The 277,625-nt window shown below is 44.8% G+C and overlaps 25 protein-coding genes, 4 long non-coding RNA genes and 3 pseudogenes across 39 annotated transcripts in view; 21 read left to right on the top strand and 11 right to left on the bottom strand.

The window, feature by feature from the left end:
* nhsl3 (NHS like 3) overlaps positions 1-12,812 on the bottom strand; it is a 30,192-nt gene extending 17,380 nt beyond the window's left edge. The window contains exons 1-2 of one of the 3 annotated variants that reach the window (XM_076051522.1): positions 12,598-12,812; positions 11,455-11,853 (exon numbers count right to left, since the gene is read on the bottom strand). In XM_076051522.1, coding sequence (XP_075907637.1) covers positions 11,455-11,686 — 232 coding nt within the window. In that variant the 5' untranslated portion in view covers positions 11,687-11,853; positions 12,598-12,812. Of the gene's footprint in view, positions 1-3,808; positions 4,465-11,454; positions 11,854-12,597 lie in introns of those variants that run through there. The other 2 variants (XM_076051521.1, XM_076051523.1) reach the window with 2 other exon arrangements.
* A 10,152-nt stretch (positions 12,813-22,964) lies between these two features.
* Positions 22,965-27,172, top strand: sync (syncoilin, intermediate filament protein). The gene is made up of 6 exons (XM_076012108.1): positions 22,965-23,090; positions 24,129-25,718; positions 25,936-26,150; positions 26,238-26,445; positions 26,519-26,643; positions 26,718-27,172. The coding sequence occupies exons 2-6, from the start codon at positions 24,186-24,188 to the stop codon at positions 26,764-26,766; spliced, it is 2,130 nt and encodes a 709-aa protein (XP_075868223.1). The 5' UTR covers positions 22,965-23,090; positions 24,129-24,185; the 3' UTR covers positions 26,767-27,172.
* Positions 27,173-27,831: 659 nt separating this feature from the next.
* On the bottom strand, positions 27,832-32,550 carry rbbp4 (retinoblastoma binding protein 4). Of its 4 annotated transcripts, none has more exons than XM_076012116.1 (12): positions 32,360-32,550; positions 31,537-31,684; positions 31,282-31,427; positions 30,956-31,132; positions 30,724-30,839; positions 30,449-30,609; positions 30,232-30,358; positions 30,032-30,109; positions 29,716-29,792; positions 29,542-29,599; positions 29,319-29,429; positions 27,832-28,810 (listed from the first exon to the last, which is right to left on the bottom strand). In XM_076012116.1, the coding sequence occupies exons 1-12, from the start codon at positions 32,373-32,375 to the stop codon at positions 28,748-28,750; spliced, it is 1,278 nt and encodes a 425-aa protein (XP_075868231.1). In that variant the 5' UTR covers positions 32,376-32,550; the 3' UTR covers positions 27,832-28,747. The 4 variants fall into 4 exon arrangements, with proteins under 4 accessions (XP_075868231.1, XP_075868232.1, XP_075868229.1 ...); XM_076012117.1 differs by having other exon boundaries at positions 30,956-31,129; XM_076012114.1 differs by having other exon boundaries at positions 31,537-31,687; positions 32,360-32,548.
* A 237-nt stretch (positions 32,551-32,787) lies between these two features.
* tert (telomerase reverse transcriptase) lies at positions 32,788-42,353 on the top strand. Of its 2 annotated transcripts, none has more exons than XM_076012106.1 (16): positions 32,788-33,459; positions 33,548-34,832; positions 34,913-35,102; positions 35,179-35,332; positions 35,414-35,581; positions 36,494-36,655; positions 36,734-36,835; positions 36,919-37,004; positions 37,318-37,434; positions 37,555-37,629; positions 38,873-39,058; positions 39,287-39,413; positions 40,334-40,395; positions 40,545-40,669; positions 40,794-40,931; positions 41,915-42,353. In XM_076012106.1, the coding sequence occupies exons 1-16, from the start codon at positions 33,244-33,246 to the stop codon at positions 42,016-42,018; spliced, it is 3,297 nt and encodes a 1,098-aa protein (XP_075868221.1). In that variant the 5' UTR covers positions 32,788-33,243; the 3' UTR covers positions 42,019-42,353. The 2 variants fall into 2 exon arrangements, with proteins under 2 accessions (XP_075868221.1, XP_075868222.1); XM_076012107.1 differs by having other exon boundaries at positions 32,790-33,459; positions 37,558-37,629.
* Positions 42,354-42,681: 328 nt separating this feature from the next.
* On the bottom strand, positions 42,682-49,699 carry slc6a18 (solute carrier family 6 member 18). The gene is made up of 12 exons (XM_076012111.1): positions 49,371-49,699; positions 46,411-46,551; positions 46,163-46,300; positions 45,156-45,337; positions 44,960-45,070; positions 44,738-44,850; positions 44,510-44,638; positions 44,244-44,400; positions 43,914-44,118; positions 43,677-43,836; positions 43,435-43,597; positions 42,682-43,043 (listed from the first exon to the last, which is right to left on the bottom strand). The coding sequence occupies exons 1-12, from the start codon at positions 49,501-49,503 to the stop codon at positions 42,828-42,830; spliced, it is 1,848 nt and encodes a 615-aa protein (XP_075868226.1). The 5' UTR covers positions 49,504-49,699; the 3' UTR covers positions 42,682-42,827.
* A 1,315-nt stretch (positions 49,700-51,014) lies between these two features.
* On the bottom strand, positions 51,015-58,568 carry LOC142877453 (sodium-dependent neutral amino acid transporter B(0)AT1-like). Its single transcript, XM_076012109.1, has 13 exons — positions 58,421-58,568; positions 57,684-57,919; positions 56,441-56,581; positions 56,066-56,203; positions 55,739-55,920; positions 54,731-54,841; positions 54,528-54,640; positions 54,288-54,416; positions 53,650-53,806; positions 53,356-53,560; positions 53,084-53,243; positions 52,664-52,826; positions 51,015-52,527 (listed from the first exon to the last, which is right to left on the bottom strand). Exons 2-13 carry the CDS (start codon positions 57,880-57,882, stop codon positions 52,360-52,362), a joined length of 1,866 nt encoding a protein of 621 aa, XP_075868224.1. The 5' UTR covers positions 57,883-57,919; positions 58,421-58,568; the 3' UTR covers positions 51,015-52,359.
* Positions 58,569-62,269: 3,701 nt separating this feature from the next.
* LOC142877455 (sodium-dependent neutral amino acid transporter B(0)AT1-like) lies at positions 62,270-67,475 on the bottom strand. 2 transcript variants are annotated; one of them, XM_076012112.1, is made up of 12 exons: positions 67,246-67,475; positions 65,919-66,059; positions 65,706-65,843; positions 65,425-65,606; positions 64,737-64,847; positions 64,543-64,655; positions 64,319-64,447; positions 63,674-63,830; positions 63,381-63,585; positions 63,116-63,275; positions 62,833-62,995; positions 62,270-62,692 (listed from the first exon to the last, which is right to left on the bottom strand). In XM_076012112.1, exons 1-12 carry the CDS (start codon positions 67,442-67,444, stop codon positions 62,543-62,545), a joined length of 1,848 nt encoding a protein of 615 aa, XP_075868227.1. In that variant the 5' UTR covers positions 67,445-67,475; the 3' UTR covers positions 62,270-62,542. The 2 variants fall into 2 exon arrangements, with proteins under 2 accessions (XP_075868227.1, XP_075868228.1); XM_076012113.1 differs by having other exon boundaries at positions 62,620-62,755.
* A 2,080-nt stretch (positions 67,476-69,555) lies between these two features.
* Positions 69,556-74,814, bottom strand: LOC142877191 (sodium-dependent neutral amino acid transporter B(0)AT1-like). Its single transcript, XM_076011603.1, has 12 exons — positions 74,417-74,814; positions 73,559-73,699; positions 72,629-72,766; positions 72,328-72,509; positions 72,105-72,215; positions 71,773-71,885; positions 71,553-71,681; positions 71,315-71,471; positions 71,031-71,235; positions 70,737-70,896; positions 69,974-70,136; positions 69,556-69,812 (listed from the first exon to the last, which is right to left on the bottom strand). Exons 1-12 carry the CDS (start codon positions 74,619-74,621, stop codon positions 69,606-69,608), a joined length of 1,911 nt encoding a protein of 636 aa, XP_075867718.1. The 5' UTR covers positions 74,622-74,814; the 3' UTR covers positions 69,556-69,605.
* Positions 74,815-78,358: 3,544 nt separating this feature from the next.
* Positions 78,359-135,608, top strand: fhod3a (formin homology 2 domain containing 3a). 4 transcript variants are annotated; one of them, XM_076011314.1, is made up of 30 exons: positions 78,360-78,982; positions 84,706-84,815; positions 86,468-86,535; positions 100,863-100,930; positions 101,818-101,923; positions 115,862-115,956; positions 116,500-116,611; positions 116,709-116,803; positions 116,929-117,072; positions 118,243-118,478; positions 118,605-118,631; positions 119,592-119,720; positions 120,770-121,120; positions 121,938-121,997; positions 122,594-122,728; positions 122,933-122,983; positions 124,585-124,814; positions 126,179-126,541; positions 127,539-128,260; positions 128,911-129,051; positions 130,177-130,335; positions 130,433-130,615; positions 131,743-131,862; positions 132,000-132,161; positions 132,267-132,457; positions 132,615-132,819; positions 132,983-133,006; positions 133,523-133,730; positions 133,811-133,975; positions 134,824-135,608. In XM_076011314.1, the coding sequence occupies exons 1-30, from the start codon at positions 78,818-78,820 to the stop codon at positions 134,904-134,906; spliced, it is 4,908 nt and encodes a 1,635-aa protein (XP_075867429.1). In that variant the 5' UTR covers positions 78,360-78,817; the 3' UTR covers positions 134,907-135,608. The 4 variants fall into 4 exon arrangements, with proteins under 4 accessions (XP_075867430.1, XP_075867429.1, XP_075867431.1 ...); XM_076011315.1 differs by lacking the exon at positions 132,983-133,006 and having other exon boundaries at positions 78,359-78,982; XM_076011316.1 differs by lacking the exons at positions 118,605-118,631; positions 119,592-119,720 and having other exon boundaries at positions 78,361-78,982.
* On the bottom strand, positions 108,405-110,749 carry LOC142877143 (uncharacterized). Its single transcript, XM_076011534.1, has one exon. It carries the CDS (start codon positions 110,010-110,012, stop codon positions 109,299-109,301), a length of 714 nt encoding a protein of 237 aa, XP_075867649.1. The 5' UTR covers positions 110,013-110,749; the 3' UTR covers positions 108,405-109,298.
* Positions 110,903-112,298, bottom strand: LOC142877142 (uncharacterized). The gene has a single exon (XM_076011533.1). The coding sequence runs from the start codon at positions 112,133-112,135 to the stop codon at positions 111,422-111,424; it is 714 nt and encodes a 237-aa protein (XP_075867648.1). The 5' UTR covers positions 112,136-112,298; the 3' UTR covers positions 110,903-111,421.
* Positions 112,437-114,021, bottom strand: LOC142877141 (uncharacterized). The gene has a single exon (XM_076011532.1). The coding sequence runs from the start codon at positions 113,929-113,931 to the stop codon at positions 113,071-113,073; it is 861 nt and encodes a 286-aa protein (XP_075867647.1). The 5' UTR covers positions 113,932-114,021; the 3' UTR covers positions 112,437-113,070.
* Positions 135,609-136,415: 807 nt separating the features above from the next.
* LOC142877010 (glutathione S-transferase A-like) lies at positions 136,416-137,946 on the top strand (annotated as a pseudogene).
* Positions 137,947-139,675: 1,729 nt separating this feature from the next.
* LOC142877092 (glutathione S-transferase A-like) lies at positions 139,676-144,162 on the top strand. Its single transcript, XM_076011462.1, has 6 exons — positions 139,676-139,963; positions 140,680-140,745; positions 140,837-140,942; positions 143,259-143,377; positions 143,451-143,539; positions 143,632-144,162. Exons 1-6 carry the CDS (start codon positions 139,796-139,798, stop codon positions 143,762-143,764), a joined length of 681 nt encoding a protein of 226 aa, XP_075867577.1. The 5' UTR covers positions 139,676-139,795; the 3' UTR covers positions 143,765-144,162.
* Positions 140,949-142,557, top strand: LOC142877097 (uncharacterized). The gene is made up of 2 exons (XR_012923782.1): positions 140,949-141,779; positions 142,095-142,557. It is a non-coding gene; the product is annotated as an uncharacterized LOC142877097 (long non-coding RNA).
* Positions 144,163-145,197: 1,035 nt separating the features above from the next.
* Positions 145,198-146,906, top strand: LOC142877095 (glutathione S-transferase A-like). Its single transcript, XM_076011465.1, has 6 exons — positions 145,198-145,441; positions 145,528-145,593; positions 145,654-145,759; positions 146,050-146,168; positions 146,396-146,481; positions 146,602-146,906. The coding sequence occupies exons 1-6, from the start codon at positions 145,274-145,276 to the stop codon at positions 146,717-146,719; spliced, it is 663 nt and encodes a 220-aa protein (XP_075867580.1). The 5' UTR covers positions 145,198-145,273; the 3' UTR covers positions 146,720-146,906.
* Positions 146,907-149,326: 2,420 nt separating this feature from the next.
* LOC142877091 (glutathione S-transferase A-like) lies at positions 149,327-151,153 on the top strand. The gene is made up of 6 exons (XM_076011461.1): positions 149,327-149,558; positions 149,639-149,704; positions 149,824-149,929; positions 150,298-150,416; positions 150,609-150,694; positions 150,815-151,153. Exons 1-6 carry the CDS (start codon positions 149,391-149,393, stop codon positions 150,948-150,950), a joined length of 681 nt encoding a protein of 226 aa, XP_075867576.1. The 5' UTR covers positions 149,327-149,390; the 3' UTR covers positions 150,951-151,153.
* Positions 151,154-155,845: 4,692 nt separating this feature from the next.
* On the top strand, positions 155,846-157,939 carry LOC142877093 (glutathione S-transferase A-like). Its single transcript, XM_076011463.1, has 6 exons — positions 155,846-156,075; positions 156,154-156,219; positions 156,398-156,503; positions 157,157-157,269; positions 157,381-157,466; positions 157,598-157,939. The coding sequence occupies exons 1-6, from the start codon at positions 155,908-155,910 to the stop codon at positions 157,731-157,733; spliced, it is 675 nt and encodes a 224-aa protein (XP_075867578.1). The 5' UTR covers positions 155,846-155,907; the 3' UTR covers positions 157,734-157,939.
* Positions 157,940-159,662: 1,723 nt separating this feature from the next.
* Positions 159,663-160,183, top strand: LOC142877547 (uncharacterized). Its single transcript, XR_012923863.1, has 3 exons — positions 159,663-159,778; positions 159,915-160,058; positions 160,170-160,183. It is a non-coding gene; the product is annotated as an uncharacterized LOC142877547 (long non-coding RNA).
* Positions 160,184-160,947: 764 nt separating this feature from the next.
* LOC142877094 (glutathione S-transferase A-like) lies at positions 160,948-164,365 on the top strand. Its single transcript, XM_076011464.1, has 6 exons — positions 160,948-161,192; positions 161,273-161,338; positions 161,463-161,568; positions 163,566-163,681; positions 163,866-163,951; positions 164,073-164,365. Exons 1-6 carry the CDS (start codon positions 161,025-161,027, stop codon positions 164,203-164,205), a joined length of 675 nt encoding a protein of 224 aa, XP_075867579.1. The 5' UTR covers positions 160,948-161,024; the 3' UTR covers positions 164,206-164,365.
* A 2,885-nt stretch (positions 164,366-167,250) lies between these two features.
* On the top strand, positions 167,251-169,739 carry LOC142877089 (glutathione S-transferase A-like). The gene is made up of 6 exons (XM_076011459.1): positions 167,251-167,459; positions 167,538-167,603; positions 167,782-167,887; positions 168,957-169,069; positions 169,181-169,266; positions 169,398-169,739. Exons 1-6 carry the CDS (start codon positions 167,292-167,294, stop codon positions 169,531-169,533), a joined length of 675 nt encoding a protein of 224 aa, XP_075867574.1. The 5' UTR covers positions 167,251-167,291; the 3' UTR covers positions 169,534-169,739.
* Positions 169,740-171,462: 1,723 nt separating this feature from the next.
* LOC142877096 (uncharacterized) lies at positions 171,463-171,983 on the top strand. Its single transcript, XR_012923781.1, has 3 exons — positions 171,463-171,578; positions 171,715-171,858; positions 171,970-171,983. It is a non-coding gene; the product is annotated as an uncharacterized LOC142877096 (long non-coding RNA).
* A 4,174-nt stretch (positions 171,984-176,157) lies between these two features.
* Positions 176,158-183,924, top strand: LOC142877090 (glutathione S-transferase A-like). The gene is made up of 7 exons (XM_076011460.1): positions 176,158-176,271; positions 181,420-181,609; positions 181,690-181,755; positions 181,949-182,054; positions 182,756-182,871; positions 183,330-183,415; positions 183,503-183,924. The coding sequence occupies exons 1-7, from the start codon at positions 176,225-176,227 to the stop codon at positions 183,633-183,635; spliced, it is 744 nt and encodes a 247-aa protein (XP_075867575.1). The 5' UTR covers positions 176,158-176,224; the 3' UTR covers positions 183,636-183,924.
* Positions 183,925-184,047: 123 nt separating this feature from the next.
* LOC142877152 (glutathione S-transferase A-like) lies at positions 184,048-185,921 on the top strand (annotated as a pseudogene).
* A 1,892-nt stretch (positions 185,922-187,813) lies between these two features.
* On the top strand, positions 187,814-190,202 carry LOC142905104 (glutathione S-transferase A-like; annotated as a pseudogene).
* A 771-nt stretch (positions 190,203-190,973) lies between these two features.
* LOC142877182 (coagulation factor XI-like) lies at positions 190,974-194,059 on the top strand. Its single transcript, XM_076011588.1, has 9 exons — positions 190,974-191,132; positions 191,214-191,370; positions 191,724-191,833; positions 191,923-192,085; positions 192,604-192,740; positions 192,814-192,946; positions 193,021-193,127; positions 193,585-193,744; positions 193,850-194,059. The coding sequence occupies exons 1-9, from the start codon at positions 191,072-191,074 to the stop codon at positions 193,974-193,976; spliced, it is 1,155 nt and encodes a 384-aa protein (XP_075867703.1). The 5' UTR covers positions 190,974-191,071; the 3' UTR covers positions 193,977-194,059.
* A 4,617-nt stretch (positions 194,060-198,676) lies between these two features.
* On the bottom strand, positions 198,677-203,820 carry heyl (hes related family bHLH transcription factor with YRPW motif like). Its single transcript, XM_076011761.1, has 5 exons — positions 203,207-203,820; positions 201,128-201,194; positions 200,913-200,996; positions 200,689-200,770; positions 198,677-199,707 (listed from the first exon to the last, which is right to left on the bottom strand). The coding sequence occupies exons 1-5, from the start codon at positions 203,284-203,286 to the stop codon at positions 199,022-199,024; spliced, it is 999 nt and encodes a 332-aa protein (XP_075867876.1). The 5' UTR covers positions 203,287-203,820; the 3' UTR covers positions 198,677-199,021.
* Positions 203,821-213,964: 10,144 nt separating this feature from the next.
* Positions 213,965-218,593, top strand: zbtb8b (zinc finger and BTB domain containing 8B). Its single transcript, XM_076012118.1, has 5 exons — positions 213,965-214,094; positions 214,835-215,049; positions 215,481-216,384; positions 216,565-216,743; positions 217,296-218,593. Exons 1-5 carry the CDS (start codon positions 213,989-213,991, stop codon positions 217,599-217,601), a joined length of 1,710 nt encoding a protein of 569 aa, XP_075868233.1. The 5' UTR covers positions 213,965-213,988; the 3' UTR covers positions 217,602-218,593.
* Positions 218,594-219,151: 558 nt separating this feature from the next.
* LOC142877459 (tissue alpha-L-fucosidase-like) lies at positions 219,152-223,326 on the top strand. The gene is made up of 7 exons (XM_076012120.1): positions 219,152-219,574; positions 220,345-220,479; positions 220,692-220,935; positions 221,372-221,572; positions 221,653-221,843; positions 222,354-222,453; positions 222,545-223,326. The coding sequence occupies exons 1-7, from the start codon at positions 219,180-219,182 to the stop codon at positions 222,680-222,682; spliced, it is 1,404 nt and encodes a 467-aa protein (XP_075868235.1). The 5' UTR covers positions 219,152-219,179; the 3' UTR covers positions 222,683-223,326.
* Positions 223,327-223,774: 448 nt separating this feature from the next.
* LOC142877460 (tissue alpha-L-fucosidase-like) lies at positions 223,775-227,110 on the top strand. Its single transcript, XM_076012121.1, has 8 exons — positions 223,775-224,298; positions 224,404-224,538; positions 225,079-225,216; positions 225,342-225,447; positions 225,522-225,722; positions 225,963-226,153; positions 226,250-226,343; positions 226,582-227,110. Exons 1-8 carry the CDS (start codon positions 223,958-223,960, stop codon positions 226,714-226,716), a joined length of 1,341 nt encoding a protein of 446 aa, XP_075868236.1. The 5' UTR covers positions 223,775-223,957; the 3' UTR covers positions 226,717-227,110.
* A 1,389-nt stretch (positions 227,111-228,499) lies between these two features.
* On the top strand, positions 228,500-229,528 carry LOC142877069 (uncharacterized). Its single transcript, XR_012923776.1, has 2 exons — positions 228,500-228,856; positions 228,893-229,528. It is a non-coding gene; the product is annotated as an uncharacterized LOC142877069 (long non-coding RNA).
* A 5,641-nt stretch (positions 229,529-235,169) lies between these two features.
* Positions 235,170-274,912, bottom strand: dlgap3 (discs, large (Drosophila) homolog-associated protein 3). Its single transcript, XM_076011423.1, has 12 exons — positions 274,835-274,912; positions 248,373-249,550; positions 242,723-242,934; positions 241,925-242,027; positions 241,614-241,830; positions 239,525-240,066; positions 238,762-238,856; positions 237,736-237,955; positions 236,950-237,244; positions 236,765-236,856; positions 236,073-236,219; positions 235,170-235,487 (listed from the first exon to the last, which is right to left on the bottom strand). Exons 2-12 carry the CDS (start codon positions 249,474-249,476, stop codon positions 235,173-235,175), a joined length of 3,342 nt encoding a protein of 1,113 aa, XP_075867538.1. The 5' UTR covers positions 249,477-249,550; positions 274,835-274,912; the 3' UTR covers positions 235,170-235,172.
* Between the last annotated feature and the right edge of the window lie 2,713 nt (positions 274,913-277,625).

Genomic DNA, 277,625 nt, shown 5'->3' with positions numbered 1-277,625 from the left:
ACTGACAACTGCTGACAAAATATTTTGGGCTTAAGAGGGGGATTTGATCCCCAGTTATACTGGTTAATTGAAAAATAATTAAAAATTTGAATGTCATAAATTTGGACTGCAACTGAAAAATTTAAAGGGAAAGTGGGCGCTGTGGGCACTCTGCGTTCTTCCTCATTTACACAGAGAAACACTTAGATTAGTCTTCCTCTTCTAAAATCTTACACTTCTTGCACACAAATGCCTCCCCTTTGGAATGCCGGCAAATAAATCAGAAGCCAAACAATCCAAGGTCAACCAGATAGCGGCACAAAGGAGAGGAAGAGGAGGAGAAACTGGAAGGGGACGAGATAATGGTAGAGGTCAGATAAGGTGTGAATCGTCCTTCCCAATATTTCTGTTTGGTAATTCTACTTTTATTCGTCGACTCGGTCGACTCCCGGATGAGAGCCAGACATGTTCTCCCCACAGACAGGACACTTATGTGATGGCATTAGGAAACATCTGGAGACCAACCAAAGGCATCTGACCAGATTAAACCCCATAGAGATGACGTAGCAAAAAAGGGAGTACATGTGTGCATGTGTGTGTGTTCCTGGCTCCCTCTGCATGGCTGACCACCTGTGGATGCAGTCAGGCTGAGATCATGGTGAGCTAATCTTATCCACAGCAGTCACTGCATCAGCACATGAATAAGCACCTTTGTGTCTCAGTTAACCGTTTCAGCACCACGCAAGGTCTCTTTTCCATCAGATGAGAAATTAAAAAAACAGCAAAGCACCAAGAGGATACATTAGGATGCAAAGCAGGTGGCGATATACAGGTTGCAGAGCTGCAGGCTGTCAAAGCTCAAAGCTTCTTACAAGTTGTGGGACTCAACAAATGTTATTGTCTAGTGGACGAGATCTAAAAGGATCTTTTTGTCTGTACTGCCTGGCACACTGAAAAGTCTTTGCAAACTTCCCACTATTGTATGTTAACCACACTTGGTCTCATTTCATTTATTTGAACTACTCTAGATGGAAAGCAGGGAGGTAGGACTGGTAGTACTGCAAGTGTAGATGTTCACAACTCACTTAGGTCAACCGCAAGAAAGAAACAAAACCAAAACTTTCTCTGACAATCATGAAGGCGGAAAAAAGGTTGTACCCAAGGCAGACAATTAAGCCTTAATGGGGAAGTGCGCACTCTTTTAAAGGGACAGGCAGGTCAGCAACAAGATCCACAAGGCTCCATAACAAGCGCAATGTTTGAGTTCAGTGATAATTGGAGGTATCACCGTTTGTATTTCTAATGCGATACACTGAACAACTCATGTTGTAAATTAAACTCAGACCAAGTTTCATTTATCAACAATTCTGGACAATTATATAATGCACAGTCATTGTCAATAAACTTGGATATAACAAAAGTTCGGCATATTCTTTGCTTTTTTAATGCAAAGCACATGAAGTGAATGGCTGTCTTTTCTGTTCATTTCCAAACACGTGGAAGGTCCAACAAAGCATCAGTTTCAGCAGAGGCTGCAAATTAAGGGATAAACATGTAATTTTCTGGTGTTTGAGAGAGAGGGTTTGATGCAAAGTTGCTCTGAACAATGCAAAATAAAAATGTGAAAATTCAGAAAGGTGACGCAAAACCACTGACATATTCTTAAATGAGGTTAAGAAGCCATACTTAAAAAAGGAAGGTGATGTTTTATCAACTCTTCTTCTTATTAATATTCAATATGGATGATGAAAAAAAAAATGTGCCACTGTTTTTGGCTGAATTTTGCACTTGTGTTCCAAGATTTACAGCATCACACCACAAGCCATCCACATAAGATCAGAACTGCACCGGCTATGAATTATATATCAACATTCTTTTAAGGGTTTGATAAACTTCTTGCAGGGGAGTGAGAAAATGGGTATGATGAAGAATCAAGACGTGCAGAGGGGGAGAACAAACGCACACCCGCTGATGACCTTGACTAAAAATAACATCCAAGACACTCGATGTGTGAAATCCAGTTGATCGCCAGTATGTTGGGTGTTATGTTCCCTTCACTTCCTGATGCCTAGTTGGGGACATGGAAAACCTCTTTCATGGCACGTCGCAGAAGGAAAGCCGTCTTGTCTCTTTCATGTTTGATTAGCTCTGCGACACAAAAAGGCAATCTGCGATTACTGGCCTCTTGCCGCGGTTAGCTTTAGCTTGCGCTGTTGTGAAATGTTTCTTTTCTTGCTACGATCAGCTCTGAAACAAAAAAACAAACAGTCTATGGCTTCGTTGAGGGGAGAAAAAGGTCTGTGAGGGGCGGCTGTTTGTGTGGTGGACGACTGCCCATGCGTAAGGAAATTGTCTGGAATGCAGGCATGCATTCACACCCCAAGTGTCTGAATAAACTGGCCGTGAATGAGGCGGTGGATGGCGAGAAGCGGGAGACAACAATCAGGAGTGCCGGGGGAGAGACCGACCCCCCCGGGAGAGAATCGCATTGAGATGTGTTCTGAGGTACGAGCCGCAGTCTGTACTTTTTAACTAAGAAGGACGAGCTAGCTCAGAAATGGTTAACGGATACTTTGACAATAAACCTTGGATTTAACTGGCCTGCCCATCTCGGAAAGAGCCCATTTGGAAAGGGGAGACAACCTAAAAAGGAGTGGATGAACCTTCTGTCAATCACGTGTTGGGGGACCAATCAGAGGCGTAACTCGTTGTTAGTGGCTCGCTTCTGAGCGCTTGCTAGCCGACTGGTTGTGGAATCTGAGGAGAATCAGGGCGGATTAAAAACGCTTTCCACTGGATTTTTGGCTCCAAGAAGAGGGGAAGTCTATCAAGACGCCAATTAGTGTTGCTGTGTGCTTCTGCTGCTGCTAATGGTGGTCATGCATCATGCCATGCACACGCCACAAGCCGGCAAAATGCATTTGGTAATAATCTAATGCTATGAGTGCAGCTAATGGCTGTTAACCATGACACCTGTCAAACGGAGACAAGGCAGGATTGCGGCTGACGAATCGCTCCATCTCAGTTCCTTAAAAGTCTCTCCATCATACATAATGGCAAGCATAGCTCCGCAGACTGACTTCGACTGTATTTGATCGAATCGTCCCTTAAACCCTGTTTCCTAACAGCGTGCGAGCGCTGGTTTTTATTGGTATAGTAACAACGGAGCTTGGAGGGAAATAAAGGGCAGATTGCAATCTCGACGTCTTGAATCGTAAAGGAATGTGGAAAATGCATCGTGAAGTTTCCCAGTTTTTGACCTTCAAACCGAAAAAGAAAGAAAGACGGACTCTTGAGTGGAAGGTATGTTACGTGGGAAGCAGCAGTCCCACTAAAGAAAAGAGCGCATGAAGCACCAGCAACAAACAAACAAACACAGGAGCAAGAGATTATCTGACACCTGTCTGTCCGTGGGAGCCTGTGGTGTTCAACCTGTTTGTCATGCAGGTGCAAGTCTATTTTTTTGTGTGTGTGTGTTCTTGCTCATGGAACGTTAAACTGAGACAGCAATCAGTGTGGGACAGCTCACGTCTGGTTTTTCCACTGCAACCATGTGGGTCTGAAGGCACAGCAGGATGTACACACATACACACGCCTGGACACAAACACAGCCACATATGCCTCGGTCCACTGTGGACGACATAAGAGAATTTCAAAAATGAATTTCTTGTTTTGTGTAAACATACGCGGAAAATTGCTTCAAACACCTTAGCAAGTTGTTTTTTCTTTCAGACAAGCAACAAGCAACAGTTACGGACCACTGCCAGGCATCCACACTGTCATTAGCGAGTCCAGCTTCTAACTCCAACATAGCCTGCGTGCGTCTCACCTGTCTTCACTTTGTCCTGATGTCCAAAGACCCAGGAGCCTCTGTGTTTGGCCCGGCTGGACCTCGGAGACGGGTTCCTCTCGCCCTTTCTCGTACGGATGCTGTTCCCCATGCTGGGGGAAAGTCCCGGAGCACCTACACAGGGTCTGTCATCTGGCCATCCTGTAGCATTACATCAGCCACTGCTCCTCCAGAGACCGTCCAACACTTCCAGCCGCTCTTCCCGGCATTTAAAAGAAAAAAAAAGAAAAGAAAGAAGCTGCTAACCTCCTTCTCCCGAGTCAAAGCCAATACCACGCTACAGAATCACTGCGGTCCGTCACACGATTCCTACCACTGTGAGGAAGGCCAGAGCTCCCACTGAGTGACCCTTAAACACACACACACACACACACACCTTCTAAAACTGTCACACAAAGACATGCACGGCAGTCTTGCTCCTTTTCTCCCACACACTAGCACTCGTCCAGTCCGGCACGTCCAGCTGCTTAAGAAACGGCAGCATCCGCCACTGACAAGCTCACTACACCAAGTGTGTGTGTGTGTGTGTGTGCATGTGAGTGTGTGTCTGTGATTATGTGTGGAAGTGCCCCTCCCACACTGTGCCTCTGATCGCCCAGCTCCCTTAGCACAGAGGCAGCGAAGAGAGCTGGAGCACATACGCACGCTGATTTCCATCGTCAAATTATTTCTGTGGTGCACCTCGATTTTATTTTCATTTTTGATTTATTTTTAAGCTTTATTTGGAAGTCAAGCTGTCAAAACATCAGGTGACACTGACAGACACAGGTCTGCCCTTTGACAGCTGCCGGTGTGACAACACATCACTGGGCGTTTAGATGGGGATGAGCAAGAGAGAGAAAAAAGTAAGCAGCCAGAGTGTTTAATAATTAAGGGCTTGTGCAAGGATGACATGCAAATCCAGCAGATGAAAGCCAGAAATTGCAAAACAGGTGCAACTCAAGTGGTCCGTACAATACAAGCCCCAGTTGGTGATGAGGTATCGACTGGGAGGCAACAGTGGCGCTGAGTCAGGTAGCTGGGTTAGAAAGAAAGAAAGAAATGCACACATATAGACAGAGAGCAGACACGAGTACAATCTGAAACTTCTGGCGGCGTTTTGACAGCAGCTCCCGGATCGATAGCAGCAGTCGCTGTGAAAGTAGGTCAGAGAGGAGCCGAGCGGAGGGAGGTGACAGCGACTCCCCATCAAAGGCAGCAGAGAGAGGAGGGGAGCGAGAAAACTCCGTCATGGTCACCCTGTTCACGTTCCTCGCCGCCCCCTCCCCCAACATCACCCCCAGTGCACGGAAGGAGTGCAGGATGATAAAGAGCTTCCAATAAAAAGCAGATTTATTGACTGCAAGGGACACGAGCGCGGATTTATGGTCGTTCCGCAGAGGTGGGATCGATTCTTCTTCGGAACACAGAGAGGGGAGGGGAGGGAGTATGGGGGGTGACTTCAGACTTGCGCGCACGAACACATGCACATGAGTGCGGGTGCGTGCAGCAGCGATAGCTGTCAAGAGCGCGATGCAGCCCGAGCTTCCCCGACTTGTAAAACGATCCGCAGGCATTGGGTGATGCAGCCTCTTAACGCAGCTCCCGCCGAACCAACCACACCCGCACATTTACGAGCGCGCTGCACACTCCGCTATCTGATCTGTCTGAGTGCAAATGGAAAGAGCTAGGGCACGCGCGCGGGCGCCAGCGTGCACTCTGTTGAATTCACCTACAAAGCTGGGACGTCAACACGTCAAACACGGCCCAGATACATTTAAAGAGGAGGGATCAAAGTCACGCGGCATCGTCAGGGGGAGATTTGAAGGATCTGTCAACCGCCTGGAGATCCAGAGGAGGACGCCTGCGAGCCAGCAGCCAATCGAGACGTATGCATGTGTCGGATAAAGCCTCGGTTGGGAGGGATCGAACAAAAAAATAATAATCAACACACAAGCACACACGCATGTCACTGCCAAAGCCTCGAGGCAGGATTACAGGGAAAGCTCATCTTTGCAAATGTGTCCGCGTGAGATTTCATTGTGAGATGGAGGAGGTCCGAAATGAGAGGCATGGATACAATGAAGGAACGCTACTATTATATATCTACGCATATAGCGCGGATGACGTCTGTTACCCCTCACAGCGTCCCTTGAAGGTTGCATCCCGACCGTCCACTTCAGCCAATTACCCCCATCGTGTGGCAAAACGCGGCAATCGCACTAAAAGGTCAAGTCATGCTAATCCAAACTAGCTCGTGCGCATCGGGTGCAGCAAAAAAATACATTGTGGCAATGCAGGGTCAAAAATAAACTTAAAAATGTAGTGTTTCAAACTCACTAGAGGCATTAGAGGAGAAAAATAGAGACGCTGGGGTGACGTTTATCGTAAAATGAGAGCTGCAACTCATCACATGAACACAGTGTTCTGGCAGGGCAGTGGTACTGGACCATTTCAAGTTTTATAAGTTGCCTGTGACTCGATATAAACATACACTGCAGTTGGACTGCAGTAAATGTTGACATTGGCGTTCTGCCCATGAGATTTACTGCTTTCATGCATGAATTCTGTCAGCCATGGTCTGGGTTTAAAAAACTGAAGTGAAATGAAATTATATTACCAAGTCATTCTTATTTTGTGCTGGTAATTTTTTTTTAAACCACATGATTATGTTACTTATTAGATATTGCATCATGTAAACTGTTTTTAACCATCATTCTCCATTATAGAAGGATTGACCAGGCTTCCCTGAGCTTTTGGACAGGTTTTCATTTTTGTCCGCCAACTTGACTGCTGACAAAGTAAAGCTGCAGTTAAACTGGCTGACTGCCGGGTGGCAGTGTTGGGGCTGATGCTCTGTTCATCCGCACTGCTTGTCAAAACCCAACTTATTATGACATAAAATTATATTTTAATGTATTTCCACTGAAGTATAAGCTTGAGAGTTCAAGCTTGCTGGAAGGTCGATAATGTCAGACAAACTTTGCCACTGGGTTCCTCTTGCTCTATACAAGCGAACAGAGTGAAACCGATGGTTCTTCTGGCACTGCAGGCTCTTTCATGTCAACAGCACATACTGTATATGGTGCTGAATGTGTCCGGATTGAATTCCTCAAGTGCTCATGCGCTTTGTCATCATCTGCTCTATTTTATTCGCACTCCTCGGAGAGGGTGGGGGTTGTGGGAACATTGGAACCAGCAGCTGGATCAGGTAAACAGAGTTCAACAGGTGTATCTATTGCAACTTATGTAACCAGAGCCACACACATGCACACACGCACAGAGGCGTGCACACTCTCACAGCCTTGCAGGGAAATCAGTTGTATATCCGTGCGTATACACACTCCCACTCTGTCTGTCCCACACTGATGTCTTCCAGCTGCTACATCAAACACGCTCCTCGTCCACTAAAGAGACACTTTTAGGGGCCTGTTGCATAAACACGACCACTGTTGAGAAGCTTCAGATGGAAAACCATCACAGAGACACGTGGCCACTGCGATGTGGTATTTGCATGTACTTGATCTACTTGATCTATATGTGTGTGTGTGTGTATGTGTGTGTGTGTGTGTGTGTGTGTGTGTGTGTGTGTGTGTGTGTGTGCGCGCACTCAATTAAAGATCAAACTTTTCAAAGTAAATAACAAAGACAAATATCTGTTAAACACAAGTTATTACATTGACTGTGTTTCAAATGTTACTTTTTTTTCTTTCCTCTGCATCACATTTTCTCTTCTTGTACATTTTGGGATTATTTGTGGGCATTTCTCAACTGGGCCTGATTTAGCCCACGGGCCTTAGGTTTGACATATCTTTGACCAAGGTCATGTATTGCTGTAGCTTTGAATATTTACTTGAAAAATATGTGGGGATTATTTATACTTGTTTAAAACAAGGTGACCCCAAAGTTGATTTACCACTGTTTTCCACATGTGATGCATTAAGATTAAGAGTAAAGTAGACAAGTTAGACTTTAACATATTTCAAATCATGTCATGGCAACATCCACAGTGCCCCCAACAGGAATGGAGTCTCATTGCATTTGGAAAAAAGTGATTTTTGCATTTTAGAATGAAAATATTTCTTGCCTTACTGCACTGTACGCATTCTCACACTACAGGACTCAGGGGATGGATTAATGTTTCACTCCAGCAGTGGGGTGCTATTGTTGCCTGAAGGCGGTGCTGTCACAGCGATGTGCACCTCACAGTGCTGTTGCCTGGGAGACGTTTACATCTCCTTTTCAGCTTTTTGCTTTGCAGTGATGAATGGAGTGGGGGAGTGTGTGTGTGTGTGTGTGTGTGTGTGTGTGGGGGGGGGCTGGTGAAGGTACAGTATCTGCTTACCCAGGTAAAATTACCTGGCTCCTCAGTGAATGTGTGCGTGTGTGCGGTGAATGATAATGATGATTGCAAGGAACAAAGTGTGGCGTCATTAAACTTTCACACCCCTCCCATTCAGCAGCATGTCGTCTTTTTTTCTTTCCCCTCCATCGGCTGCCCTCACCCTGTTTGGCTGCACTGAAACGCCCCTGAGTGGCTGCCTTAATGGAGCTGAGGCTACGTGTGTTCTCTTGAAACGATATGTGTGCTCTTCAATTACTCAGCTTGGGCCTGTAATCTCCATCCTCGTTTGTGAATCCACGCAGAGTCTTCCATGACGATCCGGAAGCCACACACACACACACACACACACACACACACACACACACACACGCAAGGCACACGTACACACAAAGAGACAGAGGAACTGGGCCACAATATGGGATCCGTTACCAACAAGGCTTGCAATTGTAATGCAACAAAACGTAAGAAAGGCAAACAGAAGTGACTTCACAGAGGGGGGAAAACAATGACGACACACATGGACGCACACGCGGAATCCCGGGGATTGTGTGAAATGACCTCACCGCTCAAAAAGCCAGCGGCCGAAGATGTGCCGGACAAAGCAGGTAGTTGCGGGAGCTCTGTAAGCCCTTGTGTGTGTGTGTGAGTGTGTGCTTGGTGAGGTGATGTAATGAGTGCTGGTGCTGGGTTGGCGCTGCCCTAAGACCAGCAGCACTGTGCTGCTAGCAAACAAACACAGAGACACCCTGTGATGCAGCCTCACACTCTGTAACACCCAGCAAAAGCTTTAAGAAGTCCCAGAATTAGAGAAAATGCACGATATCTGATATTTGGAGAAATAATTGGTGCAAAATGTTCCTTTTTGCTCAGTTTTTCTTTTGTAAAGTGTGTGTTTTTTCCCCTTTGTGAAGTCACAACAAGCTCTGATACCCAGGTTAGTGACAGCAAACCAAGCCAGATGTTCTTTAGACCACCACCATGTGGCTGCCCTGTTTTTTTCCCCAGCTAAATATGGCGAAAGTTCAACAAAGCACAAGATTTAACGCAGGGTTTTTATTGGAGACTTTAAACAGAGGGCTAAATAGCCCGTTTTGGGATAATTTATCATGTAAGCCTGTTTTACTAGAGCCTCGGAGGAGGAGAAAAAAAACATGAAAATGGTTATTTGGTTCTTTAAACGCATGGTAACGCTATAAGTGCTGAAGACCAACACACCCTCTCCACTGCAGAGAAGGAATCACAAGAGCTAATAAAAAAAAAGAAAGTAATGGGGCCCCAGTGAACAGACGAGAGAATGAGACATTGCTGTGTGTGGCGAGAAGCAACTCCGAGTAGAAAAGCTTTGAGAGTTGTGTTCCCTCGGAGTCTCCTCAAGGCTGAAAGGGCCTTTGTGATTCGCTGTAATCTCTCCTCCCCATCGCATAACTTCTTCGCCCGCTTTGGCATCCACGCTGACACACAAACACACACACACACACACACACACACACACACACACACACACACACACACACACACACAGCATGCAACAAGGTCTTGACACACACACACACACACACCACACTGAAGGCAAATCACCTAAAAAAAAAAACAGAATACGAAGGAGTATTTCTATTTCAACAAGGCCACGTAATTATTGCTGCAACAGGAAGCAGAGTGGCTGGCAGCAGCGTATCGAACATGGAAGGCAGGTCACATTCGAAGGGAAGGGACTAAAGCCAAAGAGCTGCGCTTGTCGACAGGAGGAAGGTAACGAGGTACTGACAACCTTCAGCGTAAACCGAACCAAGCTAAACAGCTGTTTACTTGATGCAGCAAGTTATTCAAACAACTCTTGATCGACTGGTGCACGATGACAGCAGCTCACTGTTCTATGTCTAGCGGGTTTGTCACTATTGCAGCAGCACTCGTATTATTGGATTTTTGTTGTAAGGGGGAACTCCTTATGTGGGAGGAGCCCTGAAAGGTGGATTTATTGGAAGTGATGATTTCCGTGACATCACAGAGGAACTTGTGAATCCAATACTTCAGAATAAATGACTTTTCTAGTTTGGGATAAATTATGCAATGAGTGTGAATGAGCTGCAAATGCAAGAAGGATTTCAAGGCAATTTAAAAACCCATGCTCAAACAGAACCACCAGTCAGGAGTTCATTCCCCCACCCGGGGTTATGGGACCTTCAAATGTGGCCAGTTGTCTTAAATGAAGAAAATCTCAGGTCCTGGGGAATCGGTTCACAAGCATTCTTGACATTGGTTTTGACCACATCCCTTATTGGGGAATTATTAGCCCCACTGGTTAATCTTTGTTTTCCAATGGTGTCACCGTCGGTTACCCATCCACCACATCTAAAAGGTCTTTTTCCCGGGCAATGCAAAATCCCTGGGAAGAAAAAGACCTCAGGAAGGTCCGAGAGACGGCATATGTGAATTTCCAGGATTGTTATATAGTTACTACAGTGACACACACGCACAAAGGTGGAAGAGAAAGGGGTGGCTTTAGCATCGGAACAAAACCAGGAAACGGGGACTGTGGCTAATCTCTGTGCTGCCGACCAAGCAAACGCATCAGTAAACAGAAAGAGGGATTAGACCCCTGCATGACTCCCCGAATGGGCGTGTCACTTTCAGCCAGTCAAAAAAAAAAAAAAAAAATGTACACGCTGATCCCCAAATGATAACATAATCCCTTTAACTTCTTTACTGCCTTAACCCAAAAGTCATAACACTTCTCAGAAAAACGGCACTTTGTTATCACGGCAGACAAAACAGGAATTACGCGGCGGGTCAAAACATCCCAATGCTAAAACTCAACTGAAAATGAACTGTGACATCGAGAACCGTGCGACAGGATATTGAAGATTTGTAGATGTTTCACGATGTAGCCAAATCAGTTTCCTGTTTTTAAAAACCTCCAGTCCAGCTGCAGTGATTCAGAGCACCAAGACACACAAAACCTAAAATATTTTGCTGGGGTTGGAAATGCATCGCTGATCATTCTGTCGTGATAATTGTGTATCTGTACTTTCCCATTGATTTTGCATCCATATTTTTAATCTATACATAATCTCATAACCAATATCTATAAGGCTGGACATGAATCCAGTCTAAATCCTGCTCCCCGGTCTAAGATGCAAACATCGCTTCTCATTTAGAGTGACCTAATGCTTCATTATGTCTACGTCAGCATGGGGCTGCGACAAACAGTGATTTAGAAACTTGGGTTCAGCTTAGTCAGCAGCTCAGACTCCCACCAATCCACCTCTGAGACCCATCACAACACCTTGGCTCACTCACTCACCTCTTGCAGGCTCGTGGCTCTGAGGTCCCGTTCTAACGTCCGCCCCGCCGGCGCTGCTCTGCCTCAGCCCGTTGGCGGCGCTCTTCTTCCTCCGGCTGCCCTTCAACCAGCTGAACGCCTGTCCCAGCGAGCTTCCCGGCTTCCTCTGCCCCCGCTGAGCTCTCGCCTCGCGGGCCAAGATCTCAGTGATATCCCGGGGGACCAGGTCCCCTGTGGACCTCCTCCGGGACATGGTGGAGGTCCTCGGAGCTCAGCCGCCCAGCCCGATCGCTGCGTCCTCTAGCAGGGGACGGCTCGTGAACCGGAGTAGGAGCTGAACAGCCACCCCCTCCCTTCGACGAATCCTTCTGTCTCTCTCTGGCCTCGCTCTGAGTCTCTATTTTTCCCGTCTTTCACCACCTGGGACAACAATGAGATCAGCAGGATGAGTGAGGGAGACGCAGAGACGGAAAAAATGAAGAAAAAAAGGACAGAGAGGACAGTGCTGACAGAGTGACGTGACAAAGTGAGAACTCAATCAGGGACAGAGAACATCCTCAAAATGAAAAGCAGCACTGGAATGATTCCAAGCCTGAATATCCAACACCGGATAACTGAATTATTCAGACAGTGTAAAAATGTGGAAAACAAAAATTGGAATGGCTTCAGTGTTGCGAGCACATTCCCACACTGTCTTGCCACATTGTTTTCCCCAATTTCTTTCCCTGACTCTCTGCTTTCCTCTACTCTGCTTATTCTGTGTGTATGTATAAGCAAAGCCTGATCTCTGCAGTGCTTGTGTGTGTGTGTGTGTGTGTGTGTGTTTGTGTGTGTGTGTGTGTGTGTGTGTGTGTGTGTGTGTGTGTGAGAGAGAGAGAGAGAGAGAGAGCATGCGTGCATGTGTGGCATATGTTTCACATCAGCAGAAAATGGTGTACGGTGATGTTGGAGAGGAGGGGAAAGAAGTTCAACGCAATAAAAAAGCAGCGGCAAAGAAGTACAAGACATTTTCCAACTTTGTCCCTCACAAGGCCACGGTTTCGTGAACAAGGACAACGTGCGCTCCGCCTGTGATGTTTCAGCGGCAAACAAGGAATAAAAAAGACCCACGGTAAAAAACAGAATAAGCGGAGGACCGGGATAAAAACACAACATGGAACTTACTCAGCAAGCGTGCCGTCCTCTCCTCTGCTCCCCTTCTTTTCTGTCTCAGCCTGAGAACACAGCTTTTGCGGCTCATGCATGCGTGCGTGCGCGCGCGCGCATGTGTGTGTGTGTGTGTTTAACGGAGTGAATGAAGCTCCATGCTCGCTCGGTCCCTCCCTCTGTTGCTCGAACCAGCCTCTCCTCCCACCTCTCACAGCCAGACCATTCCAGCCCCACTCGACGGCTGGAATCCACCACTCTACCTTCACTCTCTTCCTCTCTCCTCGCCCTGCTCCTGTCCACCGGCTCCTTTTGTCTGCTTCTCCTGTCTTTCTTTGGCCTCCTTTGCGGGGATCAGGTGCAGTCTTCGCCGTCCCCCCTGGAGAAGGTAACCTCTGAGGGAGGAGGCGACCAGGCAGCGGGGGATGGACATGCACCTCGGTCTGGGGTATCCATCCCGCTACTGTACGGAAGGAGAGCAGACAGAAACGCAGGTGTGAACCTTGGGGGATTTCCAGATGAAAGCCTGTGACAAATGTCCTCCAGGAAACTGCTTAGGGGTGTGTTGAAAGGTGTCCTGTCAAGAAAAAATACACTCAAAAAGGATTTGCACTGTCAGGCAGCTGGGGAACCTGATCTCCTCATACCTTGTTAAACGGCAGACACATAATTAGACAGACAGACAGGTAGGTAGGTAAGCCAGCGGGGGGTGAGGGAGTGCGAGGAAGGGGTCACCTTCAGGTCACGTCCAATTATATTGAACATAAACGCAGAAGCGCCGCCACTCAACTCTCAAGACGGTTTCAAATTGCGGCGAGGTGGCCGGCAGACACGCTGACATCACTGCGTGTGCACGTGCGTGTGTGTGTGTGTGTGTGTGTGTGTGTGTGTGTGTGTGTGTGTGTGTGTGTGTGTGTGCGTGTCTAGGGGGCGGGGGTCGTCAGAAATGGGAGCAGTGCTAGTCTATGCGGTGGGACTGGCTCGTCTGGTTGGAACACGCCGATCCACTGGGTTTGAAGTGAGGGAGGTGCAGCAGAGCGACAGGCATGGAAACAGCTGGCATCGACAACAAGGGTCCTCATTTGGATTTACGTGCGTCTGCATTTGTAAATAAGTGACAGATTTTCCCACCAGTAAAGAACTTTTGAATCCCCCTCCAGAGCCTCCGCGTCCACACAACAGGAAGCAAACTTTTTTTTTTTACTGTATTTAAATGGAGGTTCTTAATGTCACTCGTTATTTGTTGTTTATTTTTTCATACACTTCAAGGCACAAGACTGATGTTCTGATGTTGTTGATTAATTATGTTCTTCTACTCAAGAATTCTTCTTGTTTTTGGAAACACTGAAAACATTTTAGTAATTGTGATCTTGGGGAAAGAATCATATCTTTGTCTTCTCTTTTTTGTTCTAAAAATTGTTGTGGTCGTTAAATTGAGAAGGATCTGAATAAGGTTGACTGATTATTTAATTTTCAATAATAATATAAGAAGAAAAACATAGTGCAGTTCCCCCTTTTTTACCCAGTCATGCACTGCCATTTTCATTTTTCTTCTCCTTCCGGTCTTTAATAAGTGCAATGTGGGCCAACGTGTTCCTTGAGCTCGGGCGATGAGGCAGCCAGATTACATCTCTGCTGGGATTTCAAGGCTAATTTTGTCAAGTGAACGAGCGACATTGCAGGCGCTCTGATTAGGATGGCCGCCAGATCGGGGTGGATTCCAACATGTGCAGCTCATTTGTGTGACCACCACTGGAGTTGAGTCAAATTAAGATCATGGTGCAGGCGGACCCAACATTTGACTCTGGACTGCTAGCTGTGCGATGTTCTCTTGCAAACATGTGGAAGGGGAATCCTTAGCGCGCTGGGTGACGGGAGGGGCCAGTTGAGTCATGGTTTGGTTCGGCTCCTGCCCGACACATTGAAATGTTTTAACGTTTCTATGGCGATACAACAGAAAACAGCCTCCCTGGAGCACTTAGAGTGAGAGTACGTCCGTGTGAGAGTAACAAAATCCTGCACTGCCAGGAGACTGTGAGTCCGTCGGGGAATGCATCACCCCCTCAGCATTATCCCCTCACTGTTTCTTTATCATCTCGCCACTCCTGCGGGCTTTGTTCAAATGCAGCGTACCAAGATCTGAAACTTTAGCGTCATGTGGACAAAAGGGGCCGTTTAAATTCTGCTGGTCCAGCAATTTGGAATCCCTTGAGGTGAGACTTTATCAGAATGGATCTGAATCCTGGGTCTCTAACTCACAGACTCCTCCCATTAAGACATGGGGGGAAAACCTCCAAAGGGAGGCGCCCATGACACATTCTGATCGGACATCTCAGCAAACTCATTTGGTCAAAGCAGCAAATTTCTCCAGAACCTCTTTTCCTCATCTCTTAGGAGGAGAGGACGGGTGGAACTGATGTAGAGCACTGGAACAATTGTGTTCTGGAACCCCTCTGTCTCAACAACAACAACACCCCAACAAACTACATCTAGTTGCAGGCAAACCCCCTCACCCACACACAAACACACACTTGGGTAAGCACGCCAGCATTTAGTAGAGTTCATATTGCATGTTCATATTCAAGCTTTTTAAGAATGGGAAGGATGTGAGCTTGTAAAAGACTTTCAGAGCTCATCAGCTCCAGGCCTGTTCCATTTCTGAATCTGAGAAAGACCGACACCTTGGAAAACCATTCATTCATTCATTCATCTTCTATACCCGCTTATTCCTATTCAGGGTCACGGGGGTCTGCTGGAGCCTATCCCAGCTGTCTTAGGGCAAAGGCAGGGTGACACCCTGGACAAGTCGCCAGTTCATCGCAGGGCCACCTTGGAAAACCAAAGAATTGAAATTATTTCTGATTATTGTAGCTGCCCAAACCTGATAATAAACACTTGACCACCTATATCCCAGAGCCAGTTATCTTCATAAGTGCGCAAGGGTAGTCTAATATGCTACCAGGTTAACGCATTGACTTTCTCTCGCTGACCTTTGTGCGTGTGTGTTTCAGGCAGGAAATCCGGCTGGGATGAACCCGTCTGTCTCTGACCAGCATTTTCATTCCTGACCTGCTCTTGTTCTGCAACATAAGCATTTTTCACTGCATGGACTGGCCTCCTTTTTCTAGGAATTCCTCAAACAAAAGTATGAAACATTGAAATGGCTTGAAACAAAATTTTGGTCACTTGTTTTGTGCAGTTCCAAGTGTTGTGTTCTTCTTTGACGTGGCCCCCTGAGCCTTGAAAATGAACACAGCGCTTTTAAAATTATATTCTGCTGCTCACTATTTATAGCGGTAACCTGCTGAGAGAAAAGCCAGGCTGCGGGGGAGCAAAAAAAAAAAAAAAAATGGGGCAGAGAAAGAATAATGATATTGTAGTGAAGGCTCCAAGTTGTCCGTCAGTCGTGAAAATGCACAGACACAGGATGCTCTGCTCTTGGTTTGCAGGAGCTCGTGGCTTGCTAAGTGAAAAAAGGGAAAAATGGAGAAACAACTGTTCAAGAAAACAATAAAAGGGATGAACCCTTGTCCAGGCATGCTGCTCCGGCCACATTCCTCTGACCTGCCCTGAGTGGAGGCAGAGAAAGGCCAGGTGAGGAGGTACTTAAAGCGGGGGGTGGGTGTTCATTTTATTACCCTTGAGAGAAAAAAAAAGAAAGGAAAAAAGATATTTTGTTGAGTCATTTCTCTGGTGAGTTGAGTAAAAGAGATGACGTACACATGGAGGAGCAGAAAGGACTTACGCCAGCTGAATACAGAGTCGGCCAGAGGTTGGCTGTCTGCTTTATGGTGCCTCTGGGAAGTCATTTGCTCCAGAGCCCTGACAACAGAGACAACAACATTAAGGGAGGGACGTTTTCTTGAGCTAACACAATTGCGGATTATGAGTCGAGGAGTTAATGTGTAACGAGCTCAGAAGAGTTAGCAAAATATATAACGCTTATCACACGATACCAACGATTCTGAAGTAACTGAGAAGTAATTGCTTTGTTGTCAACTTGATTTGCATCTCGTAAAACTTTGCTCTCGGGATAAAAAGCTGCCACGTCGCACGGAAATCTGCTGTCGATCCCTTCACTTCACTGATTCAATCTGCTCGAAACCTCGTGAGAAGAGGGAGGGGGGCGTCTAACCGTACCATAGATCACTCGGGGTTCCCAGGCTGTCGGCCAAATTTTTCTTTTCTTTTTGCCAATTAGCGCAGACAGGTGAGCGAACAAGTCGGAACTCGCCCTGGCGTTTCTCAGGTTGGGCCTGACCTGACCGAGGACAGGATGGGAAAACATAGGTGAACAAAGGAAAAACCACAGATGTGTGCAGCAAGACTGTGACGTGAGTCTTTTCTTTTGCAACAACTTTACCGTCAACAAGCGTTTCACATGCCTGTGTTTTATTTATGGTTCTTCTTTCCATCCACATTTTGGCACATTCCGCCTGCTCCTTCCCAAGATCCATATGTTTATGGTTCAGTCGGGGGATGAATTCTTTTTACTCTCAGCCATTAGTAAAATAAAACTTGCAATTTTGCTATTTCTCAACTTGTCTTTGCGTGGAATTTGTGCTGTTGAGATTTGGGGATGTATTTATAGTCACATGAGCGCACAGAAATGATAAAGCACAATGGCCGCTGCCAAGAACAAAAAAAAAAAACCCTCTGCACAATAAATTGTAACTTTGTGTCAGACAAGCAGAGCGAACGAGTCACGGTGAAAGTGAACTGCTCCTTTTAAAAAAACACGATGTGAAATATTTTTGCTGCAGGAATTCCTGAGAGGGTGTGGTTGTTGACTCTTTTTGGTCCCGGACAAAAAAACAGGCCACAAGTTTCCATCCATGCATCCAACTTTCCCTCTTTCTTTCGCTCTTTTTAATCCATCCATCTGCCCCCACTTACACAGGAACTATCTGCCCATTTCGCCTCTCTCAGAGGGGCTTTGAAGGGGGTTCGCTTCAAACGAGGCGCCGTCGACACAGCCAGGAAACACGAGGTGACCCCCACTGAGCCTTTCTCACAATAACAGGACCGGTTCTCGCGCGAAGTCTGATTGTGTGCGAGCTGTGTGCCACTCTCCCCCTCGGCGAAGCCACTGCAATGAGGATTGCCCGGGATATATTTGTCAAGCCAGGAAAGAAAACCCTAATGTTGCTTTTTAAAAGTGGAAAAAAGGGGCCTGCCTCATCGCACGCAGGCACTCATCTTAATATTTACTCAAGTGCCTCAACCCCGACATTTGCCTCACAAAAATAACGGCCCCACAGGCGCAAATTACAGCTAATTTAGGGTACCCGAGCACGCCCGGGCACACATGCGCACTTTCGCGTCACCGAGGCACGCGGGACGCTGAGTCGTGGCGGCAGCGACTACAATGGTGTCGTAGCCGAGCCGAATGGGGTTAAACTGACTTGTTTAACCCCATTCTTAATCATTTTATTCTCCAACTCATATCTTTTACAGTTTCACTATCATATTTTTGATTTTATATTTTATTCAATTTCGTTTTTACTTAGTTTGTCCACCTCTTATAGCATTCTTTCGACTTTTCTACCCTATTTTACTCTTTTATTTTACTGTTTTTGTCAATTTTACTGTACTCATATTGTCTCATGTTATTAATCTGGTATTTTTATTTTTGTCACAGTTTATTGTTTTCAGTCCCTCAGTTTGTAGCTTTTACACTGTTTATTTTATTTTACTGTTTTAGTCCCTCATTTCTCCACTGTTTCCTCATAGGGGCCTACCACCACGCCAGGAGTTGTCTTTGGTTTACCTATGGGGGTGCTGTCCCATGGATGGCCTGGTGGCGGTGCCCCCTGCAGACATGGACCATCACTCCTCTCGGTGTGCGTGGCCCCCAATGGGGCCTTTTCCTCACCCCAGAGCTCAGTCCCAAGCCATGTCTCCTCAGCGACAGTCTGTGTGCGGGTGTGAGTGTGTGGGTCTCTCTCTCTCTCTGTGTATGGGTTTATGGGTGTGTCTGTGTGCCTGTGCATGTGTGTGAGTGCATAAGTGTTTGTGTGTCTTTGTATTTGTGGGTGTGGGAGGGTCGGGTTTTGTTTTAATTTTCTGTTATTTTCTTTCTCTCTGTTGTTCATGTTTTCTTTCTTTGTTAGGCACTTTAAGCTGCTCTTTGTATGAGAAGTGCCATACAAATAAATAAAGTTTGAAGTCTGAAGTTTATATGTTGACGGCAGGCTGGATGTCCCCTCACGGCCCTTGTGATAGACGGTGGAACCACTTGAGAGACGCTGGAGGAAGGCCTTCATTTGTTCTCCCCCCCGTGTGGAAGAGAGACATGTGGCCGTTGCTCACTCCTGAACTCTCTGACTTGTTGTATAGTTCTAAGTGCATCCAAACTGATGCTCTCTGGTGAGTGTGATCCTTTGAAATGTTAACATTGGCTATGTGGTGACATGTCTTAGAGTGAATGTCAGGGTATTTGATCAACAGTGTACAGATATATGGTATTTTATTTGGTATTACAATATAATCTGGCAGGACATAAAACAAATGGAGTTCAGCAGCAGGGGTGGTAGTGACACTTCTCGTAGCTATGCTGCTCATGGAAGAGGAGGGAAATGTATTATTCTATGATGTAGATAATTCAGTTCTACACTCTGGCAGTGGTTTGTCGAGTTAAAAAAAAAAAAAAACTTCAGTTAAAATTCCATTAAATTCACAGGGATTGTCACATCCTGAATATATGTAATATATTAGCTACATCTATGTAATAATTTTGGTCTCCTGGCTGTTATGTCTTGGATTAATCTTGTTTTCACCGATGACTATGCTATTTGACTAAAACTGAAAACATGATTGCTGATGCATCTCTCATGAGTCGACACAGTGAAGCGCAGAGACTATTGCTCTTATCTTGCTTCGATTCAATCTCCTATAGAATTGAGCCTTGAAAAATTGGCAGGAGATAACTACCACTCCCATGTCTTCTAACCAATCAGCCCAACAAATGCATCCTTTGACGCGCAAGAAAACCCAACAACAACACTCCACTACCACTTGGTGAACCCGAGGCCTGAACTTAAGTGCAGAATATCTCCTGGTGGCCTTGTTGTTGACGCAGTGATGAACTCCGTCGCCGCACATGACTGAACCCACACTGTGCTCCTCACTGACCGAGCGTGTGATCTCATCTCTGTCAGCCCGTCTCATCTCCCCATATCAGCTGTTTTTATCTGCGGCGTCCCTTCATGGGAACTGGCGGCAAGTATGCAACAGTTTCATTGGGGACGGAGTGAGTGGACACACGCTGTCAGAAAACATTGATGCAATAGCTTAAAAGAAAAAACACGTTCCCGCCTTGGGCAGGACAATGATGTCTGCTGTCCCAACAAAGAGACACAATCCTGAAGTTTGATAGCGATCCCCGTAAAAGGGTGTGAAGTTATTGTGTCCGTTTCCTAGACGAAGCACCCTCGTGCTCTTTAAATAGCACGGCAGTGGAAAAACACACTGAAAAAAAGACTCCTGGCTCCCAAACATATCACATCGAGTGATCCCGGGGGCTCCACGGTCAGCCAAACAGTACAAACATTTGGTGGATGGTGACAGTAGAAAGCTGGCGGCTGACAGTTCTGCAGCGAAGGCACTGTCGCTAAAATACACAGCCGATAATGTCACGGTCATAAAAACACACTCAGCCAAAGTGAGGCAACGCAAGAGGGCGAGACTTGACAAGCGGCAAAGGGTGTTCACATCAACTCCAGTTTCTTTTTTGTTTATGCATTGCACATGTTTCCAAGCTGATGGATTCAATTTGTTAACTTTCTAAAAATGTATTTATTTATAGCTGTGAACACAAAGTTGTTGTTTTTTTGCCTCAACAGTGGCATTGCTGCAGTTCTGGCTGTACATGTGGATGCTTAACTAAAATATAATTTCTGCCGGAATCAACACTAAATGCCGTTCTTTCTAAATTAAAAACCTCATCATACAACAATTGTAATTACGCTGGTTTTTGTTGTTGTTGTTGTTTTACCAGCACTGTTTTGTGAACTGACCAGAGCAAAACCTTCACAATATTTCAAAATCTAAGCAGGGAAATCTTGAATGCTGAAAGGCCAAACATGGCAGCTAATTTGGATTAAACCAAATAGAACAGAGCCACCCACAAAGGTGGCTTTTTCTTCAGATGGCATTGTTTTGGTCTTCATACTATTTTCTTTTTATCTCTGGAAAATTCCTTTTTAAAAAGAAATAAATAGAGTGCATAACCACGTACCGCACAGCATTTGGGAAGGGTTGTTTGTGGCGTGTGGGTGCTTAGCAAAGATGAAAGGAGCAACATTTTAAAAATAAACAAAAGTGACACTCGGAAACGTTGCATGTCTCATATCTTATATTTAGGGGAGCCCAGAGACAAATAAAAATAATTTTCTGGACAGTGAAATGCTGTGTTTGATGCAAGTTAAGGGAGTAACAAACAGAAGGGGAGAGGAGGATTCACTGGCAGGATTTTCAGGCCTGTTCAGGCAGTAAAGTGGATGTTTAGCTTCCAGCCAACCTCAGCTGGATCTTTGCTACTTTCTAATTACTGGACTCCCACCAACCACACACACATACACAAAATGACTCCTTCCTCAACTGCAAAAATGTAAGTGATAAGAAGAAGATGAAAAGTGAGGGACAGTTCTTAAGGCCTCTGCATCACACCGGCTGTTTTGGTTTGCATCAGCGCATCGGTATTGGTGCGGATAATCCCGGGAACGCTCAGTGTAAATTATCGTCCATCTCCTCAAACCCAGACTTGCCAAAACACAGGCTCCCAGTGGTCAACAAGTGTGATTTGGATAAACATTATGTCTCTTTAGTTGAACCCAGGGGGAACATCATCCAGTCATGGAAACACTGATTCAGACAGTCCAAGGAGTGGTCGTCACTGCTCTAATAGGGTGTCCACTGAGAACCCAAAAGATCTTAAGACAGACGTTCTGTATAAACTGGTACATGCTGCACTTCTTGGGTCATCCTGTATTTGATCACTTTATCAGCAGTGCCACACACAGACATGCACGTACGCACGCACGCGCGCGTGCACACACACACACACACACACACACACACACACACACACATGCACGTATGCACGCGCGCGCACACACACAATAATTATCTGATCAACATGACTTGTTTAACTCTAGAAGGAAAACTTCAGCTTGAAACTCAGGGTGAGTGGTTAAAATTGAACTTCAATGCCATCTAGTGGTGTGGGGTGGGACTCTTAAGCATCCTTGAGAGGACAACAAGCGATCATTAAATTAAGCTATTACTGTATTAGAAAGTGTTACAAATATCTATCCATCTATCTATCTATCTATCTATCTATCTATCTATCTATCTATCTATCTATCTATCTGCCCTGCCTGCCTGCCTGCCTGCCAGCCTGCCTGTTTGTCTCTTGTCTCTGTCTGTTTGTCTATCGATCACACCACCAACTATTCTATTCCACAGACGGTCACTTGTGTTGCGCTGTCAGGGTCAGGAGTTTAGGGGGGAAACCAATCCTCCCACTGGAAGCGGACAGAGAAGTACATGCAGCTATTTAAAGACTTCTCGATAATCAGACGGCACGGCTGGAATCCCGGAGTCATGTTCTCTTTCACCACAAACACACACCCAAAACCCCAATGGTACATATCTGCCTCTCAACAGCCATAATAAATGCATCTAGATGGACGTGATAAAAGCAGAGGGATGTTGCAGCGGTGATGATGATCCTCAGAAATCCTTTCATCACAGTGACAATGCACAAGTGGTTCTAACTGCTAGCGACTACCTCGTTGTTTGGATGTGTTTCCTTTGTGATCCTGTTTGTGTCACCATGGTTTTTAGGTACAAGCGTTCTATAATGTAGCATATGGCAAGTAATGGCTAAAACTGAATTTTAAAGGGGAAAATCAATCAAAATTGGATGAGACTTTATGGCTAAGTTTGGTCTTTTCATGTGTACACACACACACACACACACAAGAAAGAGAATAACCTAAAAGACTAAACTAAAAATATGTTTATTATCAGGTCACTGGCGTATTTCTGTCATTTTCATTTGAGAAAATGCACATTTCCAAATATATTAGGCTTCGTTAAGGCTCTTCATTGTATGAATGGATATAAAAACAAGGCATACGATGGATGAAATGCACTTTCAGTCTTCAGAGGTTCATTCTGACCAGCCTTTTGTCACTTGAGAAAACTTTCTGTCGCTTCTTATCCCTCCCAGACTAGTGTTTATTAATACACCTAAACACATACGAGGTAGCCATGGTCACGCATAGCAGCACACAGCACTCACAGAGAGTCTGCGTCAACTGTCGTTTTTACAACCCCACCTCCCCTGTAATCCCCCCACCAGCCGTTCATCTGAGCGCGCAGATCCCCACCCACTCTCGGTCGCTCACACTGCTGTGTGGCTTCAACACACAGCACATCACACGGATCCATTCATTACGAAGGCAACATGTAAAAGGACAAAGGGAACGAGAGTGTGCCAAAGAGTGAGTACAATGACGGCAACGTGTTGTTATTGTTGTTGTTTTTGTTCACATCCAGTTTTGGTGGTTTGCGTCCTTCATGCTTGCAAGATTGGACTGGGAACCGAACCAACTCGCTTGACATTTTCACACATTTACAAACTGTTGCCTATGTTAGGCTGTTGAGAGGACTGAAAGAAAGTATGTAAGCAAACTTTAAAAGGCGAAAAAGTGCTGTGAAAATATAGGCCACTGCTGTCTGAGGGGCCTAAAAGAATGTGACTTGTGCTCACGCCTGTCCTGCAGTGGGACAGCTGCTTACTTCGCCAGACCTTTTGGTCTGCCATGCAAAGCACTGCCCAGGTTTCCCTGTGTCACTGGGGGCACACAGAGGGGACTTGTTTAAGCAGAGAGTTTTCTGTGCTAAAAAAAAAAAAAATAATAATAAAAAAGATATATACTAGTGCTGCATCCTAAATGTTTGTCAAAGGGGACTTTGGCGAGAGAGCTGAGTCTCTGCGTGCCCTTTCTTCTAATCCATGACATTACTGGGTCAAGTTGATCAATTTGCTCCCTGAGGGTCCCTGGCAAACTTCGTGAAGAGTGTAATTACAGCTACATTAGGCGAGAGGACAAATGCCCATCCATCAGTGCAAAGACATGGAATGATAATCCAGCGCAATCTGCTTAGAGTCACTTGCTGGCCTTCGCAAGAAGGCGTTTTGTGTGCGTTTACATTGGCGATTCACCGCGTTTGTGCAAATGCATAAGATCGCTTGGGTGAGGCAGACGGCTGAATATTGCTGAGCAATAAATTGGAGTGCGTGGCATCTGGGCCAGCAAGGCAGCTGCAGGCAGTAAACTGTCTCATCTCGCACATCTCGGCATTTCATGCCTGTATGTGCTAATGATATCAAAATAGCAGCAATCGGTGTATGCCAAACACATTACTGTTCGGCTACATTATTCGAGACATGCAACTGGGCTGCCAACACTGGCGGCTACCTACTTTACATGAATCTGTGGTAACACACTCTCTACTATGACTTTGCTTCTTTGAAGGGACTTGATGATAAACAAGATTCTAAGTTGCACCAGTGACAAGACCAAAATAAATCTATGGAGGATCTGGAAGAAAGCATTTCCTCGGCCGGGTGCGAGCCTCTCTTTATTCTAGAGGAAGAAACAGAATCAGACGGACACACGATGGATCAAAGAGAGTATAACGCAGCACAACCTGGACTCACCTTTTCGGGAACGCAGATGAACCAATCAGCGTTTATCCAACCATACTTACAGGAGATGGATGCTATGCTGAGGAGCTGTGAGGAGCTGAATTCTCTGCCCATGGGCTCGGGCGTCCCAGCAAGTTACAAAGAAACAAGGCTGGCGGAAGCAACCAACAGTCACGGCAAAGAAGAAGAGGCCATGGAGAGCTTTGGAGAAAGAAACATGTATCTTGACACACATATGGACGGGGTTGGAGCAGAGGAAAGGCAGGCGCAAGGGCAGCACAGAGACCTTGGCGGCATCATTGGCAGCTGTGAGGTGAATGCTGGCTTGTCTCGCCAGGCGGAGATGCCTCTGACCTCGGCCGGGCACAAACTCAGTGACACCATGATGGCGTATGAGGGCGAGTTGCTGGGGATGTTGACCATGTTGGAGAACTGCATGGAAGAGACTGGGATGGACTTTGAACCTCAAGACTGGGCCGCGGATACAAGCCAGGAATATGTGCACATCCAAAAGAAATCACACCTGTGCAGGGGTACAATGCAGGTGCCCATGCAGCAAGTGAGGCCAGACAGGGAAGAGACCCAGCCAGTGCTGTCGGGACCCTGGACTGGCCAAGGCGCAAGGGAAGACGAGCCCTCTGATGGTAGTAAAACTGAGGGAACAGATGGTTCGGGAACAGATGTTGGTCAGCACAATCCTGCACTTCTTTGCGACAGCACAGGTGGTTACACAACGGAACAACTGGAAAAGCAAAGGACTTTGAAAGGAAATGACAGAGTTCTTGATCTTCAGTTTGGGTTCTCGGGCCCATCTGTGCCTCTATGCTATGTACAGCATGAGATGCCAAGGACAGGATACATGTCTACAAGTGAGGACATCTGCTCAGCAGGAATTGTCATTGCAAGCGCACAGGATCATGCTGGATCGTCTGGCGAAGACAAGGAGAAACCTAATATGGAAAGCTGTGATCCTGGTTCTTCTAAGAGTGACCTAAGTGCACTGTGGTCTCGCATGGAAGAGTGCATCGAAGAGGTACAGCGACTGAAGAAAAGCAGAAGGGAACTGCTGGCAGAGGCCCTGGAGTTAAGAGGGGAGAGTACCACAGAGGCGGCAGAGATGCATGATGACGAAGACACTGATGAGAGAACTGAGAGCAAAGTAGTGGAGCTGATGGTGGCTCTGAAGAGGGAGGAGGAGGGCAGAAGAGAGGAGAGGAAGAAGGAGCTCCAGGGTCTGAGGGAGGAGAGGGCGGAGGAGGAGAGGAGGATATGGAAGGTGAATGTGGAGAGACAGGCGCAGCAGGACGAGCACCGCAAGCTGAAGAAGATGCTGTTCAGAATGGCTCGGGACTGTGCCCAGAGCCAGTTTGCCCTCAACACACAGTGCCGCGAGGTGGAGCTGTTGAAGAAGGAAGAGGTAACACCTCAGAGAAAAAGCCGCAAAATGCACAAATGTAGCATGATGTACGTTGGCATACTAGCTAAAAATACAAGCTAAAATGTTCCTCCGTTAAGGTTGTGTATTTTGTTTGTGTGCAATAGTGCAGTGTATTTTACCAAGGTTAATTGTGGGCTTTGGAACACACCTCGTCAGTCGAAACCAAAAGACTTCAAAATTGATTTTCCTCTTCCAGGAAGAGCTTCAGTCAGTGGTGCATCAGCTGACAGAGGAGCTCTCCCAACTCAGAGCAGCTTACAAACAACAGATGCTGGAACTCCAGGAAAAACTAAGCACCCAGAGCTCCGGTCAGACCTCCAATACCCAGGAGGAGCTGACCCAGTGCAGGAGAAGCTCCTGTGGTGACATCCAGCAGTATCTGCAGGCTGGGCTGAAAACACTGGAGGACAGGTGTGGCGCTCTACCACTCCTTCTGGTGATAACTCTTGTTTTACAGGCTAGTAATCTAAATGATATGTTTGCAAATGTTCCTGTCAGGTTTGAACCCATTCTAGTAGCACTGCTGAAGAGGAGGGAGGCAGCAGCTGGAGCCATGGTCAAAGCTAAGGAGCAGGCACAGGAGTTGAGGGCCCAGCTTAGACCGCTGAAGGAGGAGAGCCAACAGTTGAAACTCAAGCGAGCCTGTCTTGAAGAGAAACTCAAACTGATTCACGTGCAGAGGAGAGAAGACGTGCAGCACTATAAGGTGAGTGGGACAATCGGTGAACCAATAGACCTCCATAAAGACTGCAAATTTTAAAGATGTGTGTTTCCCACAGGAGACAGTCTACCATCTTGAGGAATGCACCAGAGAGCTGAAAACTCAACTGAAGCTGCAAAAGATAAAAACCAAAGAAATGGAAGAGACAAGAGACAGTCTCACCAAACAGCTACTTTTGTACAGGTAAGACCTGCTGACACTGCACCAAGACTTTACGTGTGAAAACAATTGTTGTGATGATTGTGTTCTCCTTGCAGGGCTGCAATTGGGGACCATAACGCATGTGGTGGAAAGGATGAAACATGACTTTGTTTATTTTGAAAAGAACTAAGTTTGGCGATTTGGTGTTATACTGTTTTTTTTCATGTGCAATACGCTGAACTTTGCATTTAATAGAAGCACTTTACACAAATGCTATTTATATTAAGACATGTCACTTTTTCAGTTGGTTTAAGCGGCACTCCACTCTCGCCTAACGAGAGGTTTTAGCTGTAAAAATAAATATATAAATAAAGAGCTGGTGTTTATTGTGACTCAGGTGTAACTGACAAGCTTATGTCTCAGCCTGTAGAGCAGAGGAGTCTGTGCACTTATAAGGGCAACAAGAATGATAAACTAAACAGTGAGCCACAGTAATAGAGTGTGAGCGGACCTGGCAGACAAAGGAGCACCATGACATCACACCAGGCAAGTTTTGTTTTTGTTACAGACAAGGCATAACCCAAATCTGTCAACTAACAACAGGACATATGAGGGCTGTTTCATTACATCAAACTTGTATTGATGCAAATGAAACAATTGACCCGTAAAAAAAAAAAAAAAAATACATCAAGTGGACCGAAACACTAATGAAACACTTTTTTTTTATTAAGAATTCACTCACTGTACAAATACTGATAATAGAAAAGGTTCAACCGATATACTAAACCACAAAAAACATTGTAATCATCGATGCAGGGCTAAAGATGAGGGGAGGTGGGACAACTGGATCATTGAGGGAACATTACAACCCTGAAATGTAGGTTAACAAATATAGCTGGGGTGAAAGTTGCTGTCCAGAAGTTACCCAATGGCCATTCCAATGTTTCTCTGCTGCGCACAAATTTCTTTAAATTTGAATTTCAGACGGATGAGACATCGTCCTTCAGTTCAAACGTCTTTGCCCAACAAACATCAGGGATGCACAGTTTCTACGGAACTGATAAACCTTAAATATTGATGAGAATGATTGAGCTGTGACACATAAACACATTGTAAAGAATTCTCTTTACAATGTGTGTAGAGTACCAGACGGCAATACAAATAACACCTGTTTACGCCAAATTTTCTCCAGTTCAAAAAAAAAATAAAATCCATTCCAGTACAAAGTGGTACAGCCAACACATTCATTTTAATGGTTAAAAAAAAGGAAAATGCATTTTCGTAGACGAACATCAAAGTCAGATAAAAGTGAATAATGGTTTTATCAGGAACCGGTTACCATGCATCCCTCATGTCTGGATCAACACTAAAACCACAAAACCAAAGGTTCGAGTTTGCAGTGTAATGGCTAAAAAAATAAAAAATAAAAAACATAAAAATAAAATAAAATTCCAAAAAGTGAATTTTACATTGATGTTAAAAACTTTTCACTTACAATAGCAGTAAAATATTAGCTTTTATGCCGAGTTGTACAGTAAAATAAAGGAGGGTGGGAGGTAAAATGTAACCGCCAAAATGGCCCTTTTTCTCCATTTTCGTCATTTGTGAAATCAAAATGATGCAGACAAGGAAAACATAGAAACAGCAAATATGTCAAATGGAGATGAGTCAGAAACCCAATTTTAATCTGTCTGGACAAAAAAAAAATTGTGAATGTGCTCGGTTTCAGTCCGCTACGGACTCACATTTACATTGTATGTTAAGCCAAATAACAGGACTGCCAATTTATTCTGCAACATTTACAATCTTGTGAATGAAGTGCTTTGCTGGTTTCACTATAATCAACATCTTGGGTCCTTGAAACACGGTCTGACACTTGCTATTCTGTTCGATTAGGCCTTTCATATGTACAGCTAATCACACGGGGGAGATTTTTCAGATGCAAGGAAAATGGAAAAGAATTTTTAACGATGCTGAATATTCTTGGTCAGAAGGCGGCCCACACATGACTATCTGAATTTTTTGTCTGGGGTACGGAGACAAAGGGCTTGTCCCACCAGAACAGAGGGATGGTGAGCTGCATCGACTATAAATGCAGAGGTTTTGTGATGAGGTTGAGTGATTAGACACACATCAGGCAACGGTGTTAGGCTGTGGCTTCAGGGTCTGTTGTCCCCTCTGGATCCTCATCGTTGTAGATGTTCTCAGCCTGTGTGTGGGGAGAATAAGCGTTGGTTATTCTGCCACGTGCACTCACATGATTTTCTATGATCATAATAATAAAAACAAAACAAAACAAAAACACTAAGAGGGTTAACAGACGACTGGGTCTCGTGAACTTACCGTTCTCACCCTCTCTGTCTTGTGCTTCTCTACAGGGCTCTCACAGAAACGTTCCAAGAATTCAATTAAAAAAAAAAAAAAAAAAAAAGAAACTTGGCGGGGGGGTTTCTGCCTTGCAGCTGTATATCTCAGGTTTCGGGGGAAATCCCATCACGCAAACCTTGCTCTGAAACTTTCACAGTCGCTGTTCTGTTCCACTGCTTGTTTTGGTATTAGGCTAGAAGCACTGGCGCCAAGTTGCTGTTGTCCAATACACGTTCCTGCACACGTTGCGATCTCAAATAATCCCTCAACTATAACGCAATGTGAAGCCCAAAAGTCAACTTCTTTGGAGCCTGCAGGGGTGAAGAAAAATGTGGTCTAAGCTCACTTACCATTTGCCAGACTTGCATAATATTGTCCTCAGACACTGAGCAGATGACCCAGGGCTCGTTGGGGTTCCAGGAGAAGTCAGAGATCTTGGCTGTGTGGCCTCCATGGATGAACTACATCGAAGAAAAACAGAACATAATTTTTCAGCTGCCATATTATAAAAAAAATAAAAAAATATATATAGCGCTGATAGATATTGAAAATGTTAATAGATTTTGGACTCACCAGTAACTCAGGAGGGCCATCTTCAGCATCTTCTGGTGACTGTTCCTCACCAATTTTACTTTTACGAGAGAGAGAGAGAGAAAAAAGAAGAAAACATTTCAAATCAACATCAGCATAAAGAAGTAACCTGACGTTACCAAGCAGATGTTAGGACGTTGATGCAACTTTTCTTACCTGAGATCCCAGACGTTGAGACGACGATCGGTTCCACTTGACGCGAGGATGGTCTCATTATGGGGAGACCACTGAACCTAAAACGGCCAGTGAAGAAGCTTAGACGAGACAGAGAAGCCGTACACAGCGGCAAAATGTTCTAAACATTTACATTTATTTCCACTTAATAGCTAGGCAATTATTATTAGTATTACACTATTATTATTATTGTGTTTTGGTGAAAAACAGTCAATTTGAATTTTGATGTGGACTAAAGGTATGTCATCTTCATTTAAAAATGTTATTCTTTTTGATTGTTATGGGTGAAGTCTTTTACCTGGAAGATCTCGTCCTTGTGCGACTCGAAGGAATGCAGCTTCAGTTTCAGGTTTCTTAAGTCCCACAGGGCGACGGTCTGAAAGCAGGAGTTTTAAAAGAAGATTTGCTGAGTGTTAAATAAAACATTACTAAACTACAGTTCTCTGCAAAGTATATCAAACAGTTACCCAAATGCTGCAGGGAAGTGTGAAGCCTCACCTTGTCTGCAGAGCCAGAGGCGAGAATGAACTCGCTGTAAGGGTTAAACGACAGACAGTTGACCTCGGCTGTGTGGGCGTCGACGGCGTGGCTGGGTTTGGAGGTGTTGTTCGACCGAGTGTCCCAACTGAGGAGCAAAATGACATACGGTGGATGTTGCAGTTGCACAAACCTTTTTAGTCTCTTTAGTATTTTCACAAATCACAAAGTTATTTACATCATGAGCTTCTGGTCATCTGCTACAGATCCAAAGAGGGACTCGTGAAGCAAGTGCCAGGACACATCCTCTACCACAGCCGTGTGACCCGTGAAGATGGTCTTGGCATCGACTACCTTGCCCTCTTTTGGCACGGCGCTGATGTCCCACAGACAGACTGTCTGTGTAAGAAAAGATCACAAAAACTACATTAACAGACATAAATACACAGTGGTGCAATTGTCCTTAAAGTAGGTTGTTTGTGCAAGCATTGGATCCCCTGAACTTCTTCTTACATGATCATCCGACGCGCTCAGCAGAGAGCCAGACAAGTTTGGATTCCAAGAGAGACCGTAGCCTTCCTTCTGGTGACCTCTGAGACGCAGATCCGGGCGACACTCTCCAGAAGGGTCTGTGGGGAAGAATAGATACACATGTACTATCTATATTTCTGAGAGCAGAACTGCTATTTTAAAAGCAGACGCAAAAAAATATTTTAGCATCACCGAAGATGCTTGATTCCTGTACCTGGCTTGGAGGGGTGTTTGGTGTAGTCAAACACCAGCACATCTGAAGTCGGGGTCTTGGTGGCGATGATGCAGGGATTCTGGGGCATGTAGCGGGCCCGGTTGACCTCTCCCTCGTGGCTGATCTTAATTTCAATCTCGATCTTGCCGCTCACAGAGCCAAAGCCTCCAAACTCTGCTGAGGAATACAGGGCCATTCAAGGAGAGCATAAATATTTTTCCATCTCAATGTATTGACTCTTAATAAAAAAAAATGTTCTATTCAGCCAAAGATTAAAACAATTCACAACACTTTTACATTAAATACTTTTAATTAATTTCACCCACCTCCTTTTTCACTGTCATAGTGTGAGGCATCAAACTGGGCATCATCATTGGGCAGCTGGACGCTGGCTATGACCAGGTGATTCTGCTCATCAGAGGTGTGAGTACCCAGCACCAGCCGGTGCACACTGTAGTCCTTCCCTTCAGGTCTAAGATGCAAAAAAAAAAAATGACAGCATGAATCTCTATTATTTAGAGTTCATTTTATTCGCCATGGGTTTAAATTAAAACTGGTCTGCTGATAGAAGTTTTTGTTACCTGGAGACATCTGGAAGCCACTGAGCAGTGAGACTGGGCCACTCCAGAGCGTGGGTCATAACCAAGTCATACAGGAAGGGAGTGTTTTTCTTCCAGATCTTGTACTCCTCATTTATTACCCTCTCCTCCACAGCATCATCAAATGCTCCTGCTGAGAGATAAAGTTGTCACTTTAATACACTTAATTTCATTAGTTTAGCAACTTTCAAACGAGATGTGTCAATAGCATATACAAATAAACGTTATAAAATATTTAAGACAGCAGATTATGCAGATGTAGGGGCACTTCTTGATATGCAGGCGACAGTTTAAATTCTAACGCCAAAGTTAGGATAGGGCTAAAGGGGATTTTTACGTTATTGACAGTTGACTTGGTCGGTCTCATATTACAGAATGGATTGGTGATGTATTAGCGGTTGGTGAATATCTAGAGGATTTCCAAAAGTTTCATACAGTGTTTGTCAGTCACTTCCCATGTCATTACGCTGCTGTTAGCAAAACCAGCTATCGTGACGATGCTAGGTATCAAAGCAAACTCTCACGATTGCACGTTGGTTTCGTAAACAACCGAGCTGCGGCGTCGACTGCTTAAAACGGATTCATCAAGCACATCCTCATGACGTGTCATGCGAAACAGAAGCAAGCGGCTATTTTATAAACCAAAACAGACATTGTCATATGTGGGACAATGCACCCGGCTTTTGTTGTAATTGGCTCAGGCCACCCTCGGGCATCGCGGTAGCTCGTTTCTGCTAAAGCACGCCGAGACTTCTCGGAGAACCACATTATGCTTCGCAAACAATAATATATGTTTTCCTATTACCTTCCTTGTCCGCCATTGCAGGTGCAGACAACAGAGCTTAAAGGTTGGTCCAAACGTTGAGACAAAGAGCTTTGTACCGGGCCCGGCGGTGTCCTCCTGAGTGCGTACACAGCGACGGAAGCTAAGCTAAGAGCTAGCTAGCAGCGCCGCGGATGGAGACGTAGCCGCATTCGCGCGCTAAAGACGAGTGAAGGGGGGGATTTTCCCTCCAATCAGCACACAGCCTGTGCTAGTTCCGTGAGTGTATCTTGGCTGGTGGGTAGGCGTGTCGAACAGTGTTTATTATTAACGCATTATTACTATTTTTGATACCTTCATATTGCAATGGTGATGATGAAACAGATGCAGCTGCGTGTTTATTTCTTTCTCCACTGGTCTTTTTTTTGTTTGTTTGTTGATTGAGGCCGTAAATACATAATGCGTATGAAATGAGCTATTGAAATGTAATGTAAATAATAACAGTATTACGACTGTCTAATATGTTCTTGTTGTTCTGACCTTATTTATGTCTTATCTATTCTCTCTTTTTTGTTGACAATTTTACTTGGATTATGTATTATTCAATTGCAGTATTAGCATTTTACATGTAATGCTTTTATCCTTATAAGACTATCATCATAATAATGGCGTTTACAAATTCATATCTGAATTTTCGCATTTTTCATGAAAAATGACAACATTCCTTCCTCGTTCGCTACTGGCCAGTCGTTGAGTTCCGCCGGAGTAAAGGGCTCTGTGATTGGTCCGTGAACGAAGCCGGTTCTTTCACTGGCTACATGAAGTTGACGCGGGCCCCTGAAATGCCCGGACGGGTTACGTGCTTGCTAACTGTTTTATTACTATGTCCTCAGTGGGAAGACTGAACAGTGTTTGTTCACAGGAACATGTCCACGCTCGACCTCGCCCGTCCTCTCGCCGTCCTCCGGTCTCTGTATCAACACGTGAGGACGCTGGAGGAATTCGCGGACAAGACCGTGTTCAAAGAGGGACGCCGAGCAGTTCTGATTGAACCCTCGGACACAAACCGCTTTGTAACTTTCGTCAGGGGTGTGTTCGTATGCTTTGACAAGGAACTTCAGCAGGTGCCAAACTGCAACCAGGTAACGTCTTGTAAGAGCCAACTAACTCATTATTATTATAATTCCAAAGCAATAAGCTGATGCACTTTATTTCCTCCCGCCCGCATAGATCTGCACCTTACCCGAACTCTTGGCCTTTGTTCTGAACAGCCTGAAAAGAAAAAGAAAGAAAAACGTCCTGGCGCATGGCTATAACTTGCAGTCCCTGGCTCTGGAGGAGAGGGATGCAGACCCTTTGAAGTTCCAGGGGGATGTAACCCAAAGTGCTGCCTACATCCATGGCAGCGACCTCTGGAAGAAGGTCATTACGCGCCTGGGCACGGACATCACACGCCACCTTTTGGAGAGCTGTTCCGTCTTCGTGGCAGTCCCCCCCTCTTGTCTTTTCCAGATTTGCGGCACTCCAATCTATGACAGGGTGTCCATGACGACTTCCTGCGGCAGGTTTTACGTCCAGCCTCGGCCGAAGACGTCCAAGGCGTCTCAATTTGGACGTGACGGACGCACGGGGAGGTGGAATAAGAGGCGGGGAGCCCAGAATCCAACCACTGCTAAAGACACGGCAAAGAACGCAAGGAATGCCAAAGTGAAGGCGCGGAAGAGAAAGAGAGAGCCTGAAAACGATGAAGACGAGATCACGGCTGGTTCACGAGAGAGAAAACGAGCCAGAGTGCAGGAGGTTGGCCCGGAAGTCCAACGGGTTTCAGATGAACTTCAGTCCGTGGTCAAGACGTCGCAAAGCGACGCACCTGGTTGTAAACAGCCCTCAGAAACACAACCAAAAGTTCATCCCATTGAGGGAGGGCCCAGCTGGAGATCCGAGACTTTCCCACCTCTGCCTGCCTCGCATTGCTTCATCCGCACCTTAGCCCTCATGTACTGCGGGAAGGGCATCCGGGGCTTCCTTCTGAACAGGAAAAAGAGGAGCGGCGGAGTGTGCAGCAGGCTGCAGGGGCGCGACCTCTTGCGGATCATCTTCTTCGAGGGGCTGTTCTACCTGAACGGCTTGGAGAGGAAGCCCAGGAAGCTTCCCCGCCGCTTTTTCAACATGCTGCCCCTGTTCAGCCAGCTGCTGCGCAAACACCGGCGCTGCCCCTACAGCAGGATACTGCAGAGGACGTGCCCGCTGGTGGGCGACAGGGGCGCGGAGCAAGGAGACCTCGTCTCGCTCTTGCCTCAGCACTGCGGACGCAGCGGGGTTTACCTCTTCGTCAAGCAGTGCCTGTCCACCGTCATCCCCGACGAGCTGTGGGGCTCCGTTCACAACCGCTCCGTCTTCTTCGCCAGGGTTCGAGGTTTCCTGGCCAGCGGCAAGCTGGAGAAGCTCTCGGTGGGCGTGCTGATGTGGAAGATGAAGGTGAACGACTGCGATTGGCTGAAGATCAGCAAAACAGGTCACTACAGTTGTCGCATAATCCGTAAACGGTTCCCTTTGGTGTTTGGGTTGAATTGTGAGACCTTTCCCACCTGGCAGGCAGGATACCACCCAGTGAGCTCTCGTACCGCACGCAGATCCTGGCCCAGTTCCTGGGCTGGCTCCTGGACGGTTTCGTGGTCGGCCTGGTTCGCTCCTGCTTCTTCGTCACCGAGAGCGTGGGCCAGAAGAACGCCGTCCGCTTCTACAGACAGGAAGTCTGGGCCAAGATGCAGGACCTGGCCTTCAGGTTGCACAGCAGCACTCCGGCAGTAAAACCCACCCGACGAGGCGCTCACGAGCCGCCGCTCTACTCTTAATTGCAGGAATCACCTCTCCAAGGGTCAGATGGAGGAGCTGACCCCGGCACTGGTGGCGTCCCTCCCCAAGTCCACCGTCACCGCCCGGATTCGCTTCATCCCCAAGGCTGACGGCATGAGGCCCATCACACGAGTGATTGGAGCAGATGCTAAAACAAGGGTGTTTATCTATTTTTTTCCTTGCCATCAATTAATCACCAAGAGTGCACGTTGTCTTTCAGCTCTATCTTTCCTCCCGCAGCTCTATCAAGGTCGTGTTCGGGACTTGCTCGACATCCTGCGAGCCTGCGTCCGCTCCAGACCGGCCCTGCTGGGCTCCACGGTGTGGGGCCTCGGGGACATCCACAGAGTGCTGTGTCCCGTCGCCCTGGCTCAGAAGGACAAGCCGCAGCCTCTCTACTTCGTCAAAGTTGGTGTTTGTTACTTTTTTTCTATAGCCCGAGTAAAAATTGTCTTCCATTTTTTGCTGTGATTTCACATTTTCATTTTTCAAGTCCCATATTATATCCATTCTTAGATCTTTATTTGTGATGCCAGATGGGGAAGCAGCCTCATGTAATGAATTATCCCATCAAACTTAAAGCAAACTGCAGCAAACTACATGTTTAACCCACTGTTTACAGCCTACTGCAAAAGACTTGGGTTTTAGCGTTTTGCCTGAAACTGATGCTGCCTTGTACTTTCTAAAAAATTAAGTTGGGTCTCATAGGGTGAAACAAACACCTTTGTGACTTCACAAGAAGCTGATTCCTACAACTGAGTTTTGCATAGTATTGGTACCTTTAGAGCAGGGGTGTCAAACTCAAATACACAGTGGGGCCAAAATGTCGCAGACCAACATTGATACTTAAAAAAAAATCTCCCTCCAGATATAACAGATATAAATATATATAAATATAAAGTTCAAATAAAAAAAAACATATGCCTCTTTTTTATTTGCAACCTTCCCATTTAAATTTCAACAGTAACATTTTTCATCGGGCTCTAATTATACATTTAGAAATAAAATAACAATAAACCAATTAAGTAATAATAATATCATTCAATTGATTGTCCTTCCCTGAAAAGTAATCGCAGAGCATTCTTTGTAGTATTAGCAGTACATGTGCTCTTTGATACCGTCTCTAGTGGTGATTTTGCATTGCCTTGAGGGGCCAATATAATGACACTGCGGGCCAAATTTGGCCTGCGGGCCAGAGTTTGACACCTATGCTTTAGAGGGAGTTCCCTGAATGACTGGAGACACCCCATTGTTAAAAAGCATCGTCGAAGAGGTTTTTTCTGTCACTGCTCTCCTCCCCACTCACCGGTGTGCTCACAGGTGGACGTGAGCGGAGCCTATGAGAGTCTGCCTCACAGCAAGCTGATGGAGGTGGTCGGCGAGGCTCTGTCGCCCTTCATGGACGAGCCATGCTCCATTCGCCGCTACGGTCGGATCTGGGCCGACGGCCACGAAGGTCTGAAAAGGGCTTTTGTGAGACAGGTACGGCACAGAGCCCACAGAATGCGCACGTGCTTGCCTCGCTACGCACGGCACCTGACGGGCTCTCCGTGTCCGCAGGCAGACTTCCTGGACGGTGACACGGGGTCGAGTAACATGAAGGGCTTTGTGATGTCGCTGCAGAAGAAAGGGATGGTTCATCACTCCATCCTTGTGGAGCAGGTGAGAGGGACGCATGAATTAATGTCACATGTCGGTGCCTCCTCAAACGTGACGCTCGCCGCTTTGTTTTTTCTTCGTTTTAGCATTTCAGCTCGGACATCTGTGGCAAAGAGGCCTTTGAGTTCTTCAGCCAAATGCTAACCGGCAGCATCGTTCAGTTTGGGAAGAAGTAAGCGCAGGCGCAAGATTGACTCTGTGGTAGAATAAGAAAGCAAGCACATCAGGTTCAGTGTCAAGAATCAATCACTTTGTTTTCAATAATAAAATACCAAATGACCTCATGTCACCTCACAAGTTTATATAAGCCATGTGGGTGCAATTTGTATGTACATATGCACACTGTTACTACAGTGTTATACAGTGTTATTACGATTGATAAAGTTAAAGGACAAATTAAAGGTCAGGGCCATGGCGTTTTATTTAGACAGATACTATCACATCTGTTCAATAAACTGATTGCGAATTTGCCGTGACGTTTCCAGAACGTACCGCCAGTGCCAGGGGATTCCTCAGGGCTCCGTCGTGTCCAGTCTGCTCTGCTGTCTCTGCTACGGTCACATGGAGAATGTCCTCTTCAAAGGCATCACTGAAAAGAAAGGGTACGGCACACTGTCCCATCTTCCAAGAAAGCCGTCGTGCGGCTCGGATGTAGTAACACATACGCGGCAGCGGGAGGCAGTCAAATCACACGTTGCTGTGCAATTTCCCCTTTCCCCCAGCAGGTGTCTGATAAGACTGGTGGACGACTTCCTCCTGATCACCCCTGACCTGCACGACGCGCAAACCTTTCTTAAGTACGATGCAAGAATTTTTAGACACAAGCGTGCGTCGAACATGATGGCTGATTAATGAGGAATGACTTTGAAAAATGATTACTGATCACAGCAAAGTTTGCTTCTCTTGGCATGAGGAAATAGAAAAGAGGAGCTCTTGCCAGTAAAATCACAATTCATTTCCTTGTAAAGGTACACATTAGTTCAATCAAAGTCAACTCACTTAATTCAAGATAAACATGTGCTCTTGTTTTAAAGCTCGACGTGCACTCCTTATCAATAGTGTAAATTCTATTCACAGTTTTTCAACATTTTCAGAAATGTGAAGAAAAAAAACAAACAAAACGAAATGGTAGGAATGGATCTGAATTATTAAACCAAAAGAAAATATATATTTATTTTTATTTATTTATTTATTTGGATCCCCATTAGTCACTAACAGCGGTAGTGACTACTCTCCCTACGGTCGACACAGTAAAATACATACAAAACAATCATCCATTTAAAATCCAAGACAAAAAAAAAGAAAAAAACACGACAAACAGCGAAACAAAACAATGATCAACAACAATACAACAATTGTAATAACAGTAACAACAGATAAATAGTCTTTCGACGCAGATCAGAATAGTAATACTAAAATCCTGAATATGTAGAGAGGGCTGGTTCTGTTCTGTTCCATCAGGTGCTTCCTTACACTCTTTTTAAAAACCGTCTCACTTGTTAGTGTATTATGTCTGGTGGCACACTATTCCATATATTCATGCCTCTGTATACAACGGTACTTTGCCTAGCGTTAGATCTCGACATCGAAAGTGTAAAACAAGCCTTTGATGCGTGCCTCGTATTAAAGATATGAACGTCACGGCTGTTTGAAAACTGATGGTACAGGACATTTGGAATGTTGGACAGTGTAATATTTCTTAGGAAACAGAGAGAAGCAGAAATCAATCTTTTCTTCACCAATGACCATCCCAAGGTGTCATTCATTAGAATTGTATGTTTCAGCTGTAGTAAAACTAATCAAACTGCATCATCATTGTTTAGCCCTCACATCCTTTGTGCGCCGTTTCAGTATTAAACTTGAACACAATGCATAAAATGTTTTATTCCCCTGGCTAAATAATAATAAATTATGACTTTTCCAACTATCCAGTGTCTAAAATCGCTGTGCCACTCTTTGCCAGTCACAGATTTGACGTGCAACGATGCTGAAGCTTCAATTTTTAAGCTTCTCATCACACAAACATGTTTTTTTTTGCAGCGTTTTGCTGGCCGGCGTTCCACAGTACGGTTTGGTGGTCCACCCGCAGAAGGTGGTGGTTAACTTCCAGCCAGGAAGCACCGACTCCTTTCCCCATATCCGCATACTGCCCCCCCACTGCCTCTTCCCGTGGTGCGGGCTGCTGCTGGACACGCACTCACTCGACATCCACAAGGACTATTCCAGGTGAAACATCCGACCTCCCCTCAGCTGTAAATGACGCTGCAGGGTTCAGCCGAGTTCCCCGTGGTGGGAAGTTATTGGGTTGCCTTTACTGTTTCTCGTAGACCGGGCCAACCCAATAACCCCTCACGACCGAACTTTGTACGCACTCGTAAATGCCCTGCGTGATTATGCTACAGCACTAAGTGTGATAAAACTTGACATATTTCTCATATTTTCCAAACCTTCCAGTTTTGCAGGGCTGTCTGTTCGCTACAGCCTGAGTCTGGGGTCTTTTCACTGTGCTGGACAACAGATGAGGAGAAAACTGATGTCCATCCTCAAACTCAAGTGTCATGCTGTGTTTGTGGACCTCAAGGTCAGGAAAAAGCATTTTGTAGAAGCATTTTCTTCTAAAAATATTCTCAGCGGTATTAAACCTGGAGGGATGCGTTTGCGTACCTCACAACTAAATCTTGCATGGGACAAAAAGTGATTGTCCAGCTTGTTCTTGAGGTTCCATGTGAAGACCATGCATGAGGTTCGCAGTACTGGGCCTTTGCTAAAAATATATATTAAAAAAATCAAGCATCTCAAAGGTCTCATATTGTGCAAACCCCTCTTTGCCAAAGTTCTGCCTGTCAGTGAGCTCCCCAGCAAAGAGAAAGAGTCCCACCTTTACCTCGACTCACTGCAAAAAACACAGACTTTTACAAATCAGCCCTTTGTGATGTCGCAACGAGGCGCTGATAACCTCTCTCAAACCCCTCCAAGATTGGTGCCAACGCCTCTGGTCACGCGTTCCTTTCAGTTTCTCAGACTCCCATTTGTAGAGGACGCAACAGAGCATTGGTTTTAGATGGAGGTTGTAAACATAGGGCTAAATATGTTGTGTTTTTGATCAGTAGTTTTTTGCATAGTTAAAACTGTGACAAAAATTAACAAACACTACATAATTAAATACACCATATAACCCTTGTAAGCCTTAATTAATAGTAAATGTAAAAGCGTGGAAACCTGAGCCATGAACATGACAGTGACCTGAGGTGAGCGGCTGGAAGTTATGATCAAACAGCAGCACGGCGCTCAGTTATTAATCCGTCAAGGCTCTTGACAGCCGAGTTCATGGTGTTTACATCCATGCGACAAGATTAGGACAAACATTATTAACGGATTAGCAGCAAACAGCCAGCGTGATTAAATAGCGAAATGGGGTCAGGGAGAGAGGACGTGAAGCAATCAATATCCTCTCCATTATGAGAGGCAAGCAATTCTTTTTAAAGTGTGTTTTCTTTGCAGAGCAACTCTGTAGAGGCCGTCTACAAGAACGTCTACAAGCTGCTGCTGCTTCACGCTCTCAGGTAAAGGTGGTGACTGCACCTTTTATAAGATGATTTAAAGTTAAATGTCGCTGCACAGGGGCCCATCAACCATTAATACTTTTGTCCCATCTGCACATTTTCCACATTCCGCCTGTGCCCTATTTCAATGTTCTTGTGTTTCTGTTGAGGTTCCATGTGTGTGTTCGGACATTGCCCTTCGGTCAGACGGTTGCTAAGAACCCACAGTACTTCCTGCAGATGATATGGGATATGGCAGCGTATGCCAACCACCTCATCAGGCTCAGCAACAAAGGCAACAGCTTTTTTTTTTTTTACCTCTTCATATGCATTTGAAAAAAGAAAGGAACGAAAAGAACAGAATCTGCACGATGGCTGACATCAGCTTTCTCTTGGATCCGTCCCCGTCGCTACTGCAGGTCTGGTCCTGGGCACCAAGGCTCAGAGCGGCGTCTTGCAGTACGAAGCGGTGGAGCTGCTGCTCTGTCTCTCCTTCCTGCTCGTGCTGTCGCAGCATCGACATCTCTACAAGGACCTGCTGCCTCACCTGCACAAAAGTGTGTATGTCCTGGAAGCAGGAAGTATCCTCTGGCTGGATGACATTGATACGTCCAAATCACGATCAGAGTTAATGAATAATGTCACCGTCGGTGTGGGTCACACTGCAAGTGTTTGCGCTTTTCTGTCGAACTTTTCTGTCTGAGCCGAATCGTGTTGTCCACAAAGAAAAGCCTTTGGCGCAATTTTTTTAACGTTTTTTTGCTTTTCCTGCAAAATTTCATTCAGTCGTTGATTCCAGAAAGCGTTTAAAAACTCAAACAAACAAAAACCAAAGACCTCTCTGCCCCAACACTCTGAGGTTGGTTTAAACAAATGTTTGTTTATTACCTGAATGTTAAAAAAAAAAAAACGACAATAAATGATCTCATTCGCGCTGCTTTGAATGACTGAACACTGAGGGACGAACGCTAGTACGTAGCTCGAGCTGTTTTTAACGCTGTTGCACTTGGTTTTTCTGTTTTGATGCGGAACGCGAGACTTGCCATTCGACAGATTCCCTGCAGAAACTGGAGTCGCTGCCTCCGCGCTCAATCATGTGGACTGAAGCATCGATTGACTTGCGCGGATCCAGACAGATGGTGTTGACGACGGGCGACTGTGAGAAGGTCTAGTTAAAGCCAAAGAATCAATAACTTTGCCCCAGAACATGGCAAACGAATGACTTCTGAGAGCGCCCCCTATACCTATCGGACGTCCTCGTAACACTCTGAGACAGAGGGGTTCCAAGCGGCAGCTGCACAACATTGATCGCCTGAAAGCAATTAATAAGCACAGCGCCGCCGTCTCGGTCCCTCGCGGCTGCGTCCTTCACGTGGCGCTCTGTGGAGAGTTACTAAATGAGCGTGGACTTTGCACGCGCGCCGATGTATTGCTATCTTTAATTGGAGCTTGCACTGGTGGGGCAGAGTTCGACAGCGGGGGCGTTTTTTCTTTTTTAATTATTTTACAGTTGAGGGATCCGCTGTCACCCTCTGCACAGGGAAGCGCAGCCTGGAACGACGCCTGGGGGACCTGAGGCTGGCCAGGGTCCGGCAGGCCACCAACCCCAGGATCCCAGACGACTTCCTGGCCATTCAGAACTAGAGAAGGCGGGGGAGGGGCCGAGTTCCCCCGCGCCTCAGATGAGCGTTCGCTGGGATCTATTTCTTTGTCTTGTTCGCAGGTTTCAAGGAGACGTGACCTTCTCATCCTCCTCCCTCATCTCGCCCGCTAATCAGCGATTGGGGTTTTTATTTGAGGTGAACGCCAGCCAATGGGAGAGCTGCGTATCTGTGATTTTCCACAGCTGAAAGGTGACCGGCGTAGATAACAAGGAAGAAGCTCTAGGCTCCAACTCATCCGGCGTTAAAACGATAAAAGTCAACCATAAACACACCCTGTAAAACAACAACCACCAGGTCAATAAAGATCCCGAACTGTCCCGCTACTGTTCCAGACCCGTGTGCACACGCTGTTTGACTGTCTTGTTGGACTTTAGATTCACGCTGCCGGGTAGTTTTCCACACGAGCGAGGTGACGTCAGCTGCTTTCAAGGAAGGCCATTCATTCCCTAGCATTATTATCATGATTTCCTGGCAAAGAGAACAATAAATACATATCTTTTTAGACAAAGCTCGAGGCAGAGACTGACATGACACGTTTTTTTGATAACAGCATATACATATATAGATATATATATATATTTTTTTTTATTTTAAGATTTGAACTTGTAAAGATTAAGCCTTATTAACATCATGTACATATATAAAAAAAAATATACAGAAAAAGTGGACAAGATTTTACTCTCTTGGTGAGAACAAATGCTTTCAGTGCAGCCGCCCGCTGGATCGACACACAGATTGGGAGAATTCGCTCCGGAGATGCGGCCGCTGTGCAGCTTGTGGTGTTCTCTCTCAATCTCTGGCTGTGTACGCCCCTGGCGTTTCGATCTCAAAGGCTTCGTTCTTGTACGTTTTGTGGTCTGAAGTCGGCGATTTCCTGATCCGGGACCTGATCAGAGCTGCGAGAGCCATCAAAGGGATGGAGAGCACAGGCACCACGCAGAGAAGGACGATGATGGCAAAGACCCAGTCAGGGTAGGGTTTGTCTTGAGTCTCAGGAAATTTCTCCTAGATGTCAAGAGAGGGAGAAACGTGAACAATATTCATTAACAGGATAATGGAGAGGCTGAATTCAAAAAAATAATAAAAGGGTCATTTTGGGAAGTCAGAAAGAGTGATAATCCACCGTATTTCATAAAGTGCATGAGAGTATTTACTGTATATCCTGTGAATGCTGTGTGCACTCTGACCGCACAAGCAGCGAATACACAACTCAAACAATCGTGAAACAGCAGACAATGGGCCTTTGATAACAAGGGTTTATAATGTTATTGTCGCAAGTGAAAAAAACGTTATCACTAAGCTTAACAAGCCAAAAATTTTATCTCCGCAGACATAAAATAATTACCAGTCATAGTAAAATCCAAAGGTGATGCAAAATAAAAATAAACCCACTTACGTAATTTGGGTTCCAGGCAGGATAGGTGGGGTGTTCCTGCGCTTGAATGATCACATAGGCCACCAGCACCACCGTGAGCATCACAGGACTGATCACCATCCAGCACGCCTTCCAGAAGATGTTGGGCTTCGACCCGGTCATGTAATAAATGTCGTCGCTGAAGCTGTTGGCCAAGGGTTAAAAAATGTACAAAAAAAACAACAAAAAAAAAACAAATAGAAGAGCAAGAAAAGAATGGTTACTTTTTCATCCCGTAGACATAAATGACTCCAATGATCTCAAACAGCGCGATGATGAGCAGAGGCACGGAGCCCACGTAGCCATTGAAGACCTCCACCCAGTAGTTTCCCGAAGCCTGGGTGAAGATGAGGGACACCACGAAGGACACCATGCAGTGGAGCGCTGCGGAGACGACCAAAATGAAAAAACGTGCGCGTGCTTCCCGCAATGCAAAACGTCCTGCGCGGCTGGGCCCTCACCTATCACGGCCTGTTCGGGAATGCACGACGGCACCACTTTGAGGTCTTTGAGGGGCGACAGGACGCCCTCGACGTTGCCGAACATGGAGGAGAGGCCGAGGAAGAAGAGCATGATGAAGAACAACACGGCCCAGACCTGCGAGCCTGGCATCGATAACACAGCTTCGGTGAACATGATGAACGCCAGGCCGGTACCCGACGCACTCTGGAGGGGGAGAAGGAGGAGAAGAGAGGTGGTGAAGAAAGGCCGGAACATGACGAAGCCAAGCCTAAAAGCAAATTATCAGGAGCAGAAATGCACAAGGCCGGTTGTGTTTTTGCAACAGCTACCTGGTCAAGAAACCTTTGCATGTCACAGCTTGTCAGACCCAGTTTGGCCACATCTGCTGGGTATGTCTTGTTAAAATAGTCGTGCCACTCGTCGTAGTGTTCGATTGTTATATTCCCGTCTGCGATTTCAAAGTGGTTGGTCAGCTGCAAGATGTTTCTGCAGATGAGACACAATAAAGGAAGGCCGGGTTGGAAAGCTGGCTGAGAAAAAGGAACAAGCAAATACAACAATAGCTAATGCAACAGACAATTTTGTGCACACGCACTCGTTCAGACAGGTGTTGAAGTTGCTCTTTGCTTTGAATCCCAGGATAGAGAAGACGGAAATGGAGGCATAGAGGGACGTGGCACTGTTGATGACTCCGACTATCAGAGCGTCTCTTTCGCAGTTGTTCCTGAGAGCGAGAGATGGTTAAAAGTGGCTTTTGTTGATTATATTGTGGACATGAATATTGTGACTGATGTGATCTATGAGGAGGTGGTTTGAGACACACTTCTCTGGGTTGTAGCTGGAGAAGGCGATGAGACCTCCGAAAGCCACCGAGAGTGAGAAGAAGATCTGAGTGGCAGCATCAAGCCACACCTGAGGGTTCTTGAGCACTTCCCACTGAAAGAGGAAGAAAAAAAAAAAGAAAACCCCACAGACACACATTAGATTGATTGTTGTCTTTCGTGGGACAAGACATGACAAAGCTTCACTTTATTCTTGAACCTACCTTAGGAGTGAAGAGGTACTGCAGACCATCTGTGGCTCCGGGCAGAGTGAGGCCACGGACCAGGAAGATGGTCAGCACCAAGTACGGGAAGGTAGCGGTCACGTAGACGGCCTGGAGGAAACGCAAAAAATGTCAGCGCCGTCGTGGTCGCCGGCCGGGTCGATGTTGCATGGCCCCTCTGCCGGTGCTCAATCACCTTTCCCATGGAGTCGATGCCTTTGATGAAGCAGGCGAAGATGATGCACCAGGAGCAGCCCAGACACACCACGACCCACCACTGCAGCGAACCGCTTTTCTCAATGTCGTCCGAGATGTTGAGGGTCTCACGGTACCAGAAGTAGTTGACCGAGGTGCTCTTCTCACACTCCAGGTTAAAGCCTGGAGGGAAAGACGGGCGGTGGGGATGTGGAGTGAGTTCGGCCGATGCCGGTTAATACTTAATGGAATCTAACCAAGGTCTCACATAGCATAACAGTGTTGAGATCTTTGGTATGCTATGGTATGGTTTCATCATGGACTGAGTATTTGTTCTTTCTGGACCTTCGACATTTTTGGAGGGGGACATAAACAAAGTGCAGAATAGACACTTGGCAGGAGACGTGGTCACAAACCAGGTCAAGGTCTTTAAAGCACATCTTGTTTGAAACAATTGAGTTTCTTAATGTAGGACCTTACATAAGTGATAATAATAAGGCCAGATAATATTTTTACAAAACCAAATAGATCAAATTTCTGCCACAGTTGATTGTCTTGGGGGAGTTGACATACAGGTTAGTGACACGCGGGGTGATACATGATTCAAGAACAACTGGATTAATTACGCTCTTGCCATGTTTTCAACACCGGGCACACGTGGCACCGGGCAGCTTGTTTACTCAGATTTGTGCCCTTTTGCCCGTCACAGCCTGCCCTGCCTTGTTCAGATAAAAAACATCACATAAAATTTAAGAGTTAAGAGTTTTTTTACGTGATGATGCATCTGTGTGGTGCAGTATCTGTTTGTGCCATAAAGCAATTCGGGGATTTTCCATGTAGAAGTGCGATGGCGTGTCAGGTCCTTAACCCCTCCGCACCAGTGATCATAATGTTCCTTTACTGCATGTGCACTGAACTGTGAAACCCTGAATTTGATACGTAAGCGTTTTTGTTTTTTGGCTCTTGGGTTGTGCCGTCAGCGATTGCGATGGCCATACTCTCTGTTACCTGTGCGATTCTCGTTGAGCGGACAGGAGCTCCATGGCAGGGGGTCCTGGAAGGAGTGGAAGAAGTACCACAGCACCCAGGCCATGATGGTGTTGTAGAAGATGCTGACCAGGAAGGACACGATCATGGAGGAAATCCCTTCATGTTCACAAACACAAATTTATATGTGAGCAAAACAAAAAAAGTGTAAATGATTTAAGAAAATAAAAAAATAAAAAAATAAAAAAATCTTTCCGCGCCACACGCACCGACTCCTGTCAGCACGGGTGAGATGGTTTTCCAGACACCGACGCTTCCCTTCCGGAGCCTCTGTCCAATCGCCAGCTCCAGATAGAGCAAAGGGATGCCCTCGAACACCAGGGCAATGAGATATGGGATGAGGAACGCACCTAAACATATTAATTCAGTTAAGTGGGATAAACACCTGGAATAATACACTTTTTTCCACCCATTTCTCCTAAGACAGACTGTCTAATACAATATACAACAACCATTACAAACATCCAGTGATTGTAAGATATGTAATGAAACGTAAGCCTTTTAGGATGTTGGAAACCCGCAATTGCGTGTGTGCGTGTCAAAGTGTTGGTAGGCTTCCGACAGACTCTTTATGGGCAAGTTCAAAACATCCAGTTCTTCCAAGTTCATTATGTAGCACATGTAGCTTTATACCTCTCGTTAAAAAGGGCGCTTCCAAACTTCTCCCCCTCTCATTAATCGGCCGTGTCAATATTGTGAAGATGATTGTTCTTCCCAAATTTATGTATCTTTTCCAAAATATACCCATATTTCTCACAGCCTCTTTCTTTAAGTTGATAGATTCAATCATTATTCCCTTTATTTGGGCTGATAAACCAGCGCTTATCTCTAAGTCACTCCTACACAAACCTACTGCTCAGGGAGGTCTTGGCCTCCCTATCTTTCGTCACTATTACTGGGCCTGTAACGCTAGAGCACTGGTTTTCTGGGGTCACTCTGCGGCTGCTGCTGAGCAGGGGCATTCCCTCTGTCCCAGCTGGCCTGCAATTGAGACCCGGGTAGCCTCAGCTAATGCAGGTGCCTCTTTAGCAGCCATTTTATTCTCAAAACTAAATATGCCCTTTAAATGCTTCAAGAGCGAATTTGTTATGCGTAACTCACTTAAGATCTTGAAACAGATCAAATCTGTGCTGGGCCTCCCTGGGGTGTCAACCTACGCTCCTATTTGTCAAAATCCCTGCTTTAAGCCAGGCACTATGGATGCTGCCTTTTTACAATGGTCTGACAAAGGCCTGACTACCATCAAAGACCTCTACATTAATAACCACTTTGCGTCATTTGCTCAGTTACAGGCTAAATTTGGTTCCCCCCCAGCCATTTCTTTCGATATCTGCAAATCAGACATTTTGTCAGACAGTCTATCCCTTATTTAGAGTCTTTGCCTGAACAACACCGCTTCTATGTATATATGTATATTAATTATCTTATAATGACCAAACCTCCTACCTCTAAACGTTTAATCTCGCAATTTGTTAATCTCTTTGTCTTGGCAACCTCCTCTCTTCATATTAGAGATGCATGGACATCAGACATTGGTGTTGAGATTTCAGATGAGCTGTGGTCCCATGGCCTGGGTAGGATCAAATCTTGCTCTATCAATGCTAGTCTTCAACTCATTCAGTTTAAAGTAATTCACCGATTGCACTTTTCAAAAACCAAGCTGAATAGGATCTTTCCCTCTGTTTCCGCTACCTGCGATAAATGCAAATCAGATGACGGGACTCTGGGTCACCTTTTTTGGTCCTGCCCGAAACTTCAAACCTTTTGGGACGACATTTTTCATCTGTACGGTGTTATTTATTGTAAACAGTTGTTCCCTGACAGTATCCTGATTATACTGGGCTGTTCTAACTTCTCTCTCACTCTTCCCTCATCGCTACAAAAAGCTTTCATGTTTGGTTCGGTCGTAGCGAAACGTGTTATACTCAGTAAATGGAAATCTGCTGCTCCTCCCTGTTTCAAGAAATGGTTGTATGATATGGTTTCCTGTATTTATCTGGAAGAAATCCGATATTCTCTGTCAGACAAACATCATAAGTTTTTTGATATATGGGGACCCTTTATTGAATATATTCGAAGGGACAGACATCTCCTTCCAGACTAGCCACACTGGTCTATGGTACTCCCAGTGGACTCTGTCTCGAACTTTGAAAGCCACATCTCATCTGCACTTCGGACTCTTTTTTTTTTTTTTGGACTGACGTGCATAGCTGCATCTTTTATATGCTCAAACCTCTGTGTGCTGGCAGTTTTTTTTTTCTTTTGTTTGTTTGTTTGTTTGTTTGTTTTTTGATCGTCTATTTTGCTGTATAATGTCTGTGTTTTTTCTGTATGTAATTAAAACTCCAAAAACTAGGGAAAAAAAAAAAAAAAAAAAAAAAAAAAATATATATATATATATATATATATATATATATATATATATATATATATATATATGTATATATATATACATATATATATATATATACATAAAAAAAAAAGGGCGCTTCCATGCAGGTTCACTGGGAGTCGTCACAGTCTGTCAAGTAATGCACAACAGAGCGAGCAGCTGGCAGATCCTCATGCCATGCAACCCTTCACATCTTTGAGTGTTTTGATGTATTACCAGCTATATTTTGTTGTCGGCTAATATTAGACCCACTTCTTCCTTGACATACCTCCAGATACACAAACACTGGCTCATTATGGTTTTATTGCTGTAGTTCTTGCTGTGTCTTCCAAACCAGGTATACTCCAGACACAGCGTCACACTAATCACAGGACAACAAAAAGAGATCTTGCTGAGCTGAGTGCCCAAGCCACCTGTGGGTGTGAGGAAACTCAGTTCAGGAATCTAACAGGACCTCTTGCGGAAGACGGTGATCGAATGTTTATACGGCTTAGCCCTGACCCAGTTCGTTCAGGAATCCGGCCGCTTATCGTTCTGCACAGAGTTGGAAGGGCCAGAGCATGACCCATCCCTGATGAACAGCAAAACACTGATAAGCAATGTCGTTTGTAGGGCACAAGCGGTGTACTGAGTGACCAGCCTACTACTAATACCTAATACTCCTATCTCTCAGTCAGTGACTGATTATAACGCACACAGATTCTGAGAACCTGGCTGGAAACAAACGGAAGGCGTGCAATGTAGGCATTGTGGAAATCTGAGTTTGTGGCCACTCACCTCCTCCATAGATCTGGCACAGGTAGGGGAAACGCCAGACGTTACCCAGACCCACGGCAAAGCCGATACTGGTCAACAGGTACTGGATCTTGTTGTCCCATTTGGGCCTGTCGTCCACGTCCGGTTTGCTCATCCTCAGCTGAAGGTGAAGATCAGGGCTTAACTCAGATGTGGCAGGGTCAGTAAAGACCTGCTCTCTTGGATGCAGGAGGAAAAATCTGGTTCCCCTGGGAGAATCAAGACTGTCCAGATCACCTTGGCTGACTGATGTCTGGCGCTCTCCTCCTTCGTCTTCTTGTCTTTTTTTTTCTCAGTGGGCCGTCCTTCAGTGTCCTGTCAGGTGCTGCCTTAGGCAGGGAAACAGGATTCTAGTGAGTCCCGTCCCCCTCCTCCGAGGGAATTAAACCAATAAAAAAAGTTATGAGGTTTAACTAAGCCTAACTAAGCCTCCCTTCTTGTTGATTGTGGGAGTGTGCGGCGACCCATCGTTTGAAAAGATAACGATCAGGACAATAATTTGATTGTGTGGTGTGTAAAGGTACAGGGGCACTTATGTCATGCTTAAAATTAACTTTGAAACAAATAAAACAGCGCAATTACTGTTTCACAGGTCAGTAAATAACAATGACAGCCAAAAGGTTACAGAAAAAAAGCATTTTCTTATTATTGCCTTTACTCTTCCAATCTTAGTGACAATATCACTGCATTTAAGAACAGGGCATGTAAGACTAGTTAATGAAGTCTAGTTTTTCTGATTTCTTTCTTTCTTTTTTTCTTTCTATCTTTCTTTCTGTCTCTCCTTCTTTGTTTCTTACTTTGTTTCTTCCTTTTTTTAAATTTATTTATTTATTTAGTTTTTAGAAATGTACAATATGTTCATACATTGCAACAAGTTCCTCTTCACCCAACAAAGTCAGGCACATAATCTTTTACAAAGCTACCTGCTGGAACAGAATGCTGTGTTCTGTGCTTGTTGGTTGCAGTTATCTGTGCACAAGGCACAACGTTTTAATTTTTTTCTTCCGTTTTTCACTTGAGGTCAGTATGCTCCACCTGCCTGTGGTCACTCCTTGCGAACGCAAGCACATTTCAATATAAAGTCAAGGAAGAAAAAACCCCAACACTGGCATATAAGCACAATGTGGTTTTCAACTCTGTTCTTCATGTTATGCAGCACAAAGATAACCAGTCTGGGAAAACAAGGAAAGTCATGCACTTTTGATTGTGAGTTTAGAAGAACTTTATTCCCCCGAGAATGAGTAGGAGCAACCTCTGATGATGTGGATTTTGCTCAATCAGGTTTCAGGCCCTACCTTTGAGTTAAGTAGTAGTCATAAAAGAATAATTTTCCTTCCTCCCAGTTACAGTTTGGATGGACGTTTACACACAGTCAATGTTGCTACAGTCAGAAGGTGATTTCACAACCAAGGAAAGATTGCGTAAAAACAACCGAAGATTTTTTGTTACTGAATTTAAATCAATCAATGTGAACTCGAATAAAAACTGAATCTTTATTATTGTTGTTGTTGTTGTTGTTGTTTTATAAAATACATCCAATTTGCTTCTACTTCAGTTCACATCAGGTACATCACTGTCCTAAATAGCTGATACATGTGATTATTCTACGACTACTTCTGCTACTACTACTACTATAACCAACAACAACATCAACAACAACAACAATAAAATAAACATAGGAAATACAATCGGGTGTTCGCCCTGTGATGACCTGCTCTGCTTCAGAGCTGGTCCAATCACCGGGGCTCAGTCCCAAAATAATGATGATAACCCTAACAACTCTCTCTGAGTGTAGGAAGAAGCGGGTATTGAAAATAGATTGATGGATGATCATAATAATAAAAATAATGAAAATCACCATCATCAGCATCTTGTGTTTTGAAAAAAACATACAAAAAACAAAACAAAAAATTAAACATAAAAACATTTTTCTCTTGCGTCAACCTCCCGCATGGCTGGTACGTGTGACCGTCCCAATGTCCTTGTCAGTGGTGTTAGGTCTCCCTCTCTTGGCCAAATTTCTGCCTCGCATCCTTCAAGGAGTCACATATCAGCAAACGTCAAAGCACACAAATGCATGTGATGTGTTGCTTAGACACGTTACTACTGTATCTGATATCAAGGCACAATGGATCATAATGGAGTATTGATGAAGCCCTTTTCTGAATTCAGAACACTTTTCAAACAATTCATGTAGCATGGTTATGGCCAAGCTGTAATTAAATATTACATTTTAAATGCATAAATATAGCTTGTAATAAATTAAAAGAGTCAAAGATTTGAAGGGTTGCGGTATCCGCCATCGACTTGCTGTATTGCCCATTTTCCATATCGTCCACAGCTAGGTCTTGTTCCTAAATCCAATTTATCCATATGGTACAAAGGTTTTGGGAAAGGCTGAGTAGGCCCACTGGCTGGCCTTCAGGTGCCATTATGAGCTTTAACAAAATTCTTTTGTAGCAAAGTGAAACCATCTCTTCCAGCAAGAAAAGTCTCTGGTGCGTTCTTTGTTCTCCTTTTTTTTTTTTTTATGTGAAAATCCCATCATCTAAAAAATAAAAATAAAATAAAACAGTTTCCTCTTCAGCATCCAATCCAGTCTCTTTAGCAGCAGCTAAATATACTTTTTCCTTTGTGGTTTTGTGGGACCGTTTGCAACAGTCAGGTTCCGGGTTTTCTCACAGCTCGAGGGATGCTGATCAGTTATGGAATGCTACTGGTGGCCAAAAATGCTTCAACTCGGAGTTGTGGAGGTGGATTATCGACGTGTAGTCACAGTGACTGAGCTCTGCAGCAGTTTGCAAGGTTTCTTATGGACACTTCATGTCCATGAAATAGGCCATTTAAACCACAATACTACAGCTTTCGGATCATGTTTGTTCAGTCAGAAGAAATTACAGTGTATTGTGATTTTTTTTTCTTTGCAAGTCCTTGCAGTGTCTTGTGAAAAAAAAACAACACCTTGAATCGTTCAGACATCTTCAGTTATTCCCAAACTGTTTCTCTTCTTGCAGTGAACAAACACCAGCCTGCCAACTGCATAAAGCGGCACTGCCAGACTGGGGATCCCAGCTAAAATGAAGATGACTGCGCTGACCCATGAGGGGTACGGCACTGAGGACAGAGATGGGAACTCTTTCTGTAAACAAACAAACCAAAAAAAAGCTTGGTTAGTTCGGCAAATTTCGCCTGCAAACATGTTTAATGACAGGTTTATAATACTGCACAAAGGGAAAACATGGCAGTGTGGTGAGGATAAAATCCTGCATACTTACTGATTGGGGATCCCAGACTAAATACATGGGTGTTTCTTGAACTTCTGTCACCAGGTAGAAGACTAAAATAACCAGAACGATCAGAGGACTGATGAACCTCCAGGTGACCTGCCAGAAGATGTTTGGCTTTCGTCCCACCATGAACTCGATGTCTTTATTGAACCTGAGAAAAAAAGGTGAATTTGATGAGATTTATCACAAGACTTACTTGCCAAGTCAGCATGGGGGCTGTCGTCTGGAACCCAGACTATAGATAAACGTACATCAAAATAACATAACTTGCTCATCTTTGTTCTGCGGGAGAACCTCTTTCTATGGAGTTGCTGTGAACCTGCCTTCACTTCAGCCAATACCCTTTCATATGATTAGTTATCATTACTATATTATGATAATAGTTGCAACAACTCAAACTGTACAAACCTGTCAATGCCGTAGAGGTAAACCACAGCGGTCATCTCGAAAAAACCGATGATCAGAAGTGGGATGGATCCAGCGTAACTGTCAAACAGAGTCACCCAGTACAGGCCTGAACGCTGCGCAAACAGCAGCGAGATAATGAAACCGATCAAACATGTTACTCCTGCAGCACACATACACAAAAGAGAGAGAGAGAGAAAAAAAAAAGATCATCGGGAACTGTCGCCATCGTGTTCAAATGTCTTTTTTTTTTTTCAAATTACAGAACAGAATACCTGTCAGTGCTTCCTGGGGCCAACTTTTGGGTAATATATTCAGGTCTTTCAGTGGTACGACCACTCCCTCGATGTTACCTATCAAGGTTGAGATTCCCAAGCAGAGCAGCATGACGAAGAAGAGCACAGACCAGGCTGGAGAACCAGGCATCTTGGTGATGGCCTCTGTAAACACAATGAAGGCCAGACCGGTTCCCTCCACACCCTGAACACACCACAACAGCAATGTCGATGAAAATGAGATTGTGCTGAAAACAACTTTGACGCCCGCTGATCATCTTGACTTTGCTTCACCTGGCTGAGGAGTTTATGCATGTCGCAGGTTTTGATGTCCAGCCCAGAGACGATCTCAGGGAAGGAGCTGTTGAGTTGAGCAAGGGCCGTGTCGTAGGTGGCTGCTGTGATGTTGCCTTCAGGGAGCTCAAACTTATTCATCAAAGTCAGGATGTTGCTGTGGCCAAGACATAGCGTAAAGTAAAATGAGCTGCACATGAAAAGCTCTAATAAAACATACTTTTTTTCATTGGTCGTTGAGGTTTTCCAAGTCAAAAACACTTCTTCTTCATGTGACAAAATTGCCTCAATTAAGAAAGTAGGTCCAATGTGGATATTCAGGGAATGTGTTGAAATTCAGGTGTGTAGAAGCATACAGTGTGCACCATACACAACCAAGACACAATAGTTGTGTCTCTAAACGTCTAGATCTAAATCAAGCATGTGATAAGACCATGAACAGACATCAGCATTCCAAATACAGTTTTAGATCTGAAATGATGGGATTAACTTGGTGTTAATTTGTGTTTTCTAATTTGAAGTTTTCAGCGTCACAATTTCTCCAAGCTTATTCTTTTGTTATAAGCATAATTAACGTAATTAAACGGCAGATGTATTGCTATCTCTCTGTTGTTGGGGATTGGACAGTTTGTACTAACCTCTCGATGCAGTCCTCATATTTCTCTGTTGCTCTGAAGCCGATGATGGTGTACGTGACTGTGGCAGCATAAACTGATGTGAGGCCGGTTATGACTGACAGGATCACAGCATCCTGCACGCAGTTGTTGCTTTAGAAAGGATAACACGTGTTTGAGAGTGTCCTTCTTTTTTTTTTGCTGGATGGTAAATTATTGATGGAAAATTGTGAAGAGGCCTGGCCTTGGTTAAATGTCTCTTACTGAACTGGGTTGTAGCTGGAAAAGGAGATGAGGCCTCCCCAACCTATGCTAAATGCGTAAAAGACCTGGGCGCCTGCGTCCAGCCAGGTTCCAGGCTTTACCAACTCTTCCACCTGTTAAGAGTGAGAAAGAGTCAAACTGATTTGAGCTTCCTTGAGCTTTGTCATTTCCAACTCCCTTAATGTTGACAAAGTGAAACATACGTCTGGTGTGAAGAGGAACTGGACTCCACTCAGAGACCCTTTGAGAGTCAGTCCCCGGATCAGGAAGATGGCTAGCACAATGTAAGGAAGGATGGCTGTAACGTACACAGCCTGAGAAAGGACACACACGAAATGCACTGATTAATTGGATTATTTAGAACTCAGTACTTAGTACCCCAAAAAGGCCTGAAATCACCGGAGGTGAAAGCCAGCTGACTTAAAAATTATGCTTTTCATTGGTATATTTGCTGTGATTTCCTTGTGTTTGCTTCACGGCACGCTTCATGGGTGTTTCCCACCCAAATTTGTCTTTCATCGTTTTGATTAAGCGAGAGTCAAGGCTACGTTCAATCAACAGTCATAGCTCAGTTTATTAGTTTACCATAGTTGTAGAAGATGCATTGTTTCTGTGTCCAGCTGCCTCGCATTTCACCAAGAGGTGATATGTTGCTGCAGTGATCAAGTGCGGCTTCTTTGATGCAGTCATTTAAGCTTTTATCGCTGTTGCAGCCATGTCGGGCTCACTCGAACTAGACCTGCTCACCAGCGGTCGGTTGACTTTGTGTATAATAACAACATCGTGCAACATACTGTATAGTATCGGGCACAGAGAACAAAAACGTCTGCAGCCATTTGTTCGCCCATGGTACAGTTTCATAAGCATTTCAGTTTTTAATACGTGACAATGTAAAAATCCACATGCGGGGCATTTAAAAATGGCGGTTTTGGTTTTCGTGAAAGACTACCACTCGGCTTTCGTCCAAACTCTTACCCAATCAATGCCCTGCTCTGTGCTACGTCACCACAGTGGTACCTGGTCAGCCCGCTTGGAACCCCAAGGAAGCAGGGACCAAAATGGTAACGGTTGTAACCGTGTAGTGGCGAGTGGAACCGCGTACTAACCGACCCGAGGCAAACCAAGCCAACACCAAGCTAGCCAGTGGAAACATGCCAATGTCAAATCAAATATGAGGCTCAGTGGCTTCCGAAATTGTTCACAAGACCAACCTTGCCTGAGGTGCCGATGCCTCTTATGTAGCACATCATAATTACTGTCCATGCAGCCAGGAGGCAGAGCACAATGGGCCAGTAGATTCCTCCCGAGTCATCTATGGAGGCTGTGCTATCCAGTGTCTCTCGATAATAGAAGTAATCAACGGAGGAGCTCCTTTGGCACTCTGGTACAAATCCTGTTGGGCACAAATAAGGACTTTGAGTGGGATGTTGGCAATTAAAGCGTGTGTATTCATATACGCACGCTTGTTTCTTTTCTTTTCTTTTTATTTTGTGAACTGGACCTTGAGTCTGTAACAATAAAGCAATTAATCAATATACCTGTCTCATTGACATTGAGAGGGCAGCTGGTCCAAGGCAGGGGGTCTTGAAAGGAATTGAAGAAATACCACATGATCCAGGCGATCAGGGTGTTGTAGTAGAGTCCGATCAGAAGGGACACCAACATTGAGGATATGCCTGAAGGGGCGGAATCATGGATTGAGAGATGCCAGCAAGTTGCTTCATGAAGGTGACCGAAACTATTCATTTCTAGACACAGGGCATGGAATTTTGCTATTGTTGATGCAGTGACTCCAACTGAGTCCGTTAACAGAGAATTTATTTTTCCTGAATGAGCAGAATATTGTGCATATCACAAATAAAATAGACATTGTAAAGTTGTGAGTTCGTTGAGAATGTTTATTTATTACATACCGATACCAGTCAGGTAGGGGTTGATGGCTCTCCAAACTCCCACACTGCCCTTCCTGAGGCGTTGGCCGATGGCGAACTCCAGCAGTAGGAGAGGCATGCCTTCCAGCACCAGCAGGATCAAGTAGGGAATCATAAAGGCACCTACGAAACGGTAGTAACAACCAGGTGTGTTGATTGTCTTTTTTTGCTTCATTCTTTAATACTAATTTATTTTGGGCTGTAAGGCTCTTCAACATCATCGTGCAGCAAGTAAAACACATGGATAGAGTAACCCCTTTCCTCTTTCAGCACGTACGTTGACAGTAAGAGTCTGCAAGGGTTGTAAGGCTATAAAATGAAGTCCTAACGCTTAGCCTTCAAAGTCCCAGGATGTCAGATTTGGTGGCATCAGGTAGCAAGGCTGCTGACTCTGAATCCGCGATAAAGCCGGTGTTTTCGTGATTATTTATCAACGTTATCAGCGTTGAATCCTTGCTGATAATGAAGCCAGGTTGTCATTCTGAGTATGCCTGCATACCAACAGAAATGTTGAATGAGGGACCATCCAATAAATAATACATAGGATACACACAAGTGAAGCAAGGAATCTTTGGAATCCAAAGATGGAATACAGGTTAAATTAAAAAGGTAAATAAATAAATAAAGCCAGCTTGATGTCGATAGTGTTTGCTGATCTCTTTGGCTGATGAGTGATTTGTACTACAGACTTTAAATCCACCACCATAATCCTACATTATTGTACGCATTTCAAAGTGAGTGGCATACACTTGTGGAAAAAAACAAACAAACACAAAAGATACTTACCGTATTTATTCTCTATATATATATTTAGTCTATATTTAGGGAAAAATTACAACAAAAACAAAAACTCTATTTGAAGTTATATTATTTCAACTTCCATGAAGGTTTTGTAGCACAATAATTGTTTTGACGGTATGAAAATGTACTTTGATTTACTCAGCAGTTATTAAGAAAGAAAAACTGTCCTACTGGCCGAACAAATCAGACTTTAATCAACATTTTCCTGTTTTTCTTCCACAACTTTTCGCACTTTATGAGGCAGATCTATTAGAATATTGACTTGCACAATTTGCTCATCAAACAAAGAGACCAATTTAATTCCCTTCCACATATTTAGTTTGTAAAAAAAAAAAAAATTACCTTTGAAAAAAATAATTGTAGTATTAAAAACAACAATGATTTGAAACGTAATGTTTTCTCTACTTAGCATATCTGAGCTCACCTCCCCCATGGGTCTGACACAAGTAAGGGAACCGCCACACGTTGCCGATCCCGATGCAGAATCCCACGCAGGTGAGGATGTACTGGGCTTTGTTGCCCCACTGGGGCCTATCCTCCACCTCCTCCTTATCCCTCCTCTCCAGGTCCTCATATGAAGGAATCCTCTGTTTGAGTCCCGGGTTTGGCAGAACCAGCCTCATGGTGACCACGCAGAAGTAGAGATGTTTCACCGACCTTCTGAGATGTCAGAGTGCAAAGTGAGTCTGAGGGCCCGGCGGTGTTGACGGCGTTTATGATCTTTTCCTTTATTGCTGCAATCCAAAGATTAGCTGGTGCATACTTTGGACTTGCAGTTTAATACTAACATTTGTTTATGCAAGTCTTACCAAAATTTGACTTGTAAGCTGAAAATGTAAAATAACTGTGGTACTCAAACCACAAAGGACTGCTTTGACACAAAAGCAAAAGCAAAAGCAAGCCTCCCCTTGTGCAGTAGAGTCACAAATATGTTATATTTTGGCGATAATTTGGTTTAATCCTATATTTAATTCACTGTGCTTTTTACAGTGATTTCAAACAAAAGTGTTATTGTTCTGAAATCTTATCATCCTCATTAGGATATTGGATACAACATCTCTTAGATAACCAGAACAATTATTAGTGCAATATGCACTAAATTCTCTCTCCTTACACCAATCATCAATAAAACTACCAGTGAGATAAAAGCCTTCTACTCACAGTCTATCACTCAGACGAACGGTGGCAGAAAGGTTGTGTTGTCCACTGCCGCTTGAAGATCTTGTGTCCGGCTTTATTGCAGGGAGAACCTTACCTCTCACCTTCTTCTTTTACTCACCCCTCTGTGCATCATCCATTTTGTCGGGTGACTGGAGCCCGATTGTGATTGGTTAAAAGAAACGCAAGTAAGCCATTACATTTTTTTACCCTCTACCGGAGGGTAGTAATGGAAAAATCCAGACCTGGAAGGATCCTGCTGTATGACGCTACGAGGCCATGATAAGAGTTGCAGTAGGCCTAGAGTCGGCAAACCTTATCATCACTTGTCATACAGAGAGTTCAGGGTAAAAGAATTACAGTTACGGAGCTACAACGCTTCATTGTCCATTACAGTATGGATGAATTACAATAATTCTTTGAGATCTTTTGATAACGTAGGCAGATAATTGGAATTATAAATAAAATGTCAAAGGAAAGCCCCCCGTGCCATCACCCCCCAGGCCAACATAGGGTTTTTTTTGTTGAGCCAGGCTTTGTTATCTAACTTCAAGGACTTTAGAGTTCAAGTTTGGGTTAAACTTTTATTTGTCATGACATTTCTAATGTCTCATAGTTGCTGTGTTGAGGCAACTACTTTTATACATCATAAAAAACAATGAACATCGCAATAATCACAATATTTGTACATATTTAGGTATAATAAATATACTTAAATATTTACAAATATTTACAAAACTAAATTGAAATGTAAATGCTCCTTGGATTTCTATAGCTAATGACACACTTTGTTGTCTCATTTGCATTCATACCTTCCGGTGAAAGACAACAGAAGCATCAAGCCACTCAGACGAGTAGACTGATAAGACATACAAATAGCAACCATGTATCTGTAACCATGTATCTGTACCTATCACGAAATGTCAGGTTAAAATGTATATTATGTAATAATCCTCTCAGGCCAGGCAAGTTTTTTTGGGCTCATTTGCATTAAACAATCATAAAAGCAAACAATTTAAAAGACTCTGAGGTCCATTATTTACGTGTGTGTGTGTGTATGTGTGTGTGTGTGTGTATCAGCTTTATATTTTTTAGAATTGTGATTGTTATTATGGGATTAGATACAAAACCATACAGTTAAATTTGAAATTGTATAACTGTATCTAACACACAACTACACTCTCATATAATACAATATAATATAATATGATATAATATAATATAATATAATATGATATGATATGATATAATATAATATAAGATGAAATAAAATAATATAATATAATATAATATAATATAATATAATATAATATAATATAATATGGTGACACAGTGGTGCAGTGGTTAACACTGTCGCCTCACAGCAAGAAGGTTGCGGGTTCAATTTCGGGCCTGAGGCCTTTCTCTGTGGAGTTAGCATGTATTTTATGTGTTTTCCTGTGTTTATGTGACTTCTCTCCTGGTTCTCCAACTTCCTTTCACAGTCCAAAAACATGCATGTGAGGCAGATTAAGGACTCAAAATTGTCTGTAGGTGTTTTTGTGAGTGCAAATAGTTGCTTGTCTCTCAATGTAGCCCTGTGATGAACTGGTGACTTGTCCAGGGTGTAACGCTGTCTTCAAATCATATTTTTTTTCAGTGTAAAAAGATTTACCATGTTCCTCCAACCTGTCCAAATATCCTCTCTACTTTCCAACAGCCAAGATCTAAAGCCAAGATCCAAATCTATTCTTTTCAACAGGCCCGGCGCTTTCAGTTACTGTCCACCGGTACTGTAAGACAGTCAAATCCACATCCTGAAGTGTTTTCTCTAACAATGGAAGTTCTTCAAAGACGGGGGTTACAACTGTATCAATCTCACCTATTGTAATTAACTAACATGATTTACATGTCGCGGGAAAAGAACCCCCGAGGGCCAAAAGGTATCTCCTTGTGTTTGTTGGATTTGCATTCAGGGACTGTCTCTGCCTTTTGTTTAGAACTTTCCTTTGAAATGTTGTGAGTGTCATGTTTTTCTAACTATTGAGTTGGAAGATATAAACCTCTGAATATCTCAACCTAGATGTCTGTATATCTGCCATCACTGAACTAAGATAGGGATTAATCAGAATCCCAAAGAACTTAGTTATATGATAAGTTTCACTGGACATTATTCAAACCCTTAACCTCTGAGTTGGTCAGATAAGATTGGGTATCATGTTCAATAACCTCTGAATACTCCAACCCAGACATCAGGCTATTCTTCCATGTTTAATGAACAAACTGAATAGTTTTGTTAATTTATAGAAGCCATCCCTGAACTGAAGACTAATGTCAGATCACGAGAATTTTATTATTATTGAGTCTATATTCTTAATTGTTAATCAAGTCTTTCTCTCAATCAAGATATAAAAGTAAAGTTATTATTATCAAATGGAGTCAGATTAAATTAATTATTATGTATTTTACTTTGAAATCCTCACCTTGACACCGGAACGACGGAATACGTATTGGGGAGATATTACTATTTGTGTCTAGATATTTCCTCCCCTACATGACCAGAAGGTTCCCGAGTAGGAAGAGTTGATCTGATTTGAATCTTTTAAATATGCATTTTAGCAGTGTCTCTGTTCTGGGAGGATATTTAAGGGAAGGAACAAGAATCTGAAGCTCTCTTTTTTTCTCTCTCCTTTTCTGGGACCCACTCTCTCTCTCTCTTTTTCCTCTCCTTTTCTGGAACCCACTCTCTTTCTTGATTCTCTTTTTCACTCTCTCTCTCCCTCTCTCTCCTTCTTCTTGTTCTTTTTCTTTGACTTCTTAATTTGTTTACCATCATTTTTACGCAACCGGTCTGTTACATTTTTGCTGCATTTTTACTCTGGACATCGCAATAAACTGGTATGTTATCCATTCCCCTTCAATATTAACTTGTTGAGACTTTTGTTCTATGTGGAGAACAATCTGACATCAGATATTGATTTAGTCTTCAGTTATATGGTAAATTCATTCGAGTAATGCTTGTACTCTTTACCTCTGAGTTGAATAGAAAAGATTGAGTGTCATGTTTTTCTAACTATTGAGTTGGAAGATATAAACCTCTGAACATCTCAACCTAGATGTCTGGGCTGTTCTTCTATGTTAAGAAGGTCACTGAGTGCTTTGTCTTTATCTGCCATCACTGAACTAAGATAGGGATTAATCAGAATCACAAAGACCTTAGTTATATGGTAAGTTTCACTGGACATTATTCAAACCCTTAACCTCTGAGTTGGTCAGATAAGATTGGGTATCATGTTCAATAACCTCTGAATACTCCAACCCAGACATCAGGCTATTCTTCCATGTTTAATGAACAAACTGAATAGTTTTGTTAATTTATAGAAGCCATCCCTGAACTGAAGACTAATGTCAGATCACGAGAATTTTATTATTATTGAGTCTATATTCTTAATTGTTAATCAAGTCTTTCTCTCAATCAAGATATAAAAGTAAAGTTATTATTATCAAATGGAGTCAGATTAAATTAATTATTATGTATTTTACTTTGAAATCCTCACCTTGACACCGGAACGACGGAATACGTATTGGGGAGATATTACTATTTGTGTCTAGATATTTCCTCCCCTACAGTACGTTCTCTAGAAAATTATATCATCTATTCATGTGTTTCCCCCAGAGACTGGTTATGTATCATCCAATGCTTGCATCTACCGTGCAGTTTGTGTGCTGCAGATTCTTCTTCCACCTGCTGAGGCTCCACAGTTCTTCAGTAGCTAAACAAACAAAACGTGTTGTTGGACAAATGGAATGAATCCAATCTATGCATGTCTGTATTAGAACTTCATACATAATTGATGACAGGACTGCATGAGGTATACACAACCACTGTATCCAGCCTTTAATATAATTTATTCACCATTCAGAGAAACTAATAACATAATAAATATTCACATTGTTTTTTATTTTATTTTGCAGAGCATTAACTAAAAAACATTGCCCTGTTGTGATAATTAAATTGATTTGCTAATGCATATACAGTAAATACACACCATGCTGCTTAAAAAAAAATAAACAAAAAGAAAGAAAGAAAATAAAACCTGTTCCAAACATGTTTTACTTTGAATGAAGATGTGCGTTTCTGTCCGTCTAGATGTTTCTGCGCTTCTTGCAGCAAACAAAGACCAGCCTGCCTACTGCATACAGAGGCACTGCCAGACTAGGAATTCCTGCTAATAGGAAGACGACTGCGTTGATCCATGAGGGGTATGGCACCGAGGCCAGAGATGGGAATTCTTCCTGTAAACATAGAACACCAGTAAGGTGGGGTTAGAGTACAATAAGACTTTGGCTCCCCATAACCTGCAAACATAAAGGGGAAATACAATCAAAGGCATTTTTGGAGGATGTTTTAGTGTGTCAGAATTTTGCATACTTACTGATTGGGGATCCCAGACTAAATAAGAGAGTTTTTGTTGCGCTTGTGTCACCAGGTAGAAGACTAAAATAACCAGAACAATCAGAGGACTGACGAACCTCCAGGTGACCTGCCAGAAGATGTTTGGCTTTCGTCCCACCATGAATTTAATGTCTTCATTGAACCTTGAAGCGCAAGAGAGTTTTTCTTCATTTTAGTTATATTATTTATATGAGTATGTTCCACAAACATGTTTTCTGTCCAAACAATGGGCGTGTTGAAAAAGAGAAAAAAGTAGCACTCACCTGTCTATGCCGTAGATGTAAACCACAGAAATCATCTCAAACAGTCCGATGGTCAAAAGTGGGATGGAACCGGCAAAGCTGTCGAATAAAGTCACCCAATACATCCCTGAGTGCTGCGCAAACAGCAGCGAGATGATGAAACCAACAATACAAGTTACTCCTGCAGCACATGAGAATAAAACAAAGGAGTTCCCATTAAAAAACAAGCAAACAAAACAAACAGAATTGATTAACGCTGCAAAGATTTGGAAATATAGACACTTACCTGTCAGTGCTTCCTGGGGCCAACTTTTGGGTAATACATTCAGGTCTTTCAGTGGTACAACCACTCCTTCAATATTGCCGAACAAGGTTGAGAGTCCCAAGCAGAGCAGCATGACGAAGAAGAGCACAGACCAGACTGGAGAACCAGGCATCTTGGTGATGGCCTCTGTAAACACAATGAAGGCCAGACCGGTTCCCTCCACACCCTGAACACACCACACAGCAATGTCGATGAAAATGAGATTGTGCTGAAAACAACTTTGACGCCTGCTCATCATCTCGACTTTGCTTCACCTGGCTGAGGAGTTTATGCATGTCGCAGGTTTTGATGTCCAGCCCAGAGACGATCTCAGGGAAGGAGCTGTTGAGTTGAGCAAGGGCCGTGTCGTAGGTGGCTGCTGTGATGTTGCCTTCAGGGAGGTCGAACTCATTCAACAATGTCAGGATGTTACTGTGGACAAAATATCATAGTCTGTTGCCTCTTTATTACAAAAACAAGTGACAACATCCCTTAATTTTCATAGATTTTCACAAAAGGAGAGTTTTGCATGGCTACAGTCGCACCTTGCTTACTCTGGGGGCCCAGTTAGTTTTCCTCTAAATGTACAAAGCGCTTTGAGACGCCTCTGGTTGTGATTTAGCACCGTACAAATCAAAGTTGATTGATTGATTCATTCTTTCCAGTTTAGGATTAGGAGAAAAAAAAAAGCATATTTAATCCTCAATTTTGTTCCTATCATCCCAGGAAGATGCTATCCTTGACCATCTTTTTGTTATAAATATTGACATCGTAAATTCTGCAAAAAATGGGAACCAAAGAACTGACCAAATGCCTAGCAACATATGCAATACATTTGACATTTTGGAGCTAGTCTAGTCTACATTTTGCAGACAAGGCATATTACACACTTCAGAATTGAGGGACGTAACCATATTTACCTGCTGAAACAGTTGTCGTACTTCTCTGTGGCTCTGAAGCCGATGATGGAGTAAGTGACTGTTGCAGCATAAATCGACGTGAGGCCGGTGACAATGGACAGGATCACTGCATCCTGCACGCAGTTGTTGCTTGTTGCCAAGGGAAACAATCAAACATTGAATTTTATAATGGGCAATGACAAGTCTTTGTTTCAACTACACAGAAACACCACAATGCCACCTACTGGACAGAATTGTAGCTGGAGAAGGAGATAAGGCCACCCCAGGCTAAACCAAAGGAATAGAAGACTTGGGCACCTGCATCCAACCAGGTGGATGGATTACGCAGCTCATTCACCTGCAGACAAATGAGAAGACAGTTCTGAGGGATGATGTCATGTTAATATCGGTTTTATTATGGTTGAGATTTTAAACGTACATCAGGTGTGAAGAGGAACTTGATCCCATTGGGGGCGCCTTTGAGTGTTAGTCCTCGGATCAAGAAGATGGCCAGAACAATGTAGGGCAGAATGGCTGTGACGTAGACGGCCTGCAACAAGATACACAAGGCTTCATTTATCCCAAAAATTATTATTCCAACAGACTGTGAGATCAATGCAGACAATTAGACACACCGAAAGAGTAGATCCTCTGCAGTAAGGTGGAATAAAGGCATTAACACCTTGTTGATAATCAACACCTTTTGTTGAAAAAAACAACAAAAACACCTTGCTATTAGTAGGTACCATCAGCCTTAGCCCCACCCACAACTCCTGGTGGTTAAATACCTGGGACTCTCCAAACCCTGTTTTTAGAACTGAAGAAGCCTTTTGGATGAGAGGCGAAATGTCTTCTAGATCACAAGAATAAGTCCAGTTGCCCTAACTCAACCCTTCTACGTTAAGATGACCTGAATGCCTGAGAATCTTCACAGACACTACTCCCGGCATTTGAGAAGAGCCTCAACCTTAAACCGCATTCTATCTAAACTACTGCAAAGAATTTTTACTGAGCTTCCCAATAAAAGGAGAGTATGACAGGTGGATTCACAGCAGTAAAGAGTGTAAGTCGCAGGATGAGGATGTGTAGGTTTGGGAAGTGTAAGGGTGACAGGAGGTTCAGCGAACCTTGCCTGAGGTGCTGATGCCCCTCATGTAGCAGATAGCCACGACCGTCCATGCAGCCAGCAGACAGATCACGATGGGCCAGTGGATTCCTCCAGAGTCGGCGATCGAGGTCGAGCTGTTCAGAGTCACTCGGTAAAAGAAGTAGTCAACAGTGGAGCTCCTGTCACACTCTGGTATGAACTCTGAAGGAGGAGCAAACATTAAACCATGAAGCGTATTGGGAACACTGCCGTGAAGATGTATTTTTATTTTCTTATTTCAAACACGTGACATTCTAATACCTGTCCCATTCTCACTGAGAGGACACTGGGTCCAAGGCAGAGGGTCTTGAAAGGAATTGAAGAAATACCACATGATCCAGGCAATCAGGGTGTTGTAATAGAGTCCGACCAAGAGGGACACCAGCATGGAGGCTATGCCTGTGGAATGTAGGTTGAAATTTTCTCAGGGCCCGTGAACATTGTCATTTTTAATACCAGAGCAAATTCACCTACCGATACCAGTCAGGTAGGGGTTGATGGCTCTCCAAACTCCCACACTGCCCTTCCTGAGGCGTTGGCCGATGGCGAACTCCAGCAGCAGTAGGGGCATGCCTTCCAGCACCAGCAGGATCAAGTAGGGGATGAGGAAGGCACCTGGTGAATGGTGGTGATAAGTGGCCATATGAACACCGGGTTCAGGTATTCCAGTCTGTGTGCCCGTACAGTGAACGTGGACTTTGTTTTGTTCATTATCGCTCGCTGCTTTCGATCTTTCGACATCATGCTCCAAAGTTTGCCATTAGAAATGATCATGCTATTCAGTGATCATGTCTTTTGTTTGATTCGATCAGCATTCTGGCACCAGCTGGCAAACCTCTGAAATTCCAGTTGTTATGATGAGTATTTCAGAACTATCTCATCTCATCTCTTCCCCACTGAAAGAAAATTAACACACAACCTTAACCAGACAAAATCTGTGCACGGCTTTGTTTTTAATTTTAATTTTGATTTTAATTTAACTTTAAGTTCTCAAACACAAAATTGATGTTTGGCTGTCAAACGTGAACTTGGAATTTTTCCAGACTGGATTAAAAAGATCACACTATGATGCACTGAAAACCTTTCTGTTATCATTCCAGACTACATCGCAGGGTAATAAACAGGTGAGTTGTCATCAACGACATTGTATTAATTGCGGCGGCTATACTGTGAGACTAATATTTAGGACCATTGCTGATAACAGACGGGTCATAACAGTGTTTTCTGAGAGGCCGCTGATATGTGATTATCTAACAAAAAGCTGTGCACCTTTTAGTTGAAAGAAATTAAAATTTAAACCCTTACACTTTAATGAAGTCAATCTATTCTGTATCCACTGACTGACTCGTCATGTAAAGTGTCCGAGGGCGTTGAAATGTGTGGTTAACAAGTTACAGAAATAACAACCCATTAGGAACCTTAAATACTGTATATGAAATACGACCCATCCTGTGGGGCTCACTCCTGAGTAGCACCACTGGACTGCTTGAGACTGACGCCGATAGGACAAAAATAACATAACATAACATAACATAACATAAACATACAGTAAACATCCTCTGTCACTTTATGATCCCAGTTAATCTCCTCACTGAATGATTAAGACATCTTAATGGTCTTTGGCAGTAAGAATAAGTAATGTATTTAACTGCCGCTTGTTTTGAAAGTCAGAGGGTTAAAAATTGGAGTTTCAGCCCAGTGGGCATCCGTGCTGGTTTACGCGACGAGAATAGCATGAAACCAAACTAAAAAAAAAAGTCAACAAATGTTTTATAAGCACAACATAGTATATACAGCTCACCTCCTCCATGACTTTGGCACAGGTATGGAAATCGCCATACATTGCCAAGCCCAATGCAGAATCCCACACAGGTGAGGATGTACTGGGCTTTGTTGTCCCACTTGGGTCTGTCCTCAGCCTCCTCCTTTTCCTTCCTCTCTAAATCCTCATGGTCTGGGATGCGCAGCTCTAGTCCCGGGTTAGGAAGCACCCACCTCATGATGTCCACATGCACGCTGGAGCGGAGCTGCTGCACCAGCTTTTGCGAACGTTCTGTTTTAAACAGTGTTTATGACGTTTTAGTTAATCTGTTGCAGTACATAGATTAGCTAGTGCAGACTCTGAACCCTTACCTTGATATATCCCTCTTCCCCCCATTCGCTCAGACGACTGAATAATGAGGAATCAATGATGGCAACTGTTATCTCCTGTTAACTGTTAAGTTTTGGCCATCTCTTTATTGGTCTTTATTTGAAAAAGTATATAAATCGTGTCAATGATCTTTTGAAATGTTTTGAACGTTTTTTTTTATTTTATTTATTTATTTATTCCATTTACTGAGAAATGGGGAATTAAAAGCTGTGTTCTTTTTAATGCCCACTAGGGGGCAACATCAGCAGTTCCATGAAGAAACGCAGTTTTTGAATCTCAGGTGAACAACTTTGTTTGAACTTCTCGGATATCATGACTATCAGGACGAACAGTCCAATCTGATGCACATGGCAATAAACCTGCTTAATAAATTTGTCAAATCTGTCATTTACACATTTACTATCTATTTATTTTTTGTCTTCCATATACACATTCCATATATGTGTATGTATGTATGTATATATATATATATATATATATATATATATATATATATATATATATATATATATATATATATATATATATATATATATACATATATACATATATATATATACATATATATATATATATATATATATATATATATATATATATATATATATATATATATATATACATATACATATATATATATATATATATATATATATATATATATATATATATGTATATATATATACTTGCCCATGTATATATATAGTCCAATTTTTAGGCGTGTGTGGGTGTTTTTGCGCAGATGTGTGTGTGTGTGCGTGCGTGTATGTTCATGTGTAATTTTTTTGGGTGGGGAGATACGGGTCTGTTGCTTTTACTGTGTGAAGCACTTTGTGTTACTCTGCTTGTATGAAAAGTGTTGTAGAAATAAAGTCTGATTGATTGATTGATTGATTGATTGATTGATTGATTGATTGATTGATTGATTGATTGATTGATTGATTGATTAACTTTACTTTTTGGTAACATAGTTTGTCTTTTGTTTGGCAGGGCTGTGTACAATGTGCTACAGAAAATGTCGCTTCAAGTGTAATCCTTGCAAGATTGTCATAGTGTATCCTCACTTTGACAAAATCCAATCAAATCGGCCAATCAAACTTGCAGCACATTGTTGCACTTACTAAGGTTTCCCCTAAAGTCTAAATTCTTGCCTGTGTTGTATGTCACCTTGGTTAAAAGGCATCTGCTAAATGAAATTTTAGAGTTGAAGATGACAACATATGTCAAGCCAAGCCTGAGGCTTTAAAACCCAAATGAATCAATGAATATGAGACATCCTGCTTTTAGCGCACGGTTATATCAAGAATTTCTTACTTAATTATAACATGTTGATAAAATCCAAACATTATATAATTTATTCTCATAGGTGTGTGCACTCAATATAATTAACAGTTGTCTGAATTAAACCATTATTAGTTTTATACATGTACTTGTTCGGTGGATGGAAACGATGGTGACAACTCTTATTAAAGACCTCCAGGAGAAGTGATACATTTTTTTGCCTTTAGAATCTGTATTTCTGTCTTGCTCTCATGACGTATGCATCGTTTTTGTTTTCTTGCTGCATTAAGGTGGACCTTTAAAAAAAAAAAAAAAAACCCCGTCAAACTCACCCTAATGCAATGTTTAATTTGTTTCAACCGTATTTTAAGACACCCAATATGCAGTAGCGCAATTACATACGTCCTTTATCATAATCCCACAAAATAAAAACACTTTTTTTTTAAACTGTTTAAATATTTTTTAATGAGACACAGCAGGAAAATTGTCTTGATATAGAATATACAAATAGCTCTCCTCAAATCCACATTATTTTACAGATAAAAACGTTTTTGTCATGGCAGTCACTAAAGTACACACCGTTGTTTCATTGTGACAGTGTACAAGAAAAAAAATCCATAATAATAACAATAATAATAATAATAATAATAATAATATAATAAGAAAAACACACACAATAAGAAAGCAAGCCTAACTTCAATTGATTGCATTGTTTAGTTCAGGTAAATCTAATACTTTATTTTGTCACCCATTTGTATTTTTGCAGAGATAGTGTCCAATGATTGTTGACTGGATTTCTTCTTGCAGCATCTGTTGTGGATGAATTTGACGATTGCCCACAATGGCACGGCTAAACTGGGAATTCCAGCCAAAATGAAGATGATAACGTAAATCCAAGTGGGAAAAGTGCTTGCGGCCAGGGCTGGGAAGTTCTCCTATGGTGTTTGATAAAAGAATAATATAATATTACAACTCATACATTTGCATTTTAAAAGGTAAAATTTGCATCTATCATTTCAAAAGGTGGACTTTGGCAATTTTGGCAAATTTTGACAATTTGAAAATATGCTTAAATCGTTGCCAAAGGAATACTTACTGAAGCCGGGTCCCAAACCAGATACGTCAGTTCCTTGGTGACTTGAGTAACAAAGTAGAAGATCAGGATGACGATCATAATCAGCGGGCTGATAACTCTCCATGTTGCCTGCCAGAAAATATTGGGCTTGTGGCCTATCATGAATTCAATGTCACTGTTAAACCTGTTGGAAAATAATGAGAGGGAAACACAAAGTCACACGTTATAAGCATGTCTACATTTATGACCCCTCAAACCTCATATGCTTCCGGCAACATTACATTGCAATCACTTGACTCATGTCCTGTTCCTTCAGTGTAAAACACTATCCTTTTTTACACATTTTTATGACTTAACTAGTAATGTATTTACCGCTGTTATCAGCAGTCGAATTGAAACTCAGCTGTTTTCCACATTTTTCCCCTGCTACGTTATAATAAACACACTGTAGCTCCTTTATCGTGACTCACACATTATCTGCACATGTGTGTTCCAAGGTTACTTCCTTCTCTTTCTCTCCAGCAGCAGCAACTCCGTCAATGTATGAACAACAGCAAGATAACCGCGGAGGGTTTTTACGACCTTGCAAAGACTCCTTCAAAGCTGCACAGCTGGGCCTTAAGAATGTGCAGGTGGGGGCTCACTACGGTCTCTCGGTGTTCATTGAAAAGGCTTATGTTCATTGTGTATGTATAGCATTTTTGTAATAAAAAGGGATGAAAAAAGGTTTTCCATCCAAAAAAAAAACAAAAAACAGGAAAACCTCCTTCACACTTGTTCTTACCTGTCGATGCCATAGATGTACATGACGGAAACCATTTCACAGAAGCCAATAACCAGAAGGGGAATGGAACCGGCAAAGTTGTCAAACAGAGCGAGCCAGTAGTTTCCAGAGCGTGTGGCAAAAATGAGTCCCAGTCCAAAGCATACCAAACAGGTCAGCCCTGGAAAATATTACAATTACATCAACTGTCTTCAAAAGTTCTAATTATTTAAAAAAAAAAAAAAAAACATTCCAAAACATTTTCTACTTTGTTTTTGTTTTTTTGTACTTTTGCAAGACATTTTAGAAAGTTACCGCAGTAAACTTCTTTGGGCCAGGACCGGGGCAGGATGTTTAAGTCCTGCAGAGGCACCACCACTCCCTCCATGTTGCCGAACATTGTGGAGAGGCCGAGGCAGAAGAGCATGATGAAGAAGAGGACGGCCCACAGGGGAGAGATAGGCATCTGGGTGATGGCCTCAGTGAAGACGATGAAGGCCAAGCCAGTTCCCTCCACACCCTGCGGAAGAGCTCCAATCTTTTAGCGCCGCAGAAGGGAGGAAGGCGCGCTGTTTACAGCTGAACCGACGGGGACTCACCTGGCTGAGGAGAGTGTTGAGGTCACAAGTTGGCAGCGACAAACTGCCAACAATGTCCGTATGCGTCGCATTGAGTTCTTTGAGAACGTCGGTGTAGTTGCCAGGCGTGATGCTGTTCTCGGGACGGTCAAAGGCGTTCATCAGCGTCAGGATGTTGCTGTGGAAGGCAAAAACACGCCCCGAGATGAGACCTGGTGTGGAATTTCTGGAAATGCCGAGTTATTTTGCACACACTCACTTTGAGATGCAGGTGTCAAATTTCTGTGTGGCCCTGAAACCAATGATGGAGTAGATGACGGTGGCAGAGAAGACTGAGGTGCAGCCATTGATTATAGAGATGATGACGGCGTCCTGCTCGCAGTTGTTGCTAGGATGAGATACCGACAGCCTTAGTCAAACCGCAACACTTTGGAACACTTGCGGTTCTATTAACAATTCCATCTTGGACGGCGACTTACTGAACAGAGTTGTAACTGGAGAAAGAAATCAGACCCCCGAAAGCCAGTGAGAAGGAGTAGAACACTTGGGCGCCCGCATCCAGCCAGGTGGACGGATTCATTAACTCATTCACCTTCAAGGGAAAGTTAATGATAGAACCTTAAGCCCCAGGTTCCAGCGCAAATTGATGTTCTTTGAAAAATTCCATCTCTTCAAATGTGATGCTGAACCCATTCAAGTACCTCTAAATGATTGATTAACATTTGCATTTTGCACAAAAAACTCCCCCAAAAAACATGTCTAAACAGTTGGCTACAAAGTGTAACCAGTTTGAAATGAGGGTTGTTTTTACGTCTGGAATGAAGAGGAACTTTATCCCGTCGATGGATCCCTTCAGAGTCAGCCCTCTGATGAGGAAGATGGTGAGCACCAGGTAGGGCAGGGTGGAGGTGATGTATACAGCCTGATAAAAAAACAAAAACAAAGGAAGAAAGAAGAATAAACTTATGATGCACATATGAACAGACAATATCCGTCCCATGGAAAAAAAACAAACAACAAAAAACTCTCCAGACCTTTCCGGAGGTCTCAATGCCTCGGATGCAGCAGACGTACAGCAGACTCCAGGCGACCAGCAGGGACAGCACCATCCACCACTGCAGGTCGCCGGAGTCGTCAATGGCCGTGGAGCTGTTGAGCGTCTCCCTGTACCAGAAGTAGTCGACGGTGGAGCTGCGGGCGCACTCGTCCACCACCCCTGCCGAGCACCGATAAAGAGATAGCACAAGGCAAACACCAGGTCGTAAACAGTAGTGAGGGGCAACCGGGTGTCAGCGACCTTTGGATGACCACGCGCCCTCGCCGCCCTGACAATACCTGTTTTGTTGGCGTTGAGAGGACACTGGCTCCAGGGGAGAGGATCCTGGAAGGAGTTGAAAAGATACCACAAGATCCAGGCCATGATGGTGTTGTAGTACATGCCCACCAAGAAGGACACCAGCATGGATGCGATCCCTGAAACAAGATAGAAACGGTTGCTTTTGATGGAAAAACTGCTTGGCAATAAAACAGCCGTTAACCTGTACTTGCCCATGTACATTTTCCTACTGGAACCACCTTTAAAGGTCACATGTTAAACCCATTTCCAGATGTTTGTTTTTCATCCCTGGCCCCAGTAAAACATATACTTACTCTGAAGATCTCACACAAACTCAAGGAAAAGCATGTTTTTGCTTCCTGCTCTTATGTTTTCGCACACACGATCCAAAATTGTGTCCAAATTATATCCAAAAATATCCAAATTGTACCATTCACTGGTACATACTGATTTTTACACAATAAGGGACATTGTGTAGTTTTAAGAAACCCAAAATTATAATTTTTTTTAGTAATTCTTTTCTGTTGGCTTGCCAGCTAGTGTCCGTTCATCAAGGCGGCAGTGCCAAAACGACCTAACGTAACTCTGTCAGGAGAAGCTAACAGAGATTTTTTCAAAACAAAAAGGAAAAATTAAATACTGCCAATGTTACGTTGAACTGGAGTTCAAAGGCCCAGGTGTAAAACTTCAGGGTGTTTTTTTTTATTATTGACTATATCAGATCATATCATATCATATCACCTTGTAAAATATTCCTATCAGGTAACAGCCAGGCTCATGGACATATAATCTATGTTGTAACTATTGAGTCGACGTCACAGCCACATTAGTTTATGATGCCTGTTTAGGGATTGAAGCAATTTTTTATGCATGTACATTTCAAGAGCCTGTCCATCCATAGCAAAGCTGTTCTCCACTTTGAAACCTACCAATTCCTCCCAGGTAGGGATTGATTGACTTCCAAACGCCAATAGGGCCTTTTCGTAAACGTTGCCCGATGGCAAACTCCAGGTGCAGCAGTGGGATTCCTTCCAGGACCAGTAGGATTAGGAACGGGATCATAAATGCACCTGGGGAAACAGCATTTGCATCATTCTAATGAGTTAACAACATGGGAAATGATTTACTTCAATCGGCCAGGGGAGATGGGTAAATGTTCAGAGGTGGACTTTATTCACAAAATGGTGCACAGAGATACAATCATAAAATGTGACGGGACTGTAAATCTTTTATGGCCGAGAGCCACTCACGGTTTCAGACTGCATGAAACTGTCATTCACTTTTATACTTTTAACTCTTACATTTAAGGAGTTGTAGTCCTATAAAGCGATACAGATTAGCAGTGGATAATGATATGACCGTGAGAGTTATTTCGTATTAAGTTTTAGAGGTCTGCCAGCTATTTAATAGTCCATTACTCCAGGAGTAGCAGTAGGATTAGTAGTATTCAAATTGTGAGTTCATTAAAACGTTGTCTTAAAAATGTAACATTTTTTATTATTATTTTATTATTACTATTTTTTATTTTCCCTTTTTTAAGATAAATAATTTCTTAAATACCCCGTAAAAACTCCTTTCAGAAATAAAAGCCCAACGTAAACAAACAGCACCTGTGCTAAGTGGATTTAAAATAATAATAATAATGATGACAACAACAATAATAATAATAATAATGTAAAAGAACAATAGATATGCATGATTAAAATATGCATCCACCACACTCGTTATCTGCTATACAGCTTAATCCTTTCCCAAAAAACCCAAAACAAAACATTTTCCAAACCCACCTCCTCCATGGCTCTGGCAGAGGTAGGGGAACCTCCAGACGTTACCCAGACCCACGCAGAAGCCCACGCAGGTGAGCAGGTACTGGGCTTTGTTGTCCCATTTGGGCCTGTCGCCCGCCTCTTCTACCTCCATCTTCTCCAGCTGCTCATGAGAGGGGATCCGGTCGTCCATGCCCGGATTCGGGAATTTCAACTTCATCTTCATTCTTCACCTTTTTTCCGTCAGCTCCGTTGATTGCAGAAATGAATTCTCGCTGTGTCGGACCCTCTGGGAAAAAGCAGCTGTTTGTTTTTACTTCTGTGAATGTGTACGCGGAGGGGGTTGTCTCAGCGCCTCTTCTGTGAACTGTCTCTGTCCAGGTCCTTCAGCCTTACTGTGCGTCCTTGGAAGCGGGACCGAGTTATTTACTGTGACCTATGGCACTTCAACCACAGTTATCAGTGGCTCATGACAGTGCTGTTTGAATTATGTAATGTCAGCTATTTTAAAAAAGTGCAGCAGTCTCTTAAAACTGTTAATACGTTACACGAAGCAATCATGTGTTATCGCCACTCCCTCCTCGCACTCATCCCCACAACAACATAATTTTCCTGAAATCTTTGTTATATATTTTTGGGGAAGTGGTGCAAAGTCATGTGATTTAAACATGGATGAAATGCATATTCTCCAAAAATATTTTATTCTGTGTTTCTCCAATAGTTTACAGTGTTGGTTTGTTGAGAAAAATATACAAAATTGACTTTCAAGAGTTGTTGTGTCATAGTTTTGTTCAGCATGACGGAAACAATTCATAAACACGTGCATCACATTTTCCATCACTGCTTATCTTAGACTGCACCTATCTGTCTGCTTACATCTTGTGAGGTTCAGGCACATGTCTTCACACTGGTGTCGCTTATCCGCGTTCCCTCAAGCTGATGATTTCAACAGTGATCAGTTACATTTTCTATCATATTATGGTTTTTCAGCACTAACATGAAATGTTTTTTCCTCAGTGGTAAAGAAACATCTAACTACACCTATTTGTTTTCAAATGACACAATCGTGGTGCATATGATAAACATTATCAGTGTTCCTTCCTAATGCAATTATTAACCAAAGAAAGACAGGCGACGGCATACGTTAAAAAAAAAAGTCTTCATGGACAGCGTGTGGTTGTGGTTGTGTATGCAGGGAATTTCTTGGGGGGTAAATAAACTCCAGCACGCACCTCTGTTGTTGGTCAACATTCTTTTTTTGGTATAAAAAAGTTTAAAGAAAATCTGAGTACTACATTAGCTTTTTACTAAAAAACAAAAAAATAACTCCTGAGGGTGTGAGGGTGTGAGGATATTTTCCCAACTTTATTGGCAGTGTGTATTCTGAATAGAGAGTGCTTTGACAAATTGATTTGGCCACTTGTCATGAAAAAGACATGTCAAAGAAATATTTCAAAAACTAAACTAAAAAAATGTGATTATGTACAAATAACAAGCTGAAACAACTAAATAGCCAAAGGTGTTGACAAAATGTGATCCTAGCTCACTGGACTTCTTTGACAATTCAGAAATTAATCAAGCCGAACATTTCACCAATATAACTCATTCTCCTGTACGGTAATGCAAATGAAAAGCTATAATTTGATATCCTAATGGGGAAATAATAATGTTGTTTACGTTTTGTTTTTTTTTTTTTAAAACAGTCAATCTAAGAACAATTAAATAGCTTCTATGTGGTGGTATATTAATAATTATGTACAAACATAAAAAGTCTATCCGCAACCCGACCCCGGATAAGCGGCAGAAGAAGCAAGCAAGCAAGCAAGCAAGCAAGCATAAAAAGTCTATAAAAATGGTTTTGGTCATGACTAGCACTGATCTTTTAAAATGTTACATGGTAAATGGACTGCACTAATATAGCGCTTTTCCAGCACCTTCACGGTACCCCAAAGCACTTTACAAAGGCCGATCATTCGCCCATTCACATACACATTCATACAGCTTTTAGGGCAACTGTGACATAAACCTTACATGAGATGCTGTCTAATAAATGTGTTTGACGCAATGCCCTGTTGTATCCTTTCAGAAAAATGCAGAGATCATATATCAATATTTCTACTTCTATGAAGTTTTAAATAGGCACGTGGCATGAAGCAATCATGCCAAATATAAGCATCAGCTTCACTTAAACAGATGCTTATGTAAGAAATAGAGGTCGATATTTCAGTGATACACATTGCTTCTGCTTTAAAATCTAAAAATTAACGACTGATCATTCAGATTTTAAATGACATATAAGGCATGTACACAACATGCATAAACTAAAGGAAGAGGATTATTATTTAAATTATCAAGCATTTCTCTGCACATTAACCTCGGAGCTGAAAGTTCACTTTACTATCAAGTTGCCTTTTAATAGCTCAGATTAAAATCAGCTAATCACCATAGTAAAGACAACACAAACTGTGCAAGCAAAGCGTCATCCACATGATTTGCACAGATTAGAGATGGGCATTTCATTCTTAGCATAAGATACATATGCCATGGTCACTATTTTGCAAGTAATCATATGTTACTAACTGACAAATTTAATTCTCACCAAATTAGTCTCTCCAATTTCCTGCTGAGTTTTCAAATATTTCTGGTAGAATTTAATTCATAAACAAATGCTTTGGTACTAATGCATCATAAGAAAAGTAACCATACGCTACAATACCTCGCTGACTTATCATTAACAGACCTCTGTTTTTTATAGTTTACCATGCCTTATACCATTTACATATCTTTCTCTGTTTTTTTTTTTTTTTTTTTTTACTGACAATACTTGAATATATCATATTGATGCTCATGTGCTCTGATATATTATTGCCTATTGTCTGCACTTCATGTTTGTATTTTTAATTTTCAAATACACATTTAGAAAATAAACTCTGACCAGGCAGGAGGTTACTCAAGGTCACTCTGCAAAAGAGATGTTTTCCTCTCCACCTCTCCCCACCAAACAGTTTATGTATCAGCTATTATATCAGCAAATAGCATCAGATATAGAACCGTCACGTCTGAAATAAACAACTCAGGTCTTGTATTGCTAATTTGGCAACAAGCAACATCTCGAGGCTTCTTCTGTCCGCATGACATTACGACGACATTACGTCCTGTAGTGAGAAACGATACTCCCTGATGTCAAAAACCCGTGTCAGTCATTAGTCAAGTACAACAGTATCGTTTCAAGGAGTGCGTGTGTGTGTCTGTGTGTCTGTGTTTTCGCGCGCGCGTGTGCGGTGTTGTGGCACAACAGTTGCTACTTCAGCGTCCATGCTAGTCTCTATAACAACAGCTAAACAAGCTTCTGTCTTCTTCGGCGCGGTTCAAAGTAGTATTACAGTGAAAAGGTTGCATACACAAGCAATTGTAAGACAATGGGGGCATCATTAAAGCGACACACATTTCCGTTAATTCTCTGTGTACCGCCATTAAGTCTAAAATTTGTAAATGAGTGTCTGTGGTAACGGTGTGCTACATTTTAACTTCTCCGATGTGGCCACTAGATGTCGACATTACAGAAGACACAAGAAGAGGGACTTCCCTTGAGCGGAAACTACTCACCCTGTTACCTCGACTCGGGCTCAGTGGGTACACTCGCACCAGTGTAATGAAAATAAACTTTGCGTCCCCCCTAAATAATCGCGAATCAAACAAAAACAGATTATGCTTATTTAGAGTTTCCCAAAGCACATTTGCCGATAGTGTATTTATTAGGTAGCCAATGCGACTGACAACCCCCCCCCCCCAAAAAAAAATAAAAAAATCTTTGATTATGCGCGTCGTTTATATAATTTGTTAGGGTCTTTCGAATAGTTTTTATAAGGATTAGCGCAGGTCATTTATATAGCAAGCCGCCGCTAAGCCGGGGATGGGGACAGCGATCTGAATGGAGGTGGGGTGAGAGGAGAGAGGGAGAGGAAAATAGATACGGGAGGCGGTGGCGGCGGCGGTGAGTGGTGAGAGGTGGTGGATTTAGTGGGAATCGGACAGACAGACAGACAGACAGACAGACCGGCTGTCCAAAGCTGAGCTGTGCTGATCCGTCACTCTCCGGCAACGAGCTAGAGCGGGCGGCCTCCACCTGTCTCCCCGAGGACAACACGCTCACGCCCCGCGCCATCAGCGAGGTCCAGAGGCTGGTTAGTGGGTACCGACAAAGCTCTTGGCTTCAGCAACTCCACCTCCTCCTCCCCCTCCTCCTCCTCCTCCTTCTCGCGGGACAGCTGGGTGCGCAGGGCAGCGCGCACGCCGCACTTGGCGACCCGGGTTTGTTATCGTTACCAGCGAGAGGAGCCCCCAGCGAGCAGAGCAGAGCCGGGCTGACGGATCGTGAACTCTGGTGCCTCACTCGCGGGGAGTCACTTGTATGGATGCGCCATGGCCACGTTCGTGTGCCGGGTCCAGTTTTTAGACGACACCAACCCGTTCAACTGCACCAATTTCCCGGAGCCGACTAGACCGCCGCTGTACACCTTTAGAGAGGACATCCCGCTCATCAACCAGCTAGCAGGGGTCCACCGGCTGCTCAAAGCTCCGCACAAGGTAGGACCACCACCGCCGACCAGGTATCAGATACATGTGAAGTGTAGCAATGTGAAGATATTTGACAGCGAGGCAGCAATTTCACTTTCAAGAGGTCTTAACCCAACAATGATTGTGGAATTTCGATTAAAGGTCAAGGGTGTAAGATTTAGCAGCATCTAATGGCAAGAAAGAACATTACAGACAATATACTTTAATTTTTCAGTGGACCCCAGCTTTATGTAAATATTATTATTACTATTCAAATTACTATTACTAGTTGTCGTAGTGTTAGTATTGGTAGTGATTGAAAAACACAAGAGTTAGCTATTTTAATGATTTTAACTTGATATAACCTGAAACATTTCTTCCTTACCATGCCAGTTCAAAGTAGTTTAAATGTCACACAATGGACCTTTAAAATAAACTTTGTCGTGACCACACCATCTTTATATCAGGGCCCCACGAGGCTGTTTTGCAAAACTCATTTCACCACCCTGATGTTTTTCACTTTAGCCTGACTGCAAATAAACCTAACGTACCCAACCGTCCAGGAGGTTATTTTGAGCAAACACGCAAGCACAACTGATCAGCTCTCTGACACAAGGTTGCCCCGAAGACCACAGCGCCGCTAATTTTACCCTGTGTTGGCACACGTCTGAAGCGCCGGTCGCCGGTGCTAACCTCTCTGCTGAGTATGGTGAAAAATGTTGTTACTCGTCAGAGAAAAGAAATAAGTGTGTTCTTTCAGCGTAAAGTTAACGCTCAACAAATCCAGTGACAGGTGTGCTTTGGTATTAGCAAAGCATTGAAACCGGATACGGGAAAGTTGCTCTGTTCATCTGCAGGTGATGGCTGTGAAGGTCCGGCGCAATAGCAGCCGATCAAACGTCAAGAGTCAGGTTACAGTGGACCGGAAAAGTAAACTCTGTAGTGTTAAAAGCAAAGCTGCTCCCGAAAAAAAGGGGAAAAAATCACAGCAAAACCAAACCGCAGCCACAAACTCCATCCTCACAAGTCGAGTCACACAAACACACCCACACTGGCCTCGATGAGGCTGAGCCAATGTGACCGGCTTCAGGCAGATGCCTTATAATTCCAACCCAAGATACAGTTCGGAATCGGAAAGAAACGGAAAAAACTAAAACAAAACAAAACAGTGCGAGACACAAAAAAGAAAGACAGTCGGACTGTTTGGCAGACGAGTCCCCGACGGCAAACCAGTGTTTAACAGAAGAGTGGCTTTTCCAGACCAAGTAGGTCTTTCGCTGCTCCATCTTTAAGAACCACAAAACAAATGAAAAATGGCCCGCAGCACAGAAAAGCTTATGATTACAACCTATTCCCGGGACAGATGGCATGGCTCTGCCTTGGTGTTTGCAATTTTGTTCGCATCAGGGGGAAGACTTGTGTGCAGCGGTGACTGCGCGTTGGCCTTAGATTAGAGGGAGGAACCGTAACCGTTACAAATCTGCTCGTCCGGCTACTCGGATCTATAAGCATGTGTTTGAAAGGCTGGATTACCGTTGTGTTGTCAGGGTGGAGTTGAGGAGGGGAACTAAAATCAAAGCTGCTTAGACTTTAACACTTCTTGCGGCCATTTCTGAGACTTTCTTTGTGTCTTTGAAAAAAAAATCCCACTGTATGATTATGTTTTGAAGGCATAGCTGTGTGTACGGCTGGCCGGACTGCACTGTAAAGTATAGGTCACTTGTCCCTGAATTCCTGTGGCCCAGGGCCTGGATCGGCGTGACACTTTGTTTTGCCCCGACTCCGGCTGTTGCCGTTTTCCTGAACTCTTCCTCCGGCTCGTCTTCCACCTTAAAGACCACGCGCTCAAACAGAAAACACACACAAACACACACAGGGTCTAAATCAAGTCCGTCACTGGTAGGGACACATGGGGAGTGACACGTTTGCGGAGCTGCGTGACAAAGACATTTCAATGAGACCCTGAAAATTCCCTTTACTGGTCTAGACTTTACAGTCAAAGACTCCAGCTTTGTCTTCTTTACTTTTATCCCACTTTATAGGAAGTTTATGCAAAAAAAGGCCATAAAAATCAGCCCTTTGTCTTGTCACGAAGAACGTCAATATTCCCCTCTCCTAAGTGGGTGACAACACCAGCCAGGTTTTGCTCCTCTGAGACTCTAACACTAATGTTAGACCTCCTGCTTTCCAGTAGGAGGTAAAGCCAAATGTTTGTTGGGGAAAAAAGCTGCAAACAGAGGGCTAAATATGCTGTATTCCAAAATCTTTATAGTGTTAACAACAGACTGCTCTCGGTTTTTCTTTGTCATGTGGAATTTAAAATAGCACTTTAAAAAGTTCTTCTCTATTAGAGTACCATAATCGTAACTTAAATCATTCACTTGTAGCAGGTAGCTAGCCTTGCAACACCCAGCTAGCCTGATGAATTTAAAATAATAATAAAAAAAACCCAGAGGTTTGTCAGACAGGTGACGAAGCAAACGGACTTGCCACCCCTCCAGCCCCAGTGTAAAATCTGTCACAGCTTTCGCCGGCATAATCCAATTTTCCCCCTGAGAGCAACAGAGCCGAGACTTCGGAACCGCCCCCAAAATTTTATGTCGTTATCAAAAGGCTCCCATTAAAGCAACACTTAATGGCTTGTGCAGAACACAGCCTCCTCTGCGCTCTTCAAAGGGCCGATCCTCTGTGGCTCAGACCAAAGAGTTCTTAAAAACTCATTTACTGACTTACATAAGCGCATTGTTGGCTGTTGACTGACCGGCTGCCAGCAGGTGCTGCTGTTGTTTTAAGGTGGAAGTAATTACTCTCCTTCTCGCACCCCCACCCCCCCACCCCCCGCGCCTCCTCCCCGTCTGCTCTGCTCCTTCAGCAGAGTTTTGATGAAGTGAGTGTTCAGACTGACCCTTGCCTGTCTCAAAGCACCACCGAGCAGGCTAACGTCCCCCAGTACAACCATTTGGCATACTGGTAAAGGAGAGTGGAGTGAAAGCATTAAGCTTGAAGTGGTGGTGGTGGGGGTGGTGGGGCAGGCCTAAAAAAAAAAACGCAACTGTCACAAATTTAGCAGGTCTCAGTTTAATGCAGACAGAGGTGCTGAATAATGAGAAGGGATTAGGCACGGCAACACTTGTCTTATTAAAAACCAGGCCAGTGGGGCAGGGTATTAGCGTCTCACCCCCACTCTGAGATTTACCAAATCAACAAGCTGGTCGCTATGGGAGGTGTCAATAACAAAGACAGCGCACCCTGTGGGTGGAACTGGGCAGCAAAGTCCAAAACCACACCGGCTAGTCCTGGTTTTGCTTTGTGTTCTTGTAGACTGTCTTTTAAAAAAAACACAAACGTTCATTTTCTATACCCGCTTCTCCCCGAGGTTAGGGTCACAGGGATCTGCTGGAGCCTATCCCAGCGGTCATAGGGCCAAGGCAGAGTGACACCCTGGACAAGTTGCCAGTTCACCGCAGGGCCACATAGAGACAAACAACCATTCACACTCACATGCACACCCATGGACAATTTAGAATGCTCACTTGACCTCACATGCATGTTTTTGGAGTGTGGTAGGAAGCCGGAGAACCCTGAGAGAACCCACGCAGACGCAGGGAGAACATGCAAACTCCACACAGAAAGGTCCGAGGCCCGGAATTGACCTTGTTGTGAGGAGGCAGCGCTAACCACTGCGCCACCATGTCGCCCTAAAAGACAAACAAACAAACAAAACAATTTTAGTATCGGGTAGCCTTGCTTGCAGCACTAACGAGCGTTTCACATTTAGATCCATAGTTGTAAAGCCACCCTCTCCCAGTTTAAACCTTCCTTTCAAATAAACATTTGTTTGACATTGCCGGCTTAAAGTGGAAAAAGCAAACACAGTCCCTTTTGCGACAGTCTACAATCTGGTTTAAATCCATAATTTGCCAACATTACACAGATCACACTGAGCACCAGCACATGCTGTCGTGCACTTTATTTTTTTTAAGCTTTTTAAGATTCTTTTTTTTTTACAGTTTCCTATCGTTTGAATAACATGCTTTGTCATGGCAGAATTTATTTTTTCAATTAACCTGAATCTCATGGAGGGACATGTCCAATAGGGCTGTTTTGGTTTGGGGGGGATTAGCAATTTGGTACAGATGGATTAGCGTCGCTGTGACGGGAGGGGGACACAGAGATTTTTTGGGGGGAATTAGGTTTGCCTCGCACCGCTAACAGTTAGCTCCTCCGTTGCAGCAGTCTGGTCTCGATGTGTCTTCTCACCCCCACCTAACCCCCTGATATGGCCCACCTCCCTCCACCCCCACCAGCTCCGGTGTGCACGCTCGCCCTCGAAGCTGAGTAAATATAACTGGGTTATATTTATGCTGTGAGTCCATCCGACAGTCTGTCTCTCTGTGTCCGGGTGTGAGAAGGAGAGCCTGACAGAGAGCAGCAGTGGGTCTTGTGATCTCTGTGGTCTCCGCCGGCTCACCCGGTGTCGTCATGCAGCTCAGCCCGGTCTGGGCCACGGTGGGGGCAGCTTGGCAGCGCACCAAGGCAAAGGTTGGGCCGAGGTCCGGTCTGACAGTGCCACCGAGGAGCTAAACAACTCAACTTAACTCGTGACTCTGATGTCATACTGTAATATTAAAAAGCCCGGAGCAGTTTTTTACAATAAAGGTCCCTTTTATCACCCAATTTCAGATATCAGTCTATCATCCCTGGACTCATAAAGAAGCCTTGCACAATAAATTACCAAAAAAACAAACAAAAACAAGACAAAAGAAAACAGCATGTTCAGTCTGCTGGTGGTTGCAGCCTCCTGCAAACACTGAGCTTCAGCTTCCTTCTAAAACTGATGCTTTGTTGGACTTTCCACTTGTTTGGAAATAGACACACACAAGGTAAAGACACTGGTGGTGCTGTTTCAAACTGGGCAGAGGTACTAGTTAGTTAGTTTAGTGCATTTATCAGGCATTTATGACTAGGGGACGATTTTCTGAACATCCTGTGTAAAGACGTAGAGCAGGCAAAGAATAGTAATGGAAAATATTGGTGGGGTAAATCTTGCATAAACTGGAAAATTTAATAAGAAAAATGTGCTATTTGTTATGAGCTATCCTTGAACTTGTGGCAGCGTTCACACTCATGGACGCCGCGAGCGCTCGCTGATTTATGACTCTGCACCTGGTCTCAAAATAAGCTTCGCATTTGCACGTTAGCCTTGCAGGAGACCCTTTGTTTTCAGTGAGGAGGCAAAGCACAAATGATTTCTGCTCACGGGCGCCCAGACACGCTTGAACCACTGCGATCCCTGCTTCCGCAAATACGGACACACTTCAACACGGCGTTACTTAATATAGCAGCGCTCAGGCCGCATTTATGTGTGTGTCACAGCTGTTTTAAGGCTCTCAAGTTTCCTCCCCTCTCACTGTTCTCTGCCTTTGGTTTCAAGTTGCGCTGCCTTAATGGCCCACGTCTTGTTAATTCCTTTAACAGCTTTGCGATGTCGACAGGCAGAGCCGTGGAGACGGCCCATTCAAAGTTTTCGTACACGGCTCTGTTTGAATGCTACAAATTTTTCTTTATTTTACATGGTTACTTTGGTGATGATCAACAGATACAAAGACACTGGGAGGCAGTTTTAAAAATCTACCAGGCCCAAATGTGGTTCATGCAGGTGGTCGTACAATCCGGTCCAGTGTTAGCTTGCATCCTCTTCTGCTCCTTTAACACTTTTCCGTTCAAAGCATCGTCCTGTTCTCTCCCCACAGCTCGATGACTGCACGCTGCAGCTCTCTCACAATGGCACCTACCTGGACCTGGAGTCCTCTCTGGCCGAGCAGCGGGACGAGCTGGAGGGCTTCCAGCAGGACGACACAGGGTGAGGCACGGGGCAAACCCGAGCATGTGCGCACGGCACGGACTGTGATTCCAAAGGAGTTTCTGGTGGAGGGACACAGAAGCCAGAGTCTCCCAGCAACTGTTTGTTTCACTCATATGCTCTAAAATTCTGATTGCAGTTCAACAGAATCAACAGGTTGCAAACTAAGAGGCATATTTATGCCTTCCTACCAATCAACTCTGCTCCAAGTTCATTTGGTCTTATCCGGACCCTCTTTTTTTAATTTATTTTTTTACATTTTTTATTTTTTTATTGTGACTGGATCTCGGTAGCCTCACTTGTTTGATTCCAATGAGAAAGACAGTTTTTTAGAAATGACTTGGGCTTCAACGGACTGTAGGAACACCTGAGGACTGTGCTCGCCCTCGAAAAGCAACAGAGGTTTAGGATTAACACTGAATGATAGAGATACATGAGGGGATGTGCCACTAACCTGCAAGAGTTTCCCTAAAGGAACCCAATATGGGTGTTTTGCAACCTGAAACCTCAGATCCACATCTTAAACAATTCCAGCTCATTTATCTCATGATCTCTTCAGATCTCTTCTTCTCTTGATGGATACTTTCCGCTCTCGCTGGGAGCTCTTGGGCAATCCAACTCATTTTTCGCTCCATCGAGACTTAAGCAGACCGGAACCAGACGGGCATCTCAACATGTCGTGTTAACATTTTTTTCCTGTATTTGGGAGCAAAGCTGATCGCGCAGCTTAACAGATGGACGAGGGGCCAGCTGGTGTTGTGATTTTGGCTCTGTGTGTCCTCATGCGGCGTGGGTGTGTTCCAGCGGCGCATGTTATCACAGCGCTGCTCCTCCCCCTCCTCCCGGCCCCACTCGGATGAAATCGGCACAGTAGTGATTAAAATCAGTGATTAGCTTCTGCAGATTTTTTGGATGACATCCGCTGAACTGTTTGAGCTGCTTCCCGCAACGCCGCTGTGGAAGCGAGCGGACGCTGAGGATTGTCACGTTCAGAGGTGTTTGTGTGTTGCGTCTCCTCCCGCGTCTTTTTCATCAGGCTCAGATGTGTATCAGCATGAGGGTTCCAGTCGGATGCATGCCGCTGTTTGTCTGCCTCATTCCCATCATGCTGGTGACCTCTGTGTTAAAAGGAAAAACAAGAAAAAAAAAAGAAGTTGACGTGATTTAAAACCTTTTCCTTATTAGGTTTCACTCTATCCAGAGTCAGATATAAAAGCAGCCCGATTGGCCAAAAATGAGTTTTTTTTGTTTTTTTTTTCAAAGGTCAGAGTAAGTCATGATTGTGAGATGAAAGTGTAACTATGATACAAAATATCATTACTATGAATGAAATACAAAAATATGAGATTAAATCGTACAACTATAAGAGAAAATGTAAAAATCATGTGATGAAAGTTGTAATGTGTGATAAAAAGTGTTAACTATTCAATCAAATCTCTGAATCATAAGATAAAAATTGAATAAAAAATTGAATTGAATTGAATTGATTAAAACATTTGGATAAAGACAAACAATAGCACAAACACTTGTTGTTTGTACTTATGCATCCGTAAATGAGCACAAATAAAAATTCCTCTGCAGAAGCTTCATTTAAAAAACAAAACAAAACAAAAAAACAACAGTTTCTTATTTGATCCTTCTTCCTCTCTCAGGTCCAGAGGGAAAAAGCACAGCGTGGTTCTCCGGACCCAGCTGACTGTCCGCGTGCACGCCTGCATTGGTGAGTGTTGGCTGACAGCTTTAATTGTTGCCCACAGATTTACACGACAGTGTCCCCGTCGGTAACACGTTGTGATGCAGCTTTAGACGGCCTTCCGCGGGTCGCCGTGCACAACATGCGAGCCTCAGTACTGAGACCATACACACACACACACACACACACACACAGAGTTCAGATTTATTGGTACGTCACACGTGCACTGTGACAATAGCGTATGTCTCGTGTCTGCGTTGCCGCAGCAGCAGCTGCAGCAGCAGCAGCAGCAGCCGCAGCAGCACGTCTGCAGCTCTTTTTCTTTTTCTGTCACTCCTGCGGCTCGTGAGGTTGTCAACAGAGCGATGAAGTTGACTTTCCCCATTCAGAGCAGCAGCAGGAGGGAGAAACACGGGAAGTTGGGGACGGCAGAGAGAAAGTGCATGTTTGATGGATGGAAAGAAAACGTGGGCAAAAAGCAGCCGATGCAGTTCCAGTCTGTATCTGGAGGCTGCGTCGGATAAACATTTTTATTTTCATCTCCTAGCAAGGCCTGTACGTCTATATATGGATGAAGGATACATCATAAGTCATGCTGGATAAATTTCACTGAAATTCTGCTCAGATATTCTTGGCCTGCAGATGAGATATTCAAAGAGAGTCTGATCGTTCCCGTCTCTCCTCCCAGTGGCGTCTATAAGGAAGGGATTTTCAGTTTGATGAATGCAATCAGAAGTTTTATTTTTCTACCTGCGATGTTACTTGTGAAAAAGAAGAAGTGTAAGAACCCTTTTTAAAAACCTGCTGTTGAGGTGCTGCTGGTGTTTTCTAATGTGGCAGAGAGAACTCACATTTTATCAGACTTTGTCAGAAGCATTCTCTATCAGATGGAGACGTGACACGGCGATGATTTTGTTTTGATTTAATTGTTTTATTCCTGTATTCCTCAACTTTTTTCCCTCCGTCGGATCCACTGGAATCACCTCCTGCTAGTCTCTGATTCTTCATCCACTGTGTCTCAGCTCCTGCTCAACTCTCTCTTGGCATGTCTGCATGGTCAACACTGCCTCATGCCAGTGATAGCATTGCTAATTCTGGATCCTGGACTCGATGCCTCGGATTGGTTGAGAACCGGATGAGGCGAAAGGTCAAAGGGAATCTTGCCAATGGCTAAAAGGCAGCATAGTGCCCGGAATGCGTGGGATCATATATCAGCTTCATAACGTAAGAGATTTTATTGACCCTGGTGGCATAACAGACATTTCATATTTGCATTAACTGGAGAGGAAGAAAAAAAAATGCAACAAGAATAAATCTGCTTGGATGTGGCGGATTCCTTTTCAAGTACTGATCCACTTGGTCTTTAAGTGCTTGAGCTTTATTTATACTCAGAAAAATAACGAAAAGAAACGCCGTGTTTAATCCAACTCGAGTTCTCGTCCTTGCATGGAGCGCCTGCCGCTCGACGGCCGGGTCTGCCGAGTTTCGCCGACCACAAACCCAGCTTCATCGCCACACAGATGCTCCGCAGTGACCGCACGCCACCCGCGCTGGCGCTTTGCAATTCCGCTACATTAAACCGTGACGTGTAATCACATGGCGTGAGTAAGTTTAAGCGATCCGCTCACTTTAGATGTCCGCCGGCCCCTCCTCCTCTACGGAGCTCTCCACTCATCTGCCTGTTTAACGCTCCCTAATCCCTCGGGAGGCCTTGACCTTCAAATCGCCTGAGTGCTGATCAGCGCGCTAGCCTCTAAATGAAAAGTCTGCCACAGTTGAGGCCACAAATTGCTCTTGAAAAAAGTCAAAGTGTCCACGAAAAATAAACGCATCAAAAACAGACGGCCTGCCGACGTGCTTTTGATCCTCTCCTCGGGTCCAGTTTGACTGACTTGCGGGAAAAGATCGATCTGTCACATTCACCGTGGCTTCTAATCTTGCGCGGCTTCATCAGCTTTCAAGGTTTGATTGACGATTGAGGATCAGGATTTGATTGTATTAAGGTCAGATACTAGGTAGATCTTGGAGTGTGTCTTCCTTCATCAGTCTCCTCGAGCTGCAAGGGTTTAAGGTCCAATAATACACTCGGTCCATTTCTTTCTATGGAGGCTTCTCCTGCACTTGGGGTCGAGGGGGTTGCTGCAGTCTGACCCTCCCAGCTGTCTTGGGGGTGAAGGCTCGGTTACAGCCTGGATGAGTCGCTGGTTAATCACACATCCAACAGGGAGAGACAAGCAACCTCGTTGAGCGTGTTTTTGGACTGTGGGAGGAAGCCCGAGCCATGCAAAACACTGGGAGACTCCACCCAGGAAGACCCTCGACCTGGGAATCAAACCCATAACCTTCTTGAATGTCATGTCAATGGTGTCATCACTAACCAGGAGGAGATAATATTTAGGTTGCACCGTCCAGTGTGACATCATGACGGACTCACCTCCAGACCTCCTGATGTTCTAGCACTCATTTTCTGCAAAGTGGATCTGGCAAAAAGAGTCAAGGTTGGGCTTTTCTCCTCCGTGCCCCCGACAAGTGTTATTAGCTGCGATTCACAGTTTTTCGCAAAATAAAAGCGATTTTTCTAAAATTTCGACAAAGTACAATTGTCATTTGCAGGCATTTCCATCGAATGGTGCGAAGCGCAGAAGCCGTAATTCTCGTAAAATCTCGTCCTGCGAGATTTACAACAATTATGTTTGCTTTTGTTTGCTGTCAAAAATGTTTGTTATATTTTTCTCTTTACTTGTAAAAAATACTCTGTCTCCTCCTCCTTGTGATATTTAGGTTTTGCGCAATTTTAGGGGTCATGGAAACGCAGCTATTGTCAGAAAACGAAACATTGGTTCATTGAATTTTCTATAATATTTGACCTTTCAAGAGGTTCTCAGCAAAGTGCTCCAAAATCCCGAGCAGCACTCTCTTCGACAGCGCCAATGGAAAGATCAGACAGTACTCGGCTTTGCCAGCCCGGGATTAAAGATACGTGGTGCGTTAATGACTTTTACTGTTGTGTATCAGATTCACACTGGCACGATCGGAAAACCACAAGACCCTGGCAACAGACGTGATGAATATGCAGTACAGTGATCTGCACTGGCTGTGAAAAAGCGATACAGTGACCTCTGCCGTGGGTGTCGCAATGAATTAAACAGGAACTCCTCCTGCGTGATGCCGATCGTAACTACACTCCACCACACTTCTTACCTTTCTACTTGTCTTTTGTCTTCTCACGTGTTCCGTCTGCCGGCCCGCCCACCCGCCCTCCTGCCTGTCCCCGGGCAGGTCACATGAGCGTCCCAATCTCAGGCCCTTGTTCAGGATTTAATTTTAGCCGTCTCAGTGGTGGAGGAGTGGCTGCGGACTGTCGCTGACGGGCGGAGAGAGAGGCGGCTCGGGGGGGGGGGGGGCGGGGGCGGCGTTATCTTTAGAAAGTGTTGACGGCACAGAAACATGCGAGGAAGGCGAGAGCCCTGCCGCTTCTCCGCTCCCCTAGCGGCTTGAGACTCACAGGAGGCAACACGTTGGTAACAGTGCCGTTTGGAAACAAAACTTGCTTTGTGGTTTATTTTTTTGGTTGTCATAGTAGTTTTTTTCACTTTTATTTTGTAGCTGCTTAGTATATTAATACATTCATTAATACTTCTTCAGTGGGTAGCGCTGTCGCCTCACAGCGAGAAAGGTCATGGGTTTGATTCCGCAAGTCTTGGGCCTTACTGTGTGGAGTTTGCATGTTCTACTTGTGTCTACACGGGTTCTCTTTAGGTACTCCGGCTTCCTCCCACACTTCAAAACATGCACCAGAGGCAAATTCGGGAACCCCGCCATCCATCAATGCTGTCAAATAAGCACATTTGCTTCCTGTTGCAAAAATGTTTAGTTAGATAATTAAGACCCCTTTTTGGAAGTCAGTGGATAACCCAAAAATACTATTATCACGCTTTCCCCATAATCACGTCCTGACAGATGCTGGATTTGTGTAGAGCCCATTTATTCTGCACCGACTGAGAGCTTTAGTCTTTTTGTCGTACAGCTGTTACAGTCGCAGTCAGGATTTGTAAAAGGAATGCTTGTTGGTTTTTCTGTTGTTGCTGTTGTTTAAATGGAGAGCTGAAAACACAAACAATTTCAATATTAAAACTGCCTGCAAAGCTGCACAAGGAGCCGTGCATCTCTCTTTCACTTCAGCACTTTCTTTCTCTTTGTTTGCACCCCATGAAACCAAACTTTTCTATTTGAAACCCCAGGAAAGTGTTTCCCGTGCTCTCCTCCTGTTCTCAGACTCCCACTGCAGTCAGAGGGTGGGGTGATTAAAAAGAGTTTAAGTGATCAAAAATGGAGAGCGTATGCCGTCTGACAGGTAAAGCTCCCCGTAATGAGCGCGACACTGGGCGAAACAAAGAAGCCGGGCTCCCGGAGCCTGTTCCATCTCTTGGCACTTCGCTCTGGAATTTAGCCTTTTCTTTAAAAGATGATGGGGGGGCGCGGGGCAGCTTTTATACTTTGGGGATTTTGTGCACCCCAATTATCACTCTTCTAATCACCCCCTGCAGCACGGCGAGGGAACGACGCAGCACAGACGGGTAGCTTGTGAATTAAAGACTGATTTGATTTTTTTTTTCAACTGTTACATAATTTGCAACCGTCATTGACCACAGTGTTTTTGTCCACTGACTGTCTTATACAAGCAGGCCAGTATGATTTTTACTTATCTATTTATTTTTCAGTCACACATCAAGACTCCCAACCAGCGCAAAAACAGCAAAAAGCCACATTGGCTGCATGTCAGTGCCTGGCAAGCTGCCCGGTTGCTCAAAAATGAGGTCGCCATCCAGAAAAGACGCTTACAGCAACTGTGTTTACACAGCGGACAGAGATATTCTGGCTGTATGTGCGATGGAGGCGACGCACATCGAAAGTGCCGTCCTCGCGGGCTCACGCGGTGGTCTGCCGTCAGCGCGGCCCCACCGGCGGCCGACGACAGCAGCAGCAACAGCAACAGCACCGACCTCGAGGCCGCGGTGGAAAAAAAAAGGGAGTCGACTACAGCTGGTTTCAGCAGCGATTTACTGCGCTGCCGTCCCGTCGCTGCGGGAGATAAAGTCTGCCGATGGCGTCTGGCGTGGCAGGAAGATAATGCTCGGTTAATGGGCACGCTGGGAAGGAAAGGCGGGTGGAGGGTGGGGAGGGGCCGGCGGGAGGACATGTGTGGTGCTGTCGTTAACATAAAAAAAACAACAGCAAATAAAACCTCCAGACGAGTTTTACCGTTTCCCTAACATGTCGCCCTCTAATATCCGGGCTAACGCAAAGCAACACCTGACTGCTTCACTATCTGCTGTTGTTTCCTTGCAAGTTGGATTAGCTGCCGTTTTGCTCTGTTCCAACCCTTCGCCAGTCCTCATTCAAACTGACTCCTGCTGCTGCTGCTGCTGCTGCTGCTGCTGCTGCTGCTGCTGCTGCTGCTGCATCTCTCTGTGGCGCTGCCTCTGCCCGGTCCAGCTCTTTAAATCTATTTTTACTCCCATCTGCCTCGCACACACAAACTCTTCTTCTGGGACTCTTTGTTCTCTCCAACACCTGTGTTTTTTTGTTTTTTTTCCGCTCAGGGACCTTTACGTCCTTTGATTCTCACCTCGCGTGCGCGTGCCTGCACACCCGCCTCGCCCGACTCACCCGGGAAGTGTTGTATTTGAAATGCTCAAACATTGAAACCCTGTTTTGGCCAAACCGCGAGTGATTTTGTCCCCTTTTTTTTATGTTTGTGTGCTCTTATCAACTTCACCGTCGCTGAAAATCAGCTGTAATTCAACCAGAACAAAAAGGGCCTCCCTCACTCCTCCCTCCCTCCCTTCTTCCTCCCTTCCTCTCCTGTAATCTGTCCTCTGGTTGTAACAAATGACTCAAATACCTTCCTCTTTCCCCTCACGGCCAGTTTTGCTTCCCTGAGGAGTGACTGTGCGGAGCAGAGCAGAGCAGTGCGCCCACATGAGTCGCGGCTAAGTTGCCGACGTGGGAGATGAGCTGATGAGGTGTCGGCCAGAGGAAGCTGGGGAACTTCCGAACAGCGGTGGCTGCCGCAGAGAGAGTGAAAGGAGGAGGCCTCTCTCGCACATTTAGTCCTGCAGCTTTGATTCATTTCAGTCGTTTTAGTCAGTTGTGTCACTTCTTGTTCGCCAAATGGCAAAGTATCTTTTTTTTTTTTAAAGACGCTGTAAATGACTTGGCTTAATTTATTTGATCTTTCTCTGCGATCTTGCCCAGATTCCGTCGTCTCGACGTGCCGCTCAGTGCAGCCGGGGCCTCCAGATCGCTGCCGGGCCCTGTTACTCTATCCGTGCATGTGGCAGGGTTTTCCCAGGGCTCCAGTTACGCTGACGAACATCAGCAGCCGCCACAGGCCCATGCCATGGCACGGAACGCTTAGCTGTTAGCGGTTGGCCCTCATGGAAAGAAAGCATAAAACACATCCTCGCGGTGCCCAGGAACCTCGGCTCTTGGTGCGCGCAGCCCCGAGCGCTCGCCCGCTCTCCGGGTCTGTTTTAATCATTCTGAGGCCGTTACATAATGCAATAAAACATCGGCAGCCACCGCAAAGCTGAACATCCACGGCGGCGCGCGCTCGGCAAGGAATCTGCAGACTTGGCACCTTGTCCTGCCGTGGGGGTTTCAGAGGTGATGGGTTTTGGAGATGTGTGTGTGTGTGTGTGGGGGGGGGGGGGTTATTCCCATGTAGACAGTAAATCGCTTAGTGTCGTGAAACCATGAGCACAAGGAGGAGGAAATACACCTGCAAGAATGAAACTGCTGGCTGGCTAGTTATGTTTCAGCCCGGTGGTCAGCTGATGCCCAGGTGAGGAAGAGGAAAACGAGACGGAGAAGCTGAAGAAAGACTTTGTTGTGTTTTCGCTGCAGGTCAGGCTCCTGCTGAAGTCCCACGTCAACAAGCGCTTCCTGCATTACGATACAGCACCTGTTTGCAAAGTGCTTCCTTGGGGATGCCTGCAGGGCTCCGCACTGGGCCTCACCAGCAGGAGGAATTTATTGTAGAATAGCAAAATGACAAAACAAACTCTTGATTCCAGCAATTTCATGTATACGTTTTTGTTGCAAGATGTTTCTTCTGGTCAACACGAGAGTCCAGGAACAAGATTTGGGGTTTGAATGGAAAGCCTATCAGTTTTAGTGGCTCTTTGTTCAGTGATAGAGGCACCAGGTGGAGGGTCAGTGTTGTCACTGAGTGAAGAAAAGTGTCACCAACTTCTGTGACATCACAAGGGGCTGATTTTTGCTTATCGCCAGACAGTTTGTTGTTTCTCACACGTGTTTGGAAAGTGGAAAGCGAGACGTCCTGACTGGAGACTGGACAGAGCCAATGACTAGGGGGTTGGTTGGGTATCAGTGCCCTTTGTGACATCACGAGAGGCTGAATTCTCCAAACTTCACGTTTTAGCACACTTTCTGACAAGCTAGCAAAGCAAAATGATTGCCTTGACTCACTTCTGTTGACTTCAGGCTAATAGCAAAGTGATTTTTGCATCATGTGGGAACTTTTTATGAAGTTCAAGCAGTCTGTGCAGAGAGCTGGAACGGCTGCCTTCTTATACACCGCAAACATACTCACTATGTCATTACCGTCTACTACACATTAACGTTTGTCATGTGTCATCACGTCTGCCGTGTTCGGGTCACATGCAGGAGTGGACACACAGTCACACACGCACACAAACACAGACAGACAGACAGACACACACAGAGACTCAGACAGGCCCATGAGGAGGCCGGGGAGGAGTTGTAATAACAGGAGAGTGCGCTCTGAGTCAGAGCAGAGCTGGGTTTCACTGGGCTAATGGGCTCAGCCGGCGGCTGGTGTCCAGCGCCGCCTTCCCCGCTCACCCGCTCACCGCTCTGGTGCCTTCCGTCCGTCCGTCCGTCCGTCCGTCTGTCGGTCTGACCCGTCCCCTCTTCCTTCTGACGTTTGTCACATTCGTCATGTGTTTGCGTTTAAAGTCAAAGTCAACTTTATTGTCAAATATGCTATAGATGCTCGACATACAGCATAAATGGAATGTCAGTCTTCTCACACTCACTTGTTGTCATCAGTTTGATAACAACACTGAAAACAACCACAAGCTCGCAGCCTCTCCCCTGATGAGACGGTGCAGCCCAGAAGTTTTCCTTCTCAGTCTCATTTTGTCATTTCTTGCATACGGACCACCGGTGACATGGCACACAGGTGTCTGAAGAGATGGAGAGACAGACGGAGAAGCGGGGGAGGAGGGCGAAGGGTGCCTGTTTGGTGCGTGCACGTCGCCCGTGCGTGGGATTGAACTCAACAGCGTTTCCCACAGTCGACTGGCAGGCAGTGTGTAATTCAGGTCAACCAAACGCACACGCACACGCACACGCACACGCACACGCACACGCACACGCACACGCACACGCACACACACAGTAAAATCATCCAGGCAGCAGTGCCATGACAGAAAGGTTTTGATAGTTCAGGTCATGTAGTATGTATGTGTGTGTGCACACGCGTGTGCGTGCGTGCGTGCGCTCCAGCTGTCTTTGCTGTGGGCTGCCGTCCTGGTGGTTCGGCAGGATGCCGGGGTATATTTGTACTGGTGTTCTGGGTAGCTATTACTGTGTGCGTGCGTGGGTTTGCGTGCTCATTTGGCCGTCGGGGCACCTGAAGGGCACGGAGCTCCGGCACGCTCTGCTTTCAGAGTGTGTGTCTGGACTTGCTGTGTTGTCTGTGTTTTTTTGGTTTTTTTTTTCAGGGTTGGGAAGGAGGGAGTGACACATGTGAACATGTGTGTTTATGTGTTTGCCTGTTGTTTGGCCTTTTCCTTCCCGGGGAGATCTGCTGATCCTTCATCTGAGGCCAAGGTTACTGAGATTTATTACCTTGACGCGTGCACGCGCGTGTGTGTGCCCTATAAATCATTTTATACCTCTTAAATGTAACAGTCATTTGTTTTCACAGGTGTGGATTCTTGACAGTCATACAAACTTTGCTGTTGCCGTTTGCTCCTGAGCGTCTCTGTCGCTGCTGCTGCTGCTGCTGCTGCTGCTGCTGCTGCTGCTGCTGTACCTGTGCCTGACAGGCCAGGGGAAATGTCTTCTAAATTTGCCCCGTTTATTTCACATAGCGGTGTTGTAAAGAGCGTGTGAAAAGCGTTTGAAAAAAAATCCTTGGTCCAAAGCTCAGTTTGTTGTCAAATATGCACTGTTATCAAAAAGTTTGGACTATTTTTTATTGCATTTTTATTGCCTTATTTCTTTTAATTAATATAATTCTCCATCTTCTTGCAATATATAGTTCCTGCATTAATTATGCAAATTTCCCAACTGTGGCATTAATAAAGGCCTTCTTCTTCTTCTTCTCCTTCTTCTTCTTCTTCTTCTTCTTCTTCTTCTTCTTCTTCTTCTTCTTCTTCTTCTTCTTCTTCTTCTTCTATTTAGCTTTCATCCATTGTAACTTAGAGCTTTGCTATGCTGGCAAATATATATCACAAACATGAAGTGTCTTTGAATTGACCACTATACGTTCTGGTTCACTTTTGCACACTGCCGATACGCCCACCGTCATGGCGATAATATCACCGTGGCGTGAACTCTCTGCGAGTGGCGTGCACGCTATGTGTGGCGGCTCTGCCTTTGGGGAGGGGCGTGGAGCAGGTGTGAAGGCCAGTTGACCGAGTGTCAGGAGGTGAAATGTCCGCGACACGTCCCGGTGCCTGGACTGTCTCTGACCTCAGAAGGCTGGCAGGGCTTTTGAGTCTTTTGGGAAAGAAGACGATGAAACAAATTGATTACTGACCTGAGAGAACCATGACGATCTTTAATGACGTCATGTCGTGATTTTGAGCTCTGAAATATTATTTGAGCTCCAGTGCAGTGGAGACCCAGACGCAGTAATCAGCACAACTTATTTAGGAATTTGATTTTATAGATAATCAAAGATTGACTTCAGCAATAGTCAATCAAACAGTACATTTCTGAACGTGCATTCTGCCACTTGGATGAACTCATGTTCCCCTCCTGCAGGCCGTGCACTCACTCAAACAACCTGCACCGAGACCGAATCCAGCGCTCGGGCTTAGTTACAGCACGCAGGGTACCGGCCCTGCTTTATATATTTAGCAGACGCATGTAGGGGGAAGGACTTCCCGGGATTAAATCCAGGCTCTCTGCTCGTGACATCAAACCCGCTGCTTCTCTCGCTCCTTTATTTTAGATGCTGAAGACCCAGTTTGACTGATTGGTCGGGACAGCCGCGCCAAAAGCTTTTTTAGAGGGGTGCTGCGAAATCCTCCAGACGCACATGTCAGCGATGCCGATCGGGGCTTAGACGCAGGGAGGACCACCAGCTGTGATCCTGTGACCTGTAGGCAGTTGTGGTGTCTTAAAAAAAAATTACCCTTGGTTGACCTTGTTTTGCACCCTCAATATCGCTTCTGGCCCAATAAAATTGTGCCACACCTGAGTAAATCCCTGCTATGAAAGAATTGCACACAGACAGATTGTGTTTTGTACAGAGATTTGGCAGCTTTTGCCTTCTTGTGGCTTTGTGTTGTTATATTGTCATCCTTGTTATTATAGTTGCTATGTTATTAATGTAAGCTATTTAGAGCCTACATTTTTTTCAGTGGTGCATCTCCAGCATGATGAATCATCCAAAAAGGGAGAAAAGGAGAGAAAAGATCTCCGGGAAACAGTCCAGGTAGCCCCTTTGTTTACAGCCTCCTGTGGAAATAGCAGCTTTCTGATAATTTGCCATTTCCCCTGTTATTGCCCTGGTGACTTGGATCACCCTTTGTGTCTCTTTGTGTCACTTGCAGTGTCTTTTTGTCAAACTTTTGGGGCTACACCCAGTGGCTCTGTGTACAGGAGGAATCCACAGCCAGTCACAGTGGTGACTGCTGTTCTTGGCCTGCAGCAGGTCGCCGTCACACCACCAGGTTTTCTTTTGGCCTCATGTGCTGATCAGTTAGCTGCTCCTGACTGCCGTCTCAGGTCTGATTAAAGAGGCTATACGTTGTTGTTGTTGTTGTTGTTGTTGTTGTTGTTGTTGTTGTTGTTGTTGTTGCTGCTGCTGCTGCTGCTGCTGCTGCTGCTGCACAAAGCTGAATAAGACCTCATGTGGTTTGGGAAATGCCCAGGTTGGTGCGTGAGTGTTTTGGATTAAGCCTCCCTATGTATCCCAAGCTGGCGAGCGTGCGCTTTCCCCAATCGGGAGGCGTGGACCAACGTGGACAGCGTACGCAGTCAACGTTGAAGGATTAGCAAAAAGCTGAAGGGGTCACAGCCACTAATCTCATTATGGCAGGAAGGGGAAGGGAAGCCGGGGGAATCTGACCACCGCCGAACGACTTAGCCACGCAGCCTCGGCTACGGGGAGAGGGGAATCCCTGCGTTGCTGCGGAGGAGCACGCCCACGCACCTGCACGTGAGGCGGCCAATGCAGGTGCTTCGCCGGCGACTGTGGCTGAAAAAAGACGCTCGCAAAGACAGGGGCACTGAGTGGCCAGCTCTCTGCACAAAGGCTTGTTAAAGGAATGGGGGGGCGGGGGGGAATAAAGGCCGCGGTGCATGTGAGGTCATGTTGTGGACAAGAACTGGGCATCCTTCAAAATAAAACAGTAAAGTTTTAAACAGACCAATGAACAAAAGCTTTTGTTTTTTTCTCTGTTAAATGTCTGCAGTCAAACGTGCTCTGCTCCATTTGCGCCATCACACAGACGTAGGGTCACCATGAGCGCACTCACAAGGACGCCTCCCTGCCACTGCTTCAGCTCTTTTCCACTCAAAAGAAAATCAAGGCCCTGGAAAAATAAAGGATCCAAGTAAATAGGATCCAAATAAAATGCGCAAAAACCTCGTCTGTCTGCAATTTCCACCTTTGCGCATCTTAAAATATATTTTCATTGACCTTTCAGGCATCACCCACCTATTATTAATTATTATTAACACCTTCTTCACACTAACAATGTACCGAAAAGAATTAGGCCAACATTAACTGAGGGCTTATCGCGGCCGATGACGTGTGTCAGACGGACGGCAGGCCCTCCTGGTAAAGGTCGTCCCAACACCTCGGTGACAAATGCCGCCGTCGCACGTGGCCCCAGTGAGTGAAGTACTTTCTTTGGTGGAGCAGACTGAGTGTGGCTGAGTGAGTGTTCCCTGCAAGGTGAGGAGGAGGGCACTTGACTTCCAGGGAAACCCAATGACCAAAGACTGTTTTAACTGAGGACAGACGGAGATGACTGACAGGAAGTTTTGTCGCTTTCGTGTTTGTTCAACCCCAAAGTTGATAAGCCAGTCAAAGAAAAAGGTTGTTTAGCCCTGTGTTTGCAGCCTTCTGCACAAACTTTAAACTTCCTGCTGAAGCATTTGTTGGACATTTTGACGTGTACGCTTTGACGTGGAAGCACACCCCTGGCCGTGTAAACGTGAGGAGGCATTTGTGCCCTCTGTGACATCACAAAGGGCTGGTTTTCAGATTTGTGCATTTTGAAAAATGAAACTTTCTCATTGCCGAGGTTTTCGCTGAAAGATTCGGGAAAGATGTTGTCACAAGCCACTCTTCAAGCTTCTAACTTGGTAGCTTTTTAAAAAATACCCAGCGGGTCTGTCATCATGTCCATGGGATGCAAACAGAAAAACACGATGCTGCGGATGGCGAGTCAGCTGTGTGTGACACCGACGCCTCTTGTCCCCTGCTGTTCTCACCAGCCTCAAGGACCAGCTTTGGAAATGTTGACAGCACCGTTTTACTGTGAGGCTTGTGCACGTGTCCAGGAGGGAGATTCAGCCTCGGCCGTCGGAAAGCACCGCCTTAGTCCAATCACGCGTCAAGATTTCCCTTTGTTTCCTTTTGTATTCAAGCCTCCTTTTGAGTATTTTTACTCTGTTTTCATTTGAATGATTCCGTCGGGTCTGATCTGACGGATGTATTCAGCGAATGGTAATGTTTTTCAGCCGGGCCTCGGCCCACCCTCCCCGAGTTCAGGGGACAGCCACCACTGAGCTCCAGGCAGCAGGTCCTCACCTTCCTGTTCCTTTTTTATTCGTTCCATCTTTTTGACAGACTGTAGGACCTGCCATGAAACTCAGCATTGACAAACCTTTTTTTTCTTTTTCTTTTTTTTTAACCCCCCCTGTGTTCAGACAGCTGAATTTAACAAAGTGGACACTGGAAGCCACACTATATAACACAGTGTATGAACCAGTATACGGACTGTTTAGTCTGCAAATAAAATAATCATGTCGTATCATATGATAAATCTCATAGAAATACTAATACTGTAATAAAGAACCTTTATTGTATCATCCTACTGTTCATTTGCACTTTATTTTGTATTTTGTTAAGGTGTTCTGTGTTTGCTGATATGTTTGTTATTTGGTTATTTATCGTTAAATGTGGAAAATATTGTGAATGTGCACTTGGAACTACGGAAATAAATTCAGATGTGTTTACACAAATGGCAAATAAAGGAATCTGAGTCTGAATCTAAATCTGAATCATTCTAACGACACAGTATATTGCATAGAGCATTATATAGCATCACATATTTATATAGCATATTTGAAGCCTGCTTAAAGCCTGGACTTAAAGAATTCTCCACTCCAGTCTTGTGCTAAAAGTAAAAGCCTGGGAGATGTATTGTTGCCCTTTGTGACATCGCAGAGGGCTGATGTCCAGAACAGTGAGTTTTGGTGCACACTTTAGGAAAAGTGGAAAGGTGAGGGTCTTTAAGTGGGATTGTTATGTCTCACAAATTAAAATTAATACAACTCTACCCATGTTGTTGCTTCTCAAACAGTTGTAATGTGCTAGTAGTGTGTTAATGATCTCTTTGTGCTGCAGGACAGAAATAATGGCGCTGAAGCTGAATGTCATTGTAGTGATACGAGAGCTCGCAGCCTTATGAGAGCTTTCCGTGTCCTGACCTGAATACCTCTCGGTTGAACAGCGGCCAGCAGCTCATTAACATTCCAATACAGCTCTAATCACCACTGCACCGTCGGTGTGTGTGTGTGTGTGTGTGTGTGTCTGTGTGTCTGTGTGTCTGTGACAGAGAGAGCGAGTGCACGTGTTGCCCGGCGAGTGAGAGTGTGCGGGAGTGATGCCCCAGGTGATGATGGGAAATTGTCTGTGCGCTCACACTGCTGCCCCTCACCAATCGAAATATTGATCTTCCCAGGCACAGCTGAGACCCATTTCACCCACAGGTCTTATGAATACTGTCAGGAAACTGTGACACAAAGGAATGAATAACAGCAGGACGAGCTGAAGTCAAACTTTTTGAATAAAATTGGGAAGAAACTGACTGTTACTTGTCTCCTTCTTTCAGAAACACTGTATAACTCCACTGGACGGGATTTAAGAAGGGCCTTGTTCTCGCTGAAGCAAATTTTTCAGGTAACACACACACACACACACACACACACACACACACACACACACACACAGTTGCACACATTGTAAATGCAGTCACCATCAGTTTGTTGTTGTAGAATACAGTTGGTTATTGTGGCAGTTGTGTGCTCCCATGATGACAGGGATGTCTAACAACGTCACATTTCTCTTCCTGCGTGTGTGTGTGTGTGTGTGTGTGTGTGTGTGTGTGTGTGTGTGTGTGTGTACACGTACATGTGTGTGTGTTAGTGCGCTGTCTGTCTGTGTGTGTGGGTGGGTGTTTGTGTAAATCTTTATTTTAAGACATGAAAGCCTGAAATTTTGAGGACTATGGAATAAATATGTGCGTCTTTCATTGATCAAACACATGCAAGCTGCACAACCTCAGAGTTTTGTGGCTGTTGTACAAATACAACCATCAGAATTTGATTTAATCGATTGAACATAAAATGTTTTGTTCACACCCGTAATGGAAGCTGGGTGTAATGGGTTGTTGTTTTTTTCCAGGGAAACCGTGTTTCTGATGCCAAAAACTCGCAACACCTTAGAGGTGAAGCAAAATTGATGCATATTTTAATACGTTTTGGGGATTATTATTTAGATTCTGTCTTAGGACGTGATGTGTCAGAACAGCAAGCATGTTGTCAGCACGTGTGAGGCTTTCCCCAGCTGACCTTAACAGGGGAACCAAGGTTCTTGCTCTCTCAGCTCTAATCCGGAAGGTGCATTTTACTGACACCTGGCGAGAGGAAAGGTTAATGCAGCTTCAACACACGCAGGTCCCTCCAATCTGAGCGACAAGGGTTTTTTTTTTTTTGGTTTTGTTTTGTTTTCATTTTATGTATGAAGCAAGTGCAGTTTAAATGTAACCATTCTTTGCTTTGCTCTAGGATGACAAAGATCTGGTCCACGAGTTTGTGATCGCTGAGGGTTTGACGTGTCTCATCAAAGTGGGAGCAGAAGCTGACCAGAACTACCAGAACTACATATTAAGAGGTGAATTTTGAATATTATTAACACGTATAAGTAATGGAAACGCAGCAGTCTGCAAAACTGCTTTTCTTATGATATAGTTACATAACTATTGGAAAATTAACAAAATCCAAACTAATTATTGTTGTCAGTGTTAACAGCCAGATAAAGCTGATGATGTAGTGGACTTTGACTCATACTTTTTGCAGCCTAGTTGCAAATTTGATGTTGTTTCTTTCATTTGTTTGTGATTTGAGGCTGTGGTCTCGATATCACATCACCAGTATCACCACAAACAGGATGTGAACAAATGAGATAATATATAATTCATTGATTTATGGTGATTGGGCTCAGAACAAAAAGAAGACGAGAGCGAAGGAACAACAGTATATTCACACACAACAGTCTTTTGGGTTTACAGTAAAACTGAAACTGAAACTCGAGGCCAACTTTCCAGAAATTGGACTGGTTGGGCTGATTACTGATGACACCTTGTTTCTTAAAATCAGCGGACCCAGTGCAAAAACACAAAGAAAACACAACTTCCATGTTGAAAGCAACTGAACATTTCACTCTTTAACGGTTTTAGAGGGAATGAAATTGCTTTTCCGTTATATGTATATATGCGTATGTGTATATATAGTATATGTGCATATATATTTGTATTTTATATATTTATATGTATACATGTACCCCTGCCTTGAACACTCCCCTACCTCCCAATCCACTACAACCACTTAGCTTATTTTGTGACATTCATTTTTCCCCCCTCACATTTTCCCATCAAGCCTCATCGATTTCCTGGAATTACAGCCACAGTGTTTCACTGACTTACCCAAAATACTGAAGATGCAATAGGTCATAGTTCAAAAAACAGCAGATACACAAATAGCAGATGAGGATAGACTTAGGGCCAATTCCAATTCCTCCCTTAACTCCTCAATCTCGACCCTCGCCCTTAACCCTCAATCTTTGGCCCTCAATCTTGGCCCTCAATAATAAGTGTAAGGGCTTAGAAATGGGACACCCCTTAAGTGCAGTTACGTCTTCAGACTGCGGGGGGCGGCCTTACGCCAAAGTTACGTCCAGTCTGTCAAGAAGACGACAACGATGAAGGAGAAAAAGAAAAAGACGGCGAAAAAGGAAGAAGTCCTCCTTCGCTACACAACGAGGTACACAAGAAACGTGAAGCCGGGACCACCGGTGCGGTTGACAAACCTCGTAAAGTAAAAAAAATAAATAAATGTTACGCCACAGCGATGTCAATAATCCATAAAAAAAAACTCTTAAACTAAGACAATAAAATGGTTTCGTAATATTTATATCTTTATTAACTAAGAAAATACTTCCATTTGTAGCTCGCTTTTTCATCGCAATCTTTTTCGAAGATGTCTTGGCGAAAATACACAATGCCTTCTGGGTAGCCCTTACTGCCAAGGGTGGTGCCGGAGAATCTCAATATTGAGGGCGATACAGCCCTTAAACTCTTAAGTTTATTTTGCATTTTTGAGATTGAGGGTTAAGGGAGGAATTGGAATTCACCCTTAAACTATGCATACAGCCTCACCTTGAAATGTTTCATTCTTTATTATCAGATTTTAGAGTGGGTGCTTCTTCATTTCCGCACATGTACCAAATATATTTCTATAAATACATTGACTAGAGGAACTGGAAGTAGGTACGGTAATAAGGTGTTTCCTGTTATTGTTATGTGAGGACATGTGTTTCATTCGGATTGGCCATTGATTGCAGTTTCGTGTCTGGCTCCAGGAAGCCGTGTGATGCTGAGGGGGCGGGATTAGATAGACGACAGTTCATCAAAATCACTCATGCCACCGTCTAGCAAAAGTAAATGAATCTGCATTATGATGCCCACTGTTAGTGCAAGCTGTAATATATTTAAAAGTCGTCTAAGCAAAAACCAAAAAATTACAAACATGCAGGAAATTCAGCTGTGAGTCATACACAGACGGATACTTTTGTGGTTTGTGCAAGTGGCAGAAAAAAAGTGCAGCCAAAGCGCTAAATAATACAGGTAGCAGAAAAAACAATGTAAAGCCTTTTATTGAAAATGGGGAAAACAGCAAACAATAAAAAAAAAACATTGTTTCAGACATGTAGGGAAATTGAATTCATAGTTCACTTTCACAATTTTGTTTCTCCATTAGTTTTAGTATCACTGTAAAAAATGTCAGTGAAATTAACATTAATATCCTGTAAAATCTTAACATAAAAAACTGTAGCAAGAAAAACATTGAAACGTTGTATATTTTAAAACAATGTATTATAAACAACAGACCAATGGCTAGTCTCACATAAACAATTAATGGTAGAGTTCATTTGTATAGATCTATTTGATTCTACTTAAACACTCATTTGTTCAAATGTATGCTTTAAAATTAATTCTAATCTGCATAATTTCATCAGTTTGAAATGAGTTGATACTAGTTTGGTTTTAAAAGTTGCGAAACAGTTGTTATTATTGCCGCCTCACAGTACGAAGGTTGTGAGTTCGATTCCAGGTCTGGGATAATTCTGTGCGTTTGCCCGGTCTGCGTGGCTTCTTTCGGGGTTCTCCAGCTTCCATTCCAGCGTAAAAAAACATGCATGCAAGGTCAATTGAAACTCTAAATTGTCCATAGGTTTGAAGGTGAGTGCAAATGGTTGTGTCTCTACATAACAGCAAGAATTAGTCCTAGCATACCCCCATGACCCTGAGTTTGGGAAAAAAAAAAACTGATATGGAAAATTCATGGAAAGATGGTTTTCATAGAAGTTATGAGAGGTAGGGTGAGGGAGACCCTACCATCGCCTTGGGAGACCCTACCAGGGGGTAGGGTCTCCCAAGGCGATGGTACAGACTAATGTTCAAAAACCTCTATGGCACACAACTTCACAAAGATGGTGACATTGCCCAGTATGGTGTTGCTGGGGCCCCACCCTGGAGACAGGCCTGGGGTTGGGGCTCATATCCGAACACTTGATGTCTGGGTCTCAGCCCACTGGACCCAGCTGGACCCAGCCCGATGGAGCGACATGGGTCCAGCCTCCTGTGGGCTCACCAACCTCAGAGGAAGCTGCAGGGGTCAGATTGTTCGGTGGACCATTGAGGTCCAGGGCCTGGACGACCTCGTAACTGCTTGAAAGCAGACTCTCCATTTCTCTCGTGTTGCCTGCGGTGAGCGATGGCAGGCTTATTTCCAGAAAGACTCGGCAGGCCCAAGTGCATCATGAGGGTCTGTTGGGAACATCTGGTTGAGCTATAATTGGACTTATATGCTAGAATAATATCATGCAATTCAAACAACTTTATTTAATTTAAATATATATACTCATTGTTATTAATTGAAAGTAATAATTATATTATATTATATTTTTTAGATATTATATAATTATTCTTTCTATAACTATTATTTATAGTAAATACATAAATCTAATAATTCTCAAGTGGTTTGGGTTTCTGTGGTTAAATACGCAGGGCACACTGGAGAAAAAATGTCAGAAAGCATAAACGTTGCGTGAGATTTTAAAAATGCAAGGACCAATCAATAAAGGAGTACCTTTTGTGGACTCTTCCATGATTGGATGCCACGTTTTGGCGGAGTACTTGGCGCGGAGCAGACAGACTTGGAATTGTGGGAGCAGACGAAACGCATTGCGGGGAGAGCGAGAAAGACGAAATTGGAGCAGTGACGAGTGACGGAGCAGGAGACACGGAGGTTCGGGAGTTGGAGACAAAGAGGTGTCATAAAGGAGGCGGGGAGACAAGTCGGAGCAGGGACGACGGACAAGGAGACAAGCGAGAACAGGTACGTTGAGGAATCGTTACCATGCTATAAGCGGTAAGCTAGCAGACTTAATTTTTAAGCTAACAGACTTAAGTCTTAACTTGCGCAGCATCGCCATTAGTTACTTCAAACGTGCTTTCAATATTTCTCAACATGTTTGCATGCATACATTTTTGTAGCAAAACTCTTCTAACTTTGAGAGACTATGTTGCATTGCCGCGTTCATAGAAATGAACCACGCTGCGTTTTCCAGTGTATCAGCGTCGACTGCAAGAAGACATTTTCCACGTACGCCGCTTTCAAAGCTCATTTCTACCGCGTACACAATGTGCCCGAACCTCCGCACAGTAGAGCCGTTGTTTCAGATTTGAAATGCGCCATTTCGGTGTGCGTCCGCCAGTTTCATACAGCAAAAGAACTCGTCTATCATTTGAAAGAGCATTTAGTTGAGGGAAGAGTTGTATCATGTCCCGTAATTGATTGCAAAAACGTGTTCACAAATAAATCAACTTTCACTGCTCACATGTCACGCAAACACAAAGGATGTTCTGTGGAAAACATAAGTGATGTTTACAGGGAAACGCAGGCTCCTAGCACTATATGTGAGGATGCTTCACAGAGCTTCAACACAGTAGGTCCTTCTACCAGTGGAAGCTGTGAACTCCCACACGATTTCAATGAGACCTTTCTCAGGAATATTTGTTTATTCTATCAAAAATTGCAAGGGCAGCTCCTTCTCCCTGCTTCAACAATCCAGATTGTTGTGGAGGAGATACAAAATGTGCATGAGTTAGGACAGGATTTCACTAGAAGTAAACTTCATTCGCTTTTAAAAGATGACATGGGTCTAACAGATGATGCAGTCGCTAAAATCTGTGATTGCGTTAAAGATTCAGATCTATTCTCTGCCTGCCATCGGGGGCCACTAAGAACAACTTATTCACGAACTCAGTACATTGAGCCTAAAAAAAACTATCATTAGGGATTGATAAAAACAACACACAGAGGTATGCTTACTACATTCCACTGAAGCAAACATTACACACCCTTTTAGAATCTGAGTTGTGGAAGAATACAGTGACCCAGCAATATACCACAGACTCACAGGAGTTTACTGACATACATGATGGACAAATCTTTAAGTCAAATAAATTCTTTATTGAAAATCCAGGTTGCCTGAAGCTAATTTTGTACCAGAATGCTTTTGAAATAGCCAATCCTCTTGGTTCGGCTAAGAAAAAACATAAAGTCCTAGCTGTCTATCTTTCTGTGGCAAATTTTCCTGCTTATGTGCGATCAATTTGGAAGGGTCTGTTTTGAAAGGGCGAGTGTGTTTGAGAGAAAAAATATACTTGTTTGTACACGTGTGTCTGTAAGTCTGTCTGTGCCCGAAAATGTTTCAGCAGCACAACCATTTGTTTCACCTAATGTTTTGTGTGATTTCTTTCTCATTTTTTTCCTTTATTTTTTAGGGCAGTCCTGCTTTACTGCCACACGATTCATGCTCTGTATTGACAGAACGATTGTTCAGGAGAACATCCCCTCCTTTATGTCATCATTGGTTATGATGTTCGGAAGCTACTACAACTTCAACATCCATTATCCAGCCAGGCTGGCATCAACCCTGGAGTACCTGCAGATGTAATATTTATATGTAATTTCTCTGGAAAAAAAAGAAAAGAAAAGGAAAAAAGTTGTTTAATGTACAGTAGTTTCTATTGTCATTCTGGAAGTTACTTTATCATTCATCCATGTCTCTGTTTTCTGCTGTTTTCCAAGATGTTTTTTTTCCATAAATCCTGAGAAGGGCACGAAAGTAGAAAAGACCGGCACCTCCCGTCTACACGTGAACCCCAGAGTGCTCACATTGATCCAAGATCTTTCAGATCATGAGTGGCGGGACATCTGAATATGTTCTCAAGTAAGTCTTAGTAGTAGTTAAACGTGTGGTCCCTAAGTCAGTCATACAGACATACAACCACACTAAAAATTTACATAAATATAAATGAACCAGAAATCTGTAAGCTGAAGCTTTAGCAAAGTTGAGGTTAGTGTTGATGCCCCAGTCGCTAATAATGTTTTGTTTTTTTGTTGTTTAATTTTAAAGCTTTAACAGTGATTGAAATTTGTTTGAAGTTGTGTTAAATTTTGTGTTTCTGAGCTTATGGGTGTTTTTGAACCTGTGTGTGTATCTGAGAGTCAGTGTATGTTTGTGTAGGACTGAATGTTAGTGCATTCATGACATAGTTGTGCTTTTCTTCTGTTTACAGAGAGCACAGAAGTGCAGTAGAACAGCAGATCCTGTTTACAGTGGAACCCCAGAGTCCACATCTTGATGCAGTTAAGGTTTCTAACTATTGCTTAGTTCTGTAAGCTGACTCTGATTTAGACCTGTTAGAACTTTGACAATCTGGTTTATGGAATTATTTTAAATTAATATTATTTTCTCAAGAGGAAAAGGAAGGGAAATGCTTTGTTCCTTTGTTTAAAATTAAGGCAAGGAAATTGTCAAAGTGAAAATATTTTGCTCTTTGAAGTAATAAAATCTTGAAATTATGAGTTGGTATTGCAGTTTTTTTTTTTTTTTTTGGTCTAATTGCTTGAGGGTATAGTTCTTTTCACATTTCTTGTGAAAAAAATAAAGAGTGCAGTTGTCACAATAAAATGTAGAAATGGTCAAAAGCATTTCTTTAGGCGGCTTAAATTTTTAAGTAGCAGTAAACATTACAAGTAAAAACCTTTGTTTGAGGTTCTTCAGAGTTCGTGTTTGGGTCCAAATTCAGTTATAGATGTAGATGTTTATTTTGCAACAAAACATTGCTTTTAATAATACAAAATATATTACATGCAACACAACCTTTTATGAAAATAAGCAAGAAAAATTGGTGAAATTACAATCTTATTATGAGGCTTTTACAGTTTTAACAATGCCTTGCATCTGAAGTTTTGTTGTGCATTTGAATGGGATTGTATGTGAAATAACCAATAAGCACATGTAAATTTTACAGAAGAAGATGGCTTTAATAACAGCATGGCCATTCCAATTTGGCGGAAAAGGGATGTTTAATTTACAAAATCGGGATGTATTTTAAAAATATTATTTTGTAAATGGCAACAGTTTTAAATTGACAAATTTACAGTTTGTTTTGTAACGTGGCTTACACTCTGCTGTATTTTTTACAATATTATTCTGGCAACCACAGCTGCCAGATTTTTTCCGTAAAAACAAGCTTTTTTTTTTACAGTGTAGCATTAGTTTTGCCATTCATTTTTCAAAATCAAGTGGCTGACAAACATCAAATGAACAGCTGTTAATGGAAACGTTCTTCAACATGAGAGCAATAGCAGGCAAAGAGTTTGCTCATCCTGCGAGACGCAGGGTAACAGTTGTTAATTCTCACTTCCGTCTTTTTCTCAAGCACCAAAAATACCAGAAAGGTTTCTGCATCAGAAATCTTTTATATATTGTACTGAAAACGCCCGTAAACCATTTAGCTTTTTCACACAGGTTGAGGACGAGAGTGTGTTTATAAAAAGTGTAAAAGCAACAGCAAGCAACAGGAAGATGCACATGTAGAGTGATTTTAGCACCAATATTCTGAATCTCCTCTTTATGTTTCCTTGATCAGAATGCCGTAAGGTCTGATGGAGCGCACCACGATCAGCCTCTCTTCCTCCTCAGACGCTGATTCATCCACAGGAACGAGCCAGTAGTTGGCTTGCTGACAAACAACCCTTTCGCTGGGATCGATCCGATTCTGCAGGATGACTTTGTAGCTTTTTCCCGTCGAGTCCGACCTGAAGGTCTTGGCGTACTCTTCCCGCTCTGCCACTTGAATATCCGGAGTTGAGTAGATGCCGCGCCCGTACTTGTTTCGTGGTCCTGCCTTGTAGTGGCTCCTGATGATGCCTCTGGATCCATCCAAGCTGGTTCCGTGGTAGGAAACGGGCCACTCTCCTGGTGCGGAGTGACTCCTCCAACCCCTGGGGCCCAGCCAGGCATCTCCATTGGGATATTTGCCTTTGACCTTCAGAGCTATACGGTACCAACCTTTCGGCCGCTTGTAGTACTCATCGCCTCTGAAACACGCAGCCGTGTCAGGTAAATTAGTGAAGTCAAAGTCGTACTCCGGGTCGAAGAATTCCTCCTCGTTGACGTAAAATTCCCTCACGTGGGACGGCCGTCTCCCGATGAGGTTTTGGAGATGAAAGTCATCCAGAGACAAACTTGCTCTTGTCCTGTAGGGTTTCTGATCATAAGGCCTAACAACTTCATTCAGAAGTGAAGACAGGGCTTCAAGTTTTATAATTGTGTCCAAATACATGGCGAAAGACAGGAGTAATTGTATGAACCTCTCTTGTCAGCTGCTCCTGGGATCTGCACTCTCATTGCCTCATGGACAAAAGTTATGTTTGTCTTTATACTTTCAGTTTCGCCACACAGACCGCCCACTGCCGTTTTCCCCTGGAAAAAACAGCACACGCCCTTACATACCTTGGACATGACTGTATTGTTCCGTAAAGGAAATGTAACCAGGAAGGAAATCAATATAGTATCTATTCTCAGACTCAGTTACTCAATGGAGTTCAGGCAAACTAGAGAGGAAAAGAGAAAATATGTTCTGTCAAATGAAACAGATTTAACTGAAAAGTTCTCTAAACTGGACCCTCAAGTTAAGCTGAAATACAGTTATATGAAAATTGCAATACAGAGCAAAATGTGCTAAAGATGCTAATCTGTCCAGCTAAATGTAAATCTTGTCAGTGGCACAGCAGTGATTAGAAGTTTATCCCACTAAAAAAAATGCTCACTCCAAAAGTCAGAGTGTCTCAGAAACGACAAATGCATCTCAAGCAGTCACTGCATACACAAGTTTCCAGTAGCTTCTTCAAGCTCGTGTTTCATTCGGATTGGCCATTGATTGCAGTTTGGTGTCTGGCTACAGGAAGCCGTGTGATGCTGAGAGGGCGGGATTAGATAGACAGTTCATCAAAATCATGCCACCGTCTAGCAAAAGTAAATGAATCTGCATTATGATGCCCACTGTTAGTGCAAGCTGTAATATATTTAAAAGTCGTCTAAGCAAAAACCAAAAAATTATAAACATGCAGGAAATTCAGCTGTGAGTCATACACAGACAGATACTTTTGTGGTTTGTGCAAGTGGCTGAAAAAAAGTGCAGCCAAAGCGCTAAATAATACAGGTAGCAGAAAAAACAATGCAAAGCCTTTTATTGAAAATGGGTAAAACAGCGAACAATAAAAAAAAAAACATTGTTTCAGACATGCAGGGAAATTGAATTCATAGTTCACTTTCACAATTTTGTTTTTCCATTAGTTTTAGTAGCATTAGTTTTGCCATTCATTTTGCAAAATCAAGTGGCCGACAAACATCAAATGAACAGCTGTTAATGGAAACGTTCTTCAACATGAGAGCAATAGCAGGCAAAGAGTTTGCTCATCCTGCGAGACGCAGGGTAGCAGTTGTTAATTCTCACTTCCGTCTTTTTCTCAAGCACCAAAAATACCAGAAGTGTTGCAACAGTAAAAGGTTTCTGCATCAGAAATCTTTTATATATTGTACTGAAAACGCCTGTAAACCATTTAGCTTTTTCACACAGGTTGAGGACGAGAGTGTGTTTATAAAAAGTGTAAAAGCAACAGCAAGCAACAGCAAGCAACAGGAAGATGCACATGTAGAGTGATTTTAGCACCAATATTCTGAATCTCCTCTTTATGTTTCCTTGATCAGAATGCCGTAAGGTCTGATGGAGCGCACCACGATCAGCCTCTCTTGCTCCTCAGACGCTGATTCATCCACAGGAACGAGCCAGTAGTCGGCTTGCTGACAAACAACCCTTTCGCTGGGATTGATCCGATTCTGCAGGATGACTTTGTAGCTTTTTCCCGTCGAGTCCGACCTGAAGGTCTTGGCGTACTCTTCCCGCTCTGCCACTTGAATATCCGGAGTTGAGTAGATGCCGCGCCCGTACTTGTTTCGTGGTCCTGCCTTGTAGTGGCTCCTGATGATGCCTCTGGATCCATCCAAGCTGGTTCCGTGGTAGGAAACGGGCCACTCTCCTGGTGCGGAGTGACTCCTCCAACCCCTGGGGCCCAGCCAGGCATCTCCATTGGGATATTTGCCTTTGACCTTCAGAGCTATACGGTACCAACCTTTCGGCCGCTTGTAGTACTCATCGCCTCTGAAACACGCAGCCGTGTCAGGTAAATTAGTGAAGTCAAAGTCGTACTTCGGGTCGAAGAATTCCTCCTCGTTGACGTAAAATTCCCTCTTGTGGGACGGCCGTCTCCCGATGAGGTTTTGGAGATGAAAGTCATCCAGAGACAAACTTGCTCTTGTCCTGTAGGGTTTCTGATCATAAGGCCTAACAGCTTCATTCAGAAGTGAAGACAGGGCTTCAAGTTTTATAATTGTGTCCAAATACATGGTGAAAGTCAGGAGGGAAGATTCCGAGGTCCTCTCTTGTCGGCTGCGTAGTGCAAATGAGCGCTCACAAGGCGGAAAGTCACGTAGTTGGTTTCACTACCCAACCTCAGCCTGCCTTATGCTGTGCTCACAGTTTAGCAAACGTATAGGGACTGGTTGATGGCTTGATGGTGGGAGTTTCTGATGCAAGCGTTTCTATGGCATTAGGGTTCGCTTGGTGTCAAAACAGGAAACTGAACTATATGTCTATGTCTACAGTGTGGTTTTTGCATTTTCGAAAAGAACAACCCCCACACACACAGACACGCACCAACTCAAAACTTTATTTTGTTGTCTTTTAAAAGAAGCTGTTTTGTGTTGATTGCCCTTCAAACCTTTATTGCAGGATACAATATAATATAGATACTTTTTTATCAGGTAGTAACACGTAAAAGTAAATGCTCAGTGGAAATACTTCAGTGTCAGTTTGGAAATTTTATCAAACATGTTGAAAACAATAACATAGAATCTAATTAGAAATTACCCCCACATGCAAACAAAACAACAACATCAGCAAAAAAGAACAAAAATCAAATACAAACAAATAACAAATAAAAACATTATTTTAGCCTGAAGTCGCTTTAGGATTTTCAAAAGAGGATAGGAAGAAGAACTAATCAATAAGGATCAAACCCAACATGCGAGTCGCCATTCAGTGTGAGGCAATAACTGTTCATTCTCATTTTAAAACCCTCCGTCAGTGGACCTCGATCCACACAAGTGTTCAGGTGCATCACAACAAAACTGCAAATGAAACTCCAACAAATTTAACTCATTCATTCACTCAAGATTCAAACAAATTTGCCGCTTAAACGATAGATTGCGAAGTACAACAAATGGAAGATGAGTAAATAAAGAAGTGACCACCATCATTCTTGCCATGTTCACCACAGAAATCATAATATTACACAAGTGCTGTCATCATCATTGCCCTCGAAAATGTTGCTGGTGGTGTCGCCGTTGTCACTGCTGTCGTCACTGTCGTCACCACCGGCGACTGGCTCTTCTTCTTGAACGTCCTCCTCCTCCTCTTCACTGCTGGTCAGTTCCCTGATCAGAATGCCATAGGGCCGGATGGAACTCTCCACGATCTCCTTCTCCTCCTCGGCTGACACCCCTTCGGCGACGGGGATGAGCCAGTAGTCGGAGCGGGAGCAGATGCTTCTCTTGGCGGGGTTGATGCGGTTCTGCAGGATCACTTTGTAGCTTTTGCCTGTCGACTCCGATGTGAAGATCTTGGCGTACTGGTCACTCTCAGCGATGTGGATGTCTGGCGTTGAGTAGATCCCTCGGCCGTACATAGCGCGGTTGCCTGCCTTGTAGTGGCTCCTGATGATGCCTCTGGATCCATCCAAGCTGGTTCCGTGGTAGGAAACGGGCCACTCTCCTGGTGCGGAGTGGCTCCTCCAGCCGTTGGGGCCCAGCCAGGCATCTCCATTGGGATATTTGCCTTTGACCTTCAGAGCTATACGGTACCAACCTTTCGGCCGCTCGTAGTGCTCATCGCCTCTGGAGCAGCCGTCTGATCCGGAGAAAAAGGTAAAGTCGTAGTCAAAGTTTGGATCAAAAAAGTCCTTGTCATCAATTAAAGGTCTTCTAGTTCTGGCCTCTCGCTTCCCCGTGAGGTTGTGCAGGTGAAATTCATCCACAGACAAAATGTGGCGGCTTGCCTCGTGCCTGCCCTCGTCATAGCGCTTGACGGTTTGTCCAAAAAGTGATGATATAATTTCATACCGCAGAGTCGAGTCCATATACATGATTGAGCGAGTTTAAAGCTCCGGCGCTACCTTGTACTCCTCTTGAGAAGATCTGGCGCAGTGTGTGTGAAAAGGAAAACAGGTTTCATTTGACTTTTAGTTTCGTTTTGAGTAAAAGCTGTGGTTTTACATTTTCATTTGAATATGCAGTCAGACCCATTGCACGTCCGCAAATTGCTTTGTGATGAGTCGCTGTATTCATGTAAACACGGATGTAATTTGCGGGGGGGACACGGGGGACATGTCCCCCCCACTTTTTCAAAAGGCAGTTTCGGTCCCCCGCAGTTTTTACTGTCCACAAACAATGTTACGCTATATTAAATGGAGACAGGTCAAGCACTATGACCCAGCGGAAAACGGCCGCTCAAGCTGAAGCCTGTTTCCCTTGAGACCGCCCCCAAGCTCTTCGATTGGCTCTGCCGTTTCTTGCTAATAATGTGTGATTGGCTGTCCCCGCTGTCACTCCATCTGGTTAGAAACAGCGTGTGGACTGCTTGCTCTCCGGTGGAAAAAAAAGAAAAAAGAAAGGCTTTGCTCGTCATCGCTAGAATCCGAACTGCTGCTGTAAGTTGTTGATGATCACTACATGCATTGAATTATGGATGCAAGTAGTGTGAAAATGAAAGTATTTTATATACATATACCAGTCTGCGGTAATCTATCCATTCATGTGCCCGAGTGTAACTATAGTCAAAGTAATTCAGAATTTCTGCTTATTTTTATTTAAAAAAAAATGAGGTATAATTTTATGTATATGAGGTCAATTGACCATACATACCAAAAAGAAGTGTTGGTGGTAATGGTGGCAATTGGAAAGAGAGATTGAAAGAGTTTGAGATTTAATGAAAAGTTGTTGTTTTTTTTTGCATGTGAAATTTCTGTATGACAACTTTGTATGTAAAAGCCTCTAGGCTGTGGTTGTACACATATTTTGAACTTCGTATTGCTATGACGTGGTATCAGCACGCCTCCCCCACCCCGGCCAGTTGTGTGTCCCCCCCACCTCTGAAATCAAAATTCCGTCCTTGTTTAACACATTTAACAATGCAGATGCCCAGGTGGCTTTTTATTTTCTATTTTATTGTTTTATGTTGCTTCTGCATCTCGCTGTCTGCCAAGTCTTGGTAAATGATCGTTTGGGTGAGCACTGGTGAAATCTGCCGTAACACAGGAGCACTTCTTCTTCAAGAAAGAAGCAGAATTTCAGCTTCATGCATTCTTTCATTTAGCAGCGCATGCATGCTCAGTGCTCCGGGGGGAGAATTTACACCCGTGATGTCATCACACTTGCACCTGGAGCTCTGAGCAGTCGCGATAGCAAATTTGACTCAAACGTTGATTTGTAGGGAACGGGCAAAGAATGCTTCGCACTCATGTAGAGTAATCGGCCAATGCCAAGTGAGCTGAGTTTACACTTGATTCATTTCTGACTCCCTGTCAGTCACGCTCAGACACTAACAGGTGAATTCAAACCACTTTTTTGTTAGAGATAAATGTGGTTTTTCCCTCTCTCTGTCTGTCTCTCTCTTTCTCTCTCTCTTGAGCAAGATAACAGTAGAGGGACCTGAACAATCACAGAAACCTCCAGTTGACAGTTGCAACAGGAAATGGGTGTCACTCTGCCTGCATTCATTTGACTTTGAAAGTCACCTCAAAGATGAGAATAAGTCACGTAGCCATGAAAGATGCTGGTTTTTATTTGAACTAGCACACATTAAAGGCCGAGTTGTGACATCCTATTTCTTTGATGGGATCGACTTAAACCTCTGGAAGGCATCATGAAGGCAGAGCTTAATCCCCGAGCAGCTTCACCTCTTATTTTTAGATGAGCCAATAGACCACACAATCACGCACACACGCACATTCTTTGCATTTGCACGATTTTGATATTCTTGTCTTGATGTTCTTGACATCTTGTCTCCTCTCTCAGCCCTGGGCCAGATCATGCTCTACGTAGACGGAATGAACGGCGTCATCGGGCACGTGGAGACGATCCAGTGGCTCTACACTCTGGTTGGCTCCAAGGTAAACACTCCTGTTGGTGCACGCGCAGAAAAAAAACAAAAAACAAAATTGCACTTTGACACAAGCGCAGCAATGACGGCCCTGACTTGTTGCATTGTGCTGCCTTTACTTTTCCATTGTTTTGTAAAGCCAAACACATCTGCCGCTGCACTGACCAGATGGCGCCGTCTCTTAACTCTTAATGCCTTTGTGGGAGCTTCTTTTTTTTTTTTTTTCTTTTCAAAGTAGCACTAACACAACAGGCATGTAAGGGGGATTGAATCCACCACAAAGCATACAACAAGTGCACGTGGTGTCACACTGGGAAGCATAAAGCAAAAACAATTAGACAAAAGCATCAAAAAGTGCACTGTAAATTATAATCTCTGTCCTCATTTGTCCCTTTTGCTTAGATTAAATGCATTGCATGCAAACTGCTCAAATCTATGTCACATATAAACATTAAATAAATCTTGGTGGGTTTGCACATTTTATTCACACTTTTTGTTTTTGCTTTTTCTGACCTTGTGTGGGGTTTTAAACTCGTCATCTGCTGTTGCTCAGTTCCGGCTGGTGGTGAAAACGGCCATGAAGCTCCTGCTGGTGTTTGTGGAGTACTCTGAGTCCAATGCCCCCCATCTGATCGAAGCCATCACCTCCGTGGACACCAAAAGAGGTGCCATCTGCGGAAAACGCTGTGTTACATTTGCTCGTTTTTTTTTTTTTATATATTATTTTGTTTGGTGGGTAGTGACGGATCAATGCTTTTGCAGGCTGCAAGCCGTGGTCCAACACGATGGAAATCCTGCAGGAGAAGGACGGAGTGGACACGGAGCTGCTGGTCTACGCCATGACGCTCATCAACAAGGTCACTGAGCTGTATTGTTTGCCTTTTTTTAAATTCTCTCCATCCTTTTTACTGAATATCCTTTACAAAATAATTTCAATCAATATGAAATTAATTTCTTCCTCTCCTTTTTTTTTCTTTTGCAGACACTTGCAGCCCTACCAGACCAGGATTCTTTCTATGACATGGTGGACGGTCTGGAAGAACAGTGCATGGAAACGGTGTCCCAAAGACATCTGGGTCGGAAAGGCACAGATCTGGACTTGGTCGAGCAGCTCAACATCTACGAGGTCGGCTACGCTAATGATACCCACCTATTTACTAATATTACAAAAATGGGAAGTTTTAGAGAACAGAGACTGTCACGTTTCGGTTGGCCAGACCAGACTTGACAATTTTTGCCACCAGCTTTTAATGTGACCAATGTGGCTAATACAGCTTTCACTGTAGTTATATGAGTGCTGACTTCTGCTTTGGGTTCGGCTTCCTGTTTTTCTTCTTTCGTGTCTCATGCATCTTCTGGGGCAGCAAGCGGCCATCACTTCCTGCATTCGTTGCTACCAAACATAAGTTGAGACCAAGAGACTGTTAGACAAAGACCGGAAAAAAGTGTGCAAATAGACGAAATTTAAGCACTGAAATCTTAACAATCTGGCTGTGGGGTTTTGTAAATGGTTAAGTGGGTTTGGCCTCATCCAGATGAATGCATTAAAACATCAGAAGTGGCTTTAAAATAATCCTGCAACTCAGCCAAAGTGTTTTGAAACACTACAGCAGCAGGAATCCATGCAGATATTGTCCCATTTCATTAGAGCAAAATCCCCTCGGTGGGGTTCAGAACTCAGCTGATCTTGCTGCCAGTTTACAATAATACTTTCGGATGGAGAACCAGCACTGATGATTAGACAGCTGTACAGTCCTCCAAAATAATGCATACACACATCAGGAAAAGAAAAACTTGCTTCAATATTGAATTTCTATAAGTAACTTCCCTATATATACACTACCGGTCAAAAGTTTGGACACACCCTTTGAATTTAATGTCTTTTCTTTCATTCTCATGACTGTTGACATTGCAGTTGCTCAATGAAGGTATCAAAACTACATATGAACGCACATGGAATTATGCAGGAAACAGTAAAAGTGTAAAATAACTCAAATACATTTTATATTTAAATTCTTCAAAATAGCCACCTTTCATAAAAAGCATATTTGAGCATCTCTTGTAACTGTAGAGGCCAAAGGTAACTCATATTAATCTTGTGATGTCTGAATAACTTTGGTATTGAAATATTTACAGAAGTTTTTCTTTTCCTGATGTGTCTATATAAACATATTATTTTGGCTGACTGTAATGGTTGCACAGCTCAAACAGCTCTCACTGCTTACCAGAAGTTGGACCCACAGTGCCAGACCCCCCAGCTGAGGGCTCACCCTCCTCCCTTTTCCCTTCCCCCCAGTCGACCCTGCGCCACGAGGACGGTGACGACGACGGCCAGCCTCCGCCCACTGGACGGCGGGAGCGCCGGCGAGTCAGCCTGGAGGGCGGGAGCAAGCGGCACGGCCTGGAGAGGAGGCGGAGCCGCAGGGCCTCTCTGGGCCGCTCCGGCCACTCCTCCCCCTGCAGCCCGGCGTCGCCGCGCAGACCCGGCTTCAAGCCTTTCGGCGGGCAGAGAGGCGAGGACGCCAGCGAGAGGTGAGGGGAGGGGCAGGGGGAGGGGGAGGATCGTAACGAACGAGGCGTGAAGCCTGGCTGAGGTGTGTGTCTGCTGAGCTCAGCAGTGAACCTCTGACCGTGTTGTTCCTGCACTCTCTGCTGCAGAGCGCTGTCAGGTTCCCTCCAGTCCATGTAAGTTCAAAGGTCACTCTGTATGAGAAAAAAAAAACATCCTGCTGTAACTCTTACTAGTTCCTGGTCCCTGACAAAGGACACTTCCCTTTTTTGGTCACTCACTTCTAAAATGAAACTCGGGTGTTTTTCAATGGCCTTAAAAACCTTCCGAGGATTCCCCTCGCACATCTAATACAAGTTCACGTGCCATTAAACCAACACTGGCTTTACTTGGCTGCAAGAAGAGCGGATTTTGGACCTCCACCCAATCCCCCAACTGTTCCCTCCCCGGTTAATATTTCCTTTCAGCGTCCTCAAATCGCTTTCAGCTCCCATATTAGGCAAAATTCTATTCGCCAGTGTTCAGTTCTAATAACAGTTTGTAGGAATGAACAACCAAGGAAGGAAGGAAAAGTCCATCGTACTTCTTCTGTTCTGTTTTTAGAAAGTGGAGCTGACAAATGGAACAGTCCTGCAAGTGAGCCACTTGTGATGTCACAAAGGGATTCCCATCCCCGAGGCTCAAGGCTGGGAATTTGTTCCACATGAGTTGATCAAATCAAATCAAAATTCTGATGAGCAATCATGCTAAATGCTGAAAAAATAACATAACATGGGACCTTTAACACACCTTCACGCTCCACCTGAGTGTCTCCTCTGCTTCTTTGCTGGAGTTTTAGTGGTTATCGTGTTGACTGTGCTGACTGCAGTCATTATTGCTACACTGACAGCGCAGCAAAAACACCACTCCCAGTCCGCTGCACCGCCGTTCCTTGTCACTCTCCTGCGTGATCCGTTTTCTCCCGGCGGTGCAGCGCCATGCACGCATATAAACAATCCCTCCTGTGCGAAACAGCCCCGCCCGCTTCCCACCTGCAGCCCCGACATCCGTCGTCACCTCCAGCCTGCCCGTTCTCATTGTCTTGTGTGTGTCCTTGACGTCGTCTCCTTCCTCCTCTGTCGCTCCGTCACGCTCAGAGAAGAGGGATGTGAGGACTGGAGGCTGGAGGAGGCCCGGGAGGAGACTCCTGTGACTGAGTCCGACTCGGACGGGCCAGAGGCTGCAGACGCTGTGTCAGGCGCTTTGTCTGCCGAGGCCGCCGCCAGGTATTCTGGGACGTGGCGGGAGCCGGGAGATGAGACTGAATGTGTTGGCCCAGGCGTCACCGAGGGGGGTCAGAGGTCACCAACCTTTTTGAACCTGAGAGCTACATCATGGGTTCTGAGTCATAGGAAGGGCAAACAGTTTGCTACACTCTCCTGAAATAACACAATTTCTCTGTTTACCTTTCGTTGTACATCAATTATTTATCATTATTATAATTAGTATTAATTATAATTATTATTATTCATTATTATTAATTATGTGAAAACACTAATCACGTTCCAGTGTTTTTTTTTTCAGAATAATTATCTTTTCTGTTTTTCGGACTAATCTTTTTCCCCAAGTTTAGAGGGTTTCTGAAACAACTGCATCCATTCCTTTATTGAGAGCTGGATTTAATGGAAGTAATTCCTGAGCCACCATAGATCCACCGGGTGCTCTTGTTTGACGGTTTTCTTGCGGGATTTCGAAGTAAAGCAGGGCTGAAAAAATTACCACGAAAAAAATATTCAGAAAAACAGAACTCTCCCCCTCGTCTTACTCCAAAAAACAGGGTGGGAGGGGGGTAATTACACCGAAAAACTGAAATAATTACCCCAAAAGAATAGAGTTTTTTTCTGTCCAAGTGTGCTTCTGTGGGATGCAGATAATATCAATATTCAACACCTTATCTCTACTCATCAGAGTTCACCTAAACTTCTTTAGACTTCATGTTAGGATATTGTAATTTTCAAACCTATATAAATCAGGTGGTTTTTTTTGTTTTTTGTTTTTTGTTTTTTTGCAAAAGAATAACAGCAGAATAAAAGAGGTTTTCCTGGGGGGCGACCTGGTGCCGGTGGTCACCGTGTTGGTGACCCCTAGCGTAGAAGATAGATGCAAAACATGTTCTGTTGCACATCTGGCAGGTTGGATCTCCCTCTCCCTCCCTTGGATCTCCCTCTGGTCCGAGCATCACTGGCACATTCTGCAGACTGAATCCCCACCACACTTTCACTCATTTTCACTCCATCATTCTTCTTCTTCTCCTCCTCCTCCATTGCACCGCCAGACAGCTTCCCTCCGTCACCCATCGAACGTCTTTCCAGTCCGTCTCCGTGACGGAGGATCGGCGATACCGGACGCCACCGCCGGCGGCTCCTCCCACCCTCCGCCCCCCGCCCTCTCCCGCTGGCCCCTCCCCTCCCCAGCCGTCCCTCCTGGCCTCCCTGCTGGCCAGGAAGAGGTCCATCGCCACCGTCCCGGCCGCCAAGGAGGTGAGCCCGCCGCCGCGTGGCTCCTCCCGCCCCTCCCCCGACCGCCTCCCCTACCTGCCCCACGCGCCCTTCCACCTCTTCTCCTACGACCTGGACGAGGAGCCGCCCAAGCCCGGCAGGGAGTCGCCCACGGAGACGTCGCCCAGGTCAGACGGGCGAAACCCCGAGAAGCTTTGGTCGGTCGCTTCGCTCTCCACCTCTTCCTCTTCAGTTCTTCTCCCCTCCCACTCCTCCTGGCACCTGCACGGATCTGCCGGCTTCACCCGTTCTTCACCTCGTCTTCTCTTCTCACCTTTTCTTCACATCCCTCTGACTTCACAGCTTCACACCTTCACTTGTCGGAGACCTTGTTATCACACATTGTCCCTCCTCGCCTCTCTCTCACCTTTCTGTCAGTGCTCAGCGGGTTGCGTCACACTCGCTCTTTGTTTCCTGCTGACACCTGCGTGATGTTTTCACCAGAGCTTCTTTCTTGGCCTGCGTTCCAGCGGAGAAACTTCTTGTTTAGCTGCTTCCTAGAGCTCTCAAATCTCTGCACTTTCCCTCCTCACTGCCTCGATGAAACTATTGCCTTTCTTCTTCACCTCCCAGAACTTTCTAGTTTGTTTTTTTTGCACCGCCTCACCTTTGCATGGGTTGTTTTTTGGGGGGGGGGGCGATGCCCTATTCTCACACCCTGTTTCCCATCGATCACAGAAGGGTCTTTTCAGGCCTAGCTCGCTCAGGGAGGTGCACCTTTCCTGGAATTTTCCGATATGCTGAAGAATGAGCGGCCCCGGCAGCTCCTAATTAGGGCCACCCCCGCTGTTGTGCCAACAGCATTCCATGTTACGTAACAAGGTGTCACATTCGCTTTTTGCCACCGGTTTGACCGCGGCGGCTCAGCCAGCGAGGCGTCTTGTCACTGGGGGACCGCCGGGGTCACTCACCGCCACCCCTTCTCTGACCTTCTCTCCCACTCAGGAATGGAGGTGTCGCGTCCTATTCCTCTCTCAGCACCCCGAGCACACCCACCACCTCCAGGTGAGAGGAGAGCCAGACAGCGTCTGTGTGTGTGTGTCTGTGTGTGCGCGCAAGCGTGTGTGTGTCTGTGTGCGCGCAAGCGTGTGTGTGTCTCCGCTTGAAAAAACACTCTATACAAGTTCATGTCCCAGGAACGTGTACGCAAACAGGTCCATGTGTATGTGCTGTGCAAACATACAAACTGTGCACACTACACACACCACACTGATTGCATTTATGGTGACACATGCCCATTGGCGTAGCTCACCGGCTCCCCCTGTTTGTGAAGCTGCTTTAAGAATATTTTCTTTAAAGGTCCCATTTGGTGCAAAACTCACCTTCCCACTGTTTTCAGTGTCTCTGCCCTGTCACTGAACTCTCTCTGTGAAAAAAAAATTAAAAAATAAAATTACACAGAAAATCCATTGTTTACATCTTGTTTAGCTCAAATGTTCACATTTCATATGGGACCTTTAAAGAATGAGTGAGGGTGCTGCGTGACTTCCGGAGCAGTTTGAAAGAAAGAAGCCAGCGTGCTGCGCTGAGCCGTGCTTGAACACGAGTGTCGGGCTGTTCTTCAGATCTGCTTTCCGGCCTTGTGTGTCTCCTTCCCTCAGGCCTGCCCTGGGAGGTCTGCTGTCCTCCTCATACCGACAACACCAGGAGTCCCTGGCAGCTGAGCGAGAGCGCCGCCGTGTGGAGAGGGAGGAGAGGTTGCAGAGGATCGAGAGAGAGGAGAGAAACAAGCACAGGCAAGTCTTAAGCGTTCAAGAAAAAACTATTATATAGTCCTTAACTTGTCGTTAAAGTGCCGTTAAAGTGATCGCATAGCGGCGTGTAAATCTGTGACGGGTAAAGAATAAGCCTGATTTTATGAATGACCAGCAAAGAGCAGCAGAGTGATTGGTGGGTTTTTTTCCACAGTTTTAAAGTCTCTGTTTGTGTGTCTTCCACAGCCGCGACTATGTGGATAAGATGGAGGAGGCCAGGCTTGCACGAGAGGAGAGGTGAGTGCGTCTCGCTGGCGGAACAGCTGAGCCCCTGAACGTGCTGCTCTCCTCGGAAGCTCTGTAATTGTTTTCAGACTAAAATAAAGCGCAAGAAAAATGATTTGAAAAGCTGTGGTTAAGGCAGAGTACGACTGAGCCTCTGGCTGAGTGTCTCGTCCTCTCTGAAGATGCTGAAGCCCAGCTGCCACATTTTTCCAAGGCGCTGACTTGTTTTGGCTGAATCCTGTGAGAAAATCAGACTGGAGATTTGATTGTGAGGTCATGATCAGATTTAGGGCTCATCATACTCGACGCAGCCATATTTGGTAGTGCTTAGGACTGCTGCGAGCATTAAAAACAAAAAAAAGGATCATCGCAAAGTGACTTCTCCCTCCAACGTCTGCATTTTATTTTGGGAATAAGAAAGATGAAAAGAAAGATTTTCTTCTTTTTTTAAAAAATTAATCCTTGTTTTTAAATCATGGATTGCAGATAGATCTCCAGAAGGTGAAATATTTAGCCCTCTGTTTACAGCATCCCTTAGAATCTCTTTGGTTTTACCTCCCTGCTAGAGACTGGTGTTTTGTCAGACCTATCACGCGCAGAAGCACACAAGCAGAACCTGGCTGCTGATGTCATTGCCACCAAACCTGGAAGAGGCGCCCGTGCCCTTTGTCTGAAAGAGTTAAATGTAACAAAAGATGGACTTTGTCCACTTTCCCTCTTTTTTCTCCTGTGGAGTTCACTGACAGCCTGTGGAAAACACTGCTGAAGTGTTGTTGTTTTTTTTTTTATATTATGGCACCTTTTAGAATGAAGGTGTGTTTTGGTTTGCGAGCCGCCGCTGAACTTCCCTGGAGGAGGGGAATCACATCCTCAGGCTGGCATGAAACGTGTCGCAGGTTCAGGAAACAGCAATTGTTGTGATCTGGTGTACTGACGCTGTGCTTGAAGAGATCAGGTCAGTGTTTAGAGAGCTCAGCAAACTCATGCAGCTTATTACAGAGTGTTCGAAGGAGTTCGACTGTGAAGCGGCTCACATACTTCTAGACTTTGTTTTGATGTATTGTGATGTAAAGTATAAAGTTAATGGGCTCATGAGCGTCCTCAGCGCGTTGAGCGTTTTCGATCCAAGTTCGGGTTGAACACAGTCGGCTCGCTGGCTACGTTTCAGCGGGCGAGTGAGCGAGCGCGCGCGCACTGGCTCACACAAGCGCTCCGCCAGCATCCGGCTCCTTCACGTCTCTGAAGTGGCCTGATGCTAATGAACTTGGAACAGAAGCGGCACACATTCACGGGGGCCGGTGGGAAAGAGGGAGGGCTCATAGAAAGAAAGAGGGGACGAGCGAGAGGAGGTTGGTTCGCTGCCCCTAGTCTCTCTCTCTCTCTCTCTCTCTCTCTCTCTCTCTCTCCCTGGCTGGCCAGTGGAGGGCTGAAGTTGGATGGGAGAGGAGGAGAGCTGATGGAGCCCTGAAACAGGTTCTCTCTGGTTTCCATCCAGTCTGCCAGCCAAAACAGCCTCCGACTGCCTCATCAGAGGAATCCAACTGGCAAAAAAACATATTTCTTCGTCTCTGACCCTTTTTTTCCCGCCTCCTTTTTCTTTCACGTGCCGCCAGGTACAAGAACGTGGAGCGCCTGGCGGCCGAGGAGTACGAGAGGGAGCGCGTGCGGACGTCGAGGACTCGCCCTGACCTCGACCTCTCCTTCGAGCCGGCCGAGGAGGCGTGGCCATCGTCTTCGCGGAGCAGCACACCGTCGTCCTTTGCTTCCCAGGAGGACGCAGAGGCAGCGGAGCTCAAGGCCGACACCTCCAACGCCGCCGCCGCCTTCACGCCCTGCGAGGCTGGTAAGGCAGCCGAAGATTTGTCACCTCAGCATTGCAAATTTATCACTGAATCCAAATATGATGACTTTTATCACTGAAATCCGAAAATGAACCTAGCAAATCATTTGGTTTTCTGTATTGTTGGTAATTGTGGTTTTATAAAAACAAACTAATTCAATTCTTAATCAAATTCTGTTCCAAATTAATAGAATTTATTTTAGTGATGACAGATGGAAATAATGAAAATAAAAAATAATGTTAAAAAATAATGTTGTCAGTAACTGCAGTAGCTAAATGACAAAATTTTGGACAGTTGTATGCTGGGAGCGATCAGCTTACTTTTGATTCTTTTACACCCACGTGACTGTATCCTCACTTCAATCACCCACAAAAAAACCCTGCGGGGACATTAAAATCACCGACTTGCTTTTGTTGACACATTTCAACTGGAAAAGCATCAGCCGGCAACTCCTGGTTCGAGCAAGAAACTCTGACTTCTGCCCGGCCCTATAATTAAAACCAGAACATGGCTGCAACAACGCCCCCCCACCACCACCACCCCCCCTCGCCCCGCAACCAATCACTCTTAACCTGGAATTGTTTCAGTTTGGATTAGCATGCAGAGGCGAGCAGTGGGACAGGTTGTGGAAAATAGAGGGGGAGGAAGAGGAGGGCGCCATCGGGGGGGTGTTGAAAGAAAGAAAAATAAGAGGGGGAGTGTGGTGAGGGCAGCGAGGGGGGATGTGGGTGAAAGGGTCAAAGAGGCTTCTTGAAAGAGCTTTTTGAAAACGCCACGGCCAAAAACATCTTGCGCGAGAGAAAACAGCCTTGTGTTGCGGGGCGCCGCGTGCGTGCGTGCGTGCGTGCGTGCGTACGTGCGCAGCCACAGGCCGAGGGCGCCGCCGCTCGAAGCGGGCCTCACGCCCCTGGTCGTGTTATTCCAGCCCCCCCTCCCTCACTCCCCCTCCCCCCGCCCCACCTATCCGCATGAAGCCCTCCGTTGAGCCACGCGCGCGACGGCTGTGTTTTGACGCAAACAGGAACTTAAGTCTTCATTTCCGGATCGCATCCTGCGGCGGGAACAAGCCGCCTCTCTGCGCCCGCCCGCTGTATTGTTGACACTCACGTGTTTTTGTTTTTCTTGCCAGCCCTCGACTGTGTGTGTGTGTGTGTGTGTGTGTGTGTTGACACAAGGGTGCCAAGACAGAGGTGTCTTTAAAAGTCACTGACTGACATGTCACCTGTTGGTTGGGGGAAAGAAATGTGTTTCCACCGCTGATGGCTCTCTCTACACTGCGTTCCTGTGTGAAAGGCCGAGCCGCACTCCATCAAGCTCTGCCGACCGACTTCAGCCAGATTTTTTATTCTCTGCGTGTGTTCGACAGGAGAGGCCGACAACTCCAGCGCCAGCGTAGAGACCGAGGAAAAAGAGGCCGTCGGGGAAGTGGAGGAAGAAGAGAAGCAGGAAGAAGGAGAAGAGGAAGAAGCGGAAGAAGAGGAGGAATCACGGGAGGAGAGCGAAGCGGCGGAGAAGGAGGAAGAGGGGGAGGAGGAGGAGGAGGAGGGGCGCGAGGGGCAGGAGCTGGTGAGGGAGGGGGAGGGGGAGGAGGAGGAGGAGGACAGCGGAATCCTGAGCGACAAGGAGCGGCAGAATGAGGAGGTGAACGAGAAGGACAACTGCTCGGCCTCCAGCATCTCCTCCGCCAGCAGCACCCTGGAGAGGGAGGAGAGGGCCAGCAGCGAGAATGGTAAGACGAGGATCAGCGCCATCACTCAGTCACTGTGTGTTTGGTCCTCTTGGTGTTACAAAAACAGTAGACATGCGTGACTAAACATTAGTGATGTCCCATATTGACTTTTATACCGATATCCGATATCCCGATATTGCCCAACTCCTAATTTCTGATGCCGATATCAACCGATATCAAATGATACCGATAATTAACCCGCTGAATGTCGTCAGTTACGAACGAGCTATTTTGTTAGCAGCCAGCCACCACTGAAACCACTCTGCTGAAACACGTGCATTGCTTGCTTTTATGTTTCGATGCGGTTTGATGACATCATCAAGCAAAGTAGAGATGAGTAAAGTATTGTTATTTGCCATTTAGTAATACCAGGAAATTCAAGGAATTATTTCTCTGGTATGACTACTAAATTTGGGAGAAATTTTTAAAAAGTAATATTTTTATAACATTTTTTCCCGATACCGATATTTTCCAATATTAATTTTTAATGCCCTTAACGGTCAATTATATCGGGTGGCCAATAATATTGGACTTCCCTACTAAACATACAAACAACAATAGAGAAAAAACAGCATATATGTAAGGGGTATATTTTAATATTTGAATAAGGGGCAAATGTGCGTGCTGCATTGCTTAAATAGGTAAATAATCAGGGGGAAAAAACAGGTTAAAAAAACAAAGAAACAACATATACATAAATTTAAGGCGTTAGGGTTGTAGTGATGAGAAGGGGAAACTACAAAAATCATACTAATAATAATAATAATAATAATAATAATAATAATAATAACAATAACAATAGTAATAATAATAATGTAAGGAGATGAATAAAAATAAAGTTACATTATACAGATACAGTTACATTACAAACTTGGTTGTGTTTGCAGGAGCAGTTGGAATGACTGGTCGGTGTTGTGTCGTGTTTCCTGCCCGTTTCTAACTGCTTCTTCTTCTTCTTCTTCTTCTTCTTCTTCTTCTTCTTCTTCTTCTTCTTCAGGCCTAAAGGAGGACGAGGCGAACGAGCAGTGCAGCAAACTCCTCAACAGCAAGCTCTTCATGCTGGACATGCTCTACTCCCAGAACAAGAAGCCCTGCGAGGAGGAAGGGGAGGAAGAGGAGAGGGTGGAAAAGGGGGAAGAGAAAGAGGAGGAGGAAGGAGAGGACAAGGGAACTCAGGGCGACGGCGAGGGGCAGCAGGGCGGCGACCAGGACGAGGGCGACGACAAGTCAGAGAACCGCGGGACCATCCGGCCGCTGGCCGAGCGCTTCGGCAACCTGATCAAGGACTTGGTGTCGCCCCACCCCCACCCGGACGGGCCGATCAACGAGGCCCCGCCCCTTCCCCCGCCCAAGAAGGAGTCGGACACCATCTGGGACCAGCTGCTGGCGAGCCCGCGGGAGCTGCGCATCGGCGACATCGACTTCACCGAGCTGACGGAGGAGGATGACAAGGACATCCTGGACGCCGTTTCCATGGGCGGCTGCGGCGACCTGGCCCCGCCCCCGCCGCCACCCCCGCTCTTCTTCCCCCCTCGCTTTCCGCCGCCGCCGCCACCGCCGCTGCTCTTGGCCGGCTGCCCACCACCCCCGCCCCCGATCGGGGTCATGAGGCCGCCGCCTCCACCGCTTTTGCTCAGCGCCCCGATCCCGGCGCCGCCACCCCCAGAGCCGCCGCTCTTCAACAAGAAGAAGAAGACCATCAGGCTCTTCTGGAGCGAGGCGAGTTGAATTCAGGCGACGAAGATGAAAGCCTGTCTGCTGTTGGTGATCGATGTTGAAAGTTAAAGGTCCCACAGTGAATTAACAACCCACAAATTTAAAAAAAAGTCCATTCTTTTCTTCTTTTACCAGTTCCACTTTTTGGAATTGGTATGCAAAAACATACAGTTCTAGAAATATGCCATTTGTGATGTCACAAAGGGCACAGGAGCCTCATCGTTTCCCGGGTTAGTGAAGTCCAACCAGGTGTTTTTTTTCTTCCACTTCCAGGACCGGCATGTTTTGTTTCCTTCCAAAACACTTGGAAGGTAAATGTAGAAATGGTTTTAGCAGTAGGCTATAAACAGAGGGCTAAATGTGCGTTTTTGGGAGGGTTAACTGCACAATGCTGTTGGGCTGAACTCCAGGAAGAAAAATAAAGATCAGAGATTTGGTTTGATCCTCAACAAAACTTGTGCTTATGGCTCAGCAAACTCAAACTTTGTTTCACAGTCTGCTTTTACGATGAATGGTCCAGAAACTGGACCCATCATGTTACGAATGTTCCTGTTAAATGTTGCATTTTTCACGTTTTCCCATCAGTTACTCACGTAAAACAACGTATGTCAAGGCGATTCATTAAAACGACGGCATCTCTGTCCGTGTTTCAGGTCCATCCCACAGAGTCTCAGTACAGGGACTACAAGCGCAGCGGAGATTCATTTTGGTCCAAACTGGAACCAGTGAAGGTGGACACAGCCAAACTGGAACACCTGTTCGAGACGAAGTCAAAGGAAATATCAGTTACAAAGGTAAAGAGGCGGCACCTGAATGGGATTTTTGAATTGCCATTATATGTTCCTCTGCTTCGACAAGCTCAACTTTCCTCATGTTGGCTTTTTAATCAGGGCCCTACAGTCAAACTGACAACAGCACATATAGTAATGTGCTTTAAAATCTCGCCACATACATTACCCATTCTAAAACCAAAAGCACCATCTCACCAGGAACACATTTGCACAGCAATGACGTCCGTTGCCTCCGGCACCTAAAGGTTGACACTTTAGAGGGCGGTCGAGGTCGCTCATGTTTCGTCCCAGAGCAAATGGCAAAGTTTCTAAATCCTTCATAATTCTCACAAAGCCTTTAAATATGAAAAGTCTGGCCGCTAAGACGGGGCCTGTTATGCTCTGAGCCATGGAAGCGGCAGAGCAGCAAACCAGCAAACGGCCTTCAGTCTGTCCATGATGCGAGAGAGCGACGGTGGTCCGCAGCTTAGGGAAAGGTCCAAGTTAATAAAAGAATCCAGGGATGTGAAGGACCACCCCAAACTAAATCCATCTGCTAACAAATTATTTATTATTCTCTCAGGCTCCTCTTTGTTCCTATGTTTTCTCTATGGGGCGTTTTAACTCTCCAGAAGAGACTGGAATACTTCATGGTCACTAAAGGATTGGGTTCGAACCTAGATCTTTTCCCCAAGTCCTTCCATCCATGTGGTAAAGATCCCACTGAGAGCATTTCATTCTTTCTGGCAAATGGAAGCGGACCAGATTTGTTGCCGCCAGTTTAGCGAGTTGCTGCCATCCCAATTTTAGGCTAAAAATGCTTTTTATTATAAAGTTGGCAAGTTGGTTTAAGTTTTCAAAATAAGAGTCTTGATGATCTGCAAGTTTAACACGTTTCTTGTTTTAGTCTCTACTTGCTTCTTGCTCTCTGAATGTTTTCATTGATCTCCTTCTCCTATCAAAATGGAACCAGCTTTTCTCACTGACTGTTAGGAATCGCTTTTTACATATACGTATTCATTTTCACTTTTTACAGTCAGTAAGAGCGCTGATGCATTTCTGTAAAATACTGAAGAACCTGACAGACTTTCCTGCAGCAAATCAAGTCGGTCAACCAGTCTTGACCGTCTCTGTGAACTGGTCTCCTAGAAAACTGCAGCGGACGGCAAACGTCAGGAGATCATCGTTCTGGATTCCAAGAGGAGCAACGCCATCAACATCGGCCTGACCGTGCTCCCCCCTCCCCGCACCATCAAGACGGCCATCCTCAACTTTGACGAGTACGCGCTCAACAAGGAGGGCATCGAGGTAGGTTGCACACTCAGAGGTAACGGAGAACCAAAGCGTCGACTCTCGCCAAACTCATTTGTCGACGGGTTTCCTCCCCCCGCCCTTTGTTCTCCAGAAAATCCTGACCATGATCCCCACCGAGGAGGAGAAGCAGAAGATCCAGGAGGCCCAGCTGGCAAACCCCGACGTCCCGCTGGGCTCCGCAGAGCAGTTCCTGCTCACCCTGTCTTCCATCAGTGAGCTCTCTGCCCGCCTTCAGCTCTGGGCCTTCAAGATGGACTACGAGGCGACGGAAAAGGTGACCGCCGACTGGTTGAATTTACAGTGGAACAGCCTTGCACAAAACAGTATGTTTAGCCATCTGCTTACAGCCTCCAGAGAAAGCTTTAGCATCGTGCTAAAACTGAGGCTTTGTTGGATCTTTCCACAAGCCCAACACGGAAGGCGTAAACTTATACGCAGTGTGCAAAATACCTGTCCTAATTGTTGCACTCAGGACCAGTTGGTTCTGCTTGGCAAAAAAGAAATGATATTAGACAGGATCTTAAAGACATTCTATTCACCATTTGTGACACTATTTTATTTTTTTTTATTTTTATTTTTTTTCCCTTAAAGTCTCCCTTAAATTTTTGCTTTGGGGCTTTCAGGGGGTCTCATGGGTTAACATTGACACCCCCTGTATGTCGTGCTCTGCTTACACGGCTAACACTTCCCCTTGTGACCTCACAAATAGATGATTAGAAGAACTGCACATTTTAGCGCAAAGACGAAAGGTTAGCTTTTCCCTCTACGACAGACCGGAGACACGTACAACTGAGGGGGCCCCATTCAACGCTGAACCCACGCACCGGGGGTTCGCAGGAGTAAATGTGCAGAGCACCTGCTCAAATCTCCCCGTTTGCGCAAACAACATCGGCAACACATCAACATAGCTGCGGCGTAGCGTCATCGCAGAATCTGCAGTGGCGGCGGCGGCGGCGGCGGTGGCTTCCTCCGGGACGCTGCGTGGAACGCACCCCGGGGTTCAAAGCCGAAGCCGAGAGAATGAGAAGCATGAAGCCCCCAACCCCCCCTCCTTCCTCTGACTCGTCCCTCCGTCCTGCTAATTTTATGGCTTTTTCGCAGGATGTAGCCATCTTTTATCTCTCTAATAAAGTCGTGAACCCCTGAGCGCGCAGCCGGCAGAGCTGCTTTGTTAGCGACGGGCGGCGTACCGTGCAAGCTCGCACAACACGCACAGAAAGCCACTGCACAAACACAAACGATTTTTACATAACCGGGGGCAAGTTTTTTTTGTTACGGCGGAGGCCGACGAAGGCGGAACAAATAATTAGTGGCGGCGGATGAGGTGCACCTGTTTCCCCCCCCCCCAACGACTCGTTGCCAGCTTCAGAAAACACGTGCTGCGTCGTCTCATCTGTGCAGGAAGTGGCGGAGCCACTGCAGGACCTGAAAGAGGGCATGGAGCAGCTGGAGAAGAACAAGACGCTGCGCTACATCCTGTCCACGCTGCTCGCCATCGGCAACTTCCTCAACAGCAGCAACGTGAGTCGCGACTTGGATTCGGGGGGCACAACCCGTTTCGTTGGGAGTGATAAAGTTCAAGCTAACGATCCCTCTGTCATCATTCGATCATGAATATCAAGAGTTACTCTAGCATCCATCCGTGTCAACACTCCCAGGCTAAAGGCTTCGACATGACGTACTTGGAGAAGGTCCCGGAAGTGAAGGACACGGTTCACAAGCAGTCGCTGCTGCATCACGCCTGCGCCGTTGTGGTGGAGAACTTCCCTCAGAGCACCGACCTCTACTCTGAGATCGGAGCCATCACGCGATCAGCAAAGGTTCATTACCTTTTGCCCTAAACGATTTAAGAATATTTTTTTTCAAAAAAGAAATCAAAGTGAGAATCCTAGATTGACTATTGTGATGTATCGCCGTCCCCTCAGGTGGACTTCGACCAGCTGCAGGAGAACCTGTGTCAGATGGAGCGGCGCTGCAAGGCCTCGTGGGACCACCTGAAGGTGATCGCCAAGCATGAGATGAAGCCCCAGCTCAAGCAGAAGATGTCGGACTTCCTCAAGGACTGCGCCGAGAGGATCATCATCCTGAAGATTGTGCACCGCAGGATCATCAACAGGTGGCCTTGACGCATCGCAATTTTTTTTTTCAGCTCCTGTTTAATCTCAGTCCCTCGCAAGATTTTATATTATTTTATAAAACAAAAATCTGAATCAAATTCAGACGTTCTGCCCTAAAACAAGAGTGACCTGGAATGCTCCTACTGTTCCCCTCAGGTTCCATTCTTTCCTGTTGTTCCTTGGGCACCCGGCCTACAGCGTGAGGGAGATCAGCGTCCACAGGTTCAGCAAAATCCTCAGCGAGTTCGCCCTGGAGTACCGGACCACCCGGGACCGCGTGCTGCAGCAGAAGCAGAAGCGAGCCGACCACCGCGAGCGCAACAAGACCCGCGGCAAGATGATCATGGACGTCACTGCCCCTGTGAGCCGTGCACGCACGCACACACACACACACACGCACACACGCTCACACGCATTTAGAGTTGTCGCTCTTCTATTTTTTCTAATTTGAAGTCAAGTTCTATTTCTGTCCTTTCGTCTTCCTTGAGCCGCTCCCTGACTTTCGGTCTTTCTCTCTGCTGTAGTCTGATGATGAAGAGGAGATGGAGGTATCAGCGTGTGCTTTGTGTCTGCATGCGTGTGCGTTTCAGTCAGAGTTTGCATGAAAGCGTTCACTGCTTCGCACTTTCCCTTTTCACTGATTTTAACAACCGCATGTCTTATTGGATAACATCATGGATGTATCATAAAAAACTGAATGGCGGACTGGCAATATGGCGGCGGGTTGGGCCGATATTTCCCAGTGGCCACTCAAGGTACTGCAGCAAAAAAAATCCCATGGGCCCAAAAAGCACTTACCCCATTGACTGCAATACACCGCAACACCTATAAAACAGCTGACAGGACGGCTGTTTAAAAAATGATGAAAGCCAGAAAATCACCAGAAAGAAGTTTATCCCCAGCGTGACGTCACAATGTCATACATGTTGTGTCTCAGCTCGTTCTGATTGGCTGCATCCTCTGTGTCCAGGTGTCCTCCCATTGATGCTGCAGATTATTAAAAAAAAATCATCCCCAAAAAAATGCTGAATTCTTTCCGTTACCATCCCGTCTCTCCTCTTCAGGGCGGTCGGCACGGTTCCAGCTGTAACAACAGCACCCCTAGCGGCAGCCAGGAGAATGAGCAACCTCAGGGCCTCAATCATTCTGAGGACGCCGCGGAGCACGAGAGCATGAAGGCGGTGCTGAGGACCAGCCTGGGCGGCAGCGACAGGGAGGTCAGCGGCGTGCCAGGCCTCCGGACGCGGACGAGGTCTCGGCCCGGCCGAGGAGGTGAGTGAGGCGGGAAGGAATAGCAAGAGTAAAAAAAAATCACTGCGATAAGAATCAAATTTCAAAATAAATCTCTTTAGGTCGCAGCATGCAGGCGAGGACGCCGCCCGTGGAGGACGCTCAGACCTGCGGGGACGACGCGGCGGACGAGATCATGGAGCGTATAGTGAGGTCGGCCACTCAAAGCCCGGGGACCAGAGCCCAGCCTCGGGAGAGGAGGAGATCCAGGGCCAACCGCAAGTCATGTATGTCGAGCAAATACGGGATGCTAAAGGAAGGAAAAATGTAGAACTTAATGAATCAACCCATTACTGAAAGAACATATCAGTGAAAATGCAGCCCGTGTTGGCGCTAACCTGGAAATGATCTTGGGATAGACGAAAGAAAAACAAAGCAGGGGCCTGACAAAACCAAAACAAGCTGAATTGTGAAGTATCCAGGCTCAAAAAGAGAAAGGATTTTGAACAAGTCTCCAGATATTTTAAAAGTATATGAAAATTTGGTTCAACACGAAGGATTCTAAGCTTGAATGTCCTTAACTTCATTAGCTGTGTTTCCATTACTCCTAGAATTGTGCAAAGCCTAAATATTGCAATAAAAAATTGGTAATAGAAACACCTAAACTCTGACAAAAAGAAAATCTCAAATATGGCTAAAAGGTTTTTTCTCTCTCATAAGGTGTTTTTTCAGACGTACCGATAGAGAGGTATATCGCAAAAGTGTCATGGAAACACTTTTTCGCATTTACGTGTCACCGAAAGTGACATAAGGGGTCACGTGACCAGTTCGCTTTATGTTTGGACGGAGGAGTAAACAGAATATTTTTTAGAAGTAATCAAAGAGAAAAATATAACAACCATTCTTGACAGCAAACGAATGTAAACAAACAAAGGCAAACATAATTATCGTAAAATCTCTTCCGAATTACGGTTTATGCGTTTCACGCCATTCAATGGAAAGACCTTCAAATCACAATTGTACTTTGTCGCAGTTTTAGAAGTATCACTTTATTTTTCGAAAAACTGTAATGGAAACGCTGCTATTGTCGGTTGGTCTGAATGCCTCTGACGCGACCCAACTTCTCTTCATGCAGTGAGGCGGACCCTGAGGAGCGGCTTGACCCCGGAGGAAGCTCTTGCGTTAGGTTTAGCAGACACGCCGGATGCAGAAACGTAACCGTCCGGCCTCCGCCGCTGTCGTGGAAATTCCACCCCCAGCCACCGGAGGGAGCCGTCTGTGAACCTCCTGCCTTTCGCCGCTTTTCCCGCAGAGCTTCCCTCCAGCTGCCGCGACGCCCCTTCAGCGTTGGCAGCTTTCGCCTGCTGTGTCCGAGTGACGAAGCTGCAATATAAGAAAAGTGTTTTGTTTTTTTTGTTGTTTTTTGCTTTTTTCAGGGACGACAATATACAAAGACTGATGTGTCCCACTCGGGGATGAAAAGAAAAATTCTGTTGAAAACTTGTTTTGTTTTTTTAAGATTTATCTAAACATGTATTTCAATCCAAAGGGATTTTTTTTTTTTGCTGTGATGTCACTTTTTTTTTGCAACATTAACTGTGAATTTTGATTTTTGACTGTCGACGGCTATTCCAGCTTCAAAGAACTGGAAGCGATCAGCGCAAAGAGGCTGACTAAGAATTAAGATGTGTTTGCTTATGAAGCTTCTCTCTCGAGAAGTGTGCTCGTCTCGAGCAGGAGCCAGAAAGGCTTTTCAACTGTTGTGCCTTTCAAGAGGGGACAGCGCCGCATCGGCCGCCTCTTCCCCTCGACGCGCCTCCTTCCTCTCAGACAAGCGACAACGCTAACGAACGTTTTATTTCTCCATCTTTGGCAGAGCTGTTCTCATTATTTAAGCGCAAAGTTTGGAAAATTGCACCTTACTCAACTTCAACTAGTTTCTCACAATGAAGCACACGACTGATTCAAGAGAGAAGCTGTTTGTAAAGTGTACAAAGACGAAAGGTTCAAAACATTTTTTATTAAAATGATCATTTTAATAATAATCTATTTTGAAGGACATGCAGACGTCTCTGCATCAAAAGTGTGTAAATGCTCTTTTCAGCTGCGAGGTACTGAGTACTTAAGTACGGCAGTGTGCATGTGTTGTGCGGTTCATTCGGTGTATTGTTTTTGTAAGTTCTGTAGAAACGTGTAATATAGTTTGACAACAAAAATGATGCAAAGAGGCTTTTGTTTAAATTTTCTAACTGAATAAAGAGGACGTGTTTGAGACCCAACATGCTTTAAGAAGAGGAGCAGTGGCTGGACATTTGGGTTTTTTGGCGCTTCAGGCTCGTTGCACTTGTTTTTAACTTGAAAAGGTTGTGAATATGTTTTTGAAGTCCCGGCTGAACTTTTCCCGCCCCTCTTCCTTTACATTGACTGGGAGATTTTACTGCACATAAAACCATGGTAACATTTACTTTAACTTGAACTTGTGGTGTATACATTATCTGCAATAAAAAAAAGTACTCAAACGGGAGATGTGTTTGTCTTTTCCTTTTCTTTCCACGTTTTCTGCTCTGAGCTCTGCTGTGGTAGTTCGCCAGAAGCAAAGGTTGTTCCGCCAGACGACCTTTGGATTAATGAGATGCCATAAAACACGCAGCTGCCTGCTCAACTTTCTTTTTACAGTTTCCTTCCCGAGTCTTTAACCCTCAGCCTTTGTCAGCGCCACCCGAGTCTATGGCCAAGTCCATGAGCCTGCTGTGGGGGTCCGGATCCCCTCCCTGCTGGCGGGTGATGATCACGCTGGAGGAGAAGAAGCTGCAGGGCTACAAACACAGGGTGCTCTCCTTTGAGAAAGGAGAGCACTAGTCTCAGGAAGTCCTGGAGATCAATCCGCGAGGGCAGGTGCGTGTGGCATTTACAGCGAACAAGGTTTAGTCATATCAATCAATCAATAATTTAACCAGATAAAAAGACTCATTGAGAGTAAAATCTCTTTTTTAAGAGCGACCTGGCTGAGAGGGCAGCAAAAACAAATTACAGCAATACATACAACAACAACAAAACAACAGCAGTCGCACACTATAGTTAGGAACACAAATTACTTACAACATTAACACATTTAGTCAACTGTTACATGACACCACGTGTCAAGGACTCATTTTCAAACTAGGGTGTATTTGTTTCCAAAAATAATAATTCTAAAAAAGTGAAAGCATCACTGCTATGCAAAAAAAGAAGACACAATTATTTTGTTCAATATTCTGAAATGTTGCATTTTTCCAACTAAGAAAAAAATAATCCCAACCCCTTCACACCAGCTCCCTGCCTTCAAGCACGGAAACATCATACTCAATGAGTCTGTTGCTGTGTGCTTGTACCTAGAGGTATGCCATGTGCAAAGTGTCTCTTACCACTCCAAAGGCTTTGAGAAGGATGAGAGTGCTTTTGTTCTTGTGGCAGAACCAGTTCAAGTCCCAGGGCATCAAGCTGATCCCAGACAGCCCGGCACAACAAGCCCTGGTGTACCAACGCATGATGGAGGGACTCGCCCTCACAGACAAACTGAGTAATACAAAATGCCCACACATGCAGGATGGAGAAACTCAACTGCCTCTTCAGTAACAATGGGCTTTTCCCTGTTCTTACAGTTTCAGTCATCTACTATGAACGGTTGGTACCCGAAGAGGAGCGGCACGAGTCTGCTGTGAAGAGGAGCAGGGAGGCCCTGGCCTCTGAGCTTCACCTCTGGGAGGGCTACATGCAGAAGGTATAGTGCACGTGCAAACACACACACACACACACACACACACACACACACACACACACACACACACACACACACACACACACACGGAAACAAGTAAGGAACACTGACGGGAGGATGTGTTTGCTCTCCGTGTCAAGGTGGCTGCAGGCTCCTACCTGGCGGGGCCTTTCTCCATGGCCGATGTGATCGTCTTTCCCAACGTTGCTTTTGCCTTTCGCTTCGGGTGAGCGTCTGTGTGCTGTGAAGAGTTCACGCACCATGATCTCATACTCGTTGTTTCCCCTCCGTCAGGCTTTCTGCTGGCCGTTACCCCAGGATGGCCAAATATTACAGCCTGCTGAAGGACAGAGCCAGCATCAAAGCCAGCAGGCCTCCTCACTGGCTGGCTGGTCCGCAGGGGTACGATGCTTTGAAGGACCTCTGAACTGGTTGTTCTTCTCCGTTTAGGATTGTTTCTTCGATTTTGACCAGTAAACGTGTTTCAAAACTGTGGGTTTATTTTTTATCAGATCGATCAAAAGGCCAGGAGTTTTTATGTTTTTTCACTAAGTCACTCTTGACTAAGTCAGTAAGAGTTCACACGTTCTGTCAAAAGCAGGCAGCGCAAAAATGACTGAAAATGTTCCATTTTTATAGATATGCAATTGTCTGTTTTTTCCCCCCAATTAATTTGTTTGTTTGGTTTTAAAGGTCACCTATTATACTGATTTTTGGGCTCTTGTATTTGATATCTGGCCCCTCCAGAGCAGCAACGCACGATTTTCCACGCTGAAAGCTTTTTAGATTTGCGTATCTTGCGGCTTGTTTCCTCGTATTTACTGCGTCCCGGAAAACGCTCTGTTGCACTCCACCCCAGCCTTGCCGGTACACGCCCCCGCCCGGGGTCACACTCTTCGTCGCTGCTGAGCCTCACTTCCTCAGTTTGCCAGTGCGGGAGTGAAAAGGAAACGGCCAACCTTTACGAAACAGGCACAATTTAAACACTTCGTGAAGGCTTCACCCTTTAGCCGCTGTTTACCGGCTAATCCAGCTTCGTACGGACCCAGAGCGGGCTGAGTTACGGCCGCAAGGCGGACCGAAGGTCCCTGGACGTTTTTTGTGCCTTCCGTGTCCCCGGAAATATATTTTACTTTGTGTACTGACCTTGTTTTTGTTTTGTATTTTTGCGAGACATCTTAATAGGGCTTAGAATGATTTGGTTTCATACTGTTGACTTGTATCAAAACACTGTCCGAGCAGAGAAAATATGTACGCTGAAACGATCACTTCAGTCATAGAGTCGTTTATTATTAGACAAGAATATCTGCACAACTTAAGTCCACACCAAGCACAGAGCATTAAGAGCTCTATACAAGCGATGTTACCATGCTGGCAGCGTGAACATCGCTATAAGGAGCGAAACTTGCCAGTCAAAATCACTGCCTCTTCAGTTTCGCTGCCAGCGAACACAACACACATAACAAGCCGAGCACGGAGTTAGCGGTGGTGGCTAACAGTTCATCAACACAATTCAGCGGTTGTACGTTGCAAGTAGTCTTAAAACTAATGTTGCTTGAGGTCACAATACACTCACAAATACATGTTTTCAAATATTGCCGTGGCTGACTATTCTCTCGTCGTCCACCAGGGGGCCGAGTCGAGCTCGTCTCACTCCCGCTGCCGGACGAGAGGGGTCTGGCTGCAGACCGGTGTTCCATCGCATCCGCATTAGGCTGAACAAACCTCCAACATTTTCTCTGTTCGTTCCACTCCGACGGTTGTGGTCCTTGGTGCTTCGGTAGTCGCTCGGTATTTTTTATTTTATATTTTTTAATTTCCCTGACACCGAAAAAACATTTTCTTGGAGCAGCGCATTGCGGAATCACTTCCGGGGCAGAGCGGGGGAGGGCGGAACCAGTCCGAGAGGGTGCCGGAGCCTGGCCATGAAAGGAGCTCCGGCACACAATGACTTCATTCCGTGCCCAGTGTTGAAAAAATCTCAGAGAACAGAGCGTTTAGAACCATGCCCAACAATTTGCAGGGCTCACGTCCAAACACATGAACGTCATTATTTGACGATATCGAGATCGTTTGACGATAGAGTTCAACATTGTAACAGTTTTTAAAGCTCAGAAAAGTGGAAAAGCATCATAGGTGCCCTTTAAGAATTCTTGTATGATTTGGGACGGCGCAATACCACAACCAAGCCAGTAGATGGAAACGTAGAGCTTTTATCAGGCTTTATACCTCCAGTTCGTGAACTTTCTGTGAGGACAAGCGCTTCTATTCCTGAGAGGCCAAGCCCGTGGTGTCCCTATTTGCTCTCTTGGTCGGTGCTCGCTGTCTTCGCAATCCAAAAAGAATTAGCATGGCCAAGGACATGACTCTGCTGTGGGGCTCCGGCTCTCCTCCGTGCTGGAGGGTGATGATCGCGCTGGAGGAGAAGAACCTGCAGGGCTACAACCAGAAGCTGCTCTCCTTCGACAAAGCGGAGCACAAGTCGCAGGAAGTGCTGACCCTGAATCCCCGAGGGCAGGTAGGATGCGGCCTGGGTTGAGTGTGACTGCAGCAGCGCCAGACGGAGCCAGACAAACAGTCAGATGACCTGCGAGCCACCCCGCTGCACAAACCATCCGCCGTTAGCATTAGCAGGGCCTCGAGCGCAAAGGAGATTTTTAGAGGCTGAGCCAGAGCGGCACACTAAATGGGCAGTAACTCATGAAATGTTGATGCTCAATGACGACAACAGTGTCGCTGTCTCCGCTGGAAATAATGTGTAGGACTTGTAAATGTTCTTTTTAAACTTGGTGAAACAATCAGTTTGGACGTGTTGCACGGTTGTCTGATCACTTCACTGACAAAATGGAGCGTCACGCCCCGTTCGGCTCTAAATTACAGTGTCGAAATACATTTACGGTGGAACCAGAAACGCCTCTTAAGTGTTGATTGAAGAAACCGTTCATTGAATGCATACTTTTTTTTTTTTTAGCCATGCTTCCCCGGAACTAACTTTCAAGTAATTTCACAACTCGTTAATAATGTATCCACTATGCTTTACTGGCATCGCTGTGTATCCCATGAGGCTTTGCGAAGCGGCGGCTCAGCAGGTTGTTCTAATCAACACCTCCACCCCCGTCCCCTCTTATGTCATTACGTCAGACCGTAATAAACTTTCTTTAAGAATATGTCAAGCCTTTGTTTATTTGTTATTTACTTGTCGTGTAACCAAGTTCTTGCTGTGTTCTGTTTTAGCTCCCCACCTTCAAACACGGAGACGTCATCGTGAATGAATCATACGCGGCCTGTTTTTACCTTGAGGTGAGCGCGCGCCCCCAAAAGAGGTGACGCAGCACATCAACAACCGCTTTAGCTTGATGCAGTCTGACGACGACTTGTCCTCTAATGGCAGAGTCAGTTTAAGTCCCAGGGGACCAAACTGATCCCAGATGGCCAAGAAGAACAAGCACTGATGTACCAGCGCATGTTTGAAGGAGGCCCCTTCTATGAAAAGCTCAGTGAGTCCTGTGTTCATGTCTAATGATAACACTTCTTCCTTCCCCACCTAACTAAACAAAACAAGTGTCTCCCAGGCACATTGTTTCCTTCTATAGCTGTGCTATGCCACGACCAATTTAAAAATAAATAATAATAATAATACTTTTAAAAACTGTTCTGGCACTACTTTCTCTCAGGTAAGAGCTGCCAAATAACTGCCATCCTCCACCGTCGCCTTTGAAAATGCATCCTGAGGGATTTGGTCAAAGCTCAAAGCTTCCTACTGTAATTCAGAGGCTTCATTATTATTTTACCTGCAGGGGGCAACAATGCGCTAAAATGCACAAGTTGACCAAAAGAAAAACTAATAAAGAAATGGGCAAAAATTGATAGTGATCCACAGTAGGCTTGAGTATCGAAATCGGTATTTTTTGGGGTATCGACTGAGCCAGGTTGGTACTAACGGTATCGATTCACTTGAAAACGAACGATACCACGTTTCGATACCTTTGAACGCACATTCACAGAGCATGCGTAAATTACGAGGAGCTCTTGAACGCACCATCACGCTGCACCGATGGGCAAGAAAACAGACAGCATGGCCAGCCGTAAGCGTTCCAAAGTGTGCCTATATTTCACCAGCATAGATCGAGACAGCGCTCGTTGCAACCTTTGTGACAGCATTAAGAGAGCTCCCAGAGGAAAAACTTCAGATTATAAGATGCACCTCATCAAGCACAATATACATTTAAACGCAGAAGACTGTGATGTGTTTGACAGTTTGAGGATGAACCCCGCCTCCTCTCAGTCTTCAACTGAGGACGACTCTGCAAGTGTTTGTGCTTCAACATCGTCAGGTAACTAACATTATTTAATTTGCTAACGTGAGCATTCTCTTTGTTAGATAGTAACCACTTACCAGCATTAGCTAGTTCATTCCAAACGGGGCTACTGTAGTTATGCTCCTAAGCATGACAAGCTAAGCTGCTGGCTGGGATAGCTTAGCTTTAGCTTTAGCTTAGGTTGCTCGGAGCCCCGTTTAGAAAGGGGAGCTAAACATAACTATCAATGTTGTAATACATTTTCACCAGCTCTTGTGTTGTTCATTATTACAAACTAGGGTCATCTTAATTCATACTTTTCAACACTATGACTCCTGCTTCCATTTCTAGGTCACCGTAACGTCAAACAGTCGGAGACACCATTCACTTTGGCCAAGAAGGCAGCTCTCCCTCAGCAGAAAACGAACGAGTGCCACAGAGCAGTCACTGCGTTTGTTGTGAAGGGGGTGTTGCCCTTTTCTACTGTGGAGGCTCCATGGTTCAGGTAAATTATTCGTGCATGAATTAAATGAGCGATTTGTGTGATTAATATGAAGTAAAAATAAATCTGTTCTTAATAAAGAACTGTTGAAATGAAGAAGTTTTGACTTGTTTTCACTTATTCTTTCAACTTAAAAAAAAAAAGTATCGAAATAGGTATCGTTTGGTACCGAGTATCGATTCCCAGGTATCGAAAAAAGTATTGTATCGATTCAAAGGTGAAGGGTACCCAACCCTAATCCACAGTCAAGATGAGCTAATTCTTTATCTTTATGCAGCTCTTATCAAGTGTCATGTGCCGGTACATATTTTTTTTTTTAAAAAGTGTTATTTACAACACAAGTCAAAGTACCGGTAGTTGTCTTCTGTTTAAACCTTTACATTCCGTCAAATGTGAAGGCAAATTGACTGAACATGACTGCTTTAGTTTTGCAAACACAGGCTGGAGTGTTTGCATCTGTTTTGTAAAAATTTCCAAGACTTAATTGTGAGTTTAAGCAGGTTTTAATGGAGTAATTGGCAAATTAAACCTCAGTTTTCCAACCTGCTGCAATGAGATAAGATGTCATGTCCTGTCGCAGTGTCCTTGTTGACTGCATTGTGAGCAGATAGGAAGTGGGGAGTGGGTGTGTGGAGATTAGCACACTCTCTGCTGAATGCAGAGTTATGTCTGGCTTAGTCAAACAAAAACATGGACCCCACCCTCCCAAAGCTGGGATTTAGCCAATGATTAAAATAAGCGATTGTAATTGCTCTGTGTTATTGAAATGCACTGGATATTTAATGGGGGGAAAGTGTACTGCAGGATTATACAAAAGGCATGTTGCAGTAATGCATAGGGTCAAGGCAACCAACCAGACCTGAGTGATAATTTCCTTTAACTTTTTTTCATTTAGAAAAAAAAAATCACTTTAGTATCAAGCTTGCTGTGCAGAAGAGCAAAGAGATCAGTCACACAGTGCAGCCGTCATATTCTGAATATGTGATGTGTGTTTCTGTTGGTTTTTTTTTAAGATGCCGTGATCTACTATGATTGGTTTATCCCTGAAGCGGAGAGGCACGACTCGGCTCTACAAAGGAACAAGGAAGCTCTCGCCACTGAGCTGAGACTGTGGGAGGGCTACCTAGAGAAGGTTGCGTTTATGCAGTTAACATGCAAGTCCTGCACCCGCATGTTTTTATTTTAATTCCCATTTCTCTTTCAAGCTGGGACCAAACTCTTGCCTGGCAGGGCAGTCCTTCTCCCTGGCGGACGTGACCGTGTTCCCAACTGTTGGCACTCTCTTTCGATTTGGGTGAGAGCGACGCATCTCATTTATTCTCTCCAGATACCACAGAAACAAATGATTTGTTCACCTCTAATATGGCCTCCTTTTGTGTTTTGCAGCTTGTCTGCAGAGCGCTACCCTAAACTGGGGCAGTATTATAATATGCTGAAGGATCGGCCCAGCATCAAAGCCAGCTGGCCTCCTCATTGGTTGGAGAATCTGACGGGACAGGACACACTCAAAGACATCTGAAGTCCTCGTCAACTTTGCTTTCTTGATAAAGCTCCAGTGCTACAAAAAACTAAAGGCTTTCACATGTTGTTGTTTGTTCGTGAAAATATTTTCCTAAAGACTGTGCAGTCTGCAGAGTCAGTCTCTCATTTGAATGAATTCCACTTTCTCCCACTTAGCCTGGAGGTCAGAGTTAATTACAGGACATTATCAGCTCAAATGTACTTCGAGCCGATTGGTAAATGTTGGATTTTTTTCATTGCTGATTTCAAAGAGGTCAAAGTTAAGTTTGCAAGTTAAAGTTCTACCCAACCCAACAATCATAACAAATAAGTTTGACCTAAATATATCATTGCAGCTGTTGTCAGATGTGGTTCATTACTTTTTAGTTCAGCAAATAAAAGTAGGCATATCTTCAACCTTTGCCTCTATTGGTTAAATGGCTTTCTTCCTTTGCCAAAACGCTGATGAAATGCCTTGTCTCCTTTGCATTTAGTGCCCTTTGCACAAATATGTAACAGAGAGGATATTTACAGGAAGGTGGCAGCAAATCCATGACCCCAATAATCTTCTAGCAGAGGCAGCATGTGTGTGAGTGTGAGGAAAAACATTGTTATCATGGCTGACTTGAATGTTTAGCGAACTAAACAACCAAATGGTTGAAATGGGTGTATTTATGGGAACCTCAAAATTAGATGGAGAATTCAACATGCTTTTCAATGTGCGAAGAACATTGTAGTTCAGTGATGGACTTGGGGAAGAGGGGGAGCAAATGAGCGCTGCAATCCAAAATTTGATCACCAGACAACCCAGTCTGACACACCGCATGCAAGTGAGCCAATTGGGCTGTTCCATTCACCAGATTCATTTTCCAAACCCTCTTCCGCCAGCTGGCCAGCTTTGGGGACAGATTTTGGGCCAATGAAAGCTGCTAAATTGCATCAAAAATGTATTTTATGTATTTTAAGTTAGTGATGCAATTATCCCAGATAGATGACCTGCTCTAACTCCCGAGAGTGAGATCAATGCGTGTGACTTCTGGCTGCTGGTTATTATGCATTTGATGCCGTTAAACAGATTAAATCTGGCTGTGTCATTAACCTGCAGTGATGGCATCAGTTTTAATTGCAATTGGCCTGTTGTTTATCTGCAGCCACCGCTTCAGTCCAGGTAGAGTATGCAGTGTTTGGAGTTTTTAATGTCATGATTATTATTTTTATTGTTTGCATTTTATTAAATCCTAAAATTATCTTTGAGCAACTACAATGAGTGCAAAGCAAGAGCAGCCCCAGCCCACATAGGAGTCTGTTAATGAGTTGCAGCTCCTGGCACAAAACCAGCTTGGCAATAGGGGAAGTGGCCTGATCCTGGGTGAAAAGAGGGTTGAGACTAGCCTCCACCAATGGGCTTGAAAAGGTCTGGTCCTTCTCTTAAAAAAAAAAAAAAAATCCTGTCTCTCACTCGGTCATCCTGCAGCACTGCTCACAGCTTCAACCCCTTAGTAAGGTGTCAATACTTCTCTCTCCAACCATGGCCAAGGACATGACTCTGCTGTGGGGCGCCGGCTCTTCACCCTGCTGGAGGGTGATGATCACCCTGGAGGAGAAGAACCTGCAGGGCTACAACCAGAAACGTTTCTATTTTGAGAAAATGGAGCACAAGTCAGCAGAGGTCATGGCCATGAATCCCAGGAGTCAGGTAAGTCCGAGCACATATTGTATCGGATTTAATCTGGAAAAATGTGCTGAAACTCACATTTTTGACATTGATATTCCGTCTTGAAGCTTCCTGCCTTCAAACATGGAGACAAAATCCTGAACGAGTCCTATGCTGCCATCCTTTACCTGGAGGTAAGAACTTGGCTGCAAAAACTGTTACTCTTTGCTGCCTGTAGGGCACCAAAGCCTTAGGACCAGTTCAAGTCACAGGGAAACAAGCTGATCCCCGACCCCCCTGCTGAAAAAGCAATGATGTATCAGCGGATGATGGAGGGCAACACTTTCCAGCAGAAACTTGGTAAGTGCACCTGCAAAGTCCAAATTGTTTCAGAACACATGCAAAAACTAAAACCAAGTCCCCTGTTAAAGTCAAACCAATCTATTATGTAACTGTCTGAGAAAGTGTAACAACATATTACTAAAGGAACTGTATGTATGCACCCAAACAGCATTGAACTATACAAACGTGCTCTGTTCTGCAGCATTTAAATGACACACTGAGAATAAGCTCTCAGAGGAAGCTGTACCTGTTTGGTACATGGATGAAATTCCACATTTTGAGCCACCTTTCCCTTTGGCCCTTTTCAGCGGAGGCCCTTTACTACAACTACTTGGTGCCAGAGGGAGAGATGCACGACTCTGCTCTCAAGAGACGTCAGGAGGCCCTGACCGCCGAGCTCAAGCTGTGGGATGGATATATGAAGAAGGTAACTCAAGCGCTGTTTGTAATCAGTGGCTCCGGTTGAGTCCTGGACTGCCTGTCGTCCATTTAAACCCTCTTCAGTTTCTATGGTGTTTAGATGGAGATGGTTAGTGGCACCATGCAGCAAAGTCCTTTGCGGTTCTTGTTATTGGCCACAGTGGTTGTATTGTATGTCAACTTCTGTATGGTTGCATGGCTCATGAGCATTTTTAACTTTGCTTTGTTTCACAGGTGGGTGATGGTTACATGGCAGGGAAGAGCTTCTCTCTGGCGGATGCGGCCATCTTTCCCATCTTCGCCTATGTCTTCTATTACTGGTATGTTGACTTGAGGGTCTGAAAAATTACTTGAGTCCATTGGAAAGAATGAAAAAGAGAAACGGAGTTAACACTGTGAATCTGATTGTTTTGTCTCCCTTCTTCTTCCCCTTCGTCTAGCCCACAGTGTGAGGCGCGCTACCCCAACATGGCAGCTTACTACAATCGTCTCAAGGACAGGCCCAGCATCAAGGCCACCTGGCCTCCCGCCAGGTTCGAGAACCCTGAAGGAATGTGAGTACATTAAAGACTGTTGAAATGATTGCAAGACTACTGCTACCACCATCACTACTACTACAACTGCTGCAAGAATCACCAGTTATTCATGTAAAACGGCTGCATATTGTAACTGACTGGCTGCCTGAGATCTGAAGAAAGTCCTTGTGCCTTGTGCAAATCCAATAAAACCAACTCTGTCATTCCCACGCATTGTGAATTTTACATTTAGCATTTACAAAGTCCTCTTTTAAAGTAGTGTCGGACAGATCTGCCTAGAGCCAAATGTAGGCGACCTTTGGCTTAAAATGACTGCCTGCCAATAATGTGCACGCAGGATAATGCAGTTCATATACAGTGCCTTGCAAAAGTATTCACCCCCCTTTGCTTTTATCTATTTTGTTAGATTTCAGCCTGTAATTTAAATGTTTTTCATCTGAATATTTCGTGAGATGGATCTGCACAAAGTAATCTAAGTTGGTGAAGTGAAATGAGAAAAAAATATATGAAAGAATAATTTAAAGAAATGAAAAAGTGGAAATTGGCATGTGCATATTTATTCACCCCTCTGAAGTCAGTACTAGAGCCACCTTTTGCAGCAATTACTGCTGTAAGTCTCTTCTGATAGGTCTCTATGAGCTTGCCACATCTTTCAACTGGGATTTTTGCCCATTCCTCATGGCAAAACTTCTCCAGCTCCTCCAAGTTGGATGGTTTCCGCTTGTGAACGGCAGTCTTCAAGTCAAACCAGAGATTTTCAATCGGATTGAGGTCCGGGCTTTGACGAGGCCATTCTAGCACATTTAACTTCTTCTCCTTAAACCATTCATGCGTAGCTTTAGCAGTATGCTTCGGGACATTGTCCTGCTGGAAAGTGAACCTCCGTCCCAGTCGCAAATCACAGGTGGACTGAAACAGATTTTTCTCCAGAATGTCCCTGTAGATATTTTTTTATAACCCAGTCCTGACTTGTATCTCTCTATAACTTTGTCCTGACTTGTTTGGAGAGCTCCTTGGTCTTCATGATGTGATTCTTCTTGCTAAGTAGAGTTGCAGCCCATTGGGGCCTCTCAGAGAAGGTGTGTTTATACTGACACATCATGTGACACTTAGATTGAACACAAGTGGACTTCATTGAACTAATTCTGTGACTTGTGAAGGTAATGGATTGCACCAGCACTTTTTAAGGGGCTTCATAGCAAAGGGGGTGAATACATATGCACATGCCAATTTCCACTTTTTTATTTCTTTAAATTATTCTTTTAAATATTTTTTTCTCATTTCACTTCACCAACTTAGATTACTTTGTGCAGATCCATCTCATGAAATATTCAGATGAAAAACATTTAATTTAAAAAAAAAAATTACAGGCTGAAATCTAACAAAATAGATGAAAGCAAAGGGGGGGTGAATACCTTTGCAAGGCGCTGTATGAACGCACAGACCGCATCAGATGTAGGAGTTGTCAAGTTGAAGGTGTGCGTGTGGCTTTTACCGTGAGCGCAGAATCAATCAAGCGCTTGCCGTGCTGGCGCCCAAAGACAAAAACATTGTATCGCTTGTTTGAATTGTCACCACCTCTACAGATGGCGCTGAGGCCAATAATTCCCTGCTGTGTTTGGCATTCTCTTTGTCCTTCTACCCTTTGACAGGCACTTTGCCCGCTGCTCTGTTTGTCCAACAAACAAACACGGTTTGTCAGAGATTTTCATTTCCAAAGTGGATACTTGTCTTTGAATATCACCGCAGTCGAGAAGACACTCTAAGGCTGTGCTCTCATTGCAGGCCTTAAATCTCAATTCTGATAGAATTGACTTTCATAGTTTTTGAAATGATTGGTCTTGGTGTCGAGATGATGCCAGATTTAACCTCTTCCACACGTAAATAACGGAAATTAAGAAATTGTACTTGGAGCAAATCTTAATGTACTATACCACAAATGAATGGGGCATCCAAAAGCATTTTCCCTACACTGTAAACAGGACAGCAGCTGGTCTTTAAATTCTTCTGTTTACTGACGACTAAATGCATGAATGCACAATATGCTCTCATGAACATTCATCAGGCTGAGTTGGCAGTGCAACATCTCCCTGTACGAAGGGCTGAGGGGAAACTGCTGAGTCAGTGCGAGTCTTCATCATTCAAATCATGCAGCATTGTGCAAGCTTGCAGTTGTAAAATGACTGAATGAATATTACCTCGGACTACAATATAGATATCCTGTATTTGAAATTTAGAACGGTTGAGATAAAATTGCATGAGCAACTGGAGTGTTTGGCCTCCACAAAGGAACTCAACAGCAATGCTTACACAAGTAATTGCCCATGTAATTAATTGTCCACCTTTAGACCACTGCTTTGGAACAGTTCATTATTTTTGCTTACATTTCAGAATGCAAATGAAATGAGTGCAAAGAAAAAGAAATCCCTGCCCACCATGTGAGTCTGGTAATGAGTTGCAGTTTGTGACACAATACAGGTTTGGCCTGTTGAGAGAAAAGAATGGGTGTGAGCTATCACAATCTATTTTAGATCTTTGCTGAAAAGTGGGACGGGATTAGTCTCCACCAATGGGATAGTGAGGGGCTGGACTGTTGTAAACCCAGGCCTGTTTCACACTCCTTCACTCTGCAGCCTCTTGCACTGCTCACAGCTTCTGCTCTCAGTCAGGCGTTGACACTTCTCTCTCCAACCATGGCCAAGGACATGACTCTGCTGTGGGGCTCTGGCTCTCCACCCTGCTGGAGGGTGATGATCACCCTGGAGGAGAAGAACCTGCAGGGCTACAACCAGAAACACTTCTCCTTTGAGAAAATGGAGCACAAGTCAGCAGAAGTCATGGCCATGAACCCCAGGGGTCAGGTGAGTCTGTGCACATACTGTATTTAGTTTAACAAGGAAAAAGGTGCTGTCCTTCACTTTGTTTTTGCTCCGTCTTGAAGCTCCCTGCCTTCAAACATGGAGACAAAGTCCTGAATGAGTCCTATGCTGCCATCTTGTACCTGGAGGTAAGAACTTGCCAGCGAAACCTGTGACTCACTACTTCCAGTAGGGCACCAGAGAGTTATAAGTAGCTGAGCCAGAAAGCAGTTATGTAACTTGTGGACATCTGATTCATTAACAACAGGACCAGTTCAAGTCACAGGGAAACAAGCTGATCCCCGACTCCCCTGCTGAAAAAGCAATGATGTATCAGCGGATGATGGAGGGCAACACACTCATCCAGAAAATCGGTACATGAACTGAAAGTCTGAAGTGTCTCACAGCAAAAGCACAAACTGGAAGCAAGTCACTTGTTAAGGGCCAACCAAGCTAACATGTGACTCAGTCATTGGCTGTGAAAGCGTGACAAAATACAACAAAGGGAAATGCATGCAAATTGGACACAAACTGCATTCAACTATATAAACACACCACAATCCGCAACATTTACATGATGCACTTAAAATAAGAGAAAAAAAAAGCACAACAATAAAATGCTCCCTCAGCAATTGTGGCAATCATTTAGTTTGTATCCCTTATTGAAGTGTTGGGGCAAGCTGCACCCCCTGAGTGCCTCCTTCGACATCGGGGTGAAATCTGTCACTTTGAATTCTTGTAGGAGATGTCCTCTATTACAACTGGAGAGTGGCAGAGGAAGAGAAGCACGACACTGCCATCAAGAGGCTCCAGGAAGCCGTGACTGCCGAGCTCAAGCTGTGGGAGGGATATATGGAGAAGGTAACACCAGGAACCGGGTAGAAAAACCACACCTTCTAATTCATCACAGGACATGTTCAATGTAAAAATACTCTTCTCTAAAAAATTCTAAAGCTTTGGAGGTCGTTCAGCTTTGTGTGATGTTTGAATCCAGTGTCGTTCAACTGGTTGGATCTCTGCTTGTTTTTTTTTTTACTTTGTTCTGGTTCACAGGTGGGTGACGGCTACCTGGCAGGGAAGAGCTTCTCTCTGGCTGACGTGGCTGTCTTCCCCATCTTTCCCTACCTCTTCCACTACTGGTATGTTGACTTCAGGGTCTCGATGGGATGAAAGCATGTTTTTCTAAAGAGCGGGCACTTGACACTTTGGCACTTACCGAGTTGCGTAATTGTTTTTTTGTTTGAATGTTTTCCCTTCAGCACACAGCATGAGACGCGCTATCCCAAATTGACAGCTTACTGCAATCGACTCAAAGACAGGCCCAGCATCAAGGCCACCTGGCCTACCGCCTGGATTGAGAACCCCCAGGGAATGGAGTTGGTCAAAGACCTCTGAGGCATCCACACACTGATATCATTGTACTACCACTCCAACTGCTACAAGTACTGGCAGCTATGTAAAAAGGCTGCATTTAATTTCATTCTGCAGTCTGATTGAAACGGACTAGATGACTGATTTCAGGCTAAATGTAACTCAAACTGGAGATTACCTCTTGTTTGTTCTTTGTGCAACACCAATAAACTTCACACTGCTGTTTTCATCCCTTGTGATTTTCATGTTTTGGATTCAGAAAGTGCTTTTTTAACAAAGCATCTGTGACTATGCTTAAAGTCAAATATAGTTAACATTCAGTTTAAATTAACTTTGCCTGCTAATAAAGTACATTATTATACTATAATAATAATACAGTTCGTATATCAACACACAGACCGCATCACATTTAGCAGTTACAAAGCTGAAGATATGAGATTAGCCAGTTTTGTACACGCTGCAAGTGGCTGTGACTTGGGGGCAGCTGCAGTCAGCTCTTAAGACTAGTGTTGTAGTACTGCAGATTGGTCTTGGTCTCAAGACTGCTCTCAGGACCACTTTTTAAGGCTCTTGGTCTCATCTCGGACTCAGAGGCATTTTTACTCGGTCTCGGACTGAGCGGACTCTGAATTTCTTTATCAAGAGCAGTCAATACTCAGCTAACACTGTGATGATAATAATCATCCATCAGAATCCAGCAACTGCCTTGTTACACTCTATGACACTGCCCCTTATTCCTAGTGAATTTATTTTTTAACTTTATGAGGCAAAGTTGTTTTTTGAAAATAGTCCAAGATCGCTGGCAAAGCAGCGAAGAAAAATATCGCAAGATACCGTGCTGAAAAAAATGTTGCTGTTCCATTTAGAAGCAAACTTGAATTTAAAAAAGATATGAATCTTACTGATGTTCTGTTTTGTTGTTATTTTTCTTTGATTTACAGTCTTGGTCTTGTCTAGGTCTCTTTTGTCTTGATCTCAATTGGTGCGGTTGTGACTACAGCACTATGACACATGCGCTTTTCGCCATTGATCGAAGGTGTGGTGAAGATTAGATATAATTTAAGGTCATCAGACAAACACAAATGCAAATACAATTACATTGTTAATCTTCCCTTGGCCCCAGTTTTGACCTGAACGGTGAAGTCATAGTGCTAATTTCAAAATAAACAGAATGACAAATTCGATCATATTTGTATGTTATATTTGTCAGTACATTGTATCAGAGTGCGAGAGAGATTAAACAAATACACACACACACACACACACACACACACACACACACACACACACACACACACACACGAACGTGAGCAACGGAGCGGGCTGGCTACGGGGCGGGGGGGACGATGAGGAAAAGGATAAAATAATAATAATAATAATAATAATAATAATAATAATAATAATAATAATAATAATAATAATTAAAAAAAAAAAAAAGCTCGAGTGGGAGTGTAAAAAAGACAGCAGCTGAGCAGAAGCGCTTGTCGACCGTCGCGGAGCTGTTCGCGTCTGGTGTGAACCAATTCGAGCCTCGCTCGCGAATTTCGTCGGCGCCCCGCTTGGCGGCGCTTCCGCTTCCATTGAAATGAATGGCACAAGCCGCGCGCCTGTTCACCTCTGGTGTGAACCACTACATTGATTAACATGGGCCCGATCTGAGTACCTGCTCGAGGTGAGTCGCGCAGGCGCAGTTGATGCGGAAGTGGAATGCGCATGCGCGTATTTATCAGACGTTTTCCGACACGTTCCTGATGTGAGTCTCGTGTCTGCACCGGAAGTAGAAGACAAGTTTCTATTATGGACGAACACTATGTCAATATTCCCCGATTTTTGACAGTTGATTTATAGGCGTCGTGTGCGCACAATTTCAATTTTTTTTTAATTTTTATGTCCGTCATATAAGGAATGTAATCTCGCCAAATTGTGAGATAATATGTGTAGCCAAGATAGTCAGCTGAGCGATTGGAAGCATATTACTCGGTAAAACTAAAATTTTCCGTTTTTCTAAAAGTAAATAACACAATATATGTCATACAACATAATATAATAAAAACAATATGTCATCACCCTTTGATAGAGATGTCCTGTTAATAACTTCTGTGAGGCCATATCTATTTTCAGCTATATAAAATACTTATTATACTTTTTATCATAATAATTAAGATTAAGTAGATATATAGTTACACTTTAATAATTTTATTTGTATTTCTACATGGGAAAAATGACCGAACCCAACAGTTAAGGAAATAGGATCTGGATTTTTCAATTAATCAGTGCATCATTACTGACTATGGGTGGTATCTTCCTCTCCCAAAAAAACCAAAATCTTTTATACAAGAGCTAGAACAATAAAGTCTCCTTGCACTTGTTTTTCATAGCCCCATACAGTAACATGTAACCTCTGTCTAATTTAATGTAAAAAAAAAAAAACAAACAAGTGTTGTCATTATTTCAACAAGTGGCTGGTAGGTAATATAAAGCTGTATGCAGTTAACTGTATCTAGGTCATGCACACACGCATACAGAATAAGATGTTGGTGATGTGATTTTGATAATATTCATCATTTTGTGGATTGACTTGAGTTGTCACGTTTTACAAATTAAAAAAAAAAACTCTAAAAACCGCGCAAACTTGCACGCATGCACGACTCACATCAGGTGGCCAGGTTTTCCCCACGGCTTTCCACTTCAGGACAGCACACAACCGCTATCTGCCTGCCTTGTGTATATCAGGTACACAAGGTAATTGCGACCTGCTCACACAACACATAGGGAGATACGAATCTCTGTACCTAATCAATATAATAAAATATAAAATAACCAGATTGCAAAGCAAGGCGTGTGTACAGTTTTTTCTGTCGTAACTTGCATTTGTTTTTAGTGCTGTCTGAAACCAGGTCCGCTAGTTAGGCATGAAAACGCTTTAAAAGTTGCAGCCATTTTGAAACGGGGAGCGTCTATTCTGGACCCAAATGCACCACACAGACAAGGTTTGGAAGGTTAAAAAAAAAAAAAAAAAGGCACAGCTTTATTTCTTGAGAGGGCGGCTGGTCAGTCGAAAAGAGGGGGGGAAAGGGCCAAAAGAAACAACTGCTCCAAATAGGTCAAAAAGGGGCCAACGGCAAAAACGGAATCCTCTTCTTGGGAAACAACAGGTCAAAACACAAAACTCACTCAAACGCCGAAGTCCAGGGGAAAAGCTGGAGGCGAGAACCAGGACAGGCAGGGTCAGTAGCCTAGGAGTCAGTCCGGGCTTTCGTGCTGGAGCGTCGTGCATGGCAGAGGAACAAACTGGCAGGGAGGAGAGGGAGCAGGGCGGCTAAATAGTCAGGCAGGGAGAGCAGGTGAAGAGAGTTGGTGCTGATTGACCTGGGTGGAGAGAAGTGGTGATGCCTTCAGGGAAGAAACGAAAATTAAGCACCAACATGACAGCAAACCATGACACATTTAAGACATGCACCAATGTTTTATTTTCATGGGTGCAAGAATGGTTGTTGGTGATAATTTTGATGATGCTCAACAGTCAAAATCAGTAGGATAAATGACAATTTGAATATAGAACTTTCCTATCTGACAGTCCACAAGATTAACGAAGTTGATTTCAATATTGGTTCATTGTGAGTTAGCTAAGGATTCAGCAACATGAGGAGAGAGAAAGAAATGGTTTACAACTGAATTAACACTCATTTTTATTACATTTTGTATCAACTGGTTTCTTATGTTATAGCACTGACTTAGAAGGAGCTTAATGCCCTCCACTTTACTGAAGCAGGAAAGAAAGGAATCATTATGCTCATCTTTCAGGTGAACCTTGAAGACTTTTTTCCCCTTCAACAAGAAACTCCCCGCAGACCGCCGCACTTCCCACTGCTCCTGCATGGTCCAATTCTGCCAGACATCTACTGGTGGCTGAAAAATGCTTCGGTTTTGAAAATGTTGATATTGATTATAATAAATTAAAATAAATGTCCTCGGTCTTAGCTTTGAAAAATGCTTCGGTTTGGCAAAAATAATGATGATTATAATAAAATAAAATAAAATGAAACTTTTTTTTTTCCCCCCCCGATTAACTTCTACTTCCGGTTTAGGTACGCTCAAATCGTGGAGAGTCGGAAAACAGTATTTGAAACAGTCGTAAAATTGTCGTAAATCCGCGCATGCGCATTCCACTTCCGCATCAACTGCGCCTGCGCGACTCACTTGGTTGCGACACGCCGAACTGAGGCTACGCTGGGCGCTTACGCGTCCAGTGTGAACCGGGCGTCAAAGCTTCCCCTCCACCCCGGGCTTCAAAGCCCCCCGCCCCCAGTTAGGGCAGTGTGAGCAGCTGACCTATAAAATCTCCAATTTGCACTATTTTCTCGCACAAACATTAATCAGGCTGTTGCAACATCTCTCTGTGTGAAGGGCTGGGGGAAAACTGCTGAGTCACTGAATCTTCATTCAAATCATATTGCAGTGTGTAAGCTTAAGTTTTAGCAAAATGACTGATGAAAGAATATTGCCTCAGACTACCCATCAATGTAGACATCTTGTATACAGTCTTGGAATGTTGAATACATTTGCAAAGATAAGTTAGATAGATTAAATTTGCAAAAGCAACAGCAAAGCATCCACATAAGAGCAAACAGTGATGTTGGCACAAGTAATAGCTCCTGTTTGGGAGGTATTTCAAAATTCACATATCAAATGGCATGAGGACAAAGCAATATAACTTCCTAAAACATGGGAGTCTGTTAATGAGTTGCAGCTCCTGACACAATACAGGCTTGGTAATAGAGCAAGTGGCCTGGTTGCAGAGCAGAGTGGGTGTGAGTTATCTCAACTCATCTTGACATGGCTGAAAAGTGGGACGGGACGAGTCTCCGCCAATGGGGTTGAGAAGGCTGGTCTTTGTTATAAAGCAAGTCGGGTGTCTCACTCCGTCACTCTGCTCACAGCTTCTGCTCTCAGTCAGGCGTTGACACTTCTCTCTCCAACCATGGCCAAGGACATGACTCTGCTGTGGGGCGCCGGCTCTCCACCCTGCTGGAGGGTGATGATCGCTCTGGAGGAGAAGAACCTGCAGGGCTACAACCAGAAACGCTTCTTCTTTGAGAAACAGGAGCACAAGTCAGCAGAAGTCATGGCCATGAACCCCAGGGGCCAGGTGAGTCCGTGCACATGGTGCACATGTGTTTGATTTAAAAATGAATGAAACTCACTTCGCTTTTGCTCCGTCTTGAAGCTCCCTGCCTTCAAACATGGAGACAAAGTCGTGAACGAGTCCTATGCTGCCATCATGTACCTGGAGGTAAGAACATGGCTGCAGAGCCTCATGTTACTCACTGCTGCCAGTAGGGAACCAAAGAGTGAAACAACAAAAAAAGCAAGGCTTTGTGTGCTTGACAATGTGTTGTTGTGGAGGAAAATAAATTGGAGCTCCGTTTAGTGGCTCACAACACTTGATCCTTTCATGTCTCCAACAATAGGACCAGTTCAAGTCACAGGGAACCAAGCTGATCCCCGACTCCCCTGCCGACAAAGCAATGATGTACCAGCGGATAATGGAGGGCAACACTCTCCAACAGAAAATTAGTGAGTGTGCCTGTAACTGAAAGTCTGAAGTGTCTCACGACAAATGCACAAATTGAAAGCAATGTTTTGTATGTATATTTTAGTCCCATTTCATGACATCATATGACTTTTGAAATGCTCCATATTGTGCATTTAAAAACCATGACAACCTGTGGTGGAGTTTCTGCAGTCGGAACATTGCTCTGCTGTGAGGCGAATCCCATAAGTAATGACATGCTGGTTCGCGACTCAAGTCATGACAAAGGAATTTACTATTATCTGTAATCCAACATTCCACTCCTGCATTTGTCAAACAGAGAAGGCAAATTCACCAAAGCCCCCTGTCTACCAGAGTTATGTAATCGTTTCCTGGCTCAGTTTCCAAGGACGGGAAGACAAACAAGCCAGCAAAAAGTGGGAGTGAGAGTCCAGCGTTGTTTGAATGGATAAGTTAAAGAATTTAAGGTCTCATTTTTTAAAGACTGACAATTAAAATTTCCCATGAGAAGGAAGAAAATATTGAGGATTCCAGTGTTTAAGGAGAAAGGAAAATCATTTTTGTGGTGTAATCCAACTGCCTCTGTCCCAGCTGGGCATTTTGAAAAAAAAAAAAAAAAAAAAAAGAAAAATCAAAAAGACATTTTTGAGCAAACTATAACTTTGACTTCTTTTAGGTGAGGTCCTCTACTACAACTTCTTTGTGCCAGAGGGAGAGAGGCACGACTCTGCCATCAAGAGAAAGCAGGAAGCCCTGGCCGCCGAGCTCAAGCTGTGGGACGGATATCTGGTAGAGAAGCATACCTTCCGCCATTCGTGAAGGGACTGTGGCGCACCTGAATGGGTGCTCACGTCCTCAATGTAAAATGCTCAGCTCTAAAAAATTTGCTCTGCTTCACAGGCAGGTGGATGTTGCCTGGCAGGGAAGAGCTTCTCTCTGGCTGACGTGGCCATCTTCCCCATCATCGCCTATCTCCTCCATAACTGGTAATGTCGACCTAAGGATCAGAAAAGTGACTTGAGTCCACCGAACGGAAATGCATGGCTGTTTTTCCAAGCAGCAGTGCAGCTACAACTAGCAACACTGTGACTCTGAGTGATTTCTTTTTTTCTTCCAGCCCGCTGTGCGAGACGCGCTACCTCAACATCGCAGCTTACTTCAACAAACTCAAGGACAGGCCCAGCATCAAGGCCAGCTGGCCTCCCGCCTGGTTCGAGAACCCCCAGGGACAGGAGCTACTCAAAGGCATCTGAGGCGATGGCATGCTGAAATAATCAGTCACAGTACTACAACAACAACTACTACTACCACTACTGCTAATGCTGCAAGAATCAGTATTAATGTTAAAATGCTGAGGATTGTAACTTACAGGGGGACTGATTTTTGGCATCAGAGTGTAACTCCAATTGGGCATTTCCGCCTGTTTGTGCACCAATAAATGATAACCTAACCATGAAAACTTGACTCTGTCTTTTCAGTGCATCATGAATTTCATGTTTCGCATTCACGCAGTTTTGTTTTAAAGTTTTCAAGTCAACATACAGACTGCATCAGATGTAGGGATCGCTAAGTCAAAGCTACAAGGTGGGATACTCACAATCACTGCTTGAGCCACTTACACAATTTGCAGCCGAACGAAGAAGAAAACATTTTCTTGCTTGTTTGAATTGTCGCTCACCTCTTTAGATGTCACTGAAACTGATAATTCCTTGCTGTGTTTGTCACCTGCTTTTACACTTTGACTTCAACTTCGCTCACTTCTCTGCTTGTGCAACAAACAAACAGTTTGCAAGGCTCTCAGGGGTTCACATATGCAATGTGGATACACTTGTCATTCAGATCAAATCATTGTCATCTTTGTTAATCCCTGCAGTTAATAAGCCACTTTAAGGCTGTGTTCACACGGCAGGCCTGCATTGCAGGATTTTTATTTTTTTATTTTTACATCATTTAAATTTGACCCCTAGTGCTGCATCCTTTGCAGGAAGTTTCTCCTCTGGGTCACTTTTATGAGTGCACCGCTTGGCCCAAATCACTGTTGACTTTTGGTATGTGACCTGCAAATCAGCAAAAGTTAAATTATGACCAGATATGTTTTGTCATGCCCTTGAAATTAGAAGGACGTTTTCAATTTTCCAAAGATACCAGTACATGACATTTGGGATTTGTGGTAAAGCTGGGGGAGACCACATTACATTAGTCACATACACAAATCCAGAAAAGAAAAGACCTAATTTTACATGACATGCAAGTGAGCCAATTAGCAAGTGAGGCTGCACCTGCTGTAGATTTCATTCAGCCAATGAGCAGAGTTGTTTCGTGTTGCTGCTGCAGTTGAAAAGACGTTGTTTCTTTTACCAAACTCTCTGTCTTTGACTGGCCAGCTCTGGGTAAGTGTCCAAATCCAAATGATAATTTTGGATGACTGGTTTTTGTGGGGTTTTTTTTGTTTGTTTGTTTTATTTTTTGTTATTTTAAATCAGTGGTGCAGTTTATCCAGTTTTGATCTATTATATATTTAAAAATTTGAAAAATCTGTTAAATTTTTTAGTAATATCCTGCACCTCTCGGCAGGCGCTACAACTGCTACCTGAAGACCACAACCCATGAATATCCCAAAATTGTGAAACAAGAGGGCTCCACCTCTGGCTATTCTCTGAGGCCCTGCTCCCAAAGACCCGGTCAGTGTTTAACCACTTCTGCCATCGAAGACACCAGTAAGTCGGCTATCTGTAAGGGTTTTTGGTCTTTCTGCCTCTCAGAGTTCCAGCCACAAGACGAGTACATGAACGTGGACTTCAAAGGAGCAGACTATGACTCCCTGTTCACACCAGACCGCGTGGCGTGTCAGAGGGTCTGCACACAGGACCCCTTTTGTCAGTTCTTCACATTTGTTAGTCCTAAGTTTAGAAACAAGCGTTTCAGGTAAGTGTCATTGACTTGATGTGTTTATTTGCTCATTTTTTTAATGTACATTGGCACTGACTTTTTTTGAAAAAGATAAAAGCTTGGTTCATAGCCAACAGTGAAACATGTCGATTACACAAACTTTGAAACAAAGTCAATATGCAGCATGTTTGCCTGAACGATGTTCATGCGCTAGCAGCTGGTTGAAAGAAGTTGTCGCTCATGCTGCAAAAAAGATATATATTTTTTTCTCCTCAAGTACAAATGCTTTAATTTGCAGCCACAGTTTTTGTGATTCCTAATATAACTGCAAGTAATGATGCTGTATCTGGATTCTCTCACAATGTGGAGATGGATCCACCCACACTCCAAACTATGGCCAACGCTCCAGGTACTGTCTTGGCCCCCATTTCGACCCCCTTCCCTTTCTACCACCTCTGCTCTCTCCATGCATTATGGGGAACATTTTGCATTCAAAACTTTAACCGCAAAATATTCATTTGGATGCCATTTCTGGTTTGCCACAGCTTGTGGCAAAGACAACTTGTTTTCCAAGACTGACACACTGACATCCCAGGATATGACATGCAAACAGTGTTTGCGTCCTGCCCTGAACACTGCCTGGCCTTGTGCTCTGCTCATCCAAGACGTAGCTTCTTCTCTTTTGACAGGTTGGTGTGGTTCACAGCAGCCCAAAGAGTTTTATAGTTTCTCCAAACTCACAATGATGAGATTATCAAATGTTCCACTTTTGCGTGACGAATTGTGTGCATTAATTGCAGCCATGACAATCGCTTTTTTTTTTTTTTTGGACACCTGAACAAGTCCAGTTGCCCCAACATTACCCTTGTACTTTAAGATGACCTGGTTGACTGAGAACCTTCACAGATGCACTTAATGTACAAAATCAAGAATGAATGCAATGCCGAAAACATTTTTTCCCTCTACTGTACACATGACTTACGGACCCAAGTGTGAGCAGCTGGTCGTTAAACTCTTTACAGATGCAAAAATGCACAATATGCTATTATAGACATTCATCAGGCTGTGGGAAAACTGCTGAGTCACTGTGAGTCCTCATTCAAATCATGCAGCTTTATGCAGTTGTAAAATGACAGGTGACAAATATTGCCTCAGACTACCTGTCAACATAGAAAACCAGTCTTTCTTGAACGCTTGAGATAAAATTACAAAAAGAAAAGCTGCAAAGTACCTCAACAGGAATGCAAACACAAGTGATTGTCTCTGTTTGAGAGGTATCTTCCACCTTTCACCTGAGCACTGATTTAGTAAAGCTTATAATTTTTGCTTAAATGTCATATAGCTAATGACACAATAACAAATTAAGAGAAGCAATCCCTGTCCACATGTGATTCTGTTGAGTTGCAGCTCCTGGCACAATACAGGCTTGGCAATACGGGAGGTGGCCTGGTTACAGAGCAGAATGGGTGTGAATTGTCTCAACCTATCTTAGATCTTTGGGAAAAAGTGGGACAGGACTAGTCTCCACCAATGGGGTTGAGAAGGCTGGCCCTTGTTATAAAACAAGTTCGCTGTCTCACCCCTTCACTCTGCAGCCTCTTTCACTGCTCACAGCTTCAGCTCTCAGTCAGGCGTTGACACTTGTCTCTCCAAACATGGCCAAGGACATGACTTTGTTTTGGGGCTCTGGCTCTCCACCCTGCTGGAGGGTGATGATCGCTCTGGAGGAGAAGAACCTGCAGGGCTACAACCAGAAACTGTTCTCCTTTGAGAAAAAGGAGCACAAGTCAGCAGAAGTCCTGGCCATGAACCCCAGGGGCCAAGTGAGTCTGTGCATACGTTGTGATTGGTTTAACCACTAAAAATGTTCTGGAATTCACTTTGTTTTTGCTCCATCTTGAAGCTCCCTGCCTTCAAACATGGAGACAAAGTCGTGAACGAGTCCTATGCTGCCATCTTGTACCTGGAGGTAAGAACGTGGCTGCAGAGCCTTATGTTACTCACTGCTGCCGGTAGGGCAACAAAGAGGAAAAGACACCGGAGCTCTAAGCAGCAGCTCACAACACTTGATCCTTTCATGTCTCCAACAATAGGACCAGTTCAAGTCACAGGGAAACAAGCTGATCCCCGACTCCCCTGCTGAAAAAGCATTGATGTATCAGCGGATGATGGAGGTTCTCGCACTCAACCAGAAGGCTGGTATGTCCATCTAAATATCCATTTTACATACCCTCTTCCATCTGCGTTTAGGGGGGTCTGCTGAAACCTCAACATCATTTAGAAAATAAAGGATTGAAGTAGCACACATGGATAACTACTGCAATAGAAGCACTGGTTGAAGCCTGAACAGCCCAATAAATTAGTTACTTAGTAACTCTTACTGGTGTCGAGGGAGATTAAAGAAATCTCAGGTAATTGCATACACATTGAGCACAAACACTATTTAACAAAGCATTTAAGGACATGGTACAGTGCAGTAAACGTAGCACATGACAAACCAATACCCCTAGATAGATAGATAGAGACTTTATTGATCCCTTTGGGATGACTCCCTCAGGGAAATTAACACTTCCAGCAGCAGTAGTACACACCAATAGAAAAAGAAATTTAAGCACACAGATTAAAAGAAATAGCAGCACACAGATAAATAAAATAAAATAAACAATAAAATAAAATAAAATAGCGGCACACAGGTATAAAATAATAATATATGTGTGTGTGTGTGTGTATATGTATATATATATATATATATATATATATATATATATATATATATATATATATATATATATATATATATATATATATATATATATATATATATATATATATATATATATATATATATATATATATATATATATATATATATATATATAGGGTGTTATTAACCGCTTTATCGCCGACAATTTTTTTTTATCGCGTGATTAACGCACACGGTGCTTTTGGAACCTTTGGCCGCTCCGTAGATTGTGGAAACGGGAAATGAATTGACTCACAGCTCACAGCACACAGTCACACGCTTGCAGCCGGCTTGTAAACACAACAAAAAAAAAGAGAAAAAGACACTGACCGCCATGCAGTTGTTTCGGCGTCTGCTCTATTTTGTGCGCGAGCCGCGAGCGATCCTCGTCATCAGGAAGTCGCTCAAAAAAACGAGAAAATCCGGTGAATTTTCAAAATAAAAACCGAATGACAAATTCGATCACATTTGTATGTTATATTTGTCAGTACATTGTATCAGAGTGCGAGAGAGATTAAACAAATACACACACACACACACACACACACGAGGAAGACTTGATCAAAATACGTCTGTTTGATCCTAGAGATGCCGGTCAGTGATCATTATGAAAGGTCTTGAGATGGACACCTGAGTGCGTGTTTCTATTTACACACACACGCACAACATTTTTTTTTTTTTACCCTATGCATCTTTTGTTTTGTTAGTAGTACTTGTCATTGCTCCAACACGAATAAACATGCTGCATTTGCATAAAGCAAGTATTTGCCTACTCCCATGTTGATATGATTATTTAAAAAATGGAAAATCAGTTTAAGGTAGATTTAGAGCAGATAAAAAATATGCGATTAATTTGCGATTAATCGTGAGTTAACTATGGAAAGCACACAGGTATAAAATAATTACTAATATACATATACATAATAAGGGCGGCCACCTCCCTTCCCTACCACTACCCTCAGCACTCTATGTCCTACAGCAAATCCTGTTGATTGCCTCTCTGGAGGCAACATTAAAGTCTCTAGCTGTAGCTGCACCCACCAGTTTCCAGGCGACCTGAGCTGCCGAAAAACAGGCGCACATTTAAACCAATGTTTCCCTACAGCAGTGTCTATAGAAGGCAGTGCACCTCTCTCCTTTTATGTTAATACCACAGAGGATTACATGATGAAACATGACCCAAGTCATGAGACAAAGGCACTGAGATGTTTGAGATGGGAAATTAATCCATGGAATTACTACTGCGTTTAATCCAGCAGTAACAAAACCGATGGGTCAGAAACATTTGTGTCTCTGTTACCACCCTGCTGGGTTATATATTAATTTCCTGGTTCAGCTGCCAAGAATGAAAACATCAAGTCGGCCGACAGTGATAGTGGCTCTCAGACACCATGTGACTGGTGTCGTCTGAACTTGCTCACACAAGTTACTGGATTGTATTTGTAAAATTAAGGGGAGTTCATCTACTACAACTGGAGAGTGCCAGAGGGAGAGAGGCACGACTCTGCCTTAAAGAGACACAGAGAAGCCCTGACTGCCGAGCTCAAGCTGTGGGAGGGATATCTGAAGGTAACGCCGGAACATTCCTGAAAGCTGACATTTAACATTCTGAATTAATTTGCAAGTGTACTGCCATTGATTATGTTGTTTGGTGGTCACCAAGTGTCACAAACGTTTCAGTGTATTAACAAATGTGATTCTAAAGTGTGTACTAACATCTAGCCTTTAACTTTAACACTGCTTTGTTTTGTAGGCCAGTGGAGGTTGTCTGGCGGGAAAAAACTTCTCTCTGGCCGACGTGGCCGTCTTTCCCAACATCGCCTATGTCTTCCGTTTTGGGTAGGGAGCATCAAATGGCAGAGCAGTGGCTGAAATCTACTTTGTGTGATGATTGTCTGCACATCTAAACAGCAGTTAAACTGTTTGACACCAATGCCGACCTTTTTCTTCACTTTTCCAGGTTGTGTGAGGAGCATTACCCACAGTTGGCAACTTACTACAAATGCCTGAAGGAAAGGCCCAGCATCAAAGCCAGCTGGCCTCCCCACTGGCTGGAGAACCCACAGGGAGCAGATACACTCAAAGACCTCTGAGATAACAGTGACGCTAAGTGAATGTGAAAACATTCTGTTCACAAAGTGAAATAGTCTCACTTGTTTAAAAAGCCATGACTGACACCTAAAATAATGTGACACATTACATTTTTTTTTGGCACTTTCATGAAAATGAATAAAACTGACAGTTGTTTCTGTGCTTTTTGAATTTCATGCTCAGCATTCACGCATGCTCCATATGCTTTAGCAAATTAGATCGTAAGATGAATAGAACCAGTGGATGAAATCACATTTTGTTTATATGACTGAAATGTTTGAATCGGTCAAAAACTTTAAACATCGGAGCACAGGCTGTTAAGCGTGTGTTTCAATTTAAAGGGAACTTTGCACTGAAATTAACAGTACGATAATTCTAATTTATCAGTAGTGTACGTTATATTTGTTGCATGTGGCGCAGTTATTGGGATTCCGTCGATAGCATGAATGATATTCTTTAGGAAGTAGGCGTGGCCTGCCACGAACCCAAACATCGTAGTACACGTCAGAGCGACGTCTCTATGGCTCGTAACCAGGAGGGAGTCGCTACAACTCACAGCCTGTAATGGCCGATCGAGGCTTTGTTGACGCTTCGACGCTTGATTCAAAAAATGGTTAATTACTCGAGGCTTCAATGATACAGTGCTCGAGTAGGTAATGTAGTGGTCAATAAAATGAAGTGCAATCGAAACGTGTTCATTGTTTCATAGGTTGTTTGGGATTTGATTCACCATGCATTCTTGTTCGACAACACTACATGGTTGTATGGTTCAATGCTGACACAATAAGATAAAAATGAAAAATAAAGACAATGTTTCTTATTTGGCTGATTGTAGTAGACTAAAGCTCTATACTTAGCCTGACATTTTGTGCAATGAATTATAGTATACCCTAAAACAAGACTAAATAGCCCATAGTTTAAAATATGTTAAATAGTAGGTGTTCAGTGGGTCAGATGTCAAATGTGATCTATTTAAAATGTAGAATGGATGAGCTAAATAACACTACGCATTGATGGGAATCGAACTGTCGCCTCAGTCTTGCAAGTCCAAGATTGTCGCAATGTACCACAAACCCAAATCACACTCCCTTTTTTTTTTCCCCCATCTAAGCTGTTTGAGTAGCGTTAACGTAATGCAACACTGTCCAACCAAACCCTTGTCGATCAATTCTCGAATAACTTTGAAAGCTCAACTCAGCTCTGATATGAGTCGATCTGAGTCGAGACAACAAACCAGTGATAGGGTTTCGATACTTCATGAAGCAGTACACTGGTTTATACGTCATCAACCATGTGATTCTTTCCAACCAAAACAGCATTTCTGACTGCATCATGGAAGTACAGGAAAATAGGACTGTATAGCAATTTTCTGTTTGACTGCACTAGATGATTGCATGGTTTCCAGTGGATATAGTAATAATAATAATAATAATAATAATAATAATAATACTAAGAAGAAGAAGAAGAAGAAGAAGTAGGAGGAGGATGATGATGATGATGATGATGATGATGATGATGATGATGATGATGATGATGATGTACTCTACAAATACAGACTTTATTTTTTTTACATGAAACTGGTGGAAATACAAGTTATATTATGGATTTTGACAAAGTAGGTTTTGGAGTTTGTGTGTGTGTGTCTTGTCTATATATATGTATACATATATATATATATATATATATATATATATATATATATATATACATACACACACACACACACACACACACACACACACACATATATATATATATATATATATATATATATATATACATATATATATATATCTGTAACTGTAACTAACTTATCTATTTTTATCACTCTATCAAACTTAGTATCTATGGATAATAAAACAGACAGCTACATAAGCCATGTTGAATGGTCTCCTGGATTGTGTTTTTATCGTTTACTTTCCAACATGTTCTTATTTCACAACGCGCCTCTTTTATTTCAGTGACACTCAACCAGACCTCGCCAAGACGCTGGATAGTGAGAAAGCCATAGATGGTGTGGCAGAGAAAAGTAACCCTCCTGAAGACCGTACTTACTCAGTAAGCTGATATTGATCTGTTTTCTTGGGCCATGTATTCATTACAAAGTTTCATGGTTGCCACACCTCTGTGGGAATGTGTAGATTGTTCTGCAAATTCCCACAGAGGTGTGGCTGCATCAGACAAAGATAAGTAAATGCAAATAAAACTAAACTATTGGACGTTCCCTTGATGTTTCTTGCTGAAACATCCAGTTTTGACGTTGACCTGTACGAGTTGTGGACAACTGAACTAAAAGAATTTAAATTTGAATTTACTTTACTTTATTAAGGGGTCCCCCCTTGAGATGTAGCGTCTAATTTGTCTAAAAAAAAAAAGATATATTTATGCACTTGCAGATTTCAGAGTGGTACTTAAATGCACTACATTACAAATAAAAGGGATTTCTAAAAACCACTGTAAACATTGGCATGCATGCATGATATGCTATCAGTAAAATGAATAAGACTGTCTTGGCAGTGCAGGATCTCTCTATGTGAAGGGTTAAGAGAAAACTGCACAGTCACTCTGAGTCGTTCTGTTGCAAAGTGACTGAACAGGTAACAGTAACAGGTGACTGAATATTGATTGGCTCAGACTCGCCGTAAATGTCAAAATCCAGCCTTTCATGAAATGTTTGATTTGAAAAATGTCCAAATCAAACATTCGCAACATTTGCAGAAGCATTTGAACGAGAAACTTCTACACAGGTAATTGTGCTTGTTATATATGCCTGTTACGTAAGGCAGTTTTTTTCATATATATGTTAAAATAACTTTGAGCAAATAGAATGAAAGCAAAGCAAGAGAAGTCCCTGCCCACATGCTTGGCAATAGAGGAGGTGGCCCGACGACACATAGCAGAATGGGTGTGAATTATCTCAACCCATCCCAGGTCTTGGCTGAGCGGGATGGGACTAGCCTCCACCAATGAGGTTGAGAAGGGTTGGTCCTTGTTTAAAACCAGTCCTGTTTCTCACTCAGTCACTCTTGTCCAGCTTCAGCTCCTCACTCAGTCACTCTTGTCCAGCTTCAGCTTTTCATTTCAAACCATGGCCCAGGACATGACTCTGCTGTGGGGCTCCGGCTCTCCACCCTGCTGGAGGGTGATGATCGCTCTGGAGGAGAAGAACCTGCAGGGCTACAACCAGAAACGCTTCTTCTTTGAGAAACAGGAGCACAAGTCAGCAGAAGTCATGGCCATGAACCCCAGGGGCCAGGTGAGTCCGTGCACATGGTGCACATGTGTTTGATTTAAAAATGAATGAAACTCACTTCGCTTTTGCTCCGTCTTGAAGCTCCCTGTCTTCAAACATGGAGACAAAGTCGTGAACGAGTCCTATGCTGCCATCATGTACCTGGAGGTAAGAACTTGGCTGCGGAACCTCATGTTACTCACTGCTGCCAGTAGGGAACCAAAGAGTGAAACAACAAAAAAAGCAAGGCTTTGTGTGCTTGAAAATGTGTTGTTGTGGAGGAAAATAAATTGGAGCTCCGTTTAGTGGCTCACAACACTTGATCCTTTCATGTCTCCAACAATAGGACCAGTTCAAGTCACAGGGAACCAAGCTGATCCCCGACTCCCCTGCCGACAAAGCAATGATGTACCAGCGGATAATGGAGGGCAACACTCTCCAACAGAAAATTAGTGAGTGTGCCTGTAACTGAAAGTCTGAAGTGTCTCACGACAAATGCACAAATTGAAAGCAAGTCACCTGTTAAGGTCCAATGCTATAATGCAAATTTTAAGAAAATCCAACCAAGAGAAATGCTTGCAGATTCAATGCAAATAAAATTCAAAAATATAAATGTGCTCTGCTCCGCAACATTTACATGTTGCACTTAAAAATAAATAAATAAATAAATAAAAAAATAAAAAAATCACACAATGGTAAAATTGCTCCCACAGCAAGTGTGATGAATCTTTTGTTTGCATCTCTGGTGGCAATATTATAGATAGTGCCACAGTGCACATTTCAGTCAGTCTGTGTCTTTATTCACAGTAAAAATCATGAAAGCAAGAGCTGATCCACATTGTGGGTTGCTGTAGACACAATGGTGGCACAATTTTACTTTGATCTTAATGTTAGTATAAAGTTTTATATGAGCAAAGAAAAGTATAACATTTGTTTTGTATGTATATTTTAGTCCCATTTCATGACATCATATGACTTTTGAAATGCTCCAGATTGTGCATTTAAAAACCATGACAACCAGTGGTGGAGTTTCTGCAGTCGGAACATTGCTCTGCTGTGAGGCGAATCCCATAAGTAATGACATGCTGGTTCGCGACTCAAGTCATGACAAAGGAATTTACTATTATCTGTAATCCAACATTCCACTCCTGCATTTGTCAAACAGAGAAGGCAAATTCACCAAAGCCCCCTGTCTACCAGAGTTATGTAATCGTTTCCTGGCTCAGTTTCCAAGGACGGGAAGACAAACAAGCCAGCAAAAAGTGGAAGTGAGAGTCCGGCGTTGTTTGAATGGATAAGTTAAAGAATTTAAGGTCTCATTTTTTAAAGACTGACAATTAAAATTTCCCATGAGAAGGAAGAAAATATTGAGGATTCCAATGTTTAAGGAGAAAGGAAAATCATTTTTGTGGTGTAATCCAACTGCCTCTGTCCCAGCTGGGCATTTTGAAAAAAAAAAAAAAAAAAAAAGAAAAATCAAAAAGACATTTTTGAGCAAACTATAACTTTGACTTCTTTTAGGTGAGGTCCTCTACTACAACTTCTTTGTGCCAGAGGAAGAGAGGCACGACTCTGCCATCAAGAGAAAGCAGGAAGCCCTGGCCGCCGAGCTCAAGCTGTGGGACGGATATCTGGTAGAGAAGCATACCTTCCGCCATTCGTGAAGGGACTGTGGCGCACCTGAATGGGTGCTCACGTCCTCAATGTAAAATGCTCAGCTCTAAAAAATTTGCTCTGCTTCACAGGCAGGTGGATGTTGCCTGGCAGGGAAGAGTTTCTCTCTGGCTGACGTGGCCATCTTCCCCATCATCGCCTATCTCCTCCATTACTGGTAATGTCGACCTAAGGGTCAGAAAAGTGACTTAAGTCCACCGAACGGAAATGCATGGCTGTTTTTCCAAGCAGCAGTGCAGCTACAACTAGCAACACTGTGACTCTGAGTGATTTCTTTTTTTCTTCCAGCCCGCTGTGCGAGACGCGCTACCTCAACATCGCAGCTTACTTCAACAAACTCAAGGACAGGCCCAGCATCAAGGCCAGCTGGCCTCCCGCCTGGTTCGAGAACCCCCAGGGACAGGAGCTACTCAAAGGCATCTGAGGCGATGGCATGCTGAAATAATCAGTCACAGTACTACAACAACAACTACTACTACCACTACTGCTAATGCTGCAAGAATCAGTATTAATGTTAAAATGCTGAGGATTGTAACTTACAGGGGGACTGATTTTTGGCATCAGAGTGTAACTCCAATTGGGCATTTCCGCCTGTTTGTGCACCAATAAATGATAACCTAACCATGAAAACCTGACTCTGTCTTTTCAGTGCATCATGAATTTCATGTTTCGCATTCACGCAGTTTTGTTTTAAAGTTTTCAAGTCAACATACAGACTGCATCAGATGTAGGGATCGCTAAGTCAAAGCTACAAGGTGGGATACTCACAATCACTGCTTGAGCCACTTACACAATTTGCAGCCGAACGAAGAAGAAAACATTTTCTTGCTTGTTTGAATTGTCGCTCACCTCTTTAGATGTCACTGAAACTGATAATTCCTTGCTGTGTTTGTCACCTGCTTTTACACTTTGACTTCAACTTCGCTCACTTCTCTGCTTGTGCAACAAACAAACAGTTTGCAAGGCTCTCAGGGGTTCACATATGCAATGTGGATACACTTGTCATTCAGATCAAATCATTGTCATCTTTGTTAATCCCTGCAGTTAATAAGCCACTTTAAGGCTGTGTTCACACGGCAGGCCTGCATTGCAGGATTTTTATTTTTTTATTTTTACATCATTTAAATTTGACCCCTAGTGCTGCATCCTTTGCAGGAAGTTTCTCCTCTGGGTCACTTTTATGAGTGCACCGCTTGGCCCAAATCACTGTTGACTTTTGGTATGTGACCTGCAAATCAGCAAAAGTTAAATTATGACCAGATATGTTTTGTCATGCCCTTGAAATTAGAAGGACGTTTTCAATTTTCCAAAGATACCAGTACATGACATTTGGGATTTGTGGTAAAGCTGGGGGAGACCACATTACATTAGTCACATACACAAATCCAGAAAAGAAAAGACCTAATTTTACATGACATGCAAGTGAGCCAATTAGCAAGTGAGGCTGCACCTGCTGTAGATTTCATTCAGCCAATGAGCAGAGTTGTTTCGTGTTGCTGCTGCAGTTGAAAAGACGTTGTTTCTTTTACCAAACTCTCTGTCTTTGACTGGCCAGCTTTGGGTAAGTGTCCAAATCCAAATGATAATTTTGGATGACTGGTTTTTGTGGGGTTTTTTTTTTTTGTTTGTTTTATTTTTTGTTATTTTAAATCAGTGGTGCAGTTTATCCAGTTTTGATCTATTATATATTTAAAAATTTGAAAAATCTGTTAAATTTTTTAGTAATATCCTGCACCTCTCGGCAGGCGCTACAACTGCTACCTGAAGACCACAACCCATGAATATCCCAAAATTGTGAAACAAGAGGGCTCCACCTCTGGCTATTCTCTGAGGCCCTGCTCCCAAAGACCCGGTCAGTGTTTAACCACTTCTGCCATCGAAGACACCAGTAAGTCGGCTATCTGTAAGGGTTTTTGGTCTTTCTGCCTCTCAGAGTTCCAGCCACAAGACGAGTACATGAACGTGGACTTCAAAGGAGCAGACTATGACTCCCTGTTCACACCAGACCGCGTGGCGTGTCAGAGGGTCTGCACACAGGACCCCTTTTGTCAGTTCTTCACATTTGTTAGTCCTAAGTTTAGAAACAAGCGTTTCAGGTAAGTGTCATTGACTTGATGTGTTTATTTGCTCATTTTTTTAATGTACATTGGCACTGACTTTTTTTGAAAAAGATAAAAGCTTGGTTCATAGCCAACAGTGAAACATGTCGATTACACAAACTTTGAAACAAAGTCAATATGCAGCATGTTTGCCTGAACGATGTTCATGCGCTAGCAGCTGGTTGAAAGAAGTTGTCGCTCATGCTGCAAAAAAGATATATATTTTTTTCTCCTCAAGTACAAATGCTTTAATTTGCAGCCACAGTTTTTGTGATTCCTAATATAACTGCAAGTAATGATGCTGTATCTGGATTCTCTCACAATGTGGAGATGGATCCACCCACACTCCAAACTATGGCCAACGCTCCAGGTACTGTCTTGGCCCCCATTTCGACCCCCTTCCCTTTCTACCACCTCTGCTCTCTCCATGCATTATGGGGAACATTTTGCATTCAAAACTTTAACCGCAAAATATTCATTTGGATGCCATTTCTGGTTTGCCACAGCTTGTGGCAAAGACAACTTGTTTTCCAAGACTGACACACTGACATCCCAGGATATGACATGCAAACAGTGTTTGCGTCCTGCCCTGAACACTGCCTGGCCTTGTGCTCTGCTCATCCAAGACGTAGCTTCTTCTCTTTTGACAGGTTGGTGTGGTTCACAGCAGCCCAAAGAGTTTTATAGTTTCTCCAAACTCACAATGATGAGATTATCAAATGTTCCACTTTTGCGTGACGAATTGTGTGCATTAATTGCAGCCATGACAATCGCTTTTTTTTTTTTTTTGGACACCTGAACAAGTCCAGTTGCCCCAACATTACCCTTGTACTTTAAGATGACCTGGTTGACTGAGAACCTTCACAGATGCACTTAATGTACAAAATCAAGAATGAATGCAATGCCGAAAACATTTTTTCCCTCTACTGTACACATGACTTACGGACCCAAGTGTGAGCAGCTGGTCGTTAAACTCTTTACAGATGCAAAAATGCACAATATGCTATTATAGACATTCATCAGGCTGTGGGAAAACTGCTGAGTCACTGTGAGTCCTCATTCAAATCATGCAGCTTTGTGCAGTCTTGCTGTTGTAAAATGACAGGTGACGAATATTGCTTCAGACTACCTGTCAACAAAGAAAACCAGTCTTTCTTGAACGCTTGAGATAAAATTACAAAAAGAAAAGCTGCAAAGTAAATAGTAGGTGTTCAGTGGGTCAGATGTCAAATGTGATCTATTTAAAATGTAGAATGGATGAGCTAAATAACACTACGCATTGATGGGAATCGAACTGTCGCCTCAGTCTTGCAAGTCCAAGATTGTCGCAATGTACCACAAACCCAAATCACACTCCCTTTTTTTTTTCCCCCATCTAAGCTGTTTGAGTAGCGTTAACGTCTACACACTGTGATTCTTCATTAACTCCCACCAATTTGCATGTTACGGCGCTTACGTCAACTGTTTTAATTGAATTTAAATGTTTTATAGTTTCTCCAAACTCACAATGATGAGATTATCAAATGTTCCACTTTTGCGTGACGAATTGTGTGCATTAATTGCAGCCATGACAATCGCTTTTTTTTTTTTTTTGGACACCTGAACAAGTCCAGTTGCCCCAACATTACCCTTGTACTTTAAGATGACCTGGTTGACTGAGAACCTTCACAGATGCACTTAATGTACAAAATCAAGAATGAATGCAATGCCGAAAACATTTTTTCCCTCTACTGTACACATGACTTACGGACCCAAGTGTGAGCAGCTGGTCGTTAAACTCTTTACAGATGCAAAAATGCACAATATGCTATTATAGACATTCATCAGGCTGTGGGAAAACTGCTGAGTCACTGTGAGTCCTCATTCAAATCATGCAGCTTTATGCAGTCTTGCTGTTGTAAAATGACAGGTGACGAATATTGCTTCAGACTACCTGTCAACAAAGAAAACCAGTCTTTCTTGAACGCTTGAGATAAAATTACAAAAAGAAAAGCTGCAAAGTACCTCAACAGGAACGCAAACACAAGTGATTGTCTCTGTTTGAGAGGTATCTTCCACCTTTCACCTGAGCACTGATTTAGTAAAGCTTATAATTTTTGCTTAAATGTCATATAGCTAATGACACAATAACAAATTAAGAGAAGCAGTCCCTGTCCACATGTGATTCTGTTGAGTTGCAGCTCCTGGCACAATACAGGCTTGGCAATACGGGAGGTGGCCTGGTTACAGAGCAGAATGGGTGTGAATTGTCTCAACCTATCTTAGATCTTTGGGAAAAAGTGGGACAGGACTAGTCTCCACCAATGGGGTTGAGAAGACTGGCCTTTGTTATAAAAGAAGTTGGCTGTCTCACCCCTTCACTCTGCAGCCTCTTTCACTGCTCACAGCTTCAGCTCTCAGTCAGGCGTTGACACTTGTCTCTCCAAACATGGCCCAGGACATGACTTTGTTGATTACGTTGTTTGGTGGTCACCAAGTGTCACAAACGTTTCAGTGTATTAACAAATGTTATTCTAAAGTGTGTACTAACATCTAGCCTTTAACTTTAACACTGCTTTGTTTTGTAGGCCAGTGGAGGTTGTCTGGCGGGAAAAAACTTCTCTCTGGCCGACGTGGCCGTCTTTCCCAACATCGCCTATGTCTTCCGTTTTGGGTAGGAGCATCAAATGGCAGAGCAGTGGCTGAAATCTACTTTGTGTGATGATTGTCTGCACATCTAAACAGCAGTTAAACTGTTTGACACCAATGCCGACCTTTTTCTTCACTTTTCCAGGTTGTGTGAGGAGCATTACCCACAGTTGGCAACTTACTACAAATGCCTGAAGGAAAGGCCCAGCATCAAAGCCAGCTGGCCTCCCCACTGGCTGGAGAACCCACAGGGAGCAGATACACTCAAAGACCTCTGAGATAACAGTGACGCTAAGTGAATGTGAAAACATTCTGTTCACAAAGTGAAATAGTCTCACTTGTTTAAAAAGCCATGACTGACACCTAAAATAATGTGACACATTACATTTTTTTTTGGCACTTTCATGAAAATGAATAAAACTGACAGTTGTTTCTGTGCTTTTTGAATTTCATGCTCAGCATTCACGCATGCTCCATATGCTTTAGCAAATTAGATCGTAAGATGAATAGAACCAGTGGATGAAATCACATTTTGTTTATATGACTGAAATGTTTGAATCGGTCAAAAACTTTAAACATCGGAGCACAGGCTGTTAAGCGTGTGTTTCAATTTAAAGGGAACTTTGCACTGAAATTAACAGTACGATAATTCTAATTTATCAGTAGTGTACGTTATATTTGTTGCATGTGGCGCAGTTATTGGGATTCCGTCGATAGCATGAATGATATTCTTTAGGAAGTAGGCGTGGCCTGCCACGAACCCAAACATCGTAGTACACGTCAGAGCGACGTCTCTATGGCTCGTAACCAGGAGGGAGTCGCTACAACTCACAGCCTGTAATGGCCGATCGAGGCTTTGTTGACGCTTCGACGCTTGATTCAAAAAATGGTTAATTACTCGAGGCTTCAATGATACAGTGCTCGAGTAGGTAATGTAGTGGTCAATAAAATGAAGTGCAATCGAAACGTGTTCATTGTTTCATAGGTTGTTTGGGATTTGATTCACCATGCATTCTTGTTCGACAACACTACATGGTTGTATGGTTCAATGCTGACACAATAAGATAAAAATGAAAAATAAAGACAATGTTTCTTATTTGGCTGATTGTAGTAGACTAAAGCTCTATACTTAGCCTGACATTTTGTGCAATGAATTATAGTATACCCTAAAACAAGACTAAATAGCCCATAGTTTAAAATATGTTAAATAGTAGGTGTTCAGTGGGTCAGATGTCAAATGTGATCTATTTAAAATGTAGAATGGATGAGCTAAATAACACTACGCATTGATGGGAATCGAACTGTCGCCTCAGTCTTGCAAGTCCAAGATTGTCGCAATGTACCACAAACCCAAATCACACTCCCTTTTTTTTTTCCCCCATCTAAGCTGTTTGAGTAGCGTTAACGTCTACACACTGTGATTCTTCATTAACTCCCACCAATTTGCATGTTACGGCGCTTACGTCAACTGTTTTAATTGAATTTAAATGTTATAGAATATTTAGTACTGAATGCAACACTGTCCAACCAAACCCTTGTCGATCAATTCTCGAATAACTTTGAAAGCTCAACTCAGCTCTGATATGAGTCGATATGAGTCGAGACAACAAACCAGTGATAGGGTTTCGATACTTCATGAAGCAGTACACTGGTTTATACGTCATCAACCATGTGATTCTTTCCAACCAAAACAGCATTTCTGACTGCATCATGGAAGTACAGGAAAATAGGACTGTATAGCAATTTTCTGTTTGACTGCACTAGATGATTGTATGGTTTCCAGTGGATATAGTAATAATAATAATAATAATAATAATAATAATAATAATAATAATAATAATAATAATACTAAGAAGAAGAAGAAGAAGAAGAAGTAGGAGGAGGATGATGATGATGATGATGATGATGATGATGATGTACTCTACAAATACAGACTTTATTTTTTTACATGAAACTGGTGGAAATACAAGTTATATTATGGATTTTGACAAAGTAGGTTTTGGAGTTTGTGTGTGTGTGTCTTGTCTATATATATGTATATGTATATATATATATATATACACACACACACACACACACACACACACACACACACACACACACACACATATATATGTATATATATATATATATATATATATATATATATGTATATATACATATATATATATCTGTAACTGTAACTAACTTATCTATTTCTATCACTCTATCAAACTTAGTATCTATGGATAATAAAACAGACAGCTACATAAGCCATGTTGAATGGTCTCCTGGATTGTGTTTTTATCGTTTACTTTCCAACATGTTCTTATTTCACAACGCGTCTCTTTTATTTCAGTGACACTCAACCAGACCTCGCCAAGACGCTGGATAGTGAGAAAGCCATAGATGGTGTGGCAGAGAAAAGTAACCCTCCTGAAGACCGTACTTACTCAGTAAGCTGATATTGATCTGTTTTCTTGGGCCATGTATTCATTACAAAGTTTCATGGTTGCCACACCTCTGTGGGAATGTGTAGATTGTTCTGCAAATTCCCACAGAGGTGTGGCTGCATCAGACAAAGATAAGTAAATGCAAATAAAACTAAACTATTGGACGTTCCCTTGATGTTTCTTGCTGAAACATCCAGTTTTGACGTTGACCTGTACGAGTTGTGGACAACTGAACTAAAAGAATTTAAATTTGAATTTACTTTACTTTATTAAGGGGTCCCCCCTTGAGATGTAGCGTCTAATTTGTCTAAAAAAAAAAAAGATATATTTATGCACTTGCAGATTTCAGAGTGGTACTTAAATGCACTACATTACAAATAAAAGGGATTTCTAAAAACCACTGTAAACATTGGCATGCATGCATGATATGCTATCAGTAAAATGAATAAGACTGTCTTGGCAGTGCAGGATCTCTCTATGTGAAGGGTTAAGAAAAAACTGCACAGTCACTCTGAGTCGTTCTGTTGCAAAGTGACTGAACAGGTAACAGTAACAGGTGACTGAATATTGATTGGCTCAGACTCGCCGTAAATGTCAAAATCCAGCCTTTCATGAAATGTTTGATTTGAAAAATGTCCAAATCAAACATTCGCAACATTTGCAGAAGCATTTGAACGAGAAACTTCTACACAGGTAATTGTGCTTGTTATATATGCCTGTTACGTAAGGCAGTTTTTTTCATATATATGTTAAAATAACTTTGAGCAAATAGAGCTGGTAAAGAAGAAGCACACGATGGAAGCCACAGTGTCCATGCAGCAGCGTCTCCAGACCGCAGTACACCTCTCTGCTTCTAGGTTAATCTCATAGAAGCCCACATCCTAAAACACGAGTCAAAGGAATCCATGGAAATTACGACTGGATGTACTAGAATAATAATGGCGCTCTTATTGTTAGAGTCAGTGTGCGCTGTGTGTAGGATTTTTATGCACCGAGCCTGCGCACACGCGAGGTTTTTCAGTGAAAATGTGGCAAATATTTTCAGCAATCATCCTGCTGTGTGAATGCTACTTCAGTAAACCAGCGAGCACTGTTGGCATCCCATAAGGTGGCACATTTTATATATTGTTTTCCTGAGTTAATGTTGCTAATCAATTTGAATTTATTATTATTTTTTGATTTTATTTAATTTTATTTTTTCAGCTTTGAACAGTTCTATTAGTCGGTCAAGAAATGTAGTTTAAATAAGGATTCTTTTTTTTTTATTTCAGGTGAATTGATGCATTTTAAATATTTTCTGTTACAGACTATAGAACAATGTTGATAGTTATTTGTTCTAAGTTGATCTATTTTTCTTTCTTGTTTCTTTAAACAATCAATGTTATGCAGAGGTTTACTTATAACTATTTTATAGACAAATAGTCGTGTTGGAGAGGGGGCAGAATATTTTCTTCTTCCTAGGAAGGGGTGCATAACAGAAAACATTTGAGAAGCACCGGTTTAGCTGAATCTGCCTCCAATGACTCACTGTCTTGGTTTTTTTTAACTCGTTAAGGTGACGCCCTATTCTACAACTGGAACGTGCCAGACGGAGAGAGGCACAACTCTGCCATCAAGAGAAACCAAGAAGCACTGAGGGTCGAGCTCAAGATTTGGGAGGGGTATCTGAAGGTAACATTGCAGCAAACTGACCCTCATGATGCATGCATGGGCTGTTATTAAAATACACTCGCAATGGGTTTTGCTGCACTTCTGCCCTAACAAAGTCTTATATGTAAGCAGCGTGTTTCTATGGAACTTTGGTTAGACAGTAGCATCACAACTGAACTTACTCTCTGTTTCAATGATGAGGCTGCATCTGCATCTGATTTGCTTCAAGCACAAGTCAAGCAACACCTAACAGAAGTCAAACAGAAATTCAATGTGTTTTCATTAAACATTAAACAAAATTAATTTGCAACTGCACAGCCTGCAATACACTTTAATCATTGATTGGTGGTCACCAAGTGTCACAAAGATCCAGTGTATTAATGAACATGGTTCTCAAGTGTGCACTAACATCCAGCCATGAACTTTGCTTTGTTTTGTAGGCCAGTGGAGGTTGCCTGAAAAAACTTCACTCTGGCAGATGTGGCCATCTTTCCCAACGTTGCCTTTCTGTTCTTTACTGGGTATGATGAGCATCAAATAACTGAGTATGATCATGACGATTGTGTTCCCATCTAAACAGCAGTGACCCCCCCCCCACTTGTTCAGGTTGTGTGAGGAGCGTTACCCACAGTTGGCAGCTTACCACAAATGCCTGAAGGAAAGGCCCAGCATCAAAGCCAGCTGGCCTCCCAGCTGGGTGGAGAACCCAGAGGAATACGCTATGCTGAAAGACCTTATAAAAGACGTCTGAGACGATCACACAATCATATTCACAACAAAACTCTCAGTGCAATGTGCGCTTCCCACATCACCGTATGTCTGCAGCAAGAATTGTATGAAAAAATATTATGATATGCATTAAATATGTTTTTGCACTTAAACAGATGCCAAGTCTTACTGTCTGAATTACATAGTTGAAGCCAGGTGTTCTGCTGACATGCAGCATGTGGCTGATGCACAATCAAGAGAGCAACTGCAGTTGACAAGAGACAAAAATAAGATGGTGATCTGCAACCACCTGCTGAAATGACACAACTCAAATAAATCCCAGTTGTGAACTCCCTCAGTTTGATTTGTCCTCATGTAAACATTTTCCAATAGGCACTTGTCCAATAGTGAGTGCCACTTGCAAAACGTTACTCTAATTATTATTATTATTATTATTATTATTATTATCATCATTATCAATAATAATAATAATAACAATAACAATAGTTAATAATAAAAGCCCACACTAACATGGTCTTACACTGATCAATAATGGGACTTAATTCAGTTTTAGAATACTTCAGTTTGGACTAGAGTCAGCTATCAGATACTGAAATAAATAATAACGTAGGTATTAATGTTCAAATCAGGTAATATTCATTTAATGCCAATATTATATTTAAAAAAAATCAAAAAGTTCACTGAAAGAAGTTGGTGTTTTGCTTATGTTACAAATCTTTTTTATTTTTATTTTTTTTTACCATAGCTACAGAGGTGAAGCTAGACACACTAATAGCAGATCAAACATCTCTCTGTGTCTGGCAAATCAGAGCTTCTCTGTCCAGCACACAGGCAGCTTATTTAGAATGTGTATTTAGTACTTGCAGATGAAAAAAAAAAACAAAAAACGAAACAACAACCATGGACTAAATATCTGTGTATTTATACGTTTTCAGATCAGTGGGCAGCTGGTCTAGTTCTAAGATAGACATTTTGAGGATGTGGTGCTCAAGTGGGGAAAAAAAGGGCACCTGGTGCGGCGTATTTAATCGCCGACTGTGAGATTTATTACAGGCATATTATATTACCTAGTAATACACATGCAATTATGTCTTATTTGTCCTAATTGCACATGCATTTATTCCAGTGGAATATTGGAATACATACATTCCACTATTCTATTGTATTTATTCCAATACAGTATTGGAATAAATACATATGCAATTAAGACATAATTGCATATGTATTATGAGAATATTATTGAACATCTGCAGTGGCCTGCATATGACTATTGGCAATGGCCACATGCAGTCGGATGCAGAAGTTTAATCATATTCAACAGGTTGGTTTCTGCAAAATTACTGTACAATTCAAATTGGGAACAACAGAACATTGAGAATTAAGGTTGCAATGACACATTTGTTGCCCAATGACATGCATGCATGATATGCTATTAGTAAAATGTATTAAACTGTCTTGGCAGTGCAACATCTCTGTGTGAAGCGTTAATGGAAAACTGAAGAGTATGAGTTGTTCTGTTGTAAAGTAACAGGTGATAGAAGATTGCCTCAGACTAGCCGTGAATATCAAAATCCAGTCTTTCTTTCTTAATCTTTGAACGAGAAACTTCTACGCAGGTAATTGTGTTTGTTATATATGTCTGTACAGTAGTTTCCACTTTACACCAGGAGATGGCCGACACCTGTGGCTTCAATCTGAGCAGCATTTGTGGGGGTGTTGATATTCAGATTTCGGAGTATAAATAGAGAGAAAGCCTCAGTCGAGGAGACGAGGAAGTGGTTGTAGTGGGAGCAGAGAGAGAAAGACAGCGAATTTTACCGAGAATACATCGCCGAGAGGTTTGTTCGTTGACGAAGTACTTCGTCAAGTAATGTCTGACTCAGATAACGAAGAGGAACATTCGCACTCTGTCGATGATGTTGAGTCGTCCCGTGAGAGCCTGTGAGTCTGCCGGTGCGTCTTTAGTTACGCAGCGGCAGCGAGTCGATGCGCCACGACAGTCACCAAGCAGCACACGCTTCGCCTCAGCGTGGTCGAGGTGGGAATAATCGACGAATGAGGACGAGGGGACGTGGTGGGTGAAGCAGGAGTGCTCAAAACACCGCTAATGGTGACGGAGGGCGCAATGGGTTTGTTCGTGAGTGGTCAACGTGGGAGAAGCGGTGGGAGGACACGCCCAGCCAGTGCCGGTGGAGGCAGCAGCGATGTTCACGGTCTCCCTGTAAATTACAGTGATGATGGCTGGGTCTGTTTGAGATATGTGGAAAATTATCAAAAGTGGATAACACATGTTGATGAGCCTGTGGAGTATTGTGGAGACAGGGATCTGACATACAGACCCCTGACATCTGACATAATACAAAAACAAACAAACAAAAAGTTTGGGTTTACTGAAGATTTTTCTCAATTACAGTATGGCTTTATCTCTAACCAATTTCAAGCCACAGCCATTTGAAATCTTGATATCAAAATTGAATATTTTCTTGAAAAAATTATGGTGCTTAAAGGGTTAAAATAACTTTGAGCAAATAGAATGAAAGCAAAGCAAGAGAAGTCCCTGCCCACATGCTTGGCAATAGAGGAGGTGGCCCGACGACACATAGCAGAATGGGTGTGAATTATCTCAACCCATCCCAGGTCTTGGCTGAGCGGGATGGGACTAGCCTCCACCAATGAGGTTGAGAAGGGTTGGTCCTTGTTTAAAACCAGTCCTGTTTCTCACTCAGTCACTCTTGTCCAGCTTCAGCTCCTCACTCAGTCACTCTTGTCCAGCTTCAGCTTTTCATTTCAAACCATGGCCCAGGACATGACTCTGCTGTGGGGCTCCAGCTCTCCACCCTGCTGGAGGGTGATGATCGCTCTGGAGGAGAAGAACCTGCAGGGCTACAACCAGAAATGCTTCTCCTTTGAGAAAAATGAGCACAAGTCAGCAGAAGTCATGGCCATGAACCCCAGGGGCCAGGTGGGTCTGTGCACATATTACATTTGGTTTAAAAAGTAAAGATGTGCTGAAACTCACTTCGCTTTTGCTCCATCTTAAAGCTTCCTTCCTTCAAACATGGAGACAAAGTCGTGAATGAGTCCTATGCTGCCATCATGTACCTGGAGGTAAGAACTTGGCTGCGGAACCTCATGTTACTCTCTGCTGCCAGTAGGGAACCAAAGAGTGAAACAAAAACAAACAAACAAAAACAAAAAAAATCTGTGCTGTTTGTGTTCAACAATATTTTGTGGAGGAAAATAAACGGAATTATCCTGCAGCAACTCGTAACGCTTGATCCTTTCATGTCTCCAACAACAGGACCAGTTCAAGTCACAGGGAAACAAGCTGGTCCCCGACTCCCCTGCTGAAAAAGCAATGATGTATCAGCGGATGATGGAGGGCAACACATTCTACCAGAAAATTGGTATGTCATCCAACAAACACAAATGAAAACTACTGCAATGGAAGCACTGGTTAAATCCCAACCTGGTCAATGAATTACCAGCTCAGTCACTGCTTTCTCTCTCAGTCACACTTTCGCAATGCTGAGAAAGATTAAAGCAATCTTAGGTTATTGCAAACACATTGAGCACAAATGCTGCTGCAGGTACAGTGCAGTATTTACAGTATGGGCTGAATTTAACGAGCACACAAGGGACAAATACCTCTTCGGCAGTTGTGTCTTGATCCTGCTGACTGCAGCATTAAAGTCTCAGAGCTGCACACGCCCATTTCCAGGTGACCTGAGCTGGTAAAGAAGAAGCACACAATGGAAGCCACAGTGTCCGTGCAGCAGCGTCTCCAGACCGCAGTACACCTCTCTGCTTCTAGGTTAATCTCATAGAAGCCCACATCCTAAAACACGGAACATGGAAATTACTACTGGATGTCATCCAACAATACATTGCAGCAGTCGTAGCTGCTGTGGTATAAAGATTGGTCAAAAACATTTGTGCCTCTGTTATTATGGCCCAACTGTGTTATGTAATAATTCCCTGGCTCTGCTACCAAGAATGAAAGCATCAAGTTGGCCTACAGCGACACCATGTGTGTATTTGGCTGAACTGCCTCGCATGACTCACTGTCTTGTTTTTTTTGTTTTTGTTGTTTGTTTTTAACATTTAGTGGACGCCCTATTCTTCATGTGGCACGTGCCAGAGGCAGAGAGGCACGACTCTGCCATCAAGAGAAACCAAGAAGCCCTGACTGCCGAGCTTAAGCTGTGGGAGGGATATCTGAAGGTAGCATTTGGTTAGACTGTAACATCACAAATGAACTTACTCTTTGTGCCAAAGATGAGGCTGCGCCTGCATCTGGATCGCTTCGAGTACAAGTCAAGCGACATCCAACATAGAGAAACAACAAACATCCTTTCTATCCTTGCCTGTTAATTTCTTTCACACAGTGTTTTGCCTCAGCGAACTCAGTCCAGTGTCAATATTTCTTTTTAACACTTATTGGACTAGTGGAGTGGTTACTGGTGACATAAATATTATACATGTGCTTAATCAATGAGAATTCAGAAATTCAATGTGTTTTCATTAAACTTTAAACAAAATTAATTTGCAACTGCACAGCCAGCAATAAACTTTGATCATTGATTGGTGGTCACCAAGTGTCACAAAGATCCAGTGTATTAATGAACATGGTTCTCAAGTGTGCACTAACATCCAGCCATGAACTTTGCTTTGTTTTGTAGGCCAGTGGAGGTTGCCTGGTGGGAAAAAACTTCACTCTGGCAGATGTGGCCATCTTTCCCAACATTGCCTGTCTATTCTTTACTGGGTATGATGAGCATCAAATAACTAAGTATGATCATGACGATTGTGTGCCCGTCTAAACAGCAGTGACCTTTCCCCCCCACTTGTTCAGGTTGTGTGAGGAGCGTTACCCACAGTTGGCAGCCTACTACAAATGCCTGAAGGAAAGGCCCAGCATCAAAGCCAGCTGTGTGGAGAAGCCAGAGGAATACGCTATGCTGAAAGACCTTATAAAAGATGTCTGAGATGATCACACAATCATATTCACAACAAAACTCTCAGTGCAATGTGCGCTTCCCACATCACCGTATGTCTGCAGCAAGAATTATATGAAAAAATATGAGTGTGTGTGCCCATGTGCCTGACTGTCTAACAGAATGTAATTCATTCAAAAATGTTTATGCACTTTATCGGAAACCAAGAAATCTTACTGTCTGAATTACAGTTGACAAGAGATGAAAATAAGATGGTGATCTGCAACCACCTGCTGAAATGACACAAAACTCAAATAAATCCCAGTTGTGAACTCCCTCAGTTTCATTTCATTTCATTCATTCAGTGCCACTTTCATTTTTCACTATTATTATTATTATTATTATTATTATTATTATTATTATTATTATTATTAATAATAATAATAATAATAATAATAACAACTCTGGTGTCACACTCCTTCACTCTGCTGCCTCTGGCACTGCTCACAGCTTCAGCTCTCAGTCAGGGATCAATAGTTCTCTCTCCAACCATGGCCAAGGACATGACTTTGTGGTGGATCTCTGGCTCTCCACCCTGCTGGAGGGTGATGATCGCTCTGGAGGAGAAGAACCTGCAGGGCTACAACCAGAAACGTCTCTCCTTTGAGAAAAAGGAGAACAAGTCCGCAGAATACATGACCATAAATCCCAGGGGTTAGGTGAGTCAGTGCACATATTGTGTTTGGTTTAACCACTAAAAATGTGCTGAAACTCTTTGTTTTTGCTCCGTCTTACAGGTTCCTTCCTTCAAATGTGGTGACAAAGTCCTGAACGAGTCTTATGCTGCCATTATGTACCTGGAGGTAAGAACTTGGCTGCAAAATCTGTTACTCGCTGATGGCAGTAGGGCATCAAAATGTAAAAAAAAACAAACAAAAAAAAAAGAGCTTGTAGGGCTATTTGTGCTCAGCAATTTCTTGTGGATGAAAAGACACAAACGAAGTTCACAAAAGTTGATCCTTTCATGTCTCCAACAACAGGACCAGTTCAAATCACAGGGAAACGAGCTGATCCCCGACTCCCCTGCTGAAAAAGCATTGATGTATCAGCGGATGATGGAGGGCAACGCACTCTTCCAGAAATTTGGTATGTCATCCTGCAAATAAAAGTTTGAAGTTTTGCACACCATAGAAAACTACAGCTATCTAAGCAATGGTTAAAGCCCAACCTGGCCAATGAAGGAATAACTCAGTAACTCTTGCAGGTGCTGAGAGAGATTAAAGCAATCTTTAATACACATTGAGCTCAAATGCCATTTCACAACATGGACATGGTACAGAGCAATTTTTATATTTTGCACTAAAAATAACTAGCACACAACAGAAAAGTGCTTCTTCAGCAAATGTGTCTTGATCCTGCTGATTGCCTCCAAGAATGAAAACATGAAGTCGACAGCGACACCATGTGACTGGATTCAGTTGAGCAACTTCCCCAAGTTACTCACTGGCTTGTTTTTAAAATCTTTAGCGGATGCCCTCCTCTACACCTGGAGGGTGCCAGAGGCAGAGAGGCACGACTCTGCCATCAAGAGAAACCAAGAAGCCCTGAGTGCCGAGCTCAAGATTTGGGAGGGATATCTGAAGGTAGCATTACAGCAAAGTGACCGTCGTGATGGATGGGCTGTTATTAAAAAATAATGCTGCACTTAGACTTTTGAAAGTTCTTACATGTCAACAGTGCTTTTCTATAAAACTTTGACTCGACAGTAGCATCGTGACTGCGATACCCTTTGGTCACTGATTGGTAATCGGAACGTGCCACAAAGGTTCCAGCATATTGATAAACGTGGTACCAATGTGTGCACTCACATCTGTCCCTGAACTTTGCTTTGTTTTGTAGGCCAGTGGAGGTTGCCTGGTGGGAACAAACTTCACCCTGGCTGATGTGGCCATCTTTCCACACATTGCCTTTCTCTTCTTTAATGGCTATGATGAGCATCAAATAGCTGAGATCGTGGTGATTGTGTGCACGTCTAAACAGCAGTGACCTTTCCCCCCCACTTGTTCAGGTTGTGCGAGAAGTGTTACCCACAGTTGGCAGCCTACTACAAATGCCTGAAGGAAAGGCCCAGCGTCAAAGCCAGCTGGCCTCCCAGCTGGGCGGAGAACCCAGAGGTATACGCTCCACTCAAAGAACTTATCAAAAACATCTGAGATGACAACACGGTCATGAAATAATCACAACAAAACTCCCACTGCAATGTGCAATGCGCTCTATTATGATAAAGCATTCCATTTTTTTTGTACTGTAACTGAAACCAATAAACCTTACAGTCAAGTTTCTGTGTTTTGTGAATTTCATGTGTGGCATTCACAGATCCCTCCATGCGCTTAGTGTAGTAGATAGTTTGGTGAACATCAACAACAATATTATTTCATTCTCATCTTCAGCCAACCCTGTCCTCCAGCCAATGAAATTCCAATTTGTTGCAATGCCTGGACCTATTTATGCACCTATTTATGTTGTTTGCAAACCAGCTTTTCCAGAAGTTCCAGCTGTAATTTGTCAAAAATGAACAGTGAGCTGCTATAGGAGCACTCACTGATCATGGAGTGTACCATCAGAGGAACTGTGCATTGAAGTGAACAGTGCTTTACGCATCACCCAATACCACCAGGAGGACGGAAGCTACCGTCGAATATATGAGGGTACGAAAATAACATCTTATAAAATAGTCATGTGTCTGTTAGAAAAGAAAAACACTAATAATAATGTATAACGGTAAGTTATTTCTGATTTATGCTGAAAGAGACAACTCGAACGTCAATGTGTATTGCAATGAAGGCATTAGTGTAAGTTTACTTTATTATTTTGTCTGTCAAAGACCATGTACATATCACACGATAATAGTCCACACAATTGCACTTTGTGTGTGTGTGCGTGTGTGTGTGTGTGTACATGTGTGCTAATTGCAGGTTCAGTGTCTGGTGTGCTGGAGCCTGGAGTTGGTTCAGCTGTCTCTTGTCACCTTGTTTGCATAAAGCAAACCACAGCCTCTCTGCTCGGCACATGCACAGCTTATCCAATACACATCTTTATTCAATGCGTAGTAATACAGCTTAAAGAATGACAATTTCACTATTATTATTTTAAATGACAACTTTGATCATCAAAAAACACTTTTTTTTGTTTGTGAACATTGTAAAAGTCAATGGGCGACTGGGTTAGTTCTAAGATAAGCAGATGCAGTAACCCCGACCTTAACACCACGGCCCTGAGTGCAGGTGAAGTGGTGATAGAAAATGGATGAAGGACAGTGTCTGAGCAATTTTCCATTTTGGTTGCAACACTCCCACCCCGAGGTTGACCTTGTAACTCTACACCAAGAAATTGCCTGGGTGTCACAGCGTCTCTCACTTCTAAAATTCACTGCTCAGAATCAAGTTTGGGTTCTTTTTGTACTTTGGCATGAGACTTCTTTGCAAATACGTTTTTTTTATGTGGCTTCTGTCTTCTCGGCAACTATCAATAGAAGGAACAAAGATATGAAGACTGACCAGAATTTTAATAAAGGGAGCAAACAAACCTATTCATAGCCATTCAGCTGCATGCTGGGGTGTGCGCATATCACATCACAATGTCTTTGTTGCAGAACAACAGCACTTTTCGTTTTGCGTAAAGCATCTATCCAAGACAATAGTGCAGCTGCCGCTGTGTGTGCAAAAGTAAATGTGTTAAAAATGAATTGATAGGATAGAAAGTCATGGTTTGCAGAACTGAAATTATCTTTGGAGAGCAAGATAGCTTATCGTTTCCCCTCTGTATTTTGTGGCTGCAAGACAAAGAAAATGTATATATAACTTAGACTGCACCTTCGCACCAGTTGTGATGTGGACAGAGTAGTGCACGTGCAGAAGGGAGAACAGTGGATGAGGCTTGAAAGTGATTGTCAATGCATTATAGCATGTATGAATGTGGTGTACAAAAACATCTTCATAACACTGTAAACATTAAAATTCACCACCTACTAAATGCAACAGTGACTATCGGTAGCTTGTGGGTCAAACACTGTGCTGCCAGCGTGATGGGATGAGCGAAAACTGCTGCGTCAGCCTGAGTCTTCATCATCATTTGATTGTTATGGAAAGCAGGCGTGTGTGTCATGCCGTCGCTCTGCAGCCTCTTGCTCTGCTCACAGCTTCTGTTCTCAGTCAGGCGTTGACACTTCTCTCTCCAACTATGCCCAAGGACATCACTCTGCTGTGGGGATCTGGCTCTCCCCCCTGCTGGATGGTGATGATCACCCTGGAGGAGAAGAACCTGCGGGGCTACAACCAGAAACGTCTCTCCTTTGAGAAAATGGAGCACAAGTCAGCAGAAGTCCTGGCCATAAACCGAGGGGTCAGGTGAGTCCGTGCTTATAATGTGATCAGTTTAACCACTAAAAAGAAAGTGCTGAAACTCACATTGTTTTTCTCCATCTTGAAGCTCCCTGTTTTAAACATGGAGACAATGTCCTGAATGAGTCCTATGCTGCCATCTTGTACCTGGAGGTAAGAACTTGCTTGCTGAGCCTCATGTTACTCGCAGCTGCAAGTAGCCACCAGAGAGGAAAAGACACTGGAGCTCCATGCAGCGGCTCATAACACTTCCTTTCATGTCTCCAACAATAGGACCAATTCAAGTCACAGGGAAACAAGCTGATCCCCGACTCCCCTGCCGAAAAAGCATTGATGTATCAGCGGATGAAGGAGGGCAACACTCAAGCAAATAAAAGTTTGAAATATCGCCCAGCACTGAAAAATACTGCAATCAAAGCACTAGTTGAAGGCCGGACAGGCCAATAAATTAATAAATCAGTAACTGTTGATTGCGAGGGCGGTCAGAGTGCATTTGGTGCCCTGGGCAACCTTAACTGGTGGTGCCCTACCAAATTAAAAAAGAAGAAGAAAATACTCCAGTCATAAGTTTGCTCATGCGTGAATGAACAATAATATCAAGAATTAGACCAATATATTATTAGATTATTAGATTTTACTGAAAGTAGCCTGCCAAAACCAACCCAGGTCAACTGTCTTAACTAGACTTACTGTGAAATTCTTATGATGACATTTCTTTGACCAACTTCATTGTAATAAGGAACAAAGCCAGCCAAACAAAACAGAATATCGCACACGTCAGTTAAAGGTCCAGTGTGTAAAATTTGGCTGGATTTATTATTTTTATCTTGGTAAAAGTTTAACATACTATGCAAAAATACATTAAGAAAAATGTATCCCAGTACAATAAAAGTAATTTGGTTTTCCTACACTTAGAATCTTAGAACTAGGAGCAAGGGTCTTGCTCCTGGTTAGCTGGCATCTTGCGCTGCCATTTTTCAAGGAAGCCTAGCGTTTAAGGAAGCCCGCCTTTCAATGCCCGCTGTGATGTATGTCCTCATGTCATGGCTTTGCTGCTAAGAATGAAAACATTGAGTCGGCCAACAGCGGTTGTGGCTGTCAGACACCATGTGACTGGAGTTGGCTACTCACACAACTTTCTGGCTTGTTTTTTTTTAAATATTCAGTTGACCTCATCGCCTATGACCGGATCGTGCCAGAGGGAGAGAGGCACGACTGCCATCAAGAGAAACCGAGAAGCCCTGGCTGCCGAGCTCAAGATGTGGGAGGGATATCAGAAGGTAGCATTGCAGGAAGCTAGTTGTTGTTGATGGATGGACAACAATTGAAACTAAACTCAAACAGGGTTTTGCTGCACTTCCACTGTAGAAAGGTCTTAAATGGAAGCAATGCTTTTCTTTGGCTTGACTGATTTCGGTCTGTGTTAAGATGAGGCTACACCTACAACTGATTAGCTTCTAGCGCCAGTCAAGCTACATCCGTAGTAGTGAAAGGGAAACAATTTGTAAATTACCTATTTGAAAAGTTTTGATTTTCTGAATATTGATTGGTACTGTATGAATGAATGTGGTTCTCAAATGTGCACTCTTAACGTTGCTTTGTTTTGTAGGCCAGTGGAGGTTGTCTTGTGGGAAAAAACTTCTCTCTGGCTGACGTGGCCATCTTTCCCTTTGTGGCATTTTTATTCTATTATGGGTATGATGTAGTGTTGCCACCCGTCCCGTTTTTCCCAGAATTGTTCTCTTTTTTCACCACCTGTCCCGGGAAAAATAAAATCCCTCCCGGGACACAATTTGTCCCGTTTTTTTTAGGGAAAATGACAAAACCTCATTAGATTTCAGTCTGTGGTCTACTACCGTAAAATGCGTGATTGTCTCATATTTGTCCACTAAAAAACCTGTCCCGTAATGAACTGATATGGGACGCACTTCACTTTGTCCCGTATATTTCGGGGACGCCTCTCCGCCCCCCCGTCGACAGACTTGAGACATCTACCCCACATGATAACAGTGTGCATCGTATGTACTCAAGAGCAGTGAAGCTATAGTTTGACACTTACTCCGACATGTTTCCCCACTTTTCCAGGCTGTGTGAGAAGCGTTACCCAAGAATGGCAGCTTACTACAAATGTCTTAAGGAAAGGCCCAGCATTAAAGCCAGTTGGCCTCCCATCTGGCTGAAAAACCCACAGGAATATGATACACTGAAAGACCTCTGAGATGAGATTTTTTCCCCCTTTGAAGGAAACCAATAAACCTGAGTTTGTTGTTTCTGTGCTTTGTTAGTTTCAGCATTCACACACCTCTCATATGCTTTAAAAAAAAGTAGTTGTTTAGATCAATTATGTTGCAAACAATATTATTTCATTCTCAGTTTCCTGCAATTAGTACACATTAGACACAGTTCTACATAGTGTGTGTGTGTGTGTGTGTGAGAGAGAGAGAGAGAGAGAGAGAGAGAGAGAGAGAGAGAGAGAGAGAGAGAGAGAGAGAGAGAGAGAGAGAGAGGAGCGTGCGTGTGTCTATATATATACATACAGAATGATCCAATGTTTTCATTCCTCACGGGAATGTTGACCTCAGATAGATTCTGGTTCACAGGTTGTGATATTACTGTAATAATTATTATTATCACAAATCACAATTTTATTTTTCTTGCTCAGAGTCATAAACCTGCACTGGCTGGCTCTCTCTAAGGTGTGCAGACAAAATAGCAGCTGGAAGTTATGGAGGAAGAACACAGAGTGAATTATGGATGTAGGGAAAGAGGACAGGGAGGTCGTTGGTGTGATAGAAGATGGAGGCACATGATTGGCTATGGAGATTACTGAAGAAGAAGACTGGGGGTTATGAACCAGCCAAACATGATCTAATCACAGTCCCACCACTGAATGCTTCAGTTTGGAATCTTGGAATAAAGTTGAACAGTACAAAAGTTGGCTTGTTTGCTATTTTGCTGGGCAGAAAATCGATGGCTGAATGTATCATCAACTAGCAGCGCAAACAAAGCCAGGACTGAAAATGACCCTGTTGGCTGTTTGGAGAGGAAGTCACTGAAGAAGCACCTCAGTGGGATCCAGCTACAGACATGGGGTTATTTCTGATTTTAGCCAGCCTGCTGTCTATCTGTAGCCTCTGTTTAGGCCAAGGTAGTGTGCCCACCTATTCTAGTTAATACCGCTGTTATGTGGGGCCAATGTTTGAATTTCTTTTCTGTTTTCCTTCTTCAGACTGTCAAGGTGAGTTTCTGCAAAACGTTGACTTCCCGGGGACGGACATCAAGTTTGTGTATGCAGCTGATGCAACACACTGCCAGCATCTTTGCACACATCATGCCAGTTGTCTCTTCTTTACATTCGTGAGGCCTGACTGGACCCAGGACAGACGGTTAGTCAAGTTAGTTTAAGTTACAACTACAGAAGCCTTGAGCTTGCAGTGCAATTTTGACTTTCATGAGATGTCAAAGGGTTTTGAAATAGTTTCTGCGCTGTTTCTCTTGGCTCTTGGTGATGGATGGTTTCAACATGGTAGTTGGTGTTTCCCCGTTAAATTATAACATCAAATGTATAATTTCAACACAATTTTTGAGATTTAGTTTTTTTTCCCTTCTCATCATTTAAATGGAAATGTGCTTTAAACTGACTGGTTACGATTCCCGTGACTGATCGAAAAGCCCTTGCAACTGGAAGTTGTTGAGAGTGAAAGTGAGGTGCAAAGTCATGCTCTCCACCTCTTGGCAGGAACTTCTACTGCTACCTGAAGTCCACTCCCTCTGGACAACCCAATAGACAGACCGCACTTCAAGGTGTCACCTCAGGCTACTCTCTCAAGCCCTGCGGCCCACACCCAGGTGGGCACTTTGGCAGCTTCCATCATTACAAGAGGTATCGGTCCGTCAGTCGTGCACTTTTACCAGTTTCTTACCTCTCTATCCATCAGTGCCTTGTCTGTCTGAGGTTTATCCCAACATCGACTTCCCGGGAGCCGACTACCGATTCCTCTTCACGGCAGACTATGAGGAGTGCCAGAGGGCCTGCACACATGACCCCTTTTGTCAGTTCTTCACATTCGCAAATGGCACCTTTTCAAATGAGAACATCAGGTAAATATCTTCCACTGGCCACTGGCAAGGTGACACATTTTCCTTTTACTTTACTCTTTCCTTTTTACTCTGCGAGGATGGTCCTTCCAAAGTGTTTCTCTCTTGTTCTTCTTGTCCTTGGGGTTGGGTATCTACAGCCAATCATCCACCTCCATCTAACTCTCCAATCCGCTGCACTCTTTTCTCTCACACCAACTAACTTCATGTCCTCTTTCACTTCATCCATAAATCTCCTGTTTGCGCTTCCACCAAAAGCTCTGGACTGCTAATTCCAACCTGAACCTCATTTTATTTGAATTATTAACCTTATTTTATTCTAATAATTTAATTAAATCGCCTTTTTATGGATGTTTGACATGAAAGTAACTTTTAAATCTGAGTCTATGACAGGCTAATTGCATGCAATAGAAAAAGGTTTGGCCCACAGGAGGACATACCCAGCGTCATCATCAATAATTCATATTTATAATGTCTTACCTTTTCACCAAGCACTTTTGTTTGTTTTTGCTCTGTTGTAGACACAAGTGCCACCTTAAGTTCAGCTGGACCATTCCAATAACATATATTGTGGAAGCAATGACCGGTCTCGTAAGTGGCTTCTCTCACAGCGTGGACATGAATCCAAACGTAGAGATGCATGGGAACTCAGACACAGGTACGCAGAAGAAATACCCCACACTCTGACGTGCGTGCTGCGATTGCTCATTGGAGGCTGTCTGTCAGTGCAGCGTGCAAGAGGAAGCTGTTCCCAGGCCTCAACATCCCAGGAGGTGATGTCCTGGAGATTCCCGCTGTTTCCACGGAGCACTGTCACGCCTTGTGTACTGCTTATCCCAAATGCACCTTCTTCTCATTTGACAGGTTAGTGCGCGCCCCTAATCATGACTCGTTTCATGGAGCTTCCTGACTGTGTAATATTTTGTTCTTTGCTGCAGAAGCGGCTTTAAATGTCACCTGAAGGAAAATCCAGATGAGATTACGTTCCAGAGAAGAGGCAGTGTCACGTCTGGGTTGCCATCACGTTTCTGTCGGCCGGACAACAGTACGTTCCTGCAACCAGAATGTAACTTCGCAGGGAGACCCAATGTCAACAGGGACTTTTAAGGTTTTAGAAGAATAAATCCTATCACCTTCCAGTGGATAAATACATTTTGTTGTCCAGCGCAAGGCTTCCTGTCGGTGCAAGGGACCTGTTGGTTAACGAACAATCAAATACGACAGGATGTGTTACACATGTTACTCTTTCTCGTTGGGTATCGGATTGAAATGAAACCAAAGCTAGTCAGCTGGAACGGGAGTGTCTCAGTTGGCATTTCATTGCACAGTGATGTCATCACATCCGCCTCACACAGGGCTTGAGTTTTAGTCAGATGACCTGAGCAAATTCTGCACTGACTAGAATTCTATTTAAATGCTTTAATCAATCCAATTATCTTATTTTTAGTCAATATTTAATTTAATTTAATTTTTTTATTAAGAGTCTCACCTTCTATTTACAGGTTGGACCAAGATGCCTTTTGAAGGCATAGACTTCCGGGGATCTGACATTGGATTTGAGTTAATGGATAATGCAGAATCTTGCCAGAGTACCTGCACCTCTGATGCAAACTGCCAGTTCTACACTTATGTCACCACGGACTTCAAAAACTCTATTTTCTGGTACATTCAGTTTGTTACTGGGATGCAAAATGTAGTGTGAGCTTCCCTAAATTCCAAGTGGCTGTAGTTGTGAGTAAGTGATGTTTTTTGTCTTGTGTTTTTAAGGCGCCGTTGCTACCACAAGCGCACCATCACCATGCCTGCCCTACCCAAAGTGATCAAACTGAACAACGTCGTGTCCGGTTTTACGCTGAGGAACTGTGGCCCCAGTGCGCCACCTTTGAACCCATGAGGGCTTATACTTGTCAATGATACTTGACAAAATGGTGTAAAACATGTGCAGAATACCAAATTAAACCTTCATCTCCCAGAAAATCTGTGTGAAGAGATTTATTCACACGCCAGCTATCACTAGATAGAATAGATAGAGGCATTAGTTTTATTTTAAAAACAGCTTTTTTTTAGGTCTCATTATAGCTCCTAGTTTCCACACATGAGCTCAGTGCTAAAAAGGCTACAATTTCATGTTTATCTCATCAGCTGTACTTGGGAAGCTGCAGAATTTTGCTCCTTTGATTATTTTTTATTAATTCAATATACTTTTTCTCCTCTTAAATGTACACGTTGTGTAACCATTCTAAACAGTTTCCACATATATTTCCAATTGAAATTCCAAATTCATTCTTTTCTCGTCTTTACTATTGCACTTGAAATGTGTACCAGGTGCATTCCATCACTCACTCCATTACCATCATGTGTCTTGACGGGAGTCACCTGTGGTCACTTTCACTGATGAGCCAAACCTGTGTATATAAAATTAGGGCGGGCTGCAACTTTTAGGGTGCAGTGGCTGGTTTTGTTTGCAGATCGGTGGACTTTGGGCAAAGATAGCGGCTCAGTCACCTGATAAGGCTTTTAAAAGAAATGTGTCTATGGTCTGTTTTCTCATTTCTCAGAAAGACAATCCATCCCCTTCCACCTTTTTGAAAGTGTGGGCTAAGACATGCAGTCTGTGAATTGTTGGATATGCATAGATTTATATTTATTTATTTTGGTAAGGAATTCTGCATGACTCTACCCAGCACGAACAGTCTATTACAGGCCATTGTGAATATTTCTTGTTGATCTTTCTTAATTACTGCACATTCACACTTTGCCTCTTGTCACGAAGGTCACAGTGTGAAATTGACATGAAAAGGGCTTTAAAAACACAAGGGGATTTACCCATACATGCTCATAAGCTGTAGTTTCTGTGAATGTTAAATAACTCATTGTTAGTATGTGTAAAGCCCACTAGGTGGCAGAAAATCATATGTCAAGTGTCCCAAACCCCATTTAAATATTCTAAATTTGAACCAAAGCAGTTGTGTGATCAGTTTCTATTCTGACACAGAAAAAAACACATCGACAGATGCTTTGTGAGATCAGTCTGAAACATTTCATCGCTGTCTGTTCTCCTCGCTCTATCTGAAGGTCCAGACAAGCATTGAGAAGGAACGGTCTTCAAAGTGTTCAGCAATGACTACACAACCAAACACACGCCGACGACAAGAATCACAAAACTGGACACCTAGAATGTATTAATGTGGATGCCATGTCCTGATTTATAAAGCATTGTAAATATTTTTAAAGCAAACATCGACGGCTGGGGTATTAAACGTGTGTGTGTGTGTGTGTGTGTGTGTGTGTGTGTGTGTGTGTGTGTGTGTGTGTGTGTGTGTGTGTGTGTGTGTGTGTGTGTGTGTGTGTGTGTGTGTGTGTGTGTGTGTGTGTGTGTGTGTGTGCGCACTTGCGTGCACACGCAGCCATCCATTTCCACTGGTTGATTCTGTCTGCCCAACAATAATGGCGGGACCAAGAGAATACCATGTATGGAGAGGTACAAAAATGATTCTTAGTCATTGGACCGAAAATTTTTCTTGTCCGGAATGATAATAAAAGATCTAAATTCAGGCGCGATAGCTTTTGTTCAAGTAGGGAGGCTCTACTGGGAGCAACTTCATTCCTTCACAGCTCAGCCCCATAGCAGGGTGGGAAAAGTGGGAGCGGAGTTTAAAACCAGAAACCGCGGTTGCTTCTAACGCGGCCTTTAACTTGATTTATTTACAACAAACGCAGTTCGCACGACCGTCGCGCACAATAGTGACACATTATCTGGCCCCCTCTTCGCAGTGGAAGCAGGGGCGAGTCAGTGAACCAACGAGCGAACGGCGAACCATGACTCACGAGTCCCGGAAAATGACTCTTTGAGCAGTTTGTTCGGTCAAGGCGCGTCACTAACCTCTATTACAGGCAGGTGGCGCCACGTGGCGGAAGAAGAAATGGCAAAAGTACCACCTGACGCTTTTACTTTCACTTCCTCCTCCAGGGGCGGATCTTGTGCTGTGTCTCAATTCAGGGTCTGCACCCTTCAAACCGAGTGTCCTCTGTCTGAAGGAAGCGTTCTTCGAGGACCCAGCCTAGAAAGACGGACCAAACCCCGCCTCCCCGGTAACCACACGGGACGGTCTAGCCTTCGGCGTATTTCCTCATTGTGTCACCGCCGTTCCCTCCTGCTGGCCAACCCCGGAAGTGACGTTTTTATAGTATCAAGCTAACCATTAGTTCGCCATCTAACGATGTCGTTCGATATTCAAATAAATAAAAACCCGATGTTAAAACTGCATATTTTATGTGAAATTTCAATACTTAAATTTGTATGTCGTGTCTTTACCAGTACGTGCCGCTAATTTCAGCTGACTTCCCAGGATCCCACGATGCTTTGCAGCATCATGGGATACATAAGTACGCGAAGGATAGTAGCGGTGTATCTTTGGAATCAGCTAAAATGAGGGCGCATTCCGAGTACGCATTTTGAGCATCCTAAGGACCCTTGGAAATTGGGACAAGCCTTCGCGCAGTGCTATGACGCAACTTCCTTTCAAAATGCGTACTTCAAGGATGCAGACCCTGAATTGAGACACAGCATAGGATTCTAGGAGATCAGGGGCTTAGCCCTGAGGGTGCAGATGTCAGTTCGTCGGGGGTGGGGGGCGTGTTCGCCGATCATCTGAACGGGCAGGCGGGCAGCGCGGCCGGGTCTTTTTCCCAGAACTGTTCTTTTTTCACCACCTGTCCCGGGAAAAATAAAATCTCGCCCAGGAATTTGTCCCGTTTTTTTAGGGAAAATGACAAAACCTCATTTGATTTCCGTCTGTGGTCTAGGCTGCTTTCCTGTGCATGCTTCCACTCTGGTGAATTCCAGTACTGCACATTATACTCGGACCAGCTCAGAAGCGTGGCTCTTGAGAAAACATCCGGGGCTTGAGCCCAAGTAGCCACCCCCTAGATCCGCCACTGTTACCTCCTGCATATTATCCGAGACGCCTCTGCCTTCAAACGCAAACACACGGACACACATACGCTCTTCCTCTCCTCTTCCCTCTCTCTCTCCAAACCTTCTCCTCCTCCCCTCCCCTTCCTCCTCCCCCGTGGGAAACCCGGCGCAGTGTGACTGTGGTCGTCCCTCCTGGAAACTGCGGCGGCGGCGACTCTGGCTCCGCCGCCGCTGTCGGCTCACAGGCCAGAATAGTGCCAGACAGCCCGCGTGAGTCTGCGTCTGTGTGTGTGTGTGTGTGTGTGTGTGTGTGTGTGTGTGTCCTCCACAAACATTCCACCGCCATACCGTCCGTCCGACCGCCGGACGGCCTCGCACGAGAGCCACGCCGCCGCCGCCTGACGCCAGCGCGAGGACAGCTCTTGGCGTTGCGCGCGCAAAGAAAACAGATCGCCGAGAGCGCAGGGCGCACGAACGAGTGTGTGTGTGTGTGTGTGTGTGTGTGTGTGTGTGTGTGTGTGTGTGTGTGTGTGTGTGTGTGTGTGTGTGTGTGTGTGTGCGCGCGCGCGCCCTCCCGCGTCTGAGCCGGGCGTAAGGACACAACAGCACACTCACTCAGATAAACAATGTGCGCTCCGCGGAACACACACATTTTCGGACCGCAGACCACAGACATTGCATCCTGAAGTAGATCAAAGCGCCCTCTCGCAGTAAACGCACGCACGCACGCACACTCACAGACACAGAGAGAGAGAGAGAGAGAGAGCTCCCCATGGCGCAGTATTTTTGGGGGCGTTCAGGCAAGGACGAGGTTGGTCGCCTCGGGGAAACGACTCGCTGCCTCTGTCGCTCGTCATCGTTCGCCGGTTTTTTTCTTTTCTTTACACCCTTCGGACAACTGGCTCACTGTCACTCGATCATCGTCCCTTCAATCCCCTCTCATCTCGCACCATAACACCCACCCCACACCCGCCCCTCCAACACCCTGTCATTGAACGTCTACGCCCAATCAGTCATCCTGACCGCAACCCCATCAGACCTCCTCTGCCCCTCTCTGCCTCCTCCCCTCCTGACTGTCCATTGTTAGGGGAGTCGGCGGGGCGGGTGGTGGTGGGGTGGGGGGGTCGGGTGTGGGGAGGGATGGGAAGAGGAGAGATATATATCCGCCGGCACGCCGCAAGATTGTGGAGAGGTCCCCGGGGAGGAGGAGGAGGAGAAGAAGATACATGGGCTGATAGGAGGCGAACGCTAATTACAGGGCACCGCCAATTAGAGGGCACAGCGACGGGTTCTGTTTGCCTCGCGGCGGCATCCCAAAAACATCACCCGCTCCCACCATGTTTATCCCCGACGGCCGCAAAGCCGCAGCTCCCATCAGGCATCGCTGCAGACAGCTCAGACGCCGATGGTGGAGGATCGGGGGTTGGGGGGGGGGGGGGTTGGAGCCGTGCTCTTGCAGACGAGGGGGCCCATATGGACGAGCGGCTGACGCTCGGCTCCCAACGCTTCTGCCTTTTGTTATCGATTTTTGGCAAAGTTATAGCTGGAAGTGCTGTGTGTTCCGTACGCTTTCATGCTGTTGTTGGGGAAAAGAATACGCACACTCACTGAAGTATAGGCACTTAGTCTTTATACATACACACACATATATATATATATTTCTCGAACATTCTTCCAAAGGGAGACGCAGATGTATAAAGTTTGCCGGAGAATCACAGTAAAAAGTCAACGTTGATCTGAGATATATATATATATATATATATATATGGCTCCGTCGTGTGAGTTCCCGTCTGAATTCATATCCTCTTTCACATTCTGTCATTATTTCACGCCCCCCCCCCCCACCCGCCCTGTGATACATGATTGTTTTTAATGCTCTGAAAGTCCCTCTATAGTCTAATATGGCTTCTTGAAATCCTTCAAAACGGGCAATCAACGAAGTTCCAATGTCACGCCCACTTTGTGGCGCTACGCCTCATGCTCAGTCTAGAGTTCACAGAGTTCTCCCCCCTTCCCCCGCCTCAAAAAGCTCCGATCTCTGTCCCCCACCCCTGGGACGACTTGGCTGACCCGTTCAAGACCCGGCGCTGAGCTGTCGGAGACCCCTGAGGCGCAAAGGGCCTGAAGGAGACCTGTGGCCGGCCGGAGGAGGAGGAGGTGGTGGAGGGAGAGGTAGAAGAAGAGGTGACCAGGGGGAGGGGCGAGGCCCGGCTGGCGCTGTGGGGGGAGGGCTGGGCCGGCCTGGAGGGCGCCAGGGCCGGGGACGCCGCCAGGGAAGGCACCCTGTGAACCGAGGCCAGGGCCGCGGCCGACGCGAGCAGCGGCGGCGGCGCCCCCTGCTGGCACGCCGCCATGGGAGCCAGGCTGAGGGAGGCAGGCGACGGGTAGGACCCCAGCAGGGCCAGGTCTCTTCGGCCGGTGGTGAATGGAGACGAGGCGGCGGCAGCGGCAGCCTGGGACGTGGCGGAGAGCTGGGGGAAGGACGGCCACGCCCATGGCGGGAAGGGAAGGGCGGAGGCCGGCGGCGACTGCAGCAGGAGGGGGTCCAGCTCGCTGGCGCAGTGGGACAGATGGGAGACGAGGCGAGCTCCTATGGGGTCCACCGACTCCCCGTCCAGGGAGCTGAGGTACCGGACCACCTCGCCCACGCACTCCCTGAAGCCCAGCGTCCTGTAGTCGACTGCCAGCGCCCTGGCGTCAAAGAAACCTGGAGGAGGAAAAAGAGTTTGGTCACAAAGACGGAGACGAGATGAGACTTTATTTCTTCTGTTTGTCCCAAAAGTATATTTGTCTTCCAGAAGACAAAATTACAGTAAAAAAAACAATGCCAGTATATAAAATGAATACTGATCACAATTACATGTTAATATAGTCTATACTAAAACAATATTACTCCTAAATCAAATTAAATTACATTTAAACAAAAACAGAAATATGTTTGCGAGTGTTTAAGAAATGAACAGATTGTCACAGGACGAATGGGACAACACCTCCCACCCCCTGCACCACTCTGTGGAGAACCTTCAGCTCCAGACTCCTGCATTCCTCCACAATTCAAGTGTAATGAACACCCATCTATCATCACTTTTTTTCTTCTTTTTTTTTACGCTTCTTTAGTCATGGAAATAACTTGTACATTACAAGTCAAAAGTTTGGACACTATGAATTCAATGTCTTTTCTTTCATTCTCACGACTATTGACATTGCAGTTTCTCACTGAAGGCATCAAAACTACGCATGAACAACATGGAATTATGTTGGAAACAATAAAAAAGTAAAATAACTCAAACACGTTTTATTTTTAAATTCTTCAACGTAGTCACCTTTCATAAAAAGCACATTTAGAGTTCTTTAACATGTTTTTCTTTAATGCATAATTGCATATGTCTCGTTTTAAAAAACAAAACAAGGTGTCTAAACTTTTGACAGGTGTGTGTGTGTGTGTGTGTGTATATTATTTCTTTTTCATTGACTCCTTGCACTCATTTTAATTCTTCTCTTTGCACTCTATATGCTGTTGTACCATGCAAATTTCCCCATTGTGGGTTAAATAAAGGCATTCTTTTTCTTCTCCTTCTTCGTCCTCTGCAACAGGGCGATTTTGGAAGTTCCGTGAATAACATATCAGAGTGCTCAGGGTGTAAAAGCTCACACACCTCAAACAAAATGAAGTGAAATGACCTCCCACCTTTCCCGCCCATGGCGTGCAGCAGTTTGAGGTGGTCCACTGTCATCTGCAGAATCTCAGCCTTCTCCAGCTTGGATGAGCCCTGCGAGGAGAGGCGACGACAAATTTTCACCCCCACTGCACGCGAGACAGCCTTTTGTCCCCGCCCTCCCCCCCCCCCCCCCCCGCCCCCCTGTTTTTTAATTTTCCTTCAAGCAGTGACCCTTCTGCCTTTGAATGCTCACCTGCTTCTCAAACGCGCTGGGCACCAGCCTCCTGAGCTCCGACAGGCTGTGGTTGATCCGGTCTCGCCGCCTCTTCTCTATGATCTGCTCGGCGAAGGGAGGCGAGAGGAGAGGCGACATCAAGGAAACGAAAAAAAAAAAAAAAAAACACCCACACAAACTTTCTTTTTTTTTTTTAAACGAGATTAAGATCAGGGAGACCATGATCCGCTCACCCCTCTTCTCTTCTTGCGGGCCAGGATCTGAGAGGCGCTGCCAGGAGACATGGACCCTGTGACTGGGCTGCACCATGGGAGACAGAGAGGGTGGATGAAGGAGGTGTGTGTGTGTGTGTGTGTGTGTGTGTGTGTGTGTGTGTGTGTGTGTGTGTGTGTGTGTGTGTGTGTGTGTGTGTGTGGTAGGTTTGGCACAGAGAGCAGCACGATGACTTTGATTCGGCGGCATCTTGTTGCTATTACCCCCCCACCCCACCCTTAATACAACGCAGGCAGGATGGCACATCAGCTCCCTTCAATCTAATTTGCTTCTCGGGCGCAGACAAGCCGAGGCAGTGTGCGGGAGAGGAGGGGAAGATGAGACTGTTTTAGTTTAATGCATTTCTGGACATTAGTCCCAGCGAAATGACATGCTGTTCTCCTTTTCGACATGAGCGAAAACACTCTTTTAAAAAAAGAAGAAGAAGAAGGAGGAGAGGATGATTGTGTATCCCCCGGGGCGATGCTTGTCCCCCCCCCCCCACCCTCCCCTCTCTGTTGCGTGGGACTAGTGCAGCGTGGGATCCCAGGCCCTGCGACGGCACAATGTGGATCGTGTTTGTTTGCTCGCTCTCATCTTTTTGCGAGGCCTGCGAGGAGGCTGCCAGCTCGGAGTTCCCTCCAAAAGAAAAGCGGCCCAGCCGGAGACTCACTCAGACCCTCTATTAGATTTTGACATGAAAGCCGACCACGCGGCTGCATGTTTTTTTGTTTTTAACTATGTGTGTGTGTGTGTTTGGGCGCACGTTTTTCTGACGGCACTCTGTTCAAAGAGAGCAGCACTGTCCTCAGTTTGCGTGTCACGCTGCAATTGGATTTGTCCGAGAAGAAAAAAAAAGAGAAAAGCTGTCGGGGACGGCGTCACTGGCGCCCGGCAGCCTGTGATGTAACCAGCATTTCATCTCTGTGCACGGCCTCTATTGTGCCATGCATGTGACACGCACAGCACTGCTGATCAAAATTACATTTAATAGATATCTGCATAACTCCATAACTTTACTGCTTTATTATGGCTTGGCCGTTGCGAAGAGTGAGTGTTTGATATTTAATAATGAGTCACGTCATTCTGCTTCTCAGCATCCTGGTGCCACTTCTGCATCTTAAAAGATAAAAATTCAAAATGTTTTTTTTTATGAATAATTTGTAAGAATAATTTGTGCTTGGTTGCATTTTCAAATTTCAGAATGACTATTTTTTTTAAGAGGATTTGAACAAAAAGCACAAATAATAAGAACCCTTTAGCTACTTGACATCATGTAAAAAGGTCAATTATAATAAGATCTGAAAAAATTATTGATTTAACTGCAAATTCTATTTTCAAAATACATAAACACGTACCCCTATACTGTATTACGATATATATAAATAAATAAATATTACCCCAAAACACATTTTTGTGCTGTAATTTTTTTTTTAAATTTTATTTACTATTATTCATTATTGCAATTTATTTTCCTGTTTTATGCAATGTCATAATCTTCCTGAACTCATTAAAAACAGAAATAAAACAGACATGAAGGGGAAATAGAATAAAATAAAACACATAAAATAAAATAAAATAAAACCAAGAGTATTTAGCTAAAATCCCTTCACAAAGCACTTTCAAAGTATCAGTTTTAGGAAAAGTTTCTGACCGTCACCTGTAACTGTGTTCCTGACAGGAGAGAGTCACTTTTGAGCGACTTGCAGGGTCCAGGTGAAACTTACTTGTCACTATTTGATCTAATATACAAACTAAATTAATCTTTAAAGGTGACACAAGGAAATGCAGTTAACAGATTCCATCGCTGAGATTTCCGAATGTGTGTCACACTTTCCAAAGTCTAAAGTTAAATTGTCTTTAACTCATTTGCTCATGAGAAATTCACATAGCAGGGGTGTAAATCACCAGCTTCTAGCTTTTACACGTCACATGTATCACATTCAACTTCACCCTCTGTAGTAAAATAAACTGACCGAGAGAAGCTTGTGATTGAGTTTAGTTCACAATCACTGACAGTTACAGTTGCCAAGTTTGCAAAGTTTCTCGCGGACGCTCACCAGAAGCCGTCTTCCTGCCCCACGTCGATGAACTCGTCCGTGTCCGAGTCTGGCGAGCTGTAGTCGTGCGGTCTCTTCATGTCTCCGGGTGGATGGACTGACTGACGGACGGATGGATGGAGAGCCAACAGAGTGGGCGAGGCGATGGGTGAGTGGAGGATGTCGCCGGATGCTCTCCCTCCAGGCCCGCTCTCTCCTCGACTCTCTCCTTCACTCACTTATAAAAGCCGGGATGCGTTGACTTACTTCTTGTCACTTGTCCTCCTCCTTGAGTGTGTGTGTGTGTGTGTGTGTGTGTGTGTGTGTGTGTGTGTGTGTGTCTGTGTGTGTGTTGTTTTTTCTCCTTCCCTCTGTGACTCAGCACAGCCGGTGGACCGACCGCCGCCGAGGGCCCATGGCAACTTAGAAAAAACTCTGGAGCCGCTTCGATCTCTCAGCCACTGGCATCCCTCCTCCCCCTCTTCTTCCTCCTCCTCCTCCTCTTCCTCTGCTGCTGCTGCTGCTGCTGCTGCTGTCTCTCTCTCCTCCTCTCCCTCTGTCTGTCACACAACCTCCTCTAGTGACAAAGTAGGACTCTGGCATTTGGGGAAGGGTTGCCAGTTTTGGCTCCGCCACTTTTCCTCCCGTATCCTCTCCTCTCCGCCCCTCCCTCCTTCACCCTCTTCCTCCTCCCCACTTATCTGGCCTTCCCCCCACCCAGGCTCCTTCCACCTCTCTGCCCCGTCAGACTTCAGTCAATTAGCCGCCCGTCTCATCCCCACTACATTTCCGTCTCTCTCCATGCTTCTCTCCTTCACTGTGAACACCTTTGATTGTGCTTGCTCGTTCACTCGCTCAAACAATGGCATGGTGGGAGTGGAGGGTGGGTTGGGCGGTGGGTGGGGGGGCACGGAGAGGTGAGGAGTGTGGGAAAACCCGCTCGCGGCCCGTGAAAACGCTCCATCATAAGCGAAGCGGGGGCGTGAGAGCAAATCACACGCGCGATCATGCAGCCGAGCCGGAGTCGAAGGGGGGCCGCCGCACCCCCCCCCCCCCCGCCCAACCCCACCCCAACCCCCTTCCGTCAGAGAGAGACAAGTCACTGTGAAAGACAGGGCTGCTGTCAGCAATTAACAAACAATAGTGGAGAGAAAGAAAATCCTGAAAAGAAAACTTCGCAAAACCCGCAAGCCCACCGCTGACCCCTCTGATGTGCAAACCGGTGGGCGCTCCTCCAAACAGAATGTCGGGAATATCAGGAGTGCACGAGTCTCCTCAACGTGTGTTCCGCTGAACAGATGGGGGAACATAGAAACACTCTGAATCCATTGAATAGGTCAAATAGAAGACTTGAAAAATAAGTGACTGCTAATTAAAAAAAAAGCCATTAAAGGTCATTCAATTTAATTAAAAAAAAGTAATACATATATATATATATATATATATATATATATATATATATATATATAAAAAAATATCAACTAGCAATAAAAACACCTGAAGAATAAGTGGCCATTAACCTTAAAAATAAATAAAAGTATGGATATTTCAAATGTCAAACCTGCTTGTTAGAATTTACATATTCAAACTAATTGTTTTTTTTTTCATACTATCTTTGTAGTTTATTGTGGAAACATTACCCCCCATAATTTCGAAGACACATCAAGAAGTGTGGGATATAGATACAGTCTTCACCTGGTGGGAGTAACTGCAATTTACCTACTGCAATTTGCAATATTGCAATTTAATTGAAAATACCTGACTGGTTAATGGTTTCAAATTAAATGCACATTTAACCCTAAAATACATTTCACCTATTGAATGAAATCAATCTTAACTGCCTTCTGGGTTGAGCCACTGGAAAAGTTTCATGAACAGAGAGTGAATTACACCCAGACAAATGTCACGACTGTGCTTTAAAATCAAAACTCCATATTGCTCCTCTGGTGCCATTTAGGTTTGTGGAAGCTACAATGATCCAAATTTGACTCGAAGAATTTAGATGAATGTTTTTCCAGCTGCGCCTTTTAATATTTGGGACAGTAGCTGTGACTTTAGCGCAGCCCGTTCTCTGAAAAATCTTCGGTCGGCGTCGGTGTTTGTTGCCACGAGGGGAAGGACTCAGGTGAGGAGGGGGTCAAGAGGGGACGGAGTCCAGCGAGTGTCTGAACATCTGGGCTCTTCACCAGACAAGATAACACACACACACACACAGCACTCATGTTCTGCTGCTGCTGCCACCGTGGGAAGATTGCTGCTACAGACTGCCATGGAAACACAGAGCCAGAGTGCCCGTGTGTGTGTGTGTGTGTGTGTGTGTGTGTGTGTGTGTGTGTGTGTGTGTGTGTGTGTGTGTGTGTGTGTGTGTGTGTGTGTGTGTGTGTGTGCGTGAGTGTGTGTGGGTGTGTGTGTTGGCGAAAGACGGAGTGAGCCAAAGTGGCATGCATCGCCCTCTCACACAATGCCCACAGCGAGCGTGTTGCTTCCTGCCCGGCAGACTGGAAGGGTGTGTTCAAACATACTTTAATGCACCAGTGCAAAATCTTTGTGCGACCGGTTGCAACTTTGTTGTTTCGGTCTTCGTTTTTTTTTACGCACTTGCAAAGTTTCTTACCAGGCCGCTTCGCCGGCGCTCCGCGTGGACGCGACAGCCGGACGAAGGCCGCGTCGAACGCCGTCAAACAACTTTTGAGTGATTGTACATGATGAGGCCGTCACAAGGTTTTTTTTGTTGTTGTTGTTGTTATTTTTTATGTGGTGAGTCTGACTCAGGGAAAAGTCAGACCCCAGCGCCCTTCATTACCACTCATTCCCTGATTCAGATCTGGATCCAATTTCGGCATCAGAAACTTAAAAAGACGGCTTTGAGGAAGAAAGAGACGTCTTACATTGTCGTCGGACTTCAGTCGCCTCTCTGTTGTTATTTTTAGCACTAAACCCACCCACCCAGCTGCCCGTCAAAACCCACCCTCTTTCATTTAAATGATTCACTCCGGCTTCACCCTGTCCTCAGCCACGCACGTACACACCTCCCGGGTATTCCGAGCGTGAGGCAAAGCTGCACGAAAAACATGCGCAAGGGAAAAAAAAGGGGGGAGAGCAATTAAAAAGATGAATGGGTGAAGGAGTCCGTCGTGGAAACGGGTTTTCGTGGTGGGTTTTTGCGTGGAGGGAGGCCGATCACGGACGTTAGGGCGTGGGGGGGAAGGGTGTGTGTGTGGGGCCGAGGGGTTGGGGGGGGGGGGGGGCTGGCAGAGCGGATTTCTGGCGATCCTGGCCCGGCCACTTCAAGTCCCTCTTTTTTTTCCTCCCCCACTCCTTCCATCCCTCCAAACCACAACAAGGCCGCGTCCCTCGTCGGAATTAACAAGCTCATGCTTTTGCAATTTGCGCCGCACACGCACGCAGGCACCAGCGGGGACGCCGCTGCGGCGCACGGCGGTGAGACACGCGGAAAAACACGCGGACGCGCAGAGGGGAGAAAAAAAAGCGCAGGCCTCTTCACATGGATGCGGACAGCGCGTGCCCACAATTTATAATGCACAAACACTCAGTTGTGCTTATTATTTCTGATGCATGACTGTTGCTATTGTTTGAGAGTCCGTGAGTTGGAACCGACTTGGCAGGGCGTCTCGCTGCTATTTTCTTTTCGGCGCATTCCTGTCAAACCGAATAAGCGATCAGAAACGTTCGCTTTGGCTTTGATTATTGCGCTTTACTTCTTCCCCCCCCTTTTTTTTGTTTTACCCCTCTTTCTTTCTTTTTTTCGCAGAGTCTGCAGAAGTAGCCAACAATCAGAGATAGTTCTTTTTTTTATAAGGTTCCCTGGAATTAAGATGATCTGGCGTGAAAAGCCTTGCACTGCTCTTTGAAGAGAGTAAAATCAGTAAAAAAAAAAAAAAAAAGCCCCTGGAAGAGGAGCTTGTTGGAATATGTTGGAATTCAAAAGTTTCACACTATGCAAAGGTCACTTCACCAGTGTTTATTTTTTTTATTTTATTTTTTTTAACAATAAAATGTGAGGGGTGAAGCCAATTTTGAGTTCTTTGCTTCTGCCTCTTTTCAGAAAGTATGCAGCTCTTTATGATGTCACTCAGGGCACTGATTCCTGACTTCTGTTTTATGTTATGTTGTGTTTTGCTGGCATTCTGAGCTTTCAGCAACAGCATCGCTTTTAGCAAGAAGCTAAAAAACTGGTGCTTTGTACAGGAGGCTCTAAACAGAGGGCTAAGTGTGCTCTTTCCTGGACTCCCTGTGTCAGGGCGATGAAAAAATAAAGGCCTTTAAATGTATTAATATATGCCGCGCGGGCTACGAGGAGCGTCGGAACACATGCACTTCATTACAAGTGCATCCGTGTTTACGATGCGCTGCGTGACTAACGTCAGAGGTTCTTTCTGAAACAACGTGTTTCCATGCGTTAAATAACAGGGCACGCCGATAGCTCCCACCCCCCTCCCCCGCACCCCCCGTCACCCCCACCCCCACTCCCACACCCACCCGATGTTGTGCATCAGATTGTCAAATGTAAATGTTTGTTCACAGTCTGGCGCCCCTGCCGAGAATATATGAAAGGCCACTTGTGGTCCGAAGGAGAAGCCGCATGGTGCCCTGCTGCATGCAAGTGCAGCTGACACGCATTGACATGCAAAAAAAAAACAAACCCACACACACACAAATGCACACAAATACAAAGAAAAAAATCCCTCTAGCTTTCTTATCAATCTGAAGCTGTTTCCAGCAGCCAGTGCAGTCTGCAGTCGGCAGTGTGTGCTCAGTCACATGGGGTCAAGATTGGATTGGCATGGGAACTGGCAGCGGACTCGCTTGGCACTGTCCGGCCCCCGGACCCATGAGGGAATTATCGAGCCTTCAGACGCAGTGGAAAAAGGAAAAAAAGAAAATGCCTGGGACCTGCGGCACCACCCGTCTGGCCGTCGCCGTGATACACCCCGACTGAGCTGGACGTCCGAGGCATTCCTGGGAATGCCAGCGCTCGGATTGTAAAAAAAAAAAAAAAAGGGGGGAGGGGGTTGAACAAGGGGGCTTCCGAAAGAGCAGATATGAGGTGTGAATAAAGCTGCTGGGAGGGGGTTAAAAAAAAAAGAAGGTGTCAGGCGCACTCAGTGTGTACGTTTGAAAGAGTGACTGATGCGATTCGAGGTGTCAAAAGAGCAGGAAGGCCTGTCAGAAACACACACACACACACACTCATGCTCTCTCTCTCTCTCTCTCTCACACACACACACACACACACAGCCAGCCCTCCTCCTCATCCGGCTCCCCAAACACACAGATAAATAAAGAGGCAAAAAGCTGCAGAAGAAGGAGCAAGAAAGGGACTTTTGTGGCTTCTGAGTGGGGTCCCTTTCACGAAGGTTCCCACAGCACTGGGCTCGTGATGACATTCACCATGTTTCACACACACACACACACACATGCACGCGCACACACACACACACACAGACACACACACACACACACACACGCGCTGACGGGCCCTGTGACTGCGGTGACTTTCGCTGGTGCCGGGCCCCAGACGGAACGGCGAGGCCCCCGCGAGCCACAGGCAGCCATTGTGCTGTCGCCGCGGAAACCAGCCTCTTTATGTCAGACATGTTTTTCTGTTTGTTTTCTTTTTTATGTCTTTAATGTGGGCGGGGGAGGGGGATGTGGGGAGGGGAGACGTTTCCCCTCCCCTCTGCCGCTGCTGCTTGGCGTTACGGCCCACCCCCCCTCTCCCCTGCACATCTTTCTCCTCCTCCTCCTCCTCCTCCCACCGATCTATCTGCATTTGTTTTGACCCCCCACCCCCACCCCCCTTTCTCTAGTTTTATCGTGTCCCTCTGTTTTTACCCCTGCAGATCATTTGTGAAGCTCCTTGCTCGGACGGCCAATATGTTGTCACCAGGTTGCACCCGCCCCTACGTCCTCCTTATTATTCAATTTCTATCCTAATCAAGGGCACACGGGGACGTTTTTTTTTCTCTCTCTCTCTCTCTCTCTCTCTCTCTCTCTCTCTCTCTCTCTCTCTCACTCACACACACAAATGGAACGCACTCAAATCTAAAACAACACAACATTTTCTTAAAAGAACTCAGGTTTTTTTCCACAAAAGGAAGAGGCTTTTTTTCCCCCACCTCCAACAGCAAAATAAAGGAGCAAAGGGGGTCTGGTTATGATTCTAAGTTCCAAGAACAGTCTGAAAAAAAAGCCAACAGAAAGGATGCCCCAAAGTCTCTGGATAGAAAAACACAAACTTGGAGATCTGCTGCTATTTTTAAGTGCTTAAAGAATGTCCTTTGGTGCCATAACTCAAAGGCAGGCCCTCGGTCTGTCTCCCTCCGTCTGTCTCCCGTAATCAGTTCATACTGACTGAAGTCGTCCGCCACATCACACACAGGACACAATCTTTTACAGCCACGGAGGAGGGGGGAAAAAAAAAAAATCAAAGAGTTTTTTTTGGAGAGGTTGGAGGGGGCATTGAAGGGTCCCTCCGCCAGCCATGCATGTGACTGCGCCGGATTTGATGTTTTGGGGTTTTAGCTAAAGCCAACATTAGCCCCCCTAAAACTACTTTTTGCTGCAATGTGTAACCTTTGTCGCCAACTGTCACTCCATCTTTGCGGAGAGGCGGAATTATATTGCATGAGCTCATGTTTTGTTTTTTTCATTTATTTCAGTCATTGTGAACGTGTGTTTGAAATGTTTTTGTTTTTTTGGGGAGACCCTTTGCTCCTTGACAGCCTCACACTTCACAATAATCCCCCTCCATAACTTCACACCTCAGATTGCGGCCTTATCTGGCAGGCGTCCGGCCGACACTTGGTACCGACGGCAGCTCGGAAGAGCAGCCATAAACCCTGAAGAAGCGGCAGAAAATCTAGCCAGTGTTCCCAGAAGGGGATTAAAGTGAGTGTGCAGGAAAAGTTGAGATTTTGGATGAGGAGGGGATGAGGAGTTTAGAAAGAAGACTTATCATGCTGTGTTACCGTTATAGTCTGTTACGGTTAGAAGCAAACAATATTGCTTATTCTTCCTCCGTTCTAATTCTGGGCCACTGTTAAATCAAATTTATTATATCATCTCAGCTGGTCTAATGGCAAAACACGCAACCGGACAATAAACTGAATGTGACTGACGCAAGTGATCCTCTAAGGGATGCTGGAGGGGTGGGGGCAGACCAAGAGAGCTTCAAACCTCATAATTCAAAGTTAGAATCGCTTGTGTTATTGTTATTACTTGTTGGCAGAGATATCACTTTCATTTATTCTAATTGAAACGCGTTGAATGTTAGATTTATTTTTAATTAAAATCACAGTGGCATTGATTAGATCAAACTAATTTGATACATATTTCCTTGCATGCGCTAGTAACACGGACCAGTAGAGCACTTCTAATTCCTGTATCCATCTGGTGTAAAGTCTACAGAAAGCATTTTGTGACGTGAGGACAAAAGCTGGAAGCTGATTGGATGATCAGTTTCATGCTTCCCGTTTCTCGTAAATCTGCCACCGTTGCTAATTCCCCTCACATTCACACGCTGTTCCTGTCTTCTTTGCCTTCCTGCAGCTGCAGCAGTTGCTTCGGTCCGACTGGCTGATTGCTAATTGAACACCCATTGAAAACGTGTTCTGTGGAAGCCTGGCAAGACGGATGCGCAACATTACACTGTTGAAATCTGAGTGAGGCTGCCGCTGGGGAAGGCTGCGGATGGCTGCCAGTCACAGCGATTCTCCCCCCCTCACCATATTTACATACATATTTAAGCGTTGACTGGCAAAAGACATGGACTGGCTCAAAGACAGACGTGAAGGCACTCACACAAATCCAGAAAGGAAGAAAAAAATATCATGCAGGCAGCAGATGTTCGGGGCAGGACCGGGTTTTGCAGAAAGACGTGCTTGTGCAGTGAAGTAATTCTATACACTCACACTGTTCACGCACGCTCTCCCTCTCCCTCTCTGTGAGACACGGACGTTTCGCTGCCTGATGATGACTCGCCTGCTGTATATAGCAAAAAAAAAGAAAAAAAATAAGAAGCTGCTTTGATCCAGCCGAGGCAGCCAGCCAGCGCTGAGGTCCTGCACTTCACTTCCGGAAGCTCTGCGGTCGGGGACGGCTCCGTTTACCACCCTGTTCTGGCTGCTAAATATACAGTAATAAAACTGGCTGTCTGCATTTCTCTCTTTTTTTTTTTTTTTTGTTTTATTTATTTCTCCTTTTTTTTTTTAGACTTCAGACGGTGATGCGTTTGAATCTGCAGGCGTCCTCCGGACCAACGACGGAGGAATTAAGTGCTGCTAATTACAGACGGCAGTAAACAAACAACAGAGGCGACCCGTTTTTCCCACTTCTCGCCTTTCCCTTCCTCGTCCTCCTCGACCCACGAGCCAAGATGAGGGACGGCCGTCCCTATTAGCCTCACAGTGATTGGCTCTGATTGCATCTGATCCCACGGAGGATTAGTGGACGCTCGCACGCAGGCAGACAGACACGCAACAAACACGCGGCGCCTTTCAAAAACGTGACGTTTCGCGTCGTTTTTCTAAAACACTGCGCGCATGTACGTGTGCGCGCGCGGGCTCACACGCGCTGCCAAACTCCCCTATATGTGCTCGAGCCCACCGCAAGTCCACCGCACTCCCTCTCGGAGCCCTTTGATCCCCGGTTCGAGGGTCCTCTCCGCGGTGCCTCAGTCTGAATTCCAGAGATTCTGGGATAATTCAAACGTTTCACGGCCACATACTTGGTCCCCCCCACCCCGCCTCCACAGCCCCCACAGCCCCCCTGAGAGGAGACGGCGGCGGAGATGGAAAAATGCCACCGCGCTCTCTCCCTCTCTCTCTCTCTCCCTCTCTCCATTGTCCCTACTCTTTAATCAGCCCCTCTCTGCGGCTCGCGCTGCCACCGTGGTGTGTTGTCTCAGCCTGGGAAAATGCCGGCCTAAGTGGCTGTTGCGCGCCGAGGCGCAGACCGCAAGTGATCCAGAGGGGTGCCGCTGAGCCCTCGGTGCCAGCCGCTGGGTCTCGCCGCGGGGCCCCGACGCGCTACAGTCCCGGCTCCGTGCGCTGCAACCGTCGCTGCTCCGTTTTTGCACCCTTCCGACGGGAGGGCAGCGGCGATCGATAAATCACGTGGCGTTTGTAATCATGAGCCCCTCCGAAAAAAACAGAATCGTAAATCACAAATATTGTGCGGTGCCACGAGGGTGTAAACTAGCATTATAAAGTGCCACACATAGGGGGGCCCCAGTGTGATACAAACACAGAGTGCACAAACTCCCGGGGCCGTCGCCGGGCTGCGAGAGCGTCTGCGGAGAGGGAGTTTCCTGCCCATGTGTCAACAAAAGACCAAAACAAAGGCCTTGTGTTTCCTCGAGCCAGAGCCAAGGCGAAGGTCAGCGGGCCAAGGCTACCTCGGGGATCCAACCAAAGGTCACCTTTGGGTGAACTCGCACCATATGGGGCGAGCCGGCGGCCGCACGGCAGCGGTCCAGCCATCGACCGGACGCGACGCTCCATCGGGTCAAGTTTACGAGGGCTGAGTCAAGGCCCGGCAGTTTCGACCAGTTTATATTTAGTGCTCATAAGGCTTGAATAGAGCTTTTATAAGGTGCTATAAATTTCATTTTCAAAAGGGGGTGATTGCGGAGGGCTCATGTACGCCTACCCTGTGGTTTCTCCAGGGCCTACCACGAAGCCTTTGTGTTCGCCCCGTTCGCCATGGGAAAATATCTGAAACAAATAAGTCGCTCGGGCCGGCGCCCATCAGTGTAAAAACACTTCTAAGAACACTGGACTGTGCTGAGTGGGTGTGGCGCGTCGCTCAAGGAACTACTTGTTTACCCGTGCTATGTCCGAAAATAAAAAAAGAAGAAGAGGAAGAGGGAGAAAAAAGACTTTCTCTCTGCAATTGAAGTCAAATAAACAAGTATTCTTGAGCCGGGCCCGAGCGGGCAGGCGTGCGGCCGCGCTGCAGCACGCTGGCTCCTCCGTATGGAACAGGAGGCCGACCCTTTGAGGTTCCTCTGCCACAACATCGCCACCATCATCATCGTTCTCATCACTTGAGATTCTGTTGTGTGCAGGGAACAGAAATAAGCCCAGACTTATGCGCGCAACTTGGAGGGAAGAAAACATTCTGCAGTCGCAAACATGCAGTTGCTGTCCAAGTTGTTACATCCTACTTAGTTTACATGGTTAAAATCAAATGAAACTTTTTTTTGTTGTTGTTAGTTAGAGAGAGTAGAGTAAAGGATGATACATTGTCTACTTATTCAAGAACATAAGTGTGGTTGTTGAGAGGATGATTAACACGGTGACGACACATTTATTCCTAATTATCACCTCTAGTCTAATGTCATGTCTGTCTATTGGAGGTAGCTACAAAATAAACATCTATCCTTGCACACAATAATTATAAGAAGAAAAAAACCCAAAAACATAGATTAAACAAAATGAATGCTTGTTCAGATTACAAATATATGAATAGTAAAGTTCAATGTATAATATTACATCACAGTTGATTAACAACGCTGATGATAGAGCATGACAAAAATGCATCGTATTGAACAACGTTTTTACAGGAAACAAATGACTGTCAGTTCTAAACTTTCACAACTTTCTCAATTTCATTTACACTGTTCGAAGAGAGCATGATTCATTATATAATGTATTTAACACCATATCGTGGGACACAGTTGGATATGGCTGCATACAATTGGCCGGCGCTATAGGCTTTTGTACGCCAGAGGGCAGTAGAGGGAATGAGGACGAGCTATACCAACAACACCCAAGCAAGATGAAGAAAGCGGAAGCTGTTGGCTGGAGAGGCGACCAGACTGCCGTCCACCCAGCTTTGTGCGGGGTACTGGTCAAGGCTCTCTTTCCTTTACTGGCCTTTAAAGGTAAGATTTCATAAAGTGACATGCTTGTTTGTTTGTATTCGGATGCTGTTTTTAAGCAGTGTTCGCTTGTCATGAAACTGCACTTCCGGTATGTGTTAAAGGAGCACCGACGTGGAAAGTTGCCCGAAGTAGCAACAAAATCATCTTTGAAGCTAACGTTGTATTGTTGCCCACCCAGTGAATAATAACTCCCTGTTTTTTCACCCTAGCGCTAAAATGGTGTGTGTGTGTGTGTGTGTGTGTGTGTGTGTGTGTGTGTGTGTGTGTGTGTGTGTGTGTGTGTGTGTGTGTGTGTGTGTGTGTGTGTTAGCGTTATTGTTTTGTCTTGTTTTTCGTTGCGAGTTTTTGGTTCCCCCCTCAGACACAACAGCTGGACCCTTTCTATGAGACTACTGTTATTGTTCACAATGGATAAAAATGACTCCTGGCTTCCGTTTACCCATTTTTATTCTCTTACTTTGTGTCACATCAAGCATCACATCATGGTGTCATCACAATGTGTAGGGGTCGCATTTGCGCTCGCCTCGCCCTGCTTTCGTTGAAAGCCCCCAGTTCATGCTAAATTCACTTTATTGATGTGTATATTGAACACTGGGCAGCCAATAAACTCACCAGAAGTCCATCCTCGCTTTTCAGAAACTGTGCGCTCTAACACGTAGCTCAGGGGAAACAAAAAACCAGCCCCAATCAGCAACGTTATCAACATACAACATCCTCAAATGAGTTCTCTTCCTTTGCAGATTCTCGGAATTTCCTCTGCAGGCCTCACAGAGGTGTCGACATGGAAATGCCCGGTTACCTGCCAAAACTGCTGTTTGAGCTCAACGAGCAGCGCAAGCGAGACTTCTTCTGTGACTGCAGCATCCTGGTGGAGGGCCGCGTCTTCAAAGCCCACCGCAACGTGCTGTTTGCTGGGAGCGGCTACTTCCGGGCTCTTCTCGTTCACTACCTGCAGGTAACTGTGTGTGTTTGGCGTTTCATGGATTGTCTCTGAGTTGACGCTGTTGGAGATTCAGAGAAAACAGATGTGCTGCTGGCGCGAATGAATAGTCTTTTCAATATAAGAGCACATCTGCCACGCCACACCTAGAAATATTCAGCAGTTTCCTAACTGTGCTTTAGACAACTTACTGTGGGCTTACAGGTGTCTTCCTAATGTCCTCATTGGTGTGTGTATGCTTGATTTTCATTCTGAAATCGGATCTTGGTACCACCGGATATCTGTATTTATCAAATATAGCATACAGCGACAACTGCTCTGCTTATTTTCAAACTATTTTTCTACAAAGTACAGCACAGAATTTCAAACAGGATTTGTTTTCTAGCCTTGATCTAAATTTATGTCTTTAAATTTACAATCGTGAACTATGTGTTTTGTTTTTTAAGGATAACGGACAGCGCTGCAGCACCGCATCGCTGGACATCGTGACGGCCGACGCCTTCTCCGTCATCCTGGACTTCATGTATTCCGGTCGGTTGGCCCTGAACAGAAGCAACGTGATTGAGGTGATGTCGGCCGCCAGCTACCTGCAGATGACCGATCTCGTGAACGTGTGCAAGGAGTACATCAGCTCGTCCTTGGAGATCTGCAGCAAGGACAAGGAGAGGACCGCGGAGAAGGAGGCCCACGCACAGGATGGGGGAGTGGTTCCTGCAGACAGCGGCACTTCTGCTGCTTCTATCAATGACGGCGCAGAGGCAGCGGAACCTCACTCGCTGGCGGCAGAGGCTGATAAACACCGGGAGACTGCGGCCTTGGCTAGAACCCCTGCGTCCGTCCCTGTCACCACGAGTCCGGGTACCAGCAGGGACATGAACAGTGACAGCAGTTCCAGAGAGGAGTTTAAGGGGTTTAAATCTATGGCCGAAGGTCAGTCGCAACACATGGACCAGAACAACCTGGCGTCCTCCTCGTCCACCTCGGAGTTGGTCAACCCCAAAATAGAGTACGATCCTGATGAGGAGCTCATGGAGTCTCCTTACTCCAAAGACTTGACCTCATATTCTGGGCCATCTCTCAGTAACCCTCACCACATTAGACTGCAGCACTCCAGCCCGTCTCCCACCGACGAGCGCTCCCCCTTAGGGTACAGCTCGTCTTACAACCCCAGGCACGGGATGGAGATGTATGGCAGGGGTGAAGGCCTGACTTCCCTGGGGGACAGAGCGGCGCATCGTTTCAACCAGGGAGTCGGCAGCAGCTCGGGAGGAAGCCGAATGGATGACGGCCTGGGGTTTGTGGGATCGTCCATCATGGAGATCCAGACTGACTGGCTGGGGGAGGACGCAGGTATTGAGCAAAATCAGCCTGAATTCTGGCTTGCAGCCAATGCTGACATCATTTAAAAAAAAAATAAAAAAAACAACAGAAAAATAAACATGTGAGGTTTGACTTGCATTTCCTGTACAGATGCGCAGCCAGTTTTCACCGGCTTTCACACTTACTCTCTGCCTCTCATGCCCCCTGCAGGTGACGGTCTGGTGGTGCCGGTGAAACTCCACAAGTGTCCGTTCTGCCCGTACACGGCCAAGCAGAAGGGGATCATGAAGAGGCACATCCGCTGTCACACCGGAGAGAGGCCCTTCCCCTGCTGCATGTGCGGCAAGAGGTTCACCAGGCAGGAGCACCTTCGCAGCCACGCCCTCAGCGTAAGAGCTTGAATTTCATTGATCCCTCGAGTCGAGTCTGTTTTCTTCTAAATTCTTCAATTCTTCAGCCAACTCAACTTTGAGATTAAGAGTAGGGATGTTAACAATTACTCGATTATCGATTAAATGAAATTAGTCGCAATTAATTAAACATTTTTTACACGGGTAGTTAATATCATTCACTCAGATATTGTGATGGTCAAAATATACTTAGAACAAGTTACTTTTAAACAACTTAAAAAAAAAAAAGTTGAAATGTTAGAAGTCAACTTAAAATCAGAGGATATATGTTCACTGTGTTTGTGAAATGTGAAAATGGGTCACATTGAACCCTCAACATTATTTAAGGGTTAAATAATGTGTTCCTTACACCTTTATCATTGTGAAATTTAGGTTCTCCGGAAAAATCGCAGCTTATCTATTAATCGTAAATCGATCAATAAGGTCAATCAACTAATGATTAATGAATTAATCAATAATTTCCATCCCTGATTAAGAGTAATTTCTATGAATTTACTGACTTCCTGTTCTGGTTGTCCGCTCCACTGACAGGTTCACAGACACTTCTGGCCAGTGACGTGCAAGGGCTGCCGGCGAACCTTCACCGGCGCCAACGTTTCGCCCGGACTCAAGCGCTTTGGCTTCTGTGACAGTTGCAATTGCGTGACCACAACGCACGACGACTCGTCCCCTGCCAACGTCGCCATCAAGCCGGAGCCCGTGGACCGTGCGGACGAGGGCGCCGTCTGGTCCAGCTTGATGGACGACGCGGACGAGGTGGAGGTCGGCCGGGTGGAGGACCTGGTGGAGAAACAGCTGATGGAGCGCCATCTGGCCGACGCGGACCACGCGCTGTGAATGTGACGACACGGGAAGCGCACTTCAAGCGTTCCGACATTGTTGTTTCCTGTGGCCCTATTTTTATTTATTTATTTTTAATTTAATGTGAAGCTGTTCCTGTAAGACACAATGATCCATCCACTTTCTTCAGTGATCACATTTCAAAGTGATGCGGGTGGCCCGTTGTTCTTGGCAAAGTGGAAGATTTTCATCGGTTGTTGACACTAGTTGTGCGACTCATTTTAGAGTCACTGACTATCACGCAGAGACTGTATGGAGACGATGCAATATTGTGTTTGAAATTATTTATTGGATTGATGGGAAGAGTGAAATGTTGGTTATGATCTGCTATTCTCTGCACAACAGGCAGAAAAACAAAGAGGCTGCACAGAATTTAGAAGCTGCCAGGCGTGGAATATATGACCAAAAATTTTTTTTTTTTCATGTTTCATGGTAACAGTATTATATTGTAATTACTGTATTACAAAAAATGTCGCCTTCACTCGGATGTGAGTCTGCCTTTCTTTTTTTTTTTTTACTTTACTAAAAATATACTCACACTCAGTTTTCAATCTAAATTTGTAATCAGTTTATGAGTGCCTTGCAGCCTATACAAAAGGAATAATAACCAACAAATATTACTGAAACTGATGTTTAATAGGATAAAATAATTATCTTGAAAGGTGCCGCTGCACTGAGCAAAGCAAATTGCCTTGGTCATCTATTTGTTCTGCCAGTATTGTTGCAAGTGACGAAACCTGCAATAAAACATTGAAACTTAACACTACTACTATAACTACTGGTGATGGTGATAATAATAATTATTAGAATGATAACGATAGATAAGAATAATTCACTCCAGACCCAGCCAAAGTTACTTGCCTGATATTTTTGACCTCCTCTCTAATTTAACTGATAAAATGGTTGTTTCATATCCTTTTATCTGTCTGTGGTTATAATGCAGCGGTTGTTGCCCGGTCTGAATAAATTTGTTGTGCAACTGCATAAAAGTTGTCTACATGTGTACTTTCGAACGTGCAAAAACGCGCACACTTCCTCAAAGAGGTTTTGCACAGCATGTATATTCTGCCGGTGTTTTTGAACAGTAATATGGGTGTCTGCTTTTAAGCGAGAAAACCCATCAGTTTCTATTAAAAAACAAAACAAAAAACGTTGCTACTTCCAAACTCATTTCTTCATTCATTTGGTTATTTATTCATTTTTGGAAAAGGTTTGAAAATACGTGGGAATAGTGTTCATTATCTCCCTCTAGTGGCCACGACGTATATCAAACAGGTCAGAAAGTTTTATTTCACTTCCGTCAGTGATTCTCCCCCCCCCCCCTGAAATTACTTAATCTGTCACAGACAGTGTTACAAAATGTCATGCTCTATTATCTTTTTAAAATATCTTACCACCAACAGCACTACAAATTGCTACATGCTCTGTTACCGTTTTAAGAAATGAAATAAAAACAAAATACCGAAGCTTCATTTAAGATCCTTACCACCAGGGGGCGCTTACATCTCGAACTTTCCTCCACAACACGAAGATGAGGTTGTTGTGGGCGGTCAGTCACCTGACTTAACGGCATAAATGGTGCGAGTCCCTCTGCAGACGCCAATCTTCACGATGCGACCCACACACGTCGCAGCTTTGACTCTTTTAATCGCCTTCCTCTCGGGAAGAGGATGCGCAGTCCGCTACGAGGCGAACTGGACCAGCCTGGACGCCAGACCCCTGCCCCAGTGGTACGACGACGCTAAGATCGGCATCTTCGTCCACTGGGGGGTCTTCTCCGTGCCCTCCTTCGGAAAGTTCAGCGAGTGGCTGTGGTACTACTGGCACTACACGGCGCAAGCCGAGGTGGTCGAGTTCATGAAGAAGAACTACCCGCCAGGATGGAAGTACGCGGATTTCGCGCACCAGTTCCACGCTGAGTTCTTCGATCCTGACGCCTGGGCAGAAATATTCAAAGCCTCCGGAGCCGGGTAGGATTCGCAACCCGAAGCACACGCCAGAAAAACATTGTGTACCAACTTCCGGGTTGCAGCTCGAGCTCCTCTCAGATGACTGTACATGTTCACAGTGCACACCTGGATGCACACTTCCGCAAGTTAATGGTTTAATAATTCAGAATATTTGTTAAAACTAGATTCCGTGACCCAATTTGTCGGCGTCATTTAAATAGTGCTTGCGCGGTGGGAAGAATTTGAATGTGACACGCAACAAATGAGAGTGTTACGCGAACTTTGCAGTTTGATGGATACACAACACCACCATACAACACACTCGTCATCGCACATTGTTGAAAGTGTCAAAATCAGTTTGCAGCCATGCAGCCAAAAGATCCAGGAACCAGGAAATATCACATTGCGTAAGTTAGCGTGGATTTCGGCTCCCAACCCAATTTCAATCACATGAGCAGGCATAGGTGATACAGGATTTACAGGTTGGAGCAAAATGGCAAACACGTTTAGTTTTAAAAAAATATAACTCTGGAAACATAATTCAGCCCATTTAAAGCTGTCATTAGTAAATAAATTGTCTTTTTATGAGTATTTTACTGTATGAAAAACAGAATCTGAGTGCTTCCTGCTCTGCAGTAGAATAAAAATAAATAGGTTTAGGAGGGTTACGCAAAGTCACGTGCTTCCTGAAGGACAGGTTATTCAACATGACCAATGCAGAGTGCAAATGCTTCAATGATCTTTAGAAAATACTCAAATTCATGATTTGTTATTCTATGTGCATTTTGCAGGTATGTGGTTTTCACAAGCAAACACCATGATGGATTTACAAACTGGCCCTCCCCTGTGTCTTGGAACTGGAACTCAATGGATGTGGGACCCCATCGCAACGTGGTGGGAGATGTGGTTGCAGCACTCAGGAAGAAGTGAGGAAATTATTTACATACACTTTGACTTAAATTAATCATGTCATTAAAAAAAACAAGGCCATAAAGCAATAAGATGTGTTTAGTCTCGTTACTAATACTGTGCTACTGGTCATATTTGTCATTTTCGGTTCATTTGTGGAGGAACACCTAGTGGTGGAGGTAACTAAAGGGTTATATGGTAAATCTAACCACTCGTTCTGTACCCACAGGTCACTTCGTGTGGGCCTCTACCACTCCATGTTTGAATGGTTCCATCCTCTTTACATTTTGGACAAACAGTCCGGGTACAAGACTCAGAATTTCGTTGCCATGAAGACCCTTCCAGAACTGATTGACCTCGTGATGACATACAAACCCGACCTTATATGGTCTGATGGAGATTGGGAAGCACCAGATACCTACTGGAATTCCACCCAGTTCCTGGCGTGGCTCTACAATGACAGCCCAGTAAAGGTGAGGAAGCACTGGTAGCTGTAGCTTAAATCATAGCCTGTATAATTTTGTTTGACCGTTAGTCAATGAAAGTCACCACTTTATGGCAGTTCACCCACTTTGGACGGGAAAAATTAGCACACATTCCTCATATGGAAAGGCCTGAGTCAGAATTGAACTCTGAACCTTTTTTACTGTGTTGCAGCAGTTTTTTTTATTTCTCCCGGAAAATTGAACCAGATAGCAGCTTGATACATCCTAGCTGTGCAAGGAGTGATATCCAAAGCTCTTGCCAACAGCAGCAGTTGCATTCTGTTTTTATCACAGCCAAAAAAAAAAGCAGACTACAGATTCTTGAAACAATACAAACAGTTTTCTGTGTCACATTTAAGATACCCTTGATGAGGTGGCTGTGTAAATGTCATCCTCATTGACTGAAATTGACGTGTTTCCTCAGAAAGACATCATCACCAATGACCGGTGGGGCAAGGGTTGCTACTGCAAGCATGGCGGCTACTTCAACTGCGCCGACAGGTACTCTCCTACCAAACCTCCAGAACACAAGTGGGAGAAGTGCCAAAACCTTGACGTCCAGTCATGGGGCTACAGGAGAAACATGAAGTTAAGCGATGTCATGGACATGCCAGCCATCATAAATGTGAGGAGCCACAGTCCTACTTCATCTACTTTTGAATGAATTATCTAGACATACAGCCCTTCTCTCTTTGTTTTTTCCAGGACATGATTACTGTGGTGGCTATGGGTGGTAACTACCTGTTGAACGTTGGACCAATGTCAGATGGGATAATCGCTCCAGTGTTTGAGGAGAGGCTAAGGGGACTTGGTGCATGGCTGAAGATCAATGGAGAGGCAATCTATGCTTCCAAACCGTGGAGGGTCCAGAAGGAAAACACCAGTATCGATGTCTGGTAAGATTCTTTTTACTTTATAGTTGTTATCCGAATTCCAGAAAAACAGCTTGCTATGATCTGATACCCAAAAAGCTATAGATCTAAAAGGGCACGTTAATCCATCTGTTCACAGCTTCCTGCCAAAACTAATACTGTGTTTTATCTTTCTTTGTTGAAGAGGATTAAAAATAAGGCAGTCGTGAGGTTCTCTCAGTGGGAAGAACACCTGATTAGGGGGCTGTTGTTGTATACTAGGACTGACCTTTGTGACATCATAAAGGTTTGTTATCCAAAACTGTGCACATTCTTATATATATTTTTTTTAAGTGGAGCAGGTAAAATAGGTTAACAATGGACTTTTCTTATTTCACAGGTGTGCTCTGACACATAAATGTTACATGATACGAGCAACTTTATAATAATATAACTTAAAATGTTCCACCATGCAGGTGGTAATACACATGGGTGCATTCTGACTTTTAAGAAGATTTAAAGTGTTTTATATGTACTGTACATGTATCACTACAGGTACACCAGCAAAGCCAAAGCGGTTTATGCGACATTCCTTTCCTGGCCATCACAGTGGGCGCTTCAGCTGCCATCGCCAGTGCCATCACCCGCCACAAACGTAAGTCTTAAATCTGTGATCGCTGAAGAAAAAAAACAAACTCCTTTAAAAAAAAACAGTAACTTGACAAACTGGACTTCCACATCTGCAGGTCACTCTCCTCGACTATCCTAATCTCCAACTGAAGTGGGAGCCGTTGACTGGAAAAGGTGGAATGTTGATTCTGATGCCCCCAATTCCACCGTCCCCGGCCAATGCCTGGACTGTAAAACTGGAGGGAGTGCACTGAGGCCACGGAACTCAGTCAGATGGGTTTTTATGTAGTTTTACGGGCATTTTTCTTTTTTAAAGGGATGTAATTATTGCAGTTAAACATGGTTTACAATGCACAGGAACAACTAAAGGTGTCAAAGCTGGCAGCATACTGAAACGATTTTAATTTCCTCAATATTTAAATGTGGCCACTATGTCCATATGTTTTGATTTAGATGTTTTAAAGGCTCTAGAGTGAAGGGAGTTGGGTTGCTGCTGTGATTGAAACATATTTCTCCAACTAGCATTACTTCTCTGTATTTGTAATCTACAATCTTGAACAAATCAGATTTTTACTCAGGTTTTCTCTTGATTTTGATTTAATACTGTTTGTAATGTTTTTATTACAGTCTTTTTTTCTTTTTTCTTTTCTTTTTTTTTTTTTTTAATGTTTTTTGTCTTTGAAATTGTGTTTTTTTTTTTTACTGTCAGCAAAAAAAACAGTTTAAACAATCAATAATTTGAATTAAATTTGTTTTTACCTTGTATTTTAGGAAAGGCTATGTTTTAATTAAATTGTTGTGAAGGCTGTTTATTTTTTCCTAATAATTTTATTCATGGTGTACTTATGCAGTTACTGTGTATGTAATTTTGTTGGAATAAAATCTGTGATCTATTTTATTATGCTCCTTTTTTATTAATTCCTAGCACAAAAGAAGTCACTGCTGATATAAATTAAAGCTGACATACATTAACATTCTTAATTTTGATTTTTCGTCATATATGCTGACTATACATTTATATGAATTTATAGATTAAATAACAATTTCCGCCGTCAAAAAAAACAAAAAAGTTTCCCTGTGAAGGTTCTCAGTGTTAAATTGACGGAACTGGATTGGTTTTGCTATCCTTTTTCTTGGTTAAACAGATACGATATCTTGGCAAAACCGTACCTTAGGATATCGGATACAATATTCACTGGCAAAACCAGTTTTCTCAATGAAACAACTTGCATAAAAACTAATTTTCAACACATTAATTGCGAATGTCACTATTTCGTATCAATAAAGTTATAGCTACAAAAAAATAAAAAAAACCCGAAGAACTCGTAGTCATGTGACTGTACGGACGGTCATGCGACAGGAAGTCATGCACCATCTGGAATCCAAGGAAACTTGTTGCTCTTCTCATCAGAGAAACCAGTGTCGTTGTAGCCGTCGGATGGTTAGAAGGGGAAAATAGTCCGACCGACTGATTTCTTTCTTCTAGGAAGCTCTGCCGGCTTGCAGAGCCCGGCTAACCGGCTGCAGCCATGCTAGCCTTGGCGTTGTTTATCCTGTCCGTCGCTCCCCATGCCGTGGCCCGGTACACTGCAAACTGGACGAGCCTGGACGCCAGACCTCTCCCCCAGTGGTACGACGAAGCCAAGCTGGGCATTTTCATCCACTGGGGCGTGTTTTCGGTGCCCGGGTTTCAGAGCGAGTGGTTTTGGTGGCACTGGCAGGGCGATAAACCTCCGGACCAGACCTGCGTGAATTTCATGTCCAAGAACTACCCGCCTGGGTTCAGCTACCCGGAGTTCGCGCCGCTCTTCCACGCTCAGTTCTTCAACCCGGGAGATTGGGCGGACCTGTTCCAGGCTTCTGGCGCAAAGTAAGCGTTCTTTTTTTGTCAAGGCGAAGCTATTTTCACATCCCGATGTTCGCTAAGTGTCTTTAACATCGTCACTCGTGTTGATGTTTACCACTTTCATCGCAGATATGTCGTCCTGACAGCCAAACACCACGAAGGGTTCACGAATTGGGGTTCACCCGTGTCATGGAACTGGAACTCGGTGGACACCGGACCACACAGGGACCTGGTGGGAGACCTGGGAGAGGCAGTGCGCAACAGGTGCGGCCCTTGGGTTGTTATGCGCAATATTGTGTTGCTATGTGCATCGTTTACAACAGGTGCACTCTTCCCCAAAACCTGTTAAACAGCACGCCTTCGTTCTCGTGACGAGCAATAGCTGCTGTAGTTGTCGTCAAGGCTTGAAGGGAGATAACCAGCACAGTCATTTCGAAATGTCCCAAATAGCCAATCAAGGCCCTGCACAATAAAGGGAACTCACGTTGGACGCATGCAGACTTATCTCAGTCCAGTTAGCCTGCATGGCTACTGTGCCATGTTTCCAAATAAGATATTGAAAAGGCAAGTTGATCAATGTATAATCATCAGGGAATTTTGGACTTGTTAATGTCCGAGCCTCTCCGTAGTTCACACATACGTTGACATGTTCCAGTACTGTGCTAGTACTGTGTCACTCTTGTTGTTAATCATGTATTTTCAGTCGGTTTGTGAAGGCTGCAGACGTAGCTGTTGTTCCAAGATTGTTGAACTGGGTCGCGCTGTAAAGGACATGTATATGTGGTTTTAAACGCTTTTATCTAGGTCACTACACTTTGGACTCTACAACTCCCTTTATGAGTGGTTCAACCCACTCTACCTGTTGGACAAGAAGAATGGTTTCAAAACACAGGAGTATGTGATGAGGAAGCTTCTGCCTGAGCTTTACAACATGGTTGTCAGGTCAGTTGCACCTGACGCACGTTTCATCTCATCTCAGCTCAGCTGATCGCAGTTAAGATCTGTTTTCGGAACTCGGACGTTATCACCTTGCCATGTGACGAGAGCCCAATGTATTTACTTTGTAGGTACAGACCTACTCTGATCTGGTCTGACGGGGACTGGGAAGCACCTGACACCTACTGGAACTCCACCCATTTCTTGGCCTGGCTCTACAACGACAGCCCTGTCAAAGTAAATTCCTCCATCAACACTGTGTTAGAGCAGCACGGTTGCATATATTAACCAGACACTTCCCATTTTCCTAGGATATCATTGTGACAAACGACAGGTGGGGAGCCGGCTGCTCGTGCAAACACGGCGGCTACTACAACTGTGATGACAAATACACGCCAGGCCAGCTGCCCAAACACAAGTGGGAGAAGTGCACGTCTGTGGACACGCATTCATGGGGTTACCGCCGGAATATGAAGTTAGCAGAACTGATGGACTTGCCCACTGTCGTACAGGTGAATATAGGACTCTCTCATGATGAGTTCCTAAAGCCGGAATGTGCGTTTACTAGTGTGCGGTAACTGAATTGTGCAGATATAACTGCCAAAGAGATCAGCGTAAACAAGTTTTCTTGTCACTTTGTTTTTATGGATTGCATTCTTGCATCACAGGGATTAACACAAGACAGCAGAGGCGGATTTTCTAGGCGTGTCGTAAACATGTTTCACGGTACTTCTGCCCCCCGTCTCTTGCAGGATTTAGCGCGCACCGTCGCACTGGGTGGCAACTACCTGCTGAACGTTGGCCCCACTCCCGATGGGATGATCCCGCCGGTTTTTGAGGAGAGACTCAGGGGTCTTGGAGCCTGGATGAAGATCAACGGCGAGGCCATCTACGCGTCCAAGCCCTGGAGGATCCAGACGGAGAACACAACCGTGACAGTGTGGTAAGTCGTGGCCATCGAACTACGCAGGATGTAATCAATTAGAAAACCAAATGATTAAAGTTATTGTGATTATTGTCACCTCCATTTCTTCCTTAGGTATACGTCAAAAGGAACAAGCGTGTATGCCATCATGACAGCCAAAGCAGCTGTGGTCAAACTAATGGCACCTAAAGCTTCGACAGCCACGAAGGTAGAGAACACAATTAATGCTGACTTTAGGGACTTCACACATAAAATACATGTTCAGTATGTTTTTAGTGAAAGAGTAAGGGAGACTAGTGACTTCAAATCACATATTTATTTTCTTACTAAAATACGTGTTGATTTACTCACAGTAATTCAGAAAAACCTAAATGAATATGTTTAATGTAACAGGAGAAACTCAATAATAAACTTATTATTTATTTATTTATTTTTTCGCTCCACAGGTGACGTTGCTGGGGAATCCTCACCCATTATCTTGGTCTCCTATCCAGCCCGGTGGTGGCGTCGCTGTCCTCCTGCCTGAACTGCCCGCGTCCCCAGCTCAAGCCTGGACGCTCAGACTGGATGGCGTCCAGTGAGCTGAGCACTGGGTGTCCTGACTTCATGTCAGCAAAGAATCCTGCTGTTCCTATCCAGTGCCAGTAATGTTTGGTGGGTCGTGGGGAAACTTGCACTATTGTTGAGGGATTTTCTAAAGTTGAAGTAAGTTTTCCAAAATCAGAAAATCTTACTTTCAACTCCAGTGATTTTTTTAAACTTAGATTATTGCTCTTTTTATGGTTGCCGACTGTTTTGAGATGAAAATGTGACTCTCTTGTGGGAATTTGTGCTGGACACTTTCTGAAACTCTATCATCCCTGTTTTTTTCACAGAAGAAATACTTTTTAAAGCCAAAATGTATAATTGACTTGCACTTTTTTATATTTTTACTTTATGCCTTCAAGATGTTTAAATAAAAACATTGGGTTTTAACACGTTGTCAACGTGTGTTGTGGACAACTAAGCATGAACTCGCAATCAGACACAAATTATGCCACATTGTTTTGTCAGTTGGTTTGTGCTCACAAGGATCTTTTAGGAATTTTAGAGAGCTTATAAAAAACACTTCCAGGCTCTAGACTAGAATGTTAATCAAGTGCTAAATGTTGAGGTACAATTATCCTGAGCTGGTCCGCTTGAGCTTTGGTGTCTTTCTTGAGATTGAGTTGCCAGCTGAGAGTTTGTTTGCACACCTGATCTCGGTGATCTTAAGCTAATTGACCTTGATAACGAGCTGTTTATTTGAAGCAGGTGCATTAAATCAAGCTGCCCAACAGTAACACTGTGTTATCTTTGCTACTTTTTGATCACACAGACCTGAACAGTATTCTGAAGAGGAGCACATAACCGAGGCGTAGTTTTTGTGCCCAGAAACTATGACTTTAAAAGAAAGAAACTGATCATTGATTGATTGATTTTCAAATTGAGAGTGCTGTTAAAATCTTGACCCACATTCCCAACAAGCAACAGAAAGTTGCTTGTTTACAACCATAAAAACAAAGCAGCAGCAGGACAAACGAGGAGAACGTCTGACCAGAGCCCCATAACAGAGAACGCGTCAGTAACACAATCCCAGTGTGTTTCACTGCTGTGTTGTAAATGCACCGCATGATCACAGCAGAAAACTTCCTCTTCAGCTGTGTTGTGTTTGGTGAAATGGTTCCAGTCAAATCAGTCAGACATGTTACGACGCTACTGTTGCAACCGCACACAGAACTGAAACTCAGTCCATGAGTGGAGCTGATGATTGATCCGGGGTGGTGCTGGAGAACCTTTTACTCTGAAGGTTACATTGAAATTTTTTGGTACAGCGTTCCGCCACTTGTGAAGGGTCAAATAATGGATTGGTTTTGTGAGGAGGAGAGCAAACACTAAAGATTGTTGCAGGAGGCAGAAAACAAAGGGCTAATTGAGCAGTTTTTCAGGTGATCTGGAATGAATAACTACCATCTTTGGATGGAGGAAACTGGAAAACAGTTTCCTCCAGTTTATTATTTTCAGTTAATATGTATCCAGTTTAGTTAATTGATCTTTGATTTGTTACCTGTTGCCTAGATTTGGATTTTTTTATTTCCACTCTTGACTTACTTACTGATTTTTTCGCTTTGGTGACCTTGTGTCTGCGTCGGGATCCTCCGTTCTGTTAAACCTGACAAAGCACTTCCTGAAACATAAAAATGATTCCCCTTACTATGTTCCTTCCTCTATTTAGTCTGGTAATTCCTTTTATGTCAAGTCCCCTGTAAGAGCATAAAAATGCTGTTTGCAGCAACAAAACATCACAATTAAACCCCAAAATAATGGCATCCTTTGCTTTCTGGCTTGAAATTAACTTGGCAAAAAGAAACACTCAAAAAGTCACTCAGTACCGCAGACTCAGAAAAGTGACACCAAAGAAAGACAACGGAGACACAGTGGCCCTCCTTTAACTCGCTAAAATAGCTTTATAATAATCATCATAATAGTAATAATCATAATAATCATAATCATAATAATAATACCCATTTAAAAAAAATGTTTTGACAACGTTGACAGTGTTACATTCTGTGTTGGGAGAGGGATAAACCACGTCACAGTGTGCCATCTCTCGGGGCTTCACCGCTCTCGAGACGTGCTCCTTCCACGCATCCAGATCTATGAACCACACCAGATCATTAAATAAGTTTCTTTTTCCCGTATGTACAAAAAGAGAGAGAGAGAGAGAGAGAGAGAGAGAGAGAGAGAGAGAGAGAGAGAGAGAACCACGAGCACTGGAAAAAAATGAAAACCAGAATGATGATGGACACGTCACTGTGCAGGAAATAAAACGAAGCCCTCTGCGTCTCTCCGCTTCAGTTGTGATGTTCTCATGCATCTTGTGAAATCCTCTGTTGGCTCACCGAAAACAAAAGTTCATGTCTTTACGGCATGGCTATTGCTATACGCTCCGGTCGCTTGTTTTGCATGGGACAAAAAAAAAAAAGGGAGGGAGCGGGGGGGAATGCTGATGCTTTGTATGTACAATATACCGTCAAAGCGTTGGCACCGGATGACCTGTGGGGTCAAACCAAGAGAACTCAAGAGCGATGCTGAGCCGCGTCAAAACCCGTATGGACTCGTGATGGCTGTGCTCGGTGAGAAGGAGAAAGAGAGGGATGTGTGAGGAGGAGGGAGTTGCTACATTACAGCGGAGTGGACTGCACAGAGAGCAGGAGTCTCGTTTCCTCTCACTCGGGCACAACGCACACGGGGAAACTTTTTTTTTGGATCTTCCGTCCGCCGGCGGCACTTTCCCCCATTTTGGTGATCCCACACTCCTTCTTGCAGGAGCGTTCGTTAAAGCCATCCCCGAGAAGGGAAGGAAGGAAGGAAGAAAAAGTAAAAAAAAAAAAAAAGAAGAGAAACAGAACAAAGCCTTCCCAGAGTTATCGTCACTTTGCTTCCTCCTCCTCTCCTTCCCTTCAATCTAGTAGCAGCGTTTTTTTTAAAGACTCGTCATCGTTCATTCGACCGTTTGCTTTTTGTACACTAGACTCGTCCTCGGACACAGAACAGGGTTCTACCCACGGCTACAGTGGACAACACCATTCGTAATAATGAGAGTGAGGCAATAATCAATCTTTTTTTTTAAATGACAATCATACTAATAATAAGAATAATCATATTCTAATAACAATATATGCAATATTGAGAAGAGCAGTGTCCATTGGCAACTAGTATTTACACTTTTGTAAACGTCAATGTGGCAGGGTTTCTTTTTCATGAACAACAGGGCAATGGCTCAGGTGTCTCTGACCCACACATTTCACGTTGTGTGTGTGTGTACTGTGAAGCAACAATGGAAAAGCGTATGCACACACACACACACACACACACACACACACACACACACACACACACACACATACAAATGGCAATCAAGATTGTGAGGAAAAATATAAACTGAAAAAAGAACTTAAATAAAAGTAAGCAGGGCTTGTCTACAGTTTTAGTGTTTTAGTCAAGCATGGTGGGTTGGTGGTGTGTCTTTTTTTTAACCAACTAGGTTTGAATTCTAAAAGCATTAGAACTCTTCAAATAGCCCTGGCAAAATTGAATTATTAAAAATGAACAAAGTCTACAAATTTAAAAAATGTAAGCAACATTAAAAAATCAACAAAGAGAACTAAACTGTGAACAAATGAGTACAACAGGAACCACAAGCAAAATGAAAGGATCAAATGAATGAAAACCGATGAACTGTCTCATTCACGCACGCACACAGACACAGACGCCCAGTAGAGCCAGAGGCATATTGGAATTTCAGGTACACATCCTTCGGGGGTTTGTGCTGCTATGGAGCCTGAGGGGAGTTAAACCTCTGGGAGAAGAACAACAAGCTTGAATGTGTTCAATAAATTGTAAATGAGTACCTCAGATTGTATGATTCAAAATGAATTTCCCTTTAAGGTCCCATATGTATCACAATACTCTCTAATATGACCATGTCTATTTCCTGTCAATAAACTCCCCTGGAATATTTGAAAAAGTTCATCCTCAAAGTCCACTTTTCAGAAAGTGTGAGCTGAGTGTGAGCTGTGGTCCTGGAAATCAGCTCTTGATGTCACTTGTTGATATACACTCCTCCCAGGTTAGTGACTGCCTTGTTCTATCCCTCTTTCAAGCATGTGAAGGGACCAACAAAGCATCATTTTAAGAAGGAAGCTGAGACTGGCTGTAAACAGAGGGGTAAGGACACTATTGTCTTTTTTTGATGATGATTATTGTGCAAAGTGATTCCACAGGAGTCTGGGTGGGATGATAAAGATCAGAAAGTTGGTATAATATGGGACCCTGAAGGTTTTTATTTGGCTGGTGAATTTTTAACGGCACAATTTCAACAGTAGAGATTACGTTTTAAAATCAATACTCGTAATTTAACATGAGCATCTTTTGCCTCATTTACTTTGCTTGTCTCTCGCTATTTTCCACGTTTGACTGTTGAAAAATTGATGGAAAGAACCAGAACTGCAGAGACGTCTCAGCTCACTGTTCCAGTTACCTGAATAAATAACGTTTTCTCTGCTCCTCTGACCGAGGTTTAACTCCGCCACTACATTTGCCCTCGTTCCTTTTATTATTATTTTATTATTCCCCCCATGGCCCATTTGTCAGAAACATCTGTATAACTAAAACTCAACTCAACTGCTACAGCGATCCTCCTCAGTCCGCAGCGCACAAACACAAGCTGGCTACAGTTGAGCTCTCCCCTCCAAAAAGGAAACCCTCTTCTTTCTGTCTGAGAAAAATAGCTACTGGGCTCATCGGACTCCCCTCTTTTCCCCCCATTCCTCCGCCAAAGCACTGGTTCGGTCCTGCTTTTCGGGGGGGAGGGGTCTGTCGGCTGTGGAGGGGTGTTATGAGAATCCCCTGAAGACAGAAACCCGGGTCGGGGTTGGAGACGCCGCTGCTAAAAACTGAGGTACTTGGAGTTGACTTGTCCATCTGGATGTCCACAATGGGTTTTTGCACTTCTAGAAAGAGGCAAGGGTTTTTTTTTCTTTTCTTTTTTTGAATGTAGCAGTCCGTGTGGGACGTGTTGGTGGCGAGTCCTTGGATTGATGTCGGTACAGTGACTGTCCACACAGGACCTGATCTAAAGCAAGATGCTCCTGTACTCCAAGTGTCAGGATACAGAAGCGTGGATTGAAAAACACTGGACAACGATACAAGAACTCAGAGCACAAAAGTAGCGTGTTTGCAATGAACCTGTCTGAAGGCAAGGCAGCTGGCGGAACACCTCCGTGTGTGTGATTTAAAAAGTCAGCAAGAGTTAAAAGTAGTAGAAGAAGTAGTAGTAGTAGTACTTAGTAGTAGAAGTAGTAGTATTAGTAGTAATAGTAGGTGCTACGGCAAATAAATATTCCCACAAAGCGCTCTTTGATTCCTTGCGTCCCTCAAAGCCGACAGGTTTGGCGGTGGGACGTCGCCATCGCCTTCGCGTTTTCAGGCTCGAGGATGGAGGCGAGGGCGGAGTCAAGAGGTCTTCACAGTTGAGTGTAACAGTATAAAAGCAGGTCTTTGTGCTTTGTTTTGAAGAGGGCCGTGTCCAACACCGCTGAGATGTTGTTGACTTGTAAGGTAAAACAAAATGTAAACAGCAACAACAAGAAAAATAAATAAAACAACACCACCGCGGATGATTTAAACGTGAGGCCTGATGCTTGAACGTGCAAGCATCAGGCCGCCTTGCTTGCACGTTCAACGTGCATCCACGTGAAAGCAAGTTGCACGTGGATATTTGTCAGAACTGATCGGGTTCACATTAAAAGTCCAACTGCTGTATCAAGGTTGCCAGAACCACGAGTCTCTCAGTGATATACTCTCTGTACAAAGGTCTGTAAAATGTCTCATTGTCTTGTCGATCAAAAAAACAAAAGAAATTAACAAAACAAAAAACGGCTTAAAAGCTACAAAATTTTGCTTTAAAATCGCGGCTCGTTTCACCATTTTTTCTCAAGTGCGGTGTACACAATACATGCAGTATCAACACGAAATAAATCAACCAGTCTTATGTGTGTATTGCACATGAGAGTGAAGGAGGGGTGTGTCAAGTACGATTAAAAACATTTTCTTCAACAATATCCTCTGGAGATTTTTATACTTTTCTATTTACACGTCTTTCTGTATATATATATATATATATATATATATATATATATATATATATATATATATATATATATATATATATATATATATATATATGTATTTATATTTAAATGTATTTACTGTAAACTGTGTTCAAAGGAAACCTCCACATATAGCTGGTTAGGCACATGTAGTTGGTTCTAAAGAGGAAATACGGGGGGGATACAGCAGTATATGTCAGAACCACGGGACAGATATACAGTAAGCCTAAGAAGGATCACACCTGGCAGTCACACTTGCCAGTTATATACCCTGTGAACCCGACCCAGCACTCACACACTGGAGAAACACATTTCATTTCCACATGTACTGGATTCTATGGGGAGATATGCCTCACTGCTGTAGTATCACACAATGCTATGATCTATCATGATAATACTGGTGTAATTCACATTTGATATATTTTTTTTCTTAAATTTGTACACACATGGTACTCAATAAGTCTCTACTACTCTAGAAATGTAGATATTATAAAATATACATCTCCCATTAAAATATCCCATTTTGCTGATACGTTCCATCCAAATAGAAAGGAAGCAGAAAATGATCATGCTAAAAGACTTTTTTTCCCCTTCTAAATATAAGTGATTATTTTTTTTTAAATCACTAAAATGGCTGATTGGGGTACTTTGGGGCTTGAATGCACCTCCTTTATGAGGTACAGCCGTTCATATTCACACTAACACGCGCACACACACTCTCATACACACACATTTAAGCTTGCATGCACCGTGAAGGTACCTAAAATTTAGTAAATGAGACCAATTAAAAACCTTTCTTAACAATAAAAAAAGAAAAAGAAAAAGAAAAGAAAATCATGCTACACTTTGTTCAGACTAGTGTGTGAACCCAACCAGTGAATATAAATAGGGGAAAGGAAAACAGAGTGCTACAGATGTTGGGTAACTTCCATTCATAATGGGTGTGTTTCAGTCTAAGTATCACAACAAAACACTATCAAGCTTCTTCTCACAACTTACACTTGTTTTTTTTTCCTTCACAGGAATGACTCTTTGGAAGGGTTGTCGTTTTGGGAGGGGGAGCTACTTCAAATATGTTTTGTCTTCCGTGGAGCCACTGCTTTAAATTGGCTAAGGGCCTTGACAGGTCTGCTTGCCCTGTTAATTCTCACGTGGAAAGGTTTCAAGTTCAAGGAGAGTAAAGACGCCGTGTGACAAAGGGAGAGGAGAGGGGGACAGGACCGAATCAAAGAACAGGAGAAGAGGAATCGATCTTCTGTCATGGCTGTGGCTTCTGGGTGTTCTGCTAAATTCCTGACTGAGGTGCAACGACCTGCTTGTGTTGATCTTTTGTTCGACCACATGGTGGTGCTATAGTCTCACAGTGAAATTGGAGGGGGAAGGGCGCATTACCTCAGTGGTGTCCTGAAAAGCCACCAAATTATATATCCCCCCTTGAAAATCATCAGCATACCCTGCCCAGGACCTTCACGACTTAAACCAAACTTAGACGAGATTGAAAAAAAAAAGAGAGAAATCAACAAAAAAGCAGCTCTCTTTCTCAGCTGTGTGACGCTTGCTAGCAAACAACGCCTGTGATGCTATGCCACGAAAGCTCCATTTGGCAAACAGAAGCGCGCACGCCATACGCACAGTCTCCACGCTCGGTGTGTTCCATGAACACATGGGATGTGAGAAATGGAGGGAAGGAAGGAAAATGTTTGACTAGGCGGGGCAGATGGCACCTGGGTGAAGGTAGCCAGCTGGAGTTGGCAGACAGTGCTTGAGGGACGGTCTTTAGGGGCCGCTGACCATCTGACTCTCGGGAATTTGAACCTGATGGCGAGAGATAAAAAAATGTGTACTCATCCATACTTTGCGAAGGGTGCAGATGTACGCGTCCTGCTTATGGAGCATGGCAACAGGGTATCCATAAGTCGGGGAGGATCTTCCCCGACAAGGAAATTTTGTGCCTGTTAAGCCCTTTATTTTCAGTGGAGGAGAAGTGTTGGGCGAACAAGCACGAGCATGCTACTATTGCACGATCCCCTGGTGGCTCTACCGTTACAAAGAAGTGGACTGTGTTTCATTTCTTGTCAGCCAAAACGGAATACAGAGAAATCAATAAAAAGTCTATAGCTTGCTTTTCCTAGCTACCCTTTCGTGTTGAAAAACCTCCACTGATCTGTTAAAGTGGCCATCATTGCTGTTGAAATGAAAAGAGTGAGTGAAGTGAGCCTGTGAAATGCCTGGAAATGCAGAAGGAGGTTAGAAGACCCAAAAACAGGATCAGAGAGAAACTAAGACTTGGTGTAGTGGGGTGAAAGGGAGTGAGCAGGTGTGTGGAAAATCCTCTGCGTGTGTGTTCAGAGTCGGGTTTGCGCCTCTGGGATGTAGATCTCGATGCTGTCGGCGCTCTCCGTGGCTGAGTTCTGCCGGAAAGAGGCGGTACGCTTTGTCTGCAGCAGCCTCCGCCTTGCCTCTGTCCTCTGCCGGTCCCCGAGGTCAAGGGACTTCTCCCTGATGGGTAGGGTATGTCCACCAAGGCGGGGCACCGCCAGGCCACCGGCTCCGCCTCCGCCACCTCCCGCGGCCACGTCCCCTGTACTGTCGGCCCGGAGGCTGCCGGTCACCCCGCCTGCTGGTTTCTTTGGTAAAGGAGGAGGAAGCTTTTTATCCTCCTGGCAACGGATACGTTGAGATGTGGATACAGTGTGGAAATGGTCGGTGGATTTAATTTGAATGGTTTGTGTGAGAGGGACCCCATGCAAAAGGATTTGGCAAAAAATAAATTGGGAGGATATAAACCAAAGAGCAAGAGATGCAAGGTAAAATTCATGCAAGTAAAATGGTTGTATGTGCAAATAATTAAAATCAAAAAGAAAAGTGTCTCAGCACAAAAAAGGACATGGAATGGGAGAAAGGTACGGAAAGAAAGCAGTGAAGAAGAAGAAGAAAAGAGAAGCCATGGTTAGTTTGTTATTGCAGTGATCGGCCCAATCTTTACAACACTTTCAAGACAGGCTTATTATTACAATGGCCAAAAAACAAAACAGAGCTCTTATGTGTTTATTTGACTTTGCAGTTTCGAGAGTCCGCTGAATCGTACGCTGCCCGGCTCAGATCCTCTTGCCGCTCTGCATTCCTACAGCCTGCAAAGCCGCGGAGGGCACGGCCATCTGTGCTACTCTCCTGCACAATGCCACCTTTGCTCTTGGGGGATGCCGTAGAGTAACCAGGGCCGTTCCGAGCCCTGAGCCTCTCACCTTCTTTTCAGGTGGAAGCCTCCAACCAGAGTCCTTGAGCCGCTGGAGGTCCTGGAACTTGACCCTGACGTCCTCTATGTTGAGTTGGAGCAGGTCCCAGAAACTCGCCAGGTCCTGAGTGGTGGGCTGGGGGTACGCCGCTGGGTCCTGGAGGGTCAGGCAAAAAAGTGTGTCGTTAAGTATGATGAATTCACTACATACGGTTTTCTTAAAGAAATCACAAAGAACAAATGTAAAAAGCAGAGTACGCCAACAAAGCCAACTCTGCAAGTGAATCTCGATAACAACTCACCACGCTAGATGAAATGTTAATCTAACTGATTCACTCTTTTGTATCTACCATAGAGAGTTGGAAATTAAATTGAAAATGTCAAGCAGTTCTAACTCTTGTAGCAGCGCAACAACACTAATCTCCTTGGCAGCTAGACACATTGCTTCCCGTTTTCACAGTCTTCTGGGGCTTTTAAGAGTAGCTAGTAGCACTTGCTGGTTTCATCACAACCAAAGAAAAATAGAATTTCAGTTGCACTTTTGAAATGAACAGAAAATGCTCTCTGTTGGAGTTTAGCAAGATGGATGAGCAAAATTCTGTGAGTTGAAATTTGAGCGACCCAGCTGCTATGAAAGGTTAACTTGGAAAATCCAGGAACCACATTGAACGCGGGCGAAATGACTTGTCGCCACATACTCACCACACTTTGCTGGCAAAGGCGGAAAAACTGCTGGACCTTCTGAGACATGAGTATCTGGGCGCTGCCAACCGCATTTCGAATCAGCTCGAGAACTGCAAGAAAAAGCCCACGTGAGGAGCTTTACAAAATTGGATCGCTTGCTGTGCATCTTTGTCTCGGACCCCTGGCGTCCCACCCAGACTCACTCTCCTCTGGCAGTTGGTTGTCCTCGGCCTCTCGCTCCATGGTCTGACACCAGCCCTCCATCCTCTCCACCTCGGTCTGCAGGAGGCGCAGGAAGAACTCCCCGTCCCTCATGCAGGGCGACGCCCGGCCCGAGTCGGGGAGGCTCCGTGGGCCCTCCAGGGACGGTGTCCCCGCCCAGGCCCTCTCCGAGCTGATCGGCAGGGGGGAGTGGGAGCGCGGGGGCAGGTGCGAGTGCTGGTGGGAACGGGTGTCCACCTGGCAGCTTTCACTGGTGTAGCCACTCTGTATAAGGTCCTAAAATAACATTCAAAGATATGTGGAGAGCATTATGTCTTGTTTTAATAAATAAATTAATGTTTGTTTAAAAACCTTTGTTTTTTTTCAGTCTGACGATTTAGTCACAATGAATAATACATTGAAAGGATAATAAAGGTTTAAAGATGTCCAATAATACACGGAGCAGTATATTTTTTGAACAAATGATACAACTGTATTGCTTTAAATGTTTAAATGTAGTTGTTCACAACAGGGCCGTAAGTGTGTTTTAGTTACAAGAACAAACATTTGTGAGTTAGAATAAAACTCAAAGCAACTGATTAGAATTTCAAAGCCAGTTGGCCCCAAATGTTTGAAGATTAATTGTTTCATTTTTTTTAGCTGAAAGTTCTCTAATAAACCTCTTGCATTTTCATTCACCACCTTTTAATCTAGAAAACTAAACATTTTTATAACAGCAGTCTGGCTGCGGGAAGCAGCCTGTACGCCGCCGCAGGGTGCACGCCCACCTCTCTGTACGCCCACTGGCCCTGCGTGTGGACGGTGCGGTGGCACTCTGTGTACTGGCTCGCCGACTCCGGCTCGGACGAGTGCCTCTGGAAGGAACAGCCGAACTGGAGGCTCTTGTCCTGCGTCGGCACGGCGATGCTGAGCCCCGGGAAGCCCTCGGGGTCCAGGTCGGCCTGCACGCTCGCCGTCACGCTGTTGGAGCGCTTGAAACGGGCTCGCCTGCAAGCACGGAGGAGGGGTAGGGGAAACCACGCGTGAGTCTTTTTCCCCCCCCATCAACCGGCACTCTCCTCCGATGACCCTCTGCTTGCAGGCCGCGGTTTGGACTCTTATGACGTCGGCGCGACTCGCCCGATAAGCGCCTGCGAAAATCCTCTGGCATATGACACACCGGCGTGTGCAAATGTCACGTCCGTAATACGCGTGTTTACTCTGCTGCAAGTTTTTCAACCCCCCAATCTCCCCACCACCCGTCCGACGAGGCGTGACTCAGACTTTGCACGTTACGCTGCCTGTTCCTCTCTTCACCTTCCACGTCACACTTTCACTCCGGATCAGAAGAAGCGGTCGGAAGTCGTCGGAACAGGTGCGTGACCGCCGCACGGCTCAGAATGGGTATTTGGGGCGGCGTGACGCGGCCGTCCGTGTGCGGTGACGCTCGCGGTGCGATCAGGAGAAGACGAGGGGCCAAATCGCGTTAGAAAAGTGTGGCTGATTTGTTTTGATGAGTCACGGTCGAGGGGCGGAAAATGAGACGTATTTGGAGCAAATTGTCCTCCGGGTTCGTGCTGCAATCTGTGTCTGATGAAATGTTAAACAAAGTCATAAAAAGGCAACTCCAGAAATCAGCCAAAGGTGGGCGCGCGGGAGTAGAAGGCCTTCGCCAAATTACACTTTAATAAAATTCACATAAATTTTGTCGCAGAAGCTTGGGGGGTTTCGAGAAGGTGAGAAAACAAGAACATTTATTAGACGCGAACCCACGTCGATACATTTTTCTCTCGTGCCGACTCCAGTTTGGTCACCTTTTGTCTTCTTCCACCTGAACTCCTATGGAATGGACCTCCGTCAGAGCCTTTCCCTCGGCGTCTGAGTCGGACAGAGTCTCCGAGCTGTCCACCTGGAAGGATAGCATGCAGAGAGCACCAGCCTCAGTGTGCGGAACGGCACTGAAGACAGACAAGAGTCATGCACAGATCAAGTCTGACTCCACAAATGCAAAACCCCAGCATATTTAACCCTCTGCTCACAGCCTACCGCTTAAACTGCTGCTAAAACCTTCCACATGTTTGAAAGGGGACAAAAACAAGGTGAGTGACTGTGCCTATCCTAACCCCCAGCCAAAGAAATCAGCCAGTGCAGCAGGCGAAGGCGATCAGCTTATTGGCAGATCTGCTGCAGCTGCAGCTGGGTTTTAACAATAAAAAGGTACTCTTTCATTGCGGAGGAGAGCAGCTCAATACTCTGATTTCAAAGAGCTGCTACCTTTGAAAAATGTTCACCTCAAAGATGCAGCCGGTGTAAGGTTAAGGTCGGTTCAAGCCCCTGCTATTGTTGCTGGTGATTACATGCGTACTTGGTTAATTAATGCAGCTTGATTACGCTATTGAGTGCATATCAAATCCAAACTTAATCACACATTGCTGCGGTTGCACTGAAAAGGCGAGTTAAGGTCCCTGTGACTGATGTGCTTTAACTGGTTTTTGACACCTTTGTCAATTAGACGTTTAGAAATCCTCTGGACACCTCAATTAGCGGGAAGAAAGGCGAAAGGTCTTTTGTTTTCACCTGCACGGCGATGGACGGCCTCCACTTCCTCCCGCCGCGTCCGTCCTCCTGGCCCACGGCTTTGCTCAGCACGATGCTGTTCTGCGGCAGGGAGACCGACTTGCCCAGGCTGCCCCCCACCCTGCCGTCCCGCTCCCTGGCAGGCCTGGTCGGCCCCTCCAGCAGGCTGTCAGCCGAGCTGCTGTGCTTCGGCCTCACCCCTACTCCCGGTATGCCCCCGTAGGGCACCAGCTCCCTGGAGCCCCTCACCCCGTCCAGGCTCTCCGCCGAGTTGCTGTATTGCCGGGAGCGGCCCGTGCTGGTGGCCGTGTAATAGCCCCCTCTGGAAGAGCGACCCGAGGGGCCGTCGGCACTGCCCAGGTCCACTGAGTTGCTGTGCTGCTTGGGCCGCTGGCCGGCGCCCGGGCCGGAGGAGAGCGCTCCGCTGCTCTGGAAGTAGGCGTCCTGGGTGGACTCGGTGCTGCTCTGGGCTCGCACTGAGAGCGAAGACTTGGACATGCGAGGTGGGAGAGGGGGAGGAGCACCTTTACGATAAGGAAAGACTGAAGTGTGAGAAGAGCAGGGAGAGAGGAAGACAGAGACTGAGCGGGTTAGAATGTTAGAAGGGTGGGGTACTTACAGAAGGGACAGACTGAAACGTTAAAAGGGGGGTGTGGAGGAGAAAGGGGGGTATTTAGTACAAAGAGGTTGAAAAAATTATTGAGAGAAAAAAGGGGAGAAAAAATGGCGTCAACATCAGCTCGAACGACGACACATCCCGTCACCTCAAGTTCTGCCGGAGGTTCGATTTTCAGGGAGTGGTGAGAGTGAAACAGTGGGTGGGTGGGGGCTGGAGGGGGTGGCAGACGTGACAAAAGGAAACCTCTTTCCTTGAGCTAACTTGGCTCAGCTTCTTAAGAAGATAAAGCTGTTTCCTGAGAGAAATATTAAAATGAAAAAGCACAGATTCCCGTGCCCTCCATCCCAAGAGCTTGCTCTTTTTTTTTTATTTACACCAGTCGTGCACGCAAAGACACACAACAGGGACGCACGCTGGCGCGCACGCACGCACGCACACGCGCGGTGGCTCAGACGAGGAAGGGGGGCTTATTTTCTTCCCGCAGTCAAGGATCACGCCTCAGCCTCGGCTGTTCTCTGCATTTTCATCAGCAGAGTGTCGCCGGTTGCAGGGATGAAAACCAGGGATTGTGGGCGCGTGAACATCCTGTACTGTACGCCGCTTCATTTCGCTGTCTGCTTTGCAAAGCCAGATTCACAAATATAGACTGCCCCATACCTCATGATCAGACGATGAAAAATAAAATTAACATGATGCAAAATTGGACAAGAATAAAACAAAGAGGTGGCGGACAAGGGTTTTACACTGTGACGTGGGTGATATGTGATCACATCTGCATCAGCAGCGACTGTAGTCTAAAAATAAATCTTGTCCCCATGTCTGACATTTATCCTCTTGAAGTTGCATAAGCATATGACACAGTAAGGCAGAGTCTTCTCCCCATAGAAGGAGTTCCCCAAAACCTCCAGGTTTAGTGACTCCAAAATTTGTGTGGTTAAAAAAAAATTCAATAAACAAACAAGCTAGATTTTATTTTTTTAATATCCAGATTCTTTCAGACAAACACTAAAACTACATGAGCTTGATGAGCTTGAGACTGTGTATGCTGTCTCCAATTAACTCACAATAAAAGGCCTTGCATTTCCGTACGTTATAGGGATTTCAGGAGTTATTACTAAATCGTACAGACGGCAAAATTGACACTCAAATACGATAAAGATCATATATATGGCAAAGTGCCAAGTGTCGCAATACGCACAGGAGCAGCAGAGTTTGGTTGGAAAAAAGTGACATCATAAAGTCTGATGGAAGAGAGGACCAAAAAAAAGAAAAAAGAGTCAGCATTAAAATTTAATGCGCTCGTCGCATGCGGCTTCACAGAGGCTGTGCGGCTCCTTTGTGCTCGCGCCTCGCTGGATAAAGTCTCTTTTTGTCGAAGGCAGCCCTGTCAGGCACAAGCTGTCACCCGACTGCGGCTACCGCCGAGTTGCCACCTAGCGGGAAGAAGACAAACACACGAGCGCGACTCACCGGCCCCGCCCTTGATGCTCCCCTGGGGGCCGGACATGGAGAAGACGGAGAGGCAGTCGTCGTCCTGGGAGCAGCCAGCCTGGATGGCGCGCACGTAGCTGTGGCTGCGAGTCCGGAACACTCCAGGAAGATCCAGCGCCTCCACGGCCTGGGACTCCACCTCCCCAAACATGGTCTCACACACCGACTCAAACTGGCGGTTCAGGGTTTCGCCGAGCTGTCCGACAGGATGACGGAGGGTGAGGAGCTGAATGACGCTACATAGAAAATAAATAATTTAAAACCCAACAAAACATGGCCTTTTCTGTCACCTGTGAGCTGGTCAGGGAGCGGGTGTAGCTGCGGGAGCGGGTTTGGGTTTTGGGTGTAGTTCGACTGTTGGGGTAGGCGTCCGTGCACTGCTTACACGAGTACCTGGATTGATGCACCACAACACACAATGACAGGCTTTTCACTCCAAATACACCTTCAGTACTATCATTATTGTTGTCTATAATTACAACTGTTATCGTCATGATCATTGTTGGTGTCATCAATATTATTATGATGCCGTTAACATTTCAGTCTCGTGAAAATTGCCTCGCTGAATGCACTTTACTTTGCTTTTTGGCTCTTCTGGTTAAATTGCCACTGCCAATGTACGGTACAGTTTGTTCTTCACCGGGTTGCTGAAATGGTGCAAGCTGATATATGAATAAATAAATAAGAATAAAGGTGATTCAATGCAAAGAGTCAAGGATTTCCTTCTGATAGACACCACTTGCTGAATTGTTAGCAAAGACTGGGAAAACCCAGTCTTTGCTAACAACAACATTTATTCTTTTATAGTTTGCAAAATTTAATTTGATAAAACAAGGATTTGATTCAACATTACTATTGTGAATATAGTTGATGCTACGTTGATTTTGGCTCCCTCACAGATTTATTCGGCAGTTAGCGTCATACTCTATTATGTGTCTATGAAACCCCAAAACAGTCAATCGTGTCATCGAAACACTAGACCAGTAAAGAAGCAAATGTCCAGAGTTTCTTGTGAAATGTACTTAGTTTGGCTGCTCGGCAGCTGTTTTGCAGACAGACACGCTGTTGACCACTGGGGTGCTCCTGACCTTTGATCCATGCTGATGGCTCGTCTGAACGCGTCCCTCTGGGCGATCAGGGTGGATTTGGGGGAGGCTTTGGGACTGGTGTCCGAGTCGGCGCTGTCGTCGTCGCCCATGGCCTTGATGTAGCTGCCGCTACGCATGCGGCGGCACGGGATCTCCCCTCCGCTGTCGTCGGCACCACCGCCGTACCCTCCTCCCCAGTCTTCTGACGGGACCTGAGCCAACAGGCACAATTGGACCTCAGCATGTATTGTCAGTGGAAAGGTGCTGCGCATTTAAAACGTTTTTTAAATATTGGATTTAAAGGGATAGTTCAGCCAAAATCAACGTCTAACCCCCACCCTTTTTTACTCATCACTCTGTCGATGGAAGCACTGGTGGAGATTTTCACTCCCATAGCCATTTTGGAGTTGGATAGAAAGAAACTATTCCACCCAATGCTCATACGGTGGAAGCCAGTGGTCCATGGCCATGGACTTATACGTGTAAAAGCAATGGAAGAAAAACAAAACACGTCTCTTCCATGGACTTCTGCAGAGAGAAACCTCTCCAAAACAGTTTTCTGGATGAGAAAATTTCACAAGAGCCATCAATAATACGATGAGTAGGAAATGGGCGAAAATTGTTATTTTGCATGAATTATTCCTTTAAATGCACATCCATCTATGAAACATGGCCAATTTCGATTTTAGTATGATTATTTATCTATTTGTTCTTCTACAAATGGATTAAACTGTTAAAATGGAAAACAAAGTCAGTGTGCATTCCCCTTCTACAAAAACTGTTAAGGGACTCACGATGTGGTTGAATTGGTGTTAAGATATTGCAGCTGCTTCTCAATATCTGTTAATAAAGTTAAAATGCATCTGCAACCAGAGAGAACACCACTATTTTGATACAGCATGTATTTCGACACAAACTACGGGGGGCATCCAACACGTAGGGAGCCATCGGTGGAGAACCCATGCCCATGCAACACGCGCACAGACACATGCTTGCATCTTTTATGCACCCATGGGAGATGGTCTTGAGGGGGGTGAGAGAGAAAATGGACAAAAAGGACTTACAGAGAGAGAAAAAGTCTGACAGCTGGAGAAACACTGACACGCAGAAGGAGAAACAGCGTAAGCTCGAGTCCGGCGACGGACGACACACACAACCACTCGCAAAGCAACACGGTGCGGAGAGCCACACAGCGACAGACACACCAACAGACACACAGACAGACAGACAGACAGATGGACGGACAGACGATCCAACCGACAAAACTAGAAAGAGAGAGGAGAATGGCCAAAAACCAGAGGACAGAAGCCAACCACAAGACAGATGGATGTATGGAGGAGATGAGGAACTCACATATCAGAGTCAGGACACAACAATGAAAATGCTGATCCAACCAACAGAATGTACAAGAAGCACAAAAGTATTAAAACAAACAAACAAAACATAACCGTACATTTAAAGGTTCTGGCTGTGGGCGTCATGTTGGACAAGGTCACATGGTGACTGTGCACTTCTCAACCTTTTTCTCAAGCTTTTTCAGCGGATTCCAAGTTCACTGACAAAGTGCAATGTATAATCATTAGCAAATTAAAGGAAAACTTGATGGACCGATGCTAGCGTGCTCCGTGTCTGCGCATCTCACCATCCTCCAGTCTTTAGGAAGTCTGGCACCTCTCACATTTGAACACATGGTGCAAGGGTGAAACTTGCGCCAAAAATAAATCTGATGTAATCTGATCTCCGTGCTTCGTATTCAATAGAAAGAATAATGGATAAAGCATTGCAGCAGCGAGATCATCTCAGAAGGAACGAAAATGACCAAATAACTGTTTGTTTAGTGTGGCTGTGTTCAGAACAGAAGATGCAGTTTTAAAGCATGCAACCACCTGTGCTGGGCCCCAGGCTCACACACACACACACACACACACACACACACACACACACCCTGAGGTTGGGAATCCAGCAGTGTCTTTTTTTTTTAAGGTCAATGCTTAAAAGATGATTCAGCCTAATCTCCCTCCATCCTCCTGGCCTTCTACTATCACGCTCATTTTCTCCTGCTGCCTGTCCTCCTCTTCCTCCTCCTCTTCCTGGTGGCGACCATCGCCTCCCCTATCTCCCCCATCCCTCCAACAGGCGCAGCTATCTCTTTACCCTCCGCAGATCTCTGACCGCAACCCCGCCGTTTCTCTCAAGCTCTGTATTCCCGCCTTTATTCTTTATTTTTTTCTTCATCTTATCTGTCCGACGTGCCCTCGGAAAGAGGGGAGGCTCTGCAGGGGGAAAGAGGTGGCGACGCTGCTGATTGCTTCTGACACGGCAGGAGAAAAACCCGACAATCGTCCTTTTTGCCTCGGAACAGTCAGACAACACCCGGGAAGAGCGCCTCTCCTTGTGCTTCTTTTCATTTTCACGTACAGCCGCCAGTTTCTTCCACTTGCCATGTATGGAAAACTGAGGCAACACTGGACCACGGTCACCTTATACAAGCGGCGAGGTTATGTACTCCTTGTTCCTTCTTGTCTGTTGCTGGTGGCATGGCAGAGTTTTTTCTTCCTCACATCTTGGTCAATATAAATGCTGTTTGTTCAGTTTTTAAATGGTGACTTCCAGTGTACAGATGAGACGATGAATGGATGAATCGGCTCAGATCAGTAAAGCATTGCTTCTGCTGTTGTGGTTCACAGGATTATTGTAAAGCAACTGGTGCCAGGATAGACATATGGAACAGACATACACCACACAAACACACACATGTAAATATGTCCTACGTATATATATATATATACATATATATATGTGTATATGTGTGTGTGTGTGTGTGTGTGTGTGTGTGTCTGTGTTTGTATATATATCCTATTTCCTATATTTATTGTGTCTTATCTGTTTTCTGTTTTTATGGCCGTTCTTTCACACAAACACAAACACACACACGCACAAACACACTTTTACTGTTCTATTTTTTGTGCCTATTCTTTCAGCAGGACCTTCCTCATTTCCCCTCCTCATTTCCCTGATTGTTTCCACCTGCTCTGATTACCCTCATCAGGTGTGTCCTGTGTTTCTCTGCAGCTCACCTGTAACTAAATCAGTTCGTCACCTCCAGCCCATTTAAGCCCATCACTCTTTTATGGATCTGTTTGTGTTTGCCTCTCTTTGCACTCACCAGTTCCCTTCTGTACTCCCAGTTGTTCAGCTGCTGCGTTTCATTAAAAAAAAAAAATGATGAATGATTTTTCTTTTGTGTGTGTTTTGAACCTGGGATTCCATGACTTGTTTTGGACAGAAAGCTTCTTTAACAGTCTCACGTTACCCACCTTTTCAAACCTTTGCTTTTCATTCAGACGCCAGTGAAGCAAACTCAGATGTTTTATCACCACACAGATGCTCTTCAGAGCTCTCTTTGTAACTCACCCAATATCATTGTCCTCTTGGTGACATCATAAAGGGCTGGTTTTCTACAAGGTGTTTATATACAGATCTTTTGAAAAGTGGGCCAAGCACTTGAAATCAAGGGCAGACTTGACGTCTGGGGAGTTCAGTGACGGGGAAGACATATTGTTGGCAGAGTGAATTTGGTACAGTGTTTCTCTCCATGTCATCCGGAACATCCAAAACGACTTTCGCTATTGTCTAAAATGTGTTATTTGCCATCATATTTAAGCCACATAAGCTACAAGGTTTTCTAGGTGAAACTGTGTTGTCAGCTTGGCCTCTTTGAGATATTTTACTGACATGCTTTCGAAGGAAAAGTGATGGAGAACAGTTCTATCCATCCGCTCAAAAAAGTGCCTCTCCGGTGCGACTCATTTCCTCTTATTTTATCCTATTCTTCCTGGATCACAGGTCACCACAGTGTGCGTCTCGTGTTACCCTTCTAAAAATACAAAGCCTCAAAGTCATCGACAGACTCATTATAAAAGTCAAAATCTGGCTGGTCAAGTTTGAGTTTGATGGACACAAACAGTAGTTTTCTTCCAATAGTTTCCTTCTCAAGTGTTTTTTTTTGGTCTCTGTACCAGATTGACTCAGATCTAGGAAACACTCCATCGGGCTTTTTGGATCAAATTCAAGGACCTTTCAACCGGGAACAAACAAACAAACAAAATCTCACAAAGAAAGAGAAACCTGCAGAGGGAAAAGTTTAATTTCAGTCCTTGGGTGCATGTGCGACGGGGGCGTGAGGTACGCTGGCCAATTGACGGGGATATTCATTCGTCCTTTGGCAACACGCACGCACATGCACACACACACAAACACACCACAGAGAGAGAGAGAGAATCCTCTCCTAGTCTCTTCTATCAGGAGAAAGGATGAGAGTTGGAAAAACACCAGAGACTCGGGTGGCAACCTGCTGTTTCCGTAGAAACAGCCGGTATGGCAGCTCGACCCCAGCACAGCTGGAGGTTCTGCGTGTTTGCGTACGACTGTTCCAGTATTGCATGGAACAGACCGTTGGCCGTTTGCTTTCCATTTAAGGAAATTCACGTTGGGCAAATGAGAGAAAGCCAAATTGACCACTGAATTGCTGCTCTTTGTGACTCACATCTGAACACAAACATACTCCATGGGGTCTCTCGAGGGGATATTAATGTGTGTGTGTGTTTCTTTTTTTTTTTTTTACACCACCACAGGATGTCTTTTCAAAGTAAATACTGTTGTTCAATGCTAAACAAAAAGTAAAACAGCTAATCTGATTTGATAGAACAGCTGTGTGAGCATGTACTGTATGTAGGGTGGAAAATTAAGAATGACATGCTCATTAATCCAAATGCTAATCATGTAAACTGTCAAAGCAGAAGTCTTTGAATTGATTTGTGTTGGATTTCATTTGGTTTTCACTGGGAAATCGGTATGATTTATTTATTTTTTGTTCCCTGATCAGTAAAGCCATTAATGTAGTAACTGCTCTGATGGGCCTTGTGTACGGTCTTGATTTTACTGCTATAGTAGATTAAGCTATCCTCCTGCTTCTTCCTGCCAGTCATAATTTATTATCAGCCGCTAATTGCAGCTTATTGTTACAAATGATCAGATGTTTCTTTTTCACGCTCTATTTGTCTCTATAGAGGATCAAAATATATGAAATAAAAGCATTAAGGCGTCTTTAAATGATACAAAAAAAAAACATTCCACAACGCAATTCGATTTCTCCATATGAGTCCAGCTAATAAAGCCAAATGCCAGCGGCACCGTATATGAGCGTTAGGAATCCAGCCAGAATTATAATCCAGCAATGACTGCTGTATGCATCTTCCCATGCAACTAGCAACGAATGAGGTGTGAGAACATGTTAAATTGAGTCTTGTGCATCTCTTGGTATTTGTTTGCTTTTCCGTTCCCAAGACTGAGTTATGCGAAATGGGAAGTGTTCGAATTTGACCAAGTGATGACTTGGTGAGGAAAGAATGGAAATGTTGTCTTGAAAGAGCTTAGAGTGAAGCTGAATAGACCCTTTTATCCCTGTCTGTACCATTTCCATAATGCGGGAGCGTATTGTCTTTACATATGGGTAAGCTGAGGCTTTATTCCTCTCTTTGCTGTGTCGAAGGAACAAATGCAAATACGCACGCAAATACACAATCACACATAGAGGACGGACGGACGGACTCATGCATGCGAAAATGTTGGCATGCAGACTCGCACACACCTGCAGATAATGGAAGGTCCTTTCCTTCAACTTGGTGTCCACTGGCACCAGGGCTTTGTCGTAAGCTCCTCCCACTCCTCCCCCCCCTCCCCTGGTGGAAGGGTACACCTCCCTGGCCTGGCTGACGGTCATCGCCGACCATGTGCTTCTCTTCAGGGAGTGTCCGTGGTGCCCGTGGTGTCGCTCCGCTTCATTCCCGGCCAAGGCCATCGTGGTGCAGGCCATGCACTCCGCTGGTCCCGGGGCGGCCACTCGCTCCTTGGGTCTCTTCATTGTTAGCTCCTGGATGGCTGCGTCAAGGCTCTCGTGTCCGACCGGATAGCCCCGCCGGCCCCCGCCCACCAGGAAGCTGCTGTCGCTGTCCAGATTGTCGTCGGAGCTCCACCAGCCTGCCGTCCGGCTGCGGTGGCGCCTGCCCGACTCGTGCCGCGAGTCCCCGCTCTTGCTCCGCTCGCGGGACTTGTTCCTCCGGGTGGAGCGAGACTGGTGGCCCGAGTACTGCCCCCCGCCGTCCTCCCCGCCGCTCCGGTGACCCCCTCCTCTCTCGCCACGGTAGTCCCCACCCCCTCGCGTGCCGTTGTACTCCCGCTTGGACGGCGCCTCCAGGGAATGCGACTTGGCAAAGAGGCGCTGGACGGAGTTGACCAGGTGGCGGATGCGCGAGGGACTCTCGCTGCGCTGCTCCGCGCCCCCACTCGTAGTGCGCTGGTACTGCAGGGTATGGAAGCCGTCGGGGTGAAAGGGCACCTGTTTCTCGAACTGGTCCATCATGTTCGGAGGGATGCGATGCATCTTCCCACCGTGGCTGGACAGACAGTCCTCACAGGAGTCAAACGACTGAAGAGGCGGATGTTGGCTGGGGTGGGAGCGCGGGAAGGTCCCCCCACCGGAGTGGCTGTGTGAGTGGGAGTGCGAGTGAGAATGATGCCTCTCCAATGCCAGGGCCTCAGCCGGACCCGGAGGGTAGTAGTGGCCATCGCTGTGGCCGTGGTAGTATTCCCGAGCCGGGCCATCACAGTTGTCCGGCATGCAGTGGCAAGGGCCTCCTCCGCCACCACCGGAGGAATGCTGGGACATGCTACGGCTGACATGGTACCCTTTCATAGGCGCCGGGGCATGGTGGGCCGTCCGGGCCGAAAGGGGGCGCTGTGGGCGTGACAGGGTTGTTGGGGTCTCACCTGAAATCACAAAAGAAGTGACCATTTAGGGCCTATATACCATCATAAACAACTTTCATACAATTTCTGGCACATTGTCAATCGTTGGGTACGACTGCCACATTGAGTAATCACACTAAAGCATTTCAGACAGCCATGTCCAGTTTGACTATTGTCAGCTCAGCATAACGGCCTTCCGGTGCTTACTTTACAGTTGAAAGAGACTTGGATGCATGTTAGAAGTCAGTCCATCAGTTAATCAATCAACTTTTTAATCACAGCCAAAGGCCTCTCAAAGTGCTTTGCGCAATCAAACAGAAAACCAACTGATCCCTCCTGATTACACATGAAGCGGCAGTGGGCAGGAAAAATTCCCCAGTGGGGAGAAACCTTGAGCAGGTCCCTACACTAGAGTGCAACATCTGCTTTGATCGGTTGGAAAGAAATAGAGAGAATGAAGGGATAGATGTAGGATCAGAGTGGCAGGCAGCCCAGAGAGGCGTTCATGCAAGGACACAAATGCGAGCGTATTGTTCTTCCCCATTGGTGCTGGAACCACGGGTATGCTTTGCGCATGCCTTGTGACAATGTCATGACATATGTTAAGGCGCTTGGATGGGGTTGGTGCAGAGCCAGTGTAGATCTGGGGGAGGCGCTACTGTACTGTGCGTTCATGCTCTGTCACCAAACGTAGCAAGGGGTGAGAGTGAACCCTTAAAATGTTCCGCTTATCAAATAATTGCATCTAGTGTTGCAGGTTGCATTGAGAAATAATTTGCCGTCTCTTCGCTAATCCCAACACGATGAGTCGGCATCTCGGTTACTCTTGTGTTGCTTTTACCTTGTTTTTTCCTGAGAGCATAAACTCGTACACACACACAACAAATTGATATAATCTTGCTAAAATGTGTTTTGCCGTAACCTCCTTGACACTTTTATGGTTCGTATGTCTGTGTGAGATACATTGGTGGAGGGGAGTCTCAGAGGAGTGATGCAGCAGCTGTCGCATTAATAACGGTGGGGAAAAAAAAGAAGCAGAACGTTCGCGCGGTTTTCCTTCCTCAATCAAAAGCAACCTGCCAGATTTACTGTTAAAACGACACTTCTTTTGTCCTTTTCCTGATTAACATTTTTATCGTTGAGGGGGGAACTTCATTTGTTTTGCGCATGCAGCCGAAACACAAACCGCAACGTCGCAACCATTCATCCTGCGGGCTGCGACGCATGGCCACAGATGCTTTCTCCTCTCATTCATCTCAAAGACTTCCTGGCTGATAAATCAAGATTAGCCTTGTTTATTTTTCTTCTCCCCCTCCTCCTCTGCCTCGCGCTTGCCTCAGCTTCTGTCTTGTTCTCCTCTTTAGCACGTCGCCGCTCCGACTCGCCGTCGCCCATCTCTTCCCCCGTTCCCACTCCGTTCATCTGTGCCTGCAGGGGGGGGTGGGGCGCTCCGAGCCTTTGCGTGATTTATGGCGGGCCTATTGATTACAGACCACCCCCAGTGTGGAGAGGACGGTTGTTTTTTTTGTTTTTTGTTTTTTTGCGGCAGGCGTCCAAGCGCATTTGTAAACGTTTGCGCTATCAATTACGGACCAGATTTGCCGTTTCAGTTCGGGGCCACCGACTGGGAATGCCGCCTTTTGGGGATAAGAGCACAGGAAGAGGGAGGAATTCTTTCCACAAAAGCACTCGCAGTGAAATGAAATGAAAACACACGTCGCCAAGCGGCGAAGCTGAGAGCAGGGCACACTGTCAAAGCCCTGCCGCTTCTTGTGACTTAAAGCCAGCAGAGTCCAATCAGGGTAATAATCTTCACACTCACCTATCCCTTTAAGCACGTGAGATTACATTCCGGGTGTGGTAATCGTGTGTTTTATTGGACTGGCATTAATCGGCATTGCTGAACTCCACTGGCCGACCGCAGGGCCGCCGCCGCCCTCCCACGGCGCACGTGAGCAATTTTGGGTATCCGATTAAACGGAGATGAGAGAGGCCGATTCCGAGCTGCGCAGGACTCGATTGTGTTTGCGCTCACGTCTCCGCCGGGGCCTTTTTTTCACGCAGGGATGGAGCGATCGCGGGGGGCCAGATGCCGCGGATAATCATCAAATAGAGCGTGGCCTGTAGCGCCGCCTCCATTGGCCGAGTGAGAGCTGCCGCCCCTGGACGGCGACTCAGCCTCCTCAAGTCGATGCTGTGCTGTCGACGGATTTTAGACAACCGTGGCACTGAGTTAATGAGGCCGGAGGAACCTCGGAGTGCTGAGACGGCAGGTGGAAACCTCCAACCTGACATTGAACACATCACAGGTTTTAGAGGACTCTGTAGTATTAACGTAACCCAGTGTGTCTGAGGGAGCGTTTCCTAGATTCAAGGCGTTAAAAAAAGGAACTATCAAATATTTTGGCGAGTCTGGATTTTTTTTTTTTTTGGTGGGTTCATGAACAAACAGCGAAGCGAGCAGCGGCTGCTCCTGCCTGGAGTTAAAATTAAAGTTAAATTTAAACCGTGTTCTGTTTTTTTTTTTATGAAGTCTCCGACTGTGGAGCCAAGCTTCTGGCTAGGAGCTGTCAATCATGCACACACACACACACACACACACACACACACACACACACACACACACACACACACACACACGCGCGCACGTGCCGATTTCCGTGCTTGCAGGGCTACGTCTACGTCCTGGAAAGGAAGTTGAGACGCAGCCCAACGGTGGCTGTCTCTTTTCCTCACATCCTCCCATCTCTTCCACGTCTCTCCTGCTGACCTACTTCCGTCCATCTTCCCCCCATTCCCTCTACCTCCCACCCCCCCGGCGCTCCTGCCGCCTTTGTTTTCATCCCATTCTTCTCCCTTTTTAACCTGGCAGTCCGTCCCTGCACCTGTCATCCCTCCCCTCTGTCGGGTTAATCACAAACTTTGCTTCCCACCCTTCATCTCTCGCCTTCTGCCCCCGTCTGTCATCTGTACCTCCCTCGTCACTGCTGGGTGTATTACAGTGCTGCCCAAAAAAGGAGCGATATCCCTTTACATTAAAACATTTGCCTTGCCCTTGCCCTAAATCCCTGCCTGTATCGATCCCCTGCACTTTATCCGTTTTTGTTGGTTCCTCTTCTACGTGCAAAACCCTGATCTGCTCCACGGGGGAATTGGGAGCCGCTCGACGTGCTGTCATTGTTTAACACTGCCTGGCATCGGCGTGGCTGTTGCAGAGGCTCCAGTCTGGAGTTGTTTCACTTTAAATATTTATGCGCTCATGCCAGCTGCTCTGACCCACTTTCCACGCACAGCTGAGTGTTCCGCTCGCTGCCGCCACCGCTTCTATGTTGCCAGCTACGAGTTGTGGGTCAAAGGCCTGCTTCACTGGATATTCACCAGCTGAAATACCAGAAAACGACATGCGTATTTGAATGCGTGCGTTCCTTTCTTCTTCTTCTTCTTCTTCTTCTTCTTGTCTTTTTTCTTTGTAAAAACCCACCCATCACTTTAAGGACAAAGCTCTCATCTGTCCAGAGGCGGAATGCTCAGAAGTGTCTTTGCGGTTTTCGGCCCCGGCTGGAGCGGGAGTTGCAAACGACGGTGACTTACTTGACATTCAACATGGTAAAAAGAGAATGAGAATCTCATGAGCCCATTAAACATGTGCATGGATATGATTAGGCCTGTCCAGTCAGATTGCTGTGCAGCCATGAGGAAGCCAAAGTTAGTGAAGCATGCACGAAACTGTAATAGTGTACCATCACATCATAACTCCACTTCCTGGGACTAAATTTCCATTGTGCATCTTTTAGAACCTTACAGGTTCATTGACCAGAGCAGAACTGTTCTAAATGGAACTTGTAGCGAATGGAACGTGATCATTTGATTGACAGTCTCATGTTGGGATGGAAAAGCTGAACATTTGCTGAGGCTTGCTATGTAAAGTAGAAAAATAATAACCTCCAACCAACTGTAAGGCTGACGTGTAATCGAAAATTCAGCATTTCAGGCTGAATGACAAGTACTAAGCTATGCTAATCAGCTGCTGTGTTGCTTTTTTCCCCCCTCAACCCTTACTACCCAAACCTGAAACAATAGCTGATGCCACCTTGCAGTTTATTGAGACGGGTGAATGCAGCCAAGACGGTGGCTATTGTGCCAAGTAAATGCAGGCTTTGTTAACCCGCAGATACAATGAGCGAAAGCAGCGGCGTGGTCAGGGGCAGATATATTGTTTCATTTTGAGAGCGGGATGAGGTGAACCTCAGGCAGCTCTTATAGAATCGCAGTCAAACAATGAGTTTATTTATTTTTTCCTCTCTGTCTCCCCTCACACGTATGTGCCAGAGCGGCACAAGCTAAAATAAGCTATTAATGACCGTGGCCCTGCACACACACACACACACACACACACACTCACGAGGGACGGACAATCACGAAGTGCGCCCATACGGGAATGAAAACGGAAGGAGATTGGCTGCGGGTCGGCGTTTTTTGGCGTGCGCCTCCTTCTTCTGCAGCCAGTCACGTACTGGTGGGGAAAACTGGCAGGAGGGGCTGATTCTCCTCCTCTTTGCTTTTAGCTGTGAACAATGTATTTTCATTGTCTTTTTATGCCACTGGCTGACTTGCTTCGGCTGAGCCATTGGGACACGGTTAAAATATCCAAGGGTGAGTGATGCGAGAGAGATGGGATGTTCTGAGGGTATGAAAAATATGACTGACGCATGTCATCTCACTTTTGCGTCTGAGCCGAATTTAAAAAGTTGAAAGGAATGTTAAAAAAAAAATGTACATGAAAGAAATGACAGGTTAGCTAAAAACACAAGGCATCTGCTGCTACTCATGTTCATGTCTCTTTTGGTTGGCAGCAAATGTTCAGACGTGCGCGTACGCGCACGGTCTCCAGGCTCGGTCTCCGGGCTCGGTCTCCGGGCTCGGTGATGACGATGAAAGCCACGTGTTCGACGTCCGGCCACCTCAGCTCCTTACGGGAAGCGGGAGAGGCGTGAAGAAAAAAGGGGCCATTGTGAGAGAGCGGCGGGCAGTGGAGCGGGAGATGGTGTGTGAGGGCATGGAGGCGCTGGCTGCAGTGCAGGGGAAATATGCTCCCGTCATAAGGGCAATATTAAAGAGTGCCTGGGGGACGATTCCTCCATCTCGCTCTGCCGGTCTCCTCCTCCTGCCCTGTTTTGCCATCTCTCATCCCTTCCACACTCTTGCTTAACCTGCCTCTTTTTTCCAACCCCCTCGCCTTCCTCCTGCACTCCAAATTGTTCATTTTCAGCCTCACTGTTACAGTGGAGCCTTCCAGCAGCTTTCTGACATTAGGAACCACACGGGAGATCAGTCTCACCCTCGAGTTCGGGGGGCGAGGCGCTGCAGGGTCAGCTTGTCAAGCCTTTTCATTTCTGACTCTGACAGACAGCGCGGGCCAAAGCTAATTCATATAGCTTGTGTCATTGGTGTCATTTTTTATATTGTGTCATAAACACATGGGCTGTAGTTTAGTAAAGTTCAATGGAAGGATGTTCAGTTTTGTTTTAAGTGTGAAGCTACTCATACAGATCAGTTCTTTCATATTGAGCATACTGTATGTGCTGAACATATATTTAGATATATGTCTTTCATAGTTGTCTGTTATCTGTTTATCTGCTTAAAACTGAGCATTCTTTGCAATGCCAAACAAAACATCCTCTCATCCGGAAAACATAAGTGGCACAAGAGGGCGCTTGACAATAAGCTGAACTTTCACAGGGCTAATGTTTTCCAGAGCAAGCACTAAAACGTGTTGGTGTGAACGATGCATACGAAATCTGCAAAAGACACTCCCAATGGTACCATGCGACTATGGTAGCAAGTGCTATATTATCTAGCTGGCTATCTGTTCCGTGTCGCCCTATGACCACGTTTGCATATTACATTTGATGCATCGACATGAATTTGTAAATATTCAGTAAGATCCAGAAAAAAAAAAAACTAAGCAAGAGACGATGTTGATGTCTTCTATGTATTTAAATCAAATTCCACGCGGCCGAGGAAACACGAAGCTGTGTGTTTACACCGCTGGAAATGGCCCACGCCGGCATCTGAATGTGACTTAATGAGAAGGGGAAAAAAATACCAACGGCGCTGCTTAGTGTAATGCAGCTCGCTTGTAATTGGCCCGCTGAATTCTCCTGCTATGCCTGGAGTGGCATGAGGGGCCATAGCTGCAGATATTAGATCTGGGTAAACAGAGATCAGAGGCAATGAGAGGAGAGTCAAGTCATTAGATGTTGGGTCTTAACCCTGAGCAGGAGAGCACTTATTCTCACACGCTCGCACACGTAGATTTCGCCACGCTGTAACACACACACACACACATACACGTGTGCACAAACACACTCATAACCCAGGCCCTCACCCACCGCCTCCCCCTACGACTCCTTTGCCTCGGCTCTTCATTTCTTAATCCCGCTCCTCATCCCCGGCAAATTCCCACTCTGCGTCGCTCCCTAAACGCATCGCTTCTTCATCTTCCTCCTCCAGTGGTCCCGTGGACCGCATCCAGCACGTTAGCCCCCCTCTGCTCCACTGTGTTTCCACCGCAGGATCTAAAAAGCAGTCCCTTGGTGGTGTCAATAAAGTTCCTGCTCAGGGGTTGAGCTCTGCAGCGGACTCAGGATTTACTGCAGTGGAGCTAAAGGTTTGTGACTGGATATTGTTTTCAGGGTTTGTTCGACCGGCCAGCTTCATACCAAATTGCACCCGTACTGTTGCAATGCTCAGGTCACACAAACTTCAAGCTGGACTCCCTTCGCCTCATCACATTAGACTGGACTTCAACACCTTCACCCCTTAACTATCACCTCAACAGCTTATCACCTCCTGCTACTAAATATAACCGCCGTCATTACACGTTTGGGCATGATGGAGGATGTTCAAACATTCTAGAGGTGTAACTTACCAATCTTAAGTGCAACTTGAGACACCTACACTACATGTATCTGGAGTTTCCATAAGCATGTGTTTAGGGGTGATTCACAAATACCCTTCAGAATTTCGTTATTTTTCACTGTGAAAATGCAAACGTGTTCACATCCAGTTGCCAGGCAGCATCAAAGGTTTGTTATTCACACCACTTCAAAACCCCCTCTACAACCTCCTATTCTGCCTAACAACACCATGACCTTCCACCTGGTTGAGTTTGCTGGACTTTTTGTTTGGAAAGACAATATTCAGGAGATTCAAAATTACACTTTCACTAAACTCAAAAAAATGTCCTGAGCAGCTCAACAAGGAGCGGGGGGGGGCGGGGGGGGGGACGCGGAAGAATGACGAGTCAGAGGTGGTGTCGAGTTACTGATCGCCAGATCAACCCAGGTCGTACCAGGAACCACTGGAACCCATCTGGTGACAAAACGGTGCTGTAGCTCAACGCGCTTCTGCAAACATGGCATGGAGGAAGGATGCTGGCAGCAGCTGTGTTCACCGATGCAAATCACAGTCAGAGGGATGGACACACTCTCTCACACACACACACACACACACAGTGCATCACACTTTTAACCAGCTGACTCCAGTGTTGCTAGGTTACTTGGTGAACTAGGTTACCACATGTAGAATATCTCTGCATAAAGATGAGAGAGAGAGAGAGAGAGAGAGAGAGAGAGAGAACCAGGGATCGTTAATTGTGATCAGGCCCTGATGCAGCTCCTGGTACGATCTGTGTCAGCAGTGCTACAAGATTAGGACTAAAGCGGGTGTGTTTAGTTGAGTGTATTTAAAAAACAAATGTGAGTGTGTTTGAAATGCAAATGAGGGCACACATGCAAAATGTATATGCACATTTGCATATGCTGTGCATGTGGTCGCCCGCTGCTGCTGCTGCTGCTGCTGCTGCTTTGATGTCACAGCAACGTGCGGCAGCTTTGAGACCAGGGCCAAGAGAGGAAGGCCAACTTCCCTTTTCCTTTTCCTTTCCTCCACATTCCTCTCTGTCTTTGCTTTCCTACCCAAGCACTTCCTTTCTCTTTCCTTGGTCACTTTTTCCTTACTATATAATTGCATTGCTGGCATTTTCATTCCCTTTGCTTTTGGGATCCTTCCTTCATGTATTCCCTTTTCCTCGACCCTATAGCTTCCTCAAAAGAGAACAAACAAACACAACAAAATATCACAGCCTACAATCCAGGAAGCCTCGACATTGAACAGATGGAGGAGGCTTAGTGGCACTTAATAAGCGTAAAAAGACGAAAAAAAAAAACAGTCAATAATCATCATGGCTGAATTCAAAGTGTTTGCAGCATTAGGTTAAAAGGCGGACGAAGCCACGTGCTGTATGAATCAATATGGGGTATGGATTCACAGTCGCACAGCTACGCACAACACAGCAGCCTACAGAGACGGGGGGGCAAAGCGAAAAACCGTGTCAAGCTGCGAGGTGTCCTGTCATGGCGGCACAACAGCTCGGAGGACGCACCCATTAAACACACGGCGTGGCGGGAAAGCGCGCATGTAGAATTTCTCCTTGGGGCTGCGCCTGCGACTCTCATTTACCTTGGCGCAGCCTCCGCCAGGCTCTTTCCCCGCCGACAGAAAGCAATTAAATCAACACCGAAATGTGCAATTACACCATGAGAATAAACGTTGACGTGAGACGAAGAAGAAAGCAAACACCAGTGCTCTGAGGCAAAATGCTAATGTTGGTTAAGCTAAAGGTAATAAAGGTAATTAGTCTTCCTCAAAGGGCCGTAAACGAGCCACACTCCAAGACGATCCATCTGGCCTGTCAACGAGCCCCCTGGAGAGGGAGGAACGCGGCTTTTATTTCTTTTGCTCGCCGCACTTTCTCAGACACAAACACAAAGTTGTGGAAGTGACTTCTCGCCTCCTCTCCAACTCCCCCGTCGGGTTAATTCTGCCGTCTGAGGCCTCGTTGCTGCTTTGTTTTTATCTCCTGATCAAACCAGGTGGAGAGGGGCAATCACATGGGGCAGTGAGTGTTTTTGTGGGATGACGCAAACAGAGGCTAAATTTGCTGTTTTCTAGAGATTTGTGGAGACAACAGAACAAAGTTCTGAAATTAGGTTTGGTGAAGTTCATCAGAGGCGATCGTGGTGCTTTAGCTGTCGAGGCAGGTTAAGGAAAGTCAAAGACTGTGACATTTACATACATGTCAAAATATCACAAAGCATTTGCTGCCAGAGCCTCATGCTGAATTCACAATGAACGCGGCAAGCCCAGGGTGGTGGCAGCGCACCCATTCATTGTGTACGTGTTACCATGGCGCAAGAGCGCACCGCCGCGCAACGACTTGACTGATTTAAAGAAAAAAAAATTCTGCCGCAGCGTGCTGTGACGACATCTTGGCGCGTCCAATAGGAGGGCAGCCAGTTCTGAAAAACGTGGCCAGACGCAGAGCAGGGCACCAGTTAGCGATGGAGCATGAGTGAGAAAAATGGAGGGAAAACTTGTCTCGCAGTGTCCCGAGTGTAACATCTGATATGACACCGAGCTCTGGGACTCAAGACTGGCTTAAAAAATATGTATCTGGTTGGCGACTCTGCTTGGTTTCGGCGCTCTGACGTTCTCGTTACCTCCGGTGCTCGTACTAGGTGCTACGTGTTTTGCATTCAGGCGGCACCGGAGGCTTGAAAAACTCGTTGTGCCACCATTTGCACACAACATCCTCCCGCTTGCTGCTCAGTGCGTCGCTATCCATTTTGCTGGAAACTTGTGCAAAGTACGTTCCGTGCTGTCTAGAGCAGTGGTCCCCAACCACCGGGCCGCGGACCGGTGCCGGTCCGTGGGTCATTTGGTTCCGGGCCACTGAACAATTTCACTTTGAAAAATTACTGGATTCTCTCCGTAACGTCCATCTAACGCTCAACTCTTGACGCATGTCAAGGCGCAGCTCCTCAATGTGAATACAGCATCAGACGGCACAGTGGTGAACAGAAAACAAGTGGAACTTTGAAACAAGTCTTTTCTGTATAATTACAACTGTTCTGTGACTGTCTGCCAATCAGAATCAAGCCTTTCCCCCGACCCACATCCTCCGAAACCTCTGTGGAGGAGCTGGAACACACAGTAGAAAATGTTTCCCGACAAAAAGTTGATGAAAAATTCAATCTTTACTCATTTTCCCTCTCAGGTGGGGCTGAGCGATGTACGTAATTTCATAAGTGCTCTCCTTATGGGCTGAGCCAGCGCACAGATTCCATCATCTATTTCACTTAGGAGTGTAGTCATAACAGAAGCTGGGCCACCGAATTTGGTGGCGACGGTGGCCCAGCTTCTGTTATGACTACACTCCTCTGTGTCAAGTGAGTGTCAGATAGCCAAGTATCTCAGAGTCCACCCCATTAAGTATTCCAAAGGTTTGTGAAGCGGCAATTTTTTTCCCCTGTAACCTGATTGGTATTCAGCACGGAGTGCCGCACGTTTCTATTAGCCGAAAAATTGTCCAAATCAAATTAGCTCAGGGTAATTTCATTTCTGCATAAGATACAATCTAATAGGATCTGCAACACTCCAGTGCGGTGTTACAATTGGTAGAAGTGGTTAGTCATCTGGCACGCTTGATACCTGACACGTATTTATGTCAGTAAAAAGTCGGTTTGAGTGTTTGAATTGTTTTTTTTTTATAGCCTCGCTACCGTCCACAGCTGGTGAAGCCAGCATATAAATAAATCCGAAGGTCCCCTGAATTATTCCACTCGGCATTCATGCTCGAGATGAACGAAAAGCGTTCATGAAAGGGTGACATTGAAGAGTTTTCAAAGAAACGTAAAAAAAAAGAGAGAAAAAAAACACTCCTCCACGGTTTCCACTCTCATTATGAGGTGCACAATCTGTGCAATCTAACCGCGCAGGAAAAAACAAGGAGTCCTCGGCATGGCGGTGCGAGTGAAAAGGAAAAGAGGGGGGAAAACAGGAGATAATGAAGACTTCATTAATCAGCACTGATCCTCCGCCGTTGGTTCTGCGCACCATTGTTGAAGCCATTACCAATTCCGCTGCTGAGATGTCCTTAAAAACGCCTGATTGTGTAAACTTTCCCACTCGCTGTCACGCAGAGATAATCGGCCGAGCCACACGCCGAGAGGCGGCGTTTTGTGGGGCGGGCGGGGGGGAAGGAGGGAAAAAACAAAGGATGGATGCCGAGTCACGCAGCGGCCGCCGGCGGAATTAGCAGGCGGTTCGCGCGGTCCAATCAATTCGGCTGAGCAGAATAGCAAGATTTTGGATGCAGGAATGGAGGCAACAACAGCGTCTCCCTGCTGTTGGTGGCCCACTGGTGATATTTATAGATATACATATAAAAAAAACACCCTGCCAGTGTAATAAAACACTGGGAAGATAAAAATGTCAGCCGCAATGAAAGTAAGAATGCAAATGTGATGAGAATGTCTGCACAGTTTTCGTGGCACTGGAGCCCAATAAACCCGATCTGCTTTCAGGAGTTCAGTGATCGACTTTGTGTTGTCGATCTTGTTTTGTGTTTGCTGGCTTAGCGTAGCACAAGTCGAATAGATGTTTGGTGGCAACTGTTCGTGGCCTGATGTCATTGCGGACAAATGACAGTTAACACAATAAACTGGCTCCCTACACGTCCTCAAGCAGCACTCAACCTTTTATGGGACGCCATGTGACCACACTGGATGACTCTGATGAATTCACATGAAGAATTTTGGCTTCATCCATACTTCATAATATGTTGAAGTGCAGGTATTTAACTGTATACTGGCTTTTTACACATATGTATCTCATTTGCTGAAGTTGCTGCAGATGTATTATTGCTGCAGCACAGTCGAGCCATGATGAGGGAAAGTCTTGAGCAGCATTTCACAGCTACAAGACACCACGTAGTTTGTTTGCCTGTTTTTCCACAGGTCAAACTGAATTCCCCTCGCAAGTTAAGCAAAACCAACTGCGTATAATTAGCAGAGCCCCATTTAAATGCAATGTCTTCACTGACTTGAGCAAAAATGAAAATCACTTTGCAAGGTCAAGCAGTGTTTGTATCTCATTTACGATTTTAAAAGAAGGGGGGAAAAAAACAATCTAATTATCCTGGTGGAAAAATAGGCTAGGAGTGTCGTTGTGAAATCACGGCGGCGCGCACGCTTGATAAACAAGGTCTGTTTCACCACTGCCTTCGCAAGAACGGCCGCAATCCCGAGCGGCTGACTTCAGATCCTCAGATAATCAGGGTGGTGGAGGTGGCGTGCTAGCAGAGAGGGGAACATTAGCAGGCGCTAATGAGGAGCGAGCTCATGGAAACAACCACTTGATTACCTGTCTGACTCGCAGTGGTGGAAGACAATGCGCTCGTGATTGGTTGCTTTGACAAACGGCAAACGCTAGCAATGCCCGCCTTGTGTGTCTTGGCCGAAGGAACCGCGCAGCGTATCCTCGCGTCGTCACGCGGCCTGCAAACCTCCCCGGATGGGGAAGGGGATTGGTGCGGGAAATAAAAGACAAGCACGCCGAGAAGCAAAATCCGAGAGAACACACGGCCGGCATGACTCAGAGGGGGAGGATTCGCGCTTAGCCAAAGTTTTGGGAGGACTTCTGGGTTTTCTTCCCTGGCTGGCGGCAGCCTGAGTGAGTGACAGGCCATCTGCGGGAAACAGATGAGCTCGTCTGCCACAGCCGAGGAAGTGTCCCAGCGCAGAGGGAGAAGCTATACTCAGCAAACACCTTATCGCGCGTTGCCACATTTGTAGGGAGAGAGCCTTAATATTTTCCAAACAGGCAGCCTGATCTTTTCTTTTTTTGGGAGGCGGGAACGGGGATGGGGGGTTGAGAAGAACATAAAGGGGAGGGAACATTGTGCACGCAGCCCTGAGCGCCCCGATATCGCCGCAATCGAAAAAGCTCAGGGTGGCTTCAAGGTCAGAGTCGTGACTTGCTGCAGACCCAAATTGATTTTTCATTGTTTGCCGGCGAGCTGCTGTTTTCAAACTTTCCTTGCGCGCCACGAGGGGGGAGACGAGTTGGACAACGGCGGATCGACGTCCGGTGGCTCTGTCGCTGTTTACCCCACCTGACTGCACCTCCGCTTCGCCTCCTTCAAGCAGTGTGTCTTCATATGATTATCTGATCTAATTATGGGCTGTAATCTCATTCCTGACAATATCAGCCCCAGTAGTGTGCGACACGTGTTGCCGCTCAGCACTGGAATTGTTTTGATTCACATAAAGATCCCAGTGGCCTCAGTTATTTAGTATGGAATGACTTTGTATATTTTTATCTGTCCCAGGTGGAATTCAGCCGCAACTTAGCTCACGCTGCTTTTAGAGTGGCTAAAAGCGCCGCCTGGTTCGGAGTGAAGTGTTGCGGGTAAAAGCGCTGCTTCGTGTGGGTTTTTTTTGCAAAGTCACACCCCCACTCCAACTGTACATTCCATAAATCTAAAAACCCCCTTAATGCAGCGCGGTGCCACTTGCTGGGACAAGTCACACGGTCACATTAGCATAACTCCGTGGCTCTTTCCTAAATGGACTGCTTCACTTTGCCTTTTCAAAAACAAACACACAGGCCTGAAATCCGTCTCATGCTGATTAAAAGTGTTTCTAAATATTTTTACACCTCCTGTGAGAAACTTTTATGTTGCTCATTGCAGTTGACCGCGCTGCCTCGCAACTTAAAATTTAATTTGACTGAGTCTTGTCTTTCGTCTAAAGTGTCTTTTTGAAATTTATACTGTATACTGCTTGCAGATTAGGCCACATTGCATTAGATTGTGTTTGTAATTAGTCATTAATCACCAGCTATGTCAGCGTCTGTAATTTGTCCTGCCAGGTTACACCACAATAAACCGCTGGCTTAGTAAGTGAATAAAACCAAGCCAATTAAACTTTAACAAGCAAATTGCAAAGTGTTCCAGCGTGCAGTTTAGATAAGCGCTGTTAAAAATCATATCCAAACCAATATTGAAAGAATGCAATCATGGAAGTATAGACGTGCAGAACCTTGAGTCTACACAACTGGCAGAGATGTCATCTCTATTGGCCTCTGAAGTTCAAGGTCTAAAAAATGAGGGTGAACTGGAAAATGAACAGTGCATCGTACGGCATCGTCACTCCAACAGAGAAGCAGGAGCAGGGTCGGCTTCTGCCCACCATCCACCCATTCAGCTCATGACATCATGAAACAGCCATTTTCTCTCAGTAGAAAGTCATTCTTTATTTTAAACAATGAACTGTGAACCGTTGTCAAGCAGAGACGGTGCTGGAGGTGCGGAGGTGTCGAGCAGCCACACGAACCTCGTTAGCTCTGCTCCTGGCAGGAAGCGGAACCCTCTAATCAGAATAAGCAGCCTGTCAACGCACGCTCCTCATCATCTAATTAATCCCAATCAGAAGACAACGACAATGAATTAGTGGCGCCGAGACGATCCGCCATCCGTCCACGCACGGTGGCTTTGACTCAGTCCCTCTCTCGATGCGTCTCCATGCACAGTTCAATTGGGCGACAGCCAGGGCTTGACCGGGATGTTTATATTTGACTTTTTAAACAGGAAGTCAAAAAAAAGAAGTCAAAAGTCGACATTGCTAACCCACAGCGGCGTGGTGGTTAGCAATGTTGCCTCACAGCAAGACCTCAAAGGGCTGGGCTACCGGTGAGCCGGTCAGTGATTCGTTTGTTCGCAGAGCCAAATGAAGAGCTGAGTTGAAGCGGTTACCACACCACTAATTGAGCCATCAATTGGATATATTTATATAAACATAGTTAGCAAAGCAGCCAGGCTGAGTTAATTTGGAGCTCCTCGTTCAGGGCTCGCTCATCGCTGCCATCCTCTGCTCCTTATTCGGCCAGCGATACGGCCTCATTCAGATTGTTAGCATTCAACCTTTCTCTGCTGACCAATCACAGAGTAAAAGAAAAGGGAAGAAATAAAGTGGGTGCACGTGTTGAAGTGGGAAGGTGATCTCATGGATCTTCTTGCTCGCGCACTCCGAAGATGAGCAGGTTTGTTTTTTACTGCCAACGGAGGCAGTCAGTAACAACTTGGGGCTCTCAATTGGTGCAAAAGGCACGGCTTCACTGTTGCCAAAACCCTTGGCAGGCGTGAGGCGAAAACATCTGTGGCGCCGAGAGAGGCCTTTCAGCGCCGTTCTTTGTTCTTCCTTTTCATGTGAGAGCGTCGTCTATTTGCAGCGAAGAACGACAAGACAAGTGTTGCGCCGTCTAATCTCGTCTTTTTGGCGTCTCCTCATGTCGCTGACTTCCTTTCTTCTGTTGTGTTGTTACTGAGGCGTTCAACATCATCGTGTGTGTGCACTCAAGTTCACGAACTGAATGTGAATATTGAAGGACATCAATCAGGTGCATTTCCATAAAGCAGTCGCCGCGGGAAAACTACCAGACAACTCGCCAATTTGCTGGTCACAATCAGTTTCTGCATAATCAGGCTCCGGCCTGATTGCAACACCTTTTGCTTTCTGCGATTGTGTTCATTGAACATTTTGTTCTTTTTTTGCCAATCGCAACTTTCGGACTTCATCTCGCGCGAACACTAAAAAACCTGTCTGTAGGTTAAATCACGCCTAAACGATGAGATTCGCCAAATTAAGAGTCAGGGCAATTTTTTTGACCGTCGCAGTCGGGTGATCGTGGTTACGTCTATATTAAAGTTGGGTTATTGGCACGATTATCGCCCCAAAATCATTCTTCCTGACATCACGGAAATGTCGCCGCCGTCATGGGCTCCTAATAAACTCCACCAACATCTGCGGCGTAACCTCAGCGAGTTTCAAGGGTGCCATGGAGGCGGAACGATTAGGGCTCATCATGTCGATACTCACCCTTAACGGCCTTAACTTCCCAGCCAGCTGTGACAAGGGTATAAAAAAGGAGGGTGGGAGAAAAAAAACCAAGCTCCGGAGTCCATCAAATGAGCGATGAGCTCACAAAATGAGAGGGAGAGGAGGGGCCGGGGGGGGGGGGGGGGGGGGTGGCGCGGGGGGTGTGGGAGCGGTTTAAGGAACGCTGTCAACCGCTCGACTCCTCGGGGATCAGAAGAAAGCTCGGCGTCGTCCGCCCGTCTGCTCTTTGATGTGCTCGCCGAGCGGGAGACTCGAGCTCGCCGGGGCCTTTCATGTCATGCTTTGTATTCTGGGAAGAATTACAGTAAGAGTGATTCGGTTCAAGCTCATCATGATTTTTTCTTTCTGCTGCCTCTTCAGCCTCAGCTCAGCTGCACTTACGTTAAAGCTGTGACCACTCGAGCGAAGGACATCCAGCTCCATTTTCACAGAGGGGGGGAAGAAAAAAAAAACAAACATCCGATAACATATCAAGTATTGCGCCGTTTGCAAAGAGCACGGATTCTTCCACTTCAAAGGCGGGTGGGGTTTTTTTTGCCCGAAAACCACAATGTCACGCAGACGCTGTTACACGGCAACCTCGCAGTACGTTACACAGGGCCTCATTGATTGTTTGAATTTAAAAGTGAGAGCGCGCTCTCAAGAGCAAATTTGCACAGGTCACGGACCTTCACTCATGGTCAAGAGCTCCAGGCTGTGGCGCTGATATAATATCATTAAAGCCATATTTAGCACAGGGACGGCAAGGCTGCCTCTGATTGGACCGCATGAGAAACACGACGCGGAGAATTGAGCGGCGTGTCGGCGCAGATCGCATTTCTGCGTCAGTGGAGACGATGCGTCCTCTCTGCTTTCCGTCTGTCGCTGCGAATGTGCATAAGAGGGACCATCAAAAATCTAAGATGTAGTAGAAAGAATGTGAGAGTGCTTGCTTATGACATGAAGTTGAATATTGATGACTCTTGATGGTTCTCCTTATGCTCGACCCACACTGCAATTCAGGGTTGAAGCACGAGGAGGTCGTGGGGCGGATAAATCTTTAAAAAAAAAATGAAAATCTGAAATGCAATTTTGTCATAAGTTGTAATACCTTGGGACTTTGTCCTTTTCTCATAATGTTTCTCCACCTTGTTTTACCCCTACATTTATTTGATCTATAATCAGACATGTCCTCTAGCATAACACAAAGTCTCCTCATTGTCATCTTGGTTTTGAGGATAAATGTAGGCACGGTTTTCTCTGCATGTAACCCTGTTGTGATCGAGGTACAGACACAGCGGTGCTTTACAAGAATATGATCTTAACCAGTTTAATAGCATTCAACAGCCTCAATGGATTCACTCGCATCCTGTAGCATCTGTGTCACATTTTATTCATGTGATGCAAGTGTGTTTTTGTTTGTTTCATTCAAACATGAAAGATTATGCTCGGCTTTTCGATAGTAAATAAGCGCATAACACTGGCAAGCAGTTGGATTCAAAGAAAAAGAAAAAGAAAAAAGGACTGGACACAGATGGAAACAGCTGAGGTAATAAAATCTGCCCTGCAGCGTTTTACATGAAGAAACAGCTGATCAAAGAAAGTGCAGAAGAAAGATTACTGAGCTGAACACGCTGAGCTGGCAAGCCAAAGCTTATTGTCACAACACAAAGGTCATCAAATGCCGAGCTGCTCTGAAAACTGTAATCCATAACAATAATAATAATAATAATAATAATGATGATGATGATGATGATGATGATGATAATAATAATAATAATAATAATAATAATAATAACTAACCATTGCTGGATTTGTGATTCTTCATCAGAGAAAAACTGAAAAAGTCAAAACTCTGCACGGCCTTGTGCCTCACTTATCAGACTGTATTTGGTGAGCGTGCGTTGGTGCCAGTTACATCTCACTTTCTGCCGGAAAGGTTCGACCTTTCGGCGGGTTGAGCGACAACGAAAACAGAGACACGGAAAAAAAAACTCTGGTCGTCTGGTCCGGCCCGCGCCGCGTAGTCCGGGCGGAAAGGTCAGCGAGCGGCGGGGTCGGGGAAGCGCGGAAAAAAAGAAAACACCCACGCGACGCGTCGTGTTGCTCGCTGACATGCCGAGGCGTCCGAGGAAGGCAGAGGGCGGGGTGATAAAAAAAATAAATAAAAATGGAGTGTCTGAAAAGGTCGAGGGGTGCGGATCAATTGTGACAGGGCCGCTGGGATGCGGACACAGATGGTGCATAATCTAGTGTCCCCTCTGAATTATGCAGTGTGATGCCTCACTCACTCACTCACTCACTCACTCTGTCTCTGTCCTCTGACCACAATCACAGCCAGACGTTCACTCAGACCCTGTTGGATTGAGCCGCTGCACACTCATTCAATCTTACTGTCTGAGGTCCTTTGACTGTAGATGGTGGAAAACTGTTGGAACCGTGAAGGTGAGGACATAATCTGTAGATGATTTGAGAAACAGATGAAGAAATGATCTCACAGAACTTTGCTGCTCTTGTTCTCGTAGGTCGCAAAAAGTCTGACAACTCCTGCTCGTTTCAATGGCCCTTCCTCCTCGAAGTGGGTGGCGTAACGCGACCCAGGGTGCCAAGAATTCCAAGGCCACTTTGGAAATGATATTATTTATGTAGTGTTAACATGAAGTACAAAGTCATGTTCACACATTCATTAACCTACCTGAGACGGATTATCATTTTAGAAGCTACACGTCTCATAGAAATTGAGTAGTTATTAATTTAGGATTCAGGAGCCTTCCTACTGTTGTTGTGGCTTTGGTAACAGCCAGAGTCCACTTGCTGATTCTAGGGAAGGAAGTCCGGGACTTTAATTCAGCAGTGCAATGGAGCACAATTTGGACAGCGATGTTGGAGGACTTGGTTTTGCATTTTCAGGAAGCTTCTGATCCTTTAGGATAAGTTAAACGTTAAGTTTCCAAACAAACAGCAGGGCCTCGTGCAAAATAATCAACCACTGATTGAACAAGACGGGTTCTCCCCCGAAGCCACTGCTGAAGAGCACTCAGCAGATAATATTAACTTCCTATTGCTGGTTGGCTTTGAGAAGCTGCTCCGATTTGCTTTGTCTTTTCATTCTGGCACCGGCCGAGTGGAAGCTCGGCAAAATTTGCCAGTCGTTGGCTTGGAAAGCCACCAAAGCAGTGAGAAAAACCCTCCTCGGATTCAAGGGAAAGTGCTGTGAGCGGAACGCCGGATGCCAACAGATCGTGTAAAGTGGCGATTTGCCACCCGGCTGCATCGAGTCACGACCCCCCTGAAACGAGCTGAGAGGTTTGCACGTACAGTATGTAACGGAACATCAACGCACAAGCGCAACAACAGAGCGCAGCGTGGAGGGGCGGCGGACGCTGTGACTCAGCGCTAAGCTACGCACCGCTCCACTTCCTGCATGCCGGTTTAGCCTCCCCCCCCAGTTCCAATGCCCCCTCTCCACTCACCAATTTTACCCCCGAGGCCCAGGGCCAAGCCTCGGGCTGAGCCCAGCATCTCCGGGACCACAGTTGGTGATCTAGTTTTACAAGCCGGCACATATGGGATCCCTCTATTATTCATGGCGCAGGGGAGGAGGAGCGCCAGTGTCTTGAGCTGCAGTGGGAACTGTGCACTTGGAGGGTCGGGGGTGCAACTGGCACTTGTTATTTCTGGGCGATAGGGTGGGGGGGGGTTACGTTTTGACATGGGAAGGTTATGTAACACATATACCTTCATGCGCTATTAGATACTTTGGATTGACGCACACAAATATGCTTTTCCAGAAAGAGGACAGCTGAAAGGACCTTAGCGTGAGGTGCACGTCGCATGCCGCTTAAATGAAATTTGTCACAATGCAATGGTACGACAAAACCTGATTGTCTTCATTGCGATATTTTAAACAATGACATATAAAGATATGCAGTTTGTCAAAGAGAGCGTGGACGATGAACAAGACTGAACTGAAAATGTTTAGTTTCAGCCCAAAGCAAAGAAGCTTTAGGCCCCAAACTGGTCAAAGGCTTGAGTGGTTTGCTCTCATAGCTTCTGTGGGAGTTTGATTCATCACTTTAGTGTCTGTATGGATTCTCTCCAGGTGCCCCACCCTTCCCATTACCTGGCAACTCTAAACTGTCCTGACAGTTGTTTGACTCGCGGTGTCACGCTGAGATAAGAACTGCCGTGCCAACTTGTCCCGGTTGTAACGCCGCCTTCACCCCAAGACGACTGGGGGGAGGGGCTACCAGCACCACCCTGAGAACGGGAGCAGCGGTGATAGAAAAGGAGATGGATGGATGGACAGACAAGGGACAGGCAACCGGAAAAAAAACAAACAAGCATCTGGGAGGGACGGCCGGACGGTAAAACAGTGGACAGAGTGACTTTAGGACAAATGCAAATGTAGAAGGAAACATTTGCATGGGTGGGGTGGCTGACGGAGGGATGGAATGACATTGTAGAAGCCCGGGTGATTTTTGCTCTTTACTGTTTTTTTTGTTTTTTTTTAATTTTCAACACTCACTCGCTCGCGCAATCTGTTCACACCCCCCCTCCCTCCACCCGCACCCCTCCGCCACCGTCTCCTCTCTTTGCCACTCTGTCACAGGTTCACGCTTTTCAGGGAAAGATGACATCACATTAGTCACGGTGTTTAATCAAATGTCATTATCATTTCACGCACCTCTCCTATCGCATGCGAGTTGCCGTGTGTGTGTGTGTGTGTGTCATTGTGCGTTTTTTTTGTTTATTTATTTATTTATTTATTAGCGTGTGTGATCGGCGTCAGAAATGTAACATTCAGTGTCGGCACGAAGACAGATGCGTTCCCGCGGCGCCTCTCTTTGAGAAGATTACAAACGGTCGAAGTCGGTTGAAACAGAGATAATTACCATGTTTGTGTGCCGGCGCTGAACTCACAGAAGTACAGGTGCAGTTCAGGGAAGGTTGGAGGTGGGAGGAGAGAGGAGCAACGCTGCCGTGGAGGACAAGAGGAGGAAAGGAGGAGAGAAGGAGGAGAGGAGAGGAGGAGTCCGCTGCTGGTGTGGCTGTGAGCCGGGGTTTAATCCTGCTGTCCTTTTGTCTGCTGTTTTTCTAACCAATTATTGTCATCGGCAGACCCGAGAAAGAGAGCTAATGAGGAGAGCGAGGCTTTGGAGTGTCAGGACGCACTCAGGGGAGAGGAGATAAAAAAGAAATGAGAAGAGCAGGAAAGAAAGTGAAGGGATGGATGATGGTGGGAAATCAGCAGTTCTGGAATTTGAACTCGGGTCAGGAGTCATGTGTGCTGGCCTCCACCAAAGGAGACGCGCTGGTAAAATTGGCAATTTGCACCGCTTGCGATGTGAAAACAAAAATGTTTGGGTGACTGCACTGCCAGGTACTATCCCTGATATTCTTTAAAAAAACAAAACAGAACGGGAACAAGGAGAAAGAAACAGGAGAATTACCATGTTAGTTGGAACTGTAGACGCAAAGCTAACCTTCTAAGAACTCTGAAGTGATGACAGCTAATGCTAGTTTCCACATTTCAGCTATATTTACAACTTTTTCAGGGACGGGAGCCGTGAAGATGTTAGTAAAGACAATTTATCACAAACAAACCAAACACAAAAACTACTATAATGGCTCAAACGTGTCAGCTAGCGGCTAGTAGCTAGCATCTAGGGTTGGCAAGCACCCCTGCAGAGTAGCATCTTACCTCTGCAACATCAACTGGTTGTCTGAAGTTTTCATGATTCTATAGGGAATTCTTATTTATTCATCTCAGAAGAAACACGCATATGATTTCCCCCGTTGATAAGACGGTTTATTGATAATGAGACTCAACTCACGAGGATGAACTACTCATGCCTCTTTCCCTCTGGGTACCAGAAGTCATCGCTGACATGTAAGACACGCAACACACTCAAGGCTGCTGCAGCCTTTTCTCTACATAATGGCTGCTATAGGCTGCTCTCACCATGGTAACCAACCGTAACGGCAACATGCCATTTTTAACATCAATCTCTTCTTTTAACAGTGTCTCTGCATCGCAACAATACACACTGAACTCCAAAAAAGATCAAGAAAAAAAAATCTTTTTTTTTTTCCAAGTCGAGCATCCAGGAAATCAAAAACAAAGTTTTTTTTTTTTTAATAGTCTGATGTGACAAATGGCTTATGCAGCATTTTAAACAAATCTTGTACTGAAGTTATTCTTTCTAGGACACATCCATTAATTCAAATGTCAAGTAATACTGAATGTTTGACATTAATAATGAATAAAGAATGAGGACAGAGTCGGTTCTGATCATTGACTGATGAACAAACATCCTCAGAAGACGGTTTGTGTATACTGAGGCTCCTAAGCACCGACTTTGAGCTGTGGTCAGCAGTGCAGGTTAGTGACACGTAAACACACCTGCCATGCCACTTTTTGCAAAAAGCGTTTGAAATCTCTCAATTTTTGCAGTATCGCCGCAGCAACTTTTCACGCTTTAGCAGCCGTTTTTTTTTTTTTTTTCTATTTTTTTTTTTTTTACTGACAAAATGAAATGCAGCGAGAAAGATTGCAGCCGAGGAGACAGATCTGAGGTGATAAATATGGAGGTGATTTTTTTTTTCTTTTTTAACCCCCTTTTATTATTGGCTTTCAAGCCTTTGATGGCATTTGAGTGGGTAAGAAGCTGGGAGGTGGCAGACAGAAAAATATAATAATAATCAAATGACGTAATCGTGAATTCAAGAGCAGGAACGACAAACAGGAAGTTTTGACTTCCCTGATGAACAAAAAAAATGCATTATTTTCTAGCTGTGCCAGCACATGTCTGTAATCCAAGTGGTAGGAAGGAGTTCATCAGTCTTTATCCCACGAGAGACCCCCCATCTCGACTTCCCCCTCGTCATATTAACATAAACACTCACTCACCATTGAAACGGGATCAGCCGCAGCAGCATTGTTGCTCTGATTATGAGCTAACACAATGAATAAAATGACATCCAGGCAGGATTAGCGCTAATCTGTGGTTGCGATGCGTTGCGTGACAAGCGTGTCATTTGTGAATGAATCTTTTTTTGGGGGGGGGCCCAGAAGACCAGAAAATAAATTAAACACAGGCAGCTTGAAGCTTTTTTCTACCCTTTATTAATAAAAAATCATAGGCATGGTATTATTTTTTTTTCACACAAACATGGAGGCGAGCAATAAATGAAGACTTAAAGGTGACATTCAGTCAAAATTTACTCTCAGCAACAATACGTGTCTCTCGCCTGTCAGTGATCTCTGCTGAAATGAGAAAAATAATCCGTCCACTGCTTGTTTTTCTGCTTCCACTGTTCAAAGACTTTGCACTAAATGAAGTTGTTCTAGAAAGCAGCCCTATGTGGTGTCACCAAGGGCACCTCACAAGCTTCTGTCCACAAAACATCATTTTCACAGGGAGCTAAAGCCTTTTTTGTGGAAGGCTGCAAACAAAGGGGATATGTAGGGGATAACTAATTATGCAGGGCCATTTCTTACTCAACATTTGGCTGGATTTTCAATATTTTTTCCCACTTCATCTTATATTCAACTGCTGGCTGTCTGGAATTGAAAGGGTTCCCTAAAAATGAAGCTGTGATGTAGTGCACGGACGAGTCGACAAAGATGTCACCATGGGGGGGCACTTTTTAATTTCCTGGTAATCCGCCGACTTCAATGCCTGACGCTGATTCTGCACATTTAATTGGCCTGCAGGCAGCTTAAAGGTTCCACCAAACAGCCGACCAATCAGCGGAAGCCGTTGCTCACCCGCAATGTTTGACCGCGTTTGTGCGCCCTTCCAGGGCCTTGTTTACTGATCATTATCACTCATTATGCTTATTAGTATTATTATTATTCCTCCACCACCGCCCCAGTCGCTTCTGACCCGCCACCCTCCCAACCTCCATGGTGGCTAATCCTCCAGCGCCGCGCACGTTGCCGCGGATCCAGGTGCGAACGCTGAAAGTGTAAAGTGGAAGTGCCGTGAAAAGCGACGGCCGCCGGTCATGCCGGCCCGTGCTGCTGTCTAATTATCAGGACGTGATGGATGGCTTTGATTAAATCATGTGAGCGGCTCAGACACTCGCTGCCTCCCTCTGCTTCCTCGCTGTCCCTCTTCCTCATGCACACACGCACGCACACACACATACAGCTCGGATACTTTTATTCCTTCCACTGCACGATATGGGACTTGAGTAGTTCAGAAGAGATGAGCCCTGCTTTCAACATTGATAAAGGATGTCTATAAATCATCGAGAGAGAGAGAGAGAGAGAGAGAGAGAGAGAGAGAGAGAGAGAGAGAGAGAGAGAGAGAGAGAGAGAGAGAGAGAGAGAGAGAGAGAGAGAGAGAGAGAGAGAGAGAGAGAGAGAGAGAGAGAGAGAGAGAGAGAGAGATCACAGCAAACCTCCAAACAAAAAGTATTTGTGAATTTCAAGATTTTTTCCCCTCTTTTTTTAAACAATGCAATATGATTACCCTCCTCTTCCTCGATAATTTTAAACAGCACAGCAAACTATTTCTAAAGGGGGAAAAAGTCCTAATTGACCCCTGCAGTTCAAAGACAAAATATTCCCTCCACTTCAGCTGCAATGAATGCGTACAAAAACCCAAAATTCAGCTCTTTGTTTCTTTTAAAGCCATTAGCGCTGAATGACGTCTATTTTTGGCGTAAGAAGAGAGAGCATAATCCCAGTTGAAGGTGGATAAATAGCTGAACTGGCGAGAGGGATAAACAAACAAAAGAAAATTGGATACGTCAATCACGGGGCACGGTGACGGGGTGTGCATTTAACGGGATAAAGCCGAGTGTGTAACCGTCCTCCCAGGCAGCCCGTCGGGCCAGAAGCACCGCTGATTGTCAGTGGTGACGGAAGAACTCCGGAAACGGGAGAGTAGAGAGACGGGAAAGACGAGACGGAGGCCGAGGCTAAGAATAGCCGCACAACCTTCGGGCCCGGGCGCAATCAGTCGGCAGCGCCGCGCTAGATTTTCTAATTTACCACAGTGTCATCCGGCACTCATCTCTCACATCTCTCTCCCTGCCCGCCACTCTACGCTCTCCCTGCGACAGGGAAGCCTCATCATGCTAACGCCCTTCAAAAACAAAGAGCGGATTCTGTTCGTGCGGAAGCTAATCCGAGTGCCGTGTTGACCATGGGATGTGAGACGGCAGCCTCAAAGTTACACTGTGAGTCAATCAATGCGTCTCTCCACTGAAGATCAGACGGAGGAGGACGGCCCGCTCCCGACCCCCTCCTGCGCGCAAGCACAAGCGCGCGCACTTTCGTTTGAGCCGCTGCGTCGTCCACGTCGTTTGTTAATCCTGGAGAGGTTCCGCCGGGAATGTTCACACTACCGGCAGGGATGGATTTCAAGGACGCGAATGACAGAAGTGGGATTTACGCTTGAGGGTGCAGGTGACAACGAGCAAGGAGAATGGAGCGATGATGTGCGTGTGTGCGTGCGTGTGTGCATGCGTGTATCTGTGCGTGCACTCCTGTGATTGCTATACTTACCACAGTCTTGTCAGAAAATGGTGCTCCATGTCTTCAGGTGGAAAACGGCCGGCAGAATAAACTCACTCTTACTCTGCATGGGAGATAACAAAGACAGGGGGAAGAAAAAAGACACATCAGCTTGGCTCTTACTTGCAAAGCTCGCTTGAACACTATTGTAGCTGGCAGGAAGCCTTTAACGCCGTCGCTCTTTCATGTTTCCTTGGTACCTTCACTTTGCGATGGGAAAAAAGCAGCCCCTTCCTCCCTGGCTCTGGTCCGTATAATAACCATAATCCCGCACGCTGCCCGAATATATGCAGTTCTGGATGTGCAGTGCTGTGCTACAGTGACCCTTTGGACAAAACTGCTGGGGCGGCAGTGGGAACCGAAAAACAGAGAAACAATAAGAAGAACGGGCAAAATTGTATGAAGAGATGCAATGGAGGAGGGGTGTTGAAGGAAGGAAGTGGCCGAGGCTGCAGTTCAGGTGCTAATAGCTTAATAAGGTGTGTGCTGCTTCTAGTTTGCTCTCAGAAGGTAGAAGAATGTGTGGAATCCTTTCAACAACACAACATTGTGTGTTTTCTCTTGGTTACGTTTGGAGATTGGAAATGAATGAGTCAAATTATAATCAATATTTAAAGTGTTAGCATAACTTTGAGATGGGAGACACCAGACAGCAACATGCTTCAGCAGTGTCTTGGATAGACACTGATTTGTGTACAAATTGTGCAAAACTTTCTCAAACTCTTAAGAAGATTCTACCCCAGACACCAAGACATTTCAGACAGACTGAGAAGCTAATTACCAAATGCTAATAAGCTAACAAAGAATCCAAAAGACTGCAGCGCAATTCATTTCCCCTCAATTACCAGTGCGCTTAGATTTGAAACACTTTTAGCATCAGTTCCCCATTGAGTTCATTCAGTCAGAGATCCAGTGTGGGCAACGCAAAGCCTGTGTGGCAACTCCAGCTGTCAACCTGTTGAATTGAATACATCAGACATCCAGGCTTTAAGTAGATGCACAGCTACACCCCCCTGGCTACCCGCCCCCAGCTTTAGCCTGACATCGCTGTAGCACGTTACCTGGTAATTATGTTTCACCCAACAAAAACAGAGAGCCGCGCCATGTAGCATCGCCACCCGGTGGCCAACGGGCACGGCCCGTGATCACAGAAGGGTTTTTAATATGCGTCGCGGGACACGAGACCGCGCTACCCTTGCCAACATCCCCACACGGAGGATTTGCCCCCGACGTTTATCAAGCGGAGCGTGGCAGATGCTCCCGCTAGCTCTCACTGATTCGCACAAAAAGTGTCTGTCTGTGTGTGTGTGTGTGTGTGTGTGTGTGTGTGTGTGTCCACGTGGGCGTGATGTGTCGCTAGCTAGCTGCAGAGATAATTAGAACACAACTCTATCGCGGTCCCTGCGGGCCACCGATCCAGCTGCTTTCATCTAATATGGGTCAGCAATGACAAAGCCCTCAGCGTGGACACTGATCGGCTCCGCCCGGTGCTCCGTGCCCACGCATGGGTGTGACGCCCTCCCTCATGTGCCGCTGCCGCCGGCGTGGACCATGTGCACAAAGCTGCGCAGGTGATATGCACGCCGCAGTTTGTGCAAAGGTGACGAGACACGGCGGGCCTTTGAGTTCAGAGCAAGCACTCATCTGCCCACCAGTTTCCAGCAAACCGCTAAGAATTTGCCGCCCACTTTTGCAATACTCCAGACAGCGAAACTGAGTAACCTCTGAGTGATCTCTTTCAGCAAGGGAGAAAGAGAGTGAAAAAGAGAATCACAGCCAGTGAAAGAAAATGCAACTTCATTCATTTGCTCAAAATCAGGGGCAGGAAATTGTCTTTGCCCAATTTCTTCCGACGTCGACGGACAATTGTGGGAAGTTTTGGGTAAATTTAAGGCAACACAGACCACTGAAACAAAAAAAGGCAATTAGGGAATAGCACTGACTTCCACTTTGCAATCCACCCTTGTTGTGTTTCGACCCTGATGAGAAACAAGCAATGCTGGGTGAAGGGCGTGAGGCTCTTCCCCTTAAAAGCAAGAAAATACCAAGAGACCATAGTCCCAAGAACTCTGGAAGTTCCTTGATGATGACCTCAACCATGCAGAGGGTGGCGTCACAGTGCTATTAGTTTGTGCCAGGCTTTTAGAGCTTGGAATGCAAGCAGGGCAACCCTTGTCAAGACATCCTTCTCAATGCGCTACATCTGAAAGGAAGACGTCTGGATGAGTCCTTCCGCTTTCCTGTAGTCATGTCAACATTATCTCAATATAAGATCAGAAACAAATGGTTTTCCAGACTGTGGTGCTGAGCGCTAGTTGCTAGGCGACACAGATGGCGGGAAGTAGTCTTTTTCCGGGTCGCATGTTCGTATATATGAATGTAAGCATTGTTCTTGACTGCTGCCGGTTCAAGTCTTGCTAATATGAGAACCTTGGATATTTCAAGTTAACGGTGTGACAGGGTCTACAAGTGCGGTTAGTTGGAATCAATTCACAAGAGTGGTTTATGTATTCTTGGCAGGTTTTTGCAAGCTTGCAGGTCTTGTAGACACTTAGTGAAGCCGAGATGAAGGCTATCTGGCTTGAGGTCTGCGCTGTCCCATGAATATCCTGGAAGAAAATGCGAGAAATCTGAATTCTCCCCAATTTAGAAGTCCAAAAGTAGGGAACCTGAACTGGACATGTTCCAGAAGTCAACACAAAAGTTGATTCTGGTTCTCAGACTCTACAGAGTGCATAGATACCACGCACTACATGCACAATGAATAATTAAGCACAGGAAG

Source organism: Nelusetta ayraudi, unplaced genomic scaffold, assembly GCF_046127955.1.
Source record: "Nelusetta ayraudi isolate G7.1 ecotype Tasmania unplaced genomic scaffold, CSIRO-AGI_Nayr_v1 ptg000135l, whole genome shotgun sequence".
NCBI lineage: Eukaryota > Metazoa > Chordata > Actinopteri > Tetraodontiformes > Monacanthidae > Nelusetta > Nelusetta ayraudi.
This window is presented reverse-complemented; position numbering and strand designations above follow the sequence as displayed.

Bases quoted from the DNA above. Each gene is read 5' to 3' on its own strand.
- sync (XM_076012108.1), top strand. From the start codon at position 24,186: ATGGAGGATCTGGAAGAAAGCATTTCCTCGGCCGGGTGCGAGCCTCTC. The intron at 26,151-26,237 runs GTGTGGCGCTCT...TGTTCCTGTCAG, and splicing joins CTGAAAACACTGGAGGACAG to GTTTGAACCCATTCTAGTAG. The intron at 26,446-26,518 runs GTGAGTGGGACA...TGTTTCCCACAG, and splicing joins AAGACGTGCAGCACTATAAG to GAGACAGTCTACCATCTTGA.
- rbbp4 (XM_076012114.1), bottom strand. The intron at 30,840-30,955 runs GTACAGGAATCA...TCTTCCCCACAG, and splicing joins CAAACACCCCTCCAAGCCAG to ACCCTTCTGGAGAGTGTCGC. The intron at 30,359-30,448 runs GTAAATAACTTT...TTTGCTCCTCAG, and splicing joins GATGACCAGAAGCTCATGAT to TTGGGACACTCGGTCGAACA.
- tert (XM_076012106.1), top strand. From the start codon at position 33,244: ATGTCCACGCTCGACCTCGCCCGTCCTCTCGCCGTCCTCCGGTCTCTG. The intron at 37,435-37,554 runs GTACGGCACACT...CCTTTCCCCCAG, and splicing joins GGCATCACTGAAAAGAAAGG to CAGGTGTCTGATAAGACTGG. The intron at 40,396-40,544 runs GTAAAGGTGGTG...GTTTCTGTTGAG, and splicing joins CTGCTGCTTCACGCTCTCAG to GTTCCATGTGTGTGTTCGGA.
- slc6a18 (XM_076012111.1), bottom strand. From the start codon at position 49,503: ATGAGCAAACCGGACGTGGACGACAGGCCCAAATGGGACAACAAGATC. The intron at 46,552-49,370 runs GTGAGTGGCCAC...TAATATGTTTAG, and splicing joins GTGCCAGATCTATGGAGGAG to GTGCGTTCCTCATCCCATAT. The intron at 45,071-45,155 runs GTGATTGAGCAC...CGTTTCCTCCAG, and splicing joins GCATCGACTCCATGGGAAAG to GCCGTCTACGTGACCGCTAC.
- LOC142877453 (XM_076012109.1), bottom strand. From the start codon at position 57,882: ATGAGGCTGGTTCTGCCAAACCCGGGACTCAAACAGAGGATTCCTTCA. The intron at 53,561-53,649 runs GTGAAGCAAAGT...TGGTGTGTTCAG, and splicing joins TGCATAAACTCCTCAGCCAG to GGTGTGGAGGGAACCGGTCT. The intron at 52,528-52,663 runs GTAAGTATGCAG...GTTTGTTTACAG, and splicing joins TAGTCTGGGATCCCCAATCA to AAAGAGTTCCCATCTCTGTC.
- LOC142877455 (XM_076012112.1), bottom strand. From the start codon at position 67,444: ATGAGGTGGGTGCTTCCTAACCCGGGACTAGAGCTGCGCATCCCAGAC. The intron at 64,448-64,542 runs GTAGGTGGCATT...CTTGGCAACAAG, and splicing joins TCCAGCTACAATTCTGTCCA to CAACAACTGCGTGCAGGATG. The intron at 63,831-64,318 runs GTAAATATGGTT...TTTTGTCCACAG, and splicing joins TACGACAACTGTTTCAGCAG to TAACATCCTGACATTGTTGA.
- LOC142877191 (XM_076011603.1), bottom strand. From the start codon at position 74,621: ATGAAGATGAAGTTGAAATTCCCGAATCCGGGCATGGACGACCGGATC. The intron at 73,700-74,416 runs GTGGGTTTGGAA...CTGTTTCCCCAG, and splicing joins CTGCCAGAGCCATGGAGGAG to GTGCATTTATGATCCCGTTC. The intron at 72,216-72,327 runs GTCTGGAGAGTT...TTTTTTTATCAG, and splicing joins GCATTGAGACCTCCGGAAAG to GCTGTATACATCACCTCCAC.
- fhod3a (XM_076011314.1), top strand. From the start codon at position 78,818: ATGGCCACGTTCGTGTGCCGGGTCCAGTTTTTAGACGACACCAACCCG. The intron at 100,931-101,817 runs GTAACACACACA...GCTTTGCTCTAG, and splicing joins CGCTGAAGCAAATTTTTCAG to GATGACAAAGATCTGGTCCA. The intron at 128,261-128,910 runs GCGAGTTGAATT...TCCGTGTTTCAG, and splicing joins TCAGGCTCTTCTGGAGCGAG to GTCCATCCCACAGAGTCTCA.
- LOC142877143 (XM_076011534.1), bottom strand. From the start codon at position 110,012: ATGTATTTGGACACAATTATAAAACTTGAAGCCCTGTCTTCACTTCTG.
- LOC142877142 (XM_076011533.1), bottom strand. From the start codon at position 112,135: ATGTATTTGGACACAATTATAAAACTTGAAGCCCTGTCTTCACTTCTG.
- LOC142877141 (XM_076011532.1), bottom strand. From the start codon at position 113,931: ATGTATATGGACTCGACTCTGCGGTATGAAATTATATCATCACTTTTT.
- LOC142877092 (XM_076011462.1), top strand. From the start codon at position 139,796: ATGGCCAAGGACATGACTCTGCTGTGGGGCTCCGGCTCTCCTCCGTGC. The intron at 139,964-140,679 runs GTAGGATGCGGC...GTTCTGTTTTAG, and splicing joins CCCTGAATCCCCGAGGGCAG to CTCCCCACCTTCAAACACGG. The intron at 140,943-143,258 runs GTGAGTCCTGTG...TTTTTTTTTAAG, and splicing joins CCCCTTCTATGAAAAGCTCA to ATGCCGTGATCTACTATGAT.
- LOC142877095 (XM_076011465.1), top strand. From the start codon at position 145,274: ATGGCCAAGGACATGACTCTGCTGTGGGGCGCCGGCTCTTCACCCTGC. The intron at 145,594-145,653 runs GTAAGAACTTGG...CCAAAGCCTTAG, and splicing joins CTGCCATCCTTTACCTGGAG to GACCAGTTCAAGTCACAGGG. The intron at 146,169-146,395 runs GTAACTCAAGCG...TTTGTTTCACAG, and splicing joins GGGATGGATATATGAAGAAG to GTGGGTGATGGTTACATGGC.
- LOC142877091 (XM_076011461.1), top strand. From the start codon at position 149,391: ATGGCCAAGGACATGACTCTGCTGTGGGGCTCTGGCTCTCCACCCTGC. The intron at 149,559-149,638 runs GTGAGTCTGTGC...TCCGTCTTGAAG, and splicing joins CCATGAACCCCAGGGGTCAG to CTCCCTGCCTTCAAACATGG. The intron at 149,930-150,297 runs GTACATGAACTG...GAATTCTTGTAG, and splicing joins CACACTCATCCAGAAAATCG to GAGATGTCCTCTATTACAAC.
- LOC142877093 (XM_076011463.1), top strand. From the start codon at position 155,908: ATGGCCAAGGACATGACTCTGCTGTGGGGCGCCGGCTCTCCACCCTGC. The intron at 156,220-156,397 runs GTAAGAACATGG...CTCCAACAATAG, and splicing joins CTGCCATCATGTACCTGGAG to GACCAGTTCAAGTCACAGGG. The intron at 157,270-157,380 runs GTAGAGAAGCAT...TCTGCTTCACAG, and splicing joins AGCTGTGGGACGGATATCTG to GCAGGTGGATGTTGCCTGGC.
- LOC142877094 (XM_076011464.1), top strand. From the start codon at position 161,025: ATGGCCAAGGACATGACTTTGTTTTGGGGCTCTGGCTCTCCACCCTGC. The intron at 161,193-161,272 runs GTGAGTCTGTGC...TCCATCTTGAAG, and splicing joins CCATGAACCCCAGGGGCCAA to CTCCCTGCCTTCAAACATGG. The intron at 161,569-163,565 runs GTATGTCCATCT...TGTAAAATTAAG, and splicing joins CGCACTCAACCAGAAGGCTG to GGGAGTTCATCTACTACAAC.
- LOC142877089 (XM_076011459.1), top strand. From the start codon at position 167,292: ATGGCCCAGGACATGACTCTGCTGTGGGGCTCCGGCTCTCCACCCTGC. The intron at 167,888-168,956 runs GTGAGTGTGCCT...GACTTCTTTTAG, and splicing joins CACTCTCCAACAGAAAATTA to GTGAGGTCCTCTACTACAAC. The intron at 169,267-169,397 runs GTAATGTCGACC...TTTTTCTTCCAG, and splicing joins GCCTATCTCCTCCATTACTG to CCCGCTGTGCGAGACGCGCT.
- LOC142877090 (XM_076011460.1), top strand. From the start codon at position 176,225: ATGGTGTGGCAGAGAAAAGTAACCCTCCTGAAGACCGTACTTACTCA. The intron at 181,610-181,689 runs GTGGGTCTGTGC...TCCATCTTAAAG, and splicing joins CCATGAACCCCAGGGGCCAG to CTTCCTTCCTTCAAACATGG. The intron at 183,416-183,502 runs GTATGATGAGCA...CCACTTGTTCAG, and splicing joins GCCTGTCTATTCTTTACTGG to GTTGTGTGAGGAGCGTTACC.
- LOC142877182 (XM_076011588.1), top strand. From the start codon at position 191,072: ATGGGGTTATTTCTGATTTTAGCCAGCCTGCTGTCTATCTGTAGCCTC. The intron at 192,741-192,813 runs GTACGCAGAAGA...CTGTCAGTGCAG, and splicing joins GCATGGGAACTCAGACACAG to CGTGCAAGAGGAAGCTGTTC. The intron at 193,128-193,584 runs GTACGTTCCTGC...TTCTATTTACAG, and splicing joins TTTCTGTCGGCCGGACAACA to GTTGGACCAAGATGCCTTTT.
- heyl (XM_076011761.1), bottom strand. From the start codon at position 203,286: ATGAAGAGACCGCACGACTACAGCTCGCCAGACTCGGACACGGACGAG. The intron at 201,195-203,206 runs GTGAGCGTCCGC...CCCATGGTGCAG, and splicing joins GGGCAGGAAGACGGCTTCTG to CCCAGTCACAGGGTCCATGT. The intron at 200,997-201,127 runs GTGAGCGGATCA...TTCGCCGAGCAG, and splicing joins CCCGCAAGAAGAGAAGAGGG to ATCATAGAGAAGAGGCGGCG.
- zbtb8b (XM_076012118.1), top strand. From the start codon at position 213,989: ATGAAGAAAGCGGAAGCTGTTGGCTGGAGAGGCGACCAGACTGCCGTC. The intron at 215,050-215,480 runs GTAACTGTGTGT...TTGTTTTTTAAG, and splicing joins TTCTCGTTCACTACCTGCAG to GATAACGGACAGCGCTGCAG. The intron at 216,744-217,295 runs GTAAGAGCTTGA...CTCCACTGACAG, and splicing joins TTCGCAGCCACGCCCTCAGC to GTTCACAGACACTTCTGGCC.
- LOC142877459 (XM_076012120.1), top strand. From the start codon at position 219,180: ATGGTGCGAGTCCCTCTGCAGACGCCAATCTTCACGATGCGACCCACA. The intron at 220,936-221,371 runs GTGAGGAAGCAC...GTGTTTCCTCAG, and splicing joins ACAATGACAGCCCAGTAAAG to AAAGACATCATCACCAATGA. The intron at 221,573-221,652 runs GTGAGGAGCCAC...TGTTTTTTCCAG, and splicing joins ACATGCCAGCCATCATAAAT to GACATGATTACTGTGGTGGC.
- LOC142877460 (XM_076012121.1), top strand. From the start codon at position 223,958: ATGCTAGCCTTGGCGTTGTTTATCCTGTCCGTCGCTCCCCATGCCGTG. The intron at 224,539-225,078 runs GTGCGGCCCTTG...GCTTTTATCTAG, and splicing joins GGAGAGGCAGTGCGCAACAG to GTCACTACACTTTGGACTCT. The intron at 226,344-226,581 runs GTAGAGAACACA...TTCGCTCCACAG, and splicing joins AAGCTTCGACAGCCACGAAG to GTGACGTTGCTGGGGAATCC.
- dlgap3 (XM_076011423.1), bottom strand. From the start codon at position 249,476: ATGAAAGGGTACCATGTCAGCCGTAGCATGTCCCAGCATTCCTCCGGT. The intron at 240,067-241,613 runs GTGAGTCGCGCT...CTCACACTTCAG, and splicing joins GAGCATCAAGGGCGGGGCCG to TCTTTCCTTATCGTAAAGGT. The intron at 235,488-236,072 runs GTGAGAGGCTCA...ATCCGTTGCCAG, and splicing joins GGCTTCCACCTGAAAAGAAG to GAGGATAAAAAGCTTCCTCC.